At 46.3% G+C, this 286981-nt stretch overlaps 6 protein-coding genes, 1 non-coding gene and 1 pseudogene across 18 annotated transcripts; 5 read left to right on the top strand and 3 right to left on the bottom strand.

Annotated features, from left to right (window-relative positions):
* Positions 1-18577: 18577 nt before the first annotated feature.
* On the top strand, positions 18578-33989 carry NUP50 (nucleoporin 50). Of its 2 annotated transcripts, XM_057741954.1 has the most exons (9): positions 18638-18965; positions 20661-20728; positions 22784-22862; positions 24792-24875; positions 27177-27363; positions 28367-29032; positions 30830-30911; positions 32520-32638; positions 33627-33989. In XM_057741954.1, exons 3-9 carry the CDS (start codon positions 22794-22796, stop codon positions 33827-33829), a joined length of 1410 nt encoding a protein of 469 aa, XP_057597937.1. In that variant the 5' UTR covers positions 18638-18965; positions 20661-20728; positions 22784-22793; the 3' UTR covers positions 33830-33989. The 2 variants fall into 2 exon arrangements, with proteins under 2 accessions (XP_057597936.1, XP_057597937.1); XM_057741953.1 differs by lacking the exon at positions 20661-20728 and having other exon boundaries at positions 18578-18965.
* A 5933-nt stretch (positions 33990-39922) lies between these two features.
* On the bottom strand, positions 39923-79575 carry KIAA0930 (KIAA0930 ortholog). Of its 3 annotated transcripts, none has more exons than XM_057741956.1 (10): positions 79419-79575; positions 55185-55336; positions 51319-51444; positions 51141-51218; positions 50733-50834; positions 49400-49540; positions 48649-48843; positions 45990-46152; positions 44733-44891; positions 39923-44370 (listed from the first exon to the last, which is right to left on the bottom strand). In XM_057741956.1, the coding sequence occupies exons 1-10, from the start codon at positions 79480-79482 to the stop codon at positions 44330-44332; spliced, it is 1221 nt and encodes a 406-aa protein (XP_057597939.1). In that variant the 5' UTR covers positions 79483-79575; the 3' UTR covers positions 39923-44329. The 3 variants fall into 3 exon arrangements, with proteins under 3 accessions (XP_057597939.1, XP_057597941.1, XP_057597940.1); XM_057741958.1 differs by lacking the exon at positions 79419-79575 and adding an exon at positions 73915-74056; XM_057741957.1 differs by lacking the exon at positions 79419-79575 and adding an exon at positions 72238-72378.
* Positions 79576-100826: 21251 nt separating this feature from the next.
* LOC130856913 (elongation factor 1-alpha 1-like) lies at positions 100827-102199 on the top strand (annotated as a pseudogene).
* A 7582-nt stretch (positions 102200-109781) lies between these two features.
* Positions 109782-117874, top strand: UPK3A (uroplakin 3A). 2 transcript variants are annotated; one of them, XM_057741970.1, is made up of 6 exons: positions 109782-109833; positions 110869-111024; positions 111903-112182; positions 114086-114168; positions 115922-116054; positions 117715-117874. In XM_057741970.1, the coding sequence occupies exons 1-6, from the start codon at positions 109782-109784 to the stop codon at positions 117872-117874; spliced, it is 864 nt and encodes a 287-aa protein (XP_057597953.1). The 2 variants fall into 2 exon arrangements, with proteins under 2 accessions (XP_057597953.1, XP_057597954.1); XM_057741971.1 differs by lacking the exons at positions 111903-112182; positions 114086-114168.
* Positions 117875-127944: 10070 nt separating this feature from the next.
* FAM118A (family with sequence similarity 118 member A) lies at positions 127945-169202 on the top strand. Of its 7 annotated transcripts, none has more exons than XR_009054720.1 (14): positions 127945-128157; positions 139418-139543; positions 140326-140581; positions 143606-143827; positions 145582-145710; positions 147313-147598; positions 149240-149272; positions 150980-151063; positions 154319-154557; positions 155512-155912; positions 156095-156274; positions 165514-165629; positions 166423-166513; positions 167553-167596. XR_009054720.1 is itself a non-coding variant. In XM_057741968.1 (9 exons), the coding sequence occupies exons 2-9, from the start codon at positions 139497-139499 to the stop codon at positions 154336-154338; spliced, it is 1074 nt and encodes a 357-aa protein (XP_057597951.1). In that variant the 5' UTR covers positions 127945-128157; positions 139418-139496; the 3' UTR covers positions 154339-155490. The 7 variants fall into 7 exon arrangements, 4 of the variants coding, with proteins under 4 accessions (XP_057597951.1, XP_057597948.1, XP_057597950.1 ...); XR_009054721.1 differs by having other exon boundaries at positions 156049-156274; XR_009054722.1 differs by lacking the exon at positions 166423-166513 and having other exon boundaries at positions 167553-169202.
* Positions 157878-239213, bottom strand: SMC1B (structural maintenance of chromosomes 1B). Of its 2 annotated transcripts, XM_057741945.1 has the most exons (25): positions 239065-239213; positions 226261-226449; positions 223138-223250; positions 222848-223051; positions 219266-219504; positions 217336-217594; positions 216256-216396; positions 208768-208850; positions 207947-208154; positions 205173-205358; positions 202671-202850; positions 195626-195772; positions 183932-184069; positions 183520-183636; positions 182006-182112; positions 174922-175063; positions 173922-174067; positions 172409-172562; positions 168320-168418; positions 166390-166546; positions 165735-165889; positions 164521-164672; positions 162548-162617; positions 159741-159851; positions 157878-158141 (listed from the first exon to the last, which is right to left on the bottom strand). In XM_057741945.1, the coding sequence occupies exons 1-25, from the start codon at positions 239171-239173 to the stop codon at positions 158040-158042; spliced, it is 3708 nt and encodes a 1235-aa protein (XP_057597928.1). In that variant the 5' UTR covers positions 239174-239213; the 3' UTR covers positions 157878-158039. The 2 variants fall into 2 exon arrangements, with proteins under 2 accessions (XP_057597928.1, XP_057597930.1); XM_057741947.1 differs by lacking the exons at positions 162548-162617; positions 164521-164672.
* TRNAD-GUC (transfer RNA aspartic acid (anticodon GUC)) lies at positions 218607-218679 on the bottom strand. Its single transcript has one exon. It is a non-coding gene; the product is annotated as a tRNA-Asp (tRNA).
* Positions 239214-239331: 118 nt separating the features above from the next.
* On the top strand, positions 239332-250392 carry RIBC2 (RIB43A domain with coiled-coils 2). Its single transcript, XM_057741961.1, has 7 exons — positions 239332-239629; positions 240430-240511; positions 243287-243631; positions 244670-244788; positions 246444-246671; positions 248904-249070; positions 250203-250392. The coding sequence occupies exons 1-7, from the start codon at positions 239516-239518 to the stop codon at positions 250279-250281; spliced, it is 1134 nt and encodes a 377-aa protein (XP_057597944.1). The 5' UTR covers positions 239332-239515; the 3' UTR covers positions 250282-250392.
* The last annotated feature ends 36589 nt before the right edge of the window (positions 250393-286981 follow it).

Raw genomic sequence — 286981 nt, 5'->3', positions numbered from 1 at the left:
GATAAAATAGAAGAAAAGTAAAATATTCTTAGGATCTTGGGATAACAAAGGTCTTAACAGGCAAAACACACAAACTATAATGGAAAAGGTTGCTAAGTCTGAGTATATAAAAAAATTAAAAACTTTGTTACAACAAAAGTCACCATAGCAGAGAGAAAAGTCAGGCCACAGAGTAGAAGCCATTTGTAATGCCAAGGATTAAGTCCAAAACATATTAAGAATTTTTACAAAAAAAGCCAAAGTCTACGTTAGAAAAAAGGGGAGAAAATTTTTTTAATTTTTTTAATTTTTTTAAATGGGGGAAAATATGAATGGTCAATGGACAAAAGAAGAAACAAAATGTCAAAAAAAAAAAAAGATGCTCAATCTCACAGTAATCAGGGAAATGCAAATCAAAGTAATGAGATTCCCTTCCACATACATCAGACTGGAAAAATATTTCAATTGAACAAAATCACGTTCTGGGGTGAAAATGTGGAACAATAGGACCTCGCATACATTGCTTAAGGTGTGGTACAAACACCCCTTGGGTGTGTTTGTCAAATGGGGAAACCATTTGATATCATCGAGTAGAGCTGAAGATGCTGGTGTAACCGAAAGTGGGGTCCAGCCACTCGCTGCTCAAGAGCCAATAAAGAGGCCAGGTTGGTGGAAAGGAAAGTTTGCTTTATTTTGGTTGCTGGCAACCAGGTGGGGGCAGGGTGGACACCTGTCCAAATGCCTCAATCAGGGAGCAAGAGCTTTTATACACAGAGGGAGGGGACTACATGCAGAAACAGCACAGTCAGCTCCGACAGTCGTCTTGAAATTGGTCATCGGTGGTCTGACCAGCGTCATCTTGATTGTTTTAGGTACAGTTAATCTTCATTTCCAGGGTCGGTTTATTCCATTTCTTTGAGGCCGGTTCTCGGAATTGTGGCAGCTTATGTCATGGCTACAACCTGGTCATCATGTAGTTAACTCCTTCCACCTGGTGGGGGTTTCAGTATTTACAAGACAGCTCCCAGGATACAGCTTAAATATTACCTATAGCCCTTGAGGAGCAACTAAAGGTCCTTGACTTTGCTTAGTGACTAAACTATTATTATTTGGTCTCCTTTGACTGTTTTCCTTTGTTTCTGCATTTTCTCACTTCTCTGATTAAACTTAGTCTTTGGCTAAAGTTTTTCCACAGACAAAAAGTAGGCGGAGGACTTGGGGTTGCGGGGAAGGACCACAGGGTCCTGCTCCGTTTCACCAGTACCATTATAACCCAGCAGTTCTACTCCTAGGTATACTCCGAAACTACTCCACAAGGATGTACATAGAAGAACACTCGTCACAACGTTACTAGGAATGGTACAAATTTGAAAATGGATAACCTGTGGTGCCCTTAGTTGATGGACTGCAGTGTAACAGTTACGACAGACAACTTGTAGAACGAGGCCTGGCATGCTGCAAGTACTTTGTAGGTGTTTGATAGTATCATCACCGTCACTGTCATCACCAGTACTTCAAAAGCATAAAGTTTAGTGTAAAAAAAAAAAAATCAAGTGACAGAAAGTTGTGTAGACTGTGTGTTATCATTTACATACAGTTTTAAATCATTTTGTCAACGTATAAGACATATTTATGGATAGATACATGTGTAGTAATATTATAAACTTATGAAAGCCTCCATGGGAATGATAAACACAGAATTCAGGATATTGTTTATCCGGGAGGGGGAAGGAGGAGAATGGGATCAGGGAGGAATACGGAGAGCTTCATTTTTACTTGCAGTTTCATTTCTTACACTGGATAGAGTCCGTGGGAACTCTATCTTGTTCTCCGTATGTCATTATAAACTATTTCATGTTTTAAAAAGAAGTCTAATAATACCATGTGTCAGTGAGGATTTACAAAAAAAGAACTCTCTCACATTGCTGGTGGGAACATAAATTGGAATAGCCACGTTGGGGAATAACCAGGCAATACTTAGTAAAGTTTAAACGTCTGTCCTAGGACCCAGCAATTCCACTTCCGGGAGCCTAGCCTAGAAAACCTCTCCTGCATGTGGACACAAAGACATTGATAAGCATGTTTAATGAACTACTATTTACAATAAGACAGAAATGATGGTTTCTAAGCGTCCACCAGTAACAACAGCTCACAGTTAATGTCACACACTAGTCATTGTGTGGGGAAATAAAAGAATAAATAGAAATAGAATGGATAAAGAAAATGTACTACTGTTTAAATGGTAACCAGGGCCTAAATATATAAATGTGATAAACCTCAAAAAATACATTTAAAAAGGTGAAGTACCAAAGGGTGTACACGGTATGAATTTCAGATTCACAAAATGATATCAGGAGAGAAGATTCTGGGACGGTGGTGGAGTAGGAAGCACCAGGAAGCTGTCTCCTCACCAGGATGATACAGCCCTGGCTGAATCTATCTGATGGTAACTCTTTCAGAACTTTGGAGTCTATTGAAGGCTTGCAACTTCCAGGAGAAGGCTTGGATGGTAAATTGTGATTAATTTTGGTCAATTTCAGCTCTTTGCACGGTGGCAGGCGGCTTGCACACAGCTGGTGAGAGCTAGGGTGGGCAAAAAGGACCCTGTTTTCTCAATAGTGGTGATTGGAGCTCAGGTCACTGACTGCTGCTTCTGATCACAGTCGTGCAAAGAAGCAGCTATTGTTGTCACACCTCCCCCATCGCTGCAAGCCCCACCCCCACAGCTGAAGTGACTTCCAAGGGTTTTAAAGGGCCACTGTCCTTTTTCCCCCTTCATTTTTCTCTTTCTCCCCTTTTGGGAGGCAGACATTAAAGACCAGGACATTCAAAAACAATTGCATATATGGGTAAAATTAGAAAATGACCATGCATGCCCAAGGAAAAGCTCAGAAAAGACATAAGAAGACCTCAAATGTCTACCTCAGCCTGATCCTCAGCACAGAGACAGCCTACAATAATAAATAATAATATTGGGTTGGCTGAAAAGTTTGGGTTTTTCATAAGATGTTACAGAAAAACTGCAATGAACTTTTTGGCCAAGCCAATAATAATAATATTAACGAAAAACAGCAAACTCTGAGGAAGGGGAAGAATCTGAGTTCCAGAATTACCACTTTATTAGATTCAAATGTCCAGTTTTCAACAAAAAACCATAAGGCATACAAAGAAGCAGGAAAGTATGGTCCGTTCAAAGGGGAAAAACAGGGACTTCCTAGGCAGTGCAGAATCTGCCTGCCAATGCAGGGGACATGGGTTTGATCCCTGCTCCAGGAAGATCCCACATGTCATGGAGCAACTAAGCCCGTGCGCCACAACTACTGAGTCTGCGCTCTAGAGCCTGTGAGCCACAAGTATTGAGCCTGTGCACCACAACTACTGAAGCCCGCGTGCCTAGAGCTCGTGCTCCACAGCAAGAGAAGCCACAGCAATGAGAAGTCTACACAGCACAATGAAGAGTAGCCTCCGCTTGCCGCAACTACAGAAAGCCTGTGTGCAGCAACGAAGACCCAATGCAGCCAATAAATAAATAAATTTATTTAAAAAAAGGGGGGGTACAAATCAACAGCAACTGTCCCTGAAAAAGACCTGATGGCAGGTACACTAGACAAAGACTTTAAAACAACTTCTCCACATCCTTCTTTAGTTGGACAAGAAAATCATGTACACACGAAAGGAAAATATCAATAAGGAATGGAAAACCTAAAAAGAAGCCAGAAAGGAAATCTGGAGCTGAAAAGAATCCAGCAAAACTGTCAAGAGTGAGGGAGAAATGAGGACACTCAGCTGAGGGAGCGTTACCACTAGACTTTCCCTGAGAGAAATTCTCCAGGGGAGTCCTGTGAGGTAAAGTGAAGACACTAGACGGTAACTCGAAGCTGTAAGGAGAAACAAAGATCTCAATAAAGGTAAAAACACAGTGCAGTTGCTTAAAAGCTAATATTATTGTAACAATGGCTTGTAACTTCACTTTTTGTTTTCTTCATGACTTAAGAGACTAATGCATTGAAAACATATTAACCTAAAAGCTAGTAGTATTGTAACTTGGTCTTATAACTGTGTCTTTGAAGAGATCTGGTTGTTCTATCCCCTCCGTGTCTAAAGCGTTTGGAACACGACCCTTTTCTTTTTCTTGGTTGCTGGTGCCTATGAGGGGTGAATGGTTTTCGAGGGCTGCTGTCTGGGAGCACGTTTCTAGGTGACAGAGTCCAGTGACTGGACTGCCTTCAGGGTCGCGTAGGAAGAGTTAACGGGAACACGGTGCGTGTGAGATCTGTCCTAAACCAGCCCACAGTCTCCCTGCACCTGGCTCTGTCCTTGCCGCTCCGCCCGGTGCTGCCTCGCCTGCTTCCTTGCTGTGTCTGGCCCTCTCCTACTCTTAGCCTTCTTTCTGCCTGTCCACCCCTTCCCTGCCTCCCCTACATCCCTTGCCAGATACGTTTTCTCCAGGTTTGTGACTTTACTGGACCCTTTTGGCAAGGAAGAGGAGGAGAACAGATGTGGGTTAGGTGATATGTAGTGATGTCCAAGTGCCCAAACATGATGTGACTGCCATATGGTCTTAGGTTGCATTAATCGGAGTTAATATTTCAAAGAAGGGAGGTGGTCTCTTCCTACTCTGAGTAACTGAGGCCACAGTTGGAGTAGGTACAAGGAGGGCAGCACAGAGGGTAGCAGTTAATTGCAGGGATATCAGTAACCAAAAGAGAGGGGATGGAGTTGCAAAGGGGCAGAGTTTTTGTATGTTACTGAATTTAGGCTGGTACAAATTCAAATTAGAATGTTATAACTTTATTAAAAGCTTCTGCACAGCAAAGGAAACTATAAACAAGACCAAAAGACAACCCTCAGAGTGGGAGAAAATATTTGCAAATGAATCAACAGACAAAGGATTAATCTCCAAAATATGTAAACAGTTCATGCAGCTCAACATCAAAAAAAACAAACGACCCATCAAAACACGGGCAGAAGACCTAAATAGGCATTTCCCCAAAGAAGACATACGGATGGCCAAGAGGCACATGAAAAGCTGCTCAACATCACTCATTATTAGAGAAATGCAAATCAAAACTACAATGAGGTATCACCTCACACCGGTTAGAATGGGCATCATCAGAAAATCTACAAACAGTAAATGCTGGAGAGGGTGTGGAGAAAAGGGAACGCTCTTGCACTGTTGGTGGGAATGTAAATTGATACAGCCACTATGGAAAACAGTATGGAGGTTCCTTGCAAAACTAAAAATAGAGTTACCATGTGACCCAGCAATCCCACTACTGGGCATATACCCAGAGGACACCATAATTCAAAAAGACACATGCACCCCAATGTTCATTGCAGCACTATTTACAATAGCCAGGACATGGAAGCATCCCAAATGTCCATCAACAGATGAATGGATAAAGAAGATGTGGTACATATATACAATGGACTATTACTCAGTTGTAAAAGGGAACGAAATTGGGACATTTGTAGAGACATGGATGGACTTAGAGACTGTCATACAGAGTGAAGTGAGTCAGAAAGAGAGAAACAAATATGATATATTAACACATATATGCGGAATATAGAAAAATGGTACAAATCAACCAGTTTCAAGGCAGAAATAGAGACACAGATATACAGGACAAACATATAGACACCACGTGGGGAAAGCAGGGAGGGTTGGGGGGGGGATGAATTGGGAGATTAGGATTGCTAAATATACATTACTAATAAGAAAAAATATCAAATTGTACACTTTAAATATATGCAGTTTATTGTATGTCAATTGTATCTCAATAAAAGTTCTTAAAGAAAACAAATTTTTTAAAAATAATGTTATAACTTTAGGATGTTAAATGCAATTTCCATGAGATCTTTCTTCTGTGTAACATAAATTTCCTTCTAAGCATTGTGTTTGCTGGTTTCCTTAAGTTCTAGTATATCTTCATTTTCATTCATCTCTACGTATTTTCTAATTTACTGTGTAATTCTCTTAGTCTATTCTTTATTTATGAGTGTGATGTTTAAATATCATATTTTTTACTTCCCCAAATTTCCTTCTGTTACTGATCTTTCATTTCATTCCACTGTGGTTGGAGAACGTGCTTCACACGATTTCAGTCCTTTTAACTTTATGTGCTTGTTTTATGGTCTAACATATGGCCTGTCCTGGGAATGTCCCATGTGCACATGAGAAGAATGTGCATTCTGCTGCTTTGGGTGGAGTGTTCTCCAGATATCTGCCAGGTCGAGCTGGTTTAAAGTGCGGTTTAAGTCATCTATTTCTTTGGTGATCTTCTGCCTACTTGTTCTATGCATTATTGAAAGTGGGATATTGAAGTCTTCGGCCATTATTGTTGAATTGTCTATTTCTCCCTTCAATTCTGTCACTTTTTGTTTCCTGTACTTTGGTCTGGCTGCTTTTGTAAAAGAGTTGATTTTTGGGTGTCCCTGGTGCACCATTCCAGAAGTGCTTCCACTTATCTTACTTGGAGCTTAGAGAATGTGTGAGATTTTCCACTGGATATCAATGTTGTTCTCTAAGTGGCTTCTAGGGTGCAGTATAAGGGTTCATATTTTGTAATGTGCAACGACTGTATTCATTTTCTGCAGTCAGAGTTATCCTTGAGCGGACCTCATCAAGTACCATATACAAGGTCTATTATAAAGTTGTAGATTAAAAACTAGCATGCCCTATTTTTAATGCATAAGGTAGGAATTTAGCTTTCTTGTTTTTAAGATGGATGACCATTTATTCCAGTTATTAAACAAATTACCATTAAAAAAAACAACAAAAACTCACACACCAACCTCTAACTCCCTCTTCAGTTTTCTCTTGTGAAACTCATATGCACCATGTCTCCAGTATCCTCAGACTTTACATTATATTTCACCCAGATTATATATTTCATCTGAAAAGCATAACCACCAAACTACACAGCTGTCAGGGTTTTCTCTCCATTTAGAACCTATGTAGAATCTGTGCGGACTGCAACCGGGCTTCTCTCATGATTAAGTTCTCTAAATTCTCCGTACGTGGCTTTATGTGTCACACTCAGGTCATCTTAGTTTCTTAACTGCTTGTCTCTCCATGACCCCTCTCACAGTGTTGGCTTTTACTACAAAAAAACCTCAAAAGTGAAATGCTAAATCAGAATTTCATTTTTCTCTATCATGTGGAGCTTTACCCAGTAGCTTACCCACCTTTAGTCTCTGTCTTCATAGTATGCTGAGATGTTCCTCTCATAGGAAGTTTATATGACTACAAATATTAAAAATTTATTTTGCATTTGGAAGTCTATGCCAAATGTGAGTTTTGCTGGCAAAAAAAAAAAAAAGAGCCTGAAGTGCAAAACAATTATGGAAATAAGCTAAATCATAGATTGGATGGCTTATTGCTATGATAGATATCTGAAATGCAATATGTTCCTCTGGGAAAGATTCCAATCAGAGTGACTGTAGTATCCTTGCCTATTACAGCTCGGTGCAAGTATTCTGCACATAATTATGTAGATACATAATCTCAGATATCTCATTCCACTTGTACTCATTGTTTTCAATATTCTACATCCACTTTTTATTCAAAAGTCTTTTTATTAAAAGTCTTTTTATTAAAATAGAATTACCTATAGTTCATATCTAGACAGAGACTGGTGTTCACGAATGATCTTTTGAGTCTTTTGTTCCCAAATCATTTTAAGCCCGGATTGACCACACGCTGTGGACTGAATTGTGGGCCCAGCCCCAAATTCATATGTTGAAATCCTAACCCCCAATGTGACTGTCCCTGGAGACAGGGTTTACACAGAAGTAATTACAGTAAAGTAAGATGGGGTGGGGCCTTGATCTGATAGGATTAGTGTCCTTTAAGAGACACCAGAGAGGTCTCTTTCCTCCATTCTCTGCTCTCTCTCCCTCTGCGCCCACCACACGCCAAGGAAATGCCATGTTGGGACTTAGTGAGAAGGAGGCCATTTACAAGCCTGGAAGAGACTTCTTAATTGGAACCAACCCTGCTAGAGCTTGATCTGCAACTTAAAACTTCCAGAATTGTGAGAAAATAAAAGTCTGTCATTTAAGCCACCCATCCCATTTTGTCACGGCAGCCTGAGCAGACAAATAGGCCACATTTGGCTCTAGAGAGATGGCAGTGAATCAGATGAAGCCCTACGCCTTAGGAGCACACTGTCTACTAAGAACAGATATCTCATGAAAATATTGAATACAACATGAGACGTGCTTCTAGCTTGGCTTGGGAGACCTGAAAGGCTCCACAGAGCACACATTTAAGTGAGGTTTTCAAAGAGGCCCAACCAGGAGAAGAAACAGCAATCCAGGCAGAGAACCCCCAGCAATGTCCGAGAGACTTTAAAAGGCAGATGTATTTGGTGAACACTGAGAAGCTAGAGGGTATAGAGGGCATGACGGGGAACATTGGAAGAAGAGGCTGACAAGATAGACTGGGGCCAGATGTGAAGGTCCCTGAGTGCCAAAATCAGACTTCACATTTCAACATAAGAAAATATTTGTGAAACAATGTATTCATTTACTAGGGCTGCCATAACAAAACACCACAGTATGACTGGCTTAAACAACAAATTTCTCATAGTTCTGGAGGCTAGAAATCCCAAATCAGGCTGTTGGTAGGGTTGGCTTCTTCTCAGGCCTCGCTCCTGGGCTCCTAGATGGCCATCTTCACACGGTCTTCCCTCCGTACATGCATCTGTGTCCAAATTTCCTCTTATAAAGATGTCATTCATATTGCATTAGGGCCCACCCGAATGACCTCATTTTAACTTAATTCCCTAAAGACCCTGTCTCCAAGTGTGGCCACATTCTGTCATAGGACTTTACCATGGGGGGGGGGGGGGGCACCACCCAGCCCATAACAAACAACTATCATGTGTACAATAGGAGTAAGTTTAAGACACTGCCCACTAGGAAAGTGATTCCTTTTATGCCATTTGTTCATTTCCTCCCCTCAATGGACTCCCAAGTTTTGAAAGCTTTCATCTGCCAAACTACATTCATCAACTTATAAATTCCTCAATTTTAAAAATCAAAGACTAAAGACTACATGCCAGTCAACTCTGATCAGCGGGCAACATCTAGAATTACCATATTAGGATGATCAAATCTCAACCAAGAGAAATATGTGACATCCTAATTAAACTGTGAGGACTCCCTGAGGGGCAGATATGTGGCTACTGATAAACTTTTTGAAGCATAACACTTGCTGAAGTGTATCCTCCCAAGCACACGGACACCGTGAGATGGGTGTGTCTATCATAGCACTCATGCTGGACTGTATCTCCCTCCAGCTTCTGAATGCCCTATCAGTAGGGACCGTGTCTCCTTTATTTTCACAACTCTAGCTATGTCCCTGACTATGTGAAATGGTACCAAACCTATCACCACAACTTTAAGACCCCTAGAGAGCAGAGGACCACAGAGTTGGGAACCAATGTTTCAGGATCTTATTTGTACACGGGAAGATCACACATTCGTGTTCATTCACACACACACACACACAAACTTCTTTTTTTTTAATATTTATTTTTGACTGTGTTGCTTCTTAGTTGCGGCATGCAGGATCTTTCATTGTGGTGTGCAAGCTCTTCCTTGTGGCACACAGGCTCCTCTCTAGTTGTGGCACATGGGCTCTAGATTGCATGGGCTCTGTAGTTGCAGCACATTGGCTCTCTAGTTGTGGCACACGGGCTCAGTAGTTGCAGCTTACAGGCTTAGTTGCATGCGGGATCTTAGTTCCCCGATCAAGGATCAAACCCGTGTCCCCTGCATTGGAAGGCGGATTCGTAACCACTGGACTGCCAGGGAAGCCCCACAAACTTCCACTTTAAATGTCAAGACAAGGCAGACAGCGACGCCAAGGAAGCATGGCATCAATAGTGCTGTGGGACTCTGAGGACGGGCCCTGCAAAAGCTGGGACCCTCAGTGAAGACTTACGAGACAAGCCGAGATGAGGTTTGAAAGAATAAAGGAGAATTTGGATAAGCAGGGAAGAGGCGACAAACATTCAGGGGAGAAAATAATAAAAGGAAATACAGGGATTGAAAGATGTTTTACGGTTCTGAGTAACTAAATTTTTAAAAGAAATAGAACATTGTCCTCTGTATCTTTTTATACCTTTACATATTGATCCATGGCATGTATTAGCCACCTGAAAATATAAGCATAAGTGAAAACCAAACAAAAACATGATGAGGGATATAGTCTGTCTCCTAGGCCCAGGTGAATAATGGCCACCCAAAGATACAAAGCCTTACCCCCAGGAATTTTTACACGTTACTTTATCGAAGAGGTCTTTGCAGATGTGACTAAACTAAGGATCTGGAGATGAAGATAATCCAGCTGGACTCTCTGGGTGGGTCCTAAAAGCCATCACAAGTGTCCTTACAAGAGAGAAGGAAAGGAAAGTACCAGAGATGCACAGGGAAAGCCGTGTGAAGACAGAGGCAGAGATCGGAGTGAGGCGGCCACAGCCCAGGAATGCTGGGACAACCCCCAGAAGCTAGAAGAGGCAAGACGTGGATTCCCCACTAGAGACCTAGTGGGAATTTGTTATTGCAACCCTAGGAAACTATTGTAAGGGTGAAGTAGTAAAAGAATACCAATGTATTATTTTATCAGTGTTTTGAATTTCTGGCATTTTTTAGCAAGGCCTCTCTCCCAGTACCGAGGCCCCTAGGGAGTGTAACTGTTAATATTTCTGACGTGGGCTACCTTGTTGCACAAGGCTTGTGTGTTCAAGTAAACTTGTGAAAACCTGGGTTAAATGCTTTGAAATAACTTTATATCACAACTTCTCAGATCCGTTTATTAAGGAATCATATTTGATACTGTGCTGGTGAAGCTCCAAGGTTGTGGAGATAGCATTTTCCAAACTAACTGGACCATGGAATCCTCATACTTTAGAGCATTTCTCAGCAGTGACAGTCCATCAGAGGTGCGTTGGTAAATGCTGAAGTGCGGCAAAGAAAGGACAGCCTTGAGGAATTTCACATGGACCAGGAAGTGGCCTCATAATGAGGCATCCCTGCCCCACTAAATAAGTCATTCCTGTAGGAACCAGAATGACTGGTTCCTCACCTCTTCACCTGGACAGGGATGAATTCACCTGGCAAAATCTTCTCCAAACCCAGCTTATCTGGTTTTTGTCACTAACAACACCTTCTTTTGATGGAATTATTTTCTTAAATTAATTTTTATCATTAATTAAGCCAAATAGCTTTCCCTAATCAAGGGGACTTTATCCAGTGGCTGTATTAGTTTCCTGAGACTGATGAAACAAAGTACCACAAAAACGGCGGCTTAAAACAAGAGAAACTATTCTCTTGCAGTTCTAGAGGCCAGAAACCCAAACTCCAGCGAAGCCACACTCCCTCCAAAGGCTCCGGGGTAGAACGCTTCCCTGCCTCTCCCAGCACCTTGTGGACCAGATGCTCTTTGGCTTGTAGCTGCATCACTCCATTCTCTTCCTCCATCTTCACATGGTCCTCTCCTCTTCCTCCCTCTGACTGAGACGCCACTCATGGCATTTAAGGCCCACTTGGAAAATCCAGGAGTATCTCATCTCGAAGTCCTTAATTATATCTGCAAAGACACTTTTTCCAAATAAGGTCACATTCACAGGTTTCGGCGGTTCAAACATGGACATATCTTTCGGGGGACCTATCTACTATAACCCTGAAAGATATATTGGTGTCAGTCTGTCACCAAAATCACCCTGGGTAGGTTAATTACAGAAGTTTAGACCTGCAAAGTTGAAGGCCAGATATCAGACAACAAATTCATTTAATAAAACACTTGGGCCTTACCATGAACCACCCCCATCACCTCTTTCATTCAGAACATCAGTAGAAGGCATTATTACTATTATTTCCATTTTACAGTTATATGAACTGAGGTTCAAAACATTTGAGTAAACCTCCAAGGTCGTACAGCTAGCAAGTGGCGGAACTGGAATTCAAACTCTGGTCTTTCCGATTATGAAACTACTTTCTCAACTCCCACTGCTTTCCTCATTTCTTTAAGGACTATTACAGGGTCCTTTCTCTCTTTTTTTTTAAAGAACTTTTATTGAGATACAATTGACATGCAATAAATTGCATATATTTAAAGTGTACGTCTGGTATTTTTTTTCTTATCAGTAATGTATATATGGCAATCCCAATCTCCCAATTCACCCCCCACCCCCCATTTTCCCTGCTTGGCAGGGTCCTTTCTTGTGAGCTGCACAGAATATAAAAGATAAACATGATATGAAATTTCTCCAAATATTGAAAAGTTTTTTATGTCCTCTAAGTTTTCTCCTTTAGTCTAAACATTCCCGAGTCCTTCAGCCTTCACTTAGATATCTGACACAGCTTCTCCCCCTGCCTCTATAATCACATCCTCTAAATCTGCTGCATTTTGTCTCTAGGCTTCTTTAAAGACTGATTCCCAGCCAACTAATTATAACTTGTAACCAATTTGTATTGGGTACATACCTGCCAGACCCATTCTAAGCACAACTCTATTACCTCAATTTAATCTTCAACAACCCCATGAGAGAGCTTATTTGTTATTCTTTCCCATTTAGGAGATGAGGAAACAGACACAGATGTGATGAGAAAACAGCTCTTCTGAGTTGCTGCCTAGGCACTTCAGTGTGAGCACCCGGCTCACGCCCAGAGTCTGGACAGTTAGATAAGGGCCTGAGCTTGGGATTCCGGCCCTAAGTTCCTTTTGCTTTTCCCGGGCATCTTTTAAAATAACCCCTTAGAGTTGAGCCTGCAGTTATAAGTGACCTTATAAATCCTGTTCTCTATGTCCTGCCCGCTATGACCCCGGATGGGGGCTGCCCCCCTACCCCCACGTTCACTCTGCTCTCCCACCCACATTTCTGGGATCTGTAAGTAATGAATCTGGTGACTTTGCCTCCTTCTTGTGAGTGTATTGAAACTGTGCCTTCAGTCAAAATGACCTGGGCTTTTCACCTTCCCAAAGTGGGAGCTGGGGTGCTGAGGGAGCCCCTCGCCCACCCCCACGTGGGTGGTTTGTGTCTGCTCATTCTGCAGGTCATCATCTGCACATCCTTTTCCTTTTTAATTAAAAACAGTATTTTTTAAAGGTGGATTTATTTATTTATTTAGGTCACACCACGTGGCATGTGGGATCTTATTTCCCCAACCAGGGATCGAACGTGTGCCCCCTGCAGTGGAAGCACAGTGTCTTAACCACTGCACCTCCAGGGATGTCCCTGCACATTCTTAAACTAAAACACCAGCTACACCCCGCACAACACAACAGAAGTTTAATATCTTGCGCAAGGTCACAAAGCTAGGAAGTAAAATGCAAGCAGCCTGTCTCCAGAGCCCCACATTAACTGCTACCCTCTGTGCTGCCCTCCTTGTACCTACTCCAACTGTGGCCTCAGTTACTCAGAGTAGGAAGAGACCACCTCCCTTCTTTGAAATATTAACTCCAATTAATGCAACCTAAGACCATATGGCAGTCACGTCATGTTTGGGCACTTGGACATCACTACATATCACCTAACCCACATCTGTTCTCCTCCTCTTCCTTGCCAAAAGGGTCCAGTAAAGTCACAAACCTGGAGAAAACGTATCCGGCAAGGGATGAAGGGGAGGCAGGGAAGGGGTGGACAGGCGGAAAGAAGGCTAAGAGTAGGAGAGGGCCAGACACAGCAAGGAAGCAGGCGAGGCAGCACCGGGCGGAGCGGCAAGGACAGAGCCAGGTGCAGGGAGACTGTGGGCTGGTTTAGGACAGATCTCACACGCACGGTGTTCCCGTTAACTCTTCCTACGCAACCCTGAAGGCAGTCCAGTCACTGGACTCTGTCACCTAGAAACGTGCTCCCAGACAGCAGCCCTCGAAAACCATTCACCCCTCATAGGCACCAGCAACCAAGAAAGAGGCAGTGTTCCAAACGCTTTAGACACGGAGGGGATAGAACCACCAGATCTCTTCAAAGACACGGGAGGTCTGCTCCTGTGTAGTTTCCACACCTTCTTCTCGCCCATAACCTTAATCACTTTACACCTGTGTGCTCTGCTCAAGTGCTCCATCACCACCCCCCACTTCCTCTCCACTTACACAAAATGCGCTCCTCCCCGGAGGGCATGTAGCCCCAAGGCTGTGGACACTTCCTTGCTCATTTCTGCGTGTGTTGGTTTCTCAGCCCTTGGAACTTGGAACAATACTCGCCTCTGTCATCACTGGCCCATGATGTCTCTTGATGGTTTATTTAATTTTTATCAGGTAATTGTGCGCCCAGAAAAAAGGATACAATGTGCTAGTTTACAGAATTCATAGCATCCGAAGTTTTTTCTTTAAGGTACCACACAGTTACTACTTTTTGAGACTGTGAAGCCCCCCCAAAAAAAACAGCTCTAGAAAACTCAGCCATTAGTTTTCCTTTTGCACTGAAGCCTGAAATATGAAAATACAAGTCAATGGACTGCAATCTCCAGGAGAAAATAAGTCCGCCACTGCTCAAAGTCTCGAAAGAATCCAGCTGCACCCCAGTTTAACATTAATTTTTTATCCTGAAGCCGACTGTGTTGGCACTGAGAAGGATCTGGTCTAGAACCTATGAAAAGGAACAGGGATTCTCTGACCCCTAAGCAATGTTTCAAAGAGCCTACTGGAAATCATAAATCTAACCCATCATAAAACGGCTCCAGCTATAACGTCAGTTACCTGCTTTCAGCTGGAATAACAAGAACCCCGGGAGATTAGTTATGGCAAAAACCTCCTCATACCAGTTACATTTTTGATTAGTAAAGGGAAAATGAACTTTCATTTCACAAATACAATCTCTGATAGTAAACAAAATCTTTTAAAACAAGAATCTTACTCAAAAATAGTAATTAAAATCCCTTCATAGTGTTCGAGGAGGGAAAACTTCCAAGAGCCTTAAAAACAGGGACTACTGTCGCAGTAATAAAGATCATTTACTGTGTGCTTTACATCCATGTTCTCCTTTAATGCTCACAACCCCATGAAGGTACTACTACCTTCAGCTCACAGATGAGGAAACTAAGCTCAGAGTTCAGTAGTTCGTCTGAGGCCACCCAACTGGTAAGAGCCATGTTTAATAATCAAACTCAGGACAATTAACTCCAAAGCTCGTTCTTCATCACCGTGTTTACTATTTTGTTCATCTGCCTTCCCTCATGCAGTTGCATAACCTTTGCCTGCCCGACAACTAAAAGAGGTAGACGTCCCACTAGGTTCAAACTTGAGCAAGAAGAGTCTGGGAGAAAAACAAGACTTGTGGTGCCTGTTACACACACATCATCCACCAGACTTGGGGCTCTCAGACCAGGTCTGAGGAAAAGTGAATTTTCCAAGAACTCTGTGAATTCCTGTGGCACAACTATTTAAGGATCGCATGCTCTGCGACCTGGTGACAATAACCCCAAATTCTTCCTTCTGCTGCCGTTGGTACTTACCTTCTCTTGACCGTGGAGGTCATTTTATCAGTATTCAACAACAAAAGAACAGGATGAGAAAAGGGTATAAGACATTCTTTTCAGCACTGCGTGCTATCTGTCCATCTGTCCTAAGCTTTTTTTCCTATACTCTAGGACAGGGCAAGATACTGGTCAACAAATGACCCAAAATACAAAGTACCACTGCATTTCTGGATGCAAAGGGGTCACTTCAGCCACAAAATAGGTGCCAGGTTTCTATCAGTTGGGATCTTCAGCAAGACCACTCCAAGACAGCAACCCCACTGCTGGGCTGATAGAAAAACACGTTTTGTTTTGATTCCTTAATATTGGAGCACAGTATGGTCCTGTAGGCTTCCTGTTGTTGGATATTTTCTGGTAAGTCCAAACAGAGAATGAGTCCAATCTCAAGGTTCTCAACCTAAAACAAAGCTCAGAATACAGCTGGAATTCAACAAATATTATCTTGCAATTTCCTTCACTAGGGTAAACGAGGCTTGAATTTTCTGAGACATTTATGACTTCTGATCACAGTGGCAGAGCTGTGGTGGTTCCCATCGCGGAACCCAATCAGCAGAAAGGAATGCAAGATCACATCGCCATGAACTGGTTCTGAATTGGGGGTAAAGAAGGTAAACGATGTGTCTGGTTACTTATCTACTTAACATGAAGACGAAAGTGACCTAACCTGGCAACCATAAAAATCCTCAGAGGTTAAGCAAATTCAAAGAGATTTCTGAAAGGCAGATTTTAGAAAAAACTAGCTAATGCTTCTAGAGGACTGTTTCCTAAAATGAGGGACAACGGAGGTAGCCAAGTCAATGGAGGTGGAGGTTGCACATGACTGCCTCCGTTCTCCTGAGTTACAGCCTGCTTAAAGCTGTCATTCTAGAAAGCACTAAAATCTACCACGGTAATGTGCAAGTCAGCTAAAGTGCTAAAATGCTATTATATGCATAAATCTTTTTTATTTGCATTAGAAAGGCATCAATCACCTCATACTACAATATGTAATTAAGAAATAAATGTACCATTTCACTTAGCCTTGCAAGGTAAATATTGGATCATTGCAAGAATAAAAGTTGTCATTTTAACGAGCCACATTTCAATGTTGAATATAAGAAGGTTTACCACTACCTAAAGTATGTCCTTTATATGGTAAGGACTTAGAAACTATCTAGGAAGTTGACTAGTAATTATACTTTCACGTGAAAAACAAAAATCACCATTCAATTTCTAAGGCATTAGCAAGTTTGGAATGAGTGAGCATCACACAGACAGAACCAAACATGAAGATTCACAACTAGTCAGAAGGGAATCCAGAAATGTCTGGGATAATGTTTCTCTCAGTGAAGAAAAAGAAGGGTTCATTCATTTGGTAACTAACTGAGTGCCTAATATGTAGCAAGGGTGGTTAGGCAGGAGGTGAGGCTGGGGTATGGGAGGTGTAATAAGGAGAGAGGTGGCTAGAGAGGTTTAAGTGGTAAGGATTTAGAACAGCCACTGTGATGTGTGGGAAAGCTGACCTGGGGCAGCCGGAAGAGATGAGGGGCCACCTGTAACATCTGTGGAGTTTCCAGCAGTAGGTACTGGATGATTGTTGAAAGGGCAGGAAAAAAAAGATGCTGGGCTGGAAGTGAGACCTGAGCTCTGGCCCTAGCTCTGCCACTAACCAACTGCGTAGCTTTGCCAAGTCATGTATCATCCTGAAGGGACTGTATTATAAGTCTCTTTGTGTTGGAAAAAAAACCAAAAACAAGTAAGAGCAAGCCTCTGGAAATCTCTCCTTTTATAATACACTGTTATTCAACGTTCTGACTAGTCATACATACAGTTCACATTCCAACCAGTTTACAAGGACGGTGTGAAAGATACCCAACAACACAGTTCCCTGGCTGGGTATTTCTTTTCACATACATCCTCAGAAAAAGAACTAACATCTGGCAACAACTCTTTTGAATGTCCTACCCTAGGGAAAGTAAACAGAACGGCAAGGGATAAATAGGGGCCACCTTCGTTCTTCCTTAAACCCTATGACGTGTAACCAAGTACCTAGACAAGCAGTCTTTAACACAGGAGCCCACAGACAGGCTTTTAGGGAGGGTTCATGAACATCTTGAAATTACACGCAAACTGGTTTTCTGCCTGAACATATGCACAACCTTCCTTTGCATTTCCAAGTATATCCATAAACCCCTACCGGAAAAAAAAATAAAAAATAAATAAAAAGGTCAAGAACCAGTGCTCTAAGAATGTTCCTTTTCTGAGGCACCTTTCCTACTTAGTTAATAATGGGGCTAATTCCCACAGCGTCCTATTCACCGGTAAGTTAAAGCTGAACTGCTTTGCACGGCTTAGTCTATCGCTGTACGTGGTATCTGAGGCGCTATTCTACGATACTCAAGTAAGAGCACGCGGACACAAATCCTGACACTGGACACACGTGCCAGTTCCACAGTTTCGAAGTGTGTCTGCAGACCTCTGCTTCGCTGATGCCGACCAGGTGCGCAAATGGCAAGCTAGTTCGCCTCCAGGGCACCCACGGCGGAAAGCACATACGAGCTGGCCGTGGAACGGGGGACGGGTCCGGTTCCCTCATCCACGCCCGCGGCCGTCCCTCCCGGCCCCGCGATCCCAGGCTTTCCGAACGCCCGCAGCCGGCGCGGCGCGAGCCCCCGGGCAGGGCCTCCGGGCAAGGCCCCCAGGGCAGCTCTCGCGGGCGGGCGGCCGGCGGCGCCGAGCTCCCGACGTGACGCCACCCGAGTTCGCTCACGCCTCCGGGAATCACGGCCTGTCCCTTCTCCGCCCTCCAGCCACCCCCCCCCCCCCCCCCACGGACACCACGAGCCCCGGCCACGCTGCCTGACTGACGCCGCCCGACTGACGCCACCCTGCCCGGCGCCCCGCGAACCCCAGCCGCGCCCACCGCCAGCCGCGACCGGCGCGCGGACGCCTCAAACGCGTACGGCGGCCGACACGTGACCGACGCGCGCAAACCCCGCCGGCCGCCGGCTTCCCGTAGAGGCCGGCGCGCGGAGGGTGCGCATGCGCGCGCGCAGGCGTGAGACGGGTGCGCTCCTGCGGCGACGGTTTCAAAGCTGGGCGCGTGCGCCGCGTGACGCCCCGCCGCCGCCGCCGTGGGAGGAGCTGCAGACCAGGTCTCCGGCGCGCTTGCGCAGGAGCTGGACGCGGGCGTTTCTTTCCTCCCTTTTTTCCGAATTGGTTGTGAGGGGCAGATTCGAGTTACAAAATGGCGGCCTGGGGCGTGCGGGCCGCTGCTCTGGCAGCGGCCTCGTGCTGAACGGGCGGTGCTCCCCGTCACCTCCCAACGCTGAGCGACGAGGTCCCCGAGGGACATGGTGTTTGAGACTCAGGGCTTGCCCACCACCGAATCCTTCGAGGCTCTCAGCGCACCGGAAGCCGCCGGGCGGCGCTGCCCAGCCGAGCGCCGCGGCCGCGACCCCGCACCTGCTCGCCGCCGCGCCCACAAGCCAGCGAGGGCCGCGGCTGTCGCCCGCGAAGTGAGAGGCGGGAGGGGCGGGCGCCGAGCGCGGAGGCCCGGGTGCGCGGCCGAGGTCCGGGAGGAGGGAGCGGGGCTCCGGGCGCGGGCCCGGGGCCTGGAATGGGGTCCCTGGGAGGGAGGAGCCGGGCGCGGGGCCCCGGCTGGGGAGGGGGCGCTGGGGGCGGCCGGGGAGGGTGGGGCGCGGTGTCGGCGGCGACGCCGTCGCGGGTGTTTGTGAAGCCGGGCTCGGGGCCGGCCTGTCGGGGCTGCGGCGTCCGGCTCGCCCGGGCGTGGGGCCTCTTGCGGCCCCGGCGGAGGCAGGAGCCGGAGCGGGCAGGGACCGCCCTGGCGAGGCCTTCTCGGTTTGTTTCCTGCCGGTTCCTCTGGGGGCTGGTCTCTCCGTCTTCGCTCCCACCACTGCCTCCTTGGCCTGGCTTCACTGTCTTGCTGCAGCGCTAGGCCGCTGGTCACCCTTCTCTGTATTCGATTAAGAAGCGGTGTTAAGAGATTTCGTTTTTCCCTAGCGTTTCAGTCTCCGGGATCCGGCCCCATGTTCCGTTTTTCCTCGGGGCCTCACACCATCAAGTATGTTGCAGTCTGTTTCCGTCTTAGAGTAAACCGATGTGGGCTGCAGTTAAACCCCTGGGGTGGGGCAGCACCGGGTGGCAGAGGTCGCATAATTCACTATGTCAGGCACAGGTGACGTTTTCTCCGATCACCAGAAGTTTTAGTTTCCTATCAACAAGGTATGCGTCATACCTAGCAGTCGTTTCATAACTTGGTGCCTTTTAAATCCACATGTTTTTTTAAGTTCTTAGTAATAGCACATAAGGTTTTAGGTGCCAGGCTTTGTTCTAAGTAAATACAGGGCCTTTCTTTTCCTTTTCCTCTTCTGGCACAAAAAAGAAAATATGGATTTGGTAAAGTATTTTTTAAAGCCTGACTCAAAATTCAAGTTACTTCTTTTTTTTTTTCCACACTGCGAGTTTTAGATTAGGGAGGAAAAGTAGTATTTTATAGCCTTTGCTTCTAACAAAACTTGTTCCTTTGATAATATTGATTGAGTCCTTCCTCTGTTCCAGGTACTGTTCTAAACTAAGCTTTTTGTTTATCTCATTTAAATTTCACAACACTTCCCTGTTCTGCAAATGAAGAAACTGAGGCATAGAAATTAAATAATTTGCCCAAGCCACAAAATTGCAAAACTGGATGCTAGCATCTTGTAGTATTTTCTCAAATGTGTAGCGCCCCAGATCTCTAGTTCTACAACAGCTAGAACATCTGCCATGAGGTAGGGCAGGGTGGGAGGGAGACTTGAGGTACATGAATGAGTGAAACAAAGATACCTGCCCTCTGGTTAGTCATTGATCGGTTAAAAAAGGTGAAACAGGATCGCTTACATTAATTTAGGTTGTTTGACTATGCCAGTTGTCTCTTCAGTTGTGGGTATGAGTTAGATGTTACAGTTTACTCTTATTACAGTTTATGTGCTTTCAGGTCTGCCCCTTTTTGCCAGCTAATCTTAATACCTGTTAAGTTATTAAGTTAATAGTAAAAAAATGACTGTTTCAACTTCTCCCCTCTTCTGCCCTCTGGTGGAGTTGTTAGTTACTGAGTAGGAAAATGACCCAAGGAATCCACACAGAGACCTGGCCTCTGAACAGTTCAAGTTTAGTAAGGGTTTATGTGTAAGGGTACCTTGTTTGTTTTCCAGATGACAAAGATTAAGCAAAACTTGACCAAGTGTTTGGGAGGGAGGCATTAAAAAAAGAGGATTTGCAGGTAATGACTGAAAATTATGTTAATTCTAATTTGTGTTTTAGAATCTGAGGCTTTAAAACCATTTATTCTGTAATCAGAAAAAAGCACTTGTAAAAGAAAAATTCAGAGGTTCTTAGGAGATTCTTAACACCTGGAAAGCCCTTTGTGATTACCCTACAAGGGGTCAGATTTTGGAATGCCCGCATTTGAATTTTATTTTATAGATACTAACATGCAGTGGGTAAGTTTGTGTTTTAATGACCAGGGGGTTCTACAAACTTACTCTGGTGGGTTGTGGTGTCAAATGAGAGTGGGGAAGGACTGTAGGAAGGAAGCTGGGCTGATGTTCAGTAACCCTGGCTCGTGTTCCAGACTAATCAGTAAATTTCCGGGCAAGGTGAGTAGAGAGGAAATGGAGCTTTTTGGTCCATTTAACTGGTGAGTTAGGGAAGCGGCCCGCACAGCACTCACAGTGGAGCTCTCCATCGATTGCTTTTGTTTTTCGTAGCAAAGGATGTATGATGTTAGGATCAGAAAATAACTTGGAAATTTTAAGGGATGGGTACAAGCATCCACCTTGAATAGGTGCTTGTACAGATAATACTGTCAGTCCGCGACTCGTCTTCCTCCCATAACACCACGGTTTTTGAGAAGTTATTAAAGAGGTAAAAATCCTAGGAATGTTAACACATCCATATTAATCATATTTTGAACTTTTAAATGATGTCCTAGCTTAGCAATATGCAGTTGGGGTAATTAAATGTTCAGTCTTGGGAAATATATTACTATCAACTGTCTGTAGCTTAGAGAAGAATACGTATCTTCCTCAACGTATGTTGGGGTTATGTCAAAGTAAATCCATGGTAAGCTGAAAATACTGTAAATAGAAAATGCATTTAATACACAAACCTACCAAACATCATATCTCAGCCTACCTTAAATGTGCTCAGAACACTTACATTAGCCTACAGTTGGGCTAAATCTTCTAACACAAAGCCTATTTTATAGTACTGTTGAGTATCTCATGTAATTTATTGAATACTCTACTAAAAATGAAAAACTGAGTGGTTGTATGGGTACAGAATGGTTTTAAGTGTATCAGTTGTGATGGCTTGGCTGGCTGGCTGGGAGCTGTGGCTTGCTGCCGCCGCCCAGCATCACAAGAGAATGTTGTACCGCCTATGGCTAGCCTGAGAAAAGATCGAAATCTGCAGGAAGGTTTCTGCTTAACGCGTATTGCTTTCACACCATCGTGAACTTGAACACTCTCAAGGCAAACCATTGTAAGTCAGGGACCGTCTGTACTGATGTAGGGAAGGTATTTCCAGTGCCTCATTCAAACTCTTAACTAAGGTTGAACTTTATTGGATCATCCGTAAGAGAATTTTAAATATTAAAAATTGGCTTGTAGCAAGACTGTGTATAAGTAAAATTTGCGCAGAATAAGTTAGTTAAACATTTGTTGGTTATTATGCAGTTCTTTAGATTTCTCATTTTTAAAAATCAGTCAGGTACTTCGTTGGTAGCGCAGTGGTTAAGAATCCACCTGCCAGTGCAGAGGACACGGGTTCGATCCCTGGTCTGGGAAGATCCCATGTGCTGAGGAGCAACTAAGCCCATGTGCCACAACTGCTGAGGCTGCGTGCTGCAGCTACTGAAATCCGCATGCCTAGAGCCTGTGCTCCATAGCAAGAGAAGCCACGGCAACGAGAAGCCCGCGCACCGCAGCAAAGGGTAGCCCCTGCTCGCGACAACTAGAGAAAGCCTGTGTGCAGCAACAAAGACCCAGCGCAGCCAAAAAAAAGTCAATCAGTGTTTAATTATAATTTTTTTCAAATGGAGTTGGTTTCGTGTTGTTCAGTGTGCCTTAGGAAACCTAACTGCCTCTTGTAATCTTTATTGGATTTGTGATAATAGGAGCCTAACAGTCATTGAGTTCTCATTAAAGCAGTGCCCACTGGTATCAGGAATGTTTTTATCTCATTTCATGCTAGAGTGCATTTTTAAAATGCTTTGTAAGAGTTAAATCACATTGTAGGAAAGTAAACTTATCACTGCTAATGTTTTCACTTTTAGGTTCGAAAAAATGGCCAAAAGAATTGCCGAGAAGGAATTGACAGATAGGAATTGGGATCAAGAAGATGAAGCAGAAGAGGTAAGAAGTAATTTCCCTAAGAATGGTTTCCTGCTACTTTCAAATTTAAATTCATCTTGGGATTCCTTATGGACTCTGGTTAAATTAAAAGGCCTTTTAAAGACCATCCTGAACTGGAAATAGTATGGTTTCTTATGATCTGTACTTTGTATAGAAATGGATTAATTTAGGTGTGCTTTTCCATTAGCGACTATTCCCTCAACATTCTGCTCCTTTGTAGAAGCACCTTCCTCCTGAATCTCATGCAGTGTTTCATTGGGGCATTCTAAACCCATGGTTTTAGTCCAGATTGAAGGGTGAGTAAATAAATGACCTAGTCATGAACTCAGCACAGTGCCAGCACTCAGACTTAAAAAGTGGTTCATCACCACTGCCTTAGTTTGCGATACTCACAGTCTTAGATTTTAGAAGGTTGAGGTTGCCTCCCTTATCTGTAATGCTTCTTAGAGGCCTATTTTATTTCATACTCGTATAGATCCAAGACACTTCCCACTCCCCAGCAACTGTGTTAATAAGAATAGAGTTTAGATGGCCTCGTTTCTTTCCTAACAAAATAAAAATGGTCTTCCCTGAGGAAATCTAATTTTTCTTTTATGAAGAATAGAGCACAGCTGCATTTCTGAAGTGCCTCATCAGCAGTTTGGTACTCCCAGGCCAGTTCACTAAGGAAATCAGAACCAAGTTAGCCTTTCAAGTTAGAGTCTGCAAAAGTGTTTCCAAGATAACTCTTAGCTACTTTTCCTTTCTCAATCTATTTCCTGGTACTAATGTTTTTTCCTTTACAAATATGTGTACTGACGATTTAGGGAAACCGAAGTCACAAGTATGGGCTTTTAAAAGACAGAGCTTTTAACAATTCTGACTTGGTACTTTTTAAGCAAGCCTTTGGTAACTAAGTTTTTTCTAGGTTTTAGGCACAGTTATATTCTGGGCCTACCATATAATGATTTGTTTTGACATTAAAGTATATCAGGAATGAAAGAACTTCCATTTGGATAGATTTTTAATGAAATGAGTGTGGAAGGACATTACATTTAATTTGGGTCAGGCATAGCCAAATGGTCCCTTCTATGGTTGTCAAGAGATATCTTTAAATTTAACATTATCTGAAATAAGTATAGATGAGAACTTTTTACAGAAAATATTTTATCCAGAAATAGAGACACAGATGTAGAGAACAAACATGGACACCAAGGGGAGGGGGGCTGGGCGGGGGGGGGGCGGGATGAATTGGGAGATTGGGATCGCCATGTATGCATTACTAATAAGAAAAAATATCAAATTGCACACTTTAAATATATGCAGTTTATTGTATGTCAGTTGTATCTCAGTAAAAGTTCTCAAAGAAAAAGAAAATATTTTATGCCATTCCTCCAGGGTAAGAGAAGGGTTGAAGTAAAGCCAAAGATTTTCAGCAAATATACAACAGGTTCCTTAGAGTCCCAGGTCCTTCAGTGGTCTTCTGGGCAAATGGACAAAGCTCTTCTTTAAAGTAATGTGTATTATGACTATGACAGTTGTTTCTGAAAACCGTGGTGGTAAGATAGTAGATTTGGGCATCTGGGTAGTGTCTTTGAATATATATGAGACATTTGAAGAATTGATCATGCACAAAGTTTTGGTGGCCTCTGTCTTCCTAGAACTTTGCTGTGTGCGCTCCTCTCTCTGAGCTGTGATTCAGAGTCTGAATTTGTAGTTGCTGGAAGATTTCAGATTCGCCTAACTAGCATTGGAATTCACGAGATAGCAATAGATACTAACCGTAACTTTAGTTTAATGTGCCCTTTCCATAATTTTTGTCACCAATATTAACAGTACTTAAAAAACCAGACAATATCAATCAGTTTGTCTGGTCTAGCTTTTTTTGTTCATCATTTTATCTCGTTTTTGGCCTTATCTTGTTGTTACTTAATTTGTACACTCCTGCAGGTGGGAACATTCTCCGTGGCCAGTGAGGAAGTCTTAAAGAACAGAGCCATAAAGAAAGCAAAACGTAGAAATGTTGGATTTGAAGTGAGTGTTTTCTAACAGCTTCTGGTATTAAACACTAATTTGATTTCTGAGTTGTAGAGTATTTCCACCTCTGGGAGCAATCAGATCAATAAATACTTTTTTTAAATTGTCTTTTATATAATCTATCAAGAATGTCTCTTTTTTTTAATACATATGTTGGTTTTACATTGTTAAATTCACTGTTAGAAGAGATTGAGTAGCGTTCCCTGTGCTGTCAGTCAGTCCTTGGTTGGTCATCTGTTTTATATATAGTAGTGTGTTGTGTGTGTGAATCCCAAACTCCTAGTTTACCCCTCCCCCACCTTTCCCCTTTGGTAACCACAAGTTTGTTTTCCATGTCTGTGTGTCTATTTTTGTTTTGTAAGCAAGTTCATTTGTATCATTTTTTTTTAGATTCCACATATGAGCAATATTATGTGATCTTTGTCTGGCTTACTTCACTTAGTATGACCATCTCTGGGTCCATCCATGTTGCTGCAAATGGCATTATTTCATTCTGTTTTATGGCTGAGTAATATACCATTGTATATATATATACACCACCTCTTTATCCATTCGTCTGTTGATGGACATTTAGGTGGCTTCCATGTCTTGACTATTGTAAATAGTGATGCAGTGAACATTGGGGTGCCTGTATCTTTTCGAATTACAGTTTTGTCTGGATATATGCCCAGGAGTAGGATTGCTGGATTGTATGGTAGTTCTGGTTTTAGCTTTTTGAGGAACCTCCTTACTGCTCCTCGTAGTGGCTGCACCAGTTTACATTCCTGCCAACTGTGTAGGAGGGTACTTATCTCCACATCCTCTCCAACGTTTATTACTTGTAGACTTTTTGATGATGGCCATTCTGACTGGTGTGAGATGATACCTCATAGTTTTGATTTGCATGTCTCTAATAATTAGCCATGTTGAACATTTTTTTATGTGCCTGTTGGCCATCTGTATGTCTTATTTGGGGAAATGTCTGTTTAGATCTTCTGCCCCTTTTTTGATTGGGGTGTTAATAAATGCTTTTAAAAATGCCTAGTCTACTTAGGAAAATCCTTGGAGTAGACCATGGGAGATAGAAAAAGCTAATAAATAGGAGATCTGTACCTTAAAGGGAGCTTATCCAATTGCAGGAATAAGATATAGATGTAGACAAATTTGAGTTGAATATGAAGAGGAAGAATGAGTATAGCAGTACAAAAGCAAGGGAAGTGGGTGTCGGGAGTAGAAAGGAACATGAAAGGTATTCTCAAAGTTGTAACTGCTTCCGGGAATCAGGGTGTGGGTAGGATGATACCTTTGAGAGTAATAGAAGCATTTCCCATTTTGTTTTTCCATCTAGTCTAGTATATTAAATCGTTCATTCCTGTGTTCCAAAGCATAAAATATGAGTTATAACTCATGAACTGAAATCATGTGGTCAGTAAAGTTTCCCCACCTGGGAAGTTGAAGCCATGAGGGCAGGTGAGAAGAGGCCTGAGAGTAGGAGCTCGTGATGAAGAACAGATGCTTGGGGGAGACAGGCTCAAGGAGGGATGGGCCAGCTATTGGACAAGTGACAGTGAAGGGGCAGAAACGGTGCAGACCACAACCCAGGGGCAGAGTGCAGTGTTAGAATTTCATAAGGCATGCCAAACGTTTCCAAAGCATCTTGCATTAGAGATGGGAGAGAGCTACCAACAGCAAGAAAGGTCTACTGGAAAGACCTTGCGAAAGAAAGCAGCGAGGAAACCTTGGGAATAAAATGCTGCCTCTGGATTTCTCAACTAATGGAAAATCTAGAATTGGGACTCAGTCAACTTTTCGAGTTTCTATACACTGAAAGCAAATTGAAAGCTACGCAAGTTCTTAGGAAATTATGAGTAGTGGGTAAAATACTTTTAGTTAACCTAACTTGATGTTTCTGCAACTTCCTTAGGCAAATGGTCTTTCAGTAGTACACGAAGAATCTTTCATTTAGGGTTTAGTTTTGTTGAGAATGTGTTTTTACTTATAGTTCTGTGGTTGGATGGTGAGTCCATGATTTTATTTGAATTAGTCTTTTTAACCTTTTATATCCTAAATATATTTTTAAAAATTATTTCACTGTAAATTATGCCTATCCTTCCTGTTTTAGGAAGGCAGCTTCCAAGTGCAAAGCTGTCATTATGAATACAGTCCATGTTCTGTTGCTGCTTGTGCTGGCAGTTCCCTTTAATGCTGCTTGCATAAGGATTCTAGGTACTATTTAGCCAAGATAATACTGTCATTCACTTGCTTATTTGGAGACAAAAAGTAGAGTTATCTAATGTGTGCTCTTTCTTTATATTTCAGTCTGATGGTGGAGGGGCCTTTAAAGGTTTTAAAGGTTTGGTTGTACCTTCTGGAGGTGGAGGGTTTTCTGGATTTGGTAATGGTGCTGGAGGGAAGCCTTTGGAAGGACTGTCAAACGGAACCAGCATAACTAGTGCCCCTCCCTTTTCCAGTACAAGGGCAGCGACTGAGACCAAGGCCACCTTGGGTAAGTTCTGCTCCCCCCAGTCACATCTGTGTAAAGATGATCTATGAATAATAACTTTGCAAAGATGTTTTTCTTGTACTTTCTCTGGGTCCTGAGGCGATATGAGCAAAAACAGGGTTATGAAGAAAGGGAAGGGAAGTTAGGGAGCTTTTGGCTACTTACAGAATAAGCAAATAGAGCACAGGCCGGCATAGACCTAGGTGTTCTGTTCTTAGTTCTGCCGGTTACCAGCTCCGTGTGACCTTGGTGAAGTTCCTTAACCTTTGAGCCTCCAAATCTTCAGCTGTGAAATGAAAATGACCTCATAATCAACCTCAGGGTCAAAGAAAAAAAAGAAGCTCTGTAAAATAAAGGCCTCCCATCCCACCCCCTCATTGGTTGTACGTGTACCAAGAACTTCCTGTGTGCCTATACCTGCTGTTCCCAGTCTAGGTTAATTTTGCCCAGGACGTGTTGATTGCCTGATCCTGTTTTGAGGGAACTAGTCAAGAACTCTTGGGATTAGCAACCGAGAATGGAATCATGGATTAAAATCTTTGGTTCTTGGAAATAATCCTGACTCATTGGATTATACCCAGTTAGTTAGTCTAAGAGTATATACAGATTCATTAGATTAGGCGGAATGTTTAGTGTGATTAAGATAAGCACTTTCTGTTCAGAGTTTAACTGCATTAACATATGTTCTTCCCTACAGCCTTGGGGATTAAGTTTTATATTAACAGATTTTGACAGTTTTAGGTGAAACGGGCATCCTTTTGAAGGAAAAGATTATTTTAAAATTACAGAGGTTTTAATGCAAGCATGTAAATATATATATATTCATATAACGTTTGATTTGGTTTTTGTAATAACTAGTTTCTAAATACTGTATGTGCACATACTTCTTGAACTGTCACAAAAATGGAATACAATGAAAGAAAATATGAAGACAGTGGTATGAAAATCTAGATGATTTAATTAAATCAGCTTCCAAATAAATTCTTAAAAATGTAATTTCCTGTAGGCTCTATTGCTGTAAATGGCCCTACCTCCTTGGTCGATAAAAAGATTTCAAATCCCAAAGCTAATGGCGACCGCCAGCAGCCCTCCTCCTCCGGCCCGACTTCTGGCGCTGGCCGCCACGGGAATGCCTACCACAAGCAGTTGGCGGCCTTAAACTGCTCTGTTCGGGATTGGATCGCGAAGCATGTGAATACAAACCCACTCTGCGATCTGACACCCATCTTTAAGGACTACGAGAAACACTTAGCAAGCATCGAACAGCAGCATGGAAACAGCGGCAGCAGTAATTCCGAAAGTGAAACCAGCAAAATATCAGCTGAAACACAGCCTCCTTCCCTGTTTGGTTCAACAAAGTTACAGCAAGAGTCAGCATTTGTGTTTCATGGCACCAAAACCGAGGATGCGTCTGAAAAGAAGGTGGAGGCTGTGCCTGAAAAGAACAAGAACCCGTCACTAGGAGCAACAAGTGCCTCGTTTAACTTCGGCAAGAAAATCGATAGTTCTGTGTTGGGCTCCTTAAACTCTGGCCCCTTGACTGGATTTTCATTTTCTTCTGGAAAGCCCAGTTTATTTGGCAAAGATGTTACCCAGAGTAAACCAGTCTCTTCACCATTTTCTGCCAGAACATTGGAGAGCCAAGCAGAAGGTGGTGGTAACGAGGGCAGAGGTAAACTCGCAGTCAGTGCTTGGTGCCCGTGGTAGGGTCGGGGGCTTCTGTGTTGAGTGGGAAGAGCGCAGTCTTGGCAACGCGGTGGGTCTGGGCGCGCGTTCCTGGATGTGTGTGGTCCTGGACAGAGCTGAGTAACTCCTTCCAGGCTGTTTCCTGGAGTGAGGCCTATTTCATAGGGTTATTTTAAGGGTTGAGAATAGAAAAATAATATGAAAACATCTGGCACAGTGACTTTGAAAACTGTCAAACACATGGTTTTCCATTAAAAAAAAGAATTAAGTGAATTAACATTTTTTGAAGATTGTATTTTATTGAAAAAATTCATCATGGATGTTCACTGAATTGTTTGTTTTTAAGAGATTTGTTTATAAATAAATTCCCATAACAAAGCAGTACTCTACTGTAAAAAAAAAAAAAAAAAAGGTAGACTTCATAGCCGTGGGGAACAAATTGACAATGTTTTCCCAAGATGTGTCTGGATTGCAGCCACCTTTCTAGAAGTTTCCGTGGTGTGTCATGTTAGTGCCCCAGACCAGGCCTTAACCCCAGCCCGTCCACTCCCTACATTGTTCTTAGCTCCCTGAAAAGAGGGGTTGTGTCCTAATCCCTCGTCACCACATGGTGGTTGGGAACAAATAGTGTCTGTGAGGATACTTACTTAAAAGCAGCATCTCTCAGGTATTAGCATATTGGTTCTTGAGAAAGAAAACTGCAGTTGCCAGCGGGCCACTAAATATCGAATTTTTAAATGTTTTTATGTTTTTCTACCTGAAGGAAAACTTTCCTTACGTTGCTTTGCCCTCCTCAACTGTATCCCCAGGCAGGGGCCCTCCAGGGCAAAGCGTTGAATGAAGAGCTGCCCTTTCTTCCCTGCCCTAAGTAAGACGGAGAGTCTGTCATAGTCACAGGGACTCAGTCATTTGGAGCGGGATGTTGAGTTTGAATTGAGTCTCCATCTCAGCAGGATGCCCCTCCGGGAAGCGCGTATCCCTTACCTTGTGGTTATCACATTTGATGTGTGGCTTGGCAGGACTTGGAGAGCTTGTTAAAATCACAGTTGCCTGGGGCCCACGCTGGAGGGCCTAACGCAGGAGTACCTTCTTAAAACTGAAATATTGGGACCTGAATTGTTTTTCTTAGTCGCTCATCAGTGAGTTTTATGCAGTTGCTTTCTCTTTAAGGGGATCGTAATTTGTGTCCAACAGTGTCTTGGCTCCCCTGTGGCTGGGACACCGGAGGGAAGGAAAGTGCTGCTGGGCTCAGTCCGGCAGGGCACCCGTCATACCAGTGTGTCCAGAGGCGTGGCGGTTCAGACAAAGCTTCAGTTACTCACACTTGGCTCTGGACTAATCTCTCTGACAACCCGCCCTGTATAAGTTTTATTTTCTTCATTGTCTTTGGCCATTGCTCTCATTGGTTATTCCTTGGCGTGACACAGATGTGGTCACAGGAACATTTGGGGATGAAAGTGTTAGAAGCCTCCCTGAGGTTTTTATTTTCCAGTCGGTTTCTGAGTATATGTGAGTGTTGACTGATTGTTTTTCTGTGTAAGTTTGCCTGTATGCTGCATACAGGTTGGGACACTTTCATTCTAAGGCTTTGCTACAAAAGTCCGGTGAGTGCCCCGCCCCCGCCCCCACCCCCACGCGGCCAGCCTGCGCTCTCGGTGTCTGTGTCAGCTCAAGTGGAATTTTTAGGTTCAGGTAGGGAGGGTGGTAGGTAACAAACTTCTTGTATCACGTTTTCAAGCTCTTGATTTGAATCTTACTGAATTAGTGTTGTTTTTAATAAAAGGTGGAGATGAAGAGGAGAATGATGAGCCACCCAAAGTAGTAGTTACAGAAGTAAAAGAAGAAGATGCTTTTTACTCCAAAAAGTAAGTAGTAGTCACAGGAATTCCACTTTTCAGAGACGTGGGAAGAGGCTTCTGTCTGGAGAGTGTGGGTGCCATTGTCCCTGCAGAATTTACTGGGCATCCCATCCTGGGGTCAGGCTGTGCCCACTCTTTGAATGGAACAAGGAAGAATTCTTGGCCTGCTTGTTTAAAAATAATCCGACCCTAAAACTTTCCTGCTGGGTACATCCTACTGTTTTCTGTTAATCTAGCTCTTTTTTGCTTTTCAGGTGCTTTAGAGACAGTCTCTTCTTGTTTGCTCTTCCTGCCCCCAGCTCTCATCTCATCATTCTCTCTCTTTTTTCTCCTCCCCCTCCCCTCCTCCTTCCCCTACAGAGACAGTCAGTCACCTGGTCACTGATGTCAGGTTTGGTTTTACTTCTGCTCTTAAATTAGGAGGAGTCTCTGATTCCTTCCTGGAGACACGGTTGACCTTCGTGAATTTTCTCACAACCAAAAAGTTCTGTGTAGCAACCATTCCTTCCCATTAAGGATGTGTAAATACTTCTCTTTCCGCCAGTGATGAGAGCTGGTTTGCGATTTTTGATTTTTGTTTGTTTAATGAGAGCTGCTTCTTTCAGAAGAAGGCTAAAGGGAAATTTTGTATTATCTCTCAATGAAATTAGTGCTTTTTAACAAATATATTTACTGAAAAACATTTGTGCCCTTTTAGAAGCTTCCCGGGATATGTTTTTCTAGTACAAAAATTTCAGACTTAACATGCCAGCAGTTTTTGCAGTGTAAATCACCAAACTGTGGGATTCCCAAATATTGTTTATTTTTGAGAACTTTAAAAAGAGACTCACAGTTCCTTTTGCCTGTTATAAATTTTAATTACACAGGTGATGTAAAGGAATGACCCTGACTTAAGTTTTTTCTCTTTTGGGGGGCGCAGGGGTGGGGCATGCCGCACGGCCTGTGGGATCTTAGTTCCCCGACCCGGGCCACAACAGTGAAAGTGCCAAGTCATAACCATTGGACTGCCAGGGAATTCGCAAGGTTTTTTCTAATCAGAGTAAATCAAAGGAACAGGCAGGGGTTTTGATTTGTTTATTAATAAGCTAGGGAAATGTGTGACAGGAGACATTTGATCACATTATTTTAGGCCTCGCTTAAGCATGTTTTTCAGACTTATTTTAACGTCTGGGGAGATCAGAAATTGAAGGAGTCCTGAAGAGAATTCAGAAACAGGAAATGGGGGTGGGAGGGGGTGGGCAGTGGTAGAGTGTTTGTCCTGCATTTGTTCCTGTTCTTTAAGGACCAGGTCAGCTCTCCTGAGCTCAAGGCTGAAGGAGCACATCAGAGAGGTGTGGGACGCTTGGCTGTAATTTTGACTGACTTTTGAGAAAAGATAATTTCAGAAAGTGATGTTAAAGAGCTGTGTAATAGTTAGAAAAACTATGGAGGGACTCCAGATCCTCTTATCTGCCTGTGCCCAGACCTGATCTGGGTCAACAGAAGACTCTTCCTAAGCTTCCTCTGTTGTCATTTAATAACAGACTTCCGCACAGGTGTGAACAGCGGCTGTTAGAAAACTGTGACTATCGTGATGTCATTGAGTGTCTGATAATAACTTTTTTTTTTCCATAGGTGTAAATTATTTTACAAGAAAGACAGTGAATTTAAAGAGAAGGGTGTAGGCACTCTGCATTTAAAACCTACAGCAAGTCAGAAGACACAGCTTTTAGTGCGGGCAGACACCAATTTAGGTGGGTACCTTTTTTTTCAAGTGGCAGAAAATAATCATAATCACATAGTATCTGAAAGCCCTCTGCTTTGCTGATTTTAGTTATTGAGATTTTCAAGTATATTGATGTATTTTTTGGAATGAAATAGAGATTGTTCAGGCCAAATTCATCTCGCACTGACTGATTACTTATAGATTTAGTTGAGTGCCAGGTAGTATTGTGTAAGAAAACCTAGATGTGTTAAAAGCTGTTGCCAAGAAGTAACAGAAATGGTTCCCATTTTCCTTTGTACTGGAAATGTGACTAAGATGCTCTAGGTTAATTGGACTGTTTAGCAGACACTCAAGAAGAATTAACCATTTAAAGGAATCCTTTTTATGTAGCAAATGTTCATTGACTCACTGCTGTCCACCCTTTACCCCACCCTTCAGCTTTACCCTTAAAACAGTCCTCTGAAAGGAGGGGGTAGTGCCTGGGGTGGGGGGTCTCAGGGGAAGCCGTCAGTGGTGGCAGGCTACACCAGACTGTGTCCCGGAAAGAAACTTCTGTGCGGCTTTTTTCTTTCCTGTGGGCTTGACTACTCTGACAGTCACGTCACTCACCCTGTGCACCGTGCTGGCCTCTGTGACGGAGCCATTTCTCTGCTGACCATTCTTTCTTTGTTCGAGTGATGTAGTGAAGACTCACGTCGTGCCAGCGTGTGTTTCCTTTAGTGCAGGAGAGCACAGGGTGTTCTGAAGGGCTGCCGGCGTCGGGCTGCGGCACAGCTGTGGGAGGTGGGGGGGCAGGTGTGTAGAAGGCGGTTCCTCCTCAGAGAGGCCGAGTCCAGGTCCTGTTGTGGGGACACTGTGCTGGCATCTCAGGGAACCAAGCCCGTTTTTGTGACGTTCCTGTGGCTCCTTGAAGCATAAGCTGCTTCCGTACTTAGTGTTTAGCCTGTTAAAGCTGTCGGGTCGTGAGACTATGTACTACATATATAGATGCATTTTTCTCCTGTGTTTAAATGCAGGCAACATACTGCTCAACGTTCTGGTTCCGCCCAACATGCCGTGTACCCGCACAGGGAAGAACAATGTGCTCATTGTCTGTGTTCCCAACCCCCCCGTTGATGAGAAGAACGCCACCACCCCGGTCACCATGTTGATTCGGGTGAAGACGAGCGAGGACGCAGATGAGCTGCACAGAATCTTGCAGGAGAAGAAGGATGCCTGAGCACGCGTCCGCTGAGGAGCAGTTGCCAAGCTGCTGCTTCCCCCACCGCCCCCCACACTTAGTCAGTTTTCTTCTCTTCCTACTTTGACATTCTAGGACTTATAGATAACTTAAAACTTTTGTGAGGAAGATGAATGTGGCCAATAAAACCTTTAATGTTAAGTGTCAAGAAGCTGTATTCTCCCTTCTTAAGAACTGTCTAATGTGTAAAATACATTTGAAAGACAATTTTTGGAAGATTTTTAACATTCATGTATTAAACTAACTGCAAGTGATTTCTTAATGGACTGAGATCAGGGTATCGATTAGATTTTCCAAAGGCTTTTCGATCCAGGGGTTTGGGGCCTGTTGCCACCATGGTGCAGTGGCTTTCCACGGCGGAGCGTGCGGAAGGGAGCCTGCCGTCGCGTCTTCTTCCTGGTGGGCTTGGCTGATTTGTGTCCAAGCGAACCCTGCTGCTGCGCTGTGGCTGAGATGTTTCTTCTTTGCTCCATGTTACTGTGTTACTTTACAGCTGAAAGGCAGTCACCAGATGTTTGCCTGCAGGGCTGGAGGCCTCAGCTTCTGCTGTATGGACACCGGCCTTCAGCCCCATAGGTTGCTTTACTGTGATCCCAGAACTGCTTTTTCATCTTAAAAGGACACGAGTAGCTCGTTCTTTGGTTTCGTAGGTTTATTCCTGAGGTGCTCTTACTTCTGTATCCCCCCAGAGACAAATGGGATGAGGGGGCTGCCAGGAATGAGGTTTAAAAGCACACATTTGGTAGCTTGTAGTGTGTAGACCCTTATAAAAAAAGGGTTAAACCACACAACAAAAGGAAGAGAATAGGCTCCTAGTTTTTGAACCCTACGGATCTAAAACCTCCACTTATTAAATTGTAGGAGTTTTATTACACGAGCCATGTCAACTAACCAGGAAACATGCAATAAGGTAATGGAAGACAAGTGTGTGTGTAAATGTTGCCTTTAACTTTTAGACAACAGTTTATTCTGTGTTTGATATTGAAATTTCCATTGACTTTTTAAAGAGCAAGATATCACTGTGTCCATTTGGAAGGGATCCGTGGTTATACACACGAATGCCCACGTCACTACTCTGTAGCTGTTAGGGAACTGACCCTAGCATTCTTTGAAGACTCTGGTCATATGAACTAGATGTAAAGTTTAATGTTCTAAATGTCCACTTTCAATCCTCATGAATCATTTAATGCTGGTACCGGATGATCTTGTTTAAAGGCTCAGGGTCTGTGCCTGAAGGCTCATACTTGTATGTACTGATCTTCAGTATATAATGTCTTCTGATTTAAAAGAAAAAAAAAGTCAAAATTTCTGTAGATGGTGCAGTTGCTTTTATTTAAAAAAAAACCAATTTTTAGATGTAAAGGAGGCAGGGCAACCATTTTATGGTACGTTACTCTTCAATACTTGACGTAAGGTAGTTGGGCCAACATTTATCAAGAGATTCTTGTACTACTGCTCTCATCTTTCTGATTTGATGGGGAGAATTTGGTCCAGTGTGAGACTTTGGATAAATAACATGCAGAGAGGTGCTCGCACTGTTAGGGAATGTGGTCAAATTCAGCTGTATTGTGAGGCCTGGGGAGGAAGTGGCAATTACTGTTGCTTTTACTCTTTAGAAATGAGAATATTCACAAGTTTTTGTTATAGATGAGTTTTAGTCAAGTGGTTGATATTGTTATTGCCCTGTTCACATCAGGTTTATCCAGCTTAACCAAGGATGAGAAAATAAAGGGAGCAAACGTCACCATGTCACAGCTCAGCCGTGCGTGCACCTGTGTCCCACCAGAATGTAAGGCTCACAGACATCTTTAGGAACTCTCTGGTGCATTATTTTGTTGCCTTTGCATGTGATGTGGAATGTTCACCGAAAACAGCGTGAAAGTCATGGTTGGATTAACTCTTCACCACCACCACTCCCCAAGCCCTGGCAGAAATAGTCTTTTTAAATTACTGGATGTGTGTGGCTTTCTTTTTCCTGACATTCCCAGCAAATTCTTGCTAAGACTGTACTGTTAACGTGAACATTACAGAGGGAGATGTGATATCCCATATACCATAAGTCAAGATGTGATATTTTCTTAAAATCACTCATACTTTAGGCACTTGCTGGTCTCCACTTTAGTTACGTATTAGTGTAAAAGAGCCCAATAAGAATATGTGGGTTTCAGTGTAAAATCTAAGTTCATGTATTGTTACTGGTGGAGGGGCTCCCTGGCCCCTGGAGGGCTGGCCTTTTTGTTGCCACTGTGTAACAGCTCAGTTCTGCCCTGTGGGCTTAGTTAGATTTATTTTTAACAAATTATTAGAAATTAGGCTTTAAAATGTTTAACGTGGACTGAAATTTTTATCTTTAGTTTGAGAATCTGTAAAGAATATGTCACAAATGTGGCCTAAAGGGTGTATATATCTTTAATTCTGAATCAGATTGTGTTGTATCTTGACAAATGCTGAGTATCCCTGTGGCCTTTTTTTTTTTAAACTGTTGTGTGTTCATCTACTTTTGAGCATTCCCGTTAAGCAAAAAATCGAGTGTTATGATATTTTCATTATTAGAATTACAGGCTGAAAATGTCCAGTTTTTAAAGTTTAGATTGTGATTTTCGTGGAAGGACAGGTCTGTTTATGGACTGATTTTCCTTAAAAGGATTATTGTTTTACGATTTCAGTTCTAAATCATATTTTCGATATGCTGCATGCCAAAAAATATCTACCTGTTCTGAGGTAGAGGGAAAATAAAACTAATATTCTACCTTACTGTTAGAGTTTAGAACAAGTTTTCACTGAGAAGGCTTTTTTGGTTTAGTTTTAAAGGTAAACAGGTTGCTTGTTTTTGAGCATTTGTCAGTTATTCTTATATTTCAGAACAATCCAAATGGAAGCACAGTGCAGTTGAATTTCCAAACTAAGTGGCTCACTCCCAAACCCCTAGTTAGTGTCCACCCTCATTCTGGAAGTGAGGACTTTTAAGTAGAAACTGATCTGTCTTGTAGGTGACAGTGAGAGCCTGTCAAAATTCCTTCCCTCGCGTGCTCTGCGCACGAGGCCTCGTGTGTTTTGGCGCCAGTGGCGTTCGTGGTCAGGGCTGAGGGCTGTCCGTCTGATACACAACCTGTAGCGGAGACAGGAAACTTCTTAGCAGTCAAGTGGATAAATTGTTTGCTTCCTATTTTAAATAGGAAATTGTTTTCTAAAACTAAAATACTTGAACTGTCAGACAATGTAATCTCAGTTTGTATTGGTTTTTGAATAAGCCCATTGAGGAGGTGTATCAATCCATGAAATGTGAATAAACGGAAAGTGAACAGAACCACAGCGTCTGACACTCTTGTGTTCCTCTGAGCTGCACCTGGCCTCAGTGCGAGGCGAGCCGGCCAGTGGGGAGCATCCTGCAGCAGCAGTGCCGGAAGCCTCAGGGGCAGAAAGGTCTGCTGGGAGGTGGGAGAGACCCAGGCCCACCTGTCACCAGCCCAGTTCCAGACCATTCAGGAATTTCTGTTGGATTCATGTTTTTATAAGTTACAGTGGGAATAACATGTTTCATTGGATGTTGTGCAAAGCATTGTGCTAGAAGCTTTGGATATATTCTCTTGTTTAGCGCTTGCAGCAAACCTTCCAGACGTGGGCTCCTGGAGTTGAGACAGGTGAGGTTTCTTTGCAAGTGAGTGGACTTGGGATCTGTGTCCAGGAGGACATTTTAAAACTAAGGATAAAAATGAGAGAAAAAATGTATTTTAAATTTATGTAACTTTGTTTTTGGTGATTTAGAAAATCACTGTTAAGGCATTAACATTAAACTGTAATATAATTTTAATAGTGCTTGAGAGTAAGGTTCATATTTTTAAAATGTTCCTGAGTTATTCAGCATCAAGCTGGTTTTTAAGAGGTGTCTCCTGGTAAAGTAAATTGTCATCCATCAAAATATTTTCCTTGAACTGATAACATCTAATGGAAACTACTGAGGACACTGGGAGGGTAGGTACTGTCTAAAGAGGAGGAGTGAGTCTCAGCCACGCCGGCCCTATGCTGGGGGCTCAGTTGCATGGCCGGCGGGGAGCAGTGGGTCTGCGGTGAGGTCTGGGGCGTGGGCATGTGCGTTTTTTAGTGAGATTATAATTCACATACTATGGAATTCACCCTTTTAACATGTATGGTTCAGCTGTTTTTAGTACATTCACAGAGTTGTGCAACCATCACCGCTAACTCCAGAATATTCTGTCCCCAGCCGTCTGGGTTTTAACAGGTGTTTCGGACACACATCAAATTTAAGAACCACTGGGCTACGTCCGTGCTCTCAGGACTTCTGTTTAAAGGTAAGCTATGAAATACCCTTTGGGCACATTTCAGGAGGATACACCGATTATCACAGTTGCCAGGAACTAGGCCAGCCTTCACACACGTCTCACTCCGACTTCACTGCATCTGGGAAGGTAGGTGGTGATTCTGCTTTACAGTTCAGAAAACCCTAAGGAGATGCAGCTGTCCAGCGAACAGAGCCACGCGGGCTCCCTCAGTGTCACTTGAAGGTCTGTATGTGCTCATTAAGGGACTAAGCATCACTGGTTTCTGAAATCGGCCAGAATCTTTCTAACAAAACTGTTTATTCAAATTATAATCACTAAAGTTTACTAAAAACCATGGTATTTGAAACTGAGCCGTCGAATTGTTTTATGAAAGTCAAATTCCAAGATTAAAGACCCTTAACCCACAAACAGGGAAAAAGTAGCTTGTTAATGAGCCTGTTGGCTTACGTGGAGGCCAAGTCAGGAGGGAATTTAATGGAGCTGTAAGCAAAAGAAAAGACATTTTTTGTTTGATCATCCCGCAAACAAATATTTTCCCTTCCTCATAGAAATTCTCCAGCTGTTTGTCACTTAAACAATCGGGCACAAAGTACAGCATGTTACACATTCAACACGTGTATGTACAATGAACCATGTTACCGTATGGAGTGTTATTTTACACTGACCCCTCCTCCCGGTATAAAATTCCCAAAGGTTTTCCCTTCCAGTCAACATTTTTTTTCTAAGCTAGGGCATGACAGTAGTTCCTAAAAGTGCATCTAGGTCAGAATAAAAGAACAGAAACAGCAACATAGCCTTCAAGAGCAGGCAGTTAGTAGGAACTAGGTATTTCAGGTAGCTTCCAGGGTACAGACTTTCTCCCCAAGCATCTCTTCAGTATTTTTCAGGTGACGGTCTTAAAAGGACACCCTAATTCTTTAGCAGCAATGGGGGGAGGTTGATTTGGATGGGAAGGAAGTCACCTGTTTTACCCCCTGAGCTACCTCCTTCCTAAGCCCCACCTGTACGTCTTCCCACGTTCAGGCTGCCCTTGGTGATGCCAGTTCAGAGAAGTCTGGCTCTGGTGTTTCTAAGCGATGTGATGTGACGTGACGTGATGTGATGTGACGTGAAGGCCTTTACTCTATTTCTAGAGTTGTGTATGTGTTCCTCCCAGACACCCCCCACCCCCCACACACCTTCTCGTTATTTTCTATAACTTTCTACACCTCACGATGTAAGAGTTCACCTGACCATGGAAGGAAAAGGCCCACGGCCTAAGCACCGCTTCCACCTACAGCGAAGCTGCGTAGGAGGCTCTGGCCAAGTCCGCCTGAGGGGGCTGTGAACGTCCCCAGTGTCAACCTGATGAACTGTAGCGCTGGGAGGCGGCAGAGAGCCACGGTCCAAACACCACCTTCCAGAAGCCCAGTAGCTTGTGGGGAGCCTGCCAAAACGTGAATCTGGGACTTACTTTTATCCTAGTCATCACTCTTCTCTGAGGGCCTTTTTTTAAAATGAGGTTCTTTAGCAAAAGCTTGGGAAATTTTATAGTATAACTGACAGGGCATGTACTACTTTACAGGGGCTGAGAGCTGAACCTGAAACACATCTCTGAGTTCATTTTGCAAATACAGCATCTGACCAAATTGCAGCTGTGGGCGACTCCAGACCCCCTTGCTGACGCCCAGGACTGCCAAAGCCATTCAATAAAGTAACTTGTGAGAAAGCTCCAAAAAAAGTTTGAGACATCGCTGGGGGAAAATGAAGGTTCAGTCAGTAAGTGAACACATTGCTGTAATATCTGTATTTAATCGGAAACATCCCTTAGAGGAAAAATAACCAGGTACAGATCCGTTAGAGAAGAAATAAATAATACCCACCATGCAAATCAACGTTCAAAAGAAATGCAAAAAGCACAGCCACAGATGCTTAGAAATGACGCCTGTTGTACGGGGAAGGGGGGTGATCCAGAAGCCGCTGACCGTGCTTACGGAAGCAGCACTGAGTTAGGTCCTCGTACAGTCGGCGTATGCCGTCATGGTGTTTCTGCTAAAATATATTTTGTAGAAATCATTTTCGTTAAGCCTCAAAGTAGTGAAAAATCTCAACAGGTTTTCTTTGCAGGTTTACATAGTCTCACACATGGAATTCACGTGGAGACCATAAAAGATGACTATTGACACCTAAATCGCCCAGCCTTCTAGGAGGTGGGGAGCGAGACTGGACACGGGCGGCCGCCCAGCTGTCGGAGCATCGCGGACGGTTCTGACCCGTGGAGCTCAGGGCTGGGGCCGCAGCCGCGCAGGTGCCCGCCTGCCTTGGGAAGAGTAGAAAACTGTAAACACGAACGCCTCCACGCGGCCGCCGCCTCCCCTTCTGAGGCTCTGCCCGCCGTGGACTCTGAACCTGACCCCAGGCCACTCGGTGTTCAAGTGATTTGGCTTCTGTGTGGTGTCCCGAGGAGCCCTCCAGGCCTGTCTATTCCCGGGGCTCAGACGCAGGGCTGCAGGACCCTTTTCCACGGAGGATCACATCAGCCAGTGAACAGGAACGAAGGAAAGAAGCCCCGGAGCGCCCGGCACCCACTCCCAGAGGGATGGGAGGGACCCGGCCGCCTGGTGGGCGGCACAGCAGCGCTGCGGGGAGGGCAGCTCTCGCCCCAAAGGCTCCCTCCACTCCGGCCCCAGGGCCAGACGTCAGCCAGCATCACATCCTGCCAGTCTGTGTCCTGCTAGGGCCGTTATCTTTTTCAAGAGAAGTAATCCTGCTTACTGATATGCAAGGGAGAGAAAGCCTGAACAGGAATAATCAATGTGAAGGCAAAAGACACCTGGTTTCTGAAACTAAATTCCAGCTACACTGGAAAACTGAACAGAGTTATCAGAGTGACAACTATTATGAAGGCGCCTTAAAAAGCCGACAGTTTTCTATGTAATCTTTAACGAATTTTGGCCAGCAATTTAAAACCCCCACATTATGATAATGTTGAATATCTTCTTCAAAAGTCAGTCATTAGAATGTACTAACTGCGTAGGGACTTCCGCTGGAATGTCTTTTAACAGGAAAAAACAAGTTTTCACATCATTCTTCAAAAATGTCTACTGACTAGTTTGTGATTAAAACAGCAAAAATAGATCTGGGTTTGCTTCTAGCTAGATTTTTTTGAGAAAAAAAAAAAATCACATCAGGAACATGCCTCTGTCGTTACCACTGTTGACAGAAACCTAATTTCTGATTATTCGCTCAGTCCTTGAAAAGCCAAATGTTAGCAAGGCTCTGACTCACCAGAAAACCCACACCATCTCCAAGTTGACTTGGTGGTAGAGTGTTTGGCTCTTTCTTCTCTTTGACTACTTCTCTGTTACTCGCATTTTAAATAATAGTCTTCTTTTGAAATAACAAGCCTCAGCTGTTTTCCCAGACATTGGAATGGAGACTAAACACTGCCTGAACCTTCAGGTACTGAAGGAGATGGAAACAGAGAAGACGTGGCCCCTTGTCTGACTCCTGCTAAAAAGATTACTTTCTTATTAATGTCTTAAAAAGCTGATAGGTTACAGGTTTCTTCAAAGGAAAACTGTACTCTGATTCCAATTCCCATTTAAGAGATGTTCACACGCTTTGGCCATCCCCAAGAGGCAGGCATGTTCCCACGAAAGATGGCCCTACAGGCAGTAAGATGTGTCAACACCAGGATGCCCTGGGATGTGGGGGCTCTGGCTCTGGCCCTGTCACTTGTCGCTCTATTACTTTGTTACTGATGTCATTTCCGACTTTGAAAAAAGCAAAGCTCAGAGTAACAGCTTACTGCCTAGTTACCAAGCGCCTTTAAGCATGTTTTAAATTCAGTGTCACAAGTACCCTTTGGAGGATTTAAGACTGAGAAAGGTCGACTCCACGGAACGTTCATGCATCTGTCCTGGGGCGGCACGGCATCGAGGCTTGGTGTTGACTGCGGCGGAGGCCTGGGCTGTGCTCCTGTCATCCTGACCTCTCTGCGGCTGCTCCCTCCTCTGTAAGATGGGGATGGTGACAGCACCTAAATGTTTAGCATGGTGCCTGCACACACTAGGTGCCACCGAAGCGCTGGATATAAAACAGCCAAACCATCGTGTGTGTCTGCGCACATGCTTTACAACGGAGGTGTGATCTCTAATTCCACCCTGGCCCACATTTCTAAGATCTGCAAAGCATGTTCACATGGTCCTGCAACTGGCCCTCAGTGACCCTTTGAGGCAGAACTTAAGTTTGCATCTTAACAGAGGAGCTGACTTCCGGGTCCAGTGGGAGGACCCTCCTCGGGCTCTTCACCTGAACGTGTGCTAAACTACCTCATCCTCCCACAGAAGACACGTTAGGACTGCACATCTCCCAAGAACTGAGCCAGAGTCTTCAGACCCCAGAAGACCAGGAAGAGAAAGAGCCTAAAGAAAAGCTGTAATCTGCCACCTTGGACACAGATGTGAGGACAGCGCTGGGCTCCCCAAGGAACACTCACCCGGCGTCTGGGAACTCTGGGCCAGGCTCACGGCTCCCTGAGGCTCCGCTCCAGCGCGTGGTGTGGACCTGACTCTGAGCTGCCCTAAGACACAGCTTTGGAAGGTGCAGTCATGCGGGGAGCTGAGCCACAGCTGAGCGTGAGCCGGGCGCCGCCTGAGAACACAAGATTGTTCGTCCCAACTCCACCGCTCGCCTTCCTGGTGTGGGTGACTGGGGTGTGGGGAGGGTATGCGTCCCGACGGTCTCACACCAGCCCCGGGCTGAGCTGTGCAGAATGGCTGGCCATCTCGCCCTGACCTGGTCATGCCCTGGAACCCTAGAGACTTCAGTGAGGTAGGTGGTATCAGCCCCATTTACAGGTGGGCAAACTGAGGCAGAGTGAAATGCAATAGCTCGCTTTTAATAACAGCATACAAAATCTGGAGACGCCCCAAAGTCGTCCCCTGTTCCCGGAGCCCAGCGCAAACCCTTGGAGCGCGCAGCATGGAAACGGATGGGAGAACAAGCCCCTCCTCCTCCCCCCCACCCCCCAGAGGATCTCTAACCATAGTCCTCCAGGAGCCCTTCAAATACTCCTGAGGACACAAACAGAGCAGCAGAGACCCAGCTGACAGCTTCCTCCCTTGAGGCAGGGGAAACGCTTCTGCTCTTGAGAGGCTCGTGGTTCTGAGAAGAGCACAGTGTGTCACCATCGATGGAAACCCCTCCAGCTGCAGCGAGGCCTGCCAGGCCACGTGGGAGCCAGCTCCTACTTGCCTCGGCGGCTGGTCTGAGACATGGGGCCAGCATGCCCTCTCAGAGGAAATAAGCTCTAGGGAACCAGGGAAGATGAGACACCTCCTCCCCTCCCCTGGCCCCAGAGGACGGAGGTTCTGCCTGGAACCTTCCTGGGAGGACGCTGACCCCACCTCGCAGTTTGGCAGGGACCCCACCCTCCTCCCGTCCAGCTACCAAGCCCTCCCGCCCACCCTCAGCACCCAAACTCTGCGGGTCACGCCAGCAGAGGTGCAGACGGGCTGCCCCCAAGTCGGAGGTGCGAGTGTTGATGATGCTCTTTGGCTGGAAGCAAAGGCCATTCTGGCAGGAGGGGGCCTGCCTGGACCCGGGCGCGGGCTGAGCTGTTCCCAGCCCAGGGCAAACCATCACACAGCCATGCTCCCCGCCCCCACCGAGTCCCATCTGCGACCAAGGGGTAAACTAGGGAGGACAGACGATCGGGACTAACTCAGATGCTGAAGGTCACTGGTACAGCGTCACAAAACCTGAAACCGCTTTTCCTTAAGTGTTGACAGTTTGACACACTGCGAGCCCCCGACCAGGTGTTCTCCGCCTACTGTCTGTCGGGACGTGAGCATCGGGTCCGGTGGGCTGGACTCTCGGGTGCTGGCGGCTCCTCTGCTCTCTCTTACGGCCTCCTGGCATCTCTGGTCCTCTCTGGGTGCAGAGGGTTCCCCAGAGATGGGCTGAGGGTGCCGGATGGGGGGCGCAGGGGCGGGAGCAGAGCCAGCGGGGAGGAGAAAGAGGCACTTCAGTTTGGGCTGGTGTTCGTGGAGTCGGCCCTGGCCCCAGGAGTCGAGCGGCCCCGCCCGGCTCCGGCTCCGGCGCTGGGTAGTCCCAGAAGACCCCAGTGGCGATGGACAGGTAGGCACTTGGCAGCACTCCCAGGACTGGGCAGGGCTGGGGGCTCCGCACACGGCTAGGTCATCAGGATGGGCTTCTGCCGTACCTCCAGGATGTCTAGGGTGGTAGGAGGGGGTGGGGAAGACGAGGAAGGTCACACCCCCAGCGCGCCATGGATGAAGGAAGCCCGCTACGTCTCTTCCAGTCCTGGAGGACCTGCAGTGCTGTGACCACCCTCTTTGTTACAGACGGGGAATGAATGGGCCTGCCGAGGCCACAGGGAACGGGGCTCACGCCGGCTGGCCTGACTCTGGAGCCACTGCCCCACACGGCCCTGCGGGCCGTCAGCAAGAGCTCTGCCTCCCCCCTCGAGGAATGCAGGCCTCTCAACGGGACAGGATGGGCGCCAGAGCACTGCCAACAGGAACACCTTTAGCGGCCACAGCTTTCCCAGAGGTCCCACCCAAAGTTAAAATCACCTGTGAGGATCCGATGCAGCGGCAAAGTGACATAGGTCAAGTGTGCATAGAGAAGGAAGCTCCCGTCCGTTCTGTTCAGCTTCAGCCAGGACCCGACCAGGGAGCGCCCCGTGCCGGACAGGGACCGGGACCGCAGGTTGGTGGCACTGTGCAGGTCGGCTGGCGGGGAGGAGGCCGGTCAGGCCCAGGCAGCGGGGAGAACACCTCCCACCCCAGGGGACTCCTCCCTGGCCCAGCGCGACCCTCTGCTGGGCGCCCGGTCGCCCTGGCCTGCAGAACCCAGCCCCCTCCCTGCCCATCCAGCCTGACCCACCCCTGTGGGCCCACCCCCCTGAGCGCTCCCTGACGGCCCCTTCTCTGTCCCGGAGAGTCTCCTCTGGGGGGTCTGGCCCCCCCGCCACACTGCGTCACCTCACTGCTTCCCTCTGGCCCCGTCTGTCACTGAAGCCATGGGGGTGAGGCTGGGATGAGCCGTCCCCATCACCCAGTCTGTGGGTCGCCCAGGGAGCTAGGCTGGGGGTTACGAGTGCTCTCCTGCTGGTGTGCAGTGAGCCGAGGTGAGACAGGCACTCGCCCAAGCTCACTCAAGAGCAGGTCAAGGCCAGGGCTGGCATCTCCTGGCCCTGGCCGGGGTCTCGTCCAGCAGGTCCTCTGCCTCTGGGTCCTGCCGGTCAGGACCGCTCAACGCCACAGCCCAGCTCCTCCCGACGGCTCCCCACCACTCTCGCGATGAACGCGACCCCACCCTCCCACCGCGTGGCTGGCTGACAGTGGGGCCCCGCGCGTGGAGAGAGCAGCGGGCAGGCGCAGGCCGGCTCGGAGGCACTGCAGACGGAGGGGGTGAGGACCCGGGCCTCTGAGACATCCGGGCGGGGACACCCAGGGGGCCGCCAGACAGACAGGCCCGGGCTCGGGAAGGAGGGCAGGTGAGCCCCGAGGGGACCGCAGAGAGCAAGGAAAGCCCCTGAGGGACCCCCTTGGGGTTCCAGAGCGACAGGGAGCTGGCCAGAGAAGGCACCGCATGGAGAAACGCCAGGGAGGGAGGTGACAGCACACGTGTGTGAACCAGGGAGCTCCTCTCACTCAGCAGGCGTCTCTCCCACCCCACCCGCTTGGCTGAACAGTCAGACCCGCAGGGCTGGGGGCTCCGCTAAGGTGGCCTCTGTTTGTCTGTCTGTGCACAGCTCCATCCCCAGCCGGGCGGGCTCTCTGGATGGGAAGGAGGGAAGGGAGAAGCCATAGGAGGGGCAGGGTCACCTCCCCCGTCGTCCTCCCGGAAGAACTCCTCGCTGTCGTTGGCCGAGTGAGATTTCTTCATCTCCGCGATCCGGTTCCGGGGCACCTTCCTCTTGAGGGATGGGGAGAAGAAGGCAGGCCGGTTGTTCCGCTCGGGAGTGGGGGGTGTGCTGAAGGAGGTCACCTGGGAACAAGGAGCGCGTCACCAGAGCAGCCCGCCAACCCGGGCTCCCGGTGCCCATCCGCCTCCCGCCCACCGAGGGCAGGCCAGCCTGGGGCTCGGCGGGCACTGGCCACCAGCTCTGCCCCGGGAGGGAGCAGGCTGCCCTCCTGCGGCATCAAACACGGGTCAGGGGGCGGTCAGAGCACAAAGCAAGGCTGGCTCAAGCGCCCGCCACGGCAACCACCCACGACACGGGAACCAGCATCAGCCCATCTGGCAGAGAAGAAACCAAGGTGGGACAGCGACCCGGATGTGCCCAAGGTCCCCCAGCGGATGGTGGCCACACCGGGTGGCAGCCCAGGTTCTCTGCTCCTAAAGCCACTTTCTTCACCCTCATTTCCCCCCTCAGCTGCTATGTGCCATCCCCCTCCCGGCATCCTTTCCCAGAAGCGCAGCGGCCGAGGGGTCCCTGCCTCCACCTCCCCCTCTCCTCTCTTCCAGCCACACTGCCAGTCACCAACCATTCTCCACACCCACTCGGGGCAGCACTAAGGACAGACAGGCACATGACAGCGGTCCCTGCCCTCAAGGAGCTCACAGTCTGCTGGGGGCCAGAGACCCGAAAGTGACAACCACAGACCAGATGTCGGTTGTTGAGACAGATAAAGGGGAGTACAGGATACAGGGGAGCACAGGGGCAAAAGGAATCAACAGCCTGGGAAATCAGGAAAGGCTTCCTGGAGGAGACGCTGCTCGAGCTGGGTCTTGAAGGACGAGTAGGAGTTCGCTAGGTGAAGAAGGGGGGGAAGGGCGTTCCAGGCAGAGGGAACTTGGCCCATCTCCTCCCTCCTCCCCATGCAAACAAGAATCTGAGGAACAAGACGAGCCGGGCTGAGACTTCGGGAGCCCCATCAGCCTCCTCGTCACGGCTCCGACATCCACCAGAGTCCCGGCGGCCGCTGGGCTCCAGTCGGTCCTCCCACAAGCCGGGGAAGGTTTTAAAAGATAAAAAACAAACACCAGAAACCACAATACACACAGAGTCTGCATTTGTCACACACTGGTTACATATGACCCCTCTGGAAAGGGGGACAAGTGACAGTGAGCACAGAGGTGGGGGCCCGAGCAGTCCTGGGGGGTCAGGGCCTGCCACGGATGGTGCGTGATCCTGCAAGCCCCGCCCCTTGACCCCAGGCCTCCCTGCTACTACGGGCCGGGGGCTTTCCCAGGCACCGTCGCCTGCACCCCCCGCAGCCACCCTGGGAGAGAAAGATCATCACCCCATTTCATAGATGGGAAAATCAAGGCCCGGGCAGTGACCTGTCTGTAGTCACTCGGCAAACCAGTGGCTGCAACTGGCACCCAGGTTTGTCCAGCCCAGCCCAGGCCGCATCTTCACAAGGACTTTCACATACACATTTGTTAGGGCCTCCGTGGGCAATTTAGGACCAAGGAGGAATACTAGCTCCTTATCTCAACTGTAAACCACCTCCACTCCCAAGACAACAGAGGCCCCTGCCTGGAATTCTCACCCATCGTCACAAAAAATAGCACTTATTGTTTCTGTTCCGCTTATAAAACACATTCACTGCAGAATATTCAAATCAAAAAAAGACATAAAAAGAGAAAGAAAACCGCCGTCTGAGCACCCGGAGACGTGCATGGCGAATGTGACTTTACAGAATGGAAAGCGCAGCCAGTGCGCTCCCTCGCCTCTAGCACGCCAGCAGTGACGCGCAGGTCACATGCTCAGGAGCCGTTTTCCCCAGCGGATCGGCAGCTGTCCCTCCAGTGGCTGTGACCCGAGGGCCCCAGCTGATGTGCAGCGGCTCCTCTGAGCCCTCAACACCTCAGGAGGCAGGTGTTTTCACCCCATTTCTGGATGAGCAAACTGAGGCTCAGAGAGAAGAGGCCAGTCCCAGATCACCAAGCAGCAGCGCCTGGACTCCAGCCCCGCAGCAGCACCTCTCCTGGAGATGCCTCTGGCGTGCCACCCTCATCCGGGACCCCCGGCTCTGAGCAGCCCCCTCTAAAGACCCAAGTGGGGCAAAGCAGCCAGCAGGCTAGAGACTTTCTCCTGCATGAGCCCTGGGCCCCCTGGAAGCTCTGGGAACGAAGTGGCCACTGACTTCAGCGTCCCACCCCAGGGGAAGGACGGTGCCCTAGAAAGAGCAGGACTCAAAGGCTCGGTGCTATCACGCGAGAGCGGTGTGACCTGGGACAGGGCAAGGCCACCGGGCAAGCCCGGATCCCCAGGCCTGCAGACAGGAAAGCTCGGGTCCACCGAGGCAGGCGCCAGGACCCTGGACACAGAGCCCCGCCGCACTGGCAGCTCAGGGCCCAGGCACTAACCTGCTGTGCAGCCCTGGGCAAGTCACCTTGCCCTCTCTGAACCTCAGCCTCCACCCCAGAGAGGTGGGGACGATGATGCCTACCTCACCGGGGGCCGTGGCAGGCAGACGGTGGGAAGCGGATCTGAGGGGCGGGAGGCCCCTCCCCGCGCTGCGCAGCCCTTACCCGCTCGTGCATGGGCGAAGCTGGACTGGAGTCCTCTTCGGTCCCGCAGGGGGACGTGTCACCAGTGGACACACGGCTGACCGCCATCTCAGCGTGGCCCTTGCCCTGTGGCCCCTTCATGCGCACAAACTCCATGTTGTTGTACTTGTAGAAGCCAAATGACATCTTCTGCGCCATGCGGGCCGCCACACTCACCTGCGGGCAGGTGGGGGAGGCCTGAGTCAGGCAGGGAGGGCTGCCTGCTCCCTGGGGGCGCGAGCAGCCCCATGACCCTCCCTCGCGGAGCAGGGCTGCCTGCCCACCTCCAGGGGCCAAGCCCGGCTGCCCTGGCTCGCCCGCGCTCGGGATCCCTGTCAGCCCATTGATCGGGCCCCCCGCGGGGCCAGCACAGGCTGGGGACAGAGCCCCAGCCCAGGAGCCCTGAGACCACCTCCCACGCCCCTTCCTCCCAGGTTCCAGAGAGAGCACATCCTTGGGACGGTGCTCAGCTGTGGGGGAGCAGTCCGTCCACCTGGACTCCCCTCCCCACCATCCACGCAGGCGCCAATCCCAGGAGGGCTTGCCCTCGGGGGCTGGAACGGGCCGAGACATGCTGTAAAGAGCACAACGTGACGCAGGCCCTGAACCTCCTAAGAGGGGCCCTGGGGGGCTGCAGGCGCTCCGAGGAGGGGCAGGTGCAGCGCAGGGCTGGACGAGGACTGGGGGGCTGTGGGGTGCTCTCCCCTGGGCCCCAGGCCTGTCCTGCACTCACGCGGTTGTCGTACACCTTCTTGAGCGCCTCATAGCGGATGGAGCCCTGGAAGATGACCCCTTGGAACGTGTTGGTTTTGTCACTGGCCACCAGCTCCACGCAGACCATCTCTCCTTCCCCCACGGTCATGTCGCTGAACACCTGGAGTGGGGCGCGGAGGAGACGGGGACACCACCCGTCAGCCGCCCCCCACGCCAACCACAGCCCGGCTCCCAGCCCACCACCCCCTCACCCACCCAGGGCGGGCTGCTTGGGGACCTCCAGGTGAGAGCACTGAGCCACAGACGTCAAGGCCCCGGGCCTCCCACTGCTCCACTGAGTCGCGCACGGGACGGGGGACAGCCTACCCGCGGGGCAGGAGCCGCTGCTACAAGGGGGTGGGGGCCCATAACCGTGGCTCTGGGACCGGAAGAGGACGCGCCCCCCAGTGGCCACTGGGAGGACACTGTCCCTCATCACTCCTCATGCCAGGGAGTTCAACAGCTCACGGGGACTGTCTGGCCTGCTTTCTAGATCTCCTCCAGCCCGGCTGCGGGCACTCACCCCACCCGCCCCACCCCTGCCCCAGGCTTCAGGGCTTGTGTGCAGACCACCCACCCACCAGCGGCAGCCTGCAGGGACCTGACACCCCGCCCTGGGGGCCGGTATACAGGCCGAGCTCTGAGGTCAGGCTCAGGTTCAAATCCCAGCTCTGCTGCGGAGGAGGGCACTTAGCCCCCGAGGCCAAGATGCCTCAAGACACCAATCACATGGAGAAGAGCCCTGAAACACACGCCCCCTTCTTCGTGAGTCCTCCCAGGGCCCCGACCCCCTCTGGTGGGCACCAGCCCTGCTGTCAGGGCCTCGCCAGGGGACGGGGCCTGGACAGGAGCTGGCAGGGTCGCAAGTGGGACGCAGTTGGGTTCCCGGCACCCCGCATTTCCTGGTCAGGTCACCTGCTTTGGGCCCGTTTTCCCAACCTCAGAATAGAAGCCTGGTTCAGATAACTTCCAGAGCCCCACCCATCTCGGACCTCCTCGGATCCCGAGGTGTGGAGGCCCTGATGTTGAGTTTAAGGGCAGGAACGACTCCCCCTGCCCGGGCAGCAGTCTCTGTGGGAGGTTACAACGCCTTCTCCCAGCCACGAGCGCTTTGATCTTTCAACCCTGACGCTCATTTTACAGATGAGGACACCGAGGCTCAAAGCCAGGTGGACTCACTCGCCCTGCGTCAGACAACAGGAAGAGCGGGAGCCCAGCCCAGCACCCGCCGCCTTTCTGAAGGCCTGTGAGGCCTGAGCGAGAAGCGTCTCACACCCCCTGAGGAGGGGGAGCCAGAGGGAGACGGAGCCCACCTCCTCGAAGCTGTCGATCATGAAGAAGATGTTGGGGTAGCTGATCTTGGATTCTTCCCCTTTGCTGTCCATGGGATGTTTACTGGGGGATGCGAACACTTGCTGGAAGAAAGGAGATGTGAAGGGCCAGTGAGGCCCCTGCCCCACATCCAGACCCGGAGCGCCTCCGTGGGGTGGAGTGTGTTGTCCAAGGTGTGGGTCACCGTGGTCACACGGCCCAGAGCCAGGCCACGGCCAAGGGAGCCGCTCGGGAAGGAGCTGTCTGGGCTGACCTGGTTCAGGGCTCCTGAGCGGGGCTAGGACCTGGGGGCTGCACGGATTTCTGGAGTCAGGCCCTCACCTCGGGGCAGGGACGTGAGGAGGGGGACTTGTCTCCCAAAATACACACTGTGCGGCCAAGGGGCTCACCTGGGATTTCTTCTTATGAATGTGGATGTCGCCCCCCTCCGCACGTGTGCACACAGCACATGTCACCATGTAGTCCAGCTGCAAGAGAGGGCAGGACAGGGGGTGTGGAGGAGTCTGCTGTCCCTCGGAGCCTTCCGACAGCCCCCCACCTGGAGCCCTGGCCCACGGCACCCCGTACCTTCTGCAGGATGAGGTTCAGGCAGACGCTCTCCTCCCAGTCGATGTCAGGGTCCCCGAGGCCCGGCAGCTTCTTGGAGTCCCGCCGGTACACCTCCACCTCCACCTCGGGCTCGGCCTCAGCCAGCTGCGGGGCCCGGGGCAGGAATGAGTCCTGGCCCCACGGGGCATCCTCTCCCTCACCACTGCACCAGCCAGGTGTGAACGCAGACGTGGACGCCAACCTCTCTCCTGGGCTCGCTAGCTACGCGACCCAGCGTTCGCCAAGAACTCAGCCTCCGAGGTCGTCCCTCGGGTGCTGACGCAGGGTGGCGGAACCCAGCATTCGGTGCCACCTACACTCTTGCTCCTCACCTCGCCTAAGGCTGCCTGCCCACCCGTCCACTCTCCACCACCGGCCTAGCACAGGAAGCCCTTGGGTTGCTATGGCGACCGGGTACCAGCTCGGCTGCAGGATGAGGAGGGGTGGGGAGGCAGCCCGGGCTCGCCGCAGAGAAACCGCAGTGCGCAGGCGTTGCAGCAGGGCCCACGGCACGCCTGCCAAGGGCTTTCCTGCCTGTCCTTTTGAGCAGTGGGGGCAGAGAAGCTGCCTGGGAACGGCTGTGTGGTCTCCCTACTCCCCGTCCCTGTCCACCTCGTACCCCCAGGCCTGTGGGGTCTCCCCACATCGCTGCCCGCTGGCTGCCTTCCAAGCATTACAGGCAGACACGACATGGCCCACCCTGGCCGGGCACCGTCATACGTGTGTCTGGCACACCCCTCCTGCTCTGCACGTGACAGTCCCTCCACACGCACGTCCTCAGGCCACTGTTGTCCCCTCTCTCTGTCCTAAAACAATCTGGCCAGATGTCACCTCCTCCTCTTTGTGGGTCCCCAGGCAACACCATTCTTCCCACCATCACAGCACCAACTGCTCCACGCGCCACTGGCTGTGCTGTCTGTCCGTCCCAGCAGACCGGGGGCTCCCCCAGGACGAGGCCAAGTCTGAGTCATTTTGTGCTCCCAGTGCTGCGATAGAGGCGTCTGTACAGAGCTCACGGGAGGTGTTCGATGGAACATTCCGGCACATGAACAGCTAGACTGCCGCACGCTTGCAAGGACTCAGGCTCCCCTCACTGACCTCAACACCCCCTGACCTTCAGGAGAGCTCGCACACAGCCCCGGGCCTCCTGCTCCAAACTCCTCAGTCCTGAGTCCAGGGTCCTCTCCCCGAAAGAAAGAGCCCTCGTCTGCCCGTTCCTTCCACCTCACAGCTCAGCCGCTCTGGGGAATTCAAGGCCAAGTTGGGCTAAGAAAACCCGCCCTGACCAGAGCCATGGCCTCTCCAGGCATCGAAATCCACAGCTGACAGTCTCAGATGCGCCCGGTCCTTACTGGAGCCTATGGTCTCAACACACTGCCTCTGAGAAAACACCAAGACTTTGCAAAAAAAAAAAAAAAAACCTATCTTCTGCAATCTGAATCCCAGCAGATGCCAACAGGCCAGAGAGGTGGGGGGGCAGAAGCCAGAGCCCACAGTCCTGCCACCTCCCGGCTGTTAACTCTCGGGCGGGGTGCTCCCCGATTCCAGCCTCCTCGCGGGCAAACCACAGCGGGAGGAATGCCCACACCCCCAGAGCTGTGCCAAGGACAGAGGGGAGCGTGCCCATCGCAGGGGAACCTGGCTGTGAGGCTCCCGAGACACGCACCACCCTCCGCACCAGGGGACGCGTGTGGGCAGGTCACACAAACCTCTGGCCCCCCAGGTGTGTGCAATGGGATGGCCTTTAACCTGGCCCCTCTCCCAGAAGAGGCTGAGCCCCAGAGAGGGGCTGACCTGATAAGGTCACAGGGCCAGTCGGGGGAGATGACGCCGGACGGGAAGGGCGGGCGTGGTGACCAGGGGCCACGGGGACCCAGGCCAGGCTCCTGAGGGGGCCGGGCTCCAGATTCCTCCACCAGTACCTGCCCCCAAATGCCACCGCTTCAGCCCATCCACACTGAGCGTGGCTCGGGTCCTCCCCAGCACCAAGGCCACGTGGCGAGGCCGCCACAGCCTCTGGTCACCAGATCCAACGGCCCGTCCCCTTCTCACACTGCAACCCCGCCGCCCGCCAGCCTTCCAGAGCCCCCACCTCTCCGGCCAGTCACTCAAGTCTCCAGCTGGTCTCTCCCATGTCAGGCTGGCTCAGGGCTCTGTCCTAGGCCTCTATGACTGTTCCTCCCCCAAGGCTCCCTCCTCTTGCGCCAGGCTGGGACCTGGGACCCTTTGCAGCAGTGCTGCAATGCTTGCACCTGGACACACCTCTGCCCGAGCAACAAAATACAAAGAAACTATATGGGACCAAAAATAACTGCTTGCAAGCACAGTCAGGGCAAATTCTGGACAAAAGATACAAAGAGACCAAAAAACCCAACCGCCCCATTTGAAGAGCCTGCGCGTGCCCCCTGCACACACCAGCACCTAAGGGGTGGGCAAGCCACCTAGGCCACCCCTCCAGCCCAACCCCTGGACACACCGCTACGCTCACCCCACAGAAGGAACAAGCTCGGCCCTGCCCCCCCAGGGAAGGACTGAGCGAGGGAACCTGTTACTTGTTCTCACCCCCTCCTGCTACAGCAGGGACCCCAGTAAAGCCCTGCCTGAGTTTCCTGTCTGGCCTCTGATCCGCTTCTGTTGATTAAGGAGGCCAGGAGCCCTCGTGGGCAGCACACAGGCCCCCAGCAGCCACCTGAACACGCGGCGCCGCCACGTGCTCAGGCCCCCGCGTGCCGCCCGCCCCTCTGCTGGGCAGCACCCTCCCCTTCCCTCAAGGCTCACCGCACCAGGGCGGCCTCCGCGGACCACCCCCCCCTTCTGGTCACTCGTTACCACTCAGTGCTGGCTCCACAGGATGCACTTCGGGGTCCCAGTGCCCCCGGCCCCAGTGACAACGCACTCACACGGCCAGCTGCTGCAGACACCAGATGGACACCAGAGGACCCTGGCCCACCTCTGGGTCTTCCTGCACGTCACGCAGCCTGACCAGACCAGCCACATGGCCGCTGGCACCGCAAACCATGCCTCCTCTGCAGCAGGCACCAGGCCTGTCCATTTGCAGAAAACCCATCACAGGTCAGGCTCAAAGAGCAGGCACGTGGCAGGGAAGGCGAAGCCCCGCTGCAAAGATCTGGCTCCCACGGCCCTTCCGTTTTTGTGTATTTAAAGGAAAACAATGTGTTTCCATGTTGGGCATAGAGGTTGCTTAAACATTTCACAAAATACTAAATAATGCTTCTGCAAAACATGCCAAGTTCGTTCTACCAACTCCTCTACACACTTAAACTTAGCAGCTGAAACACCTGGGGAGACTCATTTCACCTGTGAGCCCTCCGTTTCCTCTTCTGTAAAAAGGGGATAATAACCCTTGCCCCTGTTGGGAAGACACAACAAGATCCAGAGGCAGAGGGCTCAGCGCCACGTCAGGCGCGTGGTGAGGCCCTGGGGCTGGTAGGCAACAGCACCACCACCAAGCTGGGTCACCTGCCTGCCGCCAGGGAGGACCCCAGCCCTCTGGGCTCAAAATCTTTGCTCTCCCATCTATTTATTAATTATGAGATGCTGGCCAAATCACCCAGCCTCTAGACGTGTTTCCTCCCAGGTACCAGAGTGATAATAATCGCCGCTTTCCAGGACCGTGGTGAAGATTAACAACGTCTACATGAGCCCAGCGAGTCCCACCATCAGGCGTGGGTGTGACTGTCCCCGCACCGTTCCTGGCACCTGGCAGGTGCTAAATGCACACCGTGCTCCCCTCCTGACACGCACAAGGACTGCAGGCAAGCCCCACTCGCACGCCAAGAGCAGACCCTCAGGGAGGCTTGGCTGGGCCCCGAGGGGCCACTCACCTTCCTCCCGTCGATGGTGCCCTCACTGCCCGTGTACGCCAGCTTCCGGCGCACGTAGAAAAGCATGTCGTCCTGCCGCGGGGCCCACTTCTCCATGAAGTAGGTGGAGAACATCCAAGTCCAGAAGACAATGCGGTCATCCTTGAAGGACCCTGCACAGGGAGGCCAGAGAGGCGTAGGAAGGATGGTCAACCTGGCCCCAGCCCCATGACCTTGGCCAAGCCCTGACCCTGTCCCCCTCCCCAACCTCCACTTATGTGTCTGGTCAGAAATCGGTCAGGGCCCTGTGACGTTCAGAGCCCCCTTTTCCCTCACACCCCCCACCGCAGGGCACCCAAAGAGGCTCAAGGACACCTCCCAGGAGGCCCGATTCCTCCACCCAGCGGCGGCCGAGAGCCCCACAGCACAGCAGGCTCCAGCCGTGGACGAATCAGCAGCTTCGGGGAAGCAGGACCGAGTCAGAGGGAACCTCAGGGGCAGGCTGTCTGGCTGGGAGCCCGGAGGGCTGAGGAGGGGAGAACCGTCAGGCAGGCACCTCCCCGCCCCCCAACCCCAGGCTTCGGCAGCTCCCACTTAAGAGAGAATCCGACTTAAAGGAACAGCTGCCCCTTTGCCAAGCAGTCTCAGCTGCAGGCAGGAAGCAGGGAGGACGTCCAGCCCCACCCTTGCCCCGGCACCGCGGAGCCTTTCAGCACAGCAGGCTGACTCTCGTTTTTAAGACAAACAGTATTTCTTTAGGATAAATCTTCACGGTACTCTTTCCCACACAGGGAGAAAAAGCCCAGAGGCTCTGGTAGGAAGGACTGAATTTCCACTCCAGCCCTGCACGTGCCACGTGACAGCGGACAAGCATCGTGTCCCCTCTGACCCCGGTTCCTGGGGGTGAACACACTGAGACCACGGCGTGCAGAGCCCGCACCAGACACACAGCGGGACCCACAAAGTTGGGCGTCTAGACAGAGCCAATAAAATTCCAAGAGATGCTGCAGAGCTGTTTCTTAGAAACCCAAGATAGTAGATTGTTGCTGGTTTCTTTGTCTCTTCTCCCGAAACTACTTTACCACCATGACCGAGTCCTCACACTTGGGTGCTGGATGGACCTGACCCGACCCTGCCCTTGGAGGCAGGAACCTGGAGGCCCCCGATGTGGGGCCCTCCATCGTCCTCACAGGCGGTTCAGGGGCTGGCCAGGCCCCCCCACTTGCAGCCCACACCCCCTCCTCCAGGGGGTCAGCCATCAGGCTCTGGAAGACTGAGCTGCAGGCGGAGAACCCCAGCCTTGGTTTACGTCACCACGACCAAAGACCCAGGGCTCCACGCCAGCTCCTGCCCTCCGCCCTCTGCCGGGCTGCCGTGGGCCATCTGCAGCCCATCCACTCCCACGCCCTGTCTGGCTCCCATGGGAGGAAAACAAAAGGGGGCTCATCAGCCAGGGATCTGGGTCAGCGAGCCTGATTAAGACAAAGGTCACCCATCAGCTTCGGGGGCAGAGGCCAGAAGAGGCCACCGGACTGCGAGCTGTGCGCCCACGCTCGCAGGTGCCAGGTGGAATGGTGCTGCTCCCATCATTCCACATCTCTGCCCAGACATTCCTGCCACACTTTGACAACAGGCGACGCCCAATCCACGCCCCTTCGGATCCCTGCAAAATTAGGCAAAGGGACCGTGTTATTCCTAACAAGACAAGAACTCTCCCGTGACTTCGTTTACCCTCAGCTCCCAGAGCCCAGCAGAAGGTCTTTCAGGTGAAACGCTCAAAGACTGCCCACGCCAACTGCTTCCTGGTCCCGCGGGGGATACAGCACCAGCTCTGGTCTCGACAAGCAGTGGGTTAGGGCTCGAAATCCCACCACCTGCCCCAGTGAAGTACAAGTTCGCCATCAGCATCACTCAGGGTCAAGCGCTGCCCCTCTCGGGCGCTCTCCTTTCATTCTGCAAGCGGAAGGAGCCTGTGGTACCTCGGGCACCCAGACGGCTATACTTTGTTACACATTTGCCATGCTGAGCACCAGGCAGAGCTACGCAGGTCACTGCACTAAACTCGGCCCGTTCTGTTACGACTACTGCTTGGTTCACAGAAGAAACTACCTCGCAAGAGGTTAAAAAGGAGCCCAAGATCACAGGGCTGGAAACCGCGAAGTCCTCAGACCTGTCAGACCCCACGCTCAGGCTCTCGGAAAATGTGAGGCGTGGGACCCAGGCAATGAATGCAAAGCGCTCAGCAGGCAGCTGGCAGCCCCCGGAGCACCATGGGGGAGGGGTTCTGGCGCTGGGGGAGGATGAGGGCCTGCACGCAGGAGCGGAGTGCTGGAGCCGGCAGGAGATGCACGCCACTGTGCTCTCTAGGATTCCACGTGCCCCCAGGCCTAGCCCAGCAGGGGCCACACAAGGAGTCCCATTTCCCTGCTTTAAATGCTGAAAAATCACTTTCTTCACAGCTCATCCAGGCCAGTTCGTGAGGGAGTCTGCAGGCCCCAAGAGTCTGAAGCAGACTGCCTGCCAGGACGCCCTCCTAACACAAAGGCTCAGCTCACACAGGGGCTGCCGGGGCCCTGTCCAAAGGTCACCCTGGGGCGGCGCCCCCACCCCGATGGGCCACTCCCAAACATCTCAGAGGGGGTCGGGCCACCCGTGTGCTTCCAACTGAAATTCCGTCAGAAAGGCCGCTGGGCGCCACACACAGGTCCCTCCCCGCTCACTCGAGCCCCCGGCCCCGGCTGGCACCACTGCCCTGGAATTCACCGGCTGCCCCTTCCACTCCCACCCAATGGTCTGCCCTCCACACCAGCTATAGGGTCTTTATTTAAAGATTGTTTCCTGCCCTCCTTAGAACCTTCCCATGGAATTCAGAATAAACGCCAAGGTTCGGAGGAAGCGCTGCTCAGCAGCCCAGCTGGCCTCTTGGGAATGAGGGGCGGGGGCCCGTCGTCCCCCTCCAACTCTCTGTCCCGGGGCCTTTGCACAGGCGGCTCCTTCCTGTCACTCCAGCTGCAGCTTAGAAGGCACCTCTTCAGAGAGCCTCTCCAGACTCCACATTAAATGTGCCCCCAGGGGCTTCCCTGTCACCTCATCTTGTTTTACTGCCACTGTCACCACTGGTGTTTCACATCTGTTTGCTGTCTGTACCCCCCTGCACGAAAGCATCTCAGGAGGAGGGACCCGTCTTGATGAGCAACAGATTTCAGTGCCCAGAACAGAGCCAGGCACACAGCAGGCACTCGGCACACGCTGCGCCAATAAATGGGTTACCCCAACTCAGCAGGGAACGGGTGCAGTGAGGCGGGTGACTGGCTCAGGTGACCTGAGGCCTCAGTGCCCCACACAGGGCACGGGGCACGGACTCGCCACTTTATTTCAGTCACAAGGGCCCTGACTTAAGAAAGATCTTCCAAAGATGTCCCAAAACCACATGACACAAGGGCTGAAGCCCCCTCACCTAGCTGGCCCAGGGCTCCACGCCACGGCTCCACAGGTGGGCGGGCCTGTCACGTGTGCTGAGAAGGCACCTGGGCGCCCAGACTGGGCCCACCCCCACCCCGCCTTCCTGAGCACCTGTGGCCCGGCACGCCCGGCACATGCGGGCTGGGAGACCCGGCGCCAACCTCCGAAAGGAACAAGGGGGCCAGAAGTTCACTGTCAGCTGTGGACACCACACAGACGTTACCATCAGCGTCACTATTTCAGTACCGACGACAAACTCAGGAGGAAAAAACTCTACTCTCAGGGAAACCCCCACACACCCACCTCTCTCACCCGTGAGGAGCGGAGAGGCACCCGGACGGATGCCAGAACCATCGCCAGGAGTGGCCACGGGCCCCAGCTGAGACACGGGCGGAACGGACGGGCAGACCACGGCCACCCCCAGGACACCCAGTGTAGAGCAAGAAGAGAAACCGCAGGGCGCAGGAGCTGCCCCAACCCCAAACACTCAAAACCCCCCTTATGCCCAAGAGCAGCACCACTGAAATCACAAGGGACATGAAAACCAGGGCAGGGAGGTTCACGATAAACAACTAACATCCACATAATAAAGAATTCAAGGGTTTCCCTGGTGCCGCAGTGGTCAATAATCCGCCTGCCAAGGCAAGGGACACGGGTTCCATCCCCGCTCCAGGAAGATCCCACGTGCCGCGGAGCAACGAAGCCCGTGCGCCATAACGACTGAGCCTGCGCTCTAGAGCCCATGAGCTACAACTACTGGGCCCACACGCCACAACTACTGAAGCCCATGCCCTAGAGCCCGTGCTCCACAACAAGAGAAGCCACCGCACTGAGAAGCCCAAGCACTGCAACGAAGAGTAGCCCCCATTTGGCATAACTAGAGAAAGCTCGTGCGCAGAAGTGAAGACCCAATGCAGCCAATAAATAAATCAATAAATTTATTAAAAAAAAAAAAAAGAATTCACATCATGGCAAGTTATGAAAGAAAATGCATAAGACCTCAATAGATAAATGGGTAAAACATCAAAAGAGGTAACTACCAAAAAGGAAACACACCCAACTTAACAAAAATGTGGGAAAATATCAATCTCACTAATAATTAAAAACTCACATTGAAAGAGCGAGTTGTCATTTTTGGTTTTTTGCTGTTTGGCAGCACTGCATGGCTCGCGGGGTCTTTGTTCCCCAACCAGGGATTGAACCCAGGCCTTTGACAGTGAAAGAGCAGAGTCCTAACCACTGGACCGCCAGGGAATTCCCCAAGTTGTCATTTTTAAGAAGGCAAATTTGGTTTTTAAAAAAATGCCACTTAGGAAAACAGGCAGATTTTTATGTTAAGCATACATTTACCAGAGAGTCAGCCACCCCCGGGTGCCGGCCAGGAGAAACGAAGCACACTTCTGGCACAAACACTGGTGCACAAGTGTTCACAGGCGCTTTGCTCCTAATAAGCTCAAATCGGAAACCAGGAGGCGGCACACCTGAAATGTGACGCGGCCACGCGATGGCTGGCAACAGGAACAAACCCCTGACCCCCACAGCACTGAGGATAAGTCTCAAGCCATCACGCTGAGTGAGAGAAGTCAGGTGTAAAAAAAGCCACATACTAAAAGGCCACCTTCACATGACGTTTCAGAAAAGGCAAAACTAGAGTGACAGAAAGCAGACTGGTGTTGGCCCAAAATGTTCTGTTTCTTTCTTTTTTTTTTTTTTTACGAATTTGTATTTCTTGGAGCTTTGATTTGAGAAAATTACTTGACTTTTTTTGATACATGCTTCCCCAAGGAAGGTAAAAACTTCCAGCTACTTCACACTGATATCATCTGCATTTGGTGTTAACACATGAGTTTCATCTGGCAGCTTTCTGAATTACATATTTATCTTGATTTCTAACCCCAAACTATTTAAGAAAATTCTTTTTTTTTAATTGTGGTATAGTTGATTTACAGTGTTGCATTATGTTCTGTTTCTTGATTGTGGTGGTGCTTTCACAGCCATCAAAACTCATCCAGTTACTTACTTTATTTACATGGACACAGTTTATTTTACATAAATTATACTATAATAAAGTTGTTAAAAAGTTATGACAGGGACTTCCCTGGTGGTGCAGTGGTTAAGAATCCACCTGCCAATGCAGGGGACATGGGTTTGATCCCTGGGCCAGGAAGATCCCACATGCCGTGGAGCAACTAAGCCCGTACACCACAACTATGAAGCCTGCGCTCTAGAGCCCACGAGCCACAACTACTGAAGCCCACAGGCCGCAACTACTGAAGCCTGAGCGCCTAGAGCCCATGCTCCACAACAAGAGAAGCCACCGCAATAAGAAGCCTGAACATCGCAATGAAGCGTAGCCCCTACTCTCCGCAGCTAGAAAGCCCACACGCAGCAACAAAGACCCAACACAGCCAATTTAAATAAATAAATAAATAAATAAATAAATAGCTATGACAGCCAAAGCTGGCAAGAGCCCATTGACCTGGGAACTCTTACATATCACTGGGGAGCAAAAATCACTGTATCCTTTGTGAAAAGCAAATGAGCATCTTTCTGTTTCTATGAATCTATCCACAGAAAAGAAAAAACAGGAATAAAATAAACACCTTATGCCCAAAGACATTCCCTATGTATTAATGAAGCAAATAATGTAACAACAGTAATCATAGTAATAAGGAAGGGGAAAAAGAAAACAGTATTCTATTATTATTGACGCTTAATCTAGGTAAATTCTGCTGTATGTATGAAACCGAATCTCCACCAGTCTTTTAAAAGGATGCCTATGAAGACAAGTAGGTACATGGAAACGCGTGTGATACAACGTCTGGTGAAAGAGCAGAAGCTCAAGCTGTACACACACTGACCACAACCACATACATCACACACCCGAAAGGCAGGAGCTGCTGTACCTCAGGGGAAATAGGTTTTTTTTTTTCCACTTTCAATATTTTTAATAGTAAGATGATACCACTTTTTCTCATGCATGTATGACTTTTGATGTCATAAGGCTCGTTAAAGAGAGAGAGAAGAGGGATGGAGAAGGGACGCCCTGTCTTCAGAAGGAGGAGAGGCGGGAGGCACAGGAGACAGTCCAACTCCAAAAGCTAGGAAGGGTCAAGGTCAGGGAGAGAGTTCAGACTCATGGAGGCACAGTGCAGTGCTAGGATTCGCAGCCAAACATACCTGAGTTCAGGTCCTGACTCTCCTCCTCCCCAACCAAGCGGCCAGTCATTGAACCCCTCTGAATCCCAGGGACTCCATCTGTCAGAGGGGTCTAACCTGCCACCCTCCTGGAACCAATGGTGAGGATGGGGAGAGAGAGGCCAATCCGAAAGTCCTTTGTAAGCTGTAAAGTTCTGTCCACATGTCCGTTCGTGGGGACCCTCCGCACGGCTGCTTTGCGTGTCTGTTGGCAGCGTGGCTCACTCAGATGAGGTCACTGGATCCCAAACCTGCCAGCGTCCCTAAGCCACATGGTGCAGTAACTGTGTAGACACATGTAGGCCTTGTGTGGCCTGTGAAATCAGTGCTGTCTCTTTCTCTCACAGGTAAACCCCTTCTCCCTGCATCCTTTCCCAAGGCCTGACCAGCAAGAAACCCCCTGGGTCATAAGCCCTGGGAGCTGCCAGTCCAGCAGAGAGCTCCCTAATCTCCAGGATTCTCTCCGCCCCTGTCTCCCTGCCATCTGGCCGCAGGGGTAGCAGGTTTTCAGGCCCTCGAACAGACGTACGGGAGACACGCGGCCCTAGACGCCCAGCCACTCGCTGGGGCAGCACCATGGACAGCTCCGTGCCCGCAGGCTGCCTTCCCTGCTGGGCTGTGTGGTCCTCGCAGTCTGTTCTCAAAATCCACGGTAGTTAGTTCTATCAAGTAGCCACAAACACTGACTTAGCAAATCCCCAGCCACTGCTCCTAGGGAAATACAGAGTTGGGCTCCTGCAAGTCTCTGGTTACATTTTCCTCCATGGATGAATATATAACCTTGTTTCACATGTTTCTGTTTAAACACACCTTATTTAACATATAGTTGGGTCATTAACATTGAACTTCAGGCCACCAGCACTGTAACCCGTGCCTGAACGAAGCTTACCTAACACGTATATTCTCTGTAAGGCCCATCACAGCCTGCTCTTGCCTGGGACTAGACAACACATCAGCTTTATGCTTGAGGCCACTTTAAACAGCAAAATCACCAAAAAGCACAAAAATGCAAATACATGGCACTACATAGACCACAAAAAGGATGAGCTGAAACAAGGAGGCGAAGCACCGCCTTGCTCAGCCTCAGTGGGGACCGTGCCCCTTGGTGACTCAGAGTTTCCCACCACTCTGCACACATCTGCAATTAACCACAAAAGTACCGAAGGTTCCGACTTTGGGGTTATGTATACATTTCGGTGACTAGGTAAATCTGTAAATACAGAATCCATGAATAACGAGGATGGGCTGTATCAGAAAAACTGGTATCTGCCAGCTCCAAATGGGACCACATGGGACAACGGGGACCCAGCCGCCGCCCCTGCCTGCAGTGAGTAACCTGCTCTCAGAAGTCACTGTCTTCGAACTTCGGAACTGGGAGAGCCCTTTATAGACTAGTGGCTTTGAGGACGCAGCTGTGTGAGGACTCAAACCGGTGCCTCCCACACCCAGCTCTGTGCTCTACGACCACCTGGCCACAGATTCTCTCCCTCATTCTGCATGACACTGAATGGGGGACATAACTGCCAACAGCTCAATAGCACTGACAGTGATGGCGGCTCATGTATGTCCTACACTCTACAGTTTATAAAGCCCTTTCACCTCTTACCTCTTAAGATCCTCATGGCAACTTGCTGAGGTGGGGATAATCTCAGTTTAGTTTAAAAACCTCAGTCTTCGGTTTAAAGATAAGGCTACTGAAGCCTGGGAATCCAGTGGCTCAATAGCGTCTGGGGCTCAAACCCTGCCGCTCATAGTTTTTCCAAGGTCCCAGACATAGGCATACGCATTTGAGTCTTCAGCAAGCTGTAAATCTTTTTACAGTAGTGATATTACAGATCGCTGATCACAGATCATCATGGCAAACATAATAACAATAGAATATTCAAATCGTAGAGGGAGCAGTTCTACCTAATTTGATCTATTAATTTAACGTAACCCAATAGAAAATGCCAAGAGAATGTTTTAAAATAAGAACAGCCAGGAAAATTCAGGCTGATGTGGGGACATGATTCTTATCAGATATTAAAACATACTAGAAAGCTAAACCCTCATATCACCATCAACCTTAACCATGCAACCCTTCTGTGTTGCAGACAAAAAACCCACAGACTGTTGGCTGTCTGTCCTGCCACATGCACGAGGTCGACTTGCAAGAGAGGAAACGGCCAGAGAGCATGTAGATAGAAGATGGAGAGAGCGAGTCCTTAGTACTGGGCGTTCCTAGTCTTCTAGAGGCTGGAGTTTTCAATGCTTCTACAGATTATTAGCCAAAAAACTTTTTTATTTTTTTAATTTTTTTTTGTAATTGACGTATAGTTAATTTACAATGTTGTGCTAGTTTCAGGTGTACAGCAAAGTGATTCAGATATATATATATCTGTGTGTGTGTATATATATTCTTTTTCATATTCTTTTCCTTTATAGGTTATTACAAAATATTGAGTATAGTTCCCTGTGCTGTACAGTAGGTCCTTGTGGGTTATTTTGATCAATTTCTCTTTTTGTCTAAACTACCATGGATTAGTTTCTTCACTTCTAACCAAAAGAACCCTAAAAAAATACTCAAGAATCATCCAACTTTAAAGAAACAACCAAAAAACCTCCCTTCACCCCACATCACCTCTAGCTACTGTCTCACCAGAAACTGACCCCAACAGAAACTTTCCAGTCCTCTCTTACTTGAACAGATATGTTAATTTACAGATTTGTTAAATTCTACCATTGTTTTTTGTTTTCCTGCGGAACTCTCTGATTTCATCTCTGCGTCGTTTCATTGATTCTACCTTTAAATATATCCAGAATCTGGGACTTCCTAGGTGGCGCAGTGGTTAAGAATCTGCCTGCCAATGCAGGGGACACAGGTTCGATCCCTGCTCCAGGAAGATCCCACGTGCCACGGAGCAACTAAGCCCATGCGCTACAAATATTGAGCCTGCGCTCTAAAGCCTGTGAGCCACAACTATTGAGCCCGTGTGCTGCAACTACTGACGCCCACGCGCCTAGAGCCTGCGCTCCGCAACAAGAGAAGCCACCACAACGAGGACCCTGTGCACCACAATGAAGAGTAGCCCCTGCTCGCTGCAATCAGAGAAAGCCCGTGTGCAGCAACGAAGACCCAACACAGCCAATAAAATAAATATATAAATAAATTTATTAAAAAAAAAATGTATCCAGAACCCAACCACTTCTCACAAACCCCTCTTCCACCCGGGCCAAGTACCACCAATGCCTGCCTGTGTTACCATTCCAGCTTCCTGACTGGCCCCCACGTCTGAATCAACGCTTGTCACTTCCCTGCTCAGAACCCTCCATGAGGCTCCCCTCCTCACCTCCCCTTGGCTCCTGCTCAAACATCTGCCTTCTCAGGGAGGACTACCCAAGCCACCCTGTTTAAGATTGCAAGCCCCACCCCACAGTCGCTATCCTGCTTCCTGCTTTATTTTTCTCCATAGCCATGTCACTATATAGCATCATATATACTTTACCTATTTTCTTTGCTTTCAGTCTTTCCCGAGTATAGGAGCCAGCAAACTTTTTCTGTTAAGGTCCAGATAGAAAATAGTTCAGGCTCTGCAGATCACATGGTCCTGTCCCAACTACAAAATTACCCATAGCAACACATAAAGAAATGTGCACGGCCACGTCCCAATAAAAGTTTATTTACAAAAACAGGCAGCAGGCTGGGGTTGGCCTGGGGCCATCGTGGGCCAGCACCTGCCTTACTAGGATGGATCTGTTTTCAGAGAATCTTCCCTGTTTGTTCTGTTCAGTGCTGGACATTTAGCTCCTAGAATAGTACTTGGCCTATAGGAAACAATAAATGTTTGTTAATTAAGTGAATAAATGAAATGAACTGAGTGATGAATGAAGGCAAGGTGGTACTGGTACACAATTAGATCAACAGAACAGAATAGAATTTAAAAAACAGAATGAAAACACATGGTAATTTAGTTTGTATAAAGATTCATCCTTTCAATCAGTAGGATAAAGTCAGGTCTTCCCCAGCTGGTCTTGGAACAACGGGCCAGCTGAGGAAAAAGAATAAGGTTGGGCCCCTGATCATGCCAAAACTAATTCCAAAAAGAGAAAATCTTCTGATGCTAAAAGTAAAATCATAAGAAAATGAAATACACCATGAGTGAATTTTATTATTCTCTCAGAAAGGGGAAAGCCTTTCCAAGTATAACACAAAGGCTGCCAAAGAACGATACTAAAACAACAAGACAAAAAATAAACAAAAGAAAAAAAAAGAAACGAATGATAGGTAAATCAAACTACGTAAAAAATTTCTACAGGAAAAAAAAGAACCCCACACACCACAAAGGCAAAAACAAACACCACACTGGAAAAATGACCGAACTCTTAAATGAAGGTTGCTTTTCTTAACAAATAAGTTTCACACAACGCATAATAAAATGAAACAGAATGGAAAGGCAAAGGGAGATATAAATGGCTTCTAAAACAGGAAACTAAGCCCAGCTTCACACAATGAGAGACATGTAAATGAAAACTACAAAATTCTGTTTTTCACCTATCAGATGTGAAAAAAATCAAAACACCTGACAACATTCCAGGTTGAAGAGGGTCTGGAGCAATGGGGACGTCACAGCAGGCAGCAGGATAATAAACTGATAAAGTCACGGAAAGACAGTAGGCAACAAAGCCACAGATGCCTCTCCCCTTGACCCAGCAGTTCCTCTCCTGAAGGGTTTTTCCTACAGTCTCATTCCCACACGTGATTACGTACTTCCTACAGCACTGCTTGCAAAGTCCTGGACGGGTCCCATCAACAGGAAAATAACTAAATAAATGAGAAATCATTCACCGAATGGGACACCACGCAGCTTTCAAACGCGAAATGAAGCCGCTCTATCTGTGCCGATAAGGAAAGATTCCTAGGGTAAACAAAGTGAGGGGAAAAACGAGCAGCTGACCCATATTAGGGGTTTTTAACACAAAAGTGAATCGCTCATGATGAGCTGAGTGCTTGTGGGGTGGGAGGCTGGAGCGCACACAGGCAGGGAAGTGGGTCCGTCCCGGCTCGGGGTCCACTTGGGTAAGTCCCAGCCCCCTCGGGGCCTGTTTCCCCGACCGATAAAACGGTGGGATGACGGAAGTGACCTCTCGGGGCTGTCGGGAGTTTTTAATTAGTTGATGCCCGTGAAGCCCTGGAACAGGCTGGCACTGAGCAGGTGCCCAGGGTCAGCAAGTGTTGTTTACGCCCCTGCAGTGTGATCACGGCCTCTGGGGAGAGGCTACGGAGGAGAAAGGAGTCTTGGCTTTTGCCCTGTGACTCTTCTCAAACCTTTTGAATTTTGTGCCCTGACCGTGTTTACCTATTCAAAGAGTAACAAATATTTTTAATAACAATGCAGTTACTTGGGGACATGCTTATGATAGACAGCTAAAAAAAAAACAAACAACAACGAAAAACAAAGAGCAGGCCACAAAAATTGTACATGACCATATATACATTAGTAATTAGAAAAAAATACCAAATTGCACACTTTAAATATATGCAGTTTATTGTATGTTAATTATATCTCAATAAAAAGTTCTTTAAAAAAATTGTACATGATGCTTGAACGAAGAAAACTGCTTTTTTGAAAAAATGCCTAAGGGACTTCCCTGGTGGCTCAGTGGTTAAGAATCCGCCTGCCAATGCAGGGGACAAGGGTTCGAGCCCTGGTGTGGGAGTAACTAAGCCCCATGTGCCGCAACTACTGAGCCTGCGCTTGACAGCCTGTGAGCCACAACTATTGAGCCCATGTGCCACAACTATTGAAGCCCACATGCCTAGAGCCCATGCTCCACAGCAAGAGAAGCCACCACAATGAGGAGTCCACGCACCACAATGAAGAGTAGCCCCCGCTCACCACTAGAGAAAGCCCGCGGGCAGCAATGAAGACCCAACACAGCCAACAAATAAATAAATATATAAATTTATTTTTAAAAAAAGATGCCTAAGAAGAAAAACTGAAAGGAAGTAAACCCAAATGCCTATAGTGGTTAGTATTGAGAGTGGTGGGATTACAACTTTTCCCTGTTTTCCAAACATTCTGTAGTGTGTTCATAACCTGTTGTGCATCAAAATACCACCAAGGGCTCCCTGTGTGCCCACTAGGCACTGTGCTAACCACCTACATCCCCCACCTCCCCTTCCGTAAAGCGGGCTTACTTCCCACGAGGACAGTGGTTGTCCAGCTGGCACAGCTGGCTGGAGCTGGTACCTGAACCAGGCCCCCACACCTTGCTCGATCTGGAGCAGACATTTACCGAGTGCCACCGTTCAAGGCTGGGTGCCCAGTGCTGGGTGGGGTGGGGAGCAGAATCTAGCACGGACCCTGCCCACCTGGCGCCGAGGGGGAGGCTGGACTCCTCAACAATTAACAGACAAGCAGGATGGCTGCCTGGTGAGGGTCGGGAGGGCAGGCTGTGTTCCCTGAGCCTGCAGAACGGGTGCTGCCCTTGGTCAGGGGCGTCAGAGAGGGTGCCCTGAGGAGGGGAGTTTCGGCGCTGCAGTATCCAAGGTCCTCCTGCTGAGGCCGGGAGAGGCAAAGGGCCCGCGAGCCAGGATGCCGAGCTGGAGAGAACATGACCTCCCGGGGCTGCCTGGCTGGGCTGAGGGCTTTGTGTTCACCCTCAGAGGACCGGGGAGCCCTGAAGGGTCTGCACGGAGTCTCTCTGCTGTGGGGAGAAGGAAGGGGCAGACATGTGACCCGTGGCCTCTAGATGCCGGACGCCCAACCCGGCCAAGGGCCCCGACAGGGACCTCCTGAGAGCCGCCAGTCTTGGCAGTGGCCTTGGCTCAGCCCGGCCCCTCCCAGAGGCTGCGGGTCAACCGGGCTCTTTGGGGAGAGTCCAAAGCAGCTCTTGGCCGCTTCCCCGCCGGGGAGCCAGGGCAGCATGAATAGGCTTCTGTGGCCCCTCAATAGGCCTTTCATCAACTCGTGCCTCTCCGTGCCCCTCGTGGGCTGCAGACCCTCCCCCAGGGCACAGAAGACAAAGCAGCTGCCCAGGGAGGCCCAGGGCTGCCCCGATGAGGCACTTGGATGGAGAAGGACTGGTCAGGTGGGTCCCCACGTGAGCCATCCCACAGGCCAGGCCGGTCCTCTGCTCCAGCCTAAGGGAAGCACGGTGGCTGGGTCGAGAGAACCCACCACCTGCCCGGCCCCCTTCTTCTCCAGGAAGAAGTCCAGCCTCCTTCCCCAGAGGAGCCAGGCCCTGCAGACAGCCCCTCCCCTCCTCCCCGACGAAACACCCTGCGCGTCCTCAGGCCGCCCACCCCTCACTGGACTGCACCACAGGTCCTGGGCCCATCCACCCCTGGCCTGTACGTCAGCTCGGCCGTCACCTCCCACGCCCACCCCGCCCACCCCCACACACACCTCCCCTGACCCACCTGAGCCACTTCCCCTCATTTCATCTTCACAAAGATCCTGTGCGGTGAACACTACTTTCTTCATTTAACTGACGAGGAAATGGGGGCTCAAGGTGTGAAGCCCCTGTCTGCTGTCACCTGCTGGCACGTGGCAGAGCCGGACTGCAGCCCAGAGCTGCCCTCTACGCGCTGTCACACGAGCCACCCATACGTGTCCCTTCCCACCACGGGAGGGCACCGCGCTGGCAGGGTGACCAGGTCCCCAGCACAGGGCAGGGCCCACAGCAGGGAGTCGGCGAATGCTGAACGGATAACCGCGTGACCGTGACACACTCCGGTTTTCCGGCTTACTCAGAGAACACCACAGCAGCTTTGAAACGCAGCCAAAAGTCACTGTCCCGTCTCACCCTCTGCGCACTGTTGCGAAATCTTTAAAGCTCTCCTGCCACGCTCAGGTCACCCCCAGGAGGCCCTCGGTCCCGGTTACGCAGCAAGATCATAACGGGAGGTGACACTGGAGTCCCAGTCGGGTCCCGCTTCCACCCTGAGCCTGTGCTGTGCCAGGCATCGGCTGAGGCCCGGGCCCCACCCCAAGGTCGCTCTCGTGGGTGGGGCTTCAGTTCCCACGGCCCACGGTTCCCGAAAGCAATCTTCTGGGTTCTCCAGAACAGCAATGCCTGCGAACCCCTGCGGCCCCGCGGCCACCGTCACAGGACTGCGGCCACTTCCCTCCCCGCTAACAGTTCCCAGTTGGCTTCAATCTTGCCTAAGCCGTTAACAGGCCAAAACAAGCAGCTCCACGTTCAAACTGCCGTCTCCCAGGAGCTCGTCACCGACGTGGCCTTCCTCAAACTCCTGACTCCCTGCTTTGCTCTGACACATAAACGGGCCTCTAAGACGAGGTGCCACGCTCCTGAGCAATCTTCTGTGGACATCCACACAAGGTGCCCCAGCCCAGAGGGGAGCCGTGACGTGGCCACCCCAGCTCCCACCTCCCGCCCACCTCCCCACCTGCCTGGGCTTGAGATCACTTGGTCACCACCCTGATCACTGCCCTGGTCACTATTCCACCTCCTCCCGCCCCCACCCCACCATGCCACTCAGCACGTGTGACAGAATCCCAGAAGCCTAGGCCAGCACCGGAAGAGGCTCCCACCCCACCTGCTCCCACCACTGTGTCAGTGCAGATGCTGAGACCCAGGAACCCCAGCCGTGTGGGTGCGCCCACCCTGGCCCACGAACGGGGCTCGGAGCTGGGGACCAGGCCCACCTGGACCAACCCACCCAGCGAGCCCAGGTGGATGGGACCGTCTTGCTCTCTGCTGCACCCCAGCATCTACTCCCGCAGCCTTCAGGCTGACATGTACTAAGCGCTTCCAACGTGCCAGCATGCAGAGGGTGACGTGCTGCGTGAAGCTAGGACTCGAGGGCACCCCGGGCCCTGGGCAGACCCGACAGGCACCTGCCCCTCAGGTGGCCTCCCTTCAGTGTCGCCTAGCACAGTCCCTCCCAAACACACCCCATCCCTCCCCTGGGGCCGCTCCTCTCCTGTCTCATCCCTGGGGTCTTGGTTCCCTTGCTCACTTCCAGCCCTCAGCTCCACAGCTTCCTCCCAGGAATGTCCCCTCCCAGGCCTGCCTCCTCTTTCATTTCCCTCCTTTATTCTCGCTTCTTCTAAGACGTCCTTCACTGTGACAACCGGGGGACTGGGTTCTTCTTCATACACTAGACCAGGCGAAGTCACGCAGAGGGAGAAAAGGCACCAAATGCCTCTCCTGGAGAAATGGAGGTCCGAGTGTGAGAGGGACAGACCACAGCTTTGAGTCTGGGAGAGCCGGGTCCAAAACCCAGACTGACTCCTTGGGACCCCGACAAGGGCCTTCCCCTCTCAGAGTCTCATCATTTCTGTCTGCTGGCAGGGGTGCACTCCCTTCACCACAGGCTGCTGTGGGAATCACCCAGTACTGGGCCCACAGGAATGGGGCGGCCGCCACTCTGGCGAGGGAACCGGCCCCGCCGGACTTGCAGGGAGGCGCCCAGACACGTGCGCCGCCTGAGATCACCCCCTCCCTGCTCCCTGCGCGGCTGGCGGCTGACTGCAGGGAGCAGGGGCAGGAAGAGGGCTCCTGGGAGCCGAACACAGCTGACGAGCCCCGCTGGGGGGCAGCTCCCTCCTCCCCGGGTCAGGAGGAAGCTGGACCCTAGGCCCCCACCTCCTGGCCGGGGGCACAGCCTTGGGGACCACCCACGGCAGCACCAGCCACCAGGTGCTGCGGATCCGTAGGACGGACCTGCGGGCAGAGCTGGGGGGCCCGGCGGGTGTGAAACGTACAGCCCAAGTGGGACGGTGGGTGGTGGGACAACCAGGTTCTTTTTCCCATCTCTGGGCTGGGGGGTGGGGTATGCAATTCTTCCTGCTTCTGTTTCTTCCTGTTTCATCTGCATTGTCCCTGAATGAAAGCACACAGGGCAATGACCTCTCTGAGATGTGGTGTAACTGGCCCTGCTTTTTGCAAGAGGCTCAGTTTTAGGCAGCAAAGTGTGTGGGCGGGTGACCACATGTCCAAGAACCATGGTCTGGGAACAGGGGTCCCGGTCAACCTTCCTCTCCCCTTCTCACCTAACAGGAAACTGAGAGCCGGAAGGGGGAAGGACCCTGCCACGGCGACGCCCACAGGCCCCCTGGATTTGACCCAGGGCTGTCCAAGAAGGCTGTCACAGGCAGCCTCCGTGTCCCTCTCCGGTGCTCTAGGTCTGGAGGCTGAGCTCTGCCCAAGGTGGATGCAGGGTAGTAATCAGTCCTACTCTGCCAGGAGAACGGAGGCCCAGAGAGCTGCAGTGACTTCCCCAAAGTGACACAGCATTTAGGGAAAATTAACTTCTGAACCTCCTCTGCCTCCTTCCCCGCTCTGTCTCTGCCCAGGCAGGACCTTCCATGAGGTCTGCCCTGAACAGGGACCACAGGCGGGAGGGCCCTCGGGCACTCCAGCCCTGGTGATCGGTCTGTCAGGGTCCTCTCTGAGCCTCACCTACCTGTCTGCACAGCAACAGGGATCGGCTGGCTGAATTCTGAATCTTTCTTGTCCATCCCAGCATCCCCAGGACGGCTGTAACCTACAGGACATTCTGCTGCCCGAGCCAAAGCCAGGAGACTGGGAGCGAGTTGCCGGGTCAGCCCTGACCCCAGGCGGAGGAAGCCCAGGGTCAGGTCTGCTCCCAGAAGAACGCCTGTCCCAAAGCCACGCCTGCTCACACCCAGGGCTTTCTCCCCACCCACACTTGCCCCGGGGGGGAAGAGCCAGGAAGAGCCCGTGCTGCACCCACAGGGCCTGAGCCCAGGCAGCCTGGCACCCGTGCTGACCCGGGGGCCGCTGTCTGATGTCCCCAAGGCTGGGCAGGTGGGGGCCTCCCAGAGCTGGAAGTGAGAGGTGCTTGGAGGGGACGAGTGGCCTGGGCCCACTTAGCTCCCAGGCCTCCCCGTCCTCAGCCGCGGGACAAGGGGCCCCTGCCTCCCCCGCTCAGCAGACAAGCCGGAAATCCCAGGGAAAAGACGGGCCTGGAGAATCACAGACTGGCGGGCACTGCCCCAGGCCCCGTGTGAGGCTGGACCCTCACCAGGCAGCTGGCACACCCGGGAGCCGGGAAGCAATCACTCACCGCTCACTTTTATTGCAGTTCGTACCAGCGCCAACGGTTCAGATAGTTCTCTGTGAGTCTGGTAAACAACTATCTGCCACCCGCCACCTCCACCTGTGGTCCTAGGCCTGCCCTTGGGGTCAGGCAGCAGCCTCTAAGAAATGGCCTCCCAGGTTGGCAGCCGAAAGAAACCATCCAAATGCAGAAAGCTTCGCACAGACGAAGAGGCTTGTTGCAAGCTATTTATGAGAGTGAAAAACTGGAGCCAAGCTAAGTTTCCCACAAGACAAGACCAATTAAGCAAATTACGGTACATCCACTCAACCATCCTGCCGTCATTTAAATAAAGTTTAGAGTTTGAACAACATGGAAAATGTTTTAGGAATTTTAAGTGAGAAAGCATGATTAAGAAACTTTACGTGTAGAATATCAAGTATTCTTTAAAGGGGCTTTAAAAAGATTGGAAAGCAAGACTTTGCAAAGTTAATAGTGGGTCTCTGTGTGATTGGAACTATCAGTAATTTTTTTCCATGCTCTTACATTTTCCAGTTTCTATATAGTGCATGAACATTTTTTAATTGGAAAAAATTGGGGGATTTTGATGCTGTTTTTTTTTAAACAAGTGTCCTGCTCAGGGCGTCTCTTCCGCGGCCTCATGGCTTGGCTCTATTTCTGAGCTCGACCGCCCCAGTGAAGGAGGCAGATGTAAATGAGGAGGAAGGGGTACGGCTTGTGCAAGGCCTCAGGGCAGGGGCAGAGCAGGCACTGGTGCCCAGGCCCCGGGAGGGGGCACAGGTGCAGCTCACTTTGCTGAGAATCCCTGCAGCCGTGACCCTCGGTCTCTTTAAAGTGTGAGGTCCCACGTCCTCAGGGTTCCCTGAAAGGGCACAGAGTCCCTGGCTTGGGAGAGGACCACACCCGCAGCGGCCCTGGGCTGCTCCAGCCCCAGAAATGGATAGAGGCCGGAACCCACAGGCCTTAAAAATAGGTGCAGGAACCGAAAGAGGCACCGCTGCCACTCCAAACGGCCACACTTCCTCCCCACTGCACTGGCCCAGAACCAGCTCTGCCCACCTTGGGGATGGAGGGCCCGGGGCTCCTGGGGAACCCAGGGAAACTGGCCCCAGCCACTGCAAAGCCGTCGGAACTTCAGAGCTCGAATCCAACCCTAATTCCACGTGCGGGCGCTGGGCCAGATGTCTGTATCCTCTGTAACAGCAACAGCAGAGGGTCAAGTCCGTGCCAGCGCTTGTGCTGGGCCTGCTCCTGCATCCTCGCAGGGCCACATGAGGCTGCATGTGTCACGTCTCAGACAATCTCCATGACCCTACAGACTCTGTGGTCTCCACATCACAGACAGGACACAGAGGCCCCAAAGCATGGCGTGCTGAGGCCCCATGGTCTTGCCTTCCAGCCACGCCTCCCGCAAACATCCCCCACCCGCCACGATGCCCAGCTACACTGCATAGAGCGAGACAGAGGGCCGGGCTGCGCATGCAAGGTCCTCCTCTTCCCGATTCACGGGGTGGTATCAGGTGCCTGGCGTGTGCAGGTGCTCAGCACAGAGGTGCGGCTCACAGGAAGGCAGCTTCCCCTTACTCCTCTGGCTCATTCCAGAACTCTCTGCAGGATGGCTACTGGCAACTGACAGGCCACGGCTAGAACCCCGCGAACCCCAGTTCTGCTAACTCCTAGCTACGTGACCTTGGGTGAGAGTCACTTTCCTCCCTGAAGCTTGGTTTCCTCCTCTGCAAAATGCGGTAACAATAGAACCTGCCTCCACAGGAGGCAAAAGTAAAGGCCCTGCAGCAGGTCCAGCCAGGCCGGCACACAGCAGACGGGCAGTGTCCCTCGTGGGAACGGCCTCTCCGGTGCCGGCCGGTCCAGGAGTCACACACCCACGGGGCTGTCTGAGGCCAGGCCACGGGAACACCAAAGCCCCAGGCGGGCATTCAGAGCCCCAAACACCGCTCCAGCCTCCCTCCCACGGCCACCCTCCAAGCCTCCCTGCTCTATCCAGGCAAGTCCTGCCCACCCTCGCCCCCTTTCAAAGGCCACGCCTGCACGAACCACCCAGGGCAGCCGAGGTGGCTGCTTTCTCTGTGCCCCTCACACCCTCTCACATCTCGACCTGGGCCCTTCCTCAGCCCACCTTGTGCCAGGTAGCTGAGCACACCTCTGACGGTCAGGCCACACGCACCCGAGGACAGCAGGTGTGGGGGCGTCACCTCTGCGAAGAGCTTGGGCTCCGACAGACTCTGCCACTTCCTGGCCACGGGACTGGGGGCACGTGACTTCACCTCTAAACCTGTGTTTCTTCACCAGGACAAAGAGAACAGTGTAATAATACCTACCTTAGAGGACTGTTTTGAGGATAAAAGGAAATACGTCAGAGAGAGAGAAAATTCCCTAGGCCACCTAAAAGGGTGAGGGCCCAGGAACAAACAGTTCTAAAATGCTCAGACTTGGGGACTTCCCTGGCGGTCCAGTGGTTAGGACTCTGCGCTTTCTCTGCCAAGGGCAAGGGTTCAGTTCCTGGTCAGGGAATTAAGATCCCTCAAGCCAGCCACACACACACACAAAATCATCATAAAATAAAATAAATTAAAAAGCAAAATAAAATAAAATGCTCAGCCTAGGCAGAGCTGAAAGACAAGCAGCACAAGGAAGGGCCCGCCCCTCACAGCGCCCCCCCCACACACACCCAGTCATGTCCACGTGACTTGACCAAATGCCAGTGGAGTGCTGCCCCTGTTGAAGTGAGCCTGTCCGCACAACACGCGTGGGCTGACGTCCAGGGCCCAGCAGAAGGCCCGAGCCCCAGGAGGAAGTGTCAGGCCCTCTCCACCTCTGGTCCAGATGTCTGCATCACACAACATCTGGGCACTGGACCACCTGATTCTTCCCAGCTCAGAGATTCTGCAGCCCCGCACAGGCCACCTCAGCCACCAGCCTGGCTCACCTGTTACCCGGAATCACAGGCAGTTTCCTGCGGATAAAACACCAAAATCCTGCTCAGAGTGGCCACAGCCCTGGCTGCTTCCAGCAGGGTTTTTACTTCAGCCAAGTCACCTGTGTACCTGGCTCTCTCTCCCCACTCACCTGTCCCCCACCCTCTCCCCCTGCCGCGCTGCAGGGATCAGCGCCGATCCCCCCACCTCGTACAGAGCAACTGCTCAAAAGAATGCGTCTACTGAAGAGACTGCAGTAGACAAGATTCAAAACATCGGACTTAGATCTCCAAAGTGCTTTTCACCATGGCTGCCAAGCGACAGTGCGGGCAGGGGGAGTCGTCTTCTCCCACCCCAGAGACAGACACTGTGACTCAGAAATGACAACAGCTTGTCCAGGGTCAAGCCTCTCCCCCAGAGGCTCCCTTATACCTCCAAAACAACCTCAGAGGGCATGGCACAGGTCCGAACAACCTACGCTTTAACTAAACTACAACAACCAAAATCTGGGAGATTTAATTCATAAACGTAACAGGTTGTCCCAGCTGCAAAGTGATGAGAGGGTGACATGAGCCGCTCGATATGAAGGTGCTTTGGGGGGACTTCTCTGGTGGCGCAGTGGTTGAGAATCCGCCTGCCAATGCAGCGGACATGAGTTCAGGCTCTGGTCCAGGAGGATCCGACATGCCGCGGAACAACTAAGCCCATGTGCAGAAACTACTGAGTTTGCATTCTTGGAGCCCGCGAGCCACAACTACTGCGCCCGAGTGCTGCAACTACTGAAGCCCACGTGCCTAGAGCCTGTGTTCCGCAACAAAAGAAGCCACCACAATGAGAAGCCTGCACACCACAACAAAGAGCAGCCCCTGCTCGACACACCTAGAGAAAGCCCGCGTGCAGCAACGAAGACCTAACACAGTCAAAGAAGAAAAAAAGTTAAAAAAAAGTGCTTTGGGGAGGGCATCCTTGGTTCACGCCTGGATGCTCAGGCCAACCATTCTGTCCCAACGCTACTTTGGGAGTGAAGTCACTATTTAGCTTACCCCTCTCTGAACATCACACTTCTCATCTGAAAAATAAAAGAGATGGGCAATGTGAGCCCTTCTAAGAGTTTAAGGTTCCAACTTCCTTGGCCATCCACACCCTTCACTGCCCAGTCCAGAAAGTAATCCTCTCACTCATTTGCTGAATGTGCACCGGCCTCTGCTCCTCATGGGCCCCGTGCTGGGCACTGAGGAGACTCGGACTTGGGCAATGCCCTGAAGGGGGGCCACCTGCTAACTGGGGAGACAGCCACACAGACCGTCACAGTGCCACAGTCGTCTGATCGTCCACCAGACGTGAATCCGGTACAAAGAGAGCACAGGCAGTAGGACAGGGAGCAGAGGTAGGGGCCCGGAGGGACAGCATCAGCGCTAAGGCCTGAAAGGAGACCTGCAGGTGTCTGCAGGCCAGGTGAGTAGGAGGTGGCTTTCCAGGCGCAGAAAACAGCAGGAATAAAAGTGTGGAGCATGAGAGCACTATAGGGACTGAGTTCTGGGGGGGCTGGGGGTGCTGAGATGGGAAGACCTTGTGTGTGGAAGGGGAACAAGAGACCAGGAGGGGAGACACAGCAATAGTGTGACCACCAGGCCATGCTCTTGGCCTACTACGGGCATGTCTCCTCCCCAGATTCAGTGCAGCAGGTGCAGCAAGGCCTGGCTGGGGCCATTTGGGGGGACAGGCACGGGGGTCACACCGACCAGGGGTCAATGCCAGCCGTACAACTTCCTCACAGGCTGTCCCTGGGCTAGTCTCTTGCCTCTCTGAACCTCAGGCTCCTCATCAGTGAAATGGAGATAATATTCCCACCTGGCAAGGACAGTATGAAACTGACAGCGCCTGCATAAGGTACCGGCACACACTGAGCGCTCGGTAAACGCCAGCTGCTACAGCAAAGTAGTACTGCTCTTAGGGGCTGGCACTGCAGGCTCCTTGGGGCAGGGACTGCCCACCAGGGCAGAGAGATGCTCAGAGGGCAGTGGAGAGGGGAGCCAGGAGCAGCTGAGCAGACAGGGCTGAGGGGCCTGGAGCAGATGGTCCCTCAGACCCCTCCCATTTCAGACCCTCTGTGCCAGGTGCCAGGCAGCCTGTCAGGCAGGCACACAGCAGGGCACACAGTAGGTGCTCCATGAACATTTGCTGAGTGAATGAATAAGGATCCTTCCATTTCTGCTCAAAACTCACTAGTGACACCTTTTCAGAAGAGACCAGAGAAGCCTATATATGTCCATCCCCGCCTTGCAGACACCCCCACCCCCACCCATGAGGAAAGCTTCATTCCAGGGCAGGCTGGGCTGGGACCTGCTGAGAGAAAGCGTCTTACACCAAGCCTACCTCCTACAAAACGGAGGATGCAAATTTATTTCTTCTCCTCACCCAGCCTCCAGGGCGTGGCCTGCTGAGGGGCCTGGAAAGCCTGGTGACCTCAGGGGGGTGATGCGTTGCCTCTTTCGGACTCAGTTTCCCCAGTGGTGAGTGGGCGAGGGGGCTGGTAGAATCGCCAAGACTGACACTCCCTTCTCCACAAAATGCTATCGCCTCCTCAGAAGTCCCCAGCCCAGACTGGGGATGAGGGTGAGGCTGGGGGTGGCTAACAACGTGCTATGAAGTCATTCCTGCATGAAGAAGGGAGGGGTCTTTTCAGAGAGAAAATGGCAAACCCCACACTAAATGGGATGGGGGGGGAGGGGGGCCGCCCTCCTGCTTCCGTCTGAACATGATCAGTCAGTAGCCATTACCTCACACCCAGCCTCCGGGGAGACCCCACCCACACCTGCAGCCCCAGGCTCTCGCAGACAACACGGGCACCCCCATCCCACCCCGCCGGCCGATCGAGGGCTTAGGACCTCCTTGGAGCAGAATCACACTCAGAGAGGCGGCCGGCCCGCACCCTCTGCCAAGCGGGTGGGTTCAGGGGGCCACGGTCCAACAGGTCCCCAGTTAGAGGCACTGTGCAGAGCGGTGCGGGAAGACAAAGGCTTCGGGGCGCCGGAGACCTGCCCTCCCGGCGAGCTGGGACGGTGGCCGCCGCACCTTGCGGGGAGGTCTGCGCGTAGTCCAGGCGCCCCGGCCCTGCCATGTCGGGCCACGGGTCTCCCCAAACCCAGCGCCCACACTGCCCGCAGAGGCACGGAGGCCCCGGGGAGGGCTTTCTGGAGAAGCAAGAGGCCTGGCGGAGCCACGGAGGGGAAGGAGGGAGCCGGGCAGACACCCGGATGGACGGACAGAGGGAGACGCCGAGGGACCCGGGAAACAGACACACAGGGACGCGAGCGTGCCGGACCGCTCCTGGGACCAAAATCAGAGCCGGAGACGCAGGAGCACAGGAAAGACCCGGACGCGGGGACCTGGGGCGCGAGGAGGATGCGACACGCAGGGAGCCCCACAGACACACGCAGAGACAGAGACGCGCAGAGACGGAGACACAGAGACAGAGACGCGCAGAGACGGAGACACGCAGAGACAGAGACGCGCAGGGACGGACACACGCGCAGACACACAGACGGAGACCCGCAGAGACGCCCGGAGGCGCGCGCACCCGGCGACGCGGCGGCCCCGGCCTCGCCCCCGGCCGGCCCCACTCACCGAGGCCGCAGACCTCGCGGCGCAGGCTGAGGCGGCCGCGCTCCTCGGCTATGGCGCGCAGCATGTGCTGCAGCGAGCGCTCCTCGGCCTCCGCGCCGCCCGCAGGCTCGGGGGGGGAGGCGGCGGCGGCAGCGGCGGCGGCGGCGGGGAGGGCGGGCGGCCCGGCCCGGAGCCCCGCGGGCGCGGGCGCCGAGGCGCAGGCCCGGCCCGGCGGCCGCGCGGAGGCCATGCCGGGCCCCGGCTCATCGCCCGCGCCGCGCCCGCGGGGGCCCCCGGCGCGCCCCGCCGCCCCCGCCCCGGCGCCGCCCGCCGCGAGCAGCAGTGAAGCCACAACCCGCCTTTGTGCGCGTGGCCGCCGCCGCCGCCGCCGCCGCCGCCGCCGCCGCCGCCGCCGCCGCCGCCGCCGCCGCCTGCCGAGACCGGGGAGGCGAGCGCACCTCCGCGTCGCCGACGCCGCCCGCGCGCCGCCAGGCCGCCGCCCGCCCCGCCGGCCCCGCCCCCCAAGCCCCCGGGCCCCGCCCCCGACCGCCGCCCGCCCCGCCCCTGCCCGCCCTCGGGCCACACCCTGGCCACCCAGGTCCCGCCACCGCCCCTAGGCCCCGCCCCCTGGGGCCTAGGCCCCGCCCCCGACGCGCCCCCGTCGCGCCCCCGTCGCGCCCCGACCTCGGGCCACGCCCCGGGCCGCCGTCCTCAGACCTCAGGCCGCGGACCTGCCGGGCGGGCTCCCTTCCTCACCGACCTGGCCCCTGGCCGCTCCGGCCCCTCCCACGCCAAGCGTCTGGCCTCCGCTCGCCTCCGACTCCGGCCAGGCTCTTCCTCCAACGGCTCTCGGGATCCCGCCCCGACCTTTCCGGGCCCCTCGGGCCCCGCGCCCACTTTCTCCAGGCCCTCCCCTCCGAGGCCGACCTCCGCCGCTGAGCCCCCGCGGGCGGTGTGGCGTCTCTGAGCCCCTCCCATCGCCCCTTCCGGGCCCTCCCCCTGCCCCTCCCGCCGCCCCCCCTCCCGCGCTGCCCTGCGAGAGGTTGACCTTGTCACCTGCCCTCCCCATGGCCACCCTCCGCTCTCCTCAGCCAAGTCGGCAGGACCGGTTTCCGCTGGGAACTTCCTCTTCGGTACCCAGAAAGAGGGCACCCCTCCCCCCTAAGGAGGTCTCATGGGGGGACGGTGGCAAACCCCTTCCTGTCCCGGCGGACTCCTTTGCCTGGCACCGTGCAGGGTGTTGAGAAGGGCTCTGAGCCTGTTTCCTCAGCTGCAGGATGGGGGTCTCCCTCCGAGTACTGACTAAGTATGAGGAGGGGGAGGGGTGGGGAGGTCCAAGGTCAGCTGGACATGTGATGCTGATGAAGGCCAAGGTTCATTGAGCCCCGTGCGAATGCTGGCCTCCCCTGAGAGAGGAAGAAAGCGGGCAGAAGCAGCTAGAGGCCTTTCCCAGACCTCACCCCGGGGACCCATTTCTAAGGACCTAGGAGATGGAAACGGAGGGAGAGTGCTGAGATTTCCCAGCTAGCTACATCGGCAAGGAGGTCCCCCTGCGGTCACAAGAGCCTCCACAAGCCCGTCAAGGAAGGGCTTGCCTCCACCCTCCCTCCCTTCTCCTCCGTGCTCTGAACACACTTCCTCATTTCCTTTGGGTCGTGTCACCTCCTCTAACAGCCTTCCCTGACCACCTTACCTAAAGCACCACCTTCCCTGCCATCTAACCCTTTGCCCTGCTTTATTTTTCTTCGCAGCCCAGCACTTACCTCCACTGACGTCACATGGTTTAGCTGTGTGTTCTGTTTATTGTCTGACTTCCCCACTGAGGAAGGGGTCTGTCTTCTGCACAACTGTATCCCTGTGCCTAGGACTTTGCCCAGCACGAAGTAGATACCCAATAAATAAATGTAGGATGCGCAATGAAGGATGAACTATTGGCTTATACCCTGGGAAGACCACAATTCAAAAAGATACATGCAGACTTCCCTGGTGGCACAGTGGTTAAGAACCCGCTTGCCAATGCAGGGGACACGGGTTCCATCCCTGCTCCAGGAAGATCCCACATGCTGCGGAGCAACTAAGCCCATGCACCACAACTACTGAGCCTGCGCTCTAGAGCCCGTGAGCCACAAATATTGAGCCCGTGTGCCTCAACTACTGAAGCCCATGCACCTGGAGCCTGTGCTCTGCTACAAGAGAAGACACCGCAATGAGGAGCCCGCGCTCTACAATGAAGAGTAGCCCCCTCTCACCACAACTAGAGAAGGCCCGTGTGCAGCAACAAAGACCCAATGCAGCCAATAAATAAATAAATTTATAAAAAAATAAAAAAGGTAATTCCTTTAAAAAAAAAAGAGATACATGTGCGACAATGTTCATTGCAATACTATTTATAGTAGCCAGGACATGGAAACAACCTAAATGTCCATCGACAGAGGAATGGATAAAGAAGATGTGGTACATATATGCAATGGAATATTACTCAGCCATAAAAAGGAATGAAATTTGAGTCATTTGTAGAGATGTGGGTGGACCTAGAGTCTGTCACACAGAGTGAAGTAAGTCAGAAAGAGAAAAACAAATATCGTATATTAACGCATACATGTGGAATTTAGAAAAATGGTACAAATGAACCTATTGGCATGGCAGGAATAGAGACGCAGACGTAGAGAAGGGACATGTGGACACAGAAGGGGAAGAGGAGGGTGGGACGAATTGGGAGATTAGGATTGACATATATACACTACCATGTGTAAAACAGATAGCTTGTGGGAACCTGCTGTATAGCACAGGGAGCTCAGCTCGGTGCTCTGTGTGACCTAGATGGGGGTGGGGAGGTCCAAGAGGGAGAGGATATATATACACATATAGATGATTCACTTCATTGTGCAATAGAAACTAACACAACGTTGTAAAGCAGCTATACTCCAAAAAAAAAAAAAAAAAGAATGAGAGGCCTGATAGGGAAGTAGGGAAGGGGAAGAGGCAGTACAGGACTCTGGGGTGTGGGAACAGCCCTGGGGGAAGAAATGGTGGTCTGGATCCTGCCTCAGGCCTCACAGCTAGTTTTGTGCCATCAGGCCCTGACCCCTCTGTGTCCCCAGCATCAGGCATAGGGGAGGGTGGGGGTTGGGAGGCTCTGTAGAGAAGTGTGGAGTAAGAGAATTAATGAAGCCAATGATTGGCCATGCGTGTATCTCTTCTCCTCTGGGCCTGCTTCCCCATCTGTGAAATGAACACTAGCCTGAGGGCTATGGCCTCTGGTTCTGAGTCTGGACAGCTGGGACTTGGGCTGGTAAAATGGGAAGTGGGAATGGCTGAGCAAGGGCTCAGAAGTCAGCAAGTCCAGTGGTCATCTCTCTGTTTCGCCAAACTCCACCCCGACCCTGCCTGCCCCTGCCACCCTGTGCTCACGCTCACCCCCTTGCTGGAAATCCTTTCTTCTCCTCTGTTGTGTTCACCTCTGGGACCCACTTTCCCTGGGAAGCCTTCTGGTTAGGCCTGGCCCATGCATTTGTATTCTTTTTATAGATATAAATTTATCTATTTATTTATTTACTTATTTATTTATTGTCTGTGTTGGGTCTTCGTTGCTGCGCATGGGTTTTCTCCAGTTGCAACGAGCAGGGGCTAATCTTCTTTGTGGTGCACAGGCTTCTCATTGCAGTGGCTTCTCTTGTTGAGGAGCATGGGCTCTAGGCACATGGGCTCAGTAGTTGTGGCTCACTGGCTTAGTTGCTCCCAGGCATATGGGATCTTTCTGGCCCAGGGCTCGAATCCATGTCCCCTGCATTGGCATGCGGATTCTTTTTATTTTTTTCAGAACTTTCATTGAGATATGATTGATATACAATAAACTGCATATATTTAAAGTGTACAATTTGATATTTTTTCTTATTAGTAATGTATATATGGCAATCCCAATCTCCCAACTCATTCTCCGCCCCACCCCCCAATTTCCCCATTTAGTGTCCATATGTTTCTTCTCTGTATCTGTGTCTCTATTTCTGGGCAGACGGATTCTTTTTTTTTTTTTTTGATTTATTTATTTTATTTATTTATTGGCTGCGTTGGGTCTTCGTTGCTGCACACGGGCTTTCTCTAGTTGCTGCAAGCAGGGGCTACTTTTTGTTGTGGCTTCTCTTGTGGAGCACAGGCCCTAGGCATGTGGGCTTCAATAGTTGCGGCACACGGGCTCAGTAATTGCGGCTCACGGGCTCTAGAGCACAGGCTCAATAGTTGTGGCGCACGGGCTGAGTTGCTCCGTGGCATGTGGAATCTTCCCAGGGCAGGGCTCGAACCCGTGTCCCCTGCATTGGCAGGTGGATTCTTAACCACTGAGCCACCTAGGAAGTCCTGGGCAGACGGATTCTTAACCACTGTGCCACCCAGGAAGCCCTGCATTTGTATTCTTATCTCTTTCACAAACTCCCTACCCACACCCCCTAACACACGCACACACACGCACATACACCTGGTGGCCTCTATAGATTCTGGTCCACAGGACCCTCACCGAATCAGCTCATCCCATTTTCCCTGGCATCCAGCCCAGGACAGGTGCCAGAAGATATTCATTGAGTGAATAAATGAACAGCACTCGGGTTCGTTCCTTTTTATTCAATTATACTCCAAGTATTGCCCACATGGGAGATTTTTAAATGTGAACAAATGGTGAATACAATTGTGGACTTGAAGTGGGATGAGCAGGGCTTCTGGGGTCCCAGGCCATGTTATGTTTCTTGATCTGGGTGCTGATTACATTGGTGTGGTCAGTTTATAAAAGTCAGACTGGGACTTCCCTGGGGGCACCGTGGTTAAGAATTCGCCTGCCAATGCAGGGGACACGGGTTCAGTCCCTGGTCCCAGAAGATCCCATGTGCTGTGGAGTGACTAAGCCCTCGAGCCACAGCTACTGAAGCCTGTGCACCTAGAATCCGTGCTCTGTAAAGAAGAAAAGCCCTTGCTTGCCACAACTAGAGAAAGCCCTCTCGCAGCAACGAAGACCCAATGCAGCCAATAAAATAAATAAATAAATAATAAATAAAATCAGACTGTAACTTCATGAGGTACGCACTTTTCTGCATATATGCAGAATGTAAAATAGAATTAAAAATAAAAAGATTTAAAATCCTTGAAAAAAATTCTGGTTTAGGCATATTTCCCATGACAATGAAAATATTATTTTCTGCAAAGAAGTGAAATGTATTTTTAGACAGACCACTGGGGAAAAAAGAGAATACGTAGGCAGAACAATGGCCTCCAAACCCTAATCCCTGGAATTTGTGAATATATATTACCTTACACAGTAAAAGAGCCTTCTTGGATGTGATTAGGTTGAGGATCTTGAGACGGGGAGAGTTTCTGAACTACCCATGTTTGCCCAAGGTAATCACATGCACTCTTAAAACTGGAGATTTCCTGGCCGTCGTCAAGATGTGAAACAGAAGCATGATCAGATAAATGCAGTGCTGCTGGTCTTGAAGGTTAAGGAAGGGGCCACGAGTCAAGGGATGCAGGCAGCTTCTAGAAGCTGGAAAAGTCCAGGAAACAGAGTCTCTCCTAGAGCCTCCAGAAAGGAGCACAACCCTGCCTGCACCTTGATTTTAACCCAGTGAGCGCCACCACCATCCCCGCCCCTTGTCGTACTTCTAATCCATAGAACTGCAAGATAATAGATGTGTGTGGTGTTAAGGTGCTTACTTCATTAGTTTGTTATTGGCAACAACAGAAAACCAATACAATGGGCAAAGCTGAGATGAAGAAAATCGTGTAAGCTCGCCACTCCAGCACTTCTTTCCCCAAGGTTTATTTTGCAAACAACCCTAGAGTACCAATAAAGCAAAGTTTAACAAAAAGAAAAATCAACCACAACCCATCTGCTTTAATAGGTCAGTTGCTTCTTTCCCTAACATCCCTGCCCCATAGACCCGAACATTGTCCCTGTGTGTACGAGGGACAACAGCATTGATGGTTCACGTTTTTCTCTCTAAATGTTTGGGGCTGATCTTATTCAAAGAGCCCATCAGTGTTAGGAACAAATGCCCCCAGGGAACTCTTCTCACAGGGACCGGTCAGAGAAGCCACCAGTTCTGATACGAGCGCCTGGCCGTATCAGAACCTCCTCGTCTCTGAGCACCATTTACTGTCCATAGAATGGCACGTGGGCTTGGGTGATCTCTGAGAACCCTCCTGGACTTAATGTTTCACGAGTCTATCTTTGGACCCCAATTGTTCATCTTTTCTCCTTAGTCCCCAAGAAGAAAAGACAATTTCTGTGGGTAGGTCAGGCGTAAATAGCCTCACCCTGGGTGGGTGAGCAAACGGTCCAAAGGGCAGGTTCAAAGGCTCTCTCATCCACCCCCGATAATGTGTTATAAGTTTTTTGCAGTCATGTGAGTGTGTTGTCAGCAGCTTCCCAGCCTGACTGACGTCTCCCTTCCTGTGATTCAGGGTCTTGGAATTCCTGTTCCTCAGCCTTTTTTTCATCTGGAAATTTTAAATCCAACCACCTCCAGATCAAGATCGCAACGGCTCCTCCAATATTAGGTGCTTTTCACCTGCTACCAAGGCAGAGGAGCTACCTGTAAAAGGTCATCCGCCCCCTTCTCCCTTCCTCTGGCCCCTTGTCCACCATCTGCCTGACACACAAAATATTTTCTCATCCTCAGCTGCTGTCACAAACTCCACCTTTAGCACCCCACATTTTTTAATAGATCTCTGCTAAAATTCCCAGAGGAGATAACCTTAAAAGTACTGTTAGGCACCGACATGGGGAGAAGAAAGGATTCAGAGATTTTGAAAGAGGAAGTGCCTGGTGGGGTTGGGGTTGGGGAGATATGTAACTAACGTTTCCAGAAGCTTCATTTTTTTTAAATAAATTTGTTTATTTATTTATTGGCTGCATAGCATCTTTGTTGTTGTGGGGGCTTTCTCCAGCGGTGGTGAGCGGGGGCTTCTCATAGGGGTGGCTTCTTTTGTTGCAGAGCATGGACTCTAGGTGTGCCGGCTTCACTAGTTGTGGCACACGGGCTTAGTTGCTCTGTGGCATGTGGGGTCTTCCCGGCCCAGGGATTGAACCTGTGTCCCCTGCATTGGCAGGCGGATTCTTAACCACAGTGCTACCAGGGAAACCCCTCCAGAAGCTTCATGAATGTGGACAAGAATAATCCTGAACCCCAGAAGGCAACTGGTGTTATCATCTGTGTTAGGCGAGACAAGCAAAACCCAGAGAGGCTGAGCCACACTCAAAAATCACACAGCAAGTTAAACCTGGAGTCCGGATTCGAACCCTGGAGCCAGGCAGGAATAGACAGCAACCCACACACCATCTGGCATTAGCTGGTTTCAGGAGGGAAGGCCCACTGGAGAACAGACGTGGGTTGACAAGTTTTGAGAGGAGAAGCCCCTCTTCATGGAACTGTAGGGTAGCGGGGTCTTCTTGGGAAGAGCAGTGTACCCCAGGTTGAGGAGGGGGGGGTGTGTGCTTAATGTGGGAGGGGTTGAAACAGGGAAAGAAATTTAATCATCAAGAGGAAGACCTGGGACCACACTTTGAACCTGGGCCTCAGGTTCCGGAGCCCCGGGCCTCCCATCTGTCAATGAGGAGGCTGAACTGTAAGTCCCCTCGGGCCTGTCCAGCCCAGACATGATGGGAGGACAGGTTGGGTGAACCAGGCAAGGAGACAGAGAGCCTGCCCTTCTTTTCCCAGCTCTCCCAGGCTCCTGCTCGCAGAGTTCCTGCCTGGAAGTTGTTTTCCCTGCCCATGAACGCACAGCCTTTGTCCCCTTGGAGCGATAGAAATTATATTAACAACCACCACTGTGTACTACTGCACTGCAAAATGCAAAAATGAAATGACAAAATTAAAAAGATGCTTCACTAAATACCTACAGGATATGACATTATGTCATCATTATTTTTGATTTGGTAATTACAAAAGTTTCACTACAGGTGAGAACTCTCAAGTAGCAAGAATTCTGAGAATCTGGGGTCATTGATAAGAAATCCGAAATGCAAAGTTACTGGTATTTTATCTTATTTAGCAGACGTGCCCGGAGGACTTGCTGCTTGCCGGGCCCTGTTTTGTGACTTTGCCAGCGCTGATATTGAACCCTGTGACTTCGGGACGTCATTATCGCTCTTTCCCAGGTGAGCCAGCTGAGGCCCAGAGAGGTTAGGTATCTGCTCCAAGGTCAACAAAGGCAGAGTCAAGAGCCAAGTCAATTCAAATGCAAAATTATAAAAATCCTTTCAGAATCTATTTTGGAAAAAAATTATATCTTATAAGGGTACATTCATATTGGGGAGGATGTGGGCAGAGCCTCGAAAAGCAAGTGTGACTGAGGCCAACAAATGCCTGAAATGGCGCTGTCCTCCCAGGCCCCAGCATGGGTCGTGGTCCACTGGGGGCGGGGAAGTGGGGAAGGAGAAGGGAGACAGCTCTTCTTAAAGACCCAGAGCTGTGCCAAGGTCGTTGTAGCCAGCTCACTTAAACCTCACTCAGCTGCAGGATTGCAATTTCATCATCCCCATTTTACAGGTGAGAAAACTGAGGCTTAGACACGCCAAGTGGCTTATTCACAGGGCCAGGGTGCAGCACAGCTGGGATGTGTGCCTCTCAGCCTTGAGAAGAAGGCAGTGATTGCATTTGTCTATTTGGATCTTACTTCAGTCTTTTTTTTTTTTTTTTTTTTGTCCTCTCCAGGCAGACTGTGGGCTCTTAGTTCCCCGACCAGGGATCGAACCTGGGCCCTTGGCAGTGAACGCGCCTAACCACTGGACTGCCAGGGAATTCTTCACTTCAGTCATATTGATATATTTATGTAACGCCTACTTTGCGAAGGCTCATTGCAGAATGTTTAGAGCTCAACAGTTATTCACACCCACTGCTGCCCTTTTCTGATGGGAGTGTTGGAGGCAGGGGTTCCTCTTGGGAGAAACAGGTAAGGGGCTGGATGAGAGAGAAAGTTTTGGCATGTTTGAGGCCCAGCCCCCATGCAGACAGACCCTCAGCCCTTGGGGGTTACAAGATGCTTCACAGTGCATCTGGGGTGGGTGTGTTAGTTTCCTGTGCCAGCCGTCACAAATGACCACACACCGGGTGGTTTACAACAGAAATGTACTCCCTCACTGTTCTAGAGGCCAGAAATCAGAAACCAAGGTGTCGTCAGGGCTGCGCTCCCTCTGAAGGGAGGAATCTTTCCTGCCTCTTCCAGCGCCTGGTGGCTCCAGGCAGTCCTTGGCTTGGGGCTGTGTCACTCTAGTCTCTGCCTCCGTGTCACAAGGCCTCCTCCCCTCTGTGTCTCAAATCTCCCTCTACCTCCCTATCATAAGGGCAACTTGACACGGGATTCAGGATCCATCCGGACCAGGGTCCACCCTAAACCCAGGACTCTCTCATCTCAAGAGCCTTCACTTCATGACATCTGTAAAGACTTTTTTTTTTTTTTGGCTGTGTTGGGTCTCTGTTGTTTTGCACAGTCTTTCTCTAGCTATGGCAAGCAGGGGCTACTCTTCGTTGTGGTGCACGGGCCCTAGGCCAGCAGGCTTCAGTAGTTGTGGCACTCAAGCTCTGTAGCTGTGGCACACGGGCTTAGCTGCTCTGCAGCATGTGGGATCTTCCCGGACCAGGGATCGAACCTGTGTGCCTGCATTGGCAGGCGGATTTTTAACCACTGCGCCACCAGGGAAGTCCCAAAACTTTTCCCTGTAGTCATTCACATTCACAGGTTCTGGGTAGACATATGTTGGGGGGCGGGCACTGAGGGGCCACAATTCGTCCCCTTGCAGTGGCTTTTGCCACTTTTGTGTGTGAAGCATCCATCCATTCCATCCTCTTCTTACCACGGGCCTGGATTTTCCTCTGGGGTCCACCAGCCTGCATTTCAGTCCATGTGGGGTGAGCACTTGACCTGGCCTGCCCAGCAGAGCACAGCACCTCCCCGGCTGCAGAGACTGGTCCAGGGCTGGTCCAGTCGGAGCCAATCCCAGGACGCGGGTTGTCTTTGCAGTGGGGCTGCCGTGGGGAGAGCTGCTGGCAGCCTCCAGGGTAGCAGGAGGGGTGGAGAACAGAGCTCACGCAGAGGAGAGCAGGGCTGAGGGACGGAAGGGGAAGCCCAGACTCTCAGGGACAGAAGCCAATACCCGCCCCTTCCCGCCAGAGCCAGTTTCTGTCCTTGCTCATCCGTGGGTCTGAGGGCAGGTTCACCATGATCCCTCACTTAACCAAGGGGTGCATTTGGATGGCACGTTGGCTGTCAGGGCCGTCCTTACCGGAGATGAGCTGTGGGCCCCGAGAGGCCTGGGGACCAGCCTGCTCATTGCACAGATGGGGCACCGAGGCCCAGAGAGGTGGGACCTGCCTGGGGTCACACATGGGGTGCCCTCTGCCTAGAATGCCCTCTGACCCTCAGCCTCAGCCCAAGCCCCCACCACGCTGGCTCTTCCTGCAGGCGGGCCGGCTGTCGATGAACTTGTCTCCCTGCGTAAGCCCAGTCTGTCCTCCTGCACTCAAAGCGGGCCTGCTGAATCGGCCACCACTGCTTGCTGACCTTGTCTTCCTTCCTGGCAATGCACCAGTTCATGCCTTGTTACAGATGGAGCTCCAGCCCTCTATCCTGGGATCGGTACATAGAATTCAGGAGGTCTGTGGACTTGAGTGGGGGAAAAAATCACATCTTTATTCTCACGAATTTCTATCTTAAAGGGTCCTTCCTTTCAGTATGTTTGCAGGCTGTGGACCACAGAAATATCGCAAACTGCAGTAGTATCAGCAACTTTGTCACCAGCGCCCACAAAAAACCCAGTGGTGGGTGTGTCAGGTGTGGTTCCTGCCCTCCCAGAGGTGCCCTGAGAGCCCAGGAAGTCCCAAGCAGAGACCTGATCTCAGATGTGAGTGTATCAGAAGGACTGTAAAGAACTGGTGGGGACTGGAGTCAGGGAGTCCAGGGAGGGGGATGAGGCTGCTGAAGGAGGTCAGGGAGGGGCCAGGAGTCCTGGGTTGGGCTTGTCCGGTGGGAATGGGGAAGGGGAGAAGACAGAGCCCAAGGTCATGAAAAGGTCACAGTGTCAGATCCTTGGTGGCCCGTGGCATATGCAGCCTGAGCCCCTGTCCTTCACGCAGAGGCCTCTCCCTTCCCCAGCTTTCAGGACACCACCCCTGCCTCCCCCATCAGCCCTTCAGAGTCAAGTCCTCAAGGCTCCATCCTGGACCCATCTCCTCACTCCCCAGGTGCCAGCCTCCATCACACATCAGCCACTGCCTACACCTGCCTCTCCTCCAGCCCTTACCTTCCCCCGGGCCCAGCGGACTGCTCCACAAGCTCACGTAGATGCCTGAAGGGACACCTAGCCTGTCCCTCCAGTCTCATCCTCCTCCTGCAGGCCCGCTTCTCAGTTGCTCAAGCCAGAAATCTAGGAGTCTTTCCAGATGTCCCACTGCCTTGCTCTCATATGTAATCCACCTGGCGATTTGATCCTCTAAACACTCTCAAGCCCTCCTCCTTTACACCATCCCCAATGTCACTACCCTAATCCAGGCCTCTCATTCTTTCACCCAAATTTGTTGTCTGTCGCTGCATAACAAACCATCACTCTAACTGAGGGGCTTGTTGTCTCATAATTGTTGTGGGTCAGAAGTTCAGGACCAGTACACCAGGGCTCTCTGCTCAGAGTCTCACAGGCTGAAATCCTGGTGCCGGCCGGGGCTGTGGTCTCATCTGTGGCTCTGGGTCCATTCCCAAGTTCATGTTGTGAGCAGAATGCACTTCCTTATAGCTAGAGAACTCATGGAAGCTGTGCCTTCAAGGCCACAGGAGCTCATCCCCCTGACTTCCTTGTCTTTAAGATGCCTCCTTTGAATGGCCACCTGATTAGGTCTGGTCCACCCCAGATAATCTCCTTTTTGATTAACTCAACTAATTAAGGACCTTAATTACACCTGCAAAATTCCCTTTGCCATCTAACATAGCAATATCCCATCACATCTGTAGCTCTCACATATTCACAGGGGAGAGTGTATACAAAGCTACTACTGGTGGTCATTTTAGAATTTACCTGCAATGGGGTCTCCCAACCTGGGAGGCCTGGCCCCTCCAACTCAGCCTAGACAACCAGGGTGATCTTTTCTATCTGTCTGTCTGTCTGTCTGCCCATCTGTCTACCTATCATTGATCTATTTGTCTTTCCTTCTTTTTTCTTTGTTATTCTTTATTTTCCTGTTTAATATGAAATATTTCAAATAAACCCCAAAGTAGAGTGACTAGTATAATGGACACTCCTTGAACCTAGCACCTAGATGTAAACGATTGTTAGTTATCTTGCCTTTTTTCTTCATTTGTCTTTGGATTTTAAAGTCAAGTTCAAGGACTTCCCTGGTGGCGCAGTGGTTGAGAATCTACCCGCCAATGCAGGAGACACGGGTTCCAGCCCTGGTCCAGGAAGATCCCACCTGCCGTGGAGCAACTAAGCCCATGTGCCACAACTCCTGAGCCCGTGCGCCTAGAGCCCATGCTCTGCAACAAGAGAAGCCACTGCAATGAGAAGCCCGAGCACCGCAATGAAGAGTAGCCCCCGTGCGCCACAACTAGAGAAAGCCCGCGCGCAGCAACGAAGACCCAATGCAACCAAAAATAAATAAATAAATAATCTTTTTAAAAAATAATGTCAATTTCAGACATGGTGATTTTTCAATTCTAAATGCCTCAATATGTGCCTTGATTTTTTTTAATGGGTATTTCTCTCCAAAACCGCAATATCACCATCATCCCCCCTAATGAAATCAATATGAATCCTCTAATCCTTTCTAAACTTCAATCACATTTAAATTTCTCTTAGAAGAATGTTCTTTACCTTCTGGGCATTGAGAAGCAGGATCAGGGTGAGCTTTCCAACATCCTGATCCGAACGTGTCACTTCCCTACTCAGCACTACGTGCTTTTCCTGGCCCTGGGATACAGGCTCAGGGAAAGTTCTGGCCTGAAGGTGTCAGGACCCACCGGCCCCCTCTGCTCACCCTGCCTTCCTGCCCACTGGCCTTCTTTCTGTTTCTCAGTGAGCCGTCATCCTTCCAGCCACGGGACCTACACGTCTGCCTTTTCCTCCACCTGGAATCATCCTTCCCATCCTGCCACCATTCCCCCAGGAAAGCCCCCAGGAATCCCTGAACCAGGGCCAATGCCCATCTCATCTGATCTCTTGGAACCCTGTTTCTGCCCTGACCCAGTACTATCTTTGGGAGCACCCACCTCAATTCATGACGACCCACTCGGGATGTGATTTCTTAATTACTCTCTTACTCCCCTACCAGCCTGGGGCCCTGAGAGCAGGGACACGCCTGCTCACCATCAGGTGGTGGTATAGCTCCACCACCTGGCCCAGAGCCGGCACATAGTAGGTGCTCAATAAACACACACTGAGTCAGTGGACACATGAGTGACCCAGGGTGTGGATGAGGACTGTGCCATCATCAGAGGAGTTTGCAAGGCTCCGCTGGCTGGAGGGGAGTTGATGATAGAAGGGTGTGACCCCGAGGGACAGACCCTGAGGGACAGGGCCAGCCATGGGAGTGCTGCCACTCCAGCAGGCATCAGAAGGCACTAGCAGCCCACCACACCCCCTTAGGACACCCAGCCCCTACCTCTCCTGATTCCCACCGCCTGAGACCCCAGAGGGAGGCCAACCAGAGCTACCTTCCCCCAGAGCTACCTTCCTTCTGGCGGGTGCTGCTCTCAAAGGGCAGGATGGCTTTGATGACAGGACCACAGGCAGTGTGAGTGGCTGGTGGGGTCCGCGTGCTGGCCGGGGCCTCCACACTGTTCCCTTTGTTTCACCTCCACGCGGCAGCCCAAGCAACATCCCCAAAACTGAAGTCTTATCCTGCCACTCCTACTTTCTTCTCACATAGAATAAAACCCCAATTCTTCACCTCTGTCTACACAGCCCTGCATGACCCTGTGCCTGCAGACCTCACCGAGCTCTCCTAGAACCAAATCCACAGAGTGATGTTGCAGAGAGGGGCCTCCCTCTAGGAGGAGGAGACACCGACCAGGAGATCATCTCGGGGCAGAGGGTTCTGGGCCAGGATGGAGGTGCAGCTGCAGCCCTGAGGCAGGAGGTGCCTGGCTAAGGCAGGCCAGGAGATCTGCATGGGAGACAGAGAGAAGACAGGCAGGGCCCATTGCAGGAGGATCAAAGACGGGCTTCTCTTTGGTCTGCACAATATATTAAAAATATTTGAGTTAGTTGGAACAGAACTGAAAGTGCAGAAATAGACCCACGCATATATGGTCAATTGATTTTGGACAGAGGTCAAAAAGCAAAGCAATTCCGTGGGGAAAGAAAAGTGTTTCAACAGATAGTGTTGGATCGATTTGGACATCCAGATGCCAAAAGAAGAAAAAGAATTTTGACTCTGACCTCACATAATATACAAAAATTAGTTTTTTAGGTCTATGAAATGGATCATAGACCTAAATGGAATAGTTAAAACTATGAAAGTTCTAGGAGAAAACATAACAGAAAATCTTAGTGACCTTGAGTCACTAAGGAAAACATTTCTAGAATAGTACACAGAAAGCATAAACTCTAGAAGGAATACCTGATACATTGGACTTTATCCAAATTAAAATTTTTTGCTCTTTGCAAAACACATATCCAACAAAGGATTTGTATCTACAATGATGTTTCTCAGCCTTTTCTCACCCCCCATGGAGACTTTTTAGGCATTTTTTTCCCTAATCACCCCCATGAAATTTTAATAGCACAGATACTGCTTCTGTACTGTATGTAAATTCATGCTTTCCACATAAGAAGAATATGATCTTTTCCACTCAGAATAGAATGATCTAGAATATAAAAGGGACCCTACGACTAGGCAATAAGAAGACAGACAACCAAATTTTCTTTTTTTTTTTTTAATTTACTTATTTATTTTATTTTTGGCTGTGTTGGATCTTCGTTGCTGTGTGTGGGCTTTCTCGTTGTGGTGAGTGGGGGCCACTCTTTGTCCCGGTGCTTGGACTTCTCATTGCAGTGGCTTCTCTTGTTGCGAAGCATGGTCTCTAGGCACATGGGCCTCAGTAGTTGTGGCTCACGAGCTTAGTTGCTCCGCAGCATGTAGGATCTTCCCAGACCAGGGCTCAAACCCATGTCCCCTGCATTGGCAGGCAGATTCTTAACCACTGCCCCACCAGGAAAGCCCAACCCAATTTTCATTTAACAGGCAAAAGATTCAAATATACCTCTCACCAAAGAAGACATTAGGATGACAAATGAGCACAGGAAAAGAAGTCCAACAGCATTAATTGTTAGAGTACGAGCTTTCATAGCAAGGTACCACTGCACACATACCAGGATGGCCAAAATTAAAGACTGACCATTCCAAGTGTTGGTGGGGATACGGAGGAACTGGAACCCTCACATTTGGCTTGTGGGACTGAAATGTACATCCATTTTGGAAAACAATTGGCAGTTCCTTAAGAAGTTAAATACATGCCTCCCACGTGACCCAGCCATTCCAGTCCTAGGATTTACCCAAGAGAAATGGAAGCACATGTTCATACAAGACCTGCACATGAGTGTTCATATACATGGGAGCTTTATATGTAACAGCTAAAAGGACAAAAGGGAAAACAACCCTTTGCCCACCACAGGGGAATAGGTCAACAAACTGTCCACCCTTACGATGGAAGGAGTACTGCTCAGTAGTAAAATGGAACAAACTCAATCCATGTAACCACGTGGGTGAAGCTCAGCATAATTATACTGAGTGAAAGAAGCCAGGCAAAAAAGAGATGATTCCATATGATTCCATTTACATGAAGTTCTCAAAATGCAATTGCATCTGCAGGGATAGAGGCAGACCTGTAGCTGGCTGGGGGTGGGGTAGAAGGGAGGGGAGGATGACAAAGGATGGATAACAGAGGGGGTGATAGAAACGGTCATTCGTGATTGCAGTGGTGGCTTCACAAACATACATATATGTCAAACTTCATATATATGTCAAAGCTCATCAGATAGTACGTTTTAAATATATGTGGTTTATTATATGTCAATTATACCTCAAATATCTGTACATTAGTTGCCAATCTTAAAAATGGGGTGATTCCAATCTTTCAAAAAAATCTGTATTTCTGACGTTACTTGAAAACCTGACTGACTGGCTGCATGCAGCCTTCCCATTGGCCAGAGCGGAGAACCCGGGCCCCTCTGGACCTGGCACAGGCTCCCCAGCTGGCCTTGGCCCCACTTGCCAGTTTTCTCTCCACACCGCATCACCTTCTCGGCTCCCTGGCCGCTGAGTTTGTGGCCTGGGCAGGTGGGGACCCGGCGGGGGAGGATGGCGGGAATCGCCAGGGAGCTGGGGGTGGATTTTGAGCAGGGCGACACAGATTTGTTCCTCCAGGCCCCTGTCAGGTGGCCCAACAAGGCCCCTCTCAGTCTGGCTGCAGCCCAGGCTTGCCAGAGGTGGTTAAGAAGAACCTTAAATGTGAAGCTTTGGACTTTATCCTAGAACAGTGTCGGCCCCCTTAATTCACAACAGATATCACACCCTAGTATGCAGTATCATCACCATTTTACAGAAGATCCTAGGAGGCGGACCGTCTGACGGGGTGAGGGGCGGAGGGTGGCAGGGATTGTGCCGGAACTCCTTTGGTCATTATTTCTGCATCTGTGATGCAAAGCCCAGAGCCAGGTTGGCCTGGAGTCTGTGTGAGCCGAGCTCTGTCCGCACACCTTCTCCCTTCTTCCTGAGGGACGCAGGGCACTGGCCTTCCTCAGGCCTGCAGTTCAGTGCTTTGACTGGTCCAGCTGTGAGTAAACATTTGCAGAATTGGCCTGCATGGCTTTGGCCACATCCCTTCCCCTCTTCCCTGCCTCGGTTTCCCCATTTCCAGGGGGTAGGAAGACTTGATGCTTTACAGGGGCCACGATATTCCAGGATTCCTTGAGGATACACCTCCTCTCCCCCTCTTCCTCCTCTGAGCCGCTAGTTACTGAGATGAGAAACGTGATCCCCTGAAGGTCCATCCTGTGACCCAGAACTTGCCCGAAGCTCTGTGCTCTTGTGGCTCAACCAGATCCACTCTGAGGGACCCTTGGGACCCAGGACTCTTGGGGAGTCAGGGGACTCTCTCACCTTTGACTTCTAGCTATTCCTGTGCACTGAACCAATAAGAGAGAGGGGCTCGATTCCCCTTTGTGCTTTGGTCTCCAGGAAGTTCAGGCGCTTCTCCTTGGCTTTAGGAGGGTCTCCTGTATCTACTCCTGGGTTTGCTTCCTTCTAAGCCCTAAGGAATGAGGTGGGATGTCTAGACACACGTGTCCACGTTGGGTCCTTCCTGCGGCCACACGGAGGGAGCACCAAAAGCAGGAGGACCTGGGGGCAATTGATCGGGTTAGCCCCAGAGAGAGCGAGCCAAGCTAGCATAAATTTCAGGTTAAATCATGTACACGCCAGAATGACTTTCCCCAAACCTCAATAAGTGAACATTTCTTTATCATACATTAAAACCATTTTACGACCGCGTGAAGTACAGAGTCAAATATATCAAAGTTATGTGCTAAAATACTTTCCTCCTCTAAAAGTTCGTTCTGTTTCTTCTGATTCGAGTAGAACTGGGGTGCGTCAGCCTGGCGGGGTCTGGCCACTCCCAGCGCCGCCCCTGCCCCGCCCCCGCCCCGCCCTCCCCCCTCGGGGAGGGGGCCGCGGGAGGGGCCCGCCCTCCGCCCTCCGCCCTCCGCCCTCCGCCCTCCGCCCTCCGCCCTCCGCCGGCAGGGCGGTACCCTGGGGGATCTGTTCCCCACAGTCCCCTCTGCCCCCCAAACCCACTCCATGCACTTCATGGCCCCTCTTCCCCCTACAAGACCCCGCTGAGGTACCACCGCCTCCGGGAAGTCCTCTGGGCCTCATGGCTGGGCCAGGCCTCTCCCTTGAGCTCCCAAAGCCGCCTGGGGCCCCGTCCACACTGGCAGTCGCTGTTCCCTTCTCCCAGCACAGTGGACGGGGAGTCCTTAGGCAGGGGTGGGCCTGGGTCACGCGTGACTCCAGAATGGCCACGTGGTAAATGGTTTCAGGTGAACGAATCTGGGAGCTTGGGAGCCCCGCGCAGCTTTCCTGGGTGGTTGGTGGTGGAGGTTCTGGTCCCCGCCCCCCCCCCCCCCCCCATGCTTAGGTGGGCCACAGATCCTCAGTAACCCGGCTCCTTGCCTCCTACCCCGACCCATCATCGCTGCCTGTAACTTCTGAGGACTGATTATTCCTCTTCCAGAGCCTGAGGAACACGCCCTCCCAGCCGCAGGCTGCCCTGAGCTCTCCCGGTGTGGTAGCTGGGGCCGCCGACACCCACGGCCCCGCCTTGCCATGGCCCCACGGCTGACCCTGAGACCCCAGCACCAGGTCTCCCCTGGACGTGGCCCCAAGGGGGCGCCTCCCTGCACTACAGCTTCCCCCTTCCTGTTTCTCACTCTTTTCACGGCCACACTTCTTGAAAGGTCTCCCCTTATTTCACCTCCTCCTCACTCTTCTGCTGCTTCCTCCATCCTGGCCAGCAGCCCCTGATCCTCTGAACCGTCTGGGATGAGACCCCCCGCCCCCAGGCCCCCACGTGGCCAAGTCTAAGGTGCGCGCCGGCCCCGAGCAACATGGCCTCTGGCCGCACCTGGCACAGCTGGTCATCCTCATCCCATGGTGTCCAGCACGCGGCACGTTCCGGGTTCTGCTGCATCACCCCAAAACAGACCGCTAGAGCAGACGCCCCTCCCCTCCAGGTGCTGTGTTTTACCCAAAGCTGAAAAGCCACCAAGAGCTTAACTACTGGCCATGATATTACCCACCCGAATGGGAAGCAAAAGGGAACAATGGAAGTCGCTGTCTGTTAAGTGACTGCTCACAGGCTACACCGAGGGTGGAAACTCTGCCTTAGAGCAGTTTTTCCCACTCAGCACATGGACCTTTGGGGACGCATCATTCTTTGCTGTGTGGCGCTGCCTTGTGCATTGTAGGACGTATATGGGCATTTCGGGACTCCACCCGGTGGACGCCAGCTGCACCTCTCCCCATCACGGCGGTTATGACAATCAACGGTGTCTCCCGACAGTACCGTGTGTCCTCTGGGGGGCAGAATAGATCCAGTTAAAACCTCAGCTCCAGAGCAAAGACTTTTGACCCAGCATCCTTGGAGGGTGTCCTAGGGGTCTCCAGAGAAAAGGAACCAATAGGGCGTGTGTGTGTGTGTGTGTGTGTGTGTGTGTGTGTGTGTGTGTGTGTGTGTGTAGGGAGAGAGAAAGAGGGAGGTTGATTTATTTATTTTTTATTTTGTTTTTATTTATTTTTTATTGAAGTATAGTTGAACTGCAGTGTTGTGTTAATCACCAAGGAAACTAAGCAGGGTGGGGCCTGGTTAGTACTTGGATGGGAGGTTGATTATTTTAATAAATTGGTTCGTGTGATCCTGAAGGCTTGGTAAACCCAAAATCTGCAGGGCAGCTGGCCGACTGGAGACTGCAGAAGAGCTACAGGGAAGAGCTGCAGTTGAAGTCCAAAGACCATCTGGAGGCAGAATTCCTTCTTGCTCACAGAAGGTGGTCAGCCTTTTGGTCTATTCAGGCCTTCGACTGATTGGATGAGGCCCACCCACTTGATGGAAGGTAATCTGCTTTACTCAAAGTCCATTCCATTTAAATGTTAATCTCATCCAAAGAACACTTTCACAGAAACATCTAGAATAATGTTTGACTAAATATCTGGCCACCATGGTCCAGCCAAGTTGATACACATAATTAACCATCACAAAGAGATGCATATAAAGGAATTTATAAAATCCTGAACTTGATCCGGTCGTTTTATTTGTTTGTTTGTTTTTCTGTATTAATCTGGTAGAGTTCTTTTGGAACTATTTTATTTTATTATTATTATTTTTTAAACTTTATTTTTTGGGGAGCTATGTTGGGTCTTCATTGCTGTACGTGGGCGTTCTCTTCATTGTGGTGCACGGGCTTCTCAGTGCAGTGGCTTCTCTTGTTGCAGAGCATAGGCTCTAGGTGCGCTGGCTTCTAGTTGTGGCTCATGGGCTCTAGAGCACAGGCTCAATAGTCGTGGCGCGGGGGCTTGGTTGCTCCGTGGCATGTGGGATCTTCCTGGACCAGGGCTCAAACCTGTGTCCCCTGCATTGGCAGGCAGATTCTTAACCACTGTGACACCAGGGAAGTCCTGGGACTATTGTATTGTAAGTTGAAAACAACTAAGTATATATGTTCATCTGTTAGGAGTCAAGATTTTCAGATAAGAGCATAAGTAACAATTATAGAATCAAGTAATGTAAGTGAGAGTGCTCTAATATTTGAACTATATTGGAAATATTGACACAAACTCATGATTTGAAATAACTACATTAGCGATTATTAATGATCTATACATATCTTCCTTTTCCCCACGTGTGGGCCAGAAGCCACCTGGTAAACCTGGGCCATCTTGATGAGTCACAGGGCAAGGAAGCTTTTAAGGATCCCTGGAGTCATGTCAAGAGGACACAAGAGCTGACTTAAAGGGCCACCCATTGGCCAAAGGTCTGGCAATTTGAGCACTAAAAGTAGTACATTGACCGTACTTGATTGAAACACATTGAATCTATGAAATACTATGACTCTATAGTAACACATAAGATAAAAAATTACTATATATTCCCAAGAAGGTGACCATAAAAGCATGTACTTGTGTGCTCTTATCATTCATTTAATTATTATATTGATAAGGAATACATCTGTTTGAAGACAGTTTCCAACTCAAGACAAAGACTCAATGGAATAATCCAATGTTTTGTAATTTCCATTAATTGTACATTGGGAGTTGCTTCACAGTTGTCTCTGGGGAGGAGCAAATGGGTGTAAGGACAGACAAAATAATTGATGAAAGAGCTAATAGTTGTTGAAGCTGGGGGGCTGGCACTGGAGAGTCACTGTTGTATTGCTCTACTTTTGTAATATGTTTACAATTTTCCATGATAAAAGAATTATTCTGAGTCAGGAGGATGGATGAAACAAAATTGGCAAAATGCTAATCACTGATGAAGCCAAGTGATAGGTATATTCTATTCTCTCTAATTCTGTTTGTGTTTTAAATTTCCATAGCAAAAAACCCATCTTTTCCGGGAATTCCCTGGCTGTCCAGTGGTTAGGATTCGGCGCTTTCACTGCTGGGGCCCAGGTTTGATCCCAGGGCTCTTCATGGGGGAACTAAGATCCCACAAGCCTCACAGTGTGGCCAACCCCCTCCCTCCAAAAAATCTTTTCTCAGTGTTCACATTTGATAGAGTCATACATCATTAGAATCTAAGGTTTACCAGCTAAGCTCAAAAGCTGGGGAGGCTTTTGCACAATGGGTTTGCCGCCAGCACACAGGTGTCGTGAAAACCACCGCTAAACCTAAGCAAAAAATGGGAAAGGAGAAGACCCACCTCAACATCGCTGTCATTGGACACGTAGATTCGGGGAACTCTACCACTGCTGGCCATCTGATCTACAGATGTGGTGAGATCGACAAGAGAATCATTGAAAAACTCGAGAAGGAGGCTGCCGAGATGGGAAAGGGCTCCTTCAAGTATGCCTGGGTCTTGGACAAACTGAAAGCTGAGCGCGAGCATGGTATCACCATTGGTAATCTCCCTGTGGAAATTCCAAACCAGCAAGTACTATGGGACCATCATTGATGCCCCAGGACACAGAGACTTCATCAAACACATGATTCCGGGCACATCGCAGGCCGACTGTGCTGTCCTGATTTCTGCTGCTGGTGACGGTGAATTGGAAGCAGGTACCTCCAAGCACGGGCAGGCCTGTGCAAGGCCCTTCTGGCTTGCACTGTGAGTGTGAAACCACGAATTGTTGGAGGTAACAAAGTGGCTTCTACGAAGCCACCCTACAGCCAGAAGAGATACGAGGAAATTGTTAAAGAAGTCATCACCTACATTAAGAAAATGGCTACAACCCTCACACAGTAGCATGTGTGCCGATTTCCGGCTGGAATGGTGACAACAGGCTGCAGCCGAGTGCTGACACGTCCTGGTTCAAGGGCTGGAAAGTCACCCGTAAAGACGTCAATGCCAGTGGAACCACGCTGCTTGAAGCTCTGGATTGCATCCTGCCACTACCTCGCCCAACTGACAAGCCCTTGCGTCTGCCAAATTGGTGGTATTGGTTCTGTCCCTGTGGGTCACGTGGAGACTGGTGTTCTCAAACCTGGCATGGTGGGCACCTTTGCACCTGTCAATGTAACAACTGAAGTGAAGCCTGTTGAAATGCACCATGTAGCTTTGAGTGAAGCCCTTCCTGGGGATAACGTAGGCTTCAATGTCAAGAACGTGTCTGTCAAAGATGTTCGTCGTGGCCATGTGGCTGGTTGACAGCAAAAATGACCCACCGATGGAAGCAGCTGGCTTCACAGCTCAGGTGATTATCTTGAACCATCCAGGCCAGATCAGCGCTGCATAGGCACCTGTGCTGGACTGTCACACAGCTCACATCGCCTGCAGATTTGGTGAGCTGAAGGAGAAGATTGATCATCGTTCCAGGAAAAAGCTGGAAGATGGCCCCAAATTCTCGAAATCTGGGGATGCTGCCATCGTTGATCTCGTTCCTGGCAAGCCCATGTGTGTTGAGAGCTTCTCCGACTTTCCTCCTCTGGGCCGTTTTGCTGTTCGTGACATGAGAACAGACGGTTCCTGTGGGTGTCATCAAAGCAGTGGACAAGAAGGCAGCTGGAGCTGGCAAGGTCGCCAGGTCTGCCCAGAAAGCTCAGAAGCCTAAATGAATATCACCCCCAGTACCTGCCACCCCAGTCTTAACCTGCAGTGGAAGAACGGTCTCAGAACTGTTTGTCTCAGTTGGCCTTTTAAGTTTAAGGGTAAAAGACTGGTTAATGATAACAGTGCATCACAAAACCTTCAGAAGAAAAGGAGGATGTTTTGTGGACCATTTGTTTTGTGTGTGGCAGTTTTAAGTTATTAGTTTTTAAAATCAGGACTTTTTATTGGAAACAGCGTGACCAAAAATCTGTCACAGAATTTGAGACCCACTAAAACAAATTTTAATGAGGAAAAAAAAAAAAAAAAAAGCTGGGGAGGACACTCTTAGAAGGTCACTGCTCCAAGGTACCTTCAGCCATGGGGCATGAATCAGGCAAAGACCAGGCTCTCTCCCTGAGTCCCTCCTGGCTTCCCACCCTGCCTGGGTCCTGCTGACCTCCGTGAGCTGCACCAATGGGCTCCCTTCCCTCTTGGTGTTCTAAACCCCCCAGTGGGGTTATTTGTCTAGAGTAAGACTCTAAACAAAGAAATGCGTAGGACTTATCTATTCATTTATCAAGTACTCATGATAAGGACTTCCCTGGTAGCACAGTGGTTAACAATCCACCTATCAATGCAGGGGACACGGGTTCGATCCCTGGTCCAGGAAGATCCCACGTGCGGCAGAGCAACTAAACCCGTGTGCCGCAACTACTGAGTCTGCATGCCACAATTACTGAAGCCTGCACACTGCAAGGAAGAGGAGCCCCTACTCACTGCAACTAGAGCCTGGGTGCAGCAACGAGGATCCAATGCAGCCTGTATGGTGGGGAGGTGCCCCCCTTCTGCTCTCACCCTCCAGGCTCTGACCCATGAGGTTGGCCAGGGTGAGGGGCCAGTGGGAAGTGACTGGGTGACGGAGGGAGAACACTTCTGAGCTGACACAGGCCTCTCAGGGCTGGGCAGGCCAGGGCCCCCATGCCTGTCAGCCTCCAGATCACACAGATAGGAAAAGATTCATGTCTAATCTGGGCTTCATTCCAGAGACGGACAAACCAGTTTGCCACTGCTCAACCAGAGAAGCCTCCCCCTCCCCGCTGAGGAGGTCAGAGAGGTGGGTGCGGCGGTGGCGTCGGAGCACCCCTGACCCTCCTCTGCCTTCCCAGTGCTCCCTTTGGCCTTGACACCGAGGCACCAGAGAGCTCCTCCAGGACCCACGGGTCTGACTGCCTTGGGCGGCTAGCTGGCAGTGCTGGGCGATGTTAGTTACACTCAGGTTGTAAATCGGTCCCCCCACCCCACCTCCTGCCACCCCTCTGGTGTCACTGGGTGGGAGAAGCCATCACTCGCTCCGTAAACTCTCCGAAGCCCAGGGATGGGTCCCTCATCAGAGAGACCAGCCTCCTGGATCTCAAAGTGGAAACCATCACGGGTGGGAAGATCACCGGAGTCTGTCCACGTCTCCGAGTGGCTGGGTGGCTTGGCCCAGCCACTCGCCCTCTCTGGGCTCCAGAGCCTCAAGGGAATTAGAAGGTCCAAAACTGACATCTGGATTCCCTCTCCCCTCCAAACCCGCTCTTCCCACCGCCTTCCCTATTCACTTAAGGGCAACTCCATCCTTCCGGCTCCTCGGGCCAGAAACTTGGGGCCACCCTGGATTCCTTCCTTACCCACCCCACAGCCAGTCCATGAGCAACATCCTGGTGGCTCGACCTTCAACATACGCCCACAGTGTGAACATTCCTCCTGCCCGCACCGACGCCCAACCGGCCCCACGCCTTGCTAACAGCCCCTTCCTGAACTTGGCACCTTGAAAGAGCCTCCTCCCTTCTACTTATATTCATTTAAAAAAAAATATTTTTTACATTTTAAACTTTGATTTTTATTAAATAAAAAATAAAACCCAAAACCATCTCCACTAGGCTATACAAATTATAAGAATAACTGAAAGTGCTGGTTTCCCCACACCCTCCCTGTTGCTGTTATTCTTTCTTTTTTCTTTTTCTTTTTAATTGAAGTGTAGCTGATTTACAGTGTTGTGCCAATCTCTGCTGTATAGCAAAGGGCACGTAAAAATTCTTTCACGTATTCATTCATCAAACACCGATGGGCATGTGTCCTGTGCAGGGCATGGGAGTCACTGTAACAAAGAAGATCCTATCACGGCCCAGGAGGGGCGCTTGTTCTGGGGCTTGAGGGACAAGAGACATCACCGGCATGATATCATCGTAGTAGCGATGTCATCTGCAGGGAGCCATGGAGGGAAGACTTCCTGGAGGAGGAGGGATTTGGGCCAGGCTTCCACAGAGGAGCGTGGAGCATAGGCACGCCACACAGTGGGCACAGCATGTGCAAAGAGGCCTTCGGGCAGCAGTCTGAGGGCAGCAGTCATGATCAGTCTTAAGGGACTTCCCTGGTGGTCCAGTGGTTAAGAATCCGCCTTCCAATGCAGGGGACCTGGGTTCAGTCCCTGGTCGGGGAACTAAGCCCATGTGCTCTGGAGCCCACGCGACACAACTAGAGAGAAGCCCATGTGCTGCAACGAAGACCTGACACAGCCAAATAAATACATAAATATTAAAAAAAAGAGAGAGAGAGAGATCAGTCTTGAGAAAGCATCGCTTGTGGCTATCAAAGTTGGGGGATGCTGCAAAAGCCCTCATCTTTGGAACCACAGAGGGCAAGAGAGAGCATGGTGAGCTTGGGGACATGCCAGTGTTCGGTGGGGCTGGTACCCCAGCTTGGGGGAGAGAGGGAAGGCCAAGAGGTTGGTGCTAACCAGCCAAAGGGGGCCTTGCACACCAGGATAGGAAGCATGGTGGTTATCCTGAGGACGATTACGGCCCCTGAAGGGTTTTACATGAGGAAGTGGCACCCAGATTTGCACTTTAGAAATGCCGCTCTGGTTTCTGGGTGAGAGGAGACCAAGGAGGAGGCAGGTGTGTGCAGTGGTTAGGGCGAGGATGCTGGGGTCCGTGACACGGGTTTAAAATCCTCTCCCTACTTCCTGCCTGGAGAGCACTAGGCACGTCTGTCTGTCCAGCATAACAGTGTCAGGCACTGTGCCGGGACTAAAGACAAGGCTCCTGCCTGCACAGAGCTTACAGTCTAACGGGCTGAAGCTCTTTGAGCTTCAGTTTCCTCATCTGTAAGATGGAGGTAATAATTGTACCTGCCTCCCAGACTGGGTGTGATCAATGAGTTAACGTGTGTGAAACCCTTAGCGCAGTCCCCGACATGTGAGGGCAGCTGTTGTTACTATGATATTAGTCCAGGCAGGAAGGCATGGGCAGAGCCACGTGTGTGTGTTACGGGTGAATGTTGGAGTCCTAACCCCCACTACCCCAAAATGCGACTGTATTTGGAGACAGGGTCTGTAAAGATACAATGAAGGTTAGATGAGGTCATTGGGATGAGCCCTAACCCAATACGGCAGGCATCCTTATAAAAAGAGGAGATTAGGACACAGACGTGCAGAGGGAGACCATCTGAGGACCCAGGGAGAAGACGGCCACCTGCAAGCCAAGGAGAGAAGCCCAGAAGCAACCTGACACTTTGATCTCAGACTTCTAGGCTCCATATTTGTGAGAAACCAAGTTTCTGTCGTTTAAGCACCTTCCCCCACCCCCACCCCCCAAGTCCATGGTGCTTGTTACAGCAGCCCTAGCAAAGTAATACCATGTGCCAGCAGCGGTAGCAGGACCAGAAAGAAGTGGTGGATCTGAGTCACTTGGGAGACTGTTGTGGCCAGCACGTAGTAGGCTCTCAATAAATATCTGTAGAGTAAGGTTGGATTCTACGTGAGCAGGGACTGAAAGGGACGCCTGCGATGGCCTGGAGAAGGAGGGTGATGGCCTGGAGGCTCAAACCCCTCACCCTGCCAGCACGCCAGTCATGTTTACCCTACGACCGCACTGCATGCCTCTGCTCTGCCAGGGGGCACCTTGAGTACTCCCAGCTTCCTGAAAAAGAAACTAAGGCTTTGGGGAGTAAACCAGAGCCAAGGCCCTTCCGGGCCCTGCTGGGGCTGTTCTGCAGGATGTGGGGGTGAGTGGGAGGAGGTGGGGGGGACGCAGAGAGAGGTGGCGGCTGCTGAGAAGGACTTGGAGCTGATGGTAGATGGGTGAGCTCCTGGGGGCTCAGGCTTCTTTGCTCGAATTTTGTTTCATTTCACTTTAAATGCAACAATTGCTAGATTAAAAAAATTGAACATTAAAAATAAATAAATAAATAAATAAATAAAGCAACTGAATCTCAACACATGGAAAAGCTTGGCTTCTAGGACATCTTGGATGTGCCTTGCTTGGGTGAGGACAACCCCCTACTTCTTTGACATGGAAAGAAAAGAGTCATAGAAACTGGCTCAGGCCTCTCTGGCCCTTGGAGAAACATTTTTGGGTCAAGAATTTCCAGCCTATAAATTCCCCATGTTTCGAATTCAAAGGAGGCCTGTGCAGGGCTGGGTTTGTATAACCTTTCGCATCACAGAACTTCCTGCTCCGTGGCCTCCCAACAAACACGTAGTCTAGGCCAGGGTTCAGAAAGATGGTCTAAAGGATCGAGCTACACAAACAGATTTAAAGTCAGATGTAACATAGTGCTGTAGTTGATTACACTTCAAAAACCAACCAACCAACAAACAAACAAGCTCAGAAAAAGAGATCAGATTTGTAGTTACCAGAAGTGGGCAGTGGGGCAAGGAGGAACTGGATGAAGTCAGTCAAAAGCTACAAACTTCCAGTTATAAGTTCAATTAGGACCAGGGTTGTAATTACAACATGATAAATATACTGAACACTGTTGTGTGTCATATATGAAAGTTGTTAAGAGAATAAATCCTGAGTTCTCATCACAGTAAAAAAAATTAGTTTTTCTGTTTCTTTAATTTTATGTCTATATGAGATGACGGACATTCACTAAACTTATTGCAATAATTGTTTTATAATATATATAAGTCAAATCATTATGCTGTATATCTTAAACTTATACAGGGCTGTATGTCAATTATATCTCAATAAAACTGGAAGTAAAAAAAATTAAGTCAGACAGAAGACTCAGAGCCCTGGAATTGGTCTGATCAAAAGTGGAAATTTTTTAAAAATTGGTATTTGCAAAAAAAATTTTTGGAATGTCCACATGGGACATTTGGGCTGGAGCAGGAGGACTCATTGGCAGATGTCAGGGCCTATTTCTCACCCCAGTTTCCCTCCACCAACACCAGCAAGTGTCACCCAGGCAAATGACTCATGTCTCCAGCACTTTTTCCCTCTTCAGAATCTGCCAAACAAAAGTCAGCATCTTTGAAGTGGAAACTTCTTTACAAATCCAAAACTTTTTTCTGCAGAATGTTTTTGGGCCTTAGCAGATTATTATTTTAACTTTTTTCCCCCAAATATTTTCTCCATATTTGGGCAAGGCAAGAGGCTGAGGATTTCTGTTTGTTTTTTTCATAAGAAACTGCAGCATCTTAGAGGAGACAGTGAGTCCCTGGGCCTTCTCTCTCTCGTGGGGGATTCTGGATGGAGACTTCAAGATCAGCTCTGCTGGCCTCTGACAGACTCTGGGTCCACACACACACAATCGCTGGACAAGAAAAGTCAGTCCATAAAAATTCCTGGAGGAAAACCCCACCCCTTGCTCAAGAGTTCCTTATCTCGGGGTATTTTCTGTTCCTTGGAGGTAAGGAGCTGTTCCTCCACTCTTGGCAGGTCAGAGCTGAGAGGCCATCAAACCCCCGCCCCACTTTGCAGAGGGGAAACTGAAGCCCCGGGAGAGGAACCGTGCGTCTGCCGCTGAGCACAGAATCTTTTTCTCCCAACATTTTTACTTTGAAAAATTTCAAATCTATAGGCACGTTCCAAGAAAAGTACCATAAGTATCCAAACTTACCAATTGTTAACATTATGCTACATTTCCTTTGTCTCTTATTTGTCTCTCTGTTTCCCTCTTCAAATACGTGTGTGACTTTCAAATATCGTGACACCTCACCCACAACAGTCCAGCATGCGTCTCCCTCTACAGAACCACAGTACAGTGGTCACACTCAGGAAGTTTGGTGTTTAATCAATATTATTATCCGATATACATTCCGTAATTCAAATTTCTCTCACTGTCAGGCTAACTACCATTGCATTCATTAGAGCTTCTTTGTTTTTACCCAAGAATTCATCAAGGGTCACTCAGTGCATTTAGTTGGTACGTCTCCTTCAAGCTACAGCAGTTCTCAGCCTTTTGTTTTGTTGTTTTGTTTTTGCTTTTGCCTTTTATGGCAGTAACATTTTCAGAGCATCCAGGCCAGCTGGTTTGCAGAAAGTCCCTCAATTTAAATGTGTCTGATTGTTTGCTATTGATTAGATTCCAGTTAGACTTTTTGGCCAGGAACTCCACAGAAGATTCTGACCCCGTCCCAGAGCCGGGAAGCACGTGAGGTCAGTCCGTCGCATTATTGGTGACATCAGATTTGATGATTTCATTAAGTTATATCTCCAGATTTCTGCATATCTTGTTCCCTAAAAATATTTAACCCTATGGTTTTAACGCCTTTTGAAATGATTCCTTCTTGAATCGGTTATTACCAGGATGGTTGTAAAATAGTGATTTTTGGTCTTGCTATTCCCTCTACATTTACTCATTGGTGTTCTTCTTGAAAGAATTTTGCCTTCTCTCCTAAAACATTTTTAAAAGTATCAGTATTGACTCACAGATTTGGATTTTATCCAATGGGCTAAATGTGTTACTTTGATTATTTATTTTGTGCTCAAATTTTCCCCAATCTGGCCATTGGGAGCCCTTTCAAGCCCCTTCTGTGCCATCCCCATCATTCTTTGAGGGCTTCTTAACTTTCTAGGCTCCTCTGGACTTTCCCTGTTCTAGCCCTGGAGTGATCATCTCTCCAGGGGCCCTGGTGCAGTTTACTGGCGCATGAGGTTTGGGGTCCAAGATTGCTAAGTGAGATCCTTGCAACTGGCTGTCCTTCCTTCTAGGTCCTCTCAGTAGACAGAGCTCGGGAGTCATTTTGTTACTTTTTCATGACAACATTACTAATTGAAAACACCATAGAGTTTTTCTCCTTCCCCCACTCTCTGGGCCTGGGCCCTGCACCTGGAGCAGAGGTCTCCAGACAGCTCACAAACCCAGGACTTCGAGGTTTCCATGACACCACTTTCACCCGTTATCCCGTTTCATCTTCACAAGAGCCCAATGAGTGGCACGTAGTAGGGTTTCCATATATAGAATTCCATAAATGAATTAGCGTCCTCACTTTACGGTATGGAAACTGAGGCGCAAAGAAGGAGTGGCTTGCCCCCAAGGTCTCATTAGGCGAGAGATGCCCTGAAAGCACCGCTCCAGCTTCGGCACACAGTAGGAGCTTTGGTCAGGGGGCGGGGAAATTCCAGCGGGGATGGATTTGAGCCCTGAGCACCTCGCGGTCCAGGGGAGCCCGGGGCGGGGTGTATGCAAATATCCTGCGAGGAGGCCGAGGATTGGCTGGCTCAGGCGGAGGCGGGGCGCGCCCAGGGCTCAGGGCCGACAGGTGCGCGCGGCGGGAGACGCGCGGTGCACGCTCGCCGGGTGGACCGCCCTCCCTGCAGCAGCTTCTGCCGGGCGATGCCTCCGCTCTGGATCCTGCTGGCCCTCGGCTGCATGCGACTTGGCTCAGGTAAGTGGGGGATGAAAAGAAGGGGCTGTGCCCACGGTGGGCGGTCAGCGGTGTCCCAGGGACACCCTGATCCTCCTGAAGGGTCCCGAGAGGAGCCTGGGTGGAAAGTGGCATTAGGAATGGGAATTGACTTATTCACTCCAGGAACGGGCACTGATGCCTGCTCTGTGCCAGGCCCTGTGCAGGCTCTGGGACCCAGATATTAATGATAATAGCCAACACTGATTAATAAGCTTCCTCTCATGAGGATTCAAGGGCTCTGTGCTGGCTGCTGCAAGAGACAAACACACAGGACTGTGGGAGAGCAGAGAAGGAACTGGTCTAGACGCATGGTGATGCTTGGGCCCAGGAGATGGAGGGATATTTCAGGTGAAGGAGCAGCATGGGCAAGTTCAGGGAGGAGGGGGGTGGCATGGTCTATTCTGGGAACCTCCCATCCGTTATCCATTCATGTGACTGGAGCATGAGGTCAGGGGTTGTGCAGAGAGGCGAGGCTGGAGACCGCTGAAGCAAGGCCCAGAGCTTCAGGGCCTTGCTGCCCCTCCAGAGAGGCTGCACCGTGTTGGAGGGCACTGGGGAGCCAGGAAGGGGCCCAGCAGGAGAGGGACGCAGTCAGATTTGCACGACAGAGAGCAGAAGACGGGGGAGGGCTGGTTTCTAGGGTCCAGGTGAAGAGGGTGGACTCAGCCTGGGCTGACGGGGTGGAGGGATGCATAGGAGAGGCGATGGGGTTCTTGACGGCTGAATGTCTGTTGGGGGGAGCAAGGGAGCAGCAGTTCAGCTGGATTGCCTGGTTTCTGGTCAGGTTGGCTGGGTGGGGCCGGGGTGCTGCCCGTGTCGGAGACAAGGTCCTGAGATGGCCCACGGGGAGAGTGAAACCCAGTGCCTGGCGCACAACAGATGCTCAGTAACTGCAGAGGTGTGTGTGTGCGCGCGCGCACGTGTGTGTGCATGTGTGTACACGCATGCAGAGGGTGCTGGTGGGTATGGACAGTTCTGCTGGGGGTCAGCTCCTGTCCTCATTGCCTCCTCCAGGTGTGAACCTCCAGCCCCAACTGGCCAGTGTGTCCTTTGCCACCAACAACCCCACACTCACCACCGTGGCCTTGGAAAAGCCTCTCTGCATGTTTGACAGTTCAGCGCCCCTCCCTGGCGCCTACGAGGTCTACCTCTATGTCCTGGTCGACTCGGGTAAGGGTCCCGCTTCCTTTGGGCCGCTCTGAAAGGGTCTTTTACCTGTCTGCAGGCAGGCGGGAAGGAGACAGGTAGAGGCGTGCTCCATCCCTGTAATTTAACGACTGCTTGCACCTCACTGACATGCACTGGTGTCTGCTGTGTGCCAGCGCTGGGCTGGGCGCTGCAGTCACAGACGTGCCTCTGCCCCGGAGGGACATCCAGTCTAGTGGGGGAATAATAACAGCATCAATCACTGAGTCCTTACATCGTGCTCAGTGCTTTGCCCACCTTAGTGCTAACAGTTACAGCCTGCCTGCAAGGTAACTGTTAGGATACTTACCACAGGGGCAGATAATCGGGGCTCAGAGAGGCAGCATAACTCATGGGAGCTCCCGCAGCTGGAGAGCAAAAAGATTCTCTGGTCCTCAAGCTCAAGTCCTGCCCAGGGCTTCCCGAGGTAGTTCGAGATCTGTGTTTGGGAGGAAAGCCACACATACGGACTTGCTGGCTCTGGGCCAGCTCGCAATGTTCACTGGCAGGGATCCTGGGATCCGAGAGTAGGAACCCGATGACAGCCTCTTATGTTTCTAGCAACCAGCCATTGCCAACAGCTCATGTAGGGCCATCATTTTATTCTTTCAGCAAACAAGTATTGGCTGCCTACCTGTGGCCAGTCCCAATCTGTGAGCACTGGGGGGTATTTTCCTCCCATTTCACAGATGGTCCAGAGAGGTAAAGTGAGTGGTCCAAGATCGCCCAGCAAGTAAAGAAGAGACCCCAAGGCCCAGCACAGCGCTGGTGCAAAGAGGATGCTTAGGGACGTTTGTTGAATGACTGAGTGAGTGACTAAGCTGGGGTGGCCAGGAACCTCACTCCCGGCATTGCCTCCACAGTCAGCTTCAGGAACGCCACTGTGCAGGACAGCACCAAGACCCCACTCAGCTCGACATTCCAGCAAACAGAGGGAGGGAGGATAGGCCCCTACAAGGCCACAGCCTTTGACCTGACCCCCTGCAGCGACCTGCCCAGCTTGGATGCCGTCAGGGATGTGTCCCAGGCCTCGGAGATCCTGAATGCATACCTGGTCAAGGTGGGCACCGATGGGACCTGCCTGTCTGACCCCAACTTCCGGGGCCTCTGCAACCCACCCCTGGAAGCAGCCACGGAATACAGGTGGGTATGAACAGCTGTCAGAGAGCGGCAGATATGCCCGGGCCCCAACGTGGGGCAACTTAGAGCCAGTGAAGTTCGAGAGGCCACATTTCTCCAGAGCCTACCACGTGCCAGCCTGCCGGGTGCCGTAGAGGAATCCTGGCTTCCTGGGCTGACCCTGTGCACCGGGCCCTGTGCTCAGAAGGACCCCCTCTCGGCTGAATGCTCGCCATTGCCAGCTTGAAATTCTTCATTTTTATTTATTTATTTTTTTATTTTTATTTTTTATAAATTTATTTATTTATTTATTATTTATTAGCTGCATTGGGTCTCCGTTGCTGCACACAGGCTTTCTCTAATTGCGGCGAGCAGGGGCTACTCTTTGTTGCGGTGTGCAGTCTCCTCATAGTGGTGGCTTCTCTCGTTGCGGAGCACGGGCTCTAGGTGCGTGGGCTTCAGTAGTTGCGGCACACAGGCTCAGAAGTTGTGGCTCACGGGCTCTAGGGCTCAGGCTCAATGGTTGTGGTGCATAGGCTTAGTTGCTCCTAGGCATGTGGGATCTTCCTGGACCAGGGCTCGAATCCGTGTCCCCTGCATTGACAGGTGGATTCTTAACCGCTGCACCACCAGGGAAATGCCGAAATTGTTAATTTTCACATGAGGAGCCACATTTTCCCTTTTCCATTGGGCCCCACAAATTATGCACCTGGTCCTGGCCCATCACCCATGTGGCAGTTCATTTGACAGGGAAGGAGCTGTGGTCCAAAGAGGAAAGGGGGTCACCTCGAGAAAAGCTGGGGCTCAGCACGAGGCTTCTCCCACCTCCCTGCAGCGCACCCTTTTGTGGTCCACCCCAGCACAGCAGGGTCCCTGATTCATTTCCACGCATATTTGCTGAGCATCTTCTCTGTGCTGAGCTGGGGGTTCAGCCCTGACCCAGGGCCAGGAGTCTTACCCAGGGCCAAGCCTTGATTACATCCACTCCTGTTCCCATGGAGATGCCCAAGTTGCCACACATGGGGCCCGGGCCATCCCTCACCTCCGTCCTCTCACAGGGCTTGCCCCTCCTCTGGCCCTGGCCACTGGTCAGGACCTGAGTCCCGGCTGTCTTCTTCCCCACTCTCAACCCTTACCTCTGACCTTGCGGGAAAACTTCTCCCTCCTACTTGAGCCCACCCTTCCTAGGGGATATAGGGCACACACCCCAGCCTCTGGAATGCTCATCTTCAAACCGAGAGAAGCAGGGGATTAAGCAAAACACTGGATGCTACAAAGATTTTAAGGGTCTTCATTTTTTTTTCAAGTGTCAAACTAGAGGCTGTTGATTTCTTTGATCTCAAAATATCCATCATTTTTAACTGAGGGTGAAGAAGACCTAAAGCAGGCCACAGTATTCTGTACTGTCACCTGACCTTCCTTCATGATTTGTAACACTTTATTGTGATTTTCTGCATATAAAGTTAGCCCTTATCATAGAGCATTGGGGTTGCAAATGGATATTATTCGGGTTTTTTTGTTTTGTTTTGTTTTTTAAGTCACTTTTGTGAGACCAAGGACCAGGCTAGGACTAGAGAGAGGCAAAAATGCAAGAAGGACAAATGGGTCAATACGCAGCAAATCTGCTACATGCACAGTATATATGACAGAGAAACAGGGGCTCGCAGAGGGAGAGCCTAGACCCTGACAGCTTCATGGAGGAGGTGGCATCTGAGCTGGGGAAACACCCCGGGCGAAGGTGCTGAGGATGCGAAGTCCAGCAGCGTCCTGTTGCCAGAGCCCCCCCATCCCCACCCCACCCACATGGCCATCTAGATTTCCATCTTCTGCAAGTCCCTACCCTGCTCCCAAACCCCCAGTCCCTCCCTTCCTTGTGGCCAAGGCTCACGGGATGGATAGAAATCATCCCCACTCCACCTCCTTCCAGGTTCAAGTACGTCTTGGTCAGTATGTCCACGGGCTTGGTACAGGACCAGACCCTATGGTCGGACCCCATCCGCACCAACCGGCGTAAGTGGTAGGGGTGGGCTGGGGGGTGGTCCTCAAGGGAACCTGGGAACGCAGACTCATGCTATCACTTGGAAAAGTCTCCCCAGATACAGGTAGACCATTGGGTTATGAGGAAAATGCATCTTAAAATAGTTTAACCCAAAACTTCATTCTCCCTCTCTCCCCCCCTCCCTTCCTGGAGGGCCAGATACTGTGGCAGAGGAAGGTGGGGGATTTGCAGGTGTTCGGGCAGGCTGGACGGTGTAAAGGAAGACAGAGTCATCTGGCATTTCCAGCCCTGATGGTGCATTTGCCTCCAAAGAGCACGGCGTTTATCCTGCATTTAGATTAGACCCTAACCAGCCCCTTTGTTGAATGCTCACGACATCGTTATCCTGTCAAATGGTTCTGGAGGCATCTTAGCTACAGGGGCCTGAATGCTGGAGGCAGTAGAAGTGCCATTTTCCTCTAGAGCCCTATGGTTTTCCTAAAGTGGGGGGTCTTGCAGGCCTAGGCATCTGCCAGTGGTCCTGCCCTGTCCCCTCCAGAGCTTCCATCTGAGTGCTCAGCATAGGTCTGAGATTTATAAACACAGAGTCATGTCTGCTGAAACTTAGGGGTGACGGAAGAGACTGCCTAGGGTAATTTGGATGACCTGTGACCCTAACTTTAGAATTCCCCGGGAATTCTCCGGCGGTCCGGCGGTTAGGACTCCTGCTTTCACTGCAGGGGGCCTGGGTTCAATCCTTAATCGGACAACTAAGATCCCACAGGCTGTGCAGCATGGCCAAAAAAAACCCCTCAAAACCAAACCAAACCAAAACAAAAACAACTCCCCTGCCACTCACGGTAATCTTATGGGCCAATTAGGGCTCTGTGAGGTTACCTGAGGTCACACGGCTAGTGAGGGTGCAGCTGGGCAGGCGTGTGTGTTGGGGGGGGCTCCTTCCTACCCTCCGTCCGCACTCACCCCTCCAATGCCCTGCCCATATTTTGTGGTCCCACTGAAACAGCACTGCCCTGGGACCAAGAGTCCCAAGTTCAAGCCCAGCCTCTGAGCCTCACTACTGAATGAGCCCTACAGGACCTCAGTTTTCCCATCTGAGAAGTGGGAAGAAGAATCCTTGCTCCGCTTCCCCAGCAGGGTTCCTTTGGGTAAGGCCAGATGAAAGCACCAGGCCCAGCTCTCTAGGAGCAGGTCAGTCTGTGCAGAGTGTGCCCTTGGGGACCAGACAGACCTACACGCTTGAAGCTGGAGTCTGAGTGCCCTTGAACAGGAACTCAGTCTCCCTGAACGGGAGGGAGCGATCTGCAGAACGGGGGTCTCGTGGGATTTACAGGAGACCCTGGACGGAAAGTGGCCAGCTAACAGCAGGACCTAGAAATGGTGTGTCCATTTAGTTCCAAAAGGGTGACACTGGCCAGAGCAGAGGGAGACCATGGTCTCCCGACTCCATTAGACCGGGGACCTTTGCTCCACCTTGATTTTGTTTATAATCTGTATCCCATCCATCTCACCGGAAGACTTGAGTCAGTTCATAATTTAAAATTGTGCAAAAAAGTTAAAAGAGGGTGAGACGAGACACACGTGAGAGAAAGCTGGGGAGGGGATGTGGGGGTGAGTCAGATAATTACACCTCAGACCTGGGGGGAGGCACTGAGCTGGGTCCTTACTTCATGCCTGAGGTTCTGGGCTTGAGGGCAGGGTTCCCCTGTGCGTCCCTGGGAGGAGGTGGGGGTGCATGTCTGGGGAGTGACGGCGGCCGTCCTGCAGCGGCTCCGCACGCGGCGATCGACACGTGGCCGGGCCGGCGGAGTGGCGGCATGATTGTCGTCACGTCCATCTTGGGCTCCCTGCCCTTCTTCTTGCTCCTCAGCTTTGCTGGCGCCATCGCCCTCAGCCTCGTGTGAGTACCCACCGGCGGGGGCGGGGGTAGGGCTTGGGGACACCTTCCAGCAAGAGGGGCTTCCGAGGTGGGGACAGCCCCGGAGCAAGAGCGCTGCCTTCCACCCTGGGTGGGTGGGGTCCAGCGAGAGGGGAGCGGGGTCCTGGGGTGCCCAAGGTCAAGTCTTCAGCGGGGCCGGGGGTGCTCAGCACTGGGGCTTTGTGGGCAGATCCCAGCTCTGACACAGCTGTGTGTCTTGGGCAAGTATCTTAGCCTTCTAGGCTCAGTTTCCTCTTCTGGAAAATGGAGAGTCTAATCAATACTGTCTGCCCCGTGGAGTTGCAAGGGTTAAAGGAAATATTCCCTATAGAGTCATCAGGGCGGTACCCAGGTAGTAAACAGCTATTAGCTTTCCCTGTCATTATGATTCACTCTCTTGCAGGACAGATGGTGAAACTGAGGCCTGAGGGGGGAAGGATGGCCCAGGGTCACATGGCCAGATAAAACAGCTGGGACAAGACCCCCTGAGTCTCCTTAGTCCACTAACTAACAACTCTGATGTGTGTCCATTTGGGCTGGGACTGGAGGTCTCCCGTGGGGTGTCTGGAGCAGCTAACGGGGCTGCCTGGTGGGAAGACAGGAATCTACTAATTGTGGGAGGACAGAGCAGGCAGGGAGAATCCAGAAGAGGGCAGGACAGATCCTGCCTGGAGCATCAGGGTGGGCTTCCTGGAGGAAGGAGCAGCAGGAGCAAACTCTCATCAGGACTGGGATGAAGTGAAAATTCACATGCATGTGTGTCTCAGCAAGAGAGGCAGAGAGACCCAGATGGCTTTAAATATGGAGGGGGAGGGGGTGCCTGTCTCAGTGCGAGTGGAGAGAGTGGATCAAAAAGCTTCTTGGAGTAGGTGAAATTAAGTGGAAAGGTAGAAATTAGCCAGGCAGGAAGAGACATAGGGTGGGAGGGGCAGTGAACTTGGAAATCAGATTGCTCTCTGATATTTAAGTTATTAAAAACAAAATAATAGATGAGATTAGCCTTCAAGGAACTGGATCTGTCTGGCCAGACCTGGGAGCAGTCAGGATGTGGTTATGCCCCTCCTTTCCTTTGGGCAACACCTTCATCTGGCACCAAGGTCCTGTTATCTGACTTTAGCCTGGCTCTTCCATTTGTCCCTTCTACATCCCCACCCCAGCTCTAGCTGCACCCAACTTCTCACTCTTGCCCCAGACACTCCCTAGGCCTTCCTATCAAATGCCTGCAATACCTTTCTGTGCCTCCACTCTCCTTCTTTAAGACTAGAGTAACTGCCTCCTCCTCCAGGATGCCCTCCAGTGGCTCCCCATCCTGGACTTGTCCACTCTGTCTGGTCCTTGTCTGTTGTGGTCTGTCTCTCCATACGACCTTAGCTCTTTGGGAACATTTGTTGAGCTCATGGTAAGACCTGTACATTGTTTGTTCAGACAGTTCCAAAAGGGTAACACTGTTCTTATCCTAGGATCTGACACACAGTAAGTGTTCTGGGAAGATTGGTCTGTTGAATGAAGGCCTAAGGTGACCTCTGTGAAGGCTGTGGCTAAGTGGAAAGGTCCCTGACCAGCTGAGGAGTTGGGGTCTGGTCTGCACCTCTAACTCCGGCTCTGTACCTCTAACCCCGGCTCTGTTCATTTCCTCCGTCAGGGACATGGGCGGTGCTGACAGGGAAACAGCCCACGACACGCGGATCACACAGGAGGCTGACCCCAAGTCCCTGGGGACCTCAGATACCCTGTACACATCAGTGAAACGGGGGCCGTCCCTGGACAGGGCCGAGGTGTACGCCAGCAAGCTCCAGGACTGAACCCGGGCGGCACTCCTGGCATGCCACAGTCTCCCCGAGGGCCTTGCCCAGGGGTCTGCGGGGGACAGTGTTCACACCCTGACCCCACCGGAGGCGAAACAGGGCACATGGGTCCAGCTGCAAGAAAGCGCTTAAAGTCTTCCCATGGCTTTGAGTTCAATAAAGGCCACAGAAGGAATGAGTGAGACAGTCGCTGTCATTTTGAGGGGTTGCGTTGTTTCTCTGGAGGGTGGGGGCAGGGGGCTAATGTTCAGCCAAAGTGAAGGTGAAGAGGGTAAGGAAGTCAGGGCCATGAGGGCAGCGGGGTCGTCTGAGTCTTAGGCTCCTCTGGAATAGGGAAGCAGCTCCCCGATGGCTTCACGTGAGCTTTAGGGGTTACAGCGTGGTTATTAGATGCTGTTTGGGGTGTGTTGGCTGTGAGGTACCAGAAGCTGATCTGGGCCCAGGGTATGGCTTTGCCCGCAGCTCGTCCTTTCCCCACTCCCACTCCCCGCCCCCCCACCCCCCGCAGTCAGCTCTTCCTCTCTGGGACTCAGCTTCCTCATCTGTAAAATGGGCTGATGTAAACAGTTAATTTCAGGGCCATGCACACCTGGGTCCCCTCACAGCTTTCTCTGAGGATCCCACCACGGGCGGGCAGAAGAGGCTGCAGGACACAGGGGAGGGGACCAAGTTCTCTTGGGGGTGGAGGGGTTCTCCCAGTCCTGGGTCTCTGAGTCTCTGCTCAGATGACTCAATTCTGTCTTCTGATCCAGGTAGCAAGTCTGCTTCCCTTTCTGGGATGTGCAAAACAAGTCAGTCCCATTTCCCATCGCTGAAAGAAGAAGAGGTTTGTCAGGGGACTTCCCCAGCAGTCCAGTGGTTAAGACTCTGTGCTTCCAAATGCAGGGTTCAATCCCCGGTTGGGGAACTAAGATCCCACATGCCGTGCAGTGCAACCAAAAAAAAAAAAAAAAAAGAAAAAGAAAAAGAAAGAAAAAGAAAAGAGATTTGCCAGAGCAGGGTTGGTTAAAGCAAGAATGCTACCTGACAGCTGTGCGGAAGAGCCCCAGCAGGTGCTGGGGTGCCCTCAGGGCACCAGATCATAGGTGCTGAGACATGTCTCAATGCACCAAGGGGACCGTAGCTGACCAGGCCGGAGGCCTCTGGCCCCTGTGGAATGGCACGCAGGCCCCTTTTGTGTAGCACAGGGGAGAGGAGGGTAAAACATTGTCTTAGGGCAGCATGGGATTGGGGGGTGGGGGGGGTGAGCTTGGATTCAAAGGCAGAGGCCAAGCCTTGGCCAGTTTCCAGCCAGTTCTATCCAATCTGCAGAATAACCCAATCTGGTGGGTGGGGGTGGGTGGGAGAGGCTGGGCTTGGCTCATAGGTTCTGGGCTGGACTCAAGCTTCACAGAAACTTCTAATTATAAATACCCACAGAAGCAATTTTTCTGGCTCACTTCTCAGATTCTGAAGGATCCCCTCCTCCCAAGATTGAGCTGGCAGGACCTTCAGAGCTGAGCTCTCCACCTCCACACAGATGCTGCTTCATCCTTCCTCCTATCTCAGTCATAGTTCATCAATGAGCTGATCGCCATAGACATTCTGTGTGACTTGGGGCAAGGAAGTACCCTCTCTGGGCTCCTTTGACCTCATCTGTGCAAAGAAAGCCAGAATGCTTGTGACGTTTGCTCCAAAATAGGTGATTTTTTTCTGAGATCTAATCAATCACAAAGAGATGTCATTCGATTAAATCCAACCAAGCCCTGAGCCCCAGGCTTAGGAAAACTGGGAGCCACCCATCTGGTCAGAATAGAAATGCAGAGAGAAACTGTCAGAGCAGAGCTCTGGACAAAGCACGATCTGGCCTTCACACACAGGTCAGGCTAGAGGTGCTGTAAGAATCAGAGGTAGGATTCCCAACCCCACCCAACCAGGGCTGGCATAGCCAGGAGGGCTTCCTGGAGGAGGTAGTGTTATTCTCAACTCCCTACCATCTCTAACCCAGAGCTTCTTAGGTCAGAGGATATGTTCCGTGCCCTGTCACCAGCAGACAGGTGCTCAACAAATAATAAGAAGTTCCTGGAATGTCATATATCTCTCTTGTCCCATTTTTAAATTAATAATTCTAAAATTTAGAAGCAATGCAGCATACAGTCTTGACAAGAAAGAGGCTAAGCAGCTCTTTGCTGAGGCCCCAATCCACTCCCCTATGCATTTCTAAGGAGTACTTCGTTCGGTCTCCTTCCAGCCCCGCATCAGTGCCTGTGAAACCACCACAATCGAGATAACGGACACGTCCATCTCCCCTGGAAGTGTCCTCCTGCTCCTGTGCAAGCTCTCCCTCCTGCCCCTCCCATCCCCCACGGATTTGCTTTCCAACACTAAAGATTCTACAGCATTTTCTAGAATTTCATACAAATGGAACCACATAGAATGGTCTCTTTTTGTCTTGCTTCTTTCTACTCAGCATAATCATTTAGAGATTCATCATATCGCAGCCTGTATTAATATTTTGTTCCTGTTTATTGCTGAGGAGGAATTACATGGTGTGAATATTCTACAGTTTACTGATGTGTCATTCACCTGGTGACGGCCATCTGGGTTGTTCCCAGTTTTGGGCTGTTACAAATAAAGCTGAGATGAACATTCGTGTACAAGTCCCTGCATAGAACGTGCTTTCACTTCTCTTGGGTAAATACCTAGGAGTGGAACCACGGAAAAAACCTTTTTATTTTGAAATAGAGATTCACTGGAAGTTGCAACAACAACAAAAAAGGTACAGGGAATAGCTGTGTAGCCTTCACCCAGTTTCCCCCAATGGTAACATCTTGTATAATGATAGCATAATTATATCAAAACCAGGAAGTTAACACTGGGAAAATCCATAGAACTTATTCACGTTTGCCCAATTTTATAAGCACTCTGCGTGTGTATGTTCTGTGCAATTTTATCACCCGTGGAGATTTGTGTCACCACTACCACAAGCAAGATACAGAATTGTTAATATTGTAAGTCAACTTAAAAAAACAAGATATAGGGACTTCCCCAGTGACACAGTGGTTAAGAATCGCCTGCCAATGCAGAGGACACGGGTTCCATCCCTGGTCCGGGAAGATCCCACATGCCGCGGAGCAACGGAGCCTGTGCTCCACAACTACTGAGCCTGAGTGCTGCAACTCCTGAAGCCCACCCGCCTAGAGCCTGTGCTCCACAAGCTCTGCAACAAGAGAAGCCACCGCAATGAGAAGCCCGCGCGCCACAGCGAAGAGTAGCCCCTGCTCTCCGCAACTAGAGAAAGCCCACGCGCAGCAATGAAGACCGAACTCAGCCAATAAGTAAGTAAGTAAATAAATAAATACATTTATTAAAAATATATATATATATGGAACTTTTCCATCACCACCAGACTCTCTCCTGCGACCCCATTCCTAACCATTCCCCACCCCCCTGGTAATCCCTAACCTGCCCTCTCCATCTCTACAAGTCTGTCATGTAAAACATGTTGTATAAGTGGAATCATACCGCATACAACCTTTTGAGATTTTTTTCTCAGCAGCGTAATTCCTTTGAGGTCAATGTAGGCTGTTGCAGGTATCCACACTGCATTGCTTCTTATTGCTAAGTGTCTTGTGATGTAAACAAACCCACTCTGTGTCTCATTCTCCCGCTGAAGGACATTTGGGCTGTTTTCAGTTTTTAGCTGTTAGGAATACAGCTGCTATGAACATCGACGTAAGGTTTTATTTTTTTATTTTATTTTATTTTTTTTAATTTATGTATTTATTTTATTTATTTATTGGCTGCGTTGGGTATTCGTTGCTGCACACGGGCTTTCTCTAGTTGCTGCGAGCAGGGGTACTCTTCATTGTGGTGCACAGGCTCCTCATTGTAGTGGCTTCTCTTGTTGTGGAGCACAGGCCCTAGGCACATGGGCTTCGATAGTTGTGGCTCACGGGCTCTAGAGCACAGACACAATAGTTGTGGTGCACGGGCTTGGTTGCTCCATGGCATGTGGAATCTTCCCAGAGCAGGGCTCGAACTTGTGTCCCCTGCATTGGCAGGTGGATTCTTAACCACTGTGCCACCTAGGAAGTCCATATGTAAGGTTTTTATCTGAGCATAATTTTAATTTTTCTGGCATGAATACCTGAGTGCTGTTGCTGGGTGGCATGGGAAGTGCATGTTTACTTTGATAAGACATTGCCAAACTGTTTTCCAGAGGAGCTGGAAACCATCTCACAGTCCCGCCAGCAGTGCATAGGGGGTCAGTTTCTCCACGTCCTCACCAGCACTTGGTATTAACACGATTTTTTATATTAGCCATTCTGATAGGTGTGCAGTGGTTGTCTGCCTTCACATTCCCACACACACTGTGAGAGCTCCAGTTCCTCCACACCCTCAGCAACACTCGGTATGGTCAGGCTTTTATTTAATTTATTTTTTTAATTATTATTTTTAAAGACAGCTGATATTTTTTCAAAACCATACTTTCACTTTTATTTTATTTTTATTTTTGGTTGCTTTGGGTCTTTGTTGCCACGTGTGGACTTTCTCTAGTAGAAGCGAGCAGGGGCTTCTCTTGTTGCTGAGCATGGGCTCTAGGCATGCAGGCTTCAGTAGTTGTGGCACACAGGCTCAGTAGTTGTGGCACACGGGCTTAGTTGCTCTACGGCATGTGGGATCTTCCCGGACCAGGGGTCGAACCCGTGTCCCTTGCATTGGCAGGCGGATTCTTATCCACTGCTCCACCGAGGAAGTCCAAGGCTTTTAAGCATTGGCCATCGTGGTGGTGTGTAGAGCTTTTTTATTTTATTTTATTTTTTCGTCGTGGTGAGTCGAGGCTACTCTTTGTTATGGTGTGTGGGCTCCTCGTTGCTGTGGCTTCTCTTGTTGCAGAACACGGGCTCAAGGCGTGTGGGCTTCAGTAGTTGCAGCACATGGGCTCAATAGTTGTGGCTCACGGGCTCTAAAGTGCAGGCGCAATAATTGTGGCACACGGGCTTAGTTGCTCCGAGGCATGTGGGATCTTCCTGGAGCAGGGCTCGAACCTGTGTCCCCTGCATTGGCAGGCGGATTCTTAACCACTGCGCCATCTAGGAAGCCCTGGTGTGTAGAGCTTTTGATTTGCATTTCCCATAATAATGCTGAGCGTCTTTTCAGGTCCTTATTTGCCGTTCATATATTTTCCTTGATGAAACATGTTCAAATCTTTTGCTCACTTTTTAAAAACTGGGCTGTTCATCTTCTTCTTATTGAGTTGTGAGTTCTTAGTATATGCTAGATTGGGTCCTTAGTCAGATATGTGTTTTGCAAATTGCCCCCGGGCTGTGTTTTGCCCTTTTATTTTCATAGTGGTGTCTGTCCTTGAGCCAATTTCCCTTTTCTTTATAGCCTCCCCACGCCCTGACCCACGTGTTTATTGCCTGTTTCCCTTCTACACTGTCAGCTCTATGAGGGCAGGGGCTGTTTTCCTGCTATTGAAACAGGAGGCAAGGGGGCAGGGCACAACCTCTGAAAGAATGACATAGTCCAAGGACAGGACATAAACCGATTACAACCAAATGGGTCCAGGATGGCGGACAGGTCGACTTCCACTAGACCCTGAGCCTCAGGATAGCTCCCTGTAACACTTCTGCTAAGTGACACCCCCACAGGCACCGTGACAGTTCGAAGGTTGACCATCAGGATCAAAAAGTGGGCGGTGGCCCAATTCCTAGGAACCCCCGCCCTTTCCCCAAAATAGCTGGAATACTCCTCCCACTCATTAGCCTATGGAATGACCCACCCCTATAAAAACTGACCCCCACCTCCTGGTGCCTCTCTCACCTTCTGAGATGGCCCACACTCTGTCTGTGGAGTGTGTTTCTCTCTAAACAAATCCACTTCTTACCTGTCACGTTGTCTCTCACTGAATTCTTTCTGCGATGAGCCACCAACAACCTGAGCTTCATTAAGTCCTGAAGCCAGGTGTGTGATCTCCGTGGGAAGACCTTGGGTTTTGTCCGGGTTCGAGTCCCGGTGCGTGGGTTCCAGTCCCAGTCTGAGGTGCACGGTTTCATGGTGTTCTCAGCCTCTAGGACAATGTGTATTCGTGTGGGTCTCCCTATCCTCACCGTGGCTGCTGCGGGGAGGGGCCTGGATTGGTCAGTGGAAACCTCAGAGCAGCCTGCTGCAAACTTCCAGGCCAGGGGTGAGGAGGCCTGAGCTGAGTCCTGGGGGTTGGGGGGAAGACAGAAAGGCAGAGAAGGAGGGCCAGGGAGACTTTTCCAAGGTGTATTTGCCAAGCTCCTCTCCTTCCTTCTCCAGCCAGCATAGCCACCCTGCTAGCCACACACACCCCACCTGCTGCCCAGCTCTGGCATCACAGTCTTACCTGCCAGGCTGCCAAGACGCAGGTACAGCACCAGGAGTTTTGACAGGAAATTGATGTCTGGGGAGGTGTGGGGAGGACCCAAAAAGGCTTAATTAGGGGAATTCCCTGGCGGTCCAGTGGTTAGGACTTCAAGCTTTTGCTGCTGATGGCTGGGTTCTCTCCCTGCTCAAGGAACTAAAATCCTATAAGCCACGTGGTGCAGCCAAAACATGAAAAGATAAAAAACAAAACAAAAGCTTAATTCACCTCTTTTCCATGAGAATGTCTACAGCAAATATGTGTAATGAGGCACTGTGCGAGGGTGTTTGGTGTGTGTCATCTTTGTCGGGTGTGGTCCAGAGGTATACGATATGTGTATGTCTGGCCTTTACACCTACGCAGGGCATGTGAGTGTTATGATGTGGGTCCTTCCAGGGCAACAGAGCATCCTAGAAACTTCCATCCTGGAAACTTCCTTTCTAGGATGGAAGGACTGTCCGCTCGTCCCCGAAGTCTTTTCTCTTCCCTCTTTGGAGCTCCTCTCCCAGGGCCCCGCCTGTGACTCTGTCCCTTTTCTCCATTCTGACAATGCCACACCCCTTCTCTATGCAGGCTGTCCCCTGCAGCAGTTCTGAGTAGATGCCCGCCTTCTGGCTTGGTTGGCCCCGTTCCTGTAAGTCCTCAGTGTCTGTTTTTCAGTCTGTTAAGGGGGTCTAATACCTACTGCACAGGGCAACTGAGGATGAAGTAAGATGCGTATGCAGAGTTTAGCACCTGGTAGGTGCTCAGTAAACAGTAGCGTACACACGCACACAAAAGCATGCCCACGAGAGCATCTTCTGCATAGAAATGAGTGGGGTGTGTCCGGGGGACCAAGCCTTGTGGTTTCACGCACACACATATTCACTCCTGTGCTCAGTACATGCTGAATGAGATGTGCTCACACCCTCGTGGTGGAGGCTGGGACGAGGACTCCTACACTCTGCAGCGCCCACATCACGTGACATACATCTGCACCCCAGCACCATGCCAGCTCTTGGCCTACTTGCTCCACCACCACCTTATCTGCTCTGAGGTGTGCAACGTGACCAGGCGGCAGTGCCTCCCAGTAATTTTCCACAACTTGAGGGAAGCTGTGTCTGTCTTGGATATGGGGGAGGGGAGGGGAAGGCATTGTTCCCAAGGTGTCCCTTCTGCTGGCTCTGTCCTTGTAAGGCTGCCTGGCGGACTTCTGGGTGGAGGGGCTGAGACTTCCAGCCTGTGCCTCGCCTGGAGCTGAAATGATTACTCCAGCTCCCCCACCCTGGCACGCCCCGCCTGGGGCCCCACTGCACCTTGGGTCTGACCTCTGACAGCTCCGAGCCCACGGGGTTCTGTTTTTCAAAGTCCATGCTGGGGCCTGGCGCCTTGAGGGCCGGGGCTGTGTCTCCTACAGGTCCAGGTGTAAGCTGATAGGTTAGGGCGTCCCCAGAGAAAGAGAACCAGGCATGGCTTTCTTGACATAAGGAAAGCCATTTTTGGCCTAAGCCATTTTGGGACATAAGCCTGGCCACAGTTCTTACCCTTGAACAGGTCTCAGTAATTGATGACCTTAAGAGAAGTGAAGGAATGCAGGAACAAAGAAAAAGCAGTCAAGCAGCAGTAGTCAGCTATAAGACAGAGTCCCAGTTCCTCCTCAAGGGATGTACGTCATAATCTAATATAGTCTTTGGTTCTGCAGGAACTAAGGCCCCCACCCAGGTGGAGGACAGCAAGGTGATATTTACTCTCCTGATTTCAATCAACTAAAGCCTGGACTCTGTCGACCTTTGCCCCCATTCTATGCAGAATTCTTTCTTTCTTTCTTTCTTTCTTTCTTTCTTTCTTTCTTTCTTTCTTTCTTTCTTTCTTTCTTTCTCTCTCTCTCTCTCTCTCTCTCTCTCTCTCTCTCTCTTTCTTTCTTTCTTTCTTTCTTTCTTTCTTTCTTTCTTTCTTTCTTTATTTTTGGCTGTGCCACGTGGCTCATGGGATCTTAGTTCCCTGACCCAGGCTCACCATAGTGAAAGCACAGAGTCCTAACCACTGGACCTCCAGGGAATTCCCCACCCTTAGCTTAAAAGTTTCCCAGCTTTGCTTTTTGGGGAGACACTGCTTTGGGAAAGATCCCCGGTGTTCTCCTTCCTTGACTGCAAGTAATCATAAATCCTTCCTTCTCCCACTTTTTTGGCTTAGTTGTGTCTTTTGGCTCGACACCCACCAAAAGACGAACCCAGTTTCCAGGTAACGCAGGTGCCCAGCACTCAGCGCAGGTGCCCAGCACTCAGCACAGGTGCTCAGGAACTGAACTGCACTGCATTCCAACTCTGTGTCCAGGGTACCAGGAGGTGTATGCAGTGGTGGTTACATGTGCCTCAGCTTCCCCATCGGGAATAATAATGGTGGCGACGTCCTCACCTTGCTCCCAGGACTATAAGAACACGGGCAAAGTGCTCAGGCAAGTGCCTGGCACCAGCAGGAAGCCCACCTCTGCTCCTCCTTCACTTCTGAGTCACTTACCCCCACAGTGTTCTGGGATCTGAGGCCCCAAAAGTTCACAGGCTGCTGAAACTCACAGGGGCAACTTCCCTAGCCAAAGGGAGGCTTCTTGTGAGCTGGGGGTGGGGTGGGGTGGGGTATGTTAGGCCAACTTTAAAACCAGCGCGGCGGGTGGGGAGGGGAGTGAGAAAGAGAGAGGAAATAGTCCCTAACTTGCTGGCCTGGGCAGGGCTGGGAGGGCGATTCGGGGATGGGAAGGCTGGCAGGAGGAAGTGGCTTTTGATCCGGTTAGGTCTTCTTCAGGGAAGGGAAAGGCTTCCAGTGGCAGACAACGGGAGGAGGGGACCACCGGGATAATACGATCCCTAGAGGACACTAAACCAGCGGCGCGCCTCTGTGCCAAGCTCATGCACACGCGAGCTCATTTGGTCCTCTCAGCCACCCAGGAGGAAGGCACTAACATCGCCCAGTTTTACAGATGTGGAACATGCGACACGGGCCGGCGTGTGGTCATGGGGACTCACAGGATCCGAACCCAAGCTGGTGCCAGTCTCAGCCTCCAGCTGAGAGTATTTCTTAATGAGGGAAGAGCACAGGTGGACACTCACTCATTCACAACATGCGGGCACCGATCGTGTGCCCAGCCCCGTTCTGGTTTCTGGGTACCCAGGGGTGGACACGGCGGACAAGGTCCCGGCTCTCCCGGGGGGCTGGGGAGAGACAAATAGCGAGTGTGGGTAATTTCAGAGCGGTAGGAACTCTGAAAGAAAACGCGGGGCTGGGGGAGGGGACTGGCGATTTCAGGTCGGCAGGGCCTTCGGTGTGCAGGGAGTGTTTGGGCCCCGACATCGTTCCGGGTCTGGACCCAACTCGGGTTGGGGAACTGAAGCTGCGCATGAGTGTGGTGCGGGGCCTGGCTGCAGAGAGGCGCCTCCGACCGCACTTCACGGTCGCTGTGTCCCTGCAAGATGCGCCCGCGCCCATTTTGCAGATGAAGAAACCGAGGACGCGCAGTCAGCCGCGGCGGGCAGGGCGCTGTAGAAGGTTCAGCCCGACGAGCGCTTTCCGCGCACTCGATCGCGCCTGCGCCAGAGGTGGGGGCGGGGCCCTCATGGGGGGCGGGGCCTCCGGGGGCGGGGCCGGCGGCTGGCGGGGTGGTTGGTTTCGGGGCGGAACCTTCGCGCGGCGAGGGCGGGCGCGCGGGGGAAGGCTTTGCGGCGGCGCGGCGGCCGGCCTCCGAGGGAGTCGCGGCGGAGGGGGGCGCGGCGTCGTCCCCGGGCGCGCGCGCCGCCCGCCTCCCCTCAGACCGCCTTCCGCCCGGCCCCGCCCAGCGCGAGGGGCGCGCGGCCTCCCCGAGCCCCGGAGACGTGGACCGCTGGCGGGAGGAGGCGGCGGGCGCGCGAGCTGCGGCCAGCGTCTCGGCGGCGCCGCGGTGAGCTGGCTGCTGGGGGAGGCCCGGGGGTGCCGGGCGGGGGGGCCCTGGGCGTCCGTCCCGGCCGCTCGAGACCCCCGGCCGCCGCAGGGCCGCGACGGACCTCGGTTCCCAAGACCCCCTCCCCTTCCCTCGGGGATCCGCCCGGCCCCTCCGGGACCCCTGGCTCCCGGGACCCTGTCGGAGCCCCCAGCACCTCCGGCCCCGACGCTTTCAGGACGCTGGAGCCCCGAAACCCTTCAGGATTTCCCCGAGACTCCGAGACCCCCCGAGGCCCTCCCGTCGCTTCAGGGTCCTGGGACCCGTTAGGATCCTCAGTTCCAGGAACCCCCAGGACTCCTTCAGGACCCCCAGGGCCGTCCCCGACTTTCCCATCCCCAGGCCTCCTCAGAACCCCCCCGGGCCGTCTCCCCCAGCCCCCCCGGGTGCCTAGGCCGCCGTCCCCACCCTCGGCGCCTGCCCTGTCCTCTGCCACCTGCCCTGAGGTTCAGTTCCCGTTTGGCTCCCTCTCCACGCCGGTCTCAAGGCTGGGTTTCTCAAACCTGAGGTCCGTGGACCCATGGGGCGTCTGTGCAAGTGTTCCGGAGGTTTGTGAATTCTTGGTGATGCTATAGAAGTCGTAGAGGCATATAATGAGTAGTCAGTCACCTCCTGCCCCTTTGTCACCAGGCAGGGGGTGTGATCTCAGCAGCAGCGGCCGTTGCATTGTGTTTACTGTTGCATTGAGGCCAAAGCGGGACAGTGTTTAACTTTTAATGCTCTTTGGTGAGACTCATGGCCCCACAGAAGCGCCTAGAGAACAGATCCGGTGTGGTGGAGAGCGGCAGCGCTAAGTAGGTGAGGGACTTGGGGCCGATCAGGATGCTGGGGGGTGGTCTCCTCCTCCTAATCTTTTCATTCTCGGAGCTAACATGGTTTTTTAAATGGCTGTGGTGCGAGAACGTTGTTTGGAGGAAGCAAGACCACATGAGAGGTGGCGGTGACCTGGACCCAGGGTGGTGGCAGGGGCTGTGAAGACCGTGGCTTCTTCAAGCATGGCTAAGCTTCTTAAAGTCTAGACGCAAAAGACTAAGTTTCCAGCAATTGACACAGGAGCTGCAGATGACACAGTCCCTGCTTTCAGGGCCAGGTTGGAGGGGAGTTGTTAAACGAGTAGGTAGTTTTTATGTGGTGATGATAACAGTGTAGTGGCATTAACTTAGCTGTGGGGGGTGGTCGGATTCTCAGGAAGGGGTGCTCTGGAGGGCCGGTAATAGGTGAGCTGATTCTTGAAGGTTGACATTGAGAAGATTGCCAGGATCAAAGGGATGGTATGTGAAAAGGCACAAAGCGCATGGGAGTCTGGAAACCAGGATGTGGGCTGGAGCACAGATTCATGCTGGGGGGTTGGCTGGAGATGTGCTGCCCCCTTAGTGAACAAGGTCCTCAGGGGCTGTTAGAGGGGTCCCTAAGTGGGAAGAATCCAGCTTTGTTCCCTGAGGTCTGCCTGCCAACGGCTCTTTCTTGAATTACTGCTTCTGCCAGCCCCTCGAGTGAGTGATGGTCCAGCCCAGAGCTGAAGGAAGGTGGGCCTTGGTCAGTGGAGAGGAACGAGGGGGGTGTTCCGAGTAGAGGCGACCGGAATGGGGGAAACTGGGGAGCTTGGCAGAGGGCAGGGTTTTAGACGGGCAGCGGCGAGAAAGGGCTGGGCGAAGGAAGTCAGAACCAAGGCGAGAGGAGCTTCTGCAGCCCAGCAGAGGATTTGGTACTTGAAGGGAGTCGGGGGCCATCGAGGGGTTTGAGGAGGGGAGTGAAGGTGAATGTGGTGTTTCTGAACAATCGCTGGATCTGGTGGGGCAGAATTGTTTGGAGGAGGCAAGACCACCTCAGAGGTGGCAGTGACCTGGACAGGGTGGTGGCAGCGAGGACCTCGGCTTCCTCAGGCACAGCTGAGCTTCTGAAGTCTAGACCCAAAAGGCCATTCCAGCTCTTCCCTGTCTCAGCCCACAGTTTTCTGCCTGGGGAGTGATGCTTGTTAGTCCTTTTAGAGGAGGTTTTGGCCGTTTACCCACAGGTCACCTAGGACTTCATCAGGGTGGCTGTGTGTGTGTCAGTGTCCACACAGGAGAGGGACAGGAGCACAGTGGACGGGGAGGAGAGACTGGGTCTCAGAAATGGAACCAGAGCATGGAACGTGTGGAAGCTGGGCTTGGGGTCCTGAAAGAACTGGTAAGCCCTTGAAGGAGAGATGAGATCAGATGTGTTGTGTCAGAAACATCACTTTGGAGACTGTGTGGGACCAGAGGGGCCCCACCCTGAAGCTGGAAGGGGTGGCCGTCAGTCCAGACAGGTTGTGAGGCCCGTAGGCGTGGCGGAGGGTATGGACAAGAGATCGATTTAAAGGAAATCTCCGGGACTTGTGTTTGTTGAGGTCTGGACTTGGGTGAGAGGCAGGGAGACTGGCCCTGAATGATAATGCTGTACAATAGGACTTTCAGTAGTGATGGAAATGTTCTGTATCTTGCTCTGCAGTACACTTGAGACGTGTGGCTGGCAAGCACTTCAAATGTGATTAGCATGACCGAGAAACTGACTTTTAAATTTTATTTAATTTTAATGGATTAAATCCAGGAAGGATACCCATTGCATATGTAGGGTGTAGTGGGAATCACACTGTTGTAGGCTTTGTTATTTTAAGTGTTAAAGCTTTTAATGTTTCCAGCAACCCTGAGATGTAAGGTTTTATTCCGTTTTTACAGCTCAGAGAGACTGAGTAACTTGCCCCCATATTAAGTAGTACAGCCTGTACCGGTTGTTTAACTTTTAAGCCTGGACTCTTTCTGCTGGATCCTACTTCCTCCCCCAGAGAGCCTCAAGGCCTCTTTCCCAGGACAGTGCAGTCCTCTCCAGTGGTGGCTTGTTTCCTGGCTGAGCCCTTCTTATCTATTCCTTGCTGAAGTTAACAAGACAGTTGTGTGATAAGCCGGGGGTGGAACCAAACAGAAGGCTCCTGTGAGCTGGTTGTTTTGCCGGAGGCTGCTTTTTGCTGCCTCTAGTATCTCCCTAATGCTGGCTGTTTCTCTTAGCACTTCTGGAAAATGCAGGGAGCAAGGAAGCAGGTGAATCTGCAGATAAGCCAAACTGTGTGGCTTGGTGTTTGTAAAGATTTGCTGGTAAAAAGAGGTATACCTGAGTGCCTTACGTGAAGTTTTGGGGTCACAGTGGACAAGGTGATGCCCAGGATGGTGGCATTGTGGGACGTGAGCCAGGAGTGAGTTTATAGCTTGTCCCCTGAACCCCCCCCCCCGGTGGGGGGACTTTAGCCAAGTCGCTGCCTCTGTCTCAGTTTTCACATCTGTAAAGTAGGGTGTTTGACATTGCAGAACCTTTAAGATCCCTCCAGCTCTAAAATTCTATAATTTTTTTTAAAATTTATTGTTTATTTATTTAGGTTGTGCTGGGTCTTTGTTGCAGCATGTGGGCTCAGTAGTTGTGGCACACGTGCTTGGTTGCAGCATGTGGGATCTTAATTCCCCAACCGGGGATCACACCTGTGTCCCCTGCATTAGGAGCTCGGCGTCTTAACCACTGAACCACCAGGGAAGTCCCTAAAATTCTATAATTTTATTTATTTATTTTTAATTAATTTTATTTATTAATTTATTATTTATTTATTTGGTTGCACCAGGTCTTAGTTGTGGCAGGCGGGCTCCTTAGTTGCGGCATGCGAACTCTTAGTTGCAGTATGCATGTGGGATCTAGTTTCCTGACCAGAGATCGAACCAGGGCCCCCTGCCCCCTGCATAGGGAGCGCAGAGTCTTAACCACTGTGCCACCAGGGAAGTCCCAAAATTCTATAATTTTAGATTTCACTGGAGGTTTACTTTCTGGAACATCTCTTATTCCTCTTGGGATGGGTAAATGCTGGTGGTTCAGCATTTGGCCTCTGTATTGGTACTTTTTTTTTACCATTGTTGGCTTATTATTGAGTAACATGTCTATTTGAGCTGTGCAGCGTGTCACATCTGAGGGACAGACTGTTAAACGTGAACGCATTAGCTGTTGGCAGTGTTCCTAGTAAAATGTCAGATATATTTGTTTGCCCTGCTTGAGCCGCACTGATGTTTGGAGAAAACATGCACGACTGCATTTACCGTGGTGGTTGGCCTCTTAATGTCAGCCTCGGCCAGGTGAGAGGTAAGGATAAGGGCCGCATCACAGGGTCGTTGAGAACTTCACATGAGATAGTGCATGTACAGTGCTTAGGGTTTTCCTTTGAATCCGGTAGGGGAGTAGAAAGTACCAGTAATTAATGTTGCTTGTTGGACTAAATACTTTAAATTTTTTATTGGTGGGTTTTGTTGTTTTCTTGGTTTGAGCATGTGTGCCCAAGCAACTCTGTTTGGAGGCACTGGTTTCAAGAAGCAAATGAATCCATTTTGATCATTACAAAAGAAGGATTTTTTCCACTGCAATTTATTTTGACTGAATAAAAAGTGAATGGTTAAATAGCATGTTTTCAAATTAAGGTTTTGTATTTACTGTAACGTGAAGAAAACAGTTCATCCTGAAGATCTCTTCCTAGTAATGGCTGGGTTAAGTTTTACCAAGATCCAGGTTAAATGAGTATGTAGTTGTGCAGAAGTAGTGTTGCTGAAAGCCTGCCGTTGCTGAGGGAGAAAAGCTGGCTGCTGAGGTTGTTTATGGTAATAGATAAACATCTTTTTTTTTTTTTTGATACTTTGCTACCATTTGTTTTGTTTTCCTGTGGAGAATTCATATAGGAGTGCAAGGGCAACAACTTGTCAGGGTCAAATAAAACATACCTTGAGATAAAAATAAGAGGCACAAGAAAGCAACACAGACCTTCTCAACAAAAGGTCTCCTGTTGCTCAGTAGAAGGTAAACATCTTAAGGTTAAGTACCTTTCTGATAGTTGACTCACAGTCTTCACAAGGGTCCAGTCAGTGGTGTGGATGACGGCATTCCCATTTGACAGATTGGGAAACTGAGGTTCAGAGCGATCTCAGGGCTGGGGCTGTGGTGGTGTCTCCTGTCTCCAGATCCGGTGTTTTCTCCACCACAGCCCCAGTGCTGCTTCAGGTGTTGTGGTATCAGGGCACAACTGTCTTTTGCCATTCTGGAAGCTTAATTTTTGTCCATTTGCACCTTGTTTTCAGCTCAGGTGAACCTAGTTATGCTAACCAAACTCACCAAAAATACCTCTATCAACCAGATCCCAGGTGATTCATTAGTGGTTAGAAGTCTGTCAAATGTACTTGAAAACGTCTTGTTGCCCATGATTTGTGCTTCCGTGTCCCCCTCCCGAGTCCACACGGGGAACCAGTTTGTTGTGAAGAAGGCAGTTTGAGGGAATCTAGTGAGAGTGAAGGGCGGGGTGAGTCAGTGTCAGTGAGCTCCAGCCCCAGGCACTCCTCTGCGATATGCTGATGGGGCTGGAGAGCCTGCTTTATTGCCGGAGGCCTCCAGACCTGCCTGGGTGTAGTCACAGGGTGGTTGGTTTGGCCTCCTTTAAGGACACTCCAGTCCTTAGAAACTGCACTGGCTACAGGGATTACACTTAATACCAGTATTTCCAGGTCTCCTATTTCTTAGTGTGGGTTACTTTTGTAACAATAGCAGAGTGCTAATATCCATGCTGAGAGCTTGCTGTGTTGCCCGGCCTTTAAATGAATCAAGTCATTTGTAGTCACAGTGACGTGATTTTTCCCACAAATTCTGGGGGCATCTTATTCCATCACTCTATGGATGGAGTACAGGTGAGTTAAAAGCCAGCACTTGGAGATTTTCGTGAGTATTTGTGATGTCCCTGTGTAGGAGGAATATGTCTTGAGCACATGTCGACTGTAGGCCCCTCTTCCTTGACTGCAGTCAGGGGCTGTGTGACGGGAGCTCTCATCTCCATGCTCTTTATACCACTCACAGCCCGTGTGATGATTTATTTATAGAAAGAAATTAAGAATTTTCCTAAGGATGTTATTGAGGATCCCACAGACTTGAAACTTCTAATTTATGGTTTGTACTTGTTAAGTGAAGGTACGAGGGTTAGTCAGAAAGCATCCACACTCTGGTTATATTACAACTTCTGTTGGCTGCACTGTCTTATCAGTGCTTTCCGTTCAAGGCTGCTGTCTCCCCAGTCACTGCTGTGCAGGTGTGAACGTGTTACACCAGTTCCTTTGCAACCGTGGTGCGAGCAAAAATGAATGTCCCACTTGTGATTTTCAGGAAAGAACAGCAATGTGCAGTGATCCGTTTTTTGTGGTCTGAGGGTGTACCTGGTGCCGTTATTTATCAAAGACTTTGTACGCGGTATGGAGAAAGTGTTTTGTCGCAGAGAAGTGTGTGTGAATGGATAGAGAAGTTCAAGGAAGGTTGCACAAGTGTTAGCCATCAGAAAGGAGCTGGACACCCGTCCACGTCCACAGATTAAAGGCAGAGGACTGCTATCCAAGGGCACTGTGATCTTGCGTGACAATGCACGTCCACACACTTCTACCCACACTGTCGACACTCTGCAAAAACTTCGTTTTGAGGTGTTAAAGCATCCTCCCTGTAGTCCTGATCTTGCTCCATCAGACCTTCACCTGTTTGGTCGTCTGAAAGCAGCCCTACGAGGACGAAGATTCACTTCTGATGAAGAAGTGAAGATAGTGGTGCATTCTTGGCTCACAGCCCAGCTGAAAACATTTTTCAATGAGGAAATATGGAAGCTTGTTGACAGATGGACAAAGTGAATTGGAAAGCAAGGAGATTATGTTGAAAAATGATATTTGTCTTTTCTAAAAGTTAATTAAAAGAACTGCTACAGCCAGACTGTGGATAATTTTTGACTCACCCTCGTCTAATTTATAATAGAAGGTGATTCGTTTTAATTTTTTTAAAATTAATTAATTAATTGGCTGCGTTGAGTGTGGCTGCACGTGGGCTTTTTCTAGTTGCAGTGAGCGGGGGTGGGGGCTACTCTTTGTTGCGGTGCATGGGCTCTAGAGCACAGGCTCCATAGTTGTGGTGCACAGGCCTAGTTGCTACTCGGCATGTGGGATCTTCCTGGAGCAGGGCTTGAACCCACGTCGCCTGCGTTGACAGGCAGATTCTTAACCACTGGGCCACCTAGGGAGCCCTGATTTAAATTATTTTGCTACTTGTAATGAAATGCTATTCTTGGCAGATGTTTTCTCCCCCCCCCTCAAAACTTTATGGACTCTTTCACTCATTGATCTGTGCTTTTTTTTTTTTTTTTTTTGTCTTGATACTTTTATCTTCATCCCTCTGCTCTTTCTGGCGGTGTAGAACGGTAATGAGTGCTTCCAAGAAAGGCCAGTTCTGTAGCTCAGCACCTGGGCCTGGTTCAGCAGGACTCGGCTGGCCTGGCTGGGGTCGTTCATGCAGCTGCGGGCACCTGGCTGCTGGACTGGCAGCGGATGGTCCCCCGTAGCCTCGCACGAGGGTCGAGTGGATGCGGCTGGGTTGTCAGCCAGTGTGCTGTCCTTTGGTGGCCGTCCAGGAGGCTAGGTGGGCTTCACGGGGCTGAGTTCCAAGAGGGCAGGCTCAGTGTCAACGTGCTTATCAACTGCTTGCTTGTTTGCTGACATCCCATTGCCCAAAGAAATTATATGACCAAGCCCAGCGTCAGTGAGTGAGGGACGGATGACACAAGGGCCAGGGGACCAGGAGGCATGACGGAGGGGGACATCATTGACAATCTAGCACAGTGGAGTTGGGGAGCAGGGCTTTGCTGCTGTAAATGACACATTTGGTGTTTGTAGTCTATTCTGTTTTGCATTAGACTCAATTTGATGAACATTTATTTAGTGCTGGACACTAGGGATTCAAAGGATAAGGCAGTCTCTGTCTACTCAGAGATTAGTTCATAAAATACTCATGATCTCAAATTTTAAGCTGAGAATATCCTATTCAGACTTTTATTTATGGCTTTAGATAAGAAGGATAGGAACTGCTTATACAAATCTGTGTTTGGGCCTGATTCTGCTTTCAGAAAATGCTGATAGTTCCTTGCAAAAAAAAAATGGGTTGCTATGATGACTTGGCTTTGGGCCTGCAAACCGTGGTGACGACACAATCACCAAGGAAACCAAAAGATGCAGCTTCTCAAAGATCTCTGAAGGCTTTTGTTCCTGCTGTCTGGAATCTGATTGGCTTAGAACAGCGGTGTTGGGAACGGGAGCAGAACGCCAGAGGCTTGCTGACCTACACAGACTTCCAGGATCGGGTACTAAGTGCTTCGGAAATCTGCTTGGTCCTTGGTTGAAAAACAAGGAGAGATTTGGGGTACTTTCTAAGTCATTGTGAGATTTGGCTCTGTGAATTCTGCTGCTGAAAGAACAGGAAATGAGGTAATGTCTGTAAACATGTAGTGTTATAATGAACTGTAAATGTCTAAATATGGGCAGCTATGCGGTTCATCCTTACATAGTTCTTGTGTTGAGATTTACTGTAATTGGCTACTTCCTGTGTTGGCTACCTTGATCTTTAAAGGAACCCGTCAGTATCAAAGTCTGGAGGCTCGTCTGCCTGTTGAGTTGGGAGCCTGTGCGGTTCTGGTCGGGGCGCTGCGGAGCCGCTCTAGGCCTTCCTCACGCTTGGGAGGAGAATGGGGTTTGAGCACTTTCACCACCAAACCACCCCCAGGAGTGCAAGCTCTTACCTATTATGTAAGTGTTTAGTACTTGTAGTGATAACTTGTTCTTCTGGAAAACTTTGAAATCACTTAATTTTGGAGTTAAGTCCAGCCCACAGAAGTTTAATTTGTTTATACTTTTTGCAGGTGTGTAAGTGCAGTATTTAGGTTTCAACTTGTATCTATGATCATACGTATACGGATCGTCAAAAGCAGCTGAACAAAAATTGAAAGATCTAGGCAGAGATTTTTAAAGTTCTTCACCATGGTGACAGCTTGGGGCATGTGATTTCTTAAGTCAGTGGTTGACCAGTGACGGTTAAAAAATATTCTAAAATGTTGTGTAGAGCAGGATGAGGTAAAAGATACCGTCTCAGGTGAGAAGGAGTAACTGTGTTCAAGTGATGTAGATTATCTGGGGGCGCAGGAGTAGGGGGCAGTTGGATTAGTCAGCCGCTAAGCATCTCGTATTAACTTCTCACGTAGGATTGAATAGGAAGGACTCTGAGTTCCGTCCTGCCGTGGCAGGTTGAGAAAGGAAGTCTGCGACTACCAGAGCTGTGACTCCAGAGCACCCTTCCTGTGAGAGGTTCTTAGGCTTTCAAAACTCCGTCAGTTAGCAAGATTTCCTGTTTTATAGCTGTTGAGACTGAGGATGGCGTTGAAATCTCCAGGCTGGGACCCAAGGTTGCTTATACTCAGGATTATGTAATAGAATGGAAAACCTCAGTATTTCTTCCTTTCCTTAAGAAAATATCTAGTAGATAAAAACAAAAACGAAACCAGCTGACCTTTGATGACTCGGATAGGGACTCCACAGCGGGAAGAGTTAGGGCCGAGCACCGGCCTCGGGCAGGGGGCAGGCACCTGGGGGCAGGGCTTGCCTCGCCTGCAGGCTGGTGTCGTGACGTCCAGGGAGAGGTCACAGGCACCTTTGGGAGTGTGATGGGGGCCCTGGGTAGTGGGGGGAGTGTGCACAGGCACCTACACAGAGTTCTGTATACATTTCCAGGGGATGGTCTTACAATCCCTTTTAGCTTTAAAATCTATAAAGATGCTCATAGACTGATTAAGCCTTGTTTCCTTACCCTGGAGAATTATTTTTGGTGACCTAATTCCATTTGAGGGGAAAAAAAGATTACACATTTGAAAAGGTGGTTTTCAATTAGTGCTGGTGAGGCTCTGCTAAGCAGGCACAGATACTCTGCGGACCACTTTTGTGCAAAGCACTTCAGCGGTATGTGCTGAGATATTTTACAGAGTTCATATTCTTTAACTCAGCAATCCTGCTTGTCAGAAAGCTCTCCTAAATAAATAATTTCGAAATAGATAAAAATTTCCTGCACAAACATGGTCATCAGAGTTACAGTAACGTCCTGCATTGGGAGGCAGATAAAGCGCACGAGGGCGTATCAGTATAGAATTCCATGTATGTTGCTAGTACACTCCTGTTTAGGAATCGTTTTTGAATACCATAAGGGAAATATTTTTGTTTTGTTTTATAAATTTATTTTTTTGGCTGCGTTGGGTCTTCATTGCTGCACACGGGCTTTCTCTAGTTGCAGCAAACAGGGGCTACTCTTCATTGTGTTGTGCGGGCTCCTCATTATAGTGGCTTCTCTTGTTGTGGAGCACGGGCTCTAGGTGCATGGGCTTCAATAGTTGTGGCTCACGGGCTCTAGAGCACAGGCTCACTAGTTGTGGCGCACGGGCTTAGTTTCTCCGCGGCATGTGGAATCTTCCCAGAACAGGGCTCAAACTCATGTCCCCTTCATTGGCAGGCGGATTCTTTACCACTGTGCCACCTAGGAAGTCCCTGGGAAGTGTTTTTATTAAGATGCATGAACAAGTAGGATATGACCTATGGTCTCAAATGATGTAAAGTTTTTTAAGTAAAAAGTCCAGAGGGAACTGTACAAATGCTAACAGTCATTGCTTGTAGATAATAGGATTATGGGCTTTTTAATCTTTATTTTTCTGTGTATTTCCTTCTTTACAGTAAATGTTAGGTATAGAATTGGTGGGGGATATGATTCTGGAAAAATGATAAAATGTGGAGATAGTTTGGCAATAGAGATCTAGCTGGTTTGAGTTGCGTTTTATGTAAACTAAGAATTGACCTTTTACTTTGATTATTCCTTTGGCCTGGATCTCAGTATGGCCGGGGGAGGCCTGGCGTCTCCGAAGGCTCACTGGGTGTGTCCTGGTCTGTGCCAGTGCACCGCTCAGGACCCTCGAGAGCGCGGATAGTCCGGGAGACCCGTGTGTGGCTTACTTTGTTGTGCCGTCGCGTTCTCTCCCTTCCCTGCTAAGTGGTTTGTGTTCATGTCACCTGGAAGCGGTTGTGGAACAGAGTTGTGGAGGGGCAGTGAGGACGTGCAGTGCTGAGCCACGGCCCGGCTGTGCTCCCTCATGCTGGTTTCCTGGCATCCCTCCAGCGTGGAGCTTTGGAGAACCTGGGTCTGAGATGTTGCTTGGCCTGAAAAGTCACAGAATTAGGCATGGGGGCTTAGGAACCATTTAGGATGTATGTTTTTGTATATGATGCTTTTAAGTTATTCTAATTTAAAGGAAGCTCCAGGGCCTTTGATTTTAATTCCAGCCTCATCTCTCTTCCAGGGCACTAAAAAAAGAACTTTTGTCTGGGAGTAGAAGTCGCTTCTGACCAACTGCTTCTGAGTCTCTTCAGGACTCCCAGATGGATTCAGTGGAAAAGACAACAAACAGAAGTGAACAAAAATCAAGGTAAACGAAGTCGGCTGCGCCCTCAGACGGGTGTATAGCCTCCATCACGAGTCTCCTTAGGTGTTATTTAGTCCCTGCGAGGGCGAAAGTGAAGTGAGAACACCGGGCCAGGAGGGCATCTCAGGGGCCGGGTAACTACCCTTAGCTTCAACGTAAGAAACGCTCCAGGAGGCAGTTCTCTTTCTGCCCAAGGAAGCAACTGTCCCCTGGCCTCCACACCAAGCAGCAGGTGATCAGAGGGTCGCATCTCAGGCGGGGGTGCCACGCTTCGCAGGAGACACACCTCTGACTAGAAGTGGGCAGGTTACGCTTCTGTAAAGTGACGCAGAAGGAGGTGCTTGCCGGGGCATGGGTTGTGGAGGCCCAGCATTTTGCCAGGAATTTTCTTTCCTGCCCCTGTAATCAGGGATTGTTTATCATCATAGTTTGTAGTTACAAGGTCTTTGCTGTTTTAAAGGAATTTAAGTTGCTGAGATTTTTTTTGTTCACAAATGTATATCACTGAAACGTGTGCTCCACACCATGGGGGCCTCGAGATGACTAAGACAGTACTGTCCCCTGGTCCCTCAGGGAGTGAGGCTGGGACATGTGCTATTAGTACACAAACAGAACAGTACACAGGCTCTGCCTTACAGTCAGTGTAACTGGGGGACGCCGTGTGTGTGTCCAGTATGGGCTGTGTTTGACCTGACACCTCGCAGACGCTCCCAAGCCGCGTTGTCGTCTTCGTGGTTGCCATACTTCTGTGTTGGCTTTCATTCTCTCCCTCCCTTGTTTTCAAGTAGAAAGTTTTTGAAAAGCCTCATCCGGAAACAGCCCCAGGAGCTGCTCCTGGTCATCGGGACGGGCGTCAGCGCCGCAGTGGCCCCCGGGATCCCCGCCCTGTGCTCGTGGAGGAGCTGCATCGAGGCCGTCATCGAGGCCGCGGAGCAGCTGGAGGTGCTGCACCCCGGGGACGTGGCCGAGTTCCGCAGGAAGGTGACCAAGGACGGGGACCTGCTGGTCGTCGCCCATGACCTGATCCGGAAGATGTCCCCTGTAAGTCTTCTCACACAAGTGCGTCAGGTCTCACTGCAGGCAGCTTGGCTCTGGGCCAGGTTGGTGAGTCTGTGGGTCCAGCGTGTACATGTCTCCCCGCCGGCATCGTGCTCGTTTCTCCCCGAGCTGGGCCGACGAGCCAGGAATCTTTCAGTGCATCAGAGTATCGTCTGGGGGGGCGGTGGCGCCGGGCACAGTGGGGCTCCTGACAGTCCATGTCAGACGCAGCCTGGACAGCGAGCCTGTCTCAGGCAGGTTGCCGTGCTGCTCTGGGCACCAGCCTGGTGGTCTCCTCCTCGTGTAGCGATGGAGTGGGGCATCCAGGTCTGCTTTTGGTCTCGGCAGGCCAGCCGCACCCCTTCACATGACACGTGCTTCCCAAACATTGTAAGATGTGGGGAGATGGAGCTTGTTTGTCTGCAGGTGGAGAGGATCTAGCAGAGGAGGAGCAGTTGGTGTCGCCGGGGCCGCTGGCTGAGTGATGCCCTGGAGCCAGCGGGGTGGGTGCCCTGGCGCTCAGTTCACACAGGTCACGGCCAGGTCATCGGCGTCCAGGACGTGCAGGGAGCTAGGCAGTGTGCCGGGCCCGAGGCGGGTCTCTTCTCCTGAGTTTATGGAAGAAGCACAGCTGTCGTCTGTGTGGGGCGGGGAGATGTTGGAGGAGTCACAGAGGAGAGCGCGTGAAAACTAGCACGCAGAGCCCCGGCTGCTGGGAAAGGACACCCGAGAGCGCGCGCCTTGCCTGTGCTCCGTGCTCGCCTTCGCACTTCTCGTGTGAGCATCTGGGTGGGCAGCCCGGGGGGCTCAGGGGCTTGGCAGCGTGGGCACCCGGGCTGCTCGTGTGGCTCTGCCGTCCCCACGTGCAGCCCCCACCGCGTGCTCAAGGGTAGCTGTCCCAACTCCTGCCGTAAATGCAGTGGGAAGGGGAGGGGGGCCGCGCTTTGGCCCTCACAGGGCTTGACATGCACGTCATGGTGTTTTCACGGCGTTGGCCAGAGTTTTACCAGAGTCTGGGAAGTGTTGTTCGCTGGGTGCCGACGCCAGGTGTGTGTGTTGTGTTAACAAGGGGAACTAGCGTCCTGGGGCGGGGCGCCTGCTGCTTGTTTCTCTGCATCCAGATCTGCATCGTCTAACGTCTAGGGCTGCTTTCACGCTTCAGGGCAGAGTTGAGTCCTGGCAGCAGAGATGGTGACCCGCAAAGCCTAAAATAGTTTGCTCTGGGGCCCTTTCTAGATGAAGTTGCTGAGCCCTGTTGGGAGGGGGAGGGGCAGAGTCTGGACCAGAGAAGGGCCCCTCGGATGAGGCCTCTTCTCATTGGAAGACAGGCCAGCTAGGTTGATGCTAGTTTAATCAAGGAGATGAATATTTGGAGCTTTATCTTATTCTTCTCTTTGCTTTTGTGTATTTAAAGTGAGGCCAGTCAGAATGGTTGTGTTTTCCTGTGTTCAGCTGGTTGGGAACAGGTATGGAGTAAGTGGAGAGTTGGTTTTACCAGGTTTGGGGTTTTGCCATGTGATTCTGGCTAAGGCGGGGGTGGGGGGTGGGCAGGGAAGTTGAAAGCATATCTCAGGAGTGATTGTGGTGATAGGTTATGGAATCTCGGCTGCTGATGGGAGAAGTGAGGCTGGCGGGGGAGTGAGAGGCCATGGGTCAAGGCCGGGGGTCCTGGTGGGGTGCAGTCTCCTGGGAGCCGGGGTGCTAAGAGCTGGGCATGTGGAGGAAGAGGCTGGGCCCGGGGTTCTGGAAAGGGTCCCACTGTGGGTCATGATGACGTTCAGGGTGTGGATGGCAGAGAGGGGACGAGGTCGCTGGAGGAGGGGCTGGAGGAATTCAGAGGCCGTGATACAGAAGGGGTCATCCGTGTGGGTGTGCGCCCCCTATGAGCCGTGACACGTGCAGCTGGAGAGACTTGGCAGTGAGCGGGGTGCCACCCGCACGTCCTCACTGGTCAGGAGTGTGAGGTGCCAGGGACGGGGGAGCTGGTTTTCAGGGGAGAAGGAGGTGAACATTCACAAATGGCCGTGACGCTGTGGGGCTCACGGGTGGCAGGCCCGCGGGAACCGTGGAGGGGTCTCCGGAGGTGGGGAGGGACGGGAGGGTCTCAGAAGGGGGAGCCCCGAGCCGTGGGTGAGTGACGACCTGGGAGGGTGTAGGGGGATGCTGGGGACACTCCCAGGCCCACGGCGATGGGGAGGCTGAGGCTGGGGTCGGCAGGGGCGGGAGCACGGGTCAGGCTCTACGGCCCGTCCTGCCGGCCCCAGGGTGAGGCTGGCGGAGGGGCGCTCAGACCGGGAGTGCACGAAGCATCCTCCTCGCAGCGACCCCCACTGCTCTCATCCCCTTCAAAGCAAAGCAGCTCTGGTCGAGGCCACCAGTGGCCTTTGTTGCTACATCTGGGGCCAGATCCCCAGATAGTATCTCCTGAGCCTGCTGAATCTCTCGGCAGCATCCTACGCTCTTTCACCCAGTTCCCTAGACCAACAAGGAGGAGACCAGTGCCTTTGTGGCTCCCGCAGAGGGAGAGCCCAGTCTTCACTGCGGTCTTCAGGGCCCCACGTGATCTGGTTCCTGGTCACCTGTCTGGCCTCCCCTGTGACACGTGGCCTCACTCCTCTCCGTGGCCGCCTGTGCTGTTACCTGGGTGCCTTCGCACTGGCTCTTGCCTCTGCTGGGTGCACCCTGTCCAGAGCTGCCTCCCTTCCTCCGCTCTCTGCTCAGAGTCCTTTATCAGAGGCCCTCCTGGTGCCCTTTGACCCGTCCACCTCTGCCCCCACAGTTCCAGCCCCCTTTCTCTGCTTTGCTTTCTTCCCGTCGTGTTCATCACTTTGGATGTTTTGCTCACATAGTTGCACATTACCTGTCTCCCTCCTCCAGAGTTTTAATAAGCTCTACGAGATCAGCAATTTTCTTTTTTTTTTTTTAAAAAACTGCTGTATCCCTAGTGCCTAGAATACTGTTGCTTGCCTGGGTGCTCAGTCGTGGTTGAGAGATGCTGTCTTGTAACTCCGGTCCACCTCTCCATAGCGCACGGGCGACACCAAGCCCAACTTCTTCCAGGACTGCCTGATGGAGGTGTTCGACAACCTGGGGCAGCACATCCAGAACCCCCTGGTGCTGCAGTCCATCCTCAGCCTGATGGAGCGCGGCACCATGGTGCTGACCACCAACTACGACACCCTGCTGGAGATCTTCGGGCGGCAGCAGAGCAGGCCCATGGAGTCTCTGGACTTGAAGGACAAGACCAAGGTGCGGGCTGCGGCGGGGGGCGGAGAGGGAGAGGCGCCGCTGTGGGTGTGGCGGCAGCCGTCGCCCCCAGCCGGGTGTCAGTCACAGGAAAGCCGGGTGTCAGTCACAGGAAAGGCGGAGGCTCCTCTCCGTGGTGGATGAGCCGCAGGGGCCTGGGACAGGGCGCTGCTCCCGTTCCTCCCCACCCCTCGTCCGCCTGCGCTGGCGTCTGGTTTGCCTCTGTCCTGCAGACCCACAGGGGCTCTGTCATTTAGGAGATGGGGTTGTAAAGGCGGCATTAGGGAAAGCAAGATCACCTAGTCCTGTTGCTGTGGATTTTGGTTGATTTGGTTATTTATTTATCTATTAGCAAATTGGGATTGCAATATGTAAAGTTTTTATGCAGATTTTTTTCCTGTAGTATTATAGTGTGAGCGGTTGCCGTCATTGAGCTGTCTTTAGAAGCATGTCTGTAAGTGTGATTGCATCGTGAGGCTAGGTTGTAGTTGTTATTCTCAGAGTGTTTTCACAGTCGTAAGCAATGCTGCAGTGAAAATTCTCACACTTCTGATAAGTTCCTAGAAAAATGTCCGTCAAAGGGTATGACTATTTTAAAGACAAACAGCATAAATGACCCACATATTCTCCAGAAAGATGACCAGTCTACACTCTCGCAGCTGTGAGAGGAGAGCCATCTCCCATATCTCGCCAGCACATGGCGTTGCTAAAAAAAGCTAACAAAATGCACTTCTCTCATTGGATATGTGCACATTTAACGCTTTATTGCTTTTATTGCTAAGCTTGACTGTAATTTGATTGTGTTGGTTGTATTTCTTGTGCGCTGTGTGTGTGTCCTCTGTGTGTGCCTGTGGGTTTATATGGTTCCTGCCGCTGCTGCCTGTTCCTGCTTCCCTGTGAGGGGGAGTCCCAGCCCCAGCCCCGCCCCGCACGCAGGGACACGGAGGCCCGTCGCAATGGTGTCTCACCTGGGACCCGGGGAAGCGTGGGGGCGGCCCTTTGGCGGCCTGTCTCCCGGAGCTTGGCCAAGGAAGCATGATGGGACCACGGGCCCAGGCCCCGAGTGACACGCAACAGGACACCTGCTCCCATGTCTTTGTGGTGTGGCCCTGCCTGTGGGGCTGCTCACCGCTGTCCACCAAGCGCCTCTGGAAATAAGCTGCACAGGGCAGGGCACAGAAGTGCTGGCTCCTGCACCTGCTCATGCGGGTCAGGCTGCAGGGTTAATTAGTCCGTTTGTCTGGGGTTGTCCGTCCGCCCGCTGACGCGGAAGCCCCTGGCATGAAGATAAAAGGAATATATGTGATGTGCTTCTTTTAAGGACCTTTGTATCTTGAAATGAAGCCAACTTAGAGCTGTTTAATAAATTATTTTTTCTGTATATGTATTTTTCTGGTTGTAAAAACAACGTATACCTAGCAGTAATGAAAATATGACGTGTGGCTTAGACGTGAAAGCCTTCAGTGTCTCCCTAAAGTCATCAGACTCAGCACTTAGCCATAATCTCAGACGTTAAAGGTATTTTCTGTTACTACTCACCTGGCTCAGTCTCTGAAGAAATTCTTCATGATGTGGCAGGACGGAGTAGCTAGCACTGGCAGCTGGGTTTCTCTTAGGATAAAGGTGTGATTATAAACTGAAGCATCTCTCACTGTTTCCAAGGTAGGTTTGAGAGACCATGAATGGCTGTAGATGTTTTCCTCTCATATCTGTTTTAAATACCGGTGTTCTTCCTCTGTCTGCCTGCTCTCTGCTAGGTCCTTCAGTGGGCGAGGGGACACATCAAGTACGGAGTTCTTCACATTCACGGCCTGTACACAGACCCCTGCGGGATGGTGTTGGACCCATCGGGATATAAAGATGTCACTCAGGACCCAGAAGTCATGGTACGCCACCCTGGCTAGGCACGGGAGGTTCCCCTGGGACTGTGCGGTGGCCGCGAGGCCTCCTGTCCCTCAGTCAGCCGCTGCCGGGGGTGGGGCGAGCCACGCACGGCTGTGTCTCCAGGGCCCGGCACCGGCTCTGGCACCCTTACAGGTGCTCAGTGAGCGCTCGGTGACCCCCTTGCTCGGGATACAGTCACGTTTCTTCAGCGGGACTCGGCCCTGCCGTCTGGAGTGCTCGTCTCTGGCCTCTTCTCTGTGCTGGTCTTTCTGTGTTCATTCAGGCGTCTCCTTCCCTTGCTCTATTTAGCACTCTCTTCCAGCTTTCAAAACCTAGTTAAAGATTTCATTCTCTGTCAGTCCTTTTCAACATCCTAGACAAAATGAAGCTTGGAGAAACTACCTGCTAGCATTTATTTATTTATTTATTTCATTGTGGTGGCTTCTCTTGTTGCGGAGCTCAGGCTTTAGGCGCAGGGGCTTCAGTGTTTGCCACAGGTGGGCTCAGTAGTTGTGGCACACGGGCTTAGTTGCTCTGCAGCACGTGGGATCTTCCCAGACCAGGGATCGAACCCGTGTCTCCTGCATTGGCAGGCGGATCCTTAACCACTGCACCACCAGGGAAGTCTGCCTGCTAGCTTTTTATAAACTCATTTATTATGGCACTTAGAAACCACAGAGGTCTTCACTGATTTGCTGTTGTTTGGGTTTTCTCGTTGGGTTTTTTTGTAGCCTTTTTAAAAAATACTTATTTCATTGCATTGGGTGTTAGTTGTGGCAGGCGGGCTCCTTAGTTGTGGCATGCATGGGGGATCTCGTTCCCTGACCAGGAATCAAACCCAGGCCCCCTGCACTGGGAGCGCGGAGTCTTATGCCCTGCACCACCAGGGGAGTCCCTGATTCAGAGTCAGACCACCCCCCCTGCCGCCAAGCCCAGGGCACAGAGGCTGTGAGTGTGTGACGGGCATCACATGCCCCAGTGCTGCCGTGGGTGGGGGGAGGCAGCCCCTTGCCGATGCTGAGCTCCTCCCCGAGGTGCCAGGCTGTCTGCATTGGTGACTCTGCTGCAGGCCTGAATGGCCCCTTGGGTCCTTGTCACTGGTCCCCTCCTCAGCTCTCCTGCCCTCACTCCCCAAAACCCTATTCTCCTGACGCCAGGCCTGTCTCTGCAGAGTTCCCATCTGTGATTCATTAAGACAGAGGTTAATTCCAGGGCGTTACATATGCACAGCTCAGAGCTGAAAGAAAATTTCATGTCCTTATTTTATGTTTTAATCATGTAAAATTGTATACAATTCTAGAAGATTTGAATTGAGTGACTGTACTGATGAGACGGTGGGTGGAGATGGTGGGTGGGGTGGGGTGGACAGTAGCACATCTGCATGGATTTGGGGACCTTGATTTGGAGCCTGGGCCGGTTACCTGGCTTGGAGAGAAAGAGGCTCCCTTCGTTTCTTTCTGCCTTTCCAACTTTGTTCTTCCGTGGCTCTTGGGAAAGCCCGGTTAGGTAGCAGCAATTTAAAGTCACAAATCTCTAGCTTTCTGTCAGAAGATCTCTCTCCCTCTCAGATGCGCACCCCAGTCTCCGCGTTGTTTCCTTCACAGGAAGTTTTCCAGAACTTGTACCGCACCAAATCTTTCCTGTTTGTGGGCTGCGGAGAGACCCTTCGTGACCAGATATTCCAGGCCCTCTTCCTTTATTCGGTGCCGGACAAGGTGGACCTGGAGCACTACATGGTCGTGCTCAAGGAGAACGAAGACCATTTCTTTAAGCACCAGGCAGACATGCTGCTGCACGGAATTAAGGTCGTGTCCTACGGGGACTGTTTTGACTATTTTCCGGGGTATGTGCAAGACCTCGCCGCTCAGATCTGCAAACAGCGAAGTCCAGGTAGGGGATTTCTTTTTCCACTTTTCAAAATACAAAACTGATAGGATTCTTCCATTCTTTTTCCTTTTCTGTAGATATAAATTACATACCATAAAATAAAATTGAGAGGAAATTTTACATACCAGTAGATTCAGCAGTCTTCTAGTTTTTTTTTTTTTTTTTAGTATCTCTGTGTACATGAGAAGATTGGGGTTATTGGTATGACAGTGATAGTCTGCAAATAGCACTTTATAGTTAAAGCTGCGCACATAGTTGCACATATCTGTTCCTGCTTCAGATGACGTGTCCTGCTTCGGACTCCTTAACCGAGAAAGAACTGCCCGGCAGCTTCGTCAGCTGTGGCACTGACGACCTGAAAAACGCGGCTGCCTTGCACCGTGGTCCTGTCACTACATTTTAAAAGTTAAAACTGCAGCAGCACAAAATGATTTTATGAAGACTTTTCTTTCTTATTTCAAATAACATCTTTTCTCAGTTCTGCTCAGAGCAGCACACCTTTTAAGTGATTCTTCTTGGCCCTCCTCGGGGGAATTGATCCTCTGCCGGGAGTGACCAGGATGGGATAAGTGAGCGCTTCTTAAACTGGTCCTCTGGCCACAGCGCAGTTCATGGCTTTGAGTTTGGTTTCATAAAACATGGGTGACGGCAAACTCTGAGAGGTCTGTGTTGGCTGTCGTGTCGTTGTAACAGGAAACCCAGACACAGTCACCCACGCGGTGGAATTGGGTTAACCACAAAGCTGCCCGCTTGTGACCAGCCATGAACTTGAAGGCTAGAGAATGCGAAATAAATGCACAGATCGTCCAGCAGCTTAGCTTCTTGCTAAACTAGTCCTTTTCAGGATTGCTAGTAGTTAGCAAGGTGGACCGATAAGAGTGTCTTTAGGGAGGTAGTCAGTTTTTTACTAAGAGAAAGAGCAGGGAGCTGACACTTGCTGTGAATTTTGTATTCTTGACCTTATTTCACTTTTAGTCACAGTATCCATTGCTACTAAGTAGGTGATTTTAGAGCTGATGAGACAGGCTCAGAGAGGTGACTCGGTCGTCCCGTTAGTGCCCAGATGTTCTGAAGCTGGGCCTGGGCCCTGGACTGACCGCAGGGTGGAGCGTGCATTCAGGGTGTCCCCGCACGGGTCCCTCCTCCATCCCCTCCACAGTCCCCGCCCCCCCACCTCCCCTGCATCCACAGGGCCTCACCTGGGGCTCCCACATGTGCCGAGTGTGGTGGGGGCTTCCTGTTCCCACCCAGGCCCCCTTTTCCAGACCCTGGCAGCTGAGTGGATTTGACAAGCTGCCGGGAACTGAAGGCTGTTTGGACTTGTAATCTCTGACTGTGGCTTAGGGCCATTTGTACGTATGTTCTTGAGGTACTTCTGCGGGAGAGGGTGGCGGGTCTGCCGCAGCAGTGGTGATGGTGGCCACTCCTGGTGCCTGGGCTGCCCCGGGCTTCACAGCATCGTGGCTCAGTCCTCACGGAGGCCCTAGGAGGGGAGGCCCCCTGTCCTAGCGCGGAGAGCAGGCTTCAGGCTGGGCAGGGCTCCCGCCCGCATCAGAGCCGGCCTGGCCTCCGTCTCCACCGCCAGCCTGAGGAGGAGGAGCTGTGAAGCCTGGGTTCTGCTGACTGTTCTCCTTTCTCCTCCAGATGCCGATCGAGTGGACAGCACCACGTTGTTGGGTAAAGCACGTCTCGATTTATATCAGCCTGTTTTTTGCTTACACGTTCCACTGTCTTCCTGCCCTTACTTATAAAATCATAGACGTGTTTCTCACATTAAATACTTAGCCTGTGTCGTGTCAAGACAGCCCCACTAGAGATGATAAATAACAGCGCCTTCACGACAGTCCTTTCAGCCGGGAAGCACAGCTCCGTCAGACATGGGCCGTCTGGGCGCCGGGGATCGTTCCTTGTCCTAGAAGCAGGAGTCCAGGGCAATTAGAACAAGAGTCTCTTTGTTTGTTACCATTTGGTCTAAAATGTAGTGAATTTTTGACCCATCCCCTTCGGAGATTTTATCGCAGAGGTTCTCAGTGTGGTGTAAATTTTCCTATCTGCTACTTGTTGGAAATGTGCACTCAACCCCGCCAATTTATGAACTGACCAGTACGGCTGAGCTCAGAGGCTCCCGGCATCCGCGCCGGGGTGAACTGGGCGCCAGGTTTCTCCTCGCTGGTCAGCCAGTTGGGTGAGAAGGGGCTCTGGTCAGTGGAGCGGGGCCTTGCGGGCCCGGTTTCCCTGCCCATCTCAGTGGAGCCACAGATAGAAACTTAGTGGCGCTGGCCCGGCTGTGGTTTAGGAATCATAAAACAGTGCGCTCAGCTTTGCCTTTCTATTCAGTACCTTATTTTTATGTGAAAGGACACATTTATTTTAGTTGCTTTCTCCAACTCCCAGAACCATCCATTCCTTTTTAAAAAAAAGCATTAACTTGATAGACATCTGTAGCATACGGTAGGGATTAGTTGGTCAGTGCTTCAGTAAAATCATATTTACAAACTGGTCCTTGGAGGGTGGATTCTAGAATAGATAAGTGGTTTTTAAATTAAAAAAAATTTTTTAATTGAAGTATAGTTGCTATACAATATTATATAAGTTATAGGTGTACAATATAGTGATTCACAATTTTTTAAAAGTTATACTTCATTTAGAGTTATTATAAAATACTGGCTATATTCCCTGTGCTGTACAATATATGCTTATAGCTTATTTTATACCTAATATTTAGTTTATCTCTCTTAATCCTCTACTCCCATATTGCCCCTCCCCCCTCCCCTCTCCCCACTGGTAACCACTGGTTTGTTCTCTATATCTGTGAGTCTGCTTTTTTGTTATATTACTAGTTTGTTATATTTTTTAGATTCCGCGTGTAATTGATATAGTATAGTATTTGGCTGACATTTCACTTCGCATAATGCCCTCCAAGTCCAGCCATGTTGCTGCAGATGGCAAAATCCCATTCTTTTTTATGGCTGAATAGTATTCCACTCTGTGTGTGTGTGTGTGTGTGTGTGTGTGTGTGTGTGTGTGTGTGGACACACACCACGTTATTATCCATTCATCTGTTGATGGACACTTATTTACATATCTTGACCATTGAAATAATGCTGCTATCTACACTGGGGTGCATGTATCTTTTCCAATTATAGTTTTTGTTTTTTCGGATATATGCCCAGGAGTGGGATGGCTGGGTCATATGGTAGCTCTATTTTTAGTTTTTTGAGAAGCCTCCACACTGTTTTCCACAGTGGCTGCACCACTTAACATTCCCACCAGCAGTGCACGAGGTTCTCTTTCTCCACATCCTCACCAGCATTTGTCATTTATGTTCTTTCTGATGATGGCCATTCTTAGATAAGCTTTTTAATAAAAGTTTTCATCTTTTAGGTAATGCATGCCAGGACTGTGCAAAGAGGAAGTTAGAAGAAAACGGAATTGAAGTTTCAAAGAAACTCAGACAGTCAGATGCTGGTATAGTCTCTTTTTTTTGCCGATTGGCCTGATTTGTAGGTATTTTCAGTCATGGTGCTTTGCTCTAGTGCCCTTTGCCTCTTGCTGGGAGGAATGGTGCATACGTCATTCCAGCTGCCCCGAGGCACCCGCTTTAAAAACTGTATTTAAGGTAGCATGTTACTGAAGAAACATTCAGAGAAAAGTACACAAATTGTAGGGTCAGCCCAGTGAGTTTTCACAAGGTGAACACACCCATGCCGTCACCTCCAGTTCAAGAAACGAAACGTTATCAGGAGCCTGCACGCACCCCCCCCCCAATCAATTTTTAGTCACTCCCTTACCACCCAAGGGTGGCCGCTATCCTGGTTTATGTCACCTTAAAAACCACTTTAAATCATGAGGTTTTTTGTTGTTGTTGTTGTTTTGCCATGCCACCATGTGGCATGCAGGATCTTAGTTCTCTTGACCAGGCATTGAACCCGCGCCCCCTGCAGTGAAGTGTGGAGTCCTAACCACTGGACTGCCGGGGAAGTCCTCAAATCATGTGTTTTTTATTACCTCTATTATTACTGAATGAGATTTATTTAAACTATGTAAACACTTGGTTAAACTATTTATTTAAATAGATAGCCCCTGCCCCCCTAGGAAAGGGGGTCTGGCTCACTCACACTGTCCCCCGTCCCCTCCCTCTCCTTCCAGGTTTCCATAGTCTGTGATTTCTGATTCTTTAACTAGTGCACTTATTTACATTCTGTTGACTTCTCAACATGAAGATGCGGCTGTCACGGCCCCCACCCTTCTTGCCTCCCCTCCCTCATCTCACTGTCCTAACCAAGCCCACCAGCCTTTACGTCGTCAGTGTTGATCACCGTGGTCATGGACCGAGGGGAAAGAAGCCCTCCAGTCTCTCTGTAGGTTGGTTCTAGAAGTTGGAAAACAAAAGCGGTTACTTAAAAGCACAGGAAATATTTCCCTGGCTAGCCCACTGTGCGCTGTGTCCCGGGGTCCAGTGCTGGCTGCAGGGCGTGCTCTTACTAAGGTCCAGTGCATTTCTTTCCTTACAGTCCATTAATTATGCACCCATTTTTGCTTATGGGTGGTGTTTGTGTTGCTTTTATTTTTTTGAGGAGTTTCTAGATTCTTTTTTCCTTGTTGTCCAAAAAAATGACATTTCACAATATTTTTAAATGTACGTATTCTCTCTGTCATGAGAGAACGCCCCTCATTTTCCAAGTCATCCTCTGAGCACTTGTTGGTTGTGGGCTGCTGCGGACATGTCACCCTGGAGTCCCGCCCAGGTCTGCCTTCTCCCTGCCCACTTGCTCCTGCCAGAACCTCCTCCGGGAGCTCCCACAGCCCCTCCCCTCCCAGGGCTGGAGTGGGATTCTTTGTTCGTGACTTCCCCTTGGAGCTCCACTGTCTGAAGCGGCCAGGTTTCCTGTTGAAGAGGGTCTGTGCAACCCAGGTCTCTGTGGTCTGTAGGGGACCTGTTGCTTTCTTTTCTGGAAGCTTTTAGGATCTTTTCCCTTGAGGTTTAGAAACTTCATGAGGATGTATGTAGATGGAAATCCTTTTTATATACCTGGTTCGGTTTCTTTTACCCTCCAGTTCTGCAATAATCTTGTCTTCTCTGTTGAGACCTCCTGGACTGATTTCTCCTGTGTTTTGTTTTCTGTAATGTCCTAATTTTCTTCAAAAACTTTCTGGAGGATTCTCAAAATTATGTTCTACCCCTTTGTAAAAAATTTTGGGTGACATTTTTATTTTCGGTGTTATTGTTAATTTCTGAGAGCTCTTGTTTTCTGATTTAGTTTTTCTCATAGCATCTGTTGTTTTAGGACTGTGGTATATTTTCAGATCTCTAGAGATACCAGAGACTTTCCCTGGTTATCTGACTACTCTATTCCTGAAAACATTAAAATAGATGGTTTTTGGATAACAATTTATTTTTTTATTAGGTAAGAAAACCTTAGTAAAACACTCTTGAACACCTGTGTAATAATCCACCAAGAACTCTGGAGAGCCCTGGAGCATCTAACATGCCACCAGCTACTTATTTAACATTTAAGTCACCACCTCAGCAGGTGTGTTGGAGCAGTGCTATGATCCTGCGTTTTCCTTCTGTACCACAAGGGACGTGTCCTGTTGAAATGATCTGTTATGGATACAAAAATTCATAATAAACCTTAATTAGTAAACAAACCTGGCAGATTGGTCAGTGGCTGCCTGCAGAGTGAGCGGGGCCGGGCGGCAGGAGGAGGCAGGCGAGGTGGCGGCTGCCGCTGGTCAGGGGGTGGCGGCGGTGAGCCGGTGCTGGTGAGCCTCTGAGGGGCCAGCTGAGCTCCCTCCACCCCTCACGTTCCGTACAACCTCAGTGCATGTATCTTTAGAGGAAGAATTCCATTTTGGTAGTGTTTTGGATAAAACTCTTTTAAGTTTTTTTAGCAAATATTTGGATTTTGAATTCCATAATAAGGACATCTATAACTAAATTAAAAAACTGGTGTTCTTTGAGTTGTTCCCTCCAGGACAAGAGATTCTCTTGCCCTGGTCTCTTTCCTGCTGCGTGTCCCCCGTGTCTAGGGCTCCTCAGTTGCCTCCCGGTGTTTCAGAAGGTGGCCTGGGAACTGTTCGCCGTCAGTCGTGTGGATTTGCCGCCGCCGCACACGTGTGGCCTCCCCCCGCCGCCCCCCCAGGGCCCACCTCCGGATGGTGGTGCGTGTGTCGGGCAGCGGAGCGGGCTGCCTGGGGGACTTTGCTCCAGAGCAGTGGGCGGGCCAGTCTGTGAGCTCCTCGGGGATCCCTGGACGCCAGCGCCCACGCCAGCAGCATCCCCTCCAGACAGTTCTCTCTGCATGTGGGTGAGAGACCAGGCTTCCTCTCCTCGGTGCTGCAGGCAGCCCCGCTGAACCCCCCCTCTGCTCTCCAGGTCTGCAGGCACCCGCCGCATGCGGGTTGAGATTGCCCCTCACTGATGAGGGCCGCTCCCTCCTCCAGTCCACGGAGAAGGGAGGAGCACTCCTGCATGGGTTGCGGCGATTACCACAGAGCTTTGCAAATCTAATGTCCTAGTTTACTTTGTCCCCTGATGGTATTTATAACTCAGACAAGCCATTTTTAGACAGTGGCCACTCTCTCCATTATGGAGGTGCTGTCAAAGTCTTTAGCACATAAGGAAAACCACAGTCAGTTTCTGAACTGGAAATCCCATTGCAGATACTTTCCTAAGGTCAACTGTAATGTTTTGGTATTCCTTTCTTTTTGTTTAAACAGATGACGCTGGAGGATCTTGAAATCTTTAAAACCGGTAAAACCTGCAGCTTGAAAACCGGCCTTCTGTAACCACAGTGCCATCCCAAACGATGAGGAATGTTAGCAAGCTCCGCACAGGGTCTCTCAGTCCTGACCCGTCAAATACCCCAAAAGAGCCACGTGGGTGTGCGGCCCCCGGAGGCTGGGTGCGGGAGTTCCGCTGTGTTGAACTGCTCGGAGGTGACACATGCACACGGCAGGTATCCTTTGTGACGACTGACAGACGACTACCTCAGGGACCAAGTCAGCGGGCAGGGACGTACCTGGTGTCCCCGACTCCCATTTGACGCCCTCTTTGTCAGGTGGTTTTTTCTCTAATAGAAGGGGGAGAGTAAAGACTGTCCAAGCAACAGTAGTTGCCAAAGAGAAAATAAGACACTAGACACTTCAATTTTATAATGTTTATGTGGAAACATCTGTTACTGCAGAAAAAAATTAGAAGTATGTTTGTTACATTGTTAGGCACTGAGTCCGCAAGTGCCAGCGGTGTTTTAAGAATGACCAGACCTGTAGGGCTTCTCTGGAGTTCTGTAACTTTAGTTACTTTGTTTCTAAAGAATGGTGGGTCTCACTGCTGCTTAGAAGTAAAGCCTCCAAGAGCCAGAGGGCCTTTTCAGAAACACAGGTCAGTGTCCAGGTGCGGTACATGATGGGTAACTGAGAAATTAGAAGTGGAGCACAAGACCAAGTTTTAAACTTTTAGTTAAATTCCAAGCCTTCCAGGCCTTTATTGTATGGGTTAAGGTCCAACCTTTCTGTTCTTCTCTCTTAAAATCCTCTCCCCACGACCCATATTAAAGGATTTGCACAGAGTGAAGTAGGCAAAACGTGTCAAGGGCCTGTAACACCTTAAACGTCCACACAGGGCAGACGTGTGCTGGGCAGCGAGCTTGTGCCGGGGCGTTGCTCTGTGCCCCGGGCACCAGCCCTGCTTGGTTTCTGTCTCAAGGCTGCCGGTTTTGTAGCTCCCCGCGGGTTCAGAGAAAGTGAAGAACAAGAGGCATTCTTCAGTTGGGATGTGTAGGGAATGAGAGACGAAGCCAGAGAGCTGCTTAAGCCCTTTTTTTTCTTTATGAAGCATGGAAAACATACCTTTTATGTTACTCTGGTCAGAAATAAAATTTTATCTTCAACTCTGCTCATGTTTCCTTTAGTTGTGACAAGGTGCGGTGTCATGTATTCAGTGAGGATTTTTACCTTGAGTTGCCACTCCGTTGTGAAATTGATTACTTGAACGTGTTTAAATTTTTTGAAAAGCAAACATTATAAAGTTGGCTTTTTTTAAAAAAAGACACATTGACAAAGTGCAATCAGGGCAAGATATCTGAATCTGAAAGTTGGTCAGACACAGCAATACTACAAGCATGGAAAATGATGTGGAACAGGATATGAAACTCAGAAAGTAAAGCAGAGCCGGTGCAACACAAGCTTTGAATGCCATGCCGAAGCATCGGGGGCCTCCTTGCTGTGATGAATGACTATATCTCATCAGTTCTGTTGTGATTCTTATTTTAAAACGCAAATTTATTCCAACATGATTGATATATTAGAAACAGTGAGTATAATTTGTTTCCTTATTTATCATTTTGTCTGTGAGAAACACTGGGTCAGGGGGTGACTAAGTATAGCTTTGTTTGCTGCCTCAAGCTAGAATCGTTTTTTACATTTTTAAATGGTTCTATTTTAAATAGTTATACAGATAACCTACACAATAGTCTCCTTGCTGCTTCATCACAGCCTGAAATACTTACTGTCTGGCCCTTAAAGAAGTTTGCTGGACCTGCTCTAGGGGAAAGCACAAGCCTGCAGCCAGCTGCACGGGGCTGCGGGGAAGACTCCACCCAGCCCTCCGCCGGCCGCCAGCTCCTTCAGACAAGCCTCTTTCCCCTACTTGACCTCAGCAGTGAGCTTCACCTGGTGGGTTGCCCATTTCACAAGCCAACTTCTGAGTGTTTCTGAGATGAAGTGCCATATTTACTATAGTAGTTGTGTGTTTCTTAACTATTCAGTGTGTGTAAAACCAGCCATTTATTAAGTTCCTTTTTTTTTTTTTTTTTTTTTGGACCCCATGTTTCCCATCACCCTGTGGCTTTCATTCTGTGCTTTTGCACAGCATGGGGGTGTTCAGGAATGTGGGTGTACTGCATTATAGCAGAACAGTGGTCCTACTCTGAAGGGTCACAGACAACCCATGATTACAAGTTACGAGAGAGAACAGCCCAGGCAGAGATCAGGTCTACGCTGAGCTCATGTGGCACCGAAGGGACCGTTCAGTGTTAAGTTGATGTCTTTCAGGGCAGAAGAAGGAGGTGATTTAGATGGTATTACCAGCACTAAAAAAGGAACAAAGCAGAAGTATAATGGCTTTTGCTGTTTCAGGTTCTGGTAGAGATGGTGGTGATGGAGGACAGGAAGCAAATTTTACCTGAAATAATGAATGTTGTTCAGAAGCAATTCCATTACTTCAGGAGGCCACTCCTTGATGAATCAGCACTTGGGCTCAAAACAGCCTTAAATACAAGACCACCAGCGCCTTAGAATTTTTTTTATTCCATTTTTAAATGGAAACGAAGTACTATTGAAAACAGCAACTTTTTTTCCTACCCCTAACAATGTACAGTGGGCCCTCTGTATCCATGGGTTCCACATCTATAGATTCAACCAAACTTGGATTGAAAATAGTCAGGAAAAGAAACTTCCCTGGCGGTCCAGTGGTTAAAGATGCCATGATTCCACTGCAGGGGGCAAGGGTTTGATCCCTGGTTGGGGGACTAAGATCCCGCAAGCTGCATGGAGCAGCCAAAAAAAAAAAAAAAAGTTGGGGAAAAAAGATGCCAAAAAGAAATACCTGAATTTGCCACATACAGGCAACTATTTACATAGCATTTACATTGTGTTAGGCATTATAAGTACTGCAGAGATGATTTAAAGTATATGAAAGGATGTGCATAGGTTATAAGCAAGTGTTGTACCACTTTATATAAAGGGCTTGCATGTGCTTGGATTTCGGTATCCGTGGAGCCCACAGACAATTAAGGACGACTGTTTAAGTGGAGAAGTCAGCTGTTGCTTGGGAAAGCCTGTGTTCTTTAGTGTTTCCTTAACAGAAATTATATTCAGAAAAATTTAAATTGCATAGAAGCAGACATAATTCAATTTCACCTCAATTTTTTGTTTCTAAAATTGCAGATTGTAGACATTTGAAATTAGAATATTTTATTAGTATTTTCAACATTGACTTCACTTCCTCTGAAATAATTTCTATAAAACACAGGTTCAGCACCCTATAACTAGTATATTTAGAAACCCAAGAGTTTCCTTTAAAGATTATTTAAACCTACAAGGCCAGATCAAAGTAGAGATGATGCAGGATTCAAACACTTTCTGACTGCTTCACAGTGGAAGTTAAAACTATGTTTGTCTCTCTGAAAACTCATTCGCAGCTAACTTTCTCAGGAACCACTGCCTACTGGCATGGGGACTGCACGCCCCTCTTTGGAGCTACAGCATCTTTGCCTGGTCACAGTCAAGCTTTTCCATAAATGGCACACCGGCCATCTAGCTTTTCCTCCAGAAGTCTGTTACTCGAGAGCGCTTGGGTTTGAACATGGGATGAGAACTAAACAGTGACTAGCCTGGCCGCTCGGTGACTCTGCTCCTACAGCTCAGGGCACGCGAGGTTCTAACGGGACTCTCGCTGTCTCTTGCTGCTTTCTCTGCCCTCGGTGTCTGGATACTGAGAAAGATCCAGGGTCAAGATGCGGCTGAACATGTAGTCATCACGCTGAAATGGAGAGAAGACAGAAGTTAGTTCCTTTACTTAGGGCATAAGTCCTATTAAATGTAAAGTAAGAGTCATTAGTGAGTCTAGATTTGCATTTAAAAAGGATGCTCCTTGTAGCCACCTAAGAAGGTGTTACTGCTCTGCATTTACGTGGGCCTTATTTATTCTTGTATTACCTGACAAAGGCCACCCCAACTAGGCCTCTTTTACATGTAGGTTGATTTGAGCCAGAGGCTACTGAGAACCAGCAGATGTAGGAAAAGCTCTAACAAGCAGGCGAGTTTTCCTTTTGTAAAGAAAATTTACATTTATGTGAAAGATGACATCCTCTCCACTCTTAACTCTTTTTTTTTATGCTCTTTATTGGAATATAATTGCTTTACACTCTTGTACCGGCTTTTGAGGTACACCAAAATGAATCAGCTGTATTTATACATATATCCCCATATCCCCTCCCTCCCGCGACTCCCTCCCCGCTCCCTGTCCTGGCCCTCTAAGGCATCACCCATCCTTGTCCACTCTTAACTCTTTATCAGTGGAGAAGGCACCTGAATCTGCAGAGCAAATCTGACTGAACGGCCCTTGCTGACTGTACTTTTCCTGGTCACCTTCCCATCACTTGCCCCCCCCCCACCCAGAAGCCCCAAGGCCCTTTTCCTTATTTTAGCCTAGGATATAAGCCCAGCTTCTAGTCTCCCCTGAGTTACTCATTGCTAGGTGTGCCCACGTGTACACATATGATGCACATATTAATAGCCTGTTTTCTCTTGTTGATCTGTCTTTTGCTGGTCTAACTTACAGGGCCCCAGCCAGAGAACCTGAGAGGGGCAAGAAAAGATTTTATCCCTCTCCTACACTGGTAATAAGAATTCCCACGTCTCTCCTGCAGCATATTTTCAGTGGTCCCCTGACATTAATTAGGCACAGGATGGGAAATTAATTTTTATCTTACTTTTTTTTTTCAGTTTCTTTTTCTTTTCTTTTAATTTTTATTGGAGTATAGTTGCTTTAATTTTTATCTTAGCTTAAAGGAAAACTCAGAAAGTAAAACCTAATTGTCTAAGAACTGAATGATCTGAATGAGCTGCTCTGCTCCATCAGCTCACGTAAATGTTTTCAGTAGCTTAAGAAAGGTACGTGTTTGAATTCTAGACGTTACTATACAACTTGGAACTTGTCAATTTCTTTGTTTTTCCCTTTGGTAGTTTTGGAAGATAAATGGTTTCTTGTTAGTTCTACCATTAATACATTTGTTTTTGTCTAAAACATTCAAACATTATGGAAATATGAAATACAATATTGACAGTTTACTCTGTGTAAGTTAGTGTGTACTATTATTTTATATACAAAATTATCAAAATTACTGTTCTGCAATTTTAGATTTGCTTTTTCACTTAAAATATATCTTAAATTTCTGTGTACTGCCTAGGAAAATATCTGAGTAGTTACTGTTAAGTCTTATTTGATTAAAAAATCATTTAAGCCTATATTTATAAACTGCAGAACTCAGTATCTGTAGACTTCACTAGGAACTTGTAATTGTGCTGTCAGGACACTAGAAGGTGATCTCATTCCTCTCTGCCTTTTTCTTATCCTTACCTCTGGATAGATGCCTATCAGTGCATCCGCTTTGGAATAGAACTCCTCTTTTAGGGAAATGATTATCATCTGCAACTGTTCCTTAGTCTGCTCTTTGATGTAACTTGATACCTGGGAGGAAACAGAAAGCACACATTTCATCAGTAAGGAAAGGCCTCGTTTCTGGGGGCCTCGAGGACAGTGATTTGGATGTCTCTGAATCTGCCCATTTCAGGTGACAAGGCACTTCCCTTTCTGTTAACTCAATAAATCCATTACAGCTGCAGGAGTGGAAAAAAGCTCAGATTGTAAAATAAGAGGTTAGTAAAAACCATAAACCTCTTTAAATCTATGATTGAAAACTTGGAAGAAAGTGTTTAAGAATAAAGCTCTAATTTAAGATATTATCATGTGAATATCCAGTCAACCTTTACAACAAGATAAAACTACCACTCAGGTATTTTATGAGGGTGAAGAAGGGCTGGTATTTAAACTTCCTGCTTCCTATATTGCCAACAAAGCCTGAAGATGGGAAAATGTAGCGATTCTGTGTGTATTCATAATCCACCATCAACTCATCTGGTTAGAGGGGACTCAGCAGCCCCTTCGGGAGCCTTTATTCCGAGGAGTGAGAGTAAGAACAAGATTGACCGGACAGAAGCGGGTCTTGGTGAACAAACTGCTCAGAGCTTGGAGAACGATAAAGAAGAACTTGGACTCGAACCACACTTCAGCAAGATACTTGTCACTCCCTGGCCTCCCTGCAGACCTAGAGTGTGTCTTCTCCATGTGCACTGGTCCCGACTGCACCCAAGACACTAAGGACACACGTTCTGGAAGCAGGAATGGCAGCTCCAGTTGAGGAATGAGTCACCTACTAAGGTGAATGATGAGAGGAAGGAAACTGCTTTGGGCTAAGAGGCTGAATTCTTAGAAAGGGCTCCTCCACGATCAGAGGCAGTGGGGCCACTGTGACACAGGTCTTTAAAAAGTCTTGGGACAGTGTTAGAATGGAACAGGAGATGGGATGCAAACATGAAAGGCATGCATTTTGCTAGGAGAGTTACCTATGATAAATGCTGGGCACCCTGATCACAAGAGGGAGAGGGAGCTCCTTCACAGTTGCTCGTGTTATGTCACTGCTCAGACTGAGTTCAGCAGTGGGGCACCAGGAACATAAATCTCAGAGGGAAACTGGAAATGAAGAGGTTTTTAATACATAGGATAGGTGCCAATAGAAAAGAGTCTTAAGTGAGACCTAGTGCCTTTAGATGCCACTAAAACAAACATCTAAATTTTGCCAGAAGACATGGATACCTTAAATGCTACAGAGAGAAGGGGCAGTCCACAAGAATGGATCCATCCTTACCCCCCACACAAAGGATATGGGGTACAACGTGCTAAAGTTAACCCCCTTTAACTTTAAAGGAGGGCAGATTTCTCCCAAATGAGTCAGGCTATGGAGTCCAGTTAGCTGATGCAGATTGGCTGGTATCCGATTTGCTTTGATTGCTGTGTTTCCTCTTCCCCCAGTTATCCTGAAGTCTCTGGTAGGTCATAGAATGTGGCTCTTGCTTGTTCTCTACACGGTTCAGGGGACTTTGGATTTGTTTTCGAACTTTTGTGGGTGTGGTGTTACTGCGCTATTCTTATGTACGCTGTGACACGTTCAGAAAGCAAGGTCCTAGAGAGATTTGGGTTAGATGCATACCGGCTGGGAAATGCTGAAAGACGACACTGTTGCCATTAGAAGTTACCCCAGGCTGCAGCTTCTGAAAAATCCCGACTCTCCCAGGCATTACACAGGAGGCTCAACAGAGTAAGAAATCAGGGAGGTCAGCTTCAGAGACTCAGCCTGTCAGGGTGACGCCCCAAGATGGAATACATCTCTCAGGACGGGACACATGAACCAAGCTCATAAGACTAGGCTATAAACCAGCATGCCAGTTCACAAGTTAATAGCGCTATCTCTGTCAGGATGACTGCAGCAGCCTCCTCGTGAGCAGCTGTAAATGCAAAGCCTAGTCATTTCTGGAAAATGGATGAACCTGGAGTCAGAACCAGGAGTTTAATTCATCCATTTCCAGAAATGGATGGTTCTGGCAGTAGGATCATAACACGGGGCTCTGCAGGATGGAGCCGTCCCAGCCCTGGGCAGTGGTGGGCACTGCCAGTGTCTGCCTCCATCCTTTGGTCATGCTTCCATGGTCAACCCCATTCTCTTGTCAAAAATGTACAGTGAAGATGTGTGGTGTGAGAGCCTGTCTCAGGTGGCTTTGTGTATCTATGCACTGATCTTTAAGGCTGACCTTCAGTTGTGTCCTGAGTTCCCTTATGGTCTCAAATACTGAAAACAGGATTATGTGCAAGTGCAGTAACTGACTGGATAAACTTTAATAAATGAAGGGGAGCAGAAGTTTGAACTTTAATTCCTTTGGAATTTTATTTAGATATGTTATATTTGGACTTTATTAAGCAATTAATTTGGTCCTGTTTGCCACGTGGTCTACCATTAAGGGCCCTCTAGGTCCCCACACTTAGCTTTGGGGAAAAGCAAGTCACCCAGTAGTGATGCTGTGGACCCAGTACAGGGGTCCTCACCTGACTCCCTGTGTCAATTCCCCAACAACTCACTGAGGGTCCCCTAGATCTCGAATGAAAACTACTACCCTGAATCAACTTGTGTTTAGATTTTTAACTCAGGTTTTATTTTAAATCAGCAATTATCAAACAAACTGTATTTGTTCAGGGTAAACTGCCTTCTGACTGCATCATGAGTCTTGAATTAAAGACACTATACTGGAAATTAAAAGCAGAAAGAAACTCACTTTGCCAATGTTAGTATTGTCCAGGGCTGCATCTACTTCATCTAAAACAAAGAACGGAGCAGGCCGAAAACTAGAAAAAAATTATAATCAAGTAAGTTACAACTTTGTTTTACAAGACTTGGAGGAGAAGACTAAGAGTATTCAGAATAAACAGCACACGCCCTTTTGTCTAGGTCACCCATGGCCTCGATGTCGATGAACACGGTGCTCAGTTCTGGTCCACATCCCAGGTGACCTTCCCAGGTGGTGCTGGGGGGCGCCCCCCCGCCCCGCCCCAGTCCTCTGATGTCGAGGACAACACGGTCTACTCCCCCCGCCGCACCCACTGCTCCAGGTCCCAGTGTCTTGCCAAATCCTCCTCATCTCTCTAACTTCTTGACACTGCTGTGCCTTCAGGGCTCAGTGCTTAGAGCACTCCTCTATAATAATTAGATCCCTCGCTGACTTCCTCTGCTCTCAAGGCTTTAAGTATCGTCCGTATATCGATGGCTCTCACACTTCTACCTCTCTCTTGAACCCTCAACTCACACATCCAATCGCTTACTCAACTCCATGAGGGTGTCTAACAGCTTGAACTCATGAAACATCAAACTCCTCACCTGCCCCTCAAGCCCATTCCTCCTGTGGTCCTCTCCAGCTCAGTTAAGGGCAGCTCTTATCACTCCAGCTAACTAGGCTCCCTCCTGCCCCACGCCTTGTCTGCACCCACGCTGGTCCAGCCGCCATCATCTGCCACCCTGACTGCTACAACAGTTTCCCAACCCTGCACCGGCCACTGCGGCATACAGTATTCTCTACAGGTGCCAGGCTCACTCTGGCCTCAGGGCCTCTACACGTGTTCCTCGTGTCTAGAACATTCTCTAGAATATCCATCCACGTGACTTGTTCCCTTAATTTTTTCAACTCTTTGCTCAAATATTACCTTTTCAAATAGGCCCTCCCAAAAGACTTTTTAATATTGCAAACCCTCCCGTTACTATCACCATTCCTTTCTTTAATTTTCTCTATAGCATGTCATTTTCTAATAATCTCTATATCAGAGAATTAGTTTACGAATACACCTTATTTATCATCTGTCTTCCCCAACTAAAATGAAGTATCTTTGAGGCAGTGAATTTGTTTTCCTCACTGCTGTCTCTCTAATGCCTATTAACACCACCTGACATACAGTAAATATTTAATATCTGTTGAATAAATGGATGGGGTGACACCTAGTAATAGTCTTGTTCTCCTAAGAGTTACTCCACACAGGCTCCTGTTTAGGTCCCTGCCTCCTGCTTTTCCTAGAGTCTTCCTGCATTAATGGCATTTTCTTTTCCTTTCCTGTAATCGCCAATTCCTTTTCCTTCTTGAAAACAGTAAAAAAACAGTTGTAGAACTTTTATGTTGATCTCTCTGATCATGAAAATAGAGAAGCAGCATCATCTATACCTTAGTTCTTTATCTAATGCTTTGAATGTCAAAAGTTAATTGCCTTAATCTTAGCTAACATTTCCCCCTTGATTTATTTTACAAACGTGTTATGATCAGTGGTAATGAGAAGGTTAAACATTTTTTCCAGAAGAAATACTTTGTTTAACATTCTTTATTAAATAGCAGATCTCTGACTATGGATGAAGTTAGGTGTTTTTCTTTTGTGTAGGTTTGTTGCCGGTATTGCTTTTGGCAATCCTGATCTCACTTCTGACCATTTGATACTCCTTTTTCTCCTTTCTTTTCTATGAAGCTGGAATATCAGCAGCTACTGACAATCACAAACTGAACAGAAATCTGTCAGAGATTTGAATGAATTCTCTCTCAGATTTTCTGTCTGAATTGTTATAGGCCTACAGCATAGCCCAAATTGTCTGGCTGAAAAAAACATACCACACATGCTCAATATGACTAAAGACAAGTAATTAACAGATCTTCCGTAGGAAGATCCATTTAATTTCTGCCCTGATGCAGAATCATGCAGCTCACCATGACCTTACCTGTGCACAGCAAACAGGAGAGCCAAAGCTGCCACACACTTTTCTCCCCCTGACAAATTATCCATTGGCATGAACCGTTTGCCTGGGGCCACACAGTTATAGCTGATTCCCTCCAAGTAAGGCTCTTCTGGGTTCTCTGGGCTAAGAAATGCCTGAAACAGATGTTGTTTATTTAGCAGTAATCAGAAAAGCTATTAGTAAATTTCAACTTGGAATTGCAACAGAGTTTAACTGCAAAATACTATTGGTTAGATTTTCCTCCCTTTTGATGGAAAAATACCAATGCCTGTAAATAATATACTTAGCTCTACATGTAGTCACAGACAGCAAGGTTGTTTGGGTGGGGAGTTGAGGGAAAGCATTCTAACATAGGTAAAGGATAAGGCCTTCCCATCAGACTACCATTCAAAGCTCAGAAGCATATGCTGAAGTCTTACTAAAACAATCTTCATTCAATTCTTTCATTGGTCCTTTCATCAAATCTTTACTGAACACTTATTATGGGGCCAGGTTCTAAAGATACAAAGATGAATCCTGCCCTCAAGGAGCTAATAGGTTTCTTTTAGTCTTACTTTACTGAAAAACAAGTTGTTTTTGGTTGAAATTCTAAATGTATGATTCAGGATTACCTCAGTCATAAAAGAATACTGTGAGGAAGAGGGGAAAGCAGATACACAAGATCAGATCTACATCTTTAGTCCACCTTCAAGGCCAGAGCATCTGCCATGGATAGTGATCCCGGGATGGAGGGACCTCCATTACAAGGGGCATAGCTCGATTTGAACCCTGCCTTTAGTTCTTTCCCTCTCCTCTGTTACCCTGGGCAACTCCACAGACGCCCAGATCAACCACTGTCCCCAGATCTTCTACATTACCCTCACTTTACTACAGAGACCACTGACAGCTCCATAAAATCAAATTAGTACAGATAACAAAATTCCAGAACTGAAAGAGAAGCTGGAAACCAAATGATCTAACCCACTCATTTTGCAGATGGAGAAGCAGGACCAGAGATATTTTGACTTGTCCAGGCTGGCCAGTGGTGATGTGAGTAGGACCCAGAACACAGGTCATCGTGATAACCAGTTTTCATGAGCTGACTTAGCCCGGTAAGTGGGTATTCAGATAGTGTGGTGGCGATTTCCCACCAGAAAAAAAAAACACACCACCAGTAACACAAAGTTCCCACTCAGTTGAGGGTGAAAAATACATACTTGGGCACTGTCGTTTCTGCAGAGCTTCTTGTAGATTTGATCAATTGAGATTGAGATGTGCTCAAAACACTGGCTGAAAAGATCGTATCTCCTTTTTTTCACCTGTTCAAACTCTTGCCTACATATTCTGGCTTCCTTCCTGCTGGCCTCAAAAGCTAAGAGAGAATCAATGTTCTTTATTTTGGAGACCACCGAGGGCTTCTCTTATTTCAACTTTAAAGCATTAAACATTTTTTAAACTGGATTTTGAGTTTGGTTGTCTTGAGTAAAATCTACCTTCAAAACAACTCAACTGTTATTAATTCCAAGAAAATGACTTAAAATTGATGAGCTCTTTTTCTGGTAGGACTGATTTTAAAATAATAACAAATCCCAACAGAATGTCTAATATGCCTCTTATGCTGGTATAAAATAAGACATTGCCTGTTCTAAACTAATCAGTACACCTGTTTTTAAATTAAAGCAGAACACTTTTCAAAAAGGAAGGAATTAGTGATTCAGTATTAAAAGTACATTACTACAAGAAAACAGAGGAGAAAAATATATAATAAAAACAAACGTGCAATTCAGGGGGGATTATTGGTAAATGTTATAGAAATCAAAACCCCTAACACCCATGAATATGATCTTGCTAACAACTAAAGCTTAATTTCACCGTCTGTGGACTCCTGAAACTTGTCTCTGACAGTCTTTAGGTTCTCAAAGGCTCTTAGGTTTGGGGCCGCTGTCTTCAACAGGACCTCTTCCTGGGATGCTATTTGTTGCCGTAGGAGTCTAAGGTGAGCCTCAACTTCTTTATCAGTTTGTAGAGCCTATTAGTGGCAAGGAACAGCAATGATTAGCATGCCATTTAGATGCAAACTGCTAAGGTACAATAAAGAGGCACAGGGCCCTTCAGGACTGGCCCCTGTCTCCCTCCCCCGCACTCCCTCTGAGTCTGCAGTGCAGCCAGGTCACACTAGTGCAGCTCCCTGAGCAGGCTGCTCTTTCATAACTCTAGTGCCACAGACGCTGCTCTCCTGGAACCTGCTTCACCTTCATGTTTCTTAATGTGGCCAAAAAAGTAACAATTCACATATCACTTCATTTACTCGTTCATTAAAAAGTACTGATCATCTACTATGTATTAGACACTGAGGATTCAGTGATGAAAACTATTCTGTCCTTGCCCTTAAAGAGCTCACCGGGAAGTCAGACATGCAAACTGGCGTTTACAACAGCGTGAAACCCTCCATGGGGCAAGCACAGGGCAGGCAGAAGGGATCCAACACATCTAGAGGGGTAAATAACACTTAAGCTGAAACCTAAACAATGAGCAGAACCAGCCTGAGGGAGGAGAGAAGGGAAGAGGTGATGTAGGCATCACCTTCCAGGAAAACTTTCTTGACCCCTAGAGGGGGTTAATTAATATCTGATAAAGGTGACATTTTAATTCATTGGGAAAAGAATTATACAGAAAACGCTGAGTAAACATGGTTAACTTATGTACCTTTTAAAAACCAGATTCTTACCTCATACCATATATAAAGATAATATCAGATTAATTAAATAGGTAAGTGAAAACAGAAAATCATTAACAGGAAGAAAATATTTGTAAATATTTACTCAGCAATGTCGTGGGGAAGGACTTTCTAAATACAAAAGCACTGAATAGACTACAAAAGAGAGAAGAGCTTTTTTCTGATTGCCAAAAGTACAAGTACAATGAGAGAGCCCAACAAATCTAACAAAATATATTAAAAACCCATGAAAGTAAAAGACGTGGTAGATAATGCTACTTGGCATCCATTCTTCATTTCTTCCTTTCTGACCTCCTAGGTCCCATGAACTCTACTTCGTCTAAAGCTAAGTCCATCCCACCCCCAACAGTGATTGGTCAAGAATGAACATGTGATGAAGGGACAATTGCTGGAGCTTTGTGGAAAAGCCTTTCTTCAATCTTAAGAACAGCACCACTACAAAAGTCAGTCTCTCTCTTCCCTGAGGGCTGTGGTTGTGTGGCTGGAAGGCCAAGAAAGGCTACAGTCATTTTGCCCTCATGAGAGAAGCAGCTTCAGGACAAAGTCAAAACACAAAGCAACACATGGCTATAGAGGTGATAGAAACAAAGTCAGAGCTGCTCAATTAAGGAGACCATGAAACTGGATTCCAGGTCTGTGCTCCGGAGCTGGGAAGGACTTGCCTACTGAGGGTCCTGCACTGGGACCCCGCAGGACAGTGCAGGATGCTGGAGTGTGCTGGCTACTTTTGTCTGTTTCAGGACTGCTCAAAGACTTTGTTATCCATTGTGAATCTCCAAGAAGGGAAATGCCTTTCAAAACACTGGCAGAAACTCTTCTTCTCTGGCAAGCCATCTCACTGTATTGGTGTTCTACAGACCACACAGTGAGAAATGCTGATACAAATACTTTAAACATTTTAGACATTTTATATGTAACCTATTTATACACTATTTCTTAAAAAACCATTAGGAAATCTACTTTTCCCCCTAAACTTATGCTCTATCATCTAAAAATTATTCTGCAGTATTTAAATATTCAATATTACCATGAATTAGTCATAAACAACAGAGATCTTTCAATTACCTTCAAGTCCTCTCTTAGAGAGCTGTAGTCTACCTCAATGGCTTCTTCTTTTTCATATATATCAACTGTTGCCTGGGTACTTTCTGCTGCTGTTCCCAACTGAAAAACATATGAAGCCCTTTGCTTGTTATCTGAAATGGTGATCTCTACTCACCCATCTGTCCCAAGTCCTCCAGCTGACTGCCACCTCACTCAGATTAAAAGATAAAACCCTTATGTTGGGCTGCAAGGCCACGATGATCTAGCCTCTGTTTCCCCTGCACATTCACTGTGTGCCAGTCTCCCTGGTACTCTCTGCTCCAACCCAACTGGCCTCCTTGAACAGACCAGGCACACGTCCACTTCAGGGCCCGCACACTGCCCTCTGCCTGGACGACCTTCCCCTACATGTCTGCATCTCTTCATCTTTTACCTCGTCTACTAATCAGCTACTTTCTCTCAGGACATCCATGGCCTCTGCACCTGATACTGTAAACACTCCTCCACCAATACTCTTCTCTTTATTCCCTTCCCTGCTTTATATTTTCTTTAGCCTATATTACCACCAAACACATAAATATTTTACTTGTTTACCATTTTGTTTCTGTGCCTATCTCTCCCTTACTAGAATGTGAAGGAAGGGATTTTTGGCAGTTATATAGACTGCTGTAGCCTCTGTGCCTAGTGCAATGCTGACAACCTACATTTCAATTTCAATATATATCACCCTCTGAATGAAGAAAGGAATAGGGAAGAAGGAACAAATAAATGAGCACTTATTCAGCTGTAGGCTGGCCTTTGGTGTAATGCTGATACCAAAAATCAAGACTTACAAATTAACAGAAAAAAAAAAAACCCCTTTGTCACTCCTTTCTAGATGTTCTCAGCTTTTAAACAAACCCAATAAAACTACTTTTGGAATTAAGTCTACATTTTATGTAATATGTTTATGTTAAAATGGTTCACGTAGAAATGGAACTTGAATACAAAAAGTAATACTGAATCCCTGAATCTTACGATTCCTGTTTATGTGATTCAACATCGTATTTCGTATTAAGCTTCTATATGAGTCGTCTGATGCCTTGCTAGTCAAAGTGTGGTCAGTGGGCCAGCAAGAGTGGGCCTCACCTGGGAGCCATTAGAAATGCAATCTCTTAGGAAACAAGATCTCCAGACGCTTCATGTGCACCGTGCAGTTTAGGAACCAGTGATCTGGCATCGTCTTCCCCACAATAGAAGAATCTGCTACGAGAATTCCGGCAGATGTAGGTAACGTACCCTGTCTCAACACCTCTGAAGGAAGGGAAATCTCAGGTTCTACCTTACAATGGCTGTAAGACAACGATTCCTACAACAGCTGTTGTAAGACAATTCTATTTGGTGGTCCTTGTCCAGCCCTCCGGAGAGAGAGAACTCATACCTAATGCCTTTTCTGCTTTGGGCTTTACAGACTACCTTGTACAGCACCCCCGTTCCATGGCTGCTACTAGACGTGCTTGTAAAATTTCCATCAGAGAACTCACCAGTAGAGACCCTCCCTCTCTAGTAGGAAGTGTTCCCTAGTAGAAGAAATCTGACTCTGTGTCCTCCATCCCCCAACCCTAGTAATTCCCCTTAGGACCAGAAAGAACACGTATGATCCGCCTTCTATGACAGACCTTCTTCTGTAGGAGGAGAATAACCATATCCCCCAAGCCTTCTCTTCCCAGCATGACACGATCTGGGCCTTTTCACCATCATGGACACTTTACTCTCAGAAAGCATCATGCTTTAGAAAGTGAATGCAATATTCCAGTGTGACTTGACCAGCACAAAGTGGAGCAGAACGATCATTTTTTCTTTTTAGATGATGATTCAGTATTAATCCAGCTTAAGGTATTAATACTTGCTTTGAAATAGCCCACTGTGAATATGAAAGTCATTTATGCTAATAAACAGGTAAATAATTTCACATTCATGGTGGGCATGTTGGAGAATACTTCTGAAAGTTCACTAACTGAAAGACCAATAGGACCAAAGCAGCAGCAGGAATACTTGCACTTACTTAGATGTCAGTCATTAAAACTGCTTCTTCCTCTACACTATGACTGAATCTTTTCTAAGATTATATTGCCTTTTTAAAAAATTATTTATTTATTTATTTATTTAATTCGCTGTGTTGGGTCTTCATTGCTGCACATGGGCTTTCTCTAGTTGCGGTGAGCGGGGGCTACTCGTCGTTGTGGTGTGAGGGCTTCTCATTGCGGTGGCCTCTTTTGTTGCAGCACACGGGCTCTATGCATGTGGGCTTCAGTAGTTGCAGCACATGGGCTCAATAGTTGTGGTTCACAGGCTCAGTAGTTGTTGCGCACGGGCTTTGTTGCTCCGTGGCATGTGTTATCTTCCTGGGGCAAGGATTGAACCTGTGTCCCCTGCATTGGCAGGCAGATTCTCACCCACTGTGCCACCTAGGAAGTCCCTACATTGCCTTTTAAATAGACTTTCCATTTCTCTCTATATTAATGTGAGTACTGTTTTTCTGCTCCCATCCACTTCTGCTGTTACAGACCCCTCCCTCTATCTGCACCCTTAAGAGTGGACACATGGCCCAGAATAAGTCAATCAGAGTTCTTCCCCAGGATTTTTCTGAGAGAGGACAGGGGTGAGTTGCCTTTCTCCTTTGGTCAAAGCTAGTGATTACAGCTGAAGCCCCGAGAGGAAAGCTGATCTGAGAAAATAAAACCAACACATACTGAGCCAGAAAGAGTTCTTCACTGCTGTGAAGAATTGGACAGTCAATTCCTGGACTGAGTCATTTGTGAGACTGCCTCTATTCCAGCCCTATCCTTTTACCTCCCTTCTCCCTCTTTAAAGCAACCTGAGTGGGGTTTATGACACTTGTGGCCAAAGGGTCTTCTTTCCTTACCTTCTATCTAGCATATGATCTCTGCTAAAACAGAGAAAAAAGACTTTTTTTTTGGCCGTGCCACGCAGCTTGCAGGATCTTAGTTCTCAGACCAGGGATCGAACCCAGGGCCCTGGCAGTGAGAGCACTGAGTCCCAACCACTGGGCTGCCAGGGAATTCCCAAGAAAAAGACTTTTGCGTATAATATCACACCAGAATTATGCTATGAGAAGTGGTCAATATTAGCAAGAGAAAAATTGTTTTATAGTTACTTCATACTGAAGAAATTCAAAGGATTAAAAGCCTCTTCTGGATTAGAAACTGGATGGAAATGCATGGATTTCTGACTGGGGGCAGAGCAGAAAGGGAAGGAGGGATGTGGAAGGGAGACCACAGAGAAGAGATTCACTAAAAGACTCAAGAGATAATCTGAGAGGTAAAAGAAATAACTATTTTCACCATCCTCTGGATTAGCTAACAGTAAGATATTCTCCCTGAACTGTGTAGTCATTTCTTTCCTAACTTGAGCGACAGAACTAAGGGTGTATAAACTTCCAGCCAACCTAAAGAGTACTGCGTAATACGAATGTGGTGAGAAAGAAAGAAAAAAGGCAAACAGAGAAATGTCCGCCATTAGTAGACTTTGGTTTCATCTTCTGATTCGTTGGTTGTCTATTATTGCCTCCCCCATAGTCTCACCACCTGGACAGACTCAGTGAGGCATGTTTCTGCTGAGAACCACCTCAAGTTGTTGGTGAAGGTGCAGAGCAAGATCCCTCCACACACCACGGACAATGTTACAAGAGTACAGAGGACTGCTTATCAGCAGGCCACTTGCACATGGCCTGCAGTTCAGGCCACTTGCACACAGCCTGCAGTTCAGTGTGGCCAACACCACCTCCCCAGAATGCCCCTAGTCCAATAGCTTTAATTCTCTGATTCCTCTTGGGTATCTATACACAGGTAAGAAACTCTGGTTCATCCTGTGGAGCTTTTAAGGACATGGATTAGCAAGAGAAATAAGAGAACTGAACAAAATGCCTAGTCCTCTGGAATGAGGATCATTTTGCCCTTTTTCCCACCTAGCAGAGATGTCTTTCCTGCCCCTAAAGGAGCTTGAGAACAAGAGGAAGCCTCTACAAAGCTGCAACTTCACTAAGCAGCCAAAGGCCTTACGTTAAGTTCCACACAACTGCACCTATTTTAGAATCACTTGCTAGAATACCTCCACTTCAATGATGTCATCCAGTGACCCCAACAAGAGAATTATTTCAATGTCTTGAACTTTGCAATCAAGCAACATGTTATGTTTCTCTAACCGTTTCTGTTCCAGAGAACTTTGAAGGCTTACAACTTCTTTTTGCCGTTTTCCTACTTCCCTGTAAACACACAGATATGAAAAAGTGATTATGTTTTACCAATTATGCAAAGTTGCACCAAGGAAGGAAAACATGTTATAAACTTACATGAAAAAAAAGATTTTTTCTTATGAGTGCTATAGGTTGCAGAGTTAGCCCATGGATGCTTGTAATTTAAACTTTAACACTCCTGACAAAGGCCATGAATGTAATTATTTAATCCAAGGGAGCATTTTCAATAATAAATATTACTTTAATTAGGCTAGCAACAGTACAGTACTTTTCTAGTTACCTTATTTTAAAATCTGTACAATTTTTGAAGCTGCATTTCCCTCTCAATATAAGTTCTACATTTGAGAACATCAAACCAAGAGAAAGAGTTTCTTAGCAAGAGAAATATATTACCAATTAAGTCATCACACAGCTAATAGCCTGAACTTTTTTTTTTTTTTTTACTACCACCATCACCACTAATATAATGTCTTCTATCTTAATGAGGGCTTGGGAGTTTTACCAGCTGAAACAAGGTAGGACGTTAAAGAGGACCAAGAAGCAGGATCAAAAATAAATTAAGAATTATATGGTTTTCAAGAATCTGATGACCAAGATGTGGTTCTGTTTAAACCAGATACAAGTAAAAAAAAAAATCAAGAGTAAGCAAACTTAATTCTACTTAAAAATCTTAGACAAAGAATTTTCTGGCTGTATTCTGAAACACTAAAGGTCTTTGAACATTGTGGGAAATGGTGAAATGCCAAGAGGCTGAGCAAAAACAGAGCTCATCTCCTCTGATCACTTATGGTTGTGTCAATCACACAGGAAAGCAGATGTCACTGTGGTGCAACAAGCCAGCTGACTCAGTGTTATTGGTCACCATCATGGCAAATGCACATGCTTATCGTGCGCCAGGTGTGTTCTAAGTACCATATGAACACTCACTCATTTAATCCTTACTACGATTCTGTGAGGTAGGCACTATCATCATCCCCAGTGTACTGAGGAGAAAAGGAAGACAGTCCACAAGTGGCTGAGCTGGGGCATGGAACCCTGCAGCGTGGCTCCAGATTCTGCGCCTCACTGGCTATGCTTCGTCACACAGACAGACTAGCAGGAGACTCCCCAACAGGAAGGTGTCAAGGGGATTTAGCATAAAGAACTCTTTCTTTATGAACTCTTTTCCATGTTTTCACCCACCAAAAAGAACTGCTTACTCTCAACAACTAACTACCTCTCCTGGTTTCCCCTCAAATTGCAATGCTTGATAGGTGTGATATGGGACCAAAAGCAACAAAGGAAACATATTCAAGTAATAAAACTTCCTGTAATAAATTTCAAACTGATGGTAAACATTTTTTAAACTCTGATAAACTTCTTAATCACCTATCAACAGCTAAAAACTTCTTCCGTTCCTCTTCAATTTGAGCTTGGACTTTCTCAACGTTGGTATTCTGAGTGACAAATAGGTCCTTAAGTTGCTGCCGTTTCTCCATGAGTTCATCCACAATTTTCAGACAATTTTCTTCAGCCTGATTGGAGATGATTTACATCATAAATTTACCATCTTTTACATTAATAAGATCAACAGATCATCCTATTATTAATACAGTCAAACTGGTCATTCCAAGATAAAGCCCTGTCCTGTATGCTGCCTGAGCCTCTACCATGGAACGTGACGGGCTCTTGTTTACACTTCCAGGTAATCACTACCTACCCTTCTCCTTCACTTTGGATTCATTTCTCAGCTTGCTGCCATCTGACTTCTGTTTCCACTGTCCAGTGAAAACATCCTTGCTACCAAGACTTCTTAATTGGCAATTAAACATTTTCCAGACTTAACCTCTTCGACAACTTTCCTCACTTCCTCTTCCTCACACTCTGGGGTTTCTGTTAACACCACCCCTCCTGGCCCTCTTCATAACCTATGTGACCCCTCCTTTCAGAACTCCATCCTTGCCCCCCTGCTCTTCACTGCCTACCTCTCTGGTTGGGGTCTCACCCATTCACATACGGATTCAATTTACTCCCATAAACCAGCCTAGGCTTCTCCTGTTATCTACATACTCTCTAACGACCTGCTGGAAACTGCTATTTAGATGTCACACAGGGAAATCATCCTGCACAGGTCCAGAATTTTCTCTCCTTAACCTCTCCTCCTATGCACCAGTCACCCAAGTTAGAATTCAGGACTCATCCGTGGCACATACCTCTCAACATCTAACAATTCATGAAGCTGTGTGGATTTTACTTCAAGTATCTCTCAAATCTGCACCCTGCCCCCACCTTCTACCACTTATTAGAACTTTTTAGGAACTCAACGAATGTTTATTCATGGAAGAAAGTCATCATTTCAATGACACTTCAACCACCCATCATTACTTACCTTCTTTAGGTTATTGATGTCTTCTCTACCTTTCTGAATAGTTTCTTTTAATGTGTTAATCTTATTCAGTTTCTTCTTCAGCTGATTGCGACTATATTCAAGTTGAACATTCAGCCGAGTTTTTTGTTTCTCAAATTCTAATCTAGTATAATGAAGTCAAGCATTACAAGTGGTAAACAAGTCCTTCAATTATTTTTTTTAACTCTTTTCGTTTTTATTATGGAAAATTTCAAACAAATACAAACTTACAAGGAATGCTATAATGAATTCCCATATAGCTAGCACCCAACTCTAATAAGTATCAACTTGTGGTCAATCTTGTTTTATCTATAATTCCACTCATCACTCCTTCCCACCACTGGATTATTTAAAGCAAATTTCAGACATCATGTAATTTCATCTATAAATATTTTAATATGAATGTCTGAAAGTGAAGTGGCTTTTAATACATAACCATAAGCTACTACAGATAGAAATAACATCCTTAATATCAAAATGCTATCACTGCCAAACTTCCTGAGTCTCATTAATTAAAAAAAATGATTTGTTTGAATAAGGATTCATACACTGCATATGAATATGCTTGTTAAATCCTTTATAATTTATAGTCCCCTTCCCTTTTTCTTTAAGTTACAATTTATATGTTTATTCTTATTTATTTAGCCAATTAGCCTTCTCAAATAGCTCTTCATTTGCAAATTCCAAACTTGGGAATTTAAGAACATATTCCTTCTTGATGTACTATCCTCCTTTGCCAGCTTCAAAAAACCCCCATAAAGAATTCTAATAGCAAGAAGACAGTCTCTTCAATAAGTGGTGCTGGGAAAACTGGACAGCTACATGTAAGAGAATGAAATTAGAACATTCTCTAATACCATATACAAAAATAAACTCAAAATGGATTAAAAGCTTAAATTTAAGGCCAGAAACCATAAAACTCCTAGAGGAAAACATAGGCAGAACACTCTTTGACATAAATTGTAGCAGTATTTTTTTGGATCTGTCTCCTAAAGCAAAGGAAATAAAAGCAAAAATAAACAAATGGGACCTAATTAAACTTGAAAGCTTTTGCACAGCAAAGGAAACCACTGACAAAAAGAAAAGACAGTCTTACTGAATGTGAGAAAATGTTTGCAAATGATATGACCAATAAGGGGTTAATATCCAAAATATACAAACAGCTCATACAAGTCAACATCAAACAAGCAAACAATCCAATTAAAAAATGGGCAGGAGATCTGAACAGACATTTGTCCAAAGACCAAATGCAGATGGCCAACAAATACATGAAAAGATGCTCAACATCACTAACCAACAGGGAAATGCGAATCAAATCCACCGTGAGATGTCACCTCACACCTGTCAGAATGGCTACCATTAAAAAGAACACAAACAAATGTTGGCAAGGAGGTGGAGAAAAAGGAACCTCCATACACTGTTGGGGGGAATGTAAATTGGTGTAGCCACTGTGAAAAAAATACAGAGATTTCTCAAAAAAACTAAAAATAGAACTACCATATTACCCAGTAACTCCACTTCCAGGTATATATCTGAAGAAACAAAAACTCTAAATTTGAAAAGATACATGTATCCCAGTGTTCATAGCAGCATTATTTACAATTGTCAAGATATGGAAGGAAATGAAGTGTCCCTCAACAAATGAATAGATAAAGAAGTGGTGTATATATACAGTGGAATACTATTCCGCTATAAAACAGAACAAAATCTTGCCATTTGTCACAACATGGATGGACTTGGAGGGTATTATGTTAAGTGAAATAAGTCAGACAGAGAAAGACAAATACTATATACTATCACCTATATGTGGAATCTAAAAAACACAACAAACTAGTGAATATAACAAAAAAGAAGCAGACTCACAGATATAGAGAAGAAACTAGTAGTTACCTGTGAGGAGAGGGCAGGAGGGAGAAACAACATAGGGGGAGGGGATTGAGAGGTGCAAAGTGTAGAGATAAAATAAACTACAAGGATATATTGTATAACACAGGGAACATAGCAAATATTTTATAATAACTACAAATGGGAGTATAACCTTTAAATTATGAATCACTATATTGTACACCTGTAACTTATACAATATTGTACATCAACTATAACTCAATAAAAAAGTCCTATCTGTAAAAAAAGAATTCCAGTATCTGTAGCTCGTCCTTTCTCCATCCATTCTCTCTCACATAGCTTGCTAATACAATCATTCAATACATGAATTAACTCAAGTTATATGACTCTCTGAAGTTGGTAATACTACTCTCCCTACTTAACAGTTGGGGAGACCAAGGCTACCCACTCAGGACGTGGTGGTGCCAGGCATGACACACTCAGGCAAGGCCCGAGAATCCCCGCTCTTAACCACTGACCATGCTGCCTGTAGGCATGGTTAAGAACAAACCCTTCAGGGGTTATTTCTGCTGCAGGAGGCAAACATACAGGCTGTGTACAAGTGGAACACTTCTTCACTTGGCTCTAGAATACCACTTGGGCTTTCCTCTCCCCTCACTGGCTGCTCCTTTAATAGTTCCTTCTTAACTCCTGAACTTGCTTACATAGCCTAGGATCTCTTCTCTTTTCTATCTACATTCATTCCCTTGGTGATCTCATCCAGTCATAAGACTTTAAGTACCTTCTGTATACTGACAATTCCCAAATTTATACTTCCAGCCTGGACCTCTCCCGTGAACTCCTAACTTGTATATTCAACTGTCTACACCTTCAACTGGATACTATAGGCATCTCAAATTTTAATACCTGAGATACATAATTGATAAGCTACTAGAAGTAATAAGAGAGGTTAGCAAAGTTATCAGATGTTAGATAAGTCTAAAATTTGATACCATTTTTCTATACCAGTAGAAGGCAACTAGGAAAATATCATAAGAATAGGTACTAGTCATAAGAGGAAAAAAACTATAACTAGAAATTAACTTAAGAACATGCAAGATCTCTGTGGAAAAAAATCTTTAAAATTTAATAAACGATATAGATGATTAGAGTAAATGAAGAGATACTGTATGTTCTTCGATGGGAGGACTTAATATTTTGAAGATGTTCTCCCCAAATAAATCTATAAATCCAGTGTAATCTCAATCAGAATTCCAGTTGGAGTTTTATGAGTGATAGGCAGAATTCTTTAGCAAGAAAATATATTGAAGCTCAAGCAGACTTCAGAACAAGGAATTTGACAGGGACAAAGAGGAGCAGTTTATAAAGAGAAAGGGATTATTAGGCAAAAAGACATAATGGTCCCAAATATGTATGCACCTAATTACAAAGCTTTAAAACACATGAAGTATAAACTGACGTAATGGGAAGAAGATGACAGATCCAAAGGTACTTGGAAATCTTAACACTCCTCTCTTAGGGAATGCTGGACCAAGTAGACAGAAAATCAGTAAGTACACAGAAGACCTAAGTAACACCAAGCAACTTGACTTAAGCGCCACTCAGAAAACACTCCACCCAACAGTACAATGCATATTCGTTTCAAGTGCACACAGAACATTTACTAAGATACAATACATGCCATCCAACAGGCCTCAATCAATTTAAAAGGGTTTAAATAATGTAAAATATACTCTTTACCACATGGAATTAAAATAAAAATCAGTAACAAAAACATATCTAAATCCTCCCCCACCACAGCAATTTCTGTTAAATTAAATAACACTTCTAAACACCTCATATGTCACAGAAAGAAATCATAAAAAATATTAGAAAATATTTAGAATGGAATGAAAATGATATAAAACATACCAGAAGCAGTGGGATGCAGCTTAAGTAGTACTTAGAAATAAAAAGCTTAAATGCTTATATTAGAAAAGAAGTGTAAAATACATAAAGCAAGCTTCTATCTTAAAAAGCAAGAAAAAGAAGAGTAAATTAAACCCAAAATAAGCAGAAGGAAGGAAATAATGAAATTAAGAACAGAAATCAACAACGTAGAAACAGACAAATCACAGAGAAAATCAGTGAAGCCAAGAGCTGGTCTTAGAAAGGGTCCATAAAGCTGATACAACTCCAGCCAGACGTCAAGAAGAGGGAGAGAAGACAGATCAGCAACATCAGGAAGGAAAGAGGGGGTGTCAATACAGACCCTACAGAAATTGAAAAGGATAAAAAGGTAATATTAGTAACTTTTTGTTAATAAATTTGATAACAGATGAAATACACAAATATTCCTTCCAATACACAAACTACCAAAGCTCATTCAAGAGAAAAGGTATCTTGAGACTTCCCTGATGGCGCAGTGGTTAAGGATCCACCTGCCAATGCAGGGGACACAGGTTCGATCCCTGGTACAGGAAGATCCCACATGCCGACGAGCAACTAAGCCTGTGTGCCACAACCACTGAGCCTGCACTCTGAGAGCCCGGGATCCACAACTACTGAAGCCTACGCGCCTAGAGCCCATGCTCTGCAACAAGAGAAGCCACCGCAATGAGAATCCCATGCACTGCAACAAAGAGTGGCCTCCATTCACCACAACTAGAGCAAGCCCATGCGCAGCAATGAAGACCCAGTGCAGCCAAAACAACAACAACAAAAAATATCCTGAATGGCCCTGTATCTAGTAAGGTAACAGAATCTGTAATTAAAAATATTCCCATAAAGAAAGGTGGGAATCCCCAGTGGCTTCACTTGCAAAATTTACCAAACTTTTAGGAAAGAAATAACATAATTCTACAAAAACTCTCCATGAAAAGAGAGAGTGAAGAATAATTCTTGACTCACTTTATGAGTCTGGCATTACCCTGATACAAAAATGTGACAAAGACATTGCAGGAAAAGAAAACTATAGACCAATACTCTCATGAATGTAGATGCAAAAATCCTTACCAAAACTTTAACAAATCAATCGAAAAATATTTGAAAAGGCTAATACAACATGACCCAGTGGGGTTCACTTAAGGTATGCTAAGTTGGTTTAACATTCTAAAATCAATGTAATTTACCACATTAATAAACCACCCCCTCAAAAAACCCAACCATACGATTATCCCAATAGATAGCAGAAAAAGTATTTGACAAAATACAACACTCATTCATGATAAAAAATTTCAGCAAATTAGAGGTAGAAGGGGAATATCTTCCTCTTTTCTGGTAAGCGGCCTAAGGTGACCTCTAAAAATGGTTCGCTATTCACTTGACCCAGAAAACCCCACAAAAATCAAGCAAATCAAGAGGTTCAAATCTTTGTGTTCATTTTAAGAACACTGGTGAAACTGCCCAGGCCATTAAGGGTATGCATATCCAAAAAGCCACCAAGTAACTGAAGGATGTCACTTAACAGAAGTAACATGTGCCATTCCGTCGTTAGAGTGGTAGAATTGGCCAAACAGTGGGGCTGGACGCAGGGTCAGTGGCCCAAGAAGAGTGCTGAATTTTTCCTGCATATGCTCAAAAATGCAGAGAATAATGCTGAACTTAAGGGCTTTCGTGTGATTCTCTGGTCGTTGAGCATGTACAGGTGAACAAAGCCCCCAGGATGTGGTGCAGGACTTACAGAGCTCATGGTCGGATCAACCCATACATGAGCTCTGCCTGACACACTGAGATGATCCTTACTGAAAAAGAACAGATTGTTCCTAAACCAGAAGAGAAGGCTACACAGAAGAAAAAGATATCCCAAAAGAAACTAAAGAAATGAAACCTTATGGCCCAGGAATAAATGCCGCAAAAAATAAATGCAAATAAAAGTTAAAAAAAAAAAAAAAAAAGAAGGAACATCCTCAGTCTGCTAAAAGGCACCTTTGCCCCTAAGACTGGGAATAAGGCAGGATGTCCACTCTCATCACTTTTATTCAGCACTGTACTGGAGGTCCTAGCTAGTGTAACAAGGCAAGAAAATAGAAGGCACACTAATTGGAAAGGAAGAAATAAATTTTTAAATTCACTGACAACACGATCATCTATGTAAAAAATCCTAAGGAATCTACAAAAGAGCTACTAGAACTAATAAGTTTAGCAAGGATGTATACAGGATGCAAATAAAATACTGAATTTTATTTCAATGTATTATCAACAATAAATTAGAATTGTTAATTAAAAACAATTCCATTTACAACAGCACAAAGAAATGAAGTACTTACGAATAAAACATGTGCAAGACCTATAAACTAAAAACAAATATTAATAAGAGAAATTAAGGAAGACCTAAAAAGTGGATAGACACCACATTCATAGATAAGTGATGGTAAAATGATCATTCTTACCACATTGATCTATAGATTCAACAGAATTCCAATCAAAATCCCAAAAGCCTTTCTTATAGCAATTGTCAAGCTGATCCTAAAATGTACCCAGAAATGCAAAGGACCTCAAGTAGTCAGGGGCTTAACCTTCCTTGTCCACTGTTGCATCTTCAGCTTTATACCATGTTTTTAAATCTGAGAGTTCTAGGCCTTTCTCATTACCTTTTCCATATTTTTCTTAACTAGTTCTGAATGTGAACTCTAGAATCGCCTTATCCAGTTAAAAAATTCTTGTCCGTACATATATTGAGATGATATTTAAAGCACAGATTAAATTAGGGAATACCAACTTTTTTACAACATTGAGTCTTCCTATGAAAGAACTAGTTTGCCTCTTTCCTTTTTATTCACATTTCTGTGTAAAACTCTCAGTCCTGTTTGAAGGCTTCTTTATATATTGCTTTCACATCTAGTAAATTTATTTCTAAGTACTAAGTATTTTACTTTCTTCTTCTCCAGTATAATTGGGATATTTTTACCCAATATATTGTCTCCCTGGTAGTTTGTTTACAGAAAGGCTATACAATTTTATCTACATATATGGATATTTACAAAGAACTAAGTAAATTTATTAATAACCACTGAGTGTGTAATTCTTTACCCATTCTCTTATTTTGTATATTTGTGCTTTCTCTCTTTAAAAAACTGTGGAATAAAAGAATTAGACCTCTTTATAAAAATAGGCAGGTTTACTAACTATTTCTTGATGAACTAAAATAAAGACTACCTCAGGCATAATTCCTTTAAATTATGAAATAACTGTAACATTTATACATGAGTAATTGCTTACTAACATCTTTTAATAAAAATACCTTTTTTGATCAATTTCTTGTTGCTGTTTAACATGTCTGTTCTCAAATTCACGAATATTTTCTACGCCAATTTCTTCACAGAAGTGTTGAAAAATATCATCTTCAACCTTTTAAATTATTTTAAACCAAGTGGTTTAATAATTAACTTTAAGAAAATATATAGACAATGCTTAAATCTACATTTTTCCCACCAAGATTTTCCTGGATTAGGCCAAAAACTAATCCCCAAAAGCATCATTGTACTCTGAAAAGTCAGTGCTTTCTCTAACTCCATAACCTATGTTTATCTATTTTCAAATTTCTAATTCTAAAAACTAAATAAGAAAGTTCATAGCTGGCCTTCTAAGTGTTTTGGCTCTATGAAATGTTTAATACAAAATCAGAAGTATTTCATTTATATTAGCCACACCAAAATATAACATTCTACATAAATACACAAAATATTCTTTATGTGAGTAATACTATAGAGTCTTAGGCAGTATAAAACCAAGAGGACTAATGCATAGAATTAAGAATCAAAAAATCTGGAAAAACTAGAATGAGCCAAATCCAACAAAGTAACATTTAACATTAATCATTTTAAAGCCCTGCATTTATGCACAATGATAGGATAAGACAGACCTGTTTTAACAACAGGACATGTTAAAAACTTTCAGATTTCAGTGAATATAAATTAAGTATGAAAGTGATATGATTGATGCAACAGTAACCTATAATTTGTATAAGTAGAAAATTCAAGTCTTGGAAAGTTATAATCCTACGCGCAGAGTTCCACGGTACTCTGTACTGGTCAGACAGTATTTTTACATTATTTTTTGTTCTGGGCATTGACAAACAACAGTGTACCCAAAGGCTGGTTACCAGAACTGGTCTTCAATCCATGGTAAGTGTAAATAACTAAGGAATTAGGAGTATTTAACCTGGAAAAGTGATAATTAAGGGGCAACAGAAGTGTAGTTTCAAATCATGTGGTAAAAGGCAGAACTAGAGGTGATGGGTGAAAGTTACTGAGTGATGGTGTGACAAACAACTTTTTAAGGATTAGAGAGATAAGCAACAGTCTAATGAATTAAACTAGAAAGTTCTTGTTACTTTATAAGCAGAGGCTAGATGATCATATCTTTGGTGCCCCAGAGCCAAGCAACTGTAACTGGGATATAATAAATGTGCAAGAAAAAATTACTGAGTGAATATACAACCTTAAAAGATGACACAAATGACAAAGTTCTTTCCTTCTTGGTGTTAAGGGCAGTGAGAGAAAGAAAGTGGCTGCAGACTTTACAATGGACAAGGACAGGCTAGGGAGCTGAAGAGAATAACCATGTACTAGTTACTGTTTCTTGAGATAAGCAATAGTGGTTCTCAAAAAACACAAGGAAATTAACTTAGCAAACCAATAAAACTTAGCATTAATCAAACCTTGCTTTAGCACATACTGAAGAAGCCCTAAATTTGGTATCTGGTCTAGAACTATATTCCACGTGCCATTTAGTAATAAATATATCATCCATAACCTTATCTATCTTTCTTTGAAATTCTTCGATTCTTTGTTGCCGTTCTTTGATTCCTTCACTCAACATGGTACATTGAGACTCAATATTTAGTAGTTCACTTTGTAGCTGAGATTGTTCCTGATTACAAGAGAAAAAAATGTCTTTTTAACATGGCTATTTTAGCTTTATATAGTGAAGCCAAAAACATGATAGGTATCATTTAGAATAAAAAGAGAATCTGTGAGATAAGGTAAATTCAGTTACAACTGGATAATGACATTAACAACCATAAAAATAAAGTAACTTAAAGGACTATAATATAACTCAATAATGGGGAAAAGTATAAAAATTACATGGTGCTTTATAAATGTAATTCCTGAAATTCTATGTCTTGGTTCCAACTTTCATCAAATTTTATGTAAGTCTATATTACCCGGTAAAAAGCAGCGAGGTGCTTCTTTTTAATCATTTCTAGTTCACTTTGTGAATATTTGAGTCGTGTATGAGTTCCCTGTACTAGAGTCCGTATTTGTTTCAAATCTGCTTCCTTGCGAAGAGTCTTCATTAAATCCTAAAAAGGAAAGGAAATATAGTAACATTTTATAATAGACAACACTTTCACTTTTCACAGTGCTTCATACATCATAATTCACTGCTTTTTACATATAACCACATCCACACTCCACCTTCCCTTCTTCTGATAAAAGACTGGGCAATTAAGTACATAAGTCATCTGGAGTAACCAAGATGCCATACAGCAGCCTCAAAAAGCTAGTTCACTTCCTAACGGGAAACAGGCACAAAAATGAAGAATGGGGAGTCACGCTCCACCCAAGGCACATAAGGTGGCATAAATGAGATCGTATGATATGTGCTGCCTTGTTTTTAGTGCATCCTTGTCCTGCCTCGTCCATTTCCTTCGCCCTTCACCCACCCTATTGCTCAATCAAATTAACTCCCTAGTATATGTTCTTCTGTGTTTTTACTCCTAATCCGTATATGAAAACGTGTATATGTACTCACCTATTTGTTTTTTTCAGTTTTGTTTTGCAAATTTAGAATCACATTAAACATGCTTTTCTGCCTCCTGCTTTTCTCATTCAGTTACTCACAAAAGTCAACTGATAAAAGTTCTAAATTCATTCTTTTAATGGCTGTATATTATTCCACAGTGTGACTGTAACAAAATTATGTAACTTTTCTCTTAATGATGGGCATTCACTTTGTTTCCAGACTTTTGCCACAACTAGTGCTGCAGTAACATACTTGTATGTATACCCTTAAATACTGGTGTTTTTATTTCCATGCAAGAGATTCCCCAGAGGGAGATCAATGGGTCAAAGGCATTCAATGTTTTTATTTCACTAGCTGGTACCAATTGCTTTCTCAAAGACTACAACAATTCACATTTCTATAAATAATGTATGAGTGAGTACATATTTCTTTACAACTCTACCAGCACATACATTTTCCCTAAGTCTTACTGATACATACGAAGTAACCTTAATTTAATTTGTGTTCCTCTGAGTACTATATTCTATACTGAGCATTTTTTCATGTTTACCAGCCATATAGATTTCTTCTATGAACTGCCTAATCCTATCCTTTGGCCAGATGTTCCTATCAACAACATATATAGGTAAGTATGTATACACTTTTTCAAGTCAATTTATAGAGCTCTTTGATAGTATAGAAGCTAGTCTTCATTTTAAACTTAAAAAAATGTTTATAATGGCTTTTATCCTCATTTAAAATGTTTTTATAAACTTATTTTCATATTATTATATTATATTATATTAATATTATTTGGTTACACCAGGTCTTAGTTGCAGCAGGCATGCTCCTTAGTTGTGGCATGTGAACTCTTAGTTGTGGCATGCATGTGGAATCTAGTTTCCTGACCAGGGATTACACATGGGCCCCCTGCATTGGGAATGCTGAGTCTTAACCACTGTGCCACCAGGGAAGCCCCTAAAATATTTTAATTCAAGTTTTCAATCTATCTGGAATTTATTTTTATATGTCATAATATGGGGCACAAAATTACTTCCCCTGGATGTACCAATCAATACCATGTACAAAATAATCTACCCTCTTCCCACCAAACTAAAACATCATCTTAGTTGTATGTTAAATTGTCAAATATACTGGGCTCTATTTCTGAAGTTCCTAGTCTTTTGCACTAATCTGTCCATTCCTATGCCAATACTACATCAGCTTGGTTACAATGGCTTTTCATAGTATTTTGTATGCTGGTAACAGAAGTTCTACCTCACTCTCTTTTGTTACATATTTTTTGACTAGTCTCAGGAAATTCTTTATTTGTAAGAATTAGGGGATCACTTTATCAAATAAAAAATCCTTGGTAATATTTTAATTGAACTTGAATTCAAGTTATATTAACTGGAGGACTTTTAACCCAAGAATATAATGTCTTTCCCTTCAGTTGTTTTGTCCTTCAATAAGCTTTAGTTTTCTAATAGTTACTGTGCCTTTATGCTTATATTTATTCCTATGGTGAGCGGAATATTTTTCCCTTTTTGGGTACTTTTTGATACTTAAGAGAAAAACTACAGAGTTTTGTTTATTTATGTAGCCCTCCCATGATCTTATTAAATCTAATAGTTTTTAAACTACAATCATTTTTAAAAATTATTTATTTATAGGCTGCACTGGGTATTCGTTGCTGTGCCTGGGCTTTCTCTAGTTGCAGTGAGCGGGGGCTACTCTTTGTCACAGTGCTTGGGCTTCTCATAGAAGTAGCTTCTCATCGCAGTAGCTTCTCTTGTTGCAGAGCACAGGCTCTAGGCGCGTGGGCTTCAGCAGTTGTGGCACGTGGGCTCAGTAGCTGCAGCTCACGGGTTTAGCTACTCTGCAGCATGTGGAATTTTCCCAGACAAGGGTGGATTCTTAACTACTGCGCCACCACGGAAGTCCCAAACTATAATCTTATTATCAGCAAGAAGTTAGTTTTTCTCTTCTTTTCAAAAATTTATACAAATTATTTCATTTTGCGTCTAACTGTATTTAGTATAACTTCCAAGACCATGTTAAATAATAACGGCAACAGCAGATATCTCTGTCTACTTCCTGATTTTAACTAGTTTTTATGTTTCACCATTTAAGCAATTATTTGTTAGTTTTGGGTTACAGCTATGTTTTATTTTATTTAAGTAGTTTCCACCAATTACTCTTTTACTTAGAACTTTACTTAGGTCTAGCTGCTAAACTTTATCAAATGCCTTTCTGTGTATGATCATATGATTTTCTCCTGCCTTTAATTTGTTAATGTAATGGAGTACGTTGATTGATCCTTAATACTGAAACGCCCATGTATTTAGAACAAATTCTATTCAGCAGATGTGTTTTTCTTTCACTACATTGCTAAATTCTCTATAGTGATTTTTTTAAAATTAATTAATTAATTAATTTATTGGCTGTGTTGGGTCTTTGTTGCTGCGTGTGGGCTTTCTCTATTTGCAAAGAGCACGGGCTTCTCATTGCAGTAGTTTCTCTTGTTGTGGGGCACAGGCTCTATGTATGTGGGCTTCAGTAATTGTGGCTCGCAGGCTCTAGCGCACTGGCTCAGTAGTTAATGGCGCACGGGCTTAGCTGCTCCACGGCATGAGGGATTTTCCTGGCCCACGGATCGAACCTGTGTCCCCTGCATTGGTAGGCGGATTCGTAACCACTGCACCACCAGGGAAGTCCCTCTATAGTGATATTTAAAAATTACACATTTATACTCACAAGGGAAGTGAGTCTTTAGTTTTATTTTCTGTAGTATCTTTATAATATTTGATATTAAAGTTATAATACCTTTATTAAATAAACTGAGAAGTTTCTGTCTTTTTCTATGATCTAGAATGGCTTACATAACATTCGAATTATATTAGACAGGACTCAGCTGTAAACCCATCTGATACCAGTCTTGCTCTTTTTCAATTGTGGCAAAATATACATAACATAAAATTTACCATCTTTATCATTTTAAAGTATATAGTTCAATAGTGTTTAAGTACTTTCACATCACTGTGCAACCAATTTCCAGAACTCTTTCCATCTTGCAAAACTGAAACTATACCCATGAAATAACTCCCCATTCTCTCCCCTAAGGCCCTGACAACCACCATTCTACTTATCTGTCTCTATGAATGTGACTACTCTAGGGACCTCATATAAATAGTAGAATCATACAGTATTTGTCTTTTTGTGACTGGCTTATTTCACATAGCATAACATCTTCAAGATTCATCCATTTTGTAGCACGTGTTAGAATTTCCTCCCTTTTAAAGGCTGAATAATATTCCATTATATGTATGGACCATATTTTGTTTATCCATTCATCTGTTGATGAAAACTTGGGTCACTTCTACTTTTTGGCTATTGTGAATAATGCTGTTATGAACATGGGTGTACAAGTATTATTCTAGACCCTGCTTTCAATTCCTTGGGGTATATACCCAGAAGTAGAGTTGCTGGATCATATGATAATTCTATTTTTAACTTCTTCAGTAGCCTCTACACTGTTTTCCACAGGTGCTGCACTATTTTACATTCCTGGAGTCTTTTTTTTAATGGGAGATCATTCAACTAGCAGTGGCGTAAAAACGTGGGTTGATTTTTCTCACACAAAGTCTACGGTGATACGGTTCCTCAACACTGGCATCTTACTTTCAGCTTCTTAATACAATGGTTTTTATACTCAAGCTTGCAGTCTCTTGGTACAAAACAGGAAGAAGAAAATGCAAAAGATAATAACAACATTCCCATTTATATCTCCAAAACTGTCACATGGCCACTGCTAGCTACAAGGAAACTTGGGAAATCAAGTTGTTTTAGTTTTTTATGATTCTATACTAGAGGCAAGCAAGGAAGGGAAAGGTTGTGGATGGGTATTGGACCAGCCAACTATACCACTGCCTGCCACTGCTTCGTTTTTCAAATGTTCTACTTTTTTTCTGGTCAAATTTTTCTGAACATCATACAGATTTTCTATTTTTTTTACTATATAATATTTGCTTGTAAGATTCTCTTAAAATTATTTTAATTTTCTCATTCCTGATCTGCATATGATTACTTCTAACTTTTCTTCCCTTCATTAGAGTTGCAAAGAGTTTATCTATTTTATTAGTCTTTCAAAAGAACCACCTTTTAGATTCATTTTTCCCTTTTCTATTTGGAGTTTTCTATTTGATTAATTGCAGCTTTAAATTTTTCGTTATTGTTTTAGTTGTTTATTTTGTGGTTGTTCTAATTTCTTAAAGTAATAAATTCCCTTAGATTTCATCTTTCTTCTTAAGTAATGAAGGTATTTTGCTCTTGATATAGCTTTACTATGTCTCAAAGATTTTGTATTCACCATTTTCGAGACATTTTGTAATTTTCCTCTTGATTATTTGTTTGATCCCAAACTATCTACAAGTACATTTCTTAATTTCTATGTAGACAAAGATTTTTTTTTTTTGCTTTTTTTTTAAAAGAACTTTTATTGAGATACAGTTAACATACAATAAACTGCATATATTTAGAGTGTACAATTTGGTATTTTTTGTCTTATTAGTAAAGTATATATGACAATCCCAATCTCCCAATTCATCCCCCCCAACCCTCCCCGCTTTCCCCACTTGGTGTCCATGTTTGTTCTCTACATCTGTGTCTCTATTTCTGCCTTGAAACTGGTTGATTTGTACCATTTTTCTATATTCCGCATATGTGTTAATATACGATATTTGCTTTTCTCTTTCTGACTCACTTCACTCTGTATGACAGTCTCTAGGTCCATCCATGTCTCTACAAATGTCCCAGTTTCATTGCTTTTTACAGCTGAGTAATATTCCATTGTATATATGTACCACATCTTTTTTATCCATTCATCTGTTGATGGACATCTGGGATGCTTCCATGTCCTGGCTGTTGTAAATAGTGCTGCAATGAACACTGGGGTGCATGTGTCTTTTTGAATTACGGTGTTCTCTGGGTATATGCCCAGCAGTGGGATGGTTGGGTCATATGGTAACTCTATTTTTAGTTTTGCAAGGAACCTCCATACTGTTCTCCATAGTGGCTGTATCAGTTTACATTCCCATCAGCAGTGCAAGAGCGTTCCCTTTTCTCCACATCCTCTCCAGCATTTACTGTTTGTAGATTTTCTGATGAGGCCCATTCTGACCCGTGTGAGGTGATACCTCATTGTAGTTTTGATGTGCATTTCTCTAATAATTAGTGATGTTGAGCAGCTTTTCATGTGCCTCTCAGCCATCCGTATGTCTTCTTTGGAGAAATGCCTATTTAGGTCTTCTGCCCATTTTTTGATTGGGTTGTTTTTTTGATATTGAGCTGGATGAACTGTTTATATATTTTAGAGATTAATCCTTTGTTGATTTGTTTGCAAATATTTTCTTCCATTCTGAGGGTTGTCTTTTAGTCTTGCTTATAGTTTCCCTTGCTGTGCAGAAGCTTTAAAGTTTCATTAGGTCCCACTTATTTATTTTTGTTTTTATTTCCATTACTCTAGGGGGTGGATCAAAAAAGATCTCACTGTGATTTATGTTGAAGAGTGTTCTTCCTATATTTTCCTCTAGGAGTTTTATAGTGTCTGGACTTACATTTAGGTCTTTAAACCATTTTGAGTTTATTTTTGTGTATGGTGTTAGGGAGTATTCTAATTTCATTCTTTTACATGTAGCTGTCCAGTTTTCCCAGCACCACTTATTGAAGAGGCTGCCTTTTCTCCATTGTATATCCTTCCTCCTCTGTCACAGATTAGTTGACTGTAGTTTATCTTTGGGCTTTCTATCCTGTTCCATTGATCTATATTTCTGTTTTTGTGCCAGTACCATACTGTCTTGATCACTGTAGCCCTGTAGTATAGTTTGAAGTCAGGAAGCCTGATTCCACCAACTCCATCTTTCCTTCTCAAGATTGCTTTGGCTATTCGAGGTCTTTTGCATTTCCATACAAATCATAAAATTTCCTGTTCTAGTTCTGTGAAAAATGCCATTGGTAATTTGATCGGGATTGCACTGAATCTGTAAATTGCTTTGGGTAGTATAGTCATTTTCACAATGTTGATTCTTCCAATCCAAGAACATGGTATATCTCTCCATCTGTTTGTGTCGTCTTTGGTTTCTTTCATTAGTGTCTTATAGTTTTCTGAGTACAGGTCTTTTACCTCCTTGGTTAGGTTTATTCCTAGGTATTTTATTGTTTTTGTTGCAATGGTGAATGGGATTGTTTCCTTTATTTCTCTTTCTGATCTTTCATTGTTAGTGTATAGAAATGTAAGAGATTTCTGTGTGTTAATTTTGTATCCTGCAACTTTACCTAATTCACTGATTAGCTCAAGTAGTTTTCTGGTGGCATCTTTAGGGCTTCCTATGTATAGTATCATGTCATCTGTGAACAGTGACAGTTTTACTTCTTGTTTTCCAATTTAGATTCCTTTTATTTCTTTTTCTTCTCTGATTGCTCTGGCAAGGACCTTCAAAGCTATGTTGAATAGTAGTGGAGAGAGTGGACATCCTTTAGACAAAGATTTTTTTTGGTCACTATTTCTATTTCATTAAATTATGATCAAGATGACCTATAAAAATCTCTACTTTAAAAAAACTATTGAGGTTTCCATTGTGGACAAGCATATGATCAGTTTTTAGTGTTTCATAGCTATTTTAAATAATACCTCACATTTATTGAGCACTGATTGTTTTGTAAAGTTTACATTAACCTACTTAATCCTTTTAACAATGCTATAAAATAACTACTATTATTATCCCTGTTATTATTGATGAGAAAATTGAAACCTAAAAGCATTTAAGTAACTTAGTCACACTGCCAATAAGTTAGAAATAGAATCTGGATTTAAGCTTATTGATTGTATTACCAATTCCTCTAAGTTACTGTTTTTGTCTACTAGATCTGTCCCCTTTCAGTTACATATAGTGAAATGTTTCATTATAATTTCACTTTTATTAACTATTCTTACTTTAAATATTTAGGTGCTATGTGCTACAAAGAGGTTTAAAATGAAGATCTTGTTTTTTAATACATAATGTACTTTTTTATTCAATTCATTCAATAAATATTTATTGAAAGCTTACTATAGGTGAGGATTTTAAACCTTAAAATTCAGTGTCTGATATTGTCACTCCTGTTCTTTTTTGTTTGCATTTAACAGGTGCTCATCCCATAATTTTCAACATTCAATTTTAAGACAATTTCTCACACATGACATTTAGCTGTTTTACCTTTTAAGCTATGATGATCTTGGTCTTTTAATGAGAAACTTAAATCCACTCATGTTGGGCTTCCCTGGTGACACAGTAGTTAAGAATCCACCTGCCAATGCAGGGGACACGTGTTTGATCCCTGGTCCGGGAAGATCCCACATGACCCGGAGCAACTAAGCCCATGCACCACAACTACTGAGCCTGTGCTCTGGAGCCTGTGAGCCACAACTCCTGAAGCCTGTGCGCCTAGAGCCCGTGCTCCACAACAAGAGAAGCCACCGCAGTGAGAAGCCTGTGCACCACAATGAAGAGTAGCCCCTGCTTGCCACAACTAGATAATGCCTGTGCAGCAACAAAGACTCAATGCAGCCAAAAAGAAGTCCACTCATGTTTACTGTGATGACTGATATAAACAAAAATTTTGTTTCCTCCATCTGACTTTTTTTTTTTATTCTTTTCATGCATTATTTCTGCTGTTTGTTCCTGTGTTAGTATACTTTTAAACACTCTCGTCCCACCCTTGTCCCCCCAACCTACCAAGATACAATCTTTAGAATATTCTTACTTCTTCATCTCCTCATAGATAAAGCCTTTGGAACATATTTACTTCTCTCTCCATCTCTAGCTCCCAGTTTTGCTGAGTTAGTTTAGCACTATTCATTTATTATAATTAGGCCTGTTCTAATCCATATGTTGCTTACAGTATTTTCTCTGGTATTTTTGTCACATGGAGTATGTGGATGACATTATCTCTGAATCTGCTTATCTGCATATTCTGGAAAGGTAAACGATACCTTGGGATAGAGTCCTTTCCCCTCAGTTGCCTACAGCTGTTATTCCAGACTCATCTAGTTTTGTAGTCTGATACAAGCTTGATTTAAAAAAATGTATGAGGAATATTTTTTTAAAGGGGGGTGGCATACTTTCACATTTTAGCATTGCCTCCATAACCTAGGACTTCAGGAATTACACCTAGATCTGTGTTAATGTGTTCCTTTTCTCATTAAACCTACATGGAACTGTATGTGTCCTTTCAGTTGGTAAATTAAGGTGGATCCTCGGGTTAGAGACATTTTCTTCTTTTTTGTTTAATTATTTCCTCTCCTCTGTGCTCCTTTTCCTCCTTCTGAAACTTATTATTCTCATGCCAAGTCTCCTGAGTCTACCTAAGTCTCTATTTTTCTCATGATTTCCTTATCTTTGCAATCCTCCCCCCCATTGAGATACTATTCCATTTGGTCTTCAGGTTATTAATTTGGTTCTCAACAATGGCAATACTATCCTTCAATCCATCTACTGCATCCTGTAGTTTAGGAACACATTTATTAGTGCCAGAAAGTCTTTTTTTGTGTGTGGGGACAGAGAGAGAGTCGACACTACATTGCACCTCCTTATTGCTCCTACTTTTTGTGTTCAAGTGTGATGGCTCCTGGAACACCTCGAATGCATGTATGCACTTCTTTGCCTATTGAGGATCAGGTCTGGGTATTAAGGTACCCTAACTGGCAGCTACCCCACAAATATTCTCTACACCCAAAGGCCGGCAATTACAACAGAAAATTGTCAGTGCCCCACTCTAAGATGGAGGAAAAGATGTCTCTCTGGTCCCCCTGGCCTCTCCCAAACTCAGGAATAGGCAGGCCACAACCTACTAATATTTAGCTTCATGGGTTCAAGACGAAGCATACTCACATGGCACAAATATTTAACCTCCCCTCATGGTTCCCTATGTCCTGATTCTTCCCCAGCACTCTTCAAAGATCAAAAGAGAAGCCCTGCATCAGCTTTTCCTGGTGGCCTCCCCCAGAACCCAAGACATCATCTGCACCCAATTCTCCACTAGGTTCAGGTGAGACACACTGGTAGGAGCTTAGTATAAACATGGATAGGCAACCAGATTCAAGTTGCCACCTTCCTAGAACTTTCTCTGCGCCCTAGGCCTAAATTTGTAAAATCTTTAAAAGTTGCATATTTATATACCTTAGATAAAAACATAATTTGTGGTCTTATGCTTACAGAAAAAGATTAAAATTAGCTGAGTAACTTCGCCAGAATAACTCCTTGAGGCAAAAACTTGATCATTTGTATACACAAAGCTAAATAGGAAAAATAAGTAAATTATCTAAAAGCATTCTACTGATTTAGTACCTGTTAAAAGTTGACATTTCAAGTAAGTATGTGTGTGGGATTACAATATTCAACAAATGATACTTTGGAAGGAAGCATTCATGAATTTCTTTTGTCATTTTTCAGAAAGAATAAGGTCTTTCTGAGCATGACATTGAAATCTGGAAGTTATAAAAGATTCATAAATTTGGCTACATAAAGATTAAAAATAGATGCATGACAAAACAAGTCAAATATCAAACAGATAATGAACAGTAAAAAGGAATAAACTTTTGATACACACAACATAAATTTCAAAAGCCTTAGGTTAAATGAAGAAAGCATAACTCCAAAGACTGCTTACTGTATGATTTCATTTATATGAAATTCTAACTGAGAAAAAGCTATAATGATAGAAAGCAGATTGGGTTGCCATGGTCTCCCTGGACCAGGGAAAGGTACTGACTACAAAGGAGCCCAAAGAAATTTAGGGGTTATGGAAAATCTTCTATATGATAATTCTGGTGGGGGTTACACAACTACATACATTTGTCAAAACTTATTGAATCATACACTTAAAATTGGTGACTGTTACTATATATAAACTATACTTCAATATAGCCAACAAAAAAAGTTGAATAGAGAATATATTTACAACATACATGACTAAGGGGTAATTTACTTATTATATAAATAATTTTTTTAAGTAGAATTCTTAAAAAAAGCAAATAACCTAATAGAAAAACATGCACAGGAAATAAGTTCACAGAGGAAAAAAATTACAAAGAACCAATAAATACATGAGTAAATGCTCAACCTCAGTTATAATATAAGGAATGCATATTCAAACGATTAGATTGCATTGTTTTCTTTACCAGGTTGGTAAAGATTAAAAAAATTTGCTGGTATCTAGTGTTGCAATCTAGGGACATACACACTCTACTACAAGTTTTCTTTTGATGGAAATTTAGCAGTATCTATTAACATTTTAAATACACATATCCTTAGACCCAGAAACTCCACACAGAGGAAATCACCTGAGAAATATAAGTAAAGATATAATAAAAACATTTATATAGTGCTTACATTTTTGCCAGGCATTGTTTTAATTATTTTATCTGGAATATCTAATTTAATCTTGAAAATAACTCTAAAAGGAAGTCCTTTTTATCACCCCCATTTTACAGATGGGAAATAAAGGTACAAAGGGGCTAGGTAACTTGCCCAAGGTCATACTGTTGGCAAGTGGCAGAGTCAGGATTCAAACTCAGGCAGTGTGGCTATAGGATTTCTATTCAGGCACTGTGTTATTTTCCCTCTCCAGAGAAAGTTTAATGCTATATCATTTGTAATAGCAAAACCCAAAATGTCCATTATTAGATACTTGTTAAATAAGCAAAATCTGTATAAAAATACCAGGCAGGATTCATTCAAAAGTAAAGTGGTTCTCTATATGCTAAAATGAAAACATGTCCATGTTATGACATTAAGTGGAACAGCTTGTTGTAAACACTATCAATAACAAAAGTCTATTATAAAACAAATCAGAAAAATAATACATACACTTGCACATACAGAGAAAATTTCTGGAGGTTATGCATCAAACTATGTTTAACAAATACCATTGATAAGTAAGGATGCGTAAGGGAAATTTTTTAATTTTTTACTTTATTCCATTCTGCATACTTTGAATTTTTTAAACTATAGGCATGGTACTTTTATTACCCAAGAAATTAACTTAAAAACACAATTACTCTACTTGGTATCCTACAATTTTTACAACATGGATTTACCTTTAATTCTTGGATTAGCTGGGTTCTCCTGTCTCTTAAATTCTTTAACTCTTTCTCATCCCAGCATCTAGCCTTGTATTTTAAGTCACTTGACCCTCCAGAGATCACTCCAGATTTCAAAAATAATGTTCCATCAAGAGCTACTGTCTGTAAAATTAAAAATATTTTACCTTGGAGAAATGTACATGAAGAAGATAAAAACAGAACAAACTGACAACTTTTACAGCTGAGAATTTGTAGATGAGAAAACTACTTACTGAACTTTACTAATAAGATAACTAGCTTATAAGGGACACCAGCCAACAAACTCAAATACAAAACCCTGTTTTGCTAAGGCCTAAACTATTCTAGGCCACAAATTAGCAGCAATTTAAAAAGTTCAAAATAAAATTATATATTAGTTCCTAACATATTCAATATTGAGAAGAAAAACCCGAGAGTATTTGTATTTAATAGGTCATAGTTTGCATTACATAATGCTATATTTTAAAGAAGCTGACATCACATGTCAAAGACATACTATGAAAACAGCCTGAGTTATTTTAGGATATCACATTCTCTAAGATGAATATAAAACTGAGACTAAGAAAAAATTTAAATGGAGTCAAAGGTATAAAATAGCTTGAAGTTTATAGTCCTATGAGTAACCATATGTTTTACGGAATAAATGAAAGCAATTCTCAATGCTTTGCAAATGTTTCTAATTAATTACTCAAAGCAGAGGAGACAGCCTGTGGAGGACTAAAATCATGTAATGTGAACTAATTTTTAAAAAAGCCAACAGGAGTCTCATTCATTCCTACATTTAGACAAACATTCCCTGTGTGACTGCTCTGTTTGAGACATTCTATACTGGGTACTGGAGTGACCAAAAGGGAGTAAAATAGGGTACTGACCCTTAGCGAATCATGCTAATAGGGGAAAGAAACATATAAACATATCATTACAATGTAAAGAATGAGACAATAGAAACAGAGTAATCTGGAAGCATAAAACTGGGGTGTTCCTAACCCAACCTGGAAGGTTCACAGAAGGCTTCCAGAGGAGATGAAGGCTTTCACTGTACCTTATCAGAGGTACTAGTTAGAATTAGATTAATTATGTTTAACAGAAAACTTAGTTTATTTCTCCCTTGCAGTTACAGAGGTAAACATTCCAGCCGCATAGTTAACAAAAAACCAGACTCCTAAAATATTGCTCTATCATCCTTAGTACTTGGATTACTCCTCAAGGTAGACAGGCTTTTTATTTTCTGGAAGGCCTTGAGGGCTCCCTTCCCTCCCAACTGTTAGCGTGGCAGTGAGTTTTCTCATCAGGTCTGAACTTTGGAAGGACACTAGATCTCTACTGGATACCAACAGCAATGGCATGCAGACTGAACTCCGTTAGGTAAGCTCTGGTCTGGAAGGCAGTTTCCCTGATCAGGAAGCCCACTGTTAGGTGATCGGCTTGCTCCTCTGACCTCCTCATAAAAGCATAAAGTGGTATGGAGGCAGCTCCCCTCTCCTGGAACACTTCTAGCTCATGCTGTTTCTGCCTGGCCAAAGCACACTGCTATGGAATGCAAGCTGAGGAAAGACACAGGCTCCACTGCTTCTCTGCTTTTAAGTTGTTCTCAATGAAGCTTACTTTACATCTACACTGTGTGTCACTAGTAATGTGTGTGTCAGTGTCTCTTACATGACAATCTTCAAAGTCATTTTGTAGTCCAAGATGAATCCCAGAGCTCTAGCTATTGTGTCTGTATTTCAAGAAAGAAGGAAGGGAAGGAATGAGGCTGGTAGACAGGGCAGATCACAAAGCTCTTTCCTGCCATTACAGGAAGAATGTGGATCAAATACAAGTGAGGACTAATGGGGCTTGTGAAAGGGGCTGGGGGATTAGCACTGAACAGTCTGACAGCAATCAGGAGAGAGAAACAGTCAGATATGAACTTTAAATAGACCACTCTGGCAAGTATCTGGAAATGGATTGGTCCAAGTGAAGCCAGAAGTGATGGTATGAAATCAGCCAATAATACATAGGGTGAAGAAAAGGAAAAAGATTTGAGAAATATTTAGGTGATATAATTAGAAAAGCTTGGGAATTTTAGAGGTTACAAGGAAAGCCATGAGTAAAAAAACAGAATTTCATTTGGTTAGAACAGTGGTGCTAAGAATTGAATTGAAGAATACAAGAGAGGGATCAAGATTTAGAAAGAAGAACATGAGTATAGTTTTATACATGATGATTTTACAGTGCCTGTGGGCTAATATTTTAATTATTTATTTACAATGTATATCTTGACTATTTCCTAAAAGAAATTAGATTCTTTTGTGGATTATAATATAAATACACAAGATAGCTACAAATAATAATTAGAGATAACAAAGTAAACTAGGTGAAAAAAGAACAAAGTATAAATAATTAAGACTATGATAAATCAATAAATTCAATCAAATAAGTAGGAAAAGAAAAATTGTTCAATATATGATATTGGGACACGTAATTAACCATTTAGGGGGAAAAGCTAATACCTACATCTAATAATACACATTAAAATTAATTTTAGATTAAAATTAAAATATAGTGATACCATTAAAAAAAAGTGAAGTTAAATAAATATATATTTGATCTCAGAGTAAATACCCAATTATACATATACCAATACCTATAAAGCTTAAGAGTAATATAGTTGGTTATCAAATACATGGCACATACACCATAATACTCACTAGATCTTTCTAGGGTATGGTTGCCAGTCTAAGCAAATAGGAATACAGGATGCCCAGTTAAATTTGAATTTCAGATAAACAACGACAAACTTTTAAGAGTATGTCGAAACATTTTATCTGGCAATTCTATTCCAGAGGACATGTTAGGTATGGGTTTTATCTTCCTTTTTTGAACTCTATTTTCCAAACTGATCATTTATTAACCTGTATTTCCGATATATAAAAGCCAAACGTAAGACAAAAGAAAAAATCCATGGGCTGGCTTGGAGAGGAGAGAGAAGCATATAGAGAACTTTGAGCTAAGAATCTGTCATAATACACGTGGTGTTCTGATGCCAACTCTCTCTTCCCAGCCATGATACTTGGGCAAGTCAACTTCCCCTCTTAGAGCAGAGGGTACAAACGATTTTCTGAGATTCTTTTTACTTTATTGCTTGGTTGACTGCTGCTGTTATTGCAACCATTTACCATACTGTGCTTGACATAGTGCAGATATGCTATTCAATCCTATGTTCGCAATCCTGCAAGGTAAATATGATTTCCATTTTATAGATTGGGGCTTAAAGATATTAAGAAACTTGCCTAAAGCTATACACATGGACTAAAATCCCTAAACCAAAAGTTGGTCAAACATCTATGTCCATGTTCTTAATAACCACGTTATAGACCTCCTTCAATTTAAAAAAATGCAATGGGCAACAATTCACAGAAATACAGCGGGGTTTTTTGATAGTTCTAGGTTTATTAAAATAATTTATTTCTTCTAAAAGTAAATTTAGTATCAAATAACCTATTTTCATTTGATTTACAGTCTAATTCTTTTTCTCGAAGGACTATAATTTCTATTTCCAGCCTGCAAATCCCTTAACTTATAGTTTACAATGGTTGCTCAGTGCAGTAATCCTATGCGTACTTTGGGGGATGTATTCCTGAAAAAATACCTTGGCTGGCACAATTGGGATCTCATAAAAAATGAGTTAAAGGAATTTTTAAATAGCAGTAAGTAAAAGTTTCAGGGAGTATGATTTAGGAAAAGGAGGAATTCTTTGGCATTAAAAATTCGTTCTGAGGGCTAACCAATTATTCCACTGAATGAACTTCAACTGTTTTAAGAGATACTGTTTCAGTGTTACAAGCTGCTAAAGTAGATCCTTTATAATTTTGGTGTTATGCTTGTCATTCATTGGTATGGAAAATAATATACTTTAACATTTTCTTATATTTATTAATGGGTAAGATATTCACATAGTTCAAGATCCAAAAGATACAAGAGTCTAGAGTAAAAAATTTCCCTGTCATCGCTAGCCCCCACCATCCAGTTACCCTCCCCAGAGGTAATCAATGCTGTTGATTTCTTATCTATTCTTTCAGAAATACTTTTGCATAAACAAATACACAACATACATCTCTTCTTTCTCCATTTTTTACACAAATGGTAACATACTACACACTAGTCTATGTACTTATAACTTTTTTTTAAACTGAGTATATCTTGGAGATTGTCTGACACTTTAGAGTTTAATTTTTATTTAAGGTTGCATACTGTCCCATTCTATGAATGCATTATAATTCTATTGAACATAGTCTTGTGCAAATTGTTTCCAGTTTTTCTTGCTACACACGATGGTTCAATGAATAAAGCCTGTATATATATCATTTCATATACAAGTGAGTTTATGTGTATGTAAAGTTCTGAAGAAGTACAACTGCTAGAATTGCCCTTTACAGAGCTGGTACAAATTCACAAGCCCACAGCAGTGAATGCAAGGCTCTCTTTCCCATAAACTGTTATCAAACTTTCTGATGTTGATCAATCTGACAGCTGAAAAAGTATTTCAGTGCAGTTTTAGTGGGCATTTCCCATATTTTAAGTGAGGGTTAGTTTTCACATTTAAGAGCAATTATATTTCCTTTTGTGAAAATAACTGCTCATCTCCTTTGTCCATTTTTCAACTTCATTTTTATTCTTTTCCTTATTGGTTTGTAGGAGATTTTGCTCTTTACTATGAGTTGCAAATATTTTCTCTGGTTTGCCATGTCTTTGATTTTGCTTATGGTGGTCTTTGCCATGAAGAAATTCTTGTGTTTATGTGAATTTACCTATCTTTTATAGCTTTTGGGTTTTTTGTCATATTGGAAAGGCCTTACTATCTCTGAGGTTAAAAAAAAAATTTCCCATAGTTTCTCTTGATACCTTTACAGTTTCATTTTTTAACATTTACATTTCTAATCCATGTGGAATGTGCTCTAAGGTATGAAGTTTAGATTCAACTACATTGTATTCCAGATGGTAGCCAGTCTTTCCAACTTACTGTACCCTGCATTTTATTCTCTTGTTTAATGTGTTTAATTTTTGCAAAAATGATCTTTTTACAAATTACCAGCTAGTTGATGACATTTTTCTGGGTCTGTTTTTTGCTACATCATATTCAAAGGGTAAAACATAAATAGATCTTTCTATATATGACTTAAAGTAATAACTATCCAGTCTATGGGAAAAGGAAGCAAATAATTGCTGTTTCTTTGCATAGGGGAAATGGATGAAATAATCACACGTATTGAAAGAGACTCGATTTTAAAATTTTGTTACAAAATTTTTAAAATATTTTTTAAGATTGAGTTATAAAAATTTTGATGACTAAACTACAGCTAACAAAATTGCTGTAATTTATATTATGTAGTATATATATACTGTATGCAGTTTATAAACTAACCAAGATATCATTTTGTGATGTCACTTCCAATGTTTGAACAAAGAAAGTTCTAAAACGTTATCAAGTCAATGGAAAGATATCAAGTCCATGGAAAACCAAAAGCACAAATTGAAAGCATCAGATGACTTCTGTGAAAATATGACACCTATACAAATGTTTTATGCGTCCTAAAACACAGGGAATATTCTTCAAGTGGCATAATAGTAATAGGAAGAAGATAAGAGTCCCTGGAATATACTTAAGATAAAAATATGACAAATAAAGCTGATTTAAATTTTGAAATAACAATAAGAATAAAATATAGGCTAAAGGAGTAAGGCATGTTACTGTGAACAAGATATAAACCACAAATATATGTTGAATGAAGGTAGGGTTAAACAAGTCTTATCTTCATCTGACTTCTTTAAACTGATCACACACATCTTCAAAAATCAAATTTATAAAATACATTTTATAAATATACAAAAAGCAATTTTAGCACAGTTAATGAGGTGGCAAAATAAGGAACATACGGTAGCTCACTTATTACACCTGCTTAAATTTAATATGTAGAAATCAATGACAGTGATTACTAAGACAGTGACCACATTATCATAAAGATTCTTATAGACACAACTGCTACATATATGAAAAGTTAGTAATATTAGACAAGTCAATACAGTTAATACTGGAAATTCCTATCTTTCATAAGACTAGCCCACTTTGTGTTAATCTGCCATTCTGGACGTTCCAGATCAATGTGTAAATTGACTAGTACAATAAAAAATGACTATCACTTTTTGAAAGCTATTTGCTAGGAACTATAAAAGCATTTTGCATGTTATTATTTATTTTAATCCTATGACTCTATGAAATAAGTACTTCTATTTCCCCAGTTGTAGATGAACAAACTAAAATTAGAGGTTTAGAAACTTGCCTAAAGTAACATAATTAATTACTACATAGTATCACTGGTCTTACGCCACAGCTTGTACCCTTAAGGCATTGTGTCACTATTCATCACAAATGTAGTTTAAAAAAAAACTATGTCAGATAATTTCAAGAATTTAACATTGCTTACCTAAATACAAACTCTATTTCAGTTGGGAGTAAAACAATATTTTTAAAACCAGAATTATTCCCTTGAGAGACTGGTATTTAGAAACCTCATTTCAACTGTGCTAATTCTATAACTTCAAATGTGTTAAAACCCTGAATGTGTAAAAGGACAGCATCTCCACCAAGCTATGGAAGAATTAACCCAGAATGCAAAATAAGCACCTAAGATCTTTCCAGGTATTCAGAAACACATGTACTATATACGTAAATACAGGGGAAATGTGAGATTCAACAGGGACATGTATTGTATATAGAGTAAAAAACGATTAACAGCTTTAGGCTAGCACTACAATAAATCTAACTTCCAAAATATGATTTAAGATTTGAGGAAATATTAGAGAAATTAATTTTTTGAAAACTCAACATTATAAAAACTACTGAAGCCATGAACATATTAGGTTCTATGTTAGTTTTCCTTACATAAGAGAACATATGAAAGCATATATAAATATTTGTGTAATATGTTAGTCTTATAAATACTGCTTCGAATTATCCAAAAGTACAATCTAAGCCTCTTACTTTCCGTCTTTCAGGTCCACCGAAGGCAATATGCCTTGCTTCTTCCACAGTCTCACAGACAAGGCCATTTCCACACACAAACTGAATTACTTTCTTCAGCTGAGGAAACTGAGTCTTTACGACATCAATCACCATCTTACAGCCTTTAATCTCCCTTAATCTTTCATTGATTGGTTTGATCTAAAAGATTTAAAAAATACTTGATATATAATAAAAGCCAAGTACTCAGTACATTCTTTTTCAAAGAACATACATAAGCATGACAGCAAATGATTAGTAGTATGCACTTATACACAACAGAAGTCTGACAAGAACCTGATGAACAATATCCTACCACTGGCTCGTATAATATTTTTTAAAAGCCAGAAGGTATAATTTCCAGGTTCAACTCTGTCACTAACTAGCTGGGATAAAGCAATGAATGAGAAGCCCTTCATGGTCTCAAAATCATAAAATCTAGCAGGAGGTGATACCCATTTACATACTTTCAAAAGAGTGGCACAGTAGTATGGAACTCAGAAAATCATTTTAGGCTTAAACAATCAGGGAAGCTTTTAGACCTTCTTTGACATGACTTTTAAGTTGGGTCGATAAAGAGATCAAAATACGTCTGCAATGTATTATTGAAAAACAGCAAGTATAATTTCATTTTTGAAAAAACAAAGGAAAAACCCTATATACAACCAAAAGATGTCTGTACATATATATATGTATTATGGAGCATATATTTATATAAATTTGTATGATGGAAACCATCAAAAATAGTTGCAATAAAGGACTTGAGCACTGAGATGAGGTAGGAGTCTTTCCTTTATATTTAATACACTTCTGTATCATATTTTTAAAAAATGAGTGTGCCTTGAAAAAAGGCACATATTTTACATATTTCTTAAGCATGAAATATGTAAAACAGAATTTTTTTAAGAACTTTTATTGAGATACAGTTAACATACAATAAACTGCATATATTTAGAGTGTACAATTTGGTATCCCAATCTCCCAATTCATTCCCCCCAATCCTCCCCGCTTTCCCCTCTTGGTGTCCATATGTTTGTTCTCTGCATCTGTGTCTCTATTTCTGCCTTGAAACCAGTTGATTTGTACCATTTTTCTATATTCCACATATATGTGTTAATATACGATATTTGCTTTTCTCTTTCTGACTCACTTCACTCTGTATGACAGTCTCTAGGTCCATCCATGTCTCTACAAATGTCCCAGTTTCATTGCTTTTTACAGCTGAGTAATATTCCATTGTATATATGTACCACATCTTTTTTATCCATTCATCTGTTGATGGACATTTAGGTTGCTTTCATGCCCTGGCTATTGTAAATAGTGCTGCAATGAACACTGGGGTGCATGTGTCTTTTCGAATTATGGTGTTCTCTGGGTATATGCCCAGCAGTGGGATGGCTGGGTCATATGGTAACTCTATTTTTAGTTTTGCAAGGAACCTCCATACTGTTCTCCATAGTGGCTGTATCAGTTTACATTCCCACCAGCAGTGCAAGAGCGTTCCCTTTTCTCCACACCCTCTCCAGCATTTATTTGTAAAACAGAATTTTAACAGGCAGATGAACTAGGTTAAATAGTTTTAGTGAGCAGAAGGTATAAACAAAAGTGTGAAAGTACAAAAGGCAAGTTTGGACCATCAATACCCAGTTAGCATTTGCTGAACCCCTCCTCCGTGCCAGGCACTGTGCTAGGTGTGCTACATGCGGTGATTCCTTGCAATAATCCAATAAGGGAAGGGCTAATTCCTCCACTTCACAGATGATGAAACTGATGCTCAGAAAAGTTAAGGACAAATCAGTGAGAACTTCTAATTAGAAGGAGGGCTGACATTCAAACTCAGGGCAGTCCAACTCTAGGGCATGTGCTCCTAACCACTATGCACAGTGCCTACAGTTCAGGGACTTGAAAGCTGGACCAAGAAGAACATTTTCTTTAGTAGGCAATGAAAAGATCACCAAAGGATATCAGCCATGATAATGACAGAGTTCCTGCCTCAGGAATTTAAACTTTCGGTACTCTAAGGCCTTTCGATACATACTTCCAGGCTCAAAATTTAGCTTGCTCCACCAAGAGCTGACACATATATGTACCGGACCACATATTTACAATTGAGACTCTGGGTTGGCATTTCACCGACAGAACGTATGTCTTAACCATCTCCTATACTTTGCTGTAGGACAAAATAAATTGCTGGCTAGTAGGCAGAGTGGTGCACTGCTAGAGCAATGTCCTCGAAATCATCAAGGTGAATTATCAAGGCAAAACTAGATTAGGAATAAAGGATATGAAGGCAAGAAAGATAGCACCCACTTGATACTATTCTTTACCTGCCAATCCAATAACACGAGCCATGTGGATGACTGACTAACTGGCACCCAACCTATGATTTTTTCAATCACTATCATATCATCTCAGGCAATAAAAGACATACTTTAAAAGACAGAATCTTATCACACTAAATACTAAGGATTACAAATTTCTTACATCAAGGTAATCTAGAGCAAGGAATGTCTCAGGTTCAGCTCTTTCCTCCTTCAGAAATCGAATACAATCTTTTGCTACCTTTTCAGAGGCTACAACAATGGCAACCATGTACCGACCAAAAAGTTTAGTAACAGCCAGCTGGTATTTCTTATGAATAGGATGACACAGGTCAAGTAGTCTTCCAAACTTAGCAGGTTTTAAAAAAGGAGAGAAAAACAAATACTTTAATGAGGAACATATAATTCAGTATTTTCTAATGTAATAAAGCATCATAGACCAATTATAAACATCATAATTTAAGTCTCATTCAAATGGAAATAAATTTCATTATGAAATATCCATTTAGGAGTGTCACATTTCATTCAACAAAGGAGTAATAAGGAGGGACTAGTCATACCAAGGTATTAAAATATTTTACAAAGCTAGCAATTAAATAGTATTCATTCATTCCTTTATTTATTAAATAAGAATCTGTGAGGCACCTGCTGCACGCAGGTACTGAGCCAGACACTGGGTAAACATGCCTGAACAAAACAGATCCTCCATGACGTTACACAGCTTTCATACTAGTAGGGAAGGAAGATATAAATAATCAATAATTACATGCATATACAAAGTAGATCTATAACAGACACTGTGATTAAGCACAGAGAGCTCTGAGAATATGTAACAGGAACCAGGTTGGCCTGAGAAGCCAGGGAAGGCTTCCCACAGAGAAGTGTTTTGGGGGATCTGAAGACTGGTCAAGAATCAGACTGAAGTTCAAAAAGTCTCAAATGTCAGAATGCCAACCATCCTGTACCAATGCTCCCTAGGATGTCTGCAGATTCAATTTTACATCTTTAGACTCTTCATTTGCTAGGTTCTACTTAAGAAATACCAATTTTTTTATGATAGATCATCATTATCTTTAATATTTATTATCTTGTTCTTTGTTTTCTTCTCAGTTCACCTATGGTTAACTCAAGCCATACTTCTAGGTCAGTAATTTGATTTTCAGCTATGTAATCCGTCCCTTGCTACTTGCAATTTATTATTAGTTTAGTAATGCTTGTTCTTGATTTGTTTCCTTAGTTTCACATTTTTTTTATTTTATTGTTTTAGCTCATATTTGAATCTGATTTTATGAACTCACGCTCTTATTAAATTGTCCACAGCACAAAACACTTATGGGGGATTCTGTTCTGTAATCTTCTTCCACAGGCTCTCTGACTTCTAAATGCCTTTTAAATTATTCTTTCTTTTTATTATTATATGTACCTATAGCTGCCATATTGATTCTCTTCACTGTGCCTATATTTAATGTGGGCAGCTCTGTGCAAACCTTGTATTTTCTGTGATGGATAACTTTTTTTGATTCCCTCACCTAAAGCTGAGATGGTTATCTCCTCTGAGCAACAGATGATGGACCAAGTTTTTCTGTTCTATATTCTAAGTATTTTCTGATCTATCTCCCATCACCTGTGGGCCTGCAGTGCAGAGGTAAATGAGAGCTATGCTAAGGCTGCGCATATGCTTTATTTGAATACCTGAGTTTTGTTCTTTCTTCTGAGTTTTTAATCAATATTCCATACCAAGGTTTCTCTCCTTGGGGGAAGAGAACAAATCCCATGTTTGGGGAGAGGGTTTGGAATTGGCTTCTCAATTTAATAAGGAGCCCTAAATCCTTCACTTCCATCTAAGAGAAGCAGAGATCCATGTTCTCTGATTCTATTTTAGTGATAGTTTTTTTAATAAAAAGGAAACAAACATATGAGTTTGCTTCTTGCTGATTAAGGGGTACTAAGTGAGAATTCTCAGGAATTAACAGATTTATCAGTTTGCCTTCTGCAGAATTAAGAACAAGCAATGCTATACTTCAATCTTTTTTAAAAAATCCTGGACTATTACCATTTTTTGAAGGTTCTAGCATGCTGTATGAGCCCCTTTCCTCTTTTAGTTGCTGAATGAGTTTTTCACTAGTTTTTTTCATTTTTCTTGGTATTGGGGGAAGCATTCTGTGACCCTGCCTTATTCCTCCATCATTATTTAGAAGTTAAGACTAACATTTAAGAGTCAGAAAGGCAAAAAGGATGCTGTAAGGGAAATGAAGATGGGTGGCCAGAGAGATAGGAGAAAAGCCAACAGAGTGTGGTATCATGGAGGCCAACGGACAGGTGTTTCAAAACAGCCTAAGTGGTTAACGGTGTTAAATGCTGAAAATAGGCTGTCATAAAACAAGGACCATATAGTGTACACTGGTGTTAGTGACAAGAGAGTGAGATGCCAGACCCCAATACCAAAGGAAACAATTCTGTGAGGCTGACACCCCAAACAACAGGTTAGATAGATGTCGCTGTACTGGGGCTAATGAAATACACTAGTAATACTGGATGGACAGTCAGATTTAGAGAATAAAAATTCACTGTTTCAAAAGTATGCCAACAATATCTACCGAAAAAATATTTTTTAATAACTGAAATCATGAAGAAAATGCAGTATGGGGCCATGTATCTACGGGGCAACAGACTACTTCATGTACCCATGTCCTTTGGGGATGCTGGCCATACCTGGACTTTCTGGGTAATGTGTTTATGTCGATGTTTCTCTTCAATAATTACTTATCTATAGACATTACTGGGAGTTATGTACATTTTACCCCAGTTATTTACTATTATGTTTTAAATATAAATAATAAAACACAAAATCTATAGATTTCTGAAATAATATTACTTCCTATTAATGGTAAATTTTTAATCCCAAATAAGAAAGCTTAGCCTTTTTATTTCAATTACCACAGAATCTGGGTAAAGTCTTTTAAGGTGCTCCAGAACCTCTGCTCTCTTTTGCTGGCATCTTCCCTCGTGGCTATCAATTCCAGCATTCTGCAACTCACTTCTAATAACATTCAACTCTTCATTAACTTCAGACATTCTTGATTTTGTTTTTTCAATTTCATCCACTAGGGTTTCCTCTTGCTGTTTTTTCTCTTTCAAGCAATTTCTACACAACAATAACAATAACACATTATACAGCAAAAAGAAAAACCAAAATTTAGTAATTACAAGATATGATACACTGTGGTCTGGCAGTGCAGGAGAATGGAATAGTGCTCTATCAATTTTAAATGATGAAAAAATACAATATAATAACCTAGCACCAAACATGAGCAAAAGATATTTTAATCATTCTTTCTGGATTCAAAAGATACATATTTCTGGATTCTGAAAAAGAAAGGATAGATCACTATAACCAGAGCAATCATCATGAGCTTAATGGTAAGTAAATGCCAATGAAAAGGAAATTCTTAGTGGTAGAACATTTAGGTTGTGCTAGCTTTCATGACATACTTTTATTATAAAATATCAATACCAAAAGAAGAGTATTAAGTTTCACCACTGTTAAACATTTATATTTTCAAAACTTAAACCTTAGTGGTTAAGTATAATTTTTAATTATCTACAATGAAATAAAAAAAACAATAGAGGAGTGAGAACATTATTATACAGTGGAAGCATTCATCTGATGACTATACGAGATACCATCACAAATATATGAGACCCCAGAGATACAAGAAAGCTGCAAGGAATTTTTTTTTTTTTTTCACTATACCTACATGCATGTTTTTGTATACTCTTCCAACTTCTCTATTCGCTTTTTATGATCTTCTATTTGTTCTTTTACTTGTTTTAGATTTTCCTAAAATAGGAAATGAAATCTGAAATCAATTACAGCAACTCCAAACAAAATTATTTTTCACTATATGCCTATAACTTACTATAATAGCATAAGTTATTCTAAACTTGAAATACATATAACCATATGAAAATTCTTATGAGTAAATTTTAATTTTGAAAGGCAGTATGGTATAGAACTTTGAGGTTTCAAGACTCAGGGTTCAAATCCTGGCTCCATCACTTACTAGGTATCTAATCTCCAGTAAGTTTACTTTGGTAACTTTAAACCCAGAGGGATTATTTTCAAATATCTATATACAGTTCTTATCTCTCTCTCAAACTAACTCATTCAATAAATATTTATTCACTGGCTACCATGTGCTAGGAACTACAGATATAATAATGAATAGGACAGAGTCCCTGCTCTCAATGACTAAGCTTTGGTGGGAGAAAAAGACAAATAAGCAACCCCAGTAGAGCGGCTCAGCACTCTAACCGCACAGGAATCTATAAGGCAACTATAGGCTTGTGGAAGGACGACTTCACAGGTCTTGCTCCATTCACTTTATCACTAAGTCCAAGGCTTGTGGTAGTCCCCAATTCCTTTCTTATTTTTAACCTTTTCCCTAATTCATCCTATGCATTACAGCAAGATTAATCTGTCTTACTCCATTACTATCACACTCCAGGAATGCACAAAAGTAAAAAACACAATTCTTTTTCAGTATACAATAGCAAAAAAGAGAAGAAATACCATAATTTTCAAGTGGTAAAGGATAAAATATACCGTGAAGATAATGATCTCATTTCACTCATTTATCACACAAATTCACTGAACAGACATCTATTATGCTAGGTGCCAAAAGTTATAAAAATGATCAAGATACAATTCCTTTTCTCCAGGAACTCACACATTTTGAAATTAGAGTCCCCATATTGAAATTCTATTATCTCACTTAAGAATTCCATTCCAACAGACAGGAACAAGATTAGCTAACATCAAAGACCAAGTTTAGTCAACTGGAAACACCTGCTCTGCCTTTACTCTGGCCACTCCCAGGGCTTGTGTCAGGGCCTGGATGCTCCGCTGGACACGTCCTGGGGGATAATCACACGGCCCTGACACCAGGCATTCTGGATTCAGGATGCCAGCTGATCATGCTAGCTGTCTAGGAAAACCAACCCCTGCCCAGCATCTAGTGATCTTGATCTGTGGAGAGTTATAGCCGTTCCCACTGGGAATGACCAGTCCTGTGGGAAACCAAGTATGGGTACAGATTTTTTAATCTCTTTCCACCATGATATGTTATTTCTTCTGTCACTGTTTTTCTATTCAAAAGAGATTCAATCAACACTTAGCAACATCTACTAAGTACATGGGACTTAAAATGGGATACTATTACGAATCCTGTCTTTAAAAAGCTTCCAGCCTGGTAGAGTTGCACCATTAACTCTACTTTTCCTCCAATCTGATGAAAACCCTTAGACACAGATTAAGAACAATCAAGACATCTTGATTAGATGAAGAAGAAACTATTTTTCAGGGTGATTTTTTTTTTTTTTGGTGGGGTAGGGAGAAAAGGCAAACCAGGGAAGGCTTTGTGGTGTGGGTAACTACAGAATTCAACATGTAATGATGAGTAGGTTTTTCCAAAATTAGCATGCACAGAGGCAAAAATGTGCAATGAATATTTGCAGAAATCAGTGTATAATTCCATATGTGATACAAATTATACAAGTTGTTGAAAAGTAGTTACTGATGTTACTACATTTTTCTCCTTCCACAAAATGTCCTCTCTTCTACTCATATGATTATTGATATATATTAGTATATTATCATATACTACCCTTCCTATTTGTTTGTATTTTCATCTGCCAAATCACAAAGAGACTAAAATATGAGGCATGCAGTATAGGTATTCAGAAGGTTCATTCTGGTGACAAAGTGTTTAGAATCAAATCCCAGTTCCTCCACTTACTAGTTTAGTCAAGTTAACCATCTTGTGCCTTGATTCCTTCATTTGTAAAATTCATTAATCCAAGATACTTATTCATTATCTGCACTAGATCAGAACTATTCTAGGTGCCTGAGATGCACCAGTGAACAAAACAGACAAACATCCCTGCTCTTGTGCAATTTACATTCTAGAGGGGGACCATAGACAAATAATATGCAAATTAAATAGTATGTTAGGAGATAAACACTGGGAAAAACAGAGCTAGGATAAGGTGAGCAGAAGTGCACTGGGCACTACAATTTTAAACAGGGTAGTAGGTCTCACTGAGAAGGCAACATGTCAGCAAAGACTCACAGGACATGAGGGAGTTAAAAATGAAAAAAATGTCAGGAAAGCATGTTCCAGGCAGAGGAATAGCCGGTGCAAAGGCCCTAAGGCAGAAACATGTCTGCTAGGTTCCAGGAGGCCATTACAGCCAGACCACAGAAAACAAGAGGGAGAATAGAAAGAGAGGAGGTTTGAGAGGTAAATTGGGGTGGAAGGGGCAAGCAGATCACGTAAGTCTATGTAGGGCACTCAAGGACTTTGACTTAAACTTTATGTGCAAGGGGAAGTCACTAGAGAACTTCAAAAAGAGCAAGTTTCATGATTTGATTTAGATATTAAAAGCATCACTTTGGTTGCTGTGCTGAGACTATTATAAAGGGGACACAAGAGGGAAACCTTGCAGGTTACTACACTGATCTAAACAAAAAACAAAAAGATGGTGGCTTGGACCATGGTGGTAGCAATAGAAATGGAGAGAAGGGATAAGATTTTTGGTATACTTTGAAGGTGGAGCCAATACAGTTTCCTAAAAGAGTCAAAGATGGACTCCAAGATTTTTGACGTGATCAACCAATGAGATTGATTTGTCATCATCAGAGCCTGGAAAGACTATGCTTGTGGTACAATCTGGGTGTGATCAGAAGTTCAGTTTAGGACTCAAGTTTAAGATATCTATTCAACACCCAGAATAGAGATGATGAGGAAACAGCTGGATACACGAGGTTGTGAGCTAGGAATACAAACTTGGGAGTCATCAACAGATGGTATTTAAAGCTATAAGAATATAGGGGGTATGGCCAAGATGGAGGAGTAGGAAAACCCTGAATTCACCTCCTTCCTTGAGCACACCAAAATTACAACTACTTATAGAGCAACTATCTAAGACTTCAGACTAGCAGAAAAGATTTGCCACAAAAAAAGATACAAAGAAGGAACCATGAGACAGGTGAGTGGGGTGAAGACATGGTACAGTCAGGACCAATACTGCTTGTTGGGGACTCATTATCAGGAGAAATACGATAATCATAGAGGTCCTCCTCAAAGAGCAAGGGGTCAGAGCCCCACGTCAGAGTCCCCAGTCCAGGGGTTCTGCACCAGGAAGGTGAGCCCCCAGAACATAGGCTTTGAAAATGAGCAGGGAGAGCCAGAGGACCATGGGAAACAGAGACTCTTCTCTTAAAGAGCACATGCAAAATCTCACATGCTCTAAGTCCCGGCACAGAGGCAGGAGTCTGAAAGCAGCCTGGGTCAGACCCATTTGCTGATATTTGAGAACCTCCTGGAGAGGCAGGAGGCAACTGGGATTCTTCCTGGGGACACATATGCTGGTGGCAGCCATTTTGGGGAGCTCATTCTCCTGTGGCAATGCCAGTGCAGGCAAGCACTGTTCTGGAATTCTCCCTCTAGCCTATAACCACCCACCAGAAGGCCTGCGCTGGTCATGTGGAGTCTGGACCCCACCCACCAGTGTTCAGCAGCAGCACTGGGCCCTCCCAGGCTGTGCAGCCAGCCATGCAAGACCTGGCTCCACCTATTTGTGGGCCAGTAGCAGCTCTGCATCCTTCAGGTCACACAGCTAACCACATGGAAGCCAATCTCACTCTCCAGCAGCTGCAATCACTGCACAAAGTAGGGCCTTGTAGCCAAAAGGGTCAGGGGCCAGCCCCACCTACCAGCATGCCCAAGTAGTTACCTCCCCCCACCAGAAGGGTACATGGAGGCACTAGAGGGGAGTGTGCTGCTTGGCCCCACAGGACATCTCCTACATAAGGCCACTTCTCCATGATTAGGAAGCAAAAGCATGAAATACACACAGGGAATTAGGCAAAACGAGAGGACAGAGGAATATGTTCCAAATGAAGGAAGACGACAAAACCCCAGAAAAAGAGCTAAAGGAAATAAAGAGGAGCAATCCACTGCATGAAGATGCGCCAAGGTAATGATCATAAAGATGCTCACCAGGCTGGGGAGAAGAATGGGCAAACACAATGAGGGTTTCAACAAAGAGTTAGCAAATATAGAAAAGAGCCAAGCAGATTAAGAATACAATAACTGAAATAAAAAGTTCACTAGAAGGAATCAACAGAAGATTAGATGATACAGAGAAAAAGGTCAGCAATCTGGAAGACAGAAAGACAAAATACTGGAAAACCACCCAAGGAGAACAGAAAAAAGAATTTTAAAAAATGAGCATAGTTTAACAGACCTCTGGAACAACATCAAGTGTACTAACATTAGCATTTTAGGGGTCCCAGAAGGAGAAGAGAGAAAGAAAGGGGCAGAGAACTTATTTGAAGAAATAACAGCTAAAAACTTCCCTAACCGAGGGGAAAAAACAGACATCCGGGTCCAGAAAGCACAGAGAGTCCCAAACAAGATGAGCCCAAAGAGATCCATAGCAAGACACGTTATAATTAAAACAGCAAAAATTAAAGATAAAGAGAGATTCTTATAAGCAACAAAAGAAAAGCAACTAGTTATGTACAAGGAAACTCTCAGCTGACTTTTCAGCAGAAACTTTGCAGACCAGAGGAAGTAGCACAATATATATTCAAAGTGATGAAAGGGAAAAACCTACAACAAAACTCTACCAGGCAAGGCTATCATTCAGATTTGAAAGAGTGATAAAGAGTTTTACAAACAACAAAAACTAAGAGCTTAGCACCACTAGACTGGCTTTATAATAAATGTTAAAGGGACTCTTCAAAATGGAAAAAGCCCACAGCTAGAAATATGAAAATTATGAAAGGAAAAAATCTCACTGGTAAAGGCAAACCTATAGTAAAGGTAGCAGATAAATCACTTATAAAGACAGTAGGAAGGTTAAAAGACAAAAGTAGCAAAATCATCTATATCCACAAAAAGTAGTTAAAGGATATTCAAAAAAAAAGATGTAAAATATGATGTCAAAAACATTAAACTTAAAAAAGGAGTGAAAATGTGAGGTTGTTAGAATGCAATGGAACTTAAGAGATCAACTTAAAATAATCATATGTATATATGAATCATGTATATTACATACATTACACATGACATAACATGTTCATATGTTACATATGAACCTCACAGTAACCACGAACCAAAAGCCTATGAAAGATACACACAAAAAAGAGGAAAGGAATCCAAATATAACACTAAAAATAGTGATCAGATTACAAAGGAAGAGAACAAGAGATGAACAAAAAAAAAATCACAAAACAACCCAAAAGCAATGAACAAAATGGCAGTAGGTGCACACCTGTTCATAACAACTTTACCTGTAAATGAAGTAAATGCTCCAATCAAAAGACAGAATTACTGAGTGAAATTTTTAAAAAAACATATATGCTGCCTACAGGAGACTTACTTCAGATCTAGAGACACACCCAGCCTGAAAGTGAGTGGATGGAATAAGGTACTCCATGCAAATGGAAACAAAAAGAAAGCTGAGGCAGCAATACTTATATCAGACAAAATAGTCTTTAAAACAAAGACGGTAACAAAAGACACAGATGGGCAGGAGGGGACTTCAACACTCCACTTACATGACTGGACAGTTCATCAAACTGAAAATCAATAAGGAAACACTGGCCTTAAGCAGATCAGATGGAACTGATGGATATATATAACATTTCATCCCCTAAAGCACAATAAACATTCTTTTCAAGTGCACTTAGAGCATTCTCCAGGACAGATCGCATGCCAGGCCACAAAGCAAGTTGCAATAAATTCAAGAAAACTAAAATCATATCAAGCATCTTTTATGACCACAACAGAGACCAGAAATCAACTACAAGGAAAAAACTGCCAAAAAACACATATATGTGGAGATTAAATAATTACTACTAAACAACCAATGGATCACTGAAGAAATTAAAGAAGAAACTTTAAAAAACACTAAGACGAATGAAAATACAATGATCCAAAATCTATGGAATGTAGCAAAAGCAGTTCTAAGAGGGAAGTTTATAGTGACCTAAGCTGAGGTAGCAGCTTTGAATGGGAGAAGATATTCGCAAACAATATATTTGATAAGGGGTTAACATCCAAAATATACAAAGAACTTATACAACTCAACATTAAAAAAAGACCTAATTAAAAAATGGGCAGGGTATCTGAATAGACATTTTTCCAAGGAAGACATATAGATAGCCAACAGGCACATGAAAAATGCTCAACCATCACTATCATCAGGGAAATGCAAGTCAAAACAGCAATGAGATATCACCTCACCCCTGTCAGAATGGCTATTATCAAGAAGACAAATAACAAGTGTTGGTGAGGATGTGGAGAAAAGTGAACTCTCCTGCACTGCTGGTGGGAATGTAAATTGGTGCAGCCACTATGGAAAACAGTATGGAGAGATCTCACAAAATTAAAAATTGAACTATCATATAATACAGCAATACCACTCCTGGATATTTATGCAAAGAAAACAAAAACAGTAATTAGAAAAGATAAACGCACTCCCATGTTCACTGCAGTATTATTTACAATAGCTAAGATATGGAAGCAACCTAAGGGTCCATCAATAGATGAATGGATGAAGAAGATGTGGTGTAGTATATATACAATGGAATATTACTCAGACATAAAAAATGACATACTTATCCTCATTGTTCAGATTAAGAAATCAAAGCTCAGAGAAGTGAAATGATTTAGTTATATCAACACAGGTAAGTGACAGGACAAGCCTGGATGGAAGCCAGATCTGCCTTACTCTAAGGCAGAACACTGTAATGCTATCTTGACGGTTACCTTTCATGTAGACTATTAAGCTCCTCTTGGGCTATGTCCTTGATATTTCCAAATGACTTTTCACTTACATTATGACACTTGTTTGTTTTTTTCCTTTATCGACCCTCCTCCTAACCTCACTGGACTAACCTACATGTGAGAACAGACAATATCATCTGCCCACGCCTGTCATTACATAGGTGCACATAAAATGCTTACCGACTATGTGAATGAGGACACCGTCTATTTTTATCTCAGACCATGAAAGAGCACCTAAATGATACAATACTAAGCAGCCTAACAGGTAATCCAGAAAACTTAATTAATTCCTTATGTCTGATGTAAATCCATTTATATACTAAAAAAACAATATAAAAAGGGAATAAAATTTCATGAAAAATAACTCTAAATCATTATTGCCCAAACCTGAGCTTCCCCATGCCTCCTCTTTTCAAATGCCAGTCTTTCTTCATCAGCCTTTTGTTCCCACTGCAGCTTCTCCAATTGTTGGTTCATTATAGCCACTTTCTTTCTTACTTGGTCCTTAAGTTCTTTGTACTGATCCAGCTGTATAAAGAGCATTTATTTACACATTGCTAACTCACTTATAGAAGCATGAGAGGAAATTCTTTATATGATATCCTTTACTAGCAGATAATTAAACATATCAAGATTATGTTCTTTATAAATTAGGCCATAGTTAGCCATCTTCTCCAGCTAAGATAGCACAAACATAAAATGAACATCTTATTTAAAACTCTTTAGATAGATCAATAAGGTATTCAAAACCAACTCTATAAGGTCTCTGTAAGAAATTCTTAAACGAGAAAGAGCATTAAACATTAATGGTCCAGAAGCAAAAGAAGGTGAGAGAAGATGACGTATTTTTCTATTTATACAGTCATAATTACTTTAGTATACATATTGTGATAAAAGGTTATACAATTAATGAAAGACAAATGATAGAAATTTAGTTGAGAGAATGTTTGAAAACTCTGAATTATAAATCTTTGGATATCTACTATTGACATAATTCAATCTTATGTGCTAAATGGATGTTAATCACTTAACGTTTTAAATAATCTTAAGTAATCAATATCCCTCCTGTCAATGAAGTGATCATGTCTCTTCAAAGCCATATATTATCTGACTTTTAAGTTTTTACAATATAAGGAGAGAAAAAAAAGATTACCTTAAAAACATAAGAATATAATTTAATTACCTAACTTTTATTACAAAATGATACCAAGTAACCTCGTTGAAGTATTTTCGATGACTTTAACTCATAAATGTTATAATGTCATCTAATTTTATAAAGGAAAAATAGCCTAAAGATTAAATTTAGATTCTACATACAGGCTGAAAAATTTAAATCCCCATAACTTAAATTCGGAGGAAAATCTCTTAAAATATCAGAAAGAGAGGTCATCCTTTAAATTTTTTCTAATTAAAAGGGGAAGTTGAAACAATAGAAACAAATGATTTCCCATATGTCAACTTTTTCACCTGACTGGCTTCTAGTTCAATGTCTCGCCCTTTATGTAAGATTTCTTCCTCAATCTGCTTTTCAAAATTTCTCCATGCACCATCTAAATCAACCAGCTCTGTCTCTAAGGCTTTTATATCATCTTCCTGTTTAGAACATTGTTTTTCACTGTCCTTTATTGATTTCTTAGCCACATCTAACTTCTTGAGGTGGTGAGAAGTGTTTTCTTTAGCTTTAATGTATTGAGGTCTCTTCTGATTTAAAAGTGCTTCAAGAGATCTAAAAAGAAAAATAAAGTTTGCTTTAAAGGAAATTAAATTTTATAGTATATAAAGGGAAGAAGTTCTTTTGATCAAATTAAACACTTAAAAAGATATGGTAAAAATTGACTTTCAGAGACTATAAACAGACCAGTGGTTGCCAGACAAGGGGAGAACCGAATAGGGGAAGCAGAGGGGAATTTTATAAGAGTGGCAAACTACTCTGTATGATACTGTAGTGGTGGACATGTGACATCATACATTTGTCAAAACCTACAGAAATTTACAGGGCCAAGAGTGAACCTTAATGTATCACATTAAAAAAAAATCACTTAGGAGGCCAAGGGATCCTACATGGAATACAGAATGTGACAAAAGGATCTAACTTATTACAAATGTATGAAACAACCTTACTTACTGAAGCGGGAGGGGGAAACGTGCTTACCTAAGTAACTCTGGAAATGAGTGGAGTCCATAAAACTAAAAGCACAAGGAATTGTACATAAGCCTTGTACTCTAGTTGGTAAAGTTGCTTCCCACAAGGATATGGGTTAATAATTCCAATACTGCCATACATGATTACTGGAATTGAACAATTAAGCAAATGGATGGGAGACTGTGGAACCCAGATTTCTTACTGTTGGAACGGGAGGTTACAGATAAGCAAGAAAAGGTCAACATCAATGATGATGTGGGACTTCCCTGGTGGTACAGTGGTTAAGACTCCACACTCCCAATGCAGGGGTCACAGGTTTGATCCCTGGTTGGGGAACTAAGATCTTGCATTCTGAGTGGCACAGCCAAAACAAAACAAAAACCAAACAAAAAACCCCATCAATAATGATGTCATGCTGATACTATGATATATTAGATAGCTGACATATCATATAACGTATATGATGTATGGTTTTTAAATTTTGGTGTAGCCGCTTTATTTTATTTATTTATTTATTTATTTATTTATTTATTTATTTATTTATTTATTTATTTATTTCTCTATTGGCCACACCATGCAGCTTGTGGGATTTTAGTTCCCCAACTAGGGATCAAACCTGGGCCCTCAGCAGTGACAGTGCAGAGTCCTAACCACTGGACCACCAGGGAATCCCTCACATATAATATGTTGACATCCCTGATATAATGTGATGATAATGGCATTTTACCTCTGTGGTTTTCTTCCCCAAAACCCATCAACTCTGTCTAATTATGAGAAAACTAACAGACAAATCCTAATTGAGATACAGTCTACAAAAAACCTGACCAATGCTTCTTAAAACTGTCAAGGACATCCAAAACAAGGAAAGTCTGAAACTGTCACAACCAAGAGGAGCCTAAGAAGACATGATGACTAAATATAATACGGTATACTGGATCAGAAAAGAACATTAGGGAAAACCTAAAAAATATGAATAAAGTATGGACTTTAGTTAATAATAATGTATCTATATTGGTTAATTAATTCTGACAAGTGTATCATACATTATTAGTAAGATGCTATAAGTGAGAGAAATTGAGTGTAGGGAATATGGGAACTCTCTGTATGATCTTTAGAATTTGTCTGTATATCTAAAAGTATTCCAAAGTAAAAAATTTTATTTAAAAAATCAACTTTCAAAGTGTCACTTTTATTTTTATTTTTTCTATCAATCTACATAAAATCCAACTGTTAGTAACTATTTTGAAAACTCACTTTAATTCTTTTTCTGTTTGTTGTAGTTGTCTGCTTAACATTCCATGTTCCTTTTTCTTGGCTTTAACTATGTTTTCATGACGAGAAAGAGACTCTTTTGTGACACTCAAATCCTTATTCACACGCTCTAACTCACTGTTTAGAAAATGAATTTTTTTCTCATTGTGATACAGCTGGAAAAGCTGCAGTTGTATCTTGTTTATTTTCAGTTCTTCAAGGAGAATCTGGTAACGTTCTGCCTATAAAACAGTACAATTCAACAACAGTTAAAAGGAAGTATATTTTACATTGACTTTTCATAAACTCAACTAGAGAACCAACAAATGCTCTCTAATGAATTTTTATTTATATCATTAACAAATGATATTCTTGCCCAAAGTAGCATTATTTGGAGAAGGCTTCTGCATATACTTCTACAACAAACCAGTAAAGGATTTCATATTCACGCACTCAGTGGTACGGTTGTAAGAACCACAAAGGGGCACCCACTAACTGAGTCCTGTCCCATTTCTGTCTTGACCTCAGAGTTTGGCAAGCATGTCAATCAGCTTCCTCATTTGTAAACTGAAGGAAGTTATATGACTTTTAAGGTCCCTAGCTACTTTAAATTCAATGATTCCAGGTAAAATTCCTTCTATAGGATGTAATTTTTTCTACAAATAGAACTAATAGGACTATTAAAGTTCTAAATTATATGTGAGATAGAAGAATTTCCTTACTATTTGTACTATTAATAAAGAAATGAAGGAATGTACTGACTTAAGAGGAAAGCTCTTAATCAATGAAATAATCCAAGTTATGGATAAAAAGCCATCTGCCAGGATGCTGTAAAAAATAATTAGGATATAACCAAAGAAAACCATAATCCCAAAAGAAACATGTACCATAATGTTTATTGCAGCACTATTTACAATAGCCAGGACATGGAAGCAACCTAAATGCCCATCAACAAATGAATGGATAAAAAAGATGTGGCATATGTATACAATGGAATATTACTCAGCTGTAAAAAGGGATGAGATGGAGCTATATGTAATGAGGTGGATAGACCTACAGTCTGTCATACAGAGTGAAGTCAGAAAGAGAAAGACAAATATTGTATGCTAATTCACATATACGGAATCTAAAAATGGTACTGATGAACTCAGTGACAAGAATAAGGACGCAGATGCAGAGAATGGACTGGAGAACTCGAGGTTTGGGGGGTGCGGGGGGTGAAGGGGAAGCTGAGACGAAGCGAGAGAGTAGCACAGACATATACATACTACCAACTGTAAAATAGATAGCCAGTGGGAAGTTGTTGTATAACAAAGGGAGTTCAACTCGAGGATGGAAGATACCTTAGAGGACTGGGGCGGGGAGGGTGGGGGGGGGACTCGAGGGAGGGTGGGGGGGGAGTCAAGGGAGGGAGGGAATACGGGGATATGTGTATAAAAACAGATGATTGAACTTGGTGTACCCCTCAAAAAATAATAAATAAATAAATAAAATTTAAAAAAAAATTAGGAAGTTGGACTATTCTGTCTTTACAATGCTTAAAGTTCTGCAATTCTACACTGCTGTAAGCTGTTATAGTATATTATGAATACTGTAGTTTGACTTTCACTTACACCACCCCTTTCCACTGACAAAACCAAGGACATAAACACACACACATTTAAAAATATGAAGAAAACAGAGAAACATCACTAATAAGGAACACATCCACCTTTCATTTATTTCTTCAAATATTTATTAATTGCCTATTGTGTGCCAGGCCCTCTTCTATGTACTGGAAATATAGTAGAGAACAAGACAAACAGTCTCTGCTCTTGTAAGTTTATAATCTAGTTATTCTAGTGAGGCAGGGAGGGAATAAGAGGAGTCAGAGCATAAATGAGCAAACAAAAAATACACAAGATAATTTTATACAGCAAAATATGCTACAAAATGGGACTTCCCTGGCGGTCAGGTGAGTAAGACTTTGCACTCCCAATGCAGGGGGCCCAAGTTCGATCCCTGGTAGGGGAACTAGATCCCCCATGCATGCCACAACTAGGAAAAAAAAAAAAAAAGATCCTGCCTACCACAATAAAGATCCCGCGTGCCGCAACTAAGATCCAGCACTGCATGCATACATACATGCATAAATAAATATCTTTTAAAAAATATGCTACAAAAGAAACAAAATAGGATAATGCGATAGTACCAGGGAAGGGATGCTAATTTAGATTGGGGGCGTGGACAGCAAATGCCTGCCTGAGAAAATGGCATTTTTATGAAAACCTCAATGATAGTATCAGCCATGTAAAAATCAGGCGTATAACTATCTAGGCAGAGGAAACAGAAAAGCTCCAGGATAGAAGGGAGCGTGGTGTTTTTAATAAGTAATAAAGGTCAATGTGTTAGGAGAGTAGAGGAAGTTAAAGCTTCAGAGGTGAACAAGGGGCAGATGAGCAGGCTGGAAAGGGAGACTAGATTCTCAGTGCAGTGGGAAGCACTGCCCTGAAGAGGTTTTATGCAAGACAAAGACAGAAGCTGATCTGCATTTGAAAAGATTACTCTAAAGACAAGCAATTATCAACAATATACAAGGCACTACACTAGGCATTGTGAAGGGCACCAAGAAATACCACAGAATGGCATTTGCAAAGTGTGGCCATGGCCTCCTACGGTTCCCCAACACCCTTTCACGGAGCCCCTGAGGTCAAAACTATTTTCATAATAATCCTCAGATTTTATTTGCCTTTTTCAGTGTTGACATCTGCACTGATGGTGTAAAAGTCAACGGCTGGTAAAGGTGCTAGGTCTTTTTTTTTTTTAAGCTCTTTATTGGAGTATAATTGCTTTACACTCTTGTGCCAGTTTCTCCTCTACAACAAACTGAATCTGCTGTATTTATACATATATCCCCATATCCCCTCCCTCCCTCAACTCCTTCCCACCCTCCCTATCTCACCCCTCTAAGTCTTCACCTATCTTAGAGTTGATCTCCCTGTGTTATGCAGCAAGCTGCTAGGTCTTAGCACAAATGAGATTTAATACAGAAGCAGATATGAGAATTCATCTGTCTTCTATTAAGCCAAATATTAAGGAGGTTATAAAAAGGTAAAACAATACCACCCTTCTAATTATTTGGTTTTAGAAAACTCAGTTATTTTTCATAAAAATATGTTATTTATGTTAACATTCAATGAGTTTACTATTGTTATTTTTACACTAATCATTAAAATATATTTTTAAATGTCTCAAATACAATATATATCGATACAACCCACATGAACAGAAACTCTTTGGGGTCCTCAAAGTATAGGGGACAAGATCCAAAAGTCTGAGAGCCTCTGCCATGTAAGATATAAATCCCTCAAGTTTAATTTTAGTTGGGAAAATCAGACATCTTTGTAGTTCAGGTTGTTCTGCCTGTTTGGGAGGAAAAAACCCAACAATGGAAAACACATCAAAAAGTTTCTCTCAGATGAATATTGGGCTTTATTTGTCTCACGTTATTAAAAGAATCTTTTTAGTAACCCCAAACCAATACTTAAAATTCTTACACAAAGTTTTTATATCCAATACTCAGTGGGTTACATCATGACACCTTACCTCTTCTTTCTCTAATTTTGCGTGTTTGCGCTCTGCAGCTACATTTTTTTTCTTATTAAAATTAAACTGTGCATCTTCTTCAGCTTTCTGTAACTTTCTTTTCTTTTCCTCATATTCTCCTATAAGCTCTCCTGAAGTGCTGATTTCCTCAAAAAACTGCGTTCTTTCTTTGGGTTTTTTCATTGAAATTGACTCCACAGTTCCCTTTTAAAAATAGTTAAGCATACCAACATATAAAATGCGATATATTTTCAAAATCATGAATAAAATAAAATACTACAGCTATTTACCTGAAAAACTAGACAGTTCCGTGCTTTGACTATTATGCCTATCTTTTCTAACTCTGTGATATAAGCAGAACGACTCACAGGATTATCATCAAAACGATATTCTGAGCATCCCCCTAAAATAAAAGAATAAAGGCTGTTATAGGAAGTATAAATACCAGACATATATCAACAACTATTGAAAGCTTAATAAAATTATTTTTCTTATTGAAATGGCCAGTTATGCAATAATATACATGTTAATAAATGCATTTAATCAGTCAACAAATATTGAGTGTCTGCTACATGGCAAGGAGTGTTCTACAGTGGTGAACATAACAGACAAAAGTCTGATCTCAAGGAGCTTATATCCTAGTAATGGAGACCGACAAAAATGAGATATGTAAGTAAAATAAATATCACATGAGAAAGTGTTAAGGAGTAAAACAGAGGTAGGAAGGGGGTATGGAAGTCTCTGTGTAGGAGAAAGAAGTTTTGCAATTTTAAATAGGATGGTGTAATGGTCTGAATGTTTGTCCCCACTAAATTCATATGATGAAATGCTAACCCAAAGGTGATTGTGTTAGAAAGTGAGGCCTTTGGGAGGTGATTAAGTCATGACAGTGGAGCCCTCATAATGGTATTAGTGTGCTTATAAAAAGATCCTACAAGGCTCCCTAGTCCCATCCACATGTGAGGATACAATGAGAAGTCTACAACACAGAAAAGAGTCTTCATCCAACCATGCTGGCACTCTAAGCTTGCACTTTTAGTTCCCAGAACTATGAGACACAAATCTCTATAGTTTATAAGCTACCCAGTCTGTGGTATTTTATTATAACAGCCCAAATGGACTAAGATAGATGAGCTAGGAAGAAGAACAAAGCTGAAGGTATCACATGTTCTGATCTGAAAATATATTATAAAGCTATAGTAATCAAAGCAGTGTGGCACTGCCATAAAAATATACAGAACAATGGAACAGAATAGAGAGTCCAGAAAGAAATCTAAGCATCTATAGTCAACCAATCTTCAACAAAGGTGCCAAGAACACACAATGGGGAAAAGATAGTCTCTTCAATAAAAAGTGCTGGGATAACTGGATATCCACATGCAGAAGAATAAAACTGGACCCCTACGCAAAATGGACAACATATACAAAAATTAACCCAAAATGGATTAAAGACTTAAATGTAATACCTGAAACTATGAAACTACTAAAAGAAAACATGGGGAAAAAGCTTCTTGACATTGCTCTGGGCAATGATTTTTTTGGATATAATACCCAAAGCACAATCAACAAAAGCAAATATAGACAAGTGGAATTGCATCAAACTAAAAGCCTTCTACACAACAAGGGAATCGATCAACAGAGTGCAAACGGTAACCTACAGAAGGGGAAAAAGTGTTTTGGAACCACACATCTGACAGGTTAATATCCAAAATAAGTAAGGAATTCATATAACTCAATAGCAAAAAACCAACTAACCCAATTGAAAAATGGGGAAAGAAGCTGGATAGATATTTCTCAAAAGATGATATACAGATGGCAAACAGGTATACGAAAACATGCTCAATAGTAGGAATCACCAGCAAAATGCAAATCAAAACCACAATGAGATATCACCTCACGCCTATTAGAATTAACAAAAGACAAGTCTTGGTGAGGACATGAGGAAAAGGGAACCCTTGAATATTGTTGGTGGGAATATAAATTGGTACAGTCATCATGAAAAACAGTATGAAGATTCCTAAAAGAATTAAAAATAGAACTACCTTATGAGCCAGCACTCACTTCTGAGTATAAATACAATGAAGATGAAATCCGTACCTTGGAGAGTTATCTGCACTTCTATGTTCACTGCAGAATTATTCACAATAACTAAGATATAGAAACAACCTAAATATCTATCAATAGATGGCTGGATACAGAAAATGCGGGAATATTATTCAGCCTTAAAAAAGAAAGAAATCCTGCCATTTGTGACATCATGGATGAACCTGGAGGACATTAAGGTAGTGAAATAAACCATATACAGAAAGACAAATACTGCATGATCTCACCTATATGTGGAATCTAAAACAGTTAAACTCACAGAAGGAAAGAGTAGAATGGTGGTTGCCAGGGGCCTGGGGGAGGGGGAAATGGGGAGATGTTGGTAAAAGGGTACAAACTTTCATTTATGCAAGATAAGTTCTGGAGATCTTAGTATGTGACTATGGTTAACAACACTGTATTATATGGTTCAAATTTGCTAGGAGGGAGATCTTAAGGGTTCACACACAGAGAGAAAACAGTAATCACATGAGGTGATACATATGTTAATTAGCTTGATTGTGGTGATTATTTCACAATGTATATTAAAACATCATTATACATTTTAAACATATACAATTTTTATTTGTCAATTATACCTCAATAAAGGTGGGGAAAAAATAAAGTTATGATGGTTTATTAAGTAAAGAGAGTAAGCTAGGGACTCTGACTGAGAAGGAGACTTTTGATAAAAAACTCAAAAGAAGTGAGAAAACTAACCAATGAAAATATCTAGGTGATAAAGTGGTGAAATACTTAAATTATGCATTAAGGTATATGTATATAGTAAGTATTTCTAAAATTACCTGTGATTGAACTTGAGGAAAGTTAATAAGTGTATTTATACATTAGAACATTAGAACCATGTTGTAGTGGCAGACTGAAAACAAACCACAAAAAACAAAACCAAGAAACATCTATTTACAGAGGCTCTGTAAACTCCTAGCATAAATAGAAAAAATATACATAAATAACTCACAATCTTATTTACTCAGGAAACACAGGGATTCATGAATAAATCATAAAATACAAAGTCAAATATTTCACGCAATTTGCTTTTTGGTGGTAGGAAAAACTTTCTATACAAACCAAAAATATGCATTTAGTTAGTTCATCACTAGGAAAACCAGATAAACATATATAACCTCAGGAAGGACTTTTATGACATCACTGTCTTTGAGGTAGACCCCCTCCTTCATTTTAACCTAATAACCAGGGAGAAAAATGCTATTTGACTGTAGGGGAATTTGAATAAGTATGTCTGCTTAAAGAAAAGTCCAGTGTAGAACCAAACAGGTTCTATTACTTGCTACCCAAGAAAAAAAAAGTACCTCGGATAATCCTTGCAAATGTTTTCTCTTCTCCACTTTCCTCCACATATACAATTTTAACACTTGCAGAAGAAGAAACAGGTTTTCCAATATGTGCTCCATGAATGAGTTCTTGAATATTTTTCACTCTTAAATTAGCTATTTTTTCTCCCATTACAAAACTAAGTGCATCCATTATATTGGATTTTCCTGGAGAAGGAAAGAGAGAAAAAGTTATTTATCATTCCTAATGATAAAAAACTTTGCTCAGGGGCTTCCCTGGTAGCACAGTGCTTAAGAATCCACCTGCCAATGCAGGAGACATGGGTTTGATCCCTGGGTCAGGAAGATCCCACATGCTGCGGAGCAACTAAGCCCACGCACCACAACTACTGAGCCCGTGCACCTAGAGCCCGTGTTCTGTAACAAGAGAAGCCACTGCAGTGAAGAGCCCATGCACCACAATTAAGAGTAGCCCCTGCTCACCACAACTACAGAGAGCCTGTGTGAAGCAAAGAAGACCCAACACAGCCGATTAATAAATAAAAAAAAAAATTTTTTTTTAAATAAAAATAGATAGTATGGTCTTTTCTATATTCAAAATGCACGTGACTAAACAATTTTACGTAGATAACTGCTTTCTATGCAGCTATGGTAGAGTATTAAGTGATTTAAATGTAAGAATCTGTACATGGATCTAATCCCCAGCTCTCTCCCGTATCACCATGGCAAATCATTTAACTTCTCTGAATTTCAGTTATCCCTACTTTATAAATTTTGTCACATATTTTTTTTAAATGGCTATCTCCAGGATTTCCCCAAGGGCTAGACTAGGGTTGCTAGAATATTTATGATTGGTATGCGTTGGTAGTGCATGTCCAAGCCTGCTAGCCTCTGAAAGTCCTGCTTAGCAGGCATCATGGGATTTGGATTTTGATTCTGTGAGGGTTTCCATCACTTTCTGATAAGAATGTCTCACTGTGCCTAAACAATATGATTTATGCTAAATACTTGCTTTCTTTCTAGGAGTCTGGGATTCTGGTATGTGCTAGGCAGAGGTGCCTATGTGACCATTCCCCAATAAAATCCCTGAGGGTTGAATCTTTAATGAGGTTCTTTGGTAAACATCTCACATATGTTGTCACAACTTGTTGCTGGAGGAATTAAGCCTGTCCTGTATGACTCCACTGGGGAAGGATTCATGGAAACTTGCACCTGGTTTCCTCAGAGTTCCTCACGTGCCTTTCCCCTTTGCTGAGTTTGCTTTGTTTCCTTTCACTGTTATGAGTAACAGTCCTGGGTACAACTATATGCTGGGTCCTGTGAGTCCTCCTAGTGAATCACCAAAACAGGGGGTAGTCATGAGGACTCCCAACTCAACTGTTCTCCAGCCATGAGCCCATAGTTTACTCTAAGACAATTTCCAAGGTGCAGTGTCGTTTCAGCTACTACCATCTCTATTCATTTATTTTTTCTTTTTCACATTCGTTCTCTCATATCCACAAGCAATTTAAATTTCTAGTGCCAAAAGCAGGGAAAGTAACATAAACAAGAGAATACTGCCAATCACTGGAAATATAGCTTAGTTTTAGAAGTTCGTGATCTTTTCTAAAAAGAACCAGAAGTGGTTAAAAATGCTGAAAATGTATTCAGCTAAATCTCAGTTAACTAACAGGTATGAAGCATGGCTTTTTTGGGTTAACTGACAATCTGCAGATTGAGAGCTACTGTAAGATGGTTACATATATAGGACCAAACAAACAATTGAATTAAGTCTGACAGTAACAGAATTAAACAGAAACTGGTTTTGGTCGATCCTTATTTAAAATCTGCCTAAAATAAACACTTCCCCATCCAAATTCATTCATTACATTAATTCTTTCTTGGGCTAGGTCATAAGGATACAGTAAAAGAACAACCCTGTCTAACGAATGTTATAATCGATTAAACAAGTCGAACAATAAACAAAAAAGAATTATATATTAAGTATCATGAGGAAACAAACTGAGTGATGAAATAGAGGGTAACTGGGAGAGGTAACTTCAGATAGGATGGTCAGGAAACATTTATTAAGTGCCTGGCTTAACAACCACATGTTGGCAAAAATGAACAAATAAATGAACGAAGTTAAGTTTTGGTCAGAACAGGAACCTCTGCAATAAATAATTAAAAACCAACATGAGGAAAATAATAATTTGGGAAGACTATCTTTTAGACTATCATCTTTTAGACTATCATCACTTGTTGAAGATGAAGCAAATATTCAAAGATATAAAAATTACAATCACTCTCCCATCTCAAAACCTCAATATTCACCACTCATTTGACCTCTTACCAATAGCTGCTGAGTTCCTTTTGATTTCAGCTCTGCCTATTTCTTTTTTTTTAACTTTTTATTTTTTTTATTTTTTACAATAAACTGCATATATTTAGAGTGTACAATTTGGTATCCCAGTCTCCTAATTCATTCCCCCCCAACCCTCCCCGCTTTCCCCACTTGGTGTTCATGTTTGTTCTCTACGTCTGTGTCTCTATTTCTGCCTTGCAAACCGGTTGATCTGTACCATTTTTCTATAGTCCACATATATGTGTTAATATACAATATTTGTTTTTCTCTTTCTGACTCACTTCACTCTGTATGACAGTCTCTAGGTCCATCCATGTCTCTAAAAATGTCCCAGTTTCATTGCTTTTTACAGCTGAGTAATATTCCATTGTTTATATGTACCACATCTTCTTTATCCATTCATCTGTTGATGGACATTTAGTTTGCTTCCATGTCCTGGCCATTGTAAATAGTTCAGCTCTGCCTATTTCTTCCATTCTGCCCCTTCCTTATCATCCTTCCAGTTATTCAAGTCCTCCTTACTTCCAAGAGCCTCCTAGCTGGACTCAACCTTCACTCTCTTGCCTCTTCAAATTCATTCATTCATTCCACAAACATTTATGGAACAGCTATTAATCAGGCATTTTCCTAAGTACTGAGGCTAAAAAGAAACAATACGTAGGATTTTCCCCTAAGCTGCTTACGGTGGGGAATATGGTCAATTTTTATTGAATCTCATTTTGTTCCAGACACTCCACATCTGTTATTTTATTCAGTCTTTGTAATAATCCTATGAGGTAGGTATTTAATTTGCATTTCATAAATAAAAACACCAAGGCTCAAAGTCAAACAAATCATGTTTTGGGGTTAGGCATCTAATTCCAAAATCTATACTCTTCCCACTAAAAGCAAGAAATTATAAAATTAACACAAAGAACTATGAAGCACTTAAGAGAAGCACTGACTACTGGAGACTCTGAGTAGGCTTTGCAGGATATAATTCTGGACTAAGTTTTAAAGAGTAAGTAGAAGTCTGGGAAGGCAGTGCTGAAGGTAAACATAATCATTCCAGGAAAAGAGACTAGCTTGATCATTGGTACACATGGAAAAGCAAGGTACCATTCCAGTGAGAAAAGGGTAAGTAATGATATAGAGGTGGAGCAAAGCTCACAAGGTTGGAAATGATAAGGGAGAAACTAAACTTTGTGCTGAAGATTATGTGAAGCCAAGAAGGATTTTAGGAACGGAGTGACTTTTTCAGATACGTTTTGCAAAGATTTCTGAGACAATAACCCACCAGAAAAATGGGCAAAGAACATAAAAGGGCAATTCAGAGAAAGAGAAATACAAAAGGCCCTTAACCATATGAAAAGACACTTGAGCTCAGTCATAGTAAGAGAATGTAAACTAAAACTGTTTTGATTACCCTCTCCCACCTACTACACTGGCAAAAATCCAAAATTTTGAAAACATATTCTTTGGATGAGGCAAGAGGGAAACAGGACTTCTCATTAAATTACTGTTGGGAGTACAGAATGATACAACCACTATGGAGGGGTAATTTGGCAATAGCTAACTAAATTATAACTCCATTTTAGCTCTTGAACTGGCAATTCCACTTGTATAAATCTATCTCCTTGATACACGTGCAATCACACAATGGCAAATACACAATTATGCAATTATAGGTCATTTCTAACAGAAGACTGGAAACACACTTAAGTGTCCCAAAATAAAAGGACTACTTGAAATAACTATGTAACAGCCACACAATGGAGAATTACACAGCAGCAAGAGAACAGAAGAGGAAGTAGGAAATGAAAAAAGAAAAGTACATAACAGCATATATAGTAAAGAAACAAATACAAACTTTTACTTAAAGAAAAGTGAGGGGGTGGGAATAACAATAAACACATTTGCTAGCATTTGCAAAAAGAAACACTGAAGGATAATCAAGAAATTAATGGTTATGTAGAGAAGGTGAAGAGCAGGACATAAACTGAGTCAGACACCCTCTGCTTGCCTCACCCTGCTTCTGCCCTTTCTCCACAAGCTCTCATGCCTTTCAGCTTCTAGTTGGATTTGGCCAATGGAGAGCCCTGGCAGGAGGGAAGAAGGGAAAAGAGTGGGGTCAAGGTATTTACTCCCCCATTTTCCTCCCTGGCAGGTGGCTTCTGACTGGCTGTGCCCTTTAGCAGAAGGTCACTGCCTTTTTGAAGCTCCTTCTGGGTTCCTTCCTCTTTGAGCCTTGGGGTGGTGGCAGCTCCACTGCTGCTAGTGGTGTGATCCCTCTATTCCTTGGGATTCCTCTACAGCCCTCCCACACCTTTGTAACTAGTCCCTCTGTAAATAAATCTTCCTCAAACTGTCCTAATTTGAGAGTGCCACTTGTTTCTTGTTGGGACGCTGACTGTTACAGGGAGCAGGGGTAGAAGCAAAATTTCTGTGTATATTTTTCCACAGAGTTTTGACCTCCAAACTACGTATATGCATTACCAATTTTTAAAAAAACCTAAACTTTAAAAATCCCATAAAGAAAACAATCACAAACAGGTAAACACTAAATATTACATTGGTAATGCAGGCATATTGATAAATGATTTACTTCAAGCGACTTCAGATCACAGAATTCTGACTGTACGTTCTTAGTGGGATCCATTCTAAGAACCAAAAAGAAGTACAAAGGAATTTTAAATTTCCTTTAGTAGCTTTATTGTTTATAATGTTACAGGTATTGGTAGTTTAAGACCGTTTTCTTTATATTGTAAGTTAAAGCAAATAAGTAATTAATTACTCATGTTAGGAAATAAGATTTTCAGAGTAAGGAAAAAATATTTACTCACAGTGACAGAATTCAAGGAACAGTGAAAACACAGTTAAAACTGATGGAAAATATCAGCATGAACTCAAATTTTAAAAATGACTCTTAACAGGGCTTCCTTGGTGGCACAGTGGTTAAGAAACCTCCTGCCAATGCAGGGGACACAGGTTCGATCCCTGGGCCGGAAAGATCCCACATGCTGCAGAGCAATTAAGCCCGTGTGCCACAACTACCGAGCCTGTGCTCTACAGCCTGCGAGCCACAACTATTGAGCCCACGTGCCACAACTACTGAAGCCCACATGCCTAGAACCCTGCAACAAGAGAAGTCACCACAATGAGAAGCCCGCACACCACAGCAAAAAGTAGCCCCCATTCACCGCAACCAGAGGAAGCCCATGCTCAGCAATGAAGACCCAACGCAGCCAATAAATAAATAAATAAATTTTAAAAAAATTACTGTAACAGGAAAAGATGCTCAAAATCATATTAGTCATAGGAAAACACAACTCAAAACTACAATGAAATACCACTTCACATCAACTAGGATGGCTAAAGAAACAAGACAGGACTTCCTAGGTGGCGCAGTGATTAAGAATCTACCTGCCAGTGCAGGGAACACAGGTTCGAGCCCTGCTCTGGGAAGATTCCACGTGCCTCGGAGCAACTAAGCCCAGGCGCCACAGCTGTTGAGCCTGTGCTCTAGAGCCCATGAGCCACAACTATTGAAGCCCACGCACCTACAGCCTGTGCTCCACAACAAGAGAAGCCACTGCAACGAGAAGCCTGCACACCAGAATGAAGAGTAGCCCCCACTCGCATCAACTAGAGAAAACTCGTGTGCAGCAATGAAGACCCAACGCAGCCAATAAAAAATTAAAAAAAAAAAACAAACAATAACAAACAACTGCTGGTGAAGACGTGGAGAAATCCGAACCCTTATTCATTGACAATGGGAACATTAAGCCAGACACAAAGGGCCACATATTGCATGATTCCATTTATATGAAATGTCCAGAACAGGCAAATCCATAGACAGAAAAGTAGATTAGTGGTTGCCAGGGACTGGGTGGAGAGGAGATAATGGGGAATGATTACTAATGGGCACAAGGTTTCTCTTTGGGGTAATGAAAATGTTCTAGAATTAGATAGTGATGATGGTTATACTACTCTATGAATACACTAAACATCACTGAAGAGTACACTTTAAAAGGATAAATTTTATGATATGCAAATGACACTTCAATAAAGCTGTTATTTAAAAAAAGAGCAAATCTGAAAAAGCACTTTATGTATTTTCTAGCCCCATCCTCTGAAATGGCCCAGAATCACTGTTATCCAAATGCACTGAATATTCGTTTCCAGATGGTAGTCTGTAATACCTTACTTTCTAAAACAATAACAAGAACTCATTGGAGAAGTGGCTAATTCCAAGTCTGAGGCAGGGAAAATTGAAGATAAGCCTGAAATCTTATGTGAGAAAGCAAGGAAGCTTTCAAATATTAATGAGGTCGTGACCAAAGGACACAGGAGGCAGCTTGAAGGAGCTCTCACTGATTAAAGTTATGAAAATCTGAGCATCAAAAAGAATGATTTTGGTGGATTCAAACACACTGTGCCAATGAAAATCCATGAGTCCATAATGATACTCACCAAAAATAAAATAAAAAAGGGAGAAAAACTTACTTTCACCATTTGCCCTATTAAAACTTTTTTCTTTGAAAATACTAATAAAAAGAAAGGGGGCAAGCATTTATTCTGTTTTTCCAGTGTAAACTGCATTTTACATTAGTCAAATAATCCCAGTTAATGAAGGAAAACTTTTTTTTTTTAAATAGAGAAATATTATCCAATGAATATAGAAAGCATGACAGAATTAGAAAAACCTAATTTTGTGAACCTTAATGAAATGCTGACTCAAGCAAGGTTATTAATTGGCATTAAAACCACTTGGGTAAATAGTTGACAGAGAACATTTGTATAACGCCAAAGTAACACTAGAACACTAGGCTAGAAGGAAAGGTTAAAGCTAGCTGTATAATGGAGAGATCACTGTCACCACCCCAATCCAGTGGTCAATCTTAGCATCACCAGATATTATGTGATAAAAGGTAACATAAAGTACACAACAGAACCTAAAATGAAGTCTAGCCAAAAATGTTTAATTTGAAACCATCAACTTTTTAGATATATCTTCCAGTTCACAAAAATAGAGGGGATAGAGGAACAAACTACACTACATCATACAGAAGAAATCAGACACATCTAAACATTCTATGGGAAAACTTTTTTAATCTTTTCAACAAGTCTGTGTTATAAACAAAGGAGCTATGCTAAATTAACAGAGATCTAAGGGATATAACAATCAGATGCAATATGTGGTTCTGGGATGGGAAAATGGTTCGGTCAAGGAACATTATGGAGTCAGCCGAGGAAGTCTGAATTTGAGCTGTGCGTCAAATGAGATGCACTAAGAAACAAAGGCGAGGATAACTGTCTGAAAGCAGTAAGTTAGACAACAGTATGTATTGTATGATATCATTTTCATTAAAAAAAAAGTTTGCAAGGAAAAAGAGCTATATGGACATACCCAAGGGTATTACAGTAGTACTCTCTGGATTTTAGGAATATGTTTTTACTTTTTTACTCTTGCTTATTTTCTAATTTTCTATAATTCATATATACTGATTTCATAATAATAAAATGTTATTTTTTAAGAATTCAGCTGCCATTTTGGATTACTTAAAATGGTTTTTAAAAATAACATTTTTTCCTGATTAGAACAGTAAACCACTCAAAGTAAGGTTTTGGAAAACAGAAAAGTATTTTAAAAACCACCTGAAAAATCACACCATCCAGAAAAAATTATTGATGGAAATGGATATTGAATTTTGTCAAATGCCTTTTCCTCAAGAAGATAAAATGAATCTTCTTTCTTGCAGGAACAAATGAAGATTACTGTGGCAGCAGTGTGCCACGTGGATTAAAGTAGGGTAAGGCCAGAGGTTGGGAACTTAGCTAAAAGGTGACTGCATTAATTCAAGGAAGTAATGATGAGAGTCTGAAATAAAGTGATAGCAGTGGCAACAGAGAGAAGAGAATAAGGTTTATTAAGGAGGCAGGACAGGAATGACTGGTAATGTATCAGCTGTGACAGGGAGAATTTATCAAGGATGATGGAGAATTTATTAAGGTAGCAGCCATATGAAACCCTGGGAGAAAGGCATTCTAAGTCCAAGGCACAGCAAATGCTAAAACCCTGAAATAGCAATGAGCTTGGCCTGTGTAAGGAAAGCAAAAAAAAAAAAGCAATTCTGACCTGAGAATAGTAACTGTGGAGGAAGAGGATATTTGAGAAAAGAAACATTCAAGGGTCAGATTACAAAGGGCTTTGTGGATCATGGTAAGAAATATTGATTTTACTCCAAGTACAGTAACAATGCACTGCACAGAGACAAGAAAGGAAGCAAGAGGACCTATTAGGAGATTATAGCAATAGTCCAAATGAGCACTCTAGCAGCTTCAACTTTAATAGTGAAAAGTGGCAAGAAACAATTGGATTCAGGGTGCATTTCAGAGATAGAGTCATTCGGATATAGCAACTGGATGAGGAAAGTGGGGTGTAGAAGGTAAAAGGAGGAATCAAGAATTACTCTGGCTTTCTGTCTGAATAAATGAGTAAATGGCACCCTTTCCTGAGCTGGTAAAGACCTAGGAAGGAACAGGTTTGTTGTTTGGTAGAGGTGGGGGAGAGAAAATTAACTACTCTTCCTGATAATACTGTTTTAGATGTCTACTAGAAATAGGAAATTAAATGCTGAATATTATAGGCTGGAAATACAATTTGGAAAGTCAGTAGCTTAAGGATGGGACTGGATAAGACCACTGGGGAAAGGAGGAAGAGGTGAAGTGTGATCTACCTTGCCCCCTTGACAGCACAGCCTTCCCACGACCAAACTCTTTAAAAACACCCCCCAGCATTTCCTATTCCCCTCGTTTCTCTTTTCTCTTTAAAACTTAACACTTTAGTATTCTATATACTTTTCATAGTTCGTTGTCTATCTCTCTGCACTTGAATGTCAGTTCTACAACAGGCAGGAATTTTTATGTTATGTTCAGTGCATGGCACACAGCAGGCACTTGATTATTTTTAAATTAATGAAATACTGCTGTAATGTCAACCAGGATGAGTATAGGGAACTAACCACTGACTTTTATAAGATATAGCTCAATAGTGACCTAGATAAGTGTCATTTCAGTAGAGTTTGAGGCTGAGAACTGAATCAAAGGGGTTGAGAAGAGAATGGAACTATAGACAACTGTTTCAACCAGTTTTGCTGTACTGAAAAAAAAAATGGGGCAATAGCGTAAGGAGACAGTGAGGTTCAAGGTATTTCCCCTCAAGCATTTCATTATAAAATTTTCAAACATACAAGAAAGTTGAAAGAATTTCATAGTAAACATCCATGTATTTCCCACTCAATTCTATAATTAACACTGAACTATACTTGCTTTTCATACATCCATCTGTCCTCCATGTCCTGAGAGTGTTCATAAGGCATGTATGTATTTATGCTAACAAAAATTACCCAAAAAAGGAGAAAGATACAGTTCAAGAGAGAAAGATGATAATTACAAAAGCAAAGAACTGAGGGGACAGGATCCAAAGCACACGTGGAGAGGATGGCCTTAGACAGACTCAGGCACCCTTGTTCACTGCTAAAAATCCTTCCATGTCTAACTTTTTCTTCCAGAAAGTTAAATATAAACTCTTCACTCTGGCAAGGACTTATCCAACAGAATTCCATTATATCCCACCACTTCCCTACATATGCACTACTTTCTGGCCAATTTCGACTATTTCCTGCCTCACAAATAAACTTTCACAAATCCCTGGAAAAATACTCTTTACTCTTTGAGACCAGTTCAAATGCCAACTCCTCTACAAAACATTTCCTAATCTTCACCTCTTCCTGTCCATAACTCCCCAAATCAGAGGTCGTATTTTTCTTGTTTAAAGTTTCATAAACAGTGTTATTTGGCTTTCTATTTCAATCGGTGTGTCATTTACTTATACTCCCTATACCTTCAGAGCAAAGCTGTCTTTTTTTTTTTTTGTCTTTTTTTTTTTTTTTGAGGTATAGTTGTTTTACAATGTTCTGTTAGTTTCTACTGTACAGCGAAGTGGAGTTCCCTATACTATACACAGGAGTTGTCTTAAACTACACGTCTTCTTCTGCTCCTAACATTATATATATGCAACAACCATCTGCTGCATCTAAGTGGAAAACATGAAGGTTAAAATTAAAAATGAAAAATTTCTGCCACCCATAAAAAGCCCCAAATTAGATTTTACAAAGGATTTCCCTGGTGGTCCAGTGGTTAAGACTTTACACTTCCAAAGCAGGGGGGAGGTGTGGGTTCAATCCCTGGTTGGGGAACTGAGATCCCACATGCTGCATGACACGACCAAAACATTTTTAAAAAATTAAAAAATAAAAACAAATGAGAACATGTCAAGTTTTGGCAGGTGGTGACAACAGGAAATTATTACAAAAAGTATGACTAACTAAATTAAAGTACAACAGGAAATGAGCATGACAGGAAATTATCAACTGGTTTAACAAATTCTATCTGAATGTCCCAGTAAGATTTAAAAAAACAATGATCTACCAACAAGTGTTCAAATGAATATAAATGGAATATCACCTATTAAATCAGTCATGGATAGGTACCATACTGAGTTTTGGCCTTCATATAGCAAAAAGAATGTGAACATCTTAGGCAAAACTTAGAAATAAGTAAACCAGTAATTTCTGTTGCGGAGAGATGATACTGAAGACAATGCTGAAATAATCCACAACTGGCTTTGCCTGGTTCCAGGCATAGTCTCTAGGTTACCAGTGATTCTCTAAAGGGGAGTTGAGCTTCCAGGGCATGTAGATCTAGGGAGGGCAAGAGGATTTGTAAAGGCATTTTCACAGTCACGTCAAGATATCTGTTAATCACAAGTATTTTTATATTAGGAAAACAAATATTATTTTGAAACCTGTTTGGCACTAGTTTAAACAAGTTTAAAACACCACTTTGACAGGATCTTGAATGGTTAAAGGGCACATAGTTCAAGCGGACTGAATGAAGTTCAAGACTGCGCAGATACTCATTCCAAGTATCGCACTGTTGGGAGTTGCAAAATGTAATAGAGCAACCCTTCACATAATCACCAGTTAAAAGGTGAAAAATCACCTGGTGGTGGGCTCAGTAACTTCCTCATAAATGAGTGGAGAAGATTAGTCAGGGTAACAATGCCTTAGTGATTGCAGTAATTATTTTTTTCAATGTTTTTTTGATAACAGGATAAAGTGAAAATGAGGAAATACTGGGTTGGCCAGAAAGTTCATTCCTTTCTGGCCAACCCAATATATTACACAGAAGAGGCAAGAAACTCTTCAAATATGTGAATACATCTAAGCTCAGGTATTCTTTCGCCTATACTAAGTGCAAAAGAAACCCTTACACAGCAGCTGTTTTTTATAAGGCAACAGAAATTTCACCACAGTTCCACAACAATTATATTCCAGATTTGGTGTGCCAGGAAAGCACACATTTAAATGTCCTATTCATGTCTGCCAAATAAATTAATTTATTGAGGCAACAGGTAGCTTTCAACTCAAATATGGTTTCTGAACTAAGAAAAGAAATTTGGGCTGAGAGAGCCAAACTGGAGACTCCAGATTTTGGAAAAATCTCAAGCTCACTATTCTTTTAGGTCCCACTCCACCTGCCTGGGTCATTACCCCACTGTTTCCCATCATGGAGCCACCGGGAGCCCGGCCAGGCCCCAACTCCAGTCCAGACTCTGTGACCTACTGAGCAACGCTGGAAAGTCACCTGGCCCCTCTGAACCTCAGTTTCCTCCACTATAAGATGGGGATTATACCCATTTGTGAGGATTAAACAAAAAAGAGCGGTGCCAGGCACTTGGGAAAAGCTCAATAAATGCGGCCATTGTCACAGTATTCCTGCGAAGCTTCCTTGGGTTCAAACGGTTGTTCGGGCTCCTGGGAACCCTTGACTTCCGCTAGCTCCCACTTCATCTTTTTGAATGCGAAAGGGAAAGGGATGGAGAGGAGAGGGGACCAGGGCTGGGGGCTGAAGAAACCCACAGGGCAGGGGGTGGGGGAGGAGGAGAGGAGGGTCCAGGTGGAACCTGGGGGTGGGGGTGAAGGCCGCGGGTCTGGCCTGGGGTGCGGTCTGAGGGTCAGGGGCTGGGGCAGAGGGCAGGGGTCAGGCCCAGGGCGTGTCGCCTGAGGACGGGGGTAAGGCCCTGAAGGTGTCGTCTGAGGGGTGGGGGTCAGGCCTAGGGGCTGTCGCCTGAGGGTCAGGCCCCGGGGGTGTCGCCTGAGGGTGGGGGGTCAGGCCCCGGGGGTGTCGCCTGAGGACGGGGGGTGGGACCCCGGGGGTGTCGCCTGAGGGGCGGGGGCGGCGGTGCCGGCGAGCTCCTGCCACCCGCCACCCGCGCTGGGCGGAGACCGCGGCTCGCCCCGCCGCAGCCCCGTCCCGAGGTGGACGGCGAGGGTCGGGGCCGCGTCCAGACCGCGAGGCCCCCTCACGTCCCCTCGGACGAGAAGAGGCGCGGCCGGGCGCGGCGGGCGGAGGCGTCCTAGGTCCCAAGTTACCGGAGCCGTTGGGGCCGATGATGCAGGTGAACCTCCTGAAGGGGCCTATGACCTGGCGGCCCCGCCACGACTTGAAGTTCTCCACAAGCAGCAGCTCCAAGCGGCCCATGGCTGCGCCCTCCGCGCCTCAGCGGCGTCCTCACACGCTGCTGAGGAAAGCGCGGGAAGGGCCTCCCGCCGTCTCGCGAGAGGAAAGCGCGAGCACGGGCGAGCGCTGCGCTGTTTCTTAGCAACGGGAGCTGTTTACGTTTCCGAGGAAACCGGGTCTCGGAGCCTCTGGCGCGGTGGGAGAAGGCCCGACGGAGAGCCTCCGGAGCAGGCTCACATCCCACCAACCAGCCTCCTAGGAAGCCAGCCTCGCTTGGCTTGAGCTTAGTTTATTTTTGTTGTCTTTCCTTTTAATCTTTCATGTTTTAAAAAACCTCTTAGAATTTCTTGGCGACTCGCAGTCATGGAGGTAGTGCGGCCCAAGGACCTGGAGGAGGACTCTGCCCTGGCCAAGAGGAGATATGCGGAGCTGTGCAGGCAGAAACGGGTCTTCAGTGCCAGGAACAGGATCATCGGGGTGAGACCCTCCGGCCCGGAAGGGTGGGGGGCCGGGAGTGAATGTGCAGGAGCGGGTGGGGGGCGAGTGAGGCGGGCGGCCGGAGACAGGAGGAGATGAACCCTTGGAGGGCAACTTCTGATCCAGGCACAGCTGCAAAAGGCTCCAGGCTTTGCCGGGAAGAATTGTTCCGTGTATTGACCTCGCTGAGGATGGGAGAGACCTTAACAGACCAGATAATGCCCCCTGTCCCTTGCCAGACAGGCAAATTGAGGACTGCCAAACAGAGACTGGAACGCGATTCTCCTCTCTCGGAGCCAGACCTTCTACATTGTCAGCAATTCCCTGCAGTCCATTCATTTGACAAATGCCAGCGGAGTTCCTATTTTGTGGCAAGGCTGAGCTGGGCACAGCAGATGAGGAACAAGGCAGTCCTTGACCTTGCGGAGTTCATAGCCCAGTGGAGGAGGCAGGCATTTAAATGGCCACATTATAATGCAGTGCAGTCAGTGCTGTGAGGGAGGCGAGCAAAAGCTGCCAGGGAGCATCAGTTGGGGCTGGGAGAGGAAATCAGAGAGGGCTTCCCAGAGGAGGTGATGCCTAAGCAGTGTTCTGAGGATGAGGATCTATTGACTGAGAAGCAGAGAAGGATGCTCTGGGGACACTTAAGACAGGCTGAAGAACCAGCTATAAGCAAAAGCACCCAGGTGTGACAAGATTTTGTTTACGGCAGGGCAAGGCTAAAAAGATAAGTAGAATTGTTGTCAACTGAGTAAAATTATCTGGCTCTAATTCTAATTCCGTTCGTTCTTCTTCCCCAGGCAGACGCAGAAGCCTGGGATGTTCAGGTTTGCGACCAGAAGATAAAAGAAGCAACTGAAAAAGCTAGACAGGAAACCTTTGGTGAGCACTCCCTGAATGGCCACCTAGCGGTTCAGGGCTGTGTGCCTTTAGACCCCAGTTCACATTTCCTCACATATGTAAAAGCTTGTCATTTTCACGCTCTTCCTCCTTTTAAAACTTCACAATATCTTGTGCTCAGTATTAAAACTTCACAATATCTTGTGCTCAGTTAACTTAATGTGCTGATTCTTCTTCACTTAAAAGAAAAACAGCTATGGAATACTATGTGAGCTGTAGGAAATCTATTGTGAGGATAAATGTATATTCTTCTCTGTTTTCTTAAGAAACTGGGTTTGAAAAACTTTAAACACACACATATTCTCTGCCAAAAAGTTCAAGACCTTCTACCCGGGACAGCTGTTTACAGTACACAGCATGCACTCCTGAGCCCACACCCTGAGCTGACTCAGAACCAGATATGGTTCAAATAATAGTGTTCCGGCTCTTAGATCAAATTCCCAAATATTCATTTTCCCCCATCATGTTCAACAATTTCTTTTAAAGCACTGTAAGGCTTTTTCAAGTAGAGAAAGGCAGGATACAAAATTGTATATACAATGGCTTATCACTTAAGTTTAAATATATATATATATATATATGTTTAAAAATATACAAAAATATGCTTAGAAAAATAAAGAAAGGAAATATACCAAAATGTTAACAGTGGTAAAGTTGGAGTGTCGGCATGATGAGTGAAATTTATTTTCTTCTTTATACTGTTTCATATTTTCTAAACGTTTTACCTTTTAAAATTCTAGTTTAAAAGTAATTCAGGGACTTCCCTGGCGGTCCCATGGTTGGGACTTCACCCTCCAATGCTAGGGGTGTGGGTTTGATCCCTGGTTGGGGAGCTAGGATCCCCCATGCTTCTTGGCCAAAAAACCGAAACAGAAAACAGAAGCAATATTGTAATGAATTCAATAAAGACTTAGAAAATGGTCCACATAAAAAAAATTTTTTTTAAGTTTAAAAAATGTAATTCAAACCTGTGATAAACCATAATGGAAAAGAACATGAAAAAGAATATATATATATGTGTAACTGAGTCACTGCTATCTATCTATCTATCTTTCTAAAACTGAATTATTACTGCTATCTATCTATCTATCTACCTATCTATCGTCTATCTAAAACTGAGTCATTGCTGTACGGCAGAAACTAACACAACATTGTAAATCAACTATACGTCAATAAAATTTTTTTAAAAAGTAATTCAAACCCACAAAAACAATGTGACAGACATATACATACTGACATATACATACCCACCACCAGACCAAACGTGAACATTTTGCCAAACTGGCTTTAGATAACTTAAGAATGCTTTTTGAGAAGTAAATTTTACACAGACATGGCTAAAGGTCTGCCACACATTACTATTTTCCTCTTCCTCCTTCCTCAGAAATGTGATCATTCCCATGCATGTTTTTGTACTTGTGCTATTTAGGTATGTATATCCATGACAATATAAAATGTGTGTGTGTGTTTTGAAATTTTACATAAGTGATGTTACATCAAATGTATCCTTTTGCAAGATTTCAAAAAAGTCAACAATTTTTGAAATTTATAGGTGACCTACATATAGAATATTCATTTTAATTGCTTTATGATATTTTTTTCTTTTCTTCCTTCCTTTCTTTTATATATTTATTGGCTATGTTGGGTCTTCATTGCTGCGCACGGGCTTTCTCTAGTTGCAGCAAGTGGAGGCTACTCTTTGTTGCTGTGCACGGGCTTCTCAGTGCAGTGGCTTCTCTTGTTGGGGAGCATGGGCTCTGTGTGCGGGCGTCAGTAGTTGCAGCACATGGGCTCAATAGTTGTGGCTCTCGGGCTCTAGAGCACAGCCTCAATAGTTGTGGCACATGGGCTTAGTTGCTCCAAGGCATGTGGGATCCTCCTGGAGCAGGGACCAAACCCATGTCCCCTGCATTGGCAGGCGATTCTTAACCACTGCACCACCTAGGAAGTCCAACCACAATTTCTTTATTCCTCTGCTGGTGGCTGGTTTAGCTTTTTTTTCCAGTTTTTTAAATAATTGCAAACAATGTTAATGACTGTCCTGCATTATGTCCCTAATGTCTGTGTCCCTGGTGTACCTAGAAGTGGGATTGATAGGTCATAGGATGTGCATGTTTTCACTTCTAGGGCATGTTGGCAAATTTCTTTCCAATGTTATAAAAGTACCAAGTTACACTCCCACAAGCAGTAAACAAGAAATCTTCATTTCCCTACATCCTTACTAATACCTGCATTTGAAATGTTAGCGTTTGAAATGTTTCTCCAGTTCATTGGATGTTTCCCATCTTATACAGTTGATGATCTTTTCACAAGTTTATTGATCATTTAGATTTCTTTATAGTGATTTGCCTTTTCCTATCCTTTACCTCTTTTTTGGTTAGGTTGTTTTCTAAGTTAATTTGTAGGCGCTTGTTTTTAATTGGAGTATAGTTGCTTTACAATGTTGTGGTAGTTTCTGCTGTACAGCAAAGTGAATCCATTATACATATGCATATATCCACTCTTTTTTAGATTTCCTTCCCATTTAGGGTCACCACAGATCATTGAATAGAGTTCCGTGTGTTATACAGTAGGTTCTCTGTAGGTGCTTTTTCTTTTTTTTTTTTAATATTCAGAATACTAATTCTTTAATGGTTGGGTTAACTTTTTGGAGGGCTGGCTTACTTTTAGAATCACTAAAAATTATTTTTTAAGTGGATTCAAATTTATTTCTTTCCTCTGAATCTTAAGCTGATGGCTATGCTATATCTCTTCTAGCTGCTGAAATAAGGCAAAATGACAAGATCGCATGCATTTCAGAAGACCGGGAAAAGAAAGACAGGAAAAATCTCTGTAAAGCTATCAGTGATTTCCAACAGAGCTTTCAGATGCCAGAAACCCGCCGTGAATTTGACCTCTCTGACCCCTTAGCCCTTAAGAAAGATCTTCCAGCCCGGCAGTCAGATACTGATGCTCAGAATACAATATCAGGAATGCAGAAATTCATGGGAGAGGATTTAAACTTCCATCAGAGGAAGAAATTCCAAGAGGAACAGAACAGGGAATGGTCCTTGCAACAGCAAAGCGAATGGAAGAGTGCCCGTGCCAACCAAAAATGCGCAGGTAACAGAACAAAAAAGACAAAAGGGTCTCAATACCTTCTTCAACAAACCAACCGCCGTTTTTTTTTTTCTCTTGTTTCATTTTATCTTCTAAGTCTCACTAATGTGCTACTTTGGCCATGTGGCCAAAGAAAGAGACATCAGAACCTGTGTTCTAGGATTTAAACATCTTGGGTCACGCATCTGTCACGTAGGAAACACTTTCTGAGCTTGTGTTCTGTCCGGAACCCAGTGAGATGCTGGAGCGCAAGGTCACTCGGCATCGGTCCAGCCCTCACTGTGCTCACAGGCTACTGGGAACACAGTGGGAAAGACACATCCAGCCTATGTCAGTTGGGGTCCAGTAAGAAACTTTGGTCATCCCCCAAACCTGACCGTCCACCTCCATCGACGGGAGCTTGGTTCTTCCAGTTGCCCAGGCCCAAACCTAGTCATCTGGACTCCTTCCTTTCTCTCAAATGCCACATGCAGTCCAGCAGCAAGTCATCTCAGATTCCAGCCACCTTCACCACCTCCGCCACTACCACTTGGGACTAAGCGGCCAGCATCTCCCAACCAGGTCACCGCAATAACCTCTAACTGGTCTCCCTGCTTCTGCCCTCGTCTCCCTGCAGTCTCTTCTCAACCCAGCAGCTGGCATGATCCAGTTAAAGGTTAAGTTGGAGTCTTTGCTCAAAACCAATAGCTTCTCACTTTACTCAATAAAAACCAAGTTTATTTCAAGGACCCACAAGGCCTTCACAGTCTGACCTTACCTCCTACTATGCTGCCCCCTGCACCCCCTCCCCCAGTTCTACGGCAGACATTACTAATCCACAGCAGACATTACCAGGCCACAGTGGTGACTGCTAACACTGCCAGGCACCCATCTGAGAACTTTACTTGAATTGACTCATCTGAATCTCCCAACAGCCTTCCGATGCACCCCCTTTCTTTGAACGGGGGCGTGATGAGAAACAGATATTCCGTAGGGTGCTCTGCACATCTGGGAAGGATCTCCAGGCGACGCAAGGTCTGGCTGTGTTTTGCTTCCTTTCAGAGGATCTCTACCTGAAGACAAGGCTGCAGTCTGATGAGACAGCCAAGCATTTACAGAATCTGGAAAGCAGCACCAGGAAGATGGTTTGTGCAGCTGTGAAAGAATTCAACAAGAGCCAGGTGTGTACCCCAGTTCTGTCTGGAGGGGAGGACAAATGCTCAGCCGCCTCCCCCGGGCACCCCAGGCGCCTCAACTCACCAACAGTAGCCATTCTTTTTAATTCCTGCGACAATCAGTTGCTTGTATATACAACAGCCCTATCAGAGGGTCATGATTAACCCAATTTAATTGCTAAAGAAATGGGCTCAGAGAGGGAAACTGACTTTCTTAGGGACACCTAAGTAGTAATCTGACTTGCTTTGGCAGATTCAAATACTGGACGTCCAAATACTGCAAGTCTAGTATTTGAATCCGGGCTTGTCCAGCGGCACAACATGTGCTTATGTAACGTGGTCAAGCTGACCTCCTTGTGAGCACCTGCTGTGTGCAGGCACCATGCAAAGTGCCCTGTCCATTCATTACTAAAGAGAACTGGTAACACTGGCCAATGTCTCTTAATCCATCTCTTGACTTTACGGAGAAATAACTGCAGCCCAGAGAGGGGAGGTGACTTGCTCCAGGTCACACAGCCAGGGCCCGTTCCTTCCACCTTCATGTAAGCAGGGATTTGGCCAGGAATTTATTTGTCCCTGGGACTGAGGTTGCTGGGCAGTGGGAGCACCTTATAGAAATCGCCACTGCTGTGAATCACATGGTTGGCTGTTCTTTGTGGTCTGCCGCCGTCCAAGGGTAACCAGGGCCAGAGGGAAGGGCACAGACCCTGTCTTGGGGGTGGGTGAGGCCAAGCCGAGAGGAGATGGCAGCCTAATGAGGGGAGGCAGCTCCCTGCTTTGGCAAATCACTGCAAACAAAGACCTGTAGCACTTACGCACGCGCCCAACAAGTAGTGATTCCCGGAGCCCTGCGCAGTCGCCCAGCGTCACCCAGGTGATGCCGAAACCTCGGCTTCTCTGTGCACCGGCACCAAATCAAATCTCAGAGACAGAGTTTGGGGTGACGTAGAAAAGGAGAGCTTTATTATGTTGCCAGGCAAAGGGGGACACAGTGGGCTCCTGCCTCGAAAAACTATATGTCCCCACTTGGAGTGAGAAGTTTCAAAGTAATGGTCCTAAGAGGGTGTGATCAGCTCGTGGACATTTTTCTAATTGGCTGGTGGTGAGGTAAGTGGACGTCAGCATCCTCCGCCTTCAGGTCCAGCGGGTCTGGGGTCTACGTGCTTGTGGGCAGCACACCATCATTAACTGTTAACGTCTCCCACCTGGAGGGGGTTTCAGGTTCTGCAAAACAGCTCACAGATATTGTCGTGTGTATTGTTGATGGGGAACCAGGACCTGCTCCAAGGCTGCGCTTGCCTGTTTCTCCTTGGTCTTGCATCCCCTCCCTTCCCTAATTAGCAACTGCTTGAATCTGCCCGTTGGAAATCAGAGAAGGTCATGGAGGCTTAAGGAAGGCTATTTCCTGTAATCAAAGAAATAGGGGACACAGAAAGGCTTTGTGCCCAGGAGCCCCACAGGGCCCTGCTTGGTATCACAGGCAGCCGGGGGTCCAAGGGCCTCCCCACATCCATGCCTGACAAGTCTACCACCCACGCCACCCATCCCTGGAGCCCTTTAGCACATTCTTCCTCACGGGACCCCAGTGAAACGTGCCAGCCTGTACCTCAATCCCAACGGGGTCACTCAGAGCATCTTCCTTGTTCTCTTCTCCTGCGCAGGCCCTAGAGTCAGCAGAAAAGAAAATTCAAGAGAAAAAACAAGAACAAGAGGACAACCTGGCTGAGATCGCCAACCTGCTGCGTGGGGACCTGCTCTCGGAGAACCCCCAGCAGGCAGCCAGCTCCTTCGGGCCACACCGCGTGGTCCCCGACCGCTGGAAGGGCATGAGCCAGGAGCAGCTGGAGCACATCCGCCTGGTTCAGAAACAGCAAGTCCAGGAGAAGCTGGTGCCTGCCCCTCACCCCCACCCCCCACCAGAGCCCTCAGACATAGCTCTGTGTTCCCTGCCACCTTCCTCGAGCATCTAGTTATAGAGCATCTAGTTATAGCCGCTGTCATGCTCTGCCCTAGAAGCTGCCCTCAAGGGGGTCTGTGTTCTAGTGAGGGGAGGACAGGAGCCAAATAATCCCTTTGTGCTGAGTGCTGGGGGAGGGAGGGGGCTGGGAGAGGGGGCTGAGGGTGCTGGGCGTGAGGAGGGTCATCAGGGGATGAATGGCTTTGGAACAAAGAGCTGAAGGAGGGGAGGGAGCCATGCACATGTCTGGGAAAGGACGACCAGGTGGGGTGAGCTGCAAGGGCAAAGGCCTTGAGGAAGGACTACCTTGACCTGTTCAGAGAACAGAGCAGTCTGGTAGCAGGAGGGGAGAGGGTGGGATAAGGTCCAAGAGGCTGAAAGTTGAGGGCCTGGTAGGCCACTGGGGAAGACTTTGCCTTTTCTGTGACTGAAAGGGGGAGCTCTGGAAGGTTTTGAGCAGAGGAGAGGCAGCATCTCACATTTAACAGCATCCCTCCCGCCGCTGTGTTGAGGGTGGAGTTAGGGGGATAAGGGGGAAGGATAGAGATCATTGGCGAGGCTGTTGGTCGGGGTCAGAGATGGTGCTGGTTGAGGCCAGGGCACTGGCAGCATGGGTGCTGGGAAGTGGTCGGATTCTGGGTGTATTTGGAAATTAGAGCCAACAGAATTGGTTGAAGGGTTCCGCATGGCATATGGGAGACAGAGGAGTTAAGGATTGCTCCAGGCCTTCTGGCCTGAGCATCGAGAAAGATGGAATTGGCATTTACAGAGATGGGAAGATGGTGAGAGGAACAAGTCCAGGAGGGAGGTTCATGGGGGAATGGAATTCACAAGTGCAATTTTGGATATGTTGTGTGCAATGTTCTTTAGATATTTCTATGTGTTAGGATTCAGTTGAAAACCCCAACTAACAGCATCTTAAAGAAAATAGAAACAGTCCAGGGCTGGTATGGCAGCTCTGCGATCACTGACTAAACTTCTGCCATCCTCAGCACCTGACTCCCACTTCTTAGTGCAAAATGGCTGCTTGAGCTCCAGTCATCACATGCATATTCCAGCTAGTAGGAAGAAGGAAAGGGGAAGAACACTAAGGACATTTCCCAGAAGTTTCACAAGACATTTCCACTTACATTTCATTGGACAACTCAGTCACTAGGTTGCCCCTAACAAAAAGAAGCCTGAGAAATGTAGTATTTATTCCAGGCAGTGAAGTGCTGGTGATTCAAAATGGCTACTGGTGGACAAGTTATATTTTCTGACACAACTTCCAGGTAAAGCCCAGCAGGCAGCTGGATGTAGAGCTGGGCTTAGAACAAGATCTGGGCTGGAGACATAGACAGGGCGTCATCACTGTCCTGAGTAAGGCAGTGAACCTGGAGATCATGAAGGGGGTAAGTATAGACAGGGGAGAAGGGACCTGAGGACTGAGTCCCAGGACCCCCCTCCTGCCCCCCATCGTTTATAAAGAGCAAAGGGGCCTGAGAAGGAGCAGCCGGAGAGGTAGGAGGGATGCAAGCAATGGTGAACTCAGAGGGAGCGTGGGAACCCCCGCACCGCCACTGCTGGGCTGCTGACTGCCTGCAGGACCCAGCACTGGGCAGTCACCTCTTTGGTGGCGGGGGCAGCCTGCCTAATGGGCTGGAAAGGGAACAGGCAGGAGGGCAAGGAGAGAGCAAATGCAGATGATACTTTCAAGGCACTCTAGTGTAAAGGGCGCAGAGAAATTCACCCCCAAGATCCTGAACCATTGTCCCTGGGTGGGCTGGGGCATCACATGTTCTAGAAGTGACCAGGGGACCCAAGTGTCCAGCCAGGTGGCACAGCTGCCCACTGGTAGCGTCCCAGATGCAGCCCTGCTTACGGAGCCCTGGGCTGGGAGCCTCTGCTGGAACCGAGACTCTGCTGTCCCTTCAGGCCTTAGAGGACAGGCAAGGCCTCCCAGTGGGGGAGTCAGCTGGGCCATCGGCGTGCCGGCAGGTGGGCGTGCCGGCAGGTGGGCGGTCTCCTCTGATCTCCCGCACGAATGACTGACGTTGCTCACCTACCTGCCCCGCTCCAAGCCTCAGTTTCTCCATCTGTGAAATGAAAGGCCGGCTCCTACAGACAATCCCTGGGGCTCTTCGGCGGGGGACAGGCAGTGGTGAGTCACCTCTCGTCTCTCCAGAGGCTCCAGGAGGAAGAGCGCCAGCGAGACATGAACTGGGACTGGCAGAGGGTGCAGGGGGCTCGCGCAGCCTTGCTGTTTGAGCGGCAGCAGCAGCGCCAGCAGCGCGACCTGCGCAGAGCTTTGGACGGCAGCAACCTCGGCCTGGCCAAGGAGCAGCGTCTGCAGTGAGTGCCGGGCCGGGGGCCTGGGCGGGAGGGGGCGATGGGGGTATGGGTGGGGAGGGCTGGCAGAGGGGGCTGGGACCAGGTTAGGGTCAAGGGGGGGCAGGTGGGAATTGGGGTCACCGGAGACGGGATCAGGCTTGTGGGGGGGGCGGGCACTGGCCGTGAGGGGGCCCATAGAGCAGGCGCTGTCCTTTCCTGGACCCCTGGCTCACCCTCCCTAAGTCTCTCCCACCCAAAGGCTCAGGACCCTCGGGGTATATTTCAGCAGAGGCCCTGTACCAGCAGTGGTTGGGGCTATAGCACAGCCTCCCGGTAAAGAGAAGGGGAAGAAGGACTCAGAGCTGAGAAGCCAGAAATTAAGTGCTAGGAAACCATCGGTCCCCACACAGACCAGGGGTTGAGATTCCATTGTGCCCTCAGCCTGTAAACACCCCTCCCTGGATGGTCCTCACCAGGCACTGGAGAATCCCAGTGGCCTTAGACACCAGTGCTGGTGATGGAGTTCACAGAGGGCACTGGGAGTCCCAGGGGAGGGCACCGAATGGGCTTCTGGGAGGAGGCTGCGTGGCTCAGACGCAGAGAGGACAGTGCTAGCTGCCCACTGCAGGGAGGGCTCTCCAGGCAGAAGGCGGGTGTCCCGAGCCGCCAAGAACAAGCCTGGAGTCTCTTCTTCATTTCAGACAGGCCCAGGAGTAGTTCAGAGTTCCCGGTACAGAAAATGTCAAGTGCAGATCAGTAGGTGAATTTGCCACTAAAAAACAAAAACAAAAACAAAACCATTATTTATTATTTATCTATTCATCAAGCTCTGGCTCAAACTCAGAGGGGACCCACCGGTATTTTTTCCAATCAGATGTCTGTTTATCGGTGGGTCCATCATTGGGGGCCTAAATAAGGAGAATTAAGGGATAATCACAGAAATCCAACGGGATGAGCAGGTGTCATTACAACCATGGGATTCTGAGATGTCCCCCCATTTCGCGTGTGCAGGTCCCCAGACTAACCAGCAGCGACGAAACGCCCCCTTCCTCCCCCTCGAGCATGTATCCTGGGGCTAACACACCAATCAAAAGTAGAATATTTAGGAAGTCTGGCATTTGCTGATTTCTTTTTCTGCTTGTTTTATTATCAGGAAAAAATATATGAAGGAAATCTGTACAAATCATCCCACTGAAGATTATTTCGCACAATTTAATACAACAAGTCGATAATGAAAAAGTCACCTTCCTTCCTTCTGAATGGTTTATGTATAAAGGGCAGTAACCTTGAAGAGTCACATCTGCTTAAAAAAAAAAAAAAAAAAGGCACTCTTTGGTCCAGAAGTACATTGAACTTAATGTTTCCACTGTAGACAGAACTTGATGAAACCTCTCCCTGTATTTCTATGAGGAGCATCCGCGTCCGCTCAGCTCCGCTCAGACTGTCCCTAGAGCAGCTCTGGGTGCTGTGGATACGGGGGTGAAAGCCGCGTATTAGGTTCGGCTGGTGCATTGCCCACACTCACAGGCATCATTTTAACTGCTTCACGTGGAATTAACTAATTTGGTCCTCACAGCAGCCAGGGGTGGGTATTGTTATTACTCACTTTCTCCAGGGGAAGAGCCTGAGCTACAGACACGTTAAGTGGCTTGCCCAAGGTCACGCGGATGGGACGAGGTGGACCTGGGGTTAGACCCGTGGAGCCTGGCTCTCAACCACTTCTCCCTCCTGGCTCCCGCTAACACGACCCAAAACAAGAGTGGCCCAAAAGGCAGAAGTGCATTTCCTTCTCTGGTCAGAGCCCCAGCTGAGCGGTGCTGCCTCACTGCTCTGCCGTCTCCCATCCTGTGGTCCCAAACGCTGCTCCAGCTCCCACCAACGTGTCACATTCAGGCCAGCCGGGAGGACAAGATGGGAAGGAAGGGGGTGGGGGGGCACAGCACAGGGTGAAGGCCAGGGCTCGGGAAATGTACGTCTCACCTCTGCTCACATCCTACTGGCCAGAATTTAGTCATGTGACCGTGCCTAGCTGCAGCGGAGGCTGGGGAGCCTCGCTGGCTAACCATGTGACCGGCAACAATTCCATGATGGTATAAAAGATGGAAGAATACATGGTGGGGGACAATGGCAGTCTGCCACAGTCTTGAATGGTGGTTTGGAATTTTCCAGAAAGGAGGTGAAGGGAGGCAATTTACATGGGGGTGGGGTGGTGGGGGATGGCGTATGGCCAGCAGTAACGGGGTCTCTAGCTCCCAGGCCCAGGTGATGGGGTCCCACCCAGTTACCTCTACCTCCTCCTGTAGGCTTCTTACAGGACCATATTCACATGGCCAGTGACAAGGGGCAGCTCTTGGTGGTACTTTATCATTAGCCAAGGTGGATACACCAGTACTAGCAGCTCAGCGCAGGTCCCTCTTCATCTAAACACGCCTCCTGTTCTTCCCACGCTCAGAACCCTTCACTGCCTGATGTTTGACCAGAGCCTGAGGATTGGCAGGGCTCTCCCAGATGGATCAATGGGAGCTGGACACCCTTTAGGGAAGCGGGTTGAGGGTGTCTAGTTTCCTGGGGCTGCCATAAGGAAGTACCATAGGAGGAGGGGGACCGTAGACAACAGAAATGTACAGTTCCCCACAGCTCTGGAGGCCAGAAGTCTGAGATCAAGGTGTCGGCAGGGCTGGAACGGTTCCTGGTGTGTCTCCCAGCCTAGGGGATTTGCTGGTGATCTTTGGGGCTCCTTGGCTTGTAGGTGCATCAGCCACATCTATGCCTTCACCTTCACATGGCCTTCTCACCCCGTGTGACTGCATCCAAGTTTTCTGTTTATAAGGACATTAGCCATATTTGATTAGGGTCCAGCATAATGACTTTACCTAAACTAATTATATCTATTAATACAATGACCTTATTTCCAAATAAGGAAATAAGTCCTATTTATTTCCAAAGGAATTCATAAGGAAATAAACACCACACAATTGAATCCTTAATGAGGAGAATGCAAAGGTGGACCTGGTCCCATTGCTTCCCAGGGTAATCGCATTGTTGTGGGCTTCCTAGGTGGCGCAGTGGTTAAGAATCTGCCTGCCAATGCAGAGGTCACGGGTTTGATCCCAGCTCCAGGAAGATCCCACATGCCGCGGAGCAACTAAGCCCGTGTGCCAAAAAAAAAAAAAAAAAAAAAAAAAATGTATTAAAAAAGAATGTTGTTGCCCAGGCTGAACAAGCCAAGCTTCAGGGAGCGCCCTGGGTGAGTGACAGCATCTGTAGATTGTTAATCCTCCTGCATTTGGGCGGGGAGATAAAGTCTGTGGCGGGAGGTGACATCAGTTCATTCAGTGCCCGTTGAGTGCTCTCCAAGCCCTGGACACTGCGCCAGGCCCTGGGCTAGGATCTCTCACAGTCTGGTGGGAGACCCAGATGTGGAAGTAGGTCCTCACACAGGAGTGGGAGGCGGAAGCATACACAGGCCTGCTGGGCACAGGCTAGGAGGGAGACAGCGCTAGGAGGACCCTGCAGCCGTCGGTAGTACCAATTACGTCCCTGGAATCACGGGCCCAAAGTGGAGAGGCTTGCTTTGACTCTGAATTTCTCATCTTTTTTTAAATTTTTAATTAATTTTTATTGGCGTATAGTAACTTTACAATTTGTGTCAGTTTCTGCTGTACAGCAAAGGGAATCAGCTATACGTATATATATATCCCCTCTTTTTTGGATTTCCTTCCCATTTAGGTCACCACAAGCATTGAGTAGAGCTGAATTTCGCATCTTTATAAAAAACGTTCTGAAAGGAAGGCAACGCTTGAAAACTGGACGCTTGCTTTGAGTGCGCCCTCTGCTGGTCACCAGCAGCACAACACATTCCCGGCGGTTCTCAGGTACGAAGGTGACCCCAGGCCCAGGGCTGGGCAGGTTGTTGCAACCCTGGTGCACCCCTGGATGTTGTGATTGCCATCCTGCTGAGAGAAAACGAAAGAAGGGAGGATGAGTAATTGCTTCCACCTGGAAGGCAGAGGCAGGGACGGTTGTGGGACGCTCCCCTTGGCTCCTCTGGACGGTCCCGTTACAACTTTACAGACACACACTCTCCAGAGGGTTTGGTTTTGTTTTCTGTTTTTTCACTTTTCCCCCCAATATTTGTTATGAAAAATGTCAAATATATAGAAAAATTGAAACACTTATACAATATGCACTCATACACCTACTACCTAGATTCTACAATGAATATTTTGCTAATAGTTACTTCATTGGCTATCTCGCCACAAAATGGCTTTTAAAATTTCCAGTTATGTGATGTTTACAAAAGACACATCTGAAACAAAACAGCACAGAACAGTTAAAATAAGAGAATTCAAAAGTCATTTGACTTTAATCCAAATAAGTTGAAAACTTATGTCCACACAAAAACCCACCTGCCAATGCTTATAGCAGAATTATTGGTACTTGCCAAAACTTGGAAGCAACCAAGATGTCCTTCAGTAGGGGAACAGATAAACAAACAGTGGTACAGCCATACAGTGGGGTATTATTCTTTTTTTAAAAAAAATTAATTTATTGGCTGCATTGGGTCTTTGTTGCTGTGCATGGCTTTCTCTAGTTGTGGTGAGTGGGGGCTACTCTTTGTTGCGGTGCACGGGCTTCTCATCACAGTGGCTTCTCTTGTTGCAGAGCACAGCCTCTAGGCCTGCAGTCTCAGTAGTTGCAGCACATGGGCTCAGTAGTTGTGGCACATGGGCTTAGTTGTTCCGCAGCACGTGGGATCTTCCCGGCCCAAGGCTAGAACCCATGTCCCCCACATTGGCAGGTGGATTCTTAACCACTGCGCCACCAGGGAAGTCCCCAGTGGGATATTATTCTTTGCTCAAAAGGAATGAACTATCAAGCCATGAAAAAGGCATGGAGGAACCCTAAATGCATATCACTGAGTGATAGAAGCCAATCTGAAAAGACTGCATAGTATGTGATTCCAACTTTATGACATTCTTGAAAAGGCAAAACTATGAAGATAGTAAAAAGATCAGTGGATGCCAGGGATTTGGGCCCGGGGTTGGGGGGTGAATAAAGGGAGCACAGAGGGTTTTTAGGGCAGTAAAACGGTTTTGTATGATGCCATAATGGTGCATACGTGTCGTTATAGATTTGTCTAAACCCATAGAATGTACAGCACAAAGTGTGATCCCTAATTAAACTGTGGGCTTGAGTTAATAATAATACATCAGAATTGACTCAGGAATTTATAACAAACATGCTACACCACTGCAGATGTTAGCAGCAGGGGAAACTGGGGAGGGGGGAGGAGGTAAAAGGGAATGCTCTAAACTTTCCACTCATTTTTTTCTGTAAACCTACCACTGCTCTAAAAAATAAAGTCTAATATATATAAAAAAGAAAAAGCCATGGAATATGGAGATGCTGTCATGGAGGTGCTGACACAGAGAGGGAAGGTCTAGTACATGTTGGGAATTAGGAGCAAAAGAAATAGTAAACTAAATACACAAAGTATAAAGTGTAGCCATGTCTAGACACCATGTTGTATCTGAATAAATTTTGTGCCAATAAATGACATCAGAATTGAAGAAGGAGGAGGAGGAAGAGGAAGAAGGAGGAAGAAGAGGAGGAAGAAGGAGAAAGGAAAGGAGAAGAAGGAGGAGAAGGAGAGGACATAAAATAGCTAGGAAGGGAAATAAAGTCACTTGCACATTGTTCTTTATCTTTATTCTGCATTCAAGTTCGTGTTCAGAAGAATGGAGGGAAAAACTGGAAAATGAAGGAGTCACCCTGTACTGAATAATTTAAGGATTCTCCTTTGTAGCCCATGCATCGCCCTTGGCCTTGCTAGTCTGTTTTAGTTGAATTTGTAGAATTGAATTCATTTGCAGACTAGAGGGGTATAATCCTAGAACCAAATTCCTGTCTATCCTCTTATCCCTACGTTACAGATGGTCCAACAGAGAAAAAGCACATGCAGTGTTTCACGACTGCATCGTGTGGAAGCAACTTGTGCAGCTTTATTCCTGTCTAGGCCCCAATGCCCTGTTCCTGCTTTGTCCTAGTATCTTATTTGTGGAGGGTATTGTACAACCCTCCATTGTATAATGAACATTTGTATAATCAATACCCTAACCACTGCATCATATCTTAATGGAAAATATGAATATTTAAATTCTGGGTCATCATTTCACCAATAGAACATCTTTAAGGATGAGGTAACATAAGCAGAGGTTGCACACAACACAGCGTGGGTGTTCAATAGTGTGTATCTTTGCACACATCAGCAACTTTGTTTGGTTCTCAATGTTTTTACTAGCATCTTTCCCTGCCTATTTCCTTTGGACTGCCCTCCTTTAGGAAAACCTAGTAAAATTCTGTTGCTATGACTAGTCACCACCCAGGGGCCAGCAATTTTGACTTTGCTAAAGGGTAGATTGACTAAAGAAATAATTTGGTTACTCAGCCATAAAAACGAATGAAACTGTGCAATCTGCAAAGACGTGGACGGACCGAGAGACTGTCATACAGAATGAAGTCAGAAAGAGAAAAACAAATACCGTACAATATCGCTTATGTGTGGAAGCTAGAAAAACGATACAGAAGAACTTATCTGCAAAGCAGAAATAGAGACACAGACGTAGAGAACGGACGTATAGATACTGGGGGCGGGGGGCGGGGGTGGTAAGAGTGGGTGGGGTGAACTGAGAGAATGGGATGGACATCATACACTACTATGTATAAAATAGATAACTAATGAGAACCTATTGTTAGGTTCAACTCTACTCAATGCTCTGTGGTGACCTAAATGGGAAGGAAATCCAAAAAAGAGGGGATATATGTATAGGTATAGCTGATTCACTTTGCTGTACAGCAGAAACCAACACAACACTGTAAAACAACTATACTCCAATAAAAATTAATCAAAAAAATTTGAAATTAAAACAAAGGAAATAATTTGTAAGCATTTTTTACGTCAGTACCTCCTTACCTGTTTAGACTTTCTGTGTATAACTTGTCCAGCAGTCTGGACCCTCTAATAACTGTACTCCAAATGGAAATCAAATTGTAACTGGCTCTTGCCCACGCCCTTGAATGCAGGACTTGGCCCTTTCATATCATGTGCTTTCCAAGATTCTCACTCCGGAGTTTTTCATAAGCATCTCTACGGGAAACGCATATATCCTCAGCATAAGGGGCTGGTGCGAAATCATTTGACGCAATTATTTTTAAAACTTTTGGCGAATCTTCTCGCCCCTGCTGAGTGTTTTTCACTTGTTTTTGTCTGTTTTCCAAATATGCAAATGGCAGCACGCGTATCCGAGTTTACACGTGTTTCACATAGTTGAAGTGTGGAATGTTCCTCCGTAACCTTTGACAGCCCAGTTATGCTTGTGCCGTATTCCCTTGGCTTCCAAACATCCCTCCATTGTGGGAACTGCTCCTGCTAATCCAACACCTACTACGTGCCAGGCAGGAATTCAGTGAAGCGCGTCCCATGGAATATCAACTCGTCCCAGCAGCCGCGTGGTCGCTCTTTATCCTTGTTTTACACATGAGGAAGCTGAAGAGCAGGGAAGTTGCCAACTTTCTGGAGGTCAAACAGCTAGTAATGGGGGGAGCTGGTTTCACACCCCGATAATCTGGTCACTATCACTCTCTCTACCCTTAGTGTTCTCTAGCACCCTCGCTGCTGTCACAGGGGAGAACCTTTGTGCTCTATTCCAACTTAATCACTAAAGGGATGTTGCCCATAAGCTTAAATTCTACATAATGGCCCATCTCTGGGAACCCTGCCTCCCAGGTAACGAGCATTAAGCTAAAATACCTTTGTTTAGCTCCCAGGAAACATCCCAACCAGGCCCCCCTGCGAATGACTGCAGGGAGGAAGAAATGAACACATCCCCTCTGGGGGCCCGGTGGGAACCAGGATGTGTTTGACTTTACTCCCGCCCCTTTTAGCGTAAAAGGAGCCTGAATTCTAACTCATGTAACATGGGTCTTTGGTACATGAGCCCACCATCTTCTCAGTCCGCCTGCTTTCTGAATAAAGTCGCCATTCCTTGCCCTAACAACTGTCTCTCCATTTATTGGCCCATCAAGTGGTGAGCAGTGTGAGCTTGGACTTGGTAACACTAGCAGCCAGCCCCATTTCAGGGACACAGCACCACACCCTCAGAAAGCCATCTCCCTCTCTCCAGTTCTACCTGCTTCACAGCTTCTGGCATCACACGCTGCATTGTAGACAAGTGTCACTGACACGATGTCATTGGATCCTTGCAACAAACTTGTGAGACAGACTGTTGTTTATTACTTTGATTTACAGATAAGGAGACGGAGGTTTAGAGAGAGAAACACATCACAGCATGAGAAGAGCAGAGCGGGGATTCAAACCCGGGTCATGCTGACTGCTACTTTAGTGCTCAGGCCGTCTAGCCACTGAGAGAGGCGCAGCTCAAGCACATAAACCCCCCAGACTGAGGTGGTGCTTTCTCCCTGGGCACCTGGTATTTTGTTATTGTTGAAGAGTAAACACTGCATCATGTCGCATTTAGTGCGTTGGTCTACCTCCCACATCAGAATGGATACTGCGTGCAGGCTCCATCTGTGCCAAGCTCTAATGTACACTAAGTACATTCCTTTCACACATCTCGGTTCCTTGCAACAATCCTCAGAAGTCAGAGTTATCGTCCCCATTCTTCACAGATGAAGTCACTGAAGTGGAGGATTTCTGCTTCCAAAGGAATGATGTATATATCCTAAAAAGTCCATCCACTACGACTCAACTAGATCCTAAAGAAATTACAGCAAGCATTTTACATGCATTGCTGCACTCAGAAGAGGGTAAATGAAACCATGAAAAAAGTTACACACACACACAAGAAGGAACAATGGACTGAAACCGGGACAGTGAACAGTAACAAAAAATAGAAGCTGGGGCTGCCTTGGTGGCAAAGGCTGATAACAGAAACCCCAAGCTTTGGGGACTAATAATAAGGAGGAAAATGAAAGACCCTCACAAAGGGGAAATATCAAAATTGAGACCCCTGCGTTAACCTGAAAACTTGGAAGGTGGCTACACCCTTAGGGATAGAGAGACTGCTAGAAACCAGTGAGTCTCCACTGTGGCTGAGATGGTGATGGTGATGGTGATGATGGTGGTGATGGTGATGGTGGTGATGGTGGTGATAGTGATGGTGGTGGTGGTGATGGTGGTGATGGTGGTGGTGGTGGTGGTGATGGTGGTGGTGGTGGTGGTGGTGGTGGTGGTGGTGGTGATGGTGGTGGTGGTGGTGATGGTGGTGGTGGTGGTGGTGGTGGTGGTGGTGATGCTGGTGGTGGTGGTGGTGATGCTGGTGGTGGTGGTGGTGATGGTGGTGGTGGTGGTGATGGTGGTGGTGGTGGTGGTGGTGGTGGTGGTGATGCTGGTGGTGGTGGTGGTGATGCTGGTGGTGGTGGTGGTGATGGTGATGGTGATGGCGGTGATGGTGATGGTGGTGTGATGGTGATGGTAGTGGTGATAGTGATGGTGGTGGTGGTGGTGGTGGTGATGATGGTGTTCCTTGAGAATTCACACCCATATGCTCATTCATATAGCCCCAGAGTTTCAATTTTTTAAACACGTGAGAAAAATCCCCAGCAGAAAAATTAAAGTATTCTTAGATTAATTTTGCATCCATGGTACCTAGTAGAAGCTAACACATATAATCTCTGGAAGAAAGCAGTCCCAATTTAAACTTCTCATGATTCTCCCAGATTAAATTCAACCAAAGACAAGCTCACACAAACATACAAAACACACAAGGAAACAGCCTGCCATGAGTAAATGTCAGTTGAAACAGCCACCCAGATTTGAGTCTCCCTAGACCTTTAGATGTTGAAATGATCAGATATAGGTATTTTAAAAGTGTATGATTCTTCTGCTTCCAGACTTCATGGAGTGACTGGACTATTTCTGCTGCTATAAACAACAGAAAATTGGACAAAATAAATGAAACAACAGTTTTCAGACACTGGGCAACAGACAGCACAGGACTGTGATCCCCGGGGGGAGGAAACAAGGTGAGTTGCACAGTCACCCAGCACTTCTTCCTGGAGGCATTGCTGTCCCTTTGCATGGGGAGGGGACGCCGAGCAGAATGCACTCACCTCGCTGAGCTGAGGAGGAAGAGCTCAGAGTCAGGAGAGCTGGAATTTATGGAGCAGAGTTACGATGTGACCCAGCAGTTGCATTCCTAGGTATGTGCCCAAGAGAAGTAAAAACGTGCCCATACAAAAACTGGTACATGCGACTTCCAGTGGTTAAGACTCCGTGCTCCCAGTGCAGGGAGTGCAGTTTCAATCGCTGGTTGGGGAACTAAGATCCTGCCTGCTTCCCGGTGTGGCCAAAACAAACCAACAAACAAACAAACATACCCTTGTACGTGAATGTTCAGAGAAGCTTTATTCACAATAGCCAAAAAGTGAAAACAACCCAAATGTCCATCGACAATGAACGGGCGAACAAAATGTGTTGTGTATACGCACAGCAGAATATTATTTGGCCCCAAAGAGGAATGAAGTACTGATGAATGCCACAATGTGGATGAACCTTGAAAACAGTATTCTGAGTGAAAGAATCCAGACACAAGAGGCCACATTTGATCATTCCGTCATATGAAATGGCAAATCCACAGAGACAGAAAGTAGATAGGTGTTCTGCCAGGGACTGAAGGGTTTTGGAGTGATGAAAACGTTCTGAAACTAAATAGCAGTGAAGGTTGCACAACTCTGTGAATATATTAAAAACCATTGAATTGTACAATTTAAAATGGTGTATATTATGTCATGTGAATTGTATCTCAATATTTCAAAAGCCCATGAGATACCATTACATAGGTACTAGAGTGGCTAAAATTAAAAAAAAAAAAAAAAAACCATACCAAAAGATGACCAAGATGCAGAGCAACTAGACCTTTAATTCATCATTGGTGGAAAAGAGGCAGTTTTCACAGTTAACCATAAACATTTAAAGTTAACATTTAACTATACATTTAACCACACATCTAACATTTAACAAAGTAACCATACATTTACCCTATGACCAACCAGCCTAAGAGAAATGAAAACGTAGGTCCACAAGAAGACTTTCACAGAAGTGTCCATAGCATCTTTATTCATAACATCCCAAAACTGGAATCAAGAGAAACATCTGTCACCAGGTGATCAGATAAACAAATGTGATACCTGTATCACTCACTGATTAAAAGAAACAAGCCACTAATATACCCAACAAAATGGATGAGTCAGAAACCATAATCAGAAACACTGTACCAGACCCAAAAAAGTACAGAAATACAATTGTCTATATGTGACGTTCTAGAATGTGCAAAAGTATTCTGTGTTTTCTGGGTCAGGGGATGGGGATTGACTGAAAAGGGCATGAGGCAACGTTTTTGGAAAGATGGAAATGTACAGAAAAAACACAAAGACCCCCACCCCACCCCAAACCCCAGCAGGACAGCAAAAGCAGGCGCCTTAACACACCTGCTACCTGACAGTCGGTGGGAAATGAGCCGGCTGCGGTTGCCCATACTAAAGTCCACCAGCAGGTGGCGTTTCCGCCTCGCGCGCACGGGCCCTGGGCAGGGCCCCAGACCCCCGGGCATCTGCTTCCCTGTGCGCCCCTGGTCTCTCCAGGCAGATGCACAGGGCTGCCGTGGAGGCTGCGGGTATAACGTGTTGCCGCAGCCACTTTGCAGCATTGGTGCTTGTGAGGCCATGACTGGTCCCTGTGTTTCTCTCCTGGTCACAGGCAGGAACATGGCAGAGGTGGGGGGTGTGGGGGGGAGTATGGAGCGGATGCCTCTTGGGGACATTTTCCAGACGAGACATCGTCTCGATCATGTGCGATGTGTCCACGTGATGTTAAGACATTGATGAAAGAATCTGGAAGAAGGCTAGTGAGAGCAAGACTGAGCTCTGTGGAGGAAGTAGTTGCAGGGAGGGGTCTTCCTCTGGCCTGACCCCCACCGTGCGGAGGCCTGGGCGTCCCTCCCAGGTTCACGCTGCCCCATGTGGGAAGCTAGCTGCCCCCCGCCCGCCCAGAGCCGGGCAAGCTGGTTTCACCCATACTGTGTCTGTTAGGCCTGCCTTCCTTCTTTTCTTTGGCCAAAGAAAGGATGAATCCAGGGCCTGCAGGGCCAATGCCCAGTGCTGGAAATGGCCCCAGAATGTGGACATGGATGGAGATGTGGGGAAATGGAATGCCTGTCATTTAGTGGCTCTTTTCTTTTTTACCAGAAGTTCTAGAAAGCGTTCCAAACATGCTTGTTCTAACAGTGCCCAAAGAGACTTCAACCCCATCGTCCACGATTGTTGGGGGCGGAACATTCCGGAACCCGTTGGAGAAAGAGGCAGCTGGGCCCATCCCCTCCACAGCGGGCTGAGCCATGAACTCATCACCCCGTAAGGTTCCCATTGCGGCTCCGGGGCTCAACAAATACGCCTTTGTTGGCTGAATGTCCAGTGGGAATTCCAGGAGTCTGAGCATAGCCTCATGGCCATCTGGGCCTCCCTGGGATGAGAGTGGCACCCAGCCAGCCACCACGAGGTCCCTAAAGGTCACTCTGTCCTTGGCTTGCTCATGTGGGAAGTGACCCAGAATGGACTTTCAGCTCCAGACCCACCACTGATTGCCCCAGTATCCTCATTGCTCAACTCAAATTCGAGCCCAGGGAGTCTGATTGGACCAGGTCATCCTTTCAAATGGGCCGTCCAGACATCGAGGCCACATCCCTGGTCCCCTCCGCTGTGGCCAGGGGATACGGCTCAGAGTGAATCACAGGTCCAAAGGGCGGCGGGCTTGCAGCAACAATAAACACGTCAGGAGAATATAATAGTGTCTATAGCTGCTGCTCGTTGAAGCCAGCACCACGCTGACTCGGCATATGTTCGGTGATTAAAACTTCACAAATCTGTAGTGTATTATTGCTAGGTTTATTTCCCAGTTGAGGGACTGAGACTTAGAGAATAGGACTGACTTTCCCAGGGTCCTGGAGCCAGTTAAACACGGAGCCAGGCATTGACCCCTAGGTCCCACAGGCTGACCCCCGACAGACTACCCAGAAGTATGGTCAGCAGAACTCCAGGTGGTGGAGATGGGGGAAGCCTGCCAATGTATCTCTCCAGCCTGATCTTTGCCCTGAATCCCAGACTCAGTACCAAACGCTGACTTGATAGCTCCACCTGGATGTCCAACAGACAGTCAGAGAGAATGTGTCCAAGCAGCTTTAACCTCCAAACTCTTTTCCAGCTCAGCCAATGGCAACCCCATTCTTCCAGAGGCTCAGGCTGACAAGTGTGGATTCATCCCTCGACTTTCTGTCTCTCACATGCCACATCCAATTCTGTCAGCAAATCCTGTTGGCTGGACTTCAAAATATAAAAACAATCTGACCACTTCCTACCACCTTCATGGCTAACCCCATGTCTGAGCCCCTATCTGCTGCCTCGATTACTGCAATAGCCTCCTCACTGGTACCCTTGCTTCTCCCCATGTCCATGCACATTCGTTCTCAACACAAAAGCCCCAGAAACCAAGTTAAAATGCAAGTCAGACTGTCTGTCCTTTTGCTCAAACCCTCCAATGGCTCCCAGCTCACTCAGAGTGAAGCCAATTGTCTCTGAGGCCCACCTGACCTCACTGCCTGCTGTCTGTCTCTCTGACCTCCTCTTCTACTCACCCCACCCCCCCCCCAGTCCTGCTCACTCTGCTCCAACCATACCCACTTCCCTGATATTCACTGGGCATGCCAATTACACTCCTGCCTCAGGGCCTTTGCACCTGCTATTCCCTCAGCTTAAAATGCTCTTTCTCTCAATATCCTTGTGGCCACCTGTTCCACTTCCTTTGGGACTCATCTCCAAAGTTACCTTCTCAGTGGGGCCCTTTCCTGCCCCCTAAGTAAAATGGCAACAGCCCTCCTCCATGGCTCTGCTCCTCCCCCCTCTCCTGCTTTACTTTTCTCCGTGGCACACGTCACCTGATGTATGTATTGATCCCCTGCCACTAAAATGTACATTCCTTCAGGGCAGGGACTTTGCTTTATTCACTACTGTTCCCAGATCCTTGACTATTACATGACATGTATTGTTACATGAGATTGATGATGTATGGGGTGTGAGTTTCCTAGTCTGAGCCTCAGCCAATCCACCCAGCGTCCAGACACACTCAGGGCACGTCTAGAGAGCAAGTGGGTGATTCCATTGGGGTCTTGTTTGTGTGATGATTGAGGAGCTGCTGGGGGAATACTCACTGTGCGGAAAATGACAGTCCAGGCACACAGTGTTTCCTAGTCCTAGTGGCTTTGTTGATAATGGAGAGATCCGTGGCTCAGCTCCATGGGGCCCCTGTTAGAGATACTGGGATGGCACTGGGAGCCCAAGGACCAGCATCCCTGGGAGCCACACGGAGTACCAGGCAGCGCATCCCTGTGGTGGTCCCTGAAAGGTGCCCCCGAGGGGTCAGAGAGCATGACCAGCCAGGCCTGGGTGTAGGAACATGACACCCACGTCCTGGGGAGGATGGGGCCAAGAGGCCAGCACAACGCAGCCTGAATTACAGCCGCCCTCGTGCTCATACTCCAGCCCTGGAAACTCACGAATTAACTCTGAAAGCCTCTTCCTGGTGGATTCAAAGGGGATTGGATGTGGCTTCTGCCCCAGACAGCTCACATTCTGTAACGTGGAGAGCCATTCATCCATGTGATACATGTTTATCTAGAGTCTAGGGACTTCCCTGGTGGTGCAGTGGTGAAGAACCTGCCTGCCAATGCAGGGCACATGGGTTTGAGCCCTGGGTCAGGAGGATCCTACATGCCACCGAGCAATTAAGCATGTGTGCCACAACTACTGAGCCTGTGTGCTGCAACTACTGAAGCCTGTGCTCCTAGAGCCCCTGCTCCGTAACAAGAGAGGCCACTGCCCTGAAAAGCCCGCACACAGCAGCAGAGTAGTCCCCGCTCACCACAGCTAGAGAAAGCCGGCGCACAGCAACAAAGATCCAATGCAGCCAAAAATGAAATGAAGTGAAATTAAAAAAAAATTCTACCAAGAGCCTACAACATGCCAGGCCCAGGGCTAGGCCCTGGGTGCAGCCGTTTACAAGATGAGCAGGCCAACGAGGGGACAGAAATGAACAGGCAGATAAACACACGGACAAGATCAACACAAGCAGACATAAACGCTACCAAGAAAAAGGTTATGAGAGCCATTTTGTTCTATGCAGCATTTTTAATAGTGGCTTGAATGAAGCTCTAAAATATATGCTTCTCAGGTCTCCAGGGGCTTAGAGCCAGAACCAGGACCCACACAATCGGCAGGATGGAGTTTAGCTGCGACAAGTTGTTGGGATCTGGAATCAGGCCCCGAAATCAATCTGCAAACTCAGGATGTCAGAGTCAACAGGGCGTGGGAAAAGGATTTGGAGGATTTGGTTGACCCCAAGTCAAGGATGGTGTGGCTGTTCTCTCACTCATTCACGCGACAGACGTTGAGTGGAGGGTATGGTACCAGATGCTGTCCTGGGCAATGAAATGACACAACAAAACATGGTCCTGTCCTCACGGCGCTCACATGCTGGTAGGAGAACGGACAGGAAACAAGGGAGTCTGTGCCTGTAGGTGGGGACGGCACTGACGCGCAGGGAAGGAAGGGCTTCGTGAGGGTGTGTTTGGAGAGAAGTTCTGCAATTTTGGGTTGGGTGACCGGGGTCACTGAGTTCCCGGGGAAGCAGACTCTGACTTGGGGATTAGTGTGGGGGTACTTGTGGGGGTGGGCAGTCGGGATCTACCGTGCAGGAGGAGGGGAAGGAAGCAGGGCTGGGCGCTGGGAGGTGTTGAGCTGTGACTCAAGCCGAAGACCTCAGCCAGCCGCCCACAGGGCTCTGGACACAGATGAGCCTTCAGAATCATCTCGAATCAGGCCTTTACACCCCGCGTTGATCGGTCATTGGATGAGGCTGCCTTGGAAGGACGCCTGGCCTTGAACAGGAGGTTTTCTTCGGCTGAGACAATCCTCAAAGGGGCCGAGAGCCGAGGGCACCTCCCAGCAGCCAGGGGACACGTCCTTCACTCCTGAAGAGGGGTCTGGACCACGCATCACAGCGTCCACTACCCCAGGGGAGGCTTTGGCAAGAAGAAGACATTGACATAAGAACCTGAAGGCGTGAGGACCAAAACCTTTCCGGGCAGAGAGAACAGCAAGTGCACAGGTCCCGAGGAGGGATGATGCTTGGGTGGTCCAGGAGCAGAGTGGGGGAGGTGGAGGGGAGGGGAAGAGGGAGCTGGATCATTAGTGGCCGTCCAGGTTGTGAGGACTGTGACTTCTGCTGGGAGTCAGACTGGTGTCAGAGGGTTTTGAGCGAGAATGGTTTGACTTGCACGTTGAATGGCTGCTCTGGCTGCTGTGGTGAGGCTAGCGTGGGTGGGGAGCAAGGATGAAGCCGGAAGCCGAGCAGGGAGCCCGAGGTAGTGATCCAAGCAGGCAACCACTGTTCCTTGGACCCAGGTGAAGCAGCAGACGTGTGGAGAAGTGACCTGCCTCTGGACAAATTCAGAGACGGAGCAGACACCCTGACAGATTGGAAGAGGGGTCAAGGGCAACGCTGAGGTTTGAGGGCTAACTGTTTGAATGGAGTTGCTGTTATGAAAATTGATGCCTTGGGATGTATGGGATGTATTGGGCTTAGCCCTCCAGATGGGGCCTGCACTGGGCACTAAAGAGTCAGTCCGATAGAGAAGAGACTGGCAGTTGTCAAGGGGGTGGAGGGTGGAGGTGTCAAGGGGGAGGGCGGTGGAGGAGGGATGGATTGGGAGTTTTAACACAACACTGTAAACCAACTACACTTCAATTTTTAAAAAAAAAGAGTCAGTCCTTCTCCAAACCCTCTCCTCCGTGCAGGAGACACTGGGCAACAGGTGGTTTAACCGATCGGGGGGCAGCCTGTGTGCACAAAGGGACCTCGTGCAGCTGAGGAGCCAAGACAGACCCACCGCCCGGCTGAGGCCTCCTTTCCTCTGGGACACACACTTCAGGAAGGGCATTGACAAATTAACGCATTAAACAGCAAGACCCCACAACATGTCTAATAATGACTGTAATTTTGCAGCAGCCACAGCCATTAATTGATGACAGGTCACAGGTGCTGCTGACAGTCCTCTGGAAGCTCCGTGCCTTCATGCTGGAAGGAAATGTCCCATTTCATTTATAGGCTGGTTGAAATAAAGAGGTAACTTTTCCCCATCCTCTTTTAGGGACCCTCTCCATCCTTTCCAGGGATTGCTCAGGAATTTGTGGACCCAGATGGAGAACCCTTGGATTGCACCCATTTTGTTGATGAGATGAGGCTCAGAGAGGTGAAGGAATTTGCTCAAAACCAGGCAATACTTACCTGGGACAGGCATCTGGGCTGTGTGGCCACTTTGGACTCCACCTTCCATCTGTAAATTGGAGATAAACCTGCTCGCCTGGCTGGGCTGATGGGAGGACACCACGCAACACATGGGCAGACGCCTGGTCCACAGAGGCCTCCATAAGCTGCCACTCCTGCATCCTGTGACCGCCATGATGAGGCAGAGGGCAGACAGGGAGAACGGGCTCCAGGGCTTGTGCTGCAACTGCAGCATCCTGGGTGATTTGAGGCTGTTCTCGGGGAGCCCAGTCCTCTCTCCTGGGCTGCAGTTGGCCAGCTACAGGCTGGGCCAGGTGGGTGGGGCAGGGGGCTGGCTGGTCACTAATGCACCCCATGGGGAGGAAGAGAGGCTTCCCTGACCTCTGTGAGGCTCAGTTTCTCCAGCTGTAAAATGGGATCATAACACGACTTATCTCTCAGGGTTCCCGAGAGGAGTAAGCAGATGAACATTCGTGAAGGCCCATCCCACCCACCCCCGGTTCACTGTTGGTTCAGAAGCACTGGGAACAGTCGGTAACTGGAGCGTGGGGTCACATTCCTTAGGCTCAAATATCAGCTTTGCCTCTCCCTAGCCATGGGCCCTTGGAAAAATGGCCCACGTTTTCCAAGGCCGAGCCACCACGTCTATAAAATGGGGATAATAAGCGTCTCATCGTCCCAGAATTGTCATGAGAATTAAACAAGATAATTGTTCACGTGCTCGGCACATAAGATGTACTTCATAAATGCTGGCTATTATTACTGTGTAAAAAACACGGTTCAGGGACATTCAGGACTCACGAATGAGGAACGCTCTACCAGTTGCTGATACTTAAAGGGACCCCAACCCCCAACACAGAATTTGACACGGAAAAGATAAAGTCCTCCATTAAAGTTCAAAACATCAGTTCCGTATAAATATTTTTCCACTTCTGACTTACAGAAGCTGCCGTTGCCTGTAATTTAAGCTCGGAACCTTTGAAAGGAAATGCCAAATGAGAAAACCTAGCACGTCCTGACTTAGGGTTACAGCTGCTTCTTTTCTCAGTCAACGAACCCTCAGGGAGCACTGTCTGTGTGCCTGCCTGTGTGCTGGGTCCGGGGACGCCAGGGGAAGTAAATGCCCATGCCTTTGTCCCCAAGGAATGCACCATCGAAGGCCCTGGGACCTTCCCGATTGAAAGTTCAGATGAATAGCCTGAAATTTACCAAGTGGCTGGCTCTCTTCCACGCAGAAACACACTGGAAAATGGATATTCTAGAGCCATTATCCAACAACCATTTCTTGGAATCGTAAATGTCTGAGAGTTGCTGCAATACTTTAGATTATCTTGTTTTCTTTATCCACTGAAGCCAAGATTTTAATGCTACATCTGTGTGAGTATCTTTTGATAATAAGAACCAAATGTTGTCGGTGGAAAATGACTGGAAATTACACTCAGGATCAGAATGTGGGGTTTTGGATTCCCACTTGGAAGGCAGTGCTGAGAAACAAACACACAGGACGTTTTCCCTATAAATCACCTCGGGATGTCACAACACTTCTCCTCTATCCAGGCGTCAGGAAGACAGGGTTGAAGTGTCCTGGGGGAAGGCGTCACCAGTGGGTAGTAAATACCCACAGCCCAAATGATACCCCCGGCCCCCACCGCCAGCTTTTCCCGTCTGCCACTAGAGCTCTCCACCTGGGTGTCCACGTGTGTCTCAGACTCAACACGTCCAAACTAAGCTCACCGTTCTCTCCAAACTCACTCTGCTATCTTCAGATTCCACATGGATGAAAGGCACCGCCTTGTCCTGGGCAGCAAATCTGGGCATCATTCCTGATCTCCCCCTCCACCACCCATGCTGCCCTGACATCAATCAAGTGCTGTCCCTTTTCTCTCTGGTTTGGCCCCCTTGTCCCCAGCCCTCTGTCCCCTGTCCTGGTTTGGGGTCCTCCTCTGAAGTCTGCACCATTGCAGCAGGCTCCTCTCGCCCACCTGTGTCAGCCCGCTCCCTGCCCCTCCAGCCAAAGTGATCTTTGGAAAAACCCTCATAGATCCCACTTGACTGTGGCCCTTTTTGAGAACTGAACTGGAACTCGAATCCATCAGTTTCTCCACTTGAACTCCATCTTCCAAGAAAAATGTAAATAACAATATCAACTCATACCTAGGACTTAATGTGAGAGGGGACCTTCCAGGAACTGCCCCGAGACCAGGACACCCTGGGGGACTCTGTACCCCTTCTTCCTGTCCACCACGTCCTGGGTAATGGAACTGATGGGCTGGTGGCCGGATTCTGGCACCTGGGCTGGGCAGGGCCCAGGCCATGGAGAGATCCAGATGCAGTCCCTGCTGGGGGGAGGGGGGTTTCAGGATGGATAGTTAGCAATGACTGAAAGGAAAGTTTCCAGAAGGAGGGACCAGAGAGGGGCAGGGCCAGCTTGAGAAAACCTTGAGCCCTGAAAAGGCTAAAAGGGTGGACCGATGCCCGTGGTCTGGGGAAGATGCCAGAGCACTAGCAGGACAGCGGAGGGGCAGTGATCGGCGTTGGGCCAATAAGGCCAGCCGCAAGCTCTCCCGCACCCCCTTTCCTAGTCTTAGCAGCCTTTCACTCGGGCTTTGCATTTGGGAATCACGATGAGGGGCGCAGACGACCCAGGGCCCCACCCCCTTCACCTAGAACTGGCACCTTGGGACTGGGTCAGTGTCTCCGAGTGCTGTGAGGCCTGCCTGTTGCAGCCTCAGGGGGGCTCTGATGTGTAACAAACTTGCATGCATTTGCTTCTTCGCTTTGTTCTTGGAAGGCAGCTTGGACGAAATATTTGCTGGGTGTACGCGTATCCTCATTTCCCTAAACCAGCTCCTACAAGTCTGCCCAAGACACCCAAAGGGCAAAGCTAACAAGCTCACTGTGGTTCTGTTGACATGGTGATCCCCCTAGCAGAATCTTTTTTTTTTTATTTATTTATTGGCTGTGTTGGTTCTTTGTTGCTGCGCGTGGGCTTTCTCTGGTTGCGGCGAGCAGGGCTACTCTTAGTTGTGGTGCGCAGGCTTCTCATTGCAGTGGCTTCTCTTGTTGCAGAGCACGGGCTCTAGGCACACGGGCTTCAGTAGTTTTGGCATGTGGGCTCAAGAGTTATGGCTCATGGGCTCTAGAGCACAGGCTCAGTAGTTGTGGCACACGGGCTTAGTTGCTTCGTGGCATGTGGGATCCTCCTGGCACAGGAATCGAACCCGTGTCCCTTGCATTGGCAGGCGGAGTCTTAACCCACTGTGTCACCAGGGAAGCCCCAGCTCTACTAGAATCTTAATAGCAGCTACTGTTGCTGCTTTTCTGCTGTGTCCTAAGCATTTTGCTTGGACTGTTTAATGTAATCCCAACAACAGCCTGTGGGCTGCACACAATGATTACACCCATTTGTGGGTGAGAAATCGAGGCCCAAGACGCTGGCCTGAGGTCGCATAGTCGGTCAACAGTGGAGTCAGGATTCGAACCTGATGTTGGCACCTACGGTTGTTTGCTGATAGAGTGCTCAGATGCGTTATTTAATCAGATGCCAAACTGCCCCCATCTCCCAGCAGCTCCCACCCATCCAAACCCCATGCTCCTGGCGCTGCACCTCTTTTGGATTCAGCACTAAAGGTCCTTTTTGCAGCTGTGAATTGGTATCTGCGTGGGGAGGTCCCCACTGTCCCCTCATTTAATATAAATGGACCCACCGCCCTTTCCAAACAGCTGATGCCACAGCTGCTCCCAACCAGCGCTCTGCTCCGAGGTCGTCAGTTTCTGGGCCACCCACAGAACTCTCCAGCATCTCAGTGAGCTCATCATAAATGCTGTGTGGTTTTCCTCTGGGAGGGCAGGTGCGGGCTCCGGGCACAGACAGGTCACAGGGCTGACAGCAAGGTGGCCCCCTGCAGAGGAGGCCATCCCAGGCCGTCCCCTTCCAGCCACCCCAACCGGAGCCGAGTGTCACTGGTTCTGCATGGTGTCATGGCTCATGTTGAAATCAGAGCAAAAGAGTTCAGTGGGAAAGGCCCCTGTTGGGGACCACGTGGGACTCCCGGCGGACGCCTCCGCTAACCTGTTCCCAATTAGGGGCTTGGGGAGCTCCAGGCCTCCTGTTTGTTTGTGAAGCTATTTGACCAAATGCTGCCTCTGAAGGCCCTTTGTGGAGCCATGTTCATCTTTTCCTTTTTAAGTTTTTTTTTTTTTTTTTGGCCACACCACATGGCTTGTGAGATCTTCGTTCCCCAACCAGGTGAGCAAAAACAAGGTCTCCCAGTCGGGCTGCTCTACTGGATTTATGGAAAGGGTTGGAAAATTGTTAAGCTTTGTCCCTCTGCACTGGATGGTGCCCAGCAGTCGGCTTGACAGGCTGACACTCCCGCAGCTGGAGCCCCCAGACGTGCCTGGCCACCTTGATTCAAGAAAGAGCTAGCTGGAAAATTTGGGAAGAGCCGGCATTTTCTTCCCCAGCTTGGGCACCATTTTTGCCATCTACAAAAATACACTCTGCTATATTTAAGCAGCACTATTAACAGGATTCTCTCTCTCTCTCTTTTTCCCTCAAGAATGTTTCTCGGTTTGTTTTTGTCATTTCATATTTTTTCCCTAACCACCTGGGGAAATCATCAAGCACTCACATTCCTGAATCAACCTTTCCCGCTGCTAGCTTAAAATAAACCTCTGACCAAATGACGACCTTCGTATTTTAGCTATTGGTGGAAAGTATTCGTGCGTGTTTCCCCACCTTGGACGGACGATGTGTTGCTGGTATTTCTGGGATGTCTGCTCTGCGCCGGGCACCGTGCTAGTTGCCATCTGTGTGTTTTTTCATGTCGGGCTCTTGTCTATCATGTGCTAGGGAGCTGTTAGCATCACACTATGTACTAGATGAGAAAGCCAAGCTCTAGGGGGTCAAGCCATAGCCACAGGGGCTTGGGGACCCTGAGATCTGAATCCAGGTTTATTTGATTCTAAGTTCTGCATTGAACACAACGCTCATGCTGGGGCTGGGGGAGACACACACTGGGGACATTCACCTCCGAAGGTCTGTGGGTTCTATTTTAATGCAGAATTCCACAGGCTTCTAACTGGACCTGGAAGTGTACTCCCTGGAAGGGGCCTTGACCTGGGGGATCGAGGGGGCCGCCCTCCCTCCCGATTCATCCCCCACCCCCAACACCACACTGAGGCCTCTGCTTGGCTTGCAGTTCTCACCCCAAACGGTAGCGACAATGAAGTCCTCTTCACCACTCCAAGGGGGGTCCCAGGACATCAGGCATAAAGTAGGAAAAGTCCCCAGCCCCCTCTCCCGATGCAGGGCTTGGCAGCTTGGAAAAGGGTGTCGGCTCTCTGGATGGGTGTGGTCCTGTGTCCAGGAACATGGTTTGGCCAGCTTGCAGTGGGCAGCGCCCAGGCCACCATTCACCCCTTGGCCTGGCGTCTGTGTGCAGTAAACAGCTTCACACTGCCCGGCCCTGACTTCCCTCAGCAAGGAGGCCACCCATCACAGGTGCACAGGCCACGTGTTCCATCCAGAGCCTGACAGACGATAACAGTGACACAACAAGAAAGTAGGTGATACTTATCTGTACTCCTTGCATATGTGCCAGGCACTATTCTAAGCATGTCTCGTTGTATTAACTCATTTCATCTGCACCACAGCCCCATGAGGCAGGCTCTATTATTATCCCCATTTGAGAGATGGGGAAACTGAGGCTGTCATTTGAAAATACAGGGACCATGGGGCCAAGCTGCTTTCATTTTTAACTTAACTTTTTAAAAAAAATTTTTGGCTGTGTTGGGTCTTCGTTGCTGTGCGCGGGCTTCCTCTAGTTGTGGCAAGCGGGGGCTTCTCTTCGTTGTGGTACACGGGCTTCTCATTGCAGTGGCTTCTTCTTGTTGCAGAGCACAGGGTCTAGGCACGTGGGCTCCAGTAGTTGCAGCACATAGGCTCAGTGGTTGTGGCACGCTGACCATAGAGTGCGAGGGCTTCAGTGGTTGTGGCGCACGGGCTTAGTTGCTCCACAGCATGTGGGATCTTTCTGGACCTGGGATCGACCCCGTCCCCTGCATTGGCAGGCAAACTCTTAACCACTGCACCACCAGGGAAGTCCCAAGCTTCTTTTAAAAACACAAATCTGGGAAGTCCCTAGTGGTTCAGTGGTTAGGACTCTGGGCCCTCACTGCTGAGGGCACAGGTTCTATCCCTGGTCGGGGAACTAAGATCCCACAAGCTGCACGGTGTGGCCTAAATAAATAAGTAAGTAAATAAATACAGAACTCTGACTTGATTGCTCTGCTCAGTCCTCTGGGCATCCCTCCGTGTAACATCAGAGCAGGCAGGTGTGGCTGCAAAGCGCTCTGTGGTCAGGGTCCTGCCTGTCATTGCAGCCATGTCTGCTCTTGTGCCCGCCACCCACTCTGCTCCAGTTGTACTGAAACCCCCACCCCATACGAGACCTTGACACAGACTCTCTGTCCCATCCATTCTGCCTGGCAAACATCTCTTCTTCATCTTTCAATATGTACTCGAGGGACTTCCCTGGTGGCACAGAGGTTAAGAATCCCTCTGCCAGTACAGGGGACACGGGTTCAAGCCCTGGTCCAGGAAGATCCCTCATGCCATGGAGCAACTAAGCCTGTGCGCCACAGCCACTGAGACTGCACTCTAGAGCCCACAAGCCACAACCACTGACCCATGTGCCACAGCTACTGAAGCCCATGCACCTAGAGCCTGTGCACCGCAACAAGAGAAGGCACTGCAATGAGAAGCCTGCCCACCACAACAAAGAGTAGCCCTTGCTCACCACAACTCGAGAAAGCCCACGTGCAGCAACAAAAATCCAATGCAGCCAATTAAAAAAAAAAAAAGTACTTGAGCAGTGGTGGTTTTGGCCTCTTTTCAGGAACAGCACCCTCCTTCCTTCCTCTGGGTCCTGCCGTGCCCACCACCTGCCTCTGTCTGGGGACACCTTGCAGCTTCTGCGTGTTCATGGTCCACCTCCTGCAGGCTAGAGTGGGTCCTAGGAGACAGGTGTGCTGCTGTGGGCAGGGTCTGGCGCTGAGTGTTAGGGAAGGGCCCCGCCCCTCTCTTCCCTGCCCCCCCACCCCCGACCAGCATTCCAGGTTAGGCTCCCATTGGTGATTCAAACCACGAACTAATATTTGTGTAAATAGCATCTTTCTGGACCTGATGGTTGCAAGGCGCTAGCCTGTCTCTGCTCACATTTGTTTGGTGCCCCTGGTGCTGGTGTCCTGGGTATGTGTGAAATGGTCCTGCAGAGGCTCGGGGAGAAAGCACGCAGACACATAAATCTTGTGGACGTTCGTTCATTTCAATGAACCCAGAGGCCACGTTCTTGGCAAAGCACCCAGGAAAAGCCTGGTGGGGGATGCTTGGTGAGCACGGGGCCTCAGCCTCCCACCTCCTCTTGGAGACATTTTCTAAGTCCAGGGTCGGGGCTTTCTGAGTTGAGAGGAGCTGCAAGTAGGAACCTCTTCAGCTCCTAAACACGTCACTCTGCAATGGCAGCATGATTGCCTTCTGTGGCTGCAAAACAGGGGAATCAGTGTAATGCCCAAGTCCCTGGTGTGATTTCCGGACACCGCAGGAGTGTGGCATCCTGGGACACGGTCTGCGGGTTACGTAGCAACATCTGGGTAGCACCCACATGCAGGCCGCCATAGCCGTGACGTGCTCACCCATCTGTGGCCCCACGTGCTTGGTCCCACTGAGGCTACAGCTCCTGAGAAACACTGAACTTGGCAGTTCGGCCTATTTTGTGAGCTTTGGGGTGGGGCGGGAAGGGGCGTGGCTAAAGAGATGGAAAGACGTTAACGGATTTAAGGGCTATTTAGGAGCCCACGTGCCCAGGCGTGGCCGTGGACGACTGTGGGCCACACGCGGAAGGAGGATTCAGAGGACCCTTGAGCTTCTTTATGGCTTGGGCAGTTGCCTGGTGGACACGTCTTTCACAGAGGAAGGAAACACAGGAGGAAAGCCAGGTTGGGGTGAAAGCGTGCGTATCAGTCTGCTGAGGCTGCCATCACAAAATGCCACACACGGGGGGGCTTCAACCACCGACGTTTATCGTCTCACAGTTCTCCAGGCTGGAAGTCCAAGGTCAAGGCAGCAGCACGGTTGGTTCCTTCTGAGGCCTCTGTCCTTGGCTTACAGGTGGGGACCCTCTTCTTGTGTTCTCACGTGGTCATCCTTCTGTGTCTGTGTCCTAATCTACGCTTCTTATAAGGACACTAGTCATCCTGGGTTAGGGCCCACCCTAATGACCTTGTTTTAACTTAAAAGACCCCATCTCCAAGTTCAGACACATTCTGAGGTACCGAGGATTAGGACACTAATAGATGAATTTTGGGAAGATACAATTCAGCCCATAACGGCAGGCGTGTAGTTTTAAACAGGTTGCATCTTGAGAACCCCGCAGACACCCAAGAGGCCATGTTGGAAGTGTCCGTCTGGGTTCAGAGGGAAGGGCTTGGCTGGAGCTGTGAACTTGGGAGTGGGTGGCAAAGAGGTGGTAATCGGGGCCACAAGAGGGGAGGAATCTGTCCAGGAGAGAGAGTGGGGGGAGAAGAGGAGAGATCCAGGACCAAGCATCCGGGAACCCAATGTGGGAAGGGCGGGGGAAGCTGTGGCTGGTGCGACCAGAGAAGATCCGGGGGGGGTGGAGTCACAGAAGGGACCCCAAGGAAGGGATGCTTCCAGAAGAGGGTGTGGGCGTCACGCTGAGCGGCAAGTGGCCTTCTTTCTGCCTGACACTCATTCTGTTTCATGTCTCCCACAAGATGATGGACCGCTTGGGGTGGGGGCTTAGTTTCATTTTATTCCAAGCCCCCCACCCCCACCCCGCCCGTACTCACCCCAGGGCCTGGTTTAGGAATAGAATAAAAATTGAAGTAGGGAAATATTCATTTCCCGTTTTCCTTGGGCAGATATGAGTTTCTGTTTTCGTGAAATCGGTCTGCTCCTGGGAGTTAAAGGAGGATAAATGTGGCCTCTGATGGTAAAGGCTCATGTCCCTCCCAGGGCAATCTCGTGGCAACAAATGACCGAGAGCTAAAATGAAACACCCAGATGCGCTGTTCAACTTGGAAGGGAGAAACCCGGCTGTGTTCACTATAGCTTTGTTTGGCCTTTAAACAATGATTGGTCAAAGTGAGTGATGCTTTCCAGATGCTCCAGTCTCCTCCAGCCAGGAGTCTGGCTGGCCAGCTGGGCCCCCACTACGGGCCTCTCCTTCAGTCCAGCCTCCCACGCAGCCAGACAGCCTTCCTCAGGCCCTGGCTAGAGCTGTTTGGGGCTGTGGCCTCACTTCCTGTTGCGGGGGGTGGGGGGGGACTGTGCAGATGGTCCCCAAGGACGCTTCCAGCTCTAATAGGCAACAGTTGTGTGCCTCCTGGGCCAGCCACTGCCTCCTCAGAATCGAAGTCAGGCATTCGAGGACCCCCACAGGGTGAGCAGTAATAAGGCCTTTTATTGGAAAAGTGCTGCGTGATCTTCCAAGAAACCACCCCACACGTCTGTCCCGAGCTGCCCGCCCAGCCCCAGCTCTCTGAGCACTGCTGCCTGGATAACCCACTCCCAGTGACGTCAGCCCCGCGCCTTCCCCTGCCTCTGAGCCGTTGTCCTTTGGAGTTTATCACCCTTTGATGTGAACTGATGAACAGGCTTCTTCCCTCAGCGTAACTATTTGTCTCGGATCCTAATACTTGAACAAACTGGTGAGACGCCTATGTTAGAATTTCTTTTAAACTTTTAATTTCAAAATAATTATAGATTCACAGGAAGTTGCAAAAATAACACAGAGAGACATTTTTGCTTGTGGAGTAGATGTGTTTTTCCCTATTCCTCCCACTAAGTACAACTAAAAACTCTGAATCTTATGTTGTTTATATAAAACAACATAAGATTCTAAAGGTAGAGAGAAACAGATGGGCTGACCAGGGACCTTAGGACCCAAGGGATTGCACAGCCGCAAGTCCCTGGGGTTTTCTTTTGCCTCGTACATCCTAAACTTGGAGATGGAGAAGCTGGCATTTGAAAATGCCAACAGGCACAGACAAACAAAAGCCCAACAAAAGCCTGCTCTCCTTGGCCAAAGGACTAGGAAAGGGCAGCTCAGCAAGACAGAAAAGTTAGACAATAACTGCCCTACTTTAGCGAAACACACAGAAGAAAACACGGCCCCGCCCACACCGCACCAGCCTGTAATGAGGTGTCCCAACATCATGCCCACTGGGCTGGTGTCAGAGGAGGCTGAGTGGGGAGCCAGGACTTCCCGTCCTGCCAGCTGGAGATGAGGCCCCTCTCCTGTGGTGTCTGTAGAGACACCAGTGGGGAGTCCAGACTTCTACCCCAACCTGGCAGTAAAGGCATCGCTCCTCCTCCCCACAGGGTTTTGTCGAAGGAGGCCTGGTTGAGAGTCAGGACTTTCACCCTGGCCTAGTGGTAACAAGGTCACCCCTCCCCCAGCCCCATGTCTACAGGTGAGGAGGAGAAACAAAGCCCTTCTATCTCTCCCAGCCAGGGAGGTTCCAGTGGAGGCTTTTGGGGAGCCAGAACTCCCACTCCCACCCAGTGGTAATGAGGAGCCCCCCACCCCATCCATAGGTGCCAGTGAAGGCCAAGTGGGAAACCAAGACTTCTTTCTCCACCTGGCAAGAAGAGGCAGAGCTCCCACCTCCTCAGCAGAGCAAAGTGAGAGGAAGCCCGCTGAAACAGAAGGGTTAAATAAGATCCAGAATCTCATATGTACTGTGAGAATGTCCAGGTTTCAAATGAAAATCACTCAGCGTACCAAGAACCAGAGAGATCTAAAATTGAATGAAAAAAAATAATAAATAGAGATCACCCCTGAGATGACAGAGATGTTAGATTATCTGACAAGGATTTCAAAGCACCCATGATAAAAATGCTTCAACAAGCAATTATGAATATGCTAAAAACAAATGAAAACATAGAAAGTCTCAGCAAAGAAATAGAAGATATAAAAAGGAAAGCATCTGTGAGCCAGAAGACAGAACAATAAAAATTACTCAATACGAATAACGGAGAGACAATAGACTGGAAAAAAATAAACAGAGCCTTGGGGACCCATGGGAGTATAATAAAAGATCTACTATTGATTACATCAAGTCCCGGGAAGAGAAGAGAAAGAGGGTGGAGCTGAAATAATAACTGAAAACTTCCCTTATTTGGCAAGAGACATACATTTATACATTCAAGAAGCTGAGCAAATTCCAAATATGATAAACCCAAAGAAATCCACGCTAAGACACATCATAGTCAAAATTCCCAAAACTAAAGACAAAGAAAAAAGTCTTAAAAGCAACAAGAGAGAAAGGACACTTTACCAACAGGAAAAACAATTCAACTCACAGCAGATTTCTCATCAGAAATCATGGAAGTCGGAAGGAAGTAGCACGACTTTAACAAGGGCTGGAAGAAAAAATTCAGAATTCTACACTCAGGGAAAATATTCTTTAGAGATGAAAGGAAAACCAAGACATTGTCAGTTGAAGGAAAACTAAGAGAAATTTTTCTCAGTATCTTAAAAGAATTGTTAAAGAAATTTTTGTAAACAGAAAGGAAACAATAAAGCGAGGAACCCTGGACCATCGGGAAAGGGAGCAAAAATATAGGAAAATACAATAGGTTTTTGTCCTCCTCCTGGGTTTTCTAAATTATGTTTGACATTGAAGCAAAAATTCTAACACTGTCTGACGTGGTTCTAAATACGTGTAGAGGAAATATTGAAGACGACCATAAATGTAAAGAGTAAAGGAACCTAAAGGGAGATGAGATTTCTATACCTCACTCCAGCTGGTAAAATAACGCCAATAGGCTAGTTATGTGTCCATAACGCAATACCTAGAACACCTATTAGATTAGTTACATGACGCAATACGTTTTTAAAAACACGACAGATAAATAAAAATGGAATTCTAAAAACATTCAATTAACCCACAAAACGACAGGGAAAAGAAAACAGAGAAACAAAAAATAGAACAAATATAAACAAAAAACAAATGAGCAGACTTAAGCTCTAACACATCAATAATCACATTAAATGTAAATGGTCCTTTACCATTTAAGGACAATTAAAAGACAGAAATTGACAGTTTAAAAAGGGAAATAGGTAGAGTGAATTTTAAAGATGACCCAACGGTGTGCCATCTGCAAGAAACCCACATATAATAGTATAGGCAGAGAAAAGTAAAAGGGCAGGAAAAGATATATCATGCAAATATTAATAAGAAAAATCACATGGTTATATGAATATCAGATAAAGTAGACTTCAGAGTAAGGCAAATTGCTAGAGACAGAGAGAGATTGTGTAATGATGAAAGGGCAAATCCACTAAGAGATACCAATCCTAAATGTGTACACATCAGAGAACAGAGTTGCAAAACATGTGAAACAAAAACTGGTAGAATTGAAAGGAAAAATAGAACAATTACATCTGGAGACTTCAACATTCCTCTCTCAACAATTGATAGAACAACAAGACAGAATGTCAACAAAGATATAGAGGAACTTAATAATACCATCAACCAATAGGATCTAAACAACATTTAGAGAACACCCCAGCCAACAACAGCAGAACACGTTTTTTTTTTTAACTGCCAGAGAACACATACCAAGATAAACCAGGGCTTCCTAGGTGGCTCAGTGGTTGAGAATCCACCTGCCAATGTAAGGGACACGGGTTCGATCCCTGCTCCAGGAAGATCCCACATGCCACGGAGCAACAAAGCCCGTGTGCCACAACTATTGAGCCCATGTGCTGCAACTACTGAAGCTCACGCACCTAGAGCCCATGCTCTGCAACAAGAGAAGCCATGGCAATGAGGAGCCTGTGCACCACAACGAAGAGTAGCCCCTGCTCACCGCAACTAAAGAAAGCCTGTGCACAACAACAACAAAAAAAGATAGACCATATCCTGAGCCATAACACAAACCTCAAAAAAAATGGAAAGAACTGAAATTATACAGTGTGTTCTCTAATCGCAATGGAAGCCAACCAGAAATTCATAACAGAAAGATAACAGGACAATTTCCAAACACCAGACTAAACAACACACTTCTAAATAATCCATGGGTCAAAGAGGAAGTCTCAAGGAAGTAAAAAAAAAACCAAAACATGGATCTGAATGAAAATGAAAATACAATGTATCAAAATTTGTAAGAACAGCTAAAGCCATGCTGGGATGAAAATTTATAGCACTAATTCATACATTAGAAAACAGGGGAGGTGTTAAATCAATAGTCTAAGGTTCCAGCTGAAAATTCTATGAGATGAAGAGCAAAAAAACCTCAAGGCAAGTAGAATGAAGGAAATAATAAAGAGCAAAAATCAATGAAATTGAGAATAGAAGAAAGTAGAGAAACTCTATAAAACAAAGAGCTGGTTGTCTGAAAAGATAAAACCATCAAACTTAACAAGATTGACAAATGTAAAAAGCCTACACAAGTTACCAAAATCTGGAATGAAACAGGGAATATCACTACAGACTCTGCGGACATCTAAAGGATAACAAGGGAATTCCATGAGCAACACTACACACGTAAACTTGGCACATTAGATGAAATAGGCCATCTTCTTGTGCTATCACAACTCACCCAATATGAAATAGACAATTGGAAGAGCCCTAAAACTACTTAGGAAAGTGAATTCATGAGCTTAAAACTCCTAAAAAAAAGAAGCCTCCAGGCCCAGATGGTTTTACGGAAAAATTCTACCAAATATTTAAAGAAGAATTCATATTAATTCTACACAAGCTCTTCCAGAAAATAGAAGGGGGAACACTTCCCAATTCATTTTATGAAGTTACTATTATCTTGAGATCAAAACAAGATAAAAACAGCACAATAAAAAATGAAACAAAAATCTACAGACTAAAATCCCTTATGCAAAAAATCCTCAACAAAATACTAGTGAAAAGAGTTTAACATATAAAAAGACTTATGTCTCATGACCTGTTTCACACCTATTAAAAATTAATTCAAAATGGATAACAAGCTTAAATGTAAAACATAAAACTTGTAGAAAAAAGCATAGGAGAAAATCTTTGGGATCTAGGACTAGGCAAAGAGTTCTCAGAGTTGACAGCAAAAACATTATTCAGAAAAGGAAAAATTCGTAAATCTGACTCAACAAAATTTTAAAATTTTGCTCCATGAAAAACCCTGTTAAAAAGCTGAAAAGACAAGTTACAGACTGGAAGAAAAATTTGCAAACCACATATCCAACAAAGGACTAGTATCTAGAATGTATCAAGAATTCTCAAAACTCAACAGTAAAAAAACCCAAATAATTCTATTAGCAAATGGGAAAAAAACATGAAGAGACATTTCACAAGAAAATATACAGAAGACAAATAAGCACATGAAAAGATGTTTAACACCATTAGCCACTAGGAAAATGCAAATTAAAACTATGGTGGGATGGTTCACTACACACCCATACAAATGGCTGAAATAAAAAACAGCGACACCAAATGCTGGTGAGGATGTAGAGAAAGTGGGTCACTCACATATTGCTGATGGTAATATAAAATGGTATAGCCACCCTGGAAAACAATTTGGCAGTTTTTTGAAAAATTAAATATTCAATTACCATATGCCCCAGCAACATCTTCCTGGATATTTATTCCAGAGAAATGAAGATTTCTGTTCACAGTAAAAACTTGTACAGCAATGTTTATAATACCTTTATTCTTAATGGCCAGAACCCAGAAACAGCCCAGATGTTCTTCAACCTTCACTGTCAGTCTGTGTGGATGACTTTTATCAGGTTGAGAAGTTCCTTTTCCTTCCTAGATTGCTGAGACTTTTTATCATAAGTGGGTGTTGAATTTGTCAAATGCTTTTTTATATATGTATATATATATGGTAATGCTTATATGGCTTATGTCAATGTAGTGAATTATATTAATTTTTAAATGTTAAACATACCTTGCATTTCTGTGGTAATTCCAGCTTGGTCACAATGCATTATACTTTTTATATATTACTGGATTTGATTTGATAGTATCTTGTTAAGAATTTTTGTGTCTATATACATGAGGGATATTGAGCTGCAATTTCCTTTTCTTGTAGTACCCTTGTCTGGTTTGGTAAGAGAGTGATGCTGGCCTTGTAAAGTGGGTTGAGGAGTATTCATTCCTTTTCTATTTTCTGAAAGAGTTTGTGTAAAATTGATATTGTTTCCTTAAATGTTTGCTATAATTCACTTATTAATCTTTGAATCTTCCCTTTAACCCTCAAAGCATCTGCCAATATGGTAGGTACTTAGTACATGTGGAATGAATAAATTTGTGCTTCTAGACCAAGGGTTGAAAGTTTAGACGGCTTTAAGACTGAGCTAGTAACAGAAATAGGTGAAACAGCTGAGTACAATAGGGAGTAGTGGGGTCTGTGGCTAAAAAGCAAAGCATTCAAATTCAAATTTTATCTACAAATAACAAACCCTGGAAAGGGTGTTGAGAAAAGGGAACCCTCCTACACTATTGGTGGGAATATAAATTGGTGCAGCCACTATGGAAAACAGTACGGAAGTTCCTCAAAAAAACTAAACATAGAGTTGCCATATGATCCAGCAATCCCACTCATAGGTGTGTATCCAGACAAAACTCTAATTCAAAAACACACACGCACCTCCAATGTTCATTGCAGCACTATTTACAATAGCCGAGACATGGAAACCACCTAAACGTCCATTGACAGATGAATGGATAAAAGAAGCTTACGCAAAATGGAATGAAACGATGCCATGTGCAGCCGCATGGATGGACCTAGAGATGATCATACTAAGTGAGGTAAGTCAGAAGGAGAAAGACAAATTCCATATGATATCACTTGTGGAATCTAAAATACGACGCATATGAACTTATCTACAAAACAGAAACAGACTCACTGACATAGAGAACAGACTTGTGGTTGCCAAGGAGGATGGCAGCGGCAGGGAAGGGGGCTGTTGCACTGGGAGTTTGGGATTGGCAGACGCAAAGTAGTGCATATAGGGTGGATAAACAACGAGGTCCTACTGTAGAGCACAGGGAACTGTTCAGTATCCTGGCATAAACCATAATGGAAAAGAATATGAAAAAATATTTATATGTATAACGGAGTCACTTTGCTGTGCAGTAGAAATTAACACAGCATCGTAAATCAGCTATGCTTCAATAAAACAAATTTTTTAGAAAACAAATTCAAACTTTAAAAAACATATCTGTGGATCCTGCCTGCTGACCTTTGGTTTGCAATCCCTATAAACGATTCTAATTCCATAATTTGTGAAGATGTGGAGAAGACAGCAGAGGACACAGTAGGAGCCCAACCACGCTGAGAAATTAAACATGTATAGACGTGGCTCTGCTTGTCTTGATTCACCCTCCTTCCCTGCCTCATCTCTCTTCTCTCTCATTCTTACTACTCTGGGATTGCAGGCTTCCGTGAGCATGTTCAGAAAGAAAGTGGGGAAGGGGAGAGTTATGATACCATGCAGCCATTGCCCAGCAAAGTGGCAGGAGCTTATCTTTAGATAAGAGAAAAGAAATGCCTGGTGATGTTTTTATCAGCCCAGGCCCAGCTAGGATGCTTGCTGGCAGTGTAGAGTGTCGGGGCAGCATTTCCTGGCCAGCTGGCCAGAGGTGCGCGTGAGCTGGCATTCTCTCTCCTGGTGCCTTTGCGCACGCACCCTCCACCCCCCCGCCAGGGTCTGAGGAGCAGATTCACTGAGAAGAGGTCACAGTACTTGTAGTCATTCATTCCTAGGCTGCTGGAGCCACTCTCCCCTGACTCCTCCTCTTCTGAGTCTCACTCACGGAAAGGGTCAGTCCTCAAATTTTGACCGCATGTCTGTCCCGGGCGGGGCCGTGAGCTGGGTGCTCAGAACGGAGCCAGACACAGTGCTGCCTAGGACGACTCAGGACTGGGCATCGTCAGCATATGGACTAGAAAACATCAAAGAAAAACATGATGAAATAAACTCATGCTCTGTTTCTAAAGGCGAGGAAATGTGTTCTACATTCTGGAAATCTTTCCATTCAAAATTGTCAAAATAAAGAAGCAAAAGCTTGTTGCTGGAAGGGATAAGCTTCAAAACTGGGGAAAAATAGCTCATGTGGGACTGGCTCTTTTCCAAACACACTTGATCGATTGAGTGGTTATGGCGTGGTGTTTTTAAAGGGGGAGTTAAAATGTTGTCCTATTAGAGCACAGAGGGTCTTAAGGCACCATGGCCCCCAGTTTTAAGTCTTGGTGATGACTTCAGTGCTTCAGACAATTTTTTTTTTGGATTAGATCTAAACTCTTATGAATTCTGTATAACTCTGAACAAATTCTTACTTGTCCCTCTAAAGTACATCTCCTATCTTTATGGGCTGTTTCATTTTTCTATCGAAGTTTAAAAAACATATTTTGAATTTTCCCTGGCTTCAGAATGAAGTCATAAGACCTCAGAATTGCCAACAGATGCTCTCTTTCTAGAACGTAAGTGTGCAGGTAAGTTTTATTAAAGTGATTTTAGTGTGCAGAAAAAGATTAGGCGTGTATAAAATCTGCGATAAAAAGTACATACATTCTCCGGAAAATGTCTCAGATTTGATTTCAGGGTTCATTCTTGCATAGATAATGATAGTCTTTAATTTATACACTTTTTTTTTTTGGTTTGGGCTTGTTTTTTGTGTGTTTGGCTTATGTCCCCACTGTGATTCTAAATTGCCAAAGCTTCAACATGGAAAACTGGTATTTGAGATTAGGCATAAAATTATAAGATCATATACCTCCAAAGTTTTTCATGCAATTTTGGATAGTCTCAGTTCCAATGTTCTTTTACGCCAATAATGAACATGGGCTGGGAACAGTGCAGGTTGTTAAAAGTACTTGCCAAGCATATTTCTAAAGCTTAACCCCATTAAGGGAGAAAAAAGAAAGAAAGAAAAAGAAATAGCATTACAGCACATTGGCTTGAAAGCAATCTGCCCAATGACTGGCCTCCAAATGTTTCTCATTAAGTATCTTCCCCAAGGACAGGACTGGGACTCATTCATTTCTCAACTTTCAGCCCCTAGCTCAGTGTCAGACAGCGTTAGGTGCTTAGTAGATATCAGCTGAATGGATTATTTGAAAATGTTTGACATTAAGAGGCGTGTTAAAAGGATGGGTCCCCAGGAGTACAATCCACATCTCAGGGCAAAGGATGCTGTGCTGCCTTCACTTCTAAGATGGACTTTTGGAACCCTGAGCAGAGGCAGTGCTTTGAAATCCGAGAAGCTGCCTTGCCTGGAGGGAGAGACTCCAGAGAGGGCAAGAAGAGGGTCTGATGCTGCCAGAGTTCCTGGGTGGGGCCCGTGCCCTGTCCCCGTTCCTTCCTCAGAACATGTTGGGGGCAGTGGAATCCCAAGAGAAGTTCTGGGGAATCCTAAAATGGAGGGACCTTACCTTCTTGGAGGCTCTGGGCCATGGGGTAAGGTTGCTGCCTGGAAGTTGGTGCAGAGAGGCCTTGCTGGTGGCTTCTGTCTGCAGCAGCCTTTTCTCTTCCCCAGGTGGTTCTCACCTGTTCTTCAGGACTGCAGTCAGATGTTCCCTCTCTGGGAAGACTACCCTTCTTCCCAGTCTGGATTACCTGTCCCCTCTCTTCTGGGTCTCCTTGTCCTCTGTGTGTCCACTTATCAAAAACAAATCACATGATATTGCAATGCTGTTTCACGTATAGCCGGTGAGCTCCTTTGGGAGGGACCATGTCTCTGGGCATCACTGTGTCCCTGTGATCAGAACAGGGTGTTCCTGGGCCCCCACTGCCCCTCCCTCTGCCCATCCCAATTGATCAAGTTTCTATAGAAGATAATATATTTTCCCTACCCCTACTCACACCTCCAGCTGCTTTAAATATTTTTCTTTGTGTTTGTTTTTCAACAGTTTGACTACTTGGTATTTAGAATGTGGTTTTCTCTGTGCTTACCCTGTTTCAGATAAATTGAGCTTCCTGCGGGTTGGCGTCTTTGATTGCTTTGGGGAAATTCTTGGCGATAATCTGAGTATCGCTTTTGCTATCCCCTACTCCCGCACAGCTGTTTTTCTGGGGCTACATTTACGCATATGTTGGACCTTTTGACTATATCCCATAGGTCTTCTATCCTCTTTTAAAATCCATTCTTCTATTTTTTCTACGCTTCAATTTACATATTTGTAATTGATTTATCTTTGATTTCATTGTTTTCATGTTCTACTATCTAATCGGTTGTTGAACTTTTCCCTTGAGTTCTTAATTTTCCAGTTCTAGAATCTCAGTTTGGTTATTTGGTTCTTTTTTCTCTAAAGAGTTCAATTTCCTATTGAAAATCTACTTTTGGTTATTTTGCCTATGTTTTCCTTAGTTTCTTTGACATGTGAACCATTATTATTTCAGAGTTCTTGCCGGCTAATTTCCATATCTGGATCAGCTGTGGTTATGTGTCCTCTGCCTGTTCATTCCTTGTTACATTTTCTCCACTCTTTTCATGTATAGTAATTTTAACTGAATGCTGGACATTGTGTATGGAAAGCAGGGAGGCTCCAGGTGACTATTCTCCTCCAGGGATGGTTTTTCCACACCTCCTAAAAATATTCTTTCCTACATGAAAAGAGTTAGATACAAAACAGTCCCTATTGGAGAAATGGTGGGAGAGCCTTTTCACTTCAATTCAACCAGAAACTGAGCAGGGAAGGGGCTGAGTTGTAGTTTGAGTCATACTCAGTTTGCCTCTGGGGTGTTCCTGTTCCTAGATCATGCCCTCCTGAGCTTTTGCCCTCCTGCCCTCATGTTCCTCCGGCCTGGGAACCTGGTAAGCTTTTTCTCCCCAGCCCTGAGGGACTACAGGACAGTCAGCTCTCCTAGGTCCTGCCCAACTGGCTTCAACATCCAGCAACTACATGGTGCAGGGAGGCTGGCTGCTTGTTGGAGGCAGGTCTCCTCCCAGGCTGGGTGTTTGTGTCCTAAGCCCCACTCTGCCTTTCCGATTTCCTTCTAGTTCCCCAGACCCCTGCACAGCCCCAGAACTCAGCAAATGTGCCCCTAGGAAACATGGGCAGTGCATCCTATCCCCCTCAAGTGCCCTTGCACCATTCTCCTGTGTGACCACCAGATACTGGCCGGCTTCCCCTTCCTCTGGCCAAGGCTCCCAGCCAAGAGAAGCCCTACCCTTGGTCCTCGGAGAAAACAACGGCTAGAGTTTGTCAGCTCCTCTCAGAGTCTCCTGATGCTAGAATTTAATCTAATCTAAGCCTCATTGCTTCCACAGCTCTTTGGTTCCTTTAAAAATACGATTTTTGCAATTTATCCAGCTTTCCCAATCAAGGCAAGGGGAACATTGGCCTGTTACTCCAATTTAAATAGTAGAAAAAGAATGTCTCCTACATAGTTTATCCACATACTTGCTTTTTTTTTTTTAAGTCATGCTTAAGTGAAAAAACGAAATACACAATTGTATTGACACCATGATTACAGCTGTAAAAATCC

The sequence above is a fragment of the Hippopotamus amphibius genome, chromosome 7 (assembly GCF_030028045.1).
Source record: "Hippopotamus amphibius kiboko isolate mHipAmp2 chromosome 7, mHipAmp2.hap2, whole genome shotgun sequence".
NCBI lineage: Eukaryota > Metazoa > Chordata > Mammalia > Artiodactyla > Hippopotamidae > Hippopotamus > Hippopotamus amphibius.
The sequence above is the reverse complement of the archived record's forward strand: the minus strand, read 5'-3'. Positions and strand labels throughout refer to the sequence as shown.

Excerpts from the sequence above, each read along its gene's own strand:
- NUP50 (XM_057741953.1), top strand. The coding sequence starts at position 22,794 with ATGGCCAAAAGAATTGCCGAGAAGGAATTGACAGATAGGAATTGGGAT. Across the intron at positions 22,863-24,791 it reads AAGAAGATGAAGCAGAAGAG|GTGGGAACATTCTCCGTGGC; the intron begins GTAAGAAGTAAT and ends ACACTCCTGCAG. Across the intron at positions 27,364-28,366 it reads TGAGACCAAGGCCACCTTGG|GCTCTATTGCTGTAAATGGC; the intron begins GTAAGTTCTGCT and ends AATTTCCTGTAG.
- KIAA0930 (XM_057741956.1), bottom strand. The coding sequence starts at position 79,482 with ATGCTGCGCGCCATAGCCGAGGAGCGCGGCCGCCTCAGCCTGCGCCGC. Across the intron at positions 51,219-51,318 it reads TGAACCTCATCCTGCAGAAG|CTGGACTACATGGTGACATG; the intron begins GTACGGGGTGCC and ends CCTCTCTTGCAG. Across the intron at positions 49,541-50,732 it reads TGATCGACAGCTTCGAGGAG|GTGTTCAGCGACATGACCGT; the intron begins GTGGGCTCCGTC and ends GCCCCACTCCAG.
- UPK3A (XM_057741970.1), top strand. The coding sequence starts at position 109,782 with ATGCCTCCGCTCTGGATCCTGCTGGCCCTCGGCTGCATGCGACTTGGC. Across the intron at positions 112,183-114,085 it reads GAAGCAGCCACGGAATACAG|GTTCAAGTACGTCTTGGTCA; the intron begins GTGGGTATGAAC and ends ACCTCCTTCCAG. Across the intron at positions 116,055-117,714 it reads GCCATCGCCCTCAGCCTCGT|GGACATGGGCGGTGCTGACA; the intron begins GTGAGTACCCAC and ends TTCCTCCGTCAG.
- FAM118A (XM_057741965.1), top strand. The coding sequence starts at position 139,497 with ATGGATTCAGTGGAAAAGACAACAAACAGAAGTGAACAAAAATCAAG. Across the intron at positions 140,582-143,605 it reads TGATCCGGAAGATGTCCCCT|CGCACGGGCGACACCAAGCC; the intron begins GTAAGTCTTCTC and ends ACCTCTCCATAG. Across the intron at positions 149,273-150,979 it reads GGACAGCACCACGTTGTTGG|GTAATGCATGCCAGGACTGT; the intron begins GTAAAGCACGTC and ends TTCATCTTTTAG.
- SMC1B (XM_057741945.1), bottom strand. The coding sequence starts at position 239,173 with ATGGGCCGCTTGGAGCTGCTGCTTGTGGAGAACTTCAAGTCGTGGCGG. Across the intron at positions 183,637-183,931 it reads ACCTCGCTGCTTTTTACCGG|GAACAATCTCAGCTACAAAG; the intron begins GTAATATAGACT and ends TCTTGTAATCAG. Across the intron at positions 182,113-183,519 it reads TTCAAAGAAAGATAGATAAG|GTTGAAGATGATATTTTTCA; the intron begins GTTATGGATGAT and ends ATAATTTAAAAG.
- RIBC2 (XM_057741961.1), top strand. The coding sequence starts at position 239,516 with ATGGAGGTAGTGCGGCCCAAGGACCTGGAGGAGGACTCTGCCCTGGCC. Across the intron at positions 243,632-244,669 it reads TGCCAACCAAAAATGCGCAG|AGGATCTCTACCTGAAGACA; the intron begins GTAACAGAACAA and ends GCTTCCTTTCAG. Across the intron at positions 244,789-246,443 it reads AAGAATTCAACAAGAGCCAG|GCCCTAGAGTCAGCAGAAAA; the intron begins GTGTGTACCCCA and ends TCTCCTGCGCAG.